General features: G+C 37.9%; 1 protein-coding gene across 35 annotated transcripts; it reads right to left on the bottom strand.

Moving 5' to 3' along the window:
• Positions 1 to 91,271: 91,271 nt before the first annotated feature.
• IKZF2 (IKAROS family zinc finger 2) lies at positions 91,272 to 262,354 on the bottom strand. 35 transcript variants are annotated; one of them, XM_070070245.2, is made up of 9 exons: positions 261,390 to 261,678; positions 260,087 to 260,190; positions 258,531 to 258,579; positions 257,617 to 257,721; positions 149,686 to 149,874; positions 141,802 to 141,969; positions 114,334 to 114,471; positions 105,080 to 105,223; positions 91,272 to 99,564 (listed from the first exon to the last, which is right to left on the bottom strand). In XM_070070245.2, the coding sequence occupies exons 3-9, from the start codon at positions 258,562 to 258,564 to the stop codon at positions 98,840 to 98,842; spliced, it is 1,503 nt and encodes a 500-aa protein (XP_069926346.1). In that variant the 5' UTR covers positions 258,565 to 258,579; positions 260,087 to 260,190; positions 261,390 to 261,678; the 3' UTR covers positions 91,272 to 98,839. The 35 variants fall into 35 exon arrangements, with proteins under 35 accessions (XP_069926346.1, XP_051705105.1, XP_069926337.1 ...); XM_051849145.3 differs by lacking the exon at positions 261,390 to 261,678 and adding an exon at positions 262,185 to 262,329 and having other exon boundaries at positions 91,389 to 99,564; positions 149,608 to 149,874; XM_070070236.2 differs by lacking the exon at positions 261,390 to 261,678 and adding an exon at positions 262,185 to 262,243 and having other exon boundaries at positions 91,389 to 99,564; positions 149,608 to 149,874; positions 257,617 to 257,724.
• Positions 262,355 to 288,358: the final 26,004 nt, after the last annotated feature.

The following is a 288,358-nucleotide window of genomic DNA, read 5'->3' as shown; positions in this document are numbered from 1 at the left end:
GCTTCGGATCAGTGCAGCTCTGGCCATTGCGGCCAATTGGGGAGTGAACCATTGGATGGAAGACCTCTCTCTCTCTCTCTCTCTCTCTCTGTGCCTCTCCTCTCTCTGTGTAACTCTGACTTTCAAATAAATAAATTAATTTTTTAAAAAAAGAAAAGAAAGCCCAGAAGCTCTGCAGCTGGTGTAAGTCTGAATTCCGACTCTGCTCTTTCAGCTGTGTCAGCTTGGCAATTCCTTCACCTCTGGTGACTCAGTTTCCTTACCTGAAAATAGTAGAACTCACCTTGCAAGGTTGCTGCATAGATTAAATGAGTTAATATGCATGGAACCTTTTTGAAAAATGTTTGGCACCCATAGCTATCAGTCGGCTTGGTTTGAACTTGGCCAAGTGACAAAAGGCCAGGAAAGGGCTGTGCAGACCAGACAGGCAGCAAACCAGGGGAGGCAGAAGAGATGGATGGTGTTACTATTGTTAAGAACTTGGAAAAATCCAGTTGGAAGTTAGTCCTTTGGACAGAATTTTTAGCTGTAAACTTTTACAGGTTGAAATCTGAAGAAAAGAAAGGGGTCTCTTCAACCCCAATATTTCACATAGGGATCCCCCCTTCTAAATATCGATGGTCTTAATTTATGACACAACTTGGCTATTTCCATAGAAGTAGACCCCAGTTTCATCTGGGGTGGATTTCTAGTGGATTTTCTAGTGGATTTCTGGTCCTGTAATGAGATACTCTTTCATTTTCTGAGTAAAGTGTACTTCAAACTTAAAAATCTCTTGCAAGAAAAAAATAGAAGGCTATTTGTTTCTGAAGAGTGCTTGTCTTTTATATGTATACACTGCCTTGCATATGGTACATGCTCAATAATTATGGTTCGATTTGATTTTCTACCCCTTAAAAAGACACAAAAAGGCCAGTTTTTGACAGGCAGAGTGGACAGTGAGAGAGAGAGACAGAGAGAAAGGTTTTCCTTTGCCGTTGGTTCACCCCACAATGGCCACTGCGGCCGGCGCACTGAACTGATCTGAAGGCAGGAGCCAGGTGCTTCCTCCTGGTCTCCCATGGGGTGCAGGGCCCAAGCACTTGGGCCATCCTCCACTGCACTCCTGGGCCACAGCAGAGAGCTGGGCTGGAAGAGGAGCAACCAGGACAGAATCCAGCGCCCCGACCAGGACTAGAACCCTGGGTGCTGGCGCCACAGGCGGAGGATTACCCTAGTGAGCCGCAGCACCGGCCAAGGCCAGTTTTAAAAGATTGACAACTTTTACATAGGTATAGCAGCAACAATAGCATAAGTTTTCCATTCAATTCTGGAGGGACTTAACCACTTGGGTTTTTATGTTAATTTGCTGCATGTCTAACCACACAGGAGTCTTAGATCTGGGAGTAACCTGTCAGAAAAAACTATTTGTTTTCATTGTCAAATGTCCTAGGATAAATTGCTTTCTATTCACTCATACCAAAATAAATCAACATAGACAATGATAGTGAAAATATTCATCATTTGTAATGGAAAAAATTGAAAAAGGAACAACAGAAAACAGGATGCCGAGGAGACACACAAAATCAACACATATAAGGATTATCAAGTTGTACAAGTCCAGCTGTACCATTGGCACAAAACATGAATGAAGTATTCTCTGAAGTTGTTCAAAATGTTACCTTGTAGACTAGCAGTGATGTCTACTATTTTAAGTTCCTTGATCAGAAATAGTTCATTCAGTTTTCTGTGGCTCAGTGTTCATCTGAGGCTAATCAGGTTTAAAATGGTAAGATGGGGCGGGCATTCAGCCTACCAGTTAAGATGCTAGTTAGGACACTTCCATCCCATATTGGTGGAGTGCCTGGGCTTGACACCTACCTCAACTCCTGACTCCAGCTCCTATTACAGTACAGCCTAGGAGGCAGCAATGATAGCTCAACTAATTGGGTTTTTGCCACCCATGTGGGAGACCTGGATTGAGTTCCTGGCTCCGAGCTTTCAACAGGTCCAGCCTCAGTCTCTGCTGGCATTTGAGGAATGAACCAGCAAGTTGGAATCCTCTCCCACTCTCTCAAATGAAAAATTTGAAAAATGTTTAAAATAAGAAGGAACATTTTTTTTGAATACTTGCTTTGTGCCCAGTACTAGCCTAAAAACTTTCCATCAGATAAGTATTCTTATGTCCATTATAGAGATGAGGAAATAGAAACCAGAAAAGTGACTTGCTCAAGGTTATACAGTTAGCAGGTAGTACAAGAGTTCTAGTATCTCAGGTTCTATAAAACTATCTCATTTATCATTCCTAGTGTATGCCAGGCCATCATGTTCATTACCAGCATGTGCTGGCTGGGTAGACTAAGCAGGAGCACTTCTTAAATTGGAATTTGAGAGAGAACAAATGAGATTCCTGTCTCCTCAAAGCCCATAGGGCATGTTAACTGCTACAGAGGCCTCCAGAAAGCCACATACTGAATCATGAAAGGAAAACTGGATATTAAACCTTCTGAACGTCCACCTGGGCATTCCGGGAAAGTAGGGACAGAAAGCCTGTGCCCGCTTTCTTCAATCTGGAGCCACCAAGTCTTCCTGTTTAAGTGCTTAGAGTTGAGGATTCTATGGACTGGCATGCCTCTTTTTCCCAGCACAAGCATACACATATAGTGAGCCAGATTTTCTTTGTCCTTACCAGATAAGAGGGATGGAATGGTTTGTCTATCAGCAGGCCTCATTCACACACTGGGTTTTAGGGCATCCTACTTCATGTTTCATGTCCCAAGTCCCCTTTGTGAGGCAACTAGAAAAAAAATCATCATGACTATGGGGTGCTTTCAGTTTCTTAGTTGGAGGCTTCCTTGTGACTGTAAGGTAATCATTTTGCTGTAGAATTGTTTGATTACTCCCAGATCAGTAACTCTCATCATTATAAAATGTTTGATTGTCACTTTTTCTTTTAAGAAAATAGCCACCAAAGAAAGTAGATGAGAGAGTCTTTATAAAGGTACATAAAATATTTGGAATTGTGTAATGGTTATTTTTAAGCAAGAGGAATAGGTAAAACAAAGAGAGCGATTTCAGTTTTCTCAACGACTACCAGCGTTCCACCTTTGTCAGGGAGTATCAGGTTAGAGTAGTTTTGAAAGGATTACCTGGCCCTCAACCCTTGGGAATTCTCGGCTCTGTGTTTGTTTTTGTCTCCCAAGAGAGGTGTGGTATGAAGGGGTCAGGGAGAAGGTGAGCAAGACATTAAATGCTCCACTTCCTCAGTGTGAAGTAACACTCTGCAGTCAAACCAGGTGAGCTGAATTAACTGGATATGCTTCTCCATGGAGCTAATACATTTTTATCAAACACTTCCTCAACAATTCTTATTCTTGTGCTCAAGCCCTTGTTTGCCACTGCCAAGTAGAGCTGGATGCAGATACTCAAGATGCCACACAAAAATAAGATTATGTTGTTTGTAAGAGAGATAACTCACAATATATTTTGTTCTTTTTGATCTACTATCTATGCTTCCATAAATTAAATATTTATATCTCAGTATAAGAAAAAAATTGATGTGTTTTTTTAAAATTAGATTGGATTAACAACCAATGGGGTTGTAGATAACTACAACATTTTGGGGGAAAGCCATTACTCAAGGAATCAGGCAAGAGATGATATGGCTTAGATTTCTAAGGCAAGGTGATATTAATTCTCTAATCTACAAAATAGGAGATGGAATTAGACATTTTCTAAGAACAATTCTTGCTTGGAAAGCTGACAGTATTCCTTAATTTATGAACATTGACCATACATAGTTGTGAACACCAGCAACAGAATGGTATAATTTGTGTAAATTATGCTTCATAAAAGCTGCTATGAGTAGAATCTATGCTGGGCTTGTAGACAGAACACAGGAACATGGGATTTCAAACACCAAGTGTACATGCTCTAGCAGGATCAATGAACAGCAAGACACAAAACCTCCGCTGAAGTTCTTCCACACTGCCTACATGCTTTTGCAGCCTTACTAAGATTTAATCAGTGGCTATTTATCCTTTAGAAGTCCTCGTGCAAATCAGACCTCTGTAAAAAGTCAGAATCATCATTTTTGACAATATAACACTTTGATTTCCCTTTTTAAAGATAAGCCCAGAAACTTACACAATCTAAGAAATGGGGACTACTTGGAATTGCCAGTATAATCAAACTCCAACGTGTAAGGAAAACATGAATGATGATGTCATTTGGCTGTTAGGTTCTTGAGCATAAGAACCCACTTAGGCAGACCTGAATAATATCTGTTGCTAAAAGAAATTGAGTCACTCAACTCTTTCACCCCCGCCCAGTTCACCTCCTGTGCTTGCCACACCTTTTCATGTTTTTGGAAGCTCCTTCAATTCTAGTTAGGTTTCAAATACATGTTTGGCATTCTCACTCAACAGCTAGTTCAGAGCATAATTGGAAGGCAGCCTGGTCCACTGGAAAGAACACAGGCTTTGTAGTAAGAGACCTTCCTTTGAGTTTTCTACCATTTGTTATCTAGGTGACTTTGGGGAAATTACTTAACCTCTGTGAATTCAATTTTCTGTCTACATAATTGGAATAATGGTGTCCACTTTGAAGGTAATTATGAATAATCATTCATTTAATGTGAGGGAAGTATTTGGCATCACAATGGCATTTGATAATAAGCCAATTAATTCAGTAAGAATTAAGAAATTATCTTTGATAGACTTAAGTTGAATTATAATCTGATCACATCACTTTGTATTTTAAATTGTGATGATTCCCCTTGTTCTTATGAAATCATTCCTGCTCAGATTCTATTCTGCCCCATCACATGATCAATCTCCAAACCTTTCATTGTACCCTACGCGCCCACCCTGCTGAGGGCTTTGTTGTGGTTATGCCGTATTCTGAGAAACTTCATTCATGCCATTCCCTCTCCTTGAAACTCATTCTTTCCTTCCTTGGCCTATAGTTAAGTCTTAGTTACCTTTCAGCTTTGTTCAGTCACTCCTACACTTAATGCCTTGAAAACACTTCCTGAATAGGATGCTACAGGTTACCATAACATCTTATATTTCCTCTGTCATAGTACTTTTCACACTGCCCTAGGATTTCCTACTCAGATGTCTTTATCCCTTTACATTGTGAGACCATTGAGAGTAGGATTGTATCTGCCTTGTTCCCTTATCATAGTCTAGCACCATGCCTGGCACATACAAGCATTAAAATAAACATAGCAGACTAATGAATGTGTAATCCTCATTGTCCAGTACTCTGTGTGGACAGTTACAATAGCCATGAAAAAGATGTGAACATCCTGTTTCTTTCTGTCACTCACCATTCCCTGTTGCAATGAGAAAGGAACATGTGGATTAGGCAGGATGCTTAATTTTTAAGCAAAAATTATACATATTAGCAAAAACAATGATTAAGATGTTCTTTCCCAAGAGATCAGTCATGGATGACCAGTCTTGATCAGTAGAAAAATGTGATATTTATAAATTTAATTATGAGAAATGTGTGGTCTATATAGATAGATTCCAATGACAAATATATGTATTTATATACATGAAAAATATCAGAAAGAAACAGGAAAATGTGAATTCGTCATCTCTAGGTGTTATTTATTTCTTCCTCATGCTTTTCTCTATAGTCAAATGTACCACAACACCAGTGCTTCGTCAATGACATACTTTTTAAAAATGAATGAGGATAGAATCTTGTTAAAGAAATTCAGGTTTCTATTTGTGCCAGTCACAAGATGATGATTTTGGGCAGCCACTTATTTTATCATCATTCTTCTTCTTCTTACTATTATTATAGCTGTATCAGTTACTTGCTTGAGTTACCATTTCTCACAGAAGTTAGACTCTCCTGGGCTTTACATTAGTCTATCTGCCTAGGGCTCCTCTCTGTCAATCTGCATTTCACTATGATTTCAGGATTCACTTTACAAGTTTCTTATCCAGTGAGAAAGGTCTTTCTCACTGTAATGAAATCTGTTAGCAAACACATATTCTGAGATCTTTTTTCTCTAATCCTTTACTATTGGCTTAGTTGTTTTGTTTCTTTGTTTCCTACTCTGCCAGCCATATTTCTTGCTTCCAAAAGTTTGGAGGTTGCATTTTAAAGATTCCATTACTTCTAGGATAGCACTGGGAACTTTCCTCTAGAATATTATTGATTTAATGAATATTATATAAAAATCTATTCTATAACAAATTTGCAAGTAAGAATGCAGTTCTGTCATTTCCTGGAATGTAGGCATTCCATTGCTAACTTTGTAGGCCAATGTGGGTTTTAGAATTCTAATATGTTTGTTTAACGTGGATGAACAATGAATTAGAAAAACAAAAATTTTGTTTCTTCTGAAAAAGCAAAATGATCTTTTTTGGAAATGTTGAGTCTATAAAATATTTACCATTACAGAAAAGGAAAACACAATCAAATAATTATGTTACTGGATTCTCAATGGGTTTTTACTTGTCCACTAACATATCTTAAAAGAATATAAGAATAATTTTCAATGAGTCATAGCACATTTTCTGCTTAATATTATGAAAATAATGGGAAATCAGTAAAGAGTCCTTTTAAGAAACTCTGATATGTTAGAAATATGTAGTTAATATAGACCATTTAACACTGTTTGTGATTGAGCATATTAAGATTTTACACTTCATCAAATGTTACACATCACCAAATCATTGTGCCTTGCTGATTTTATTGCTGGCTAGCAGTTCCTTTAGTTGACACCAATTACTCTGGAAAATAAATAGTCTTAGTTTTTGATATTACCAGGAAGAACATGTTTCAGTTTTATAAAGTCCCATTACATGGGACAGGCGCTGTGGCATAGCAGGTTAAGTCGCAACCTGCAGTGCCAGCATCCCATATGGGTGCCAGATCAAGTCCCGGCCACTCCCCTTCCATTACTGCTTTTTGCTATGTGCTGGGAAAGCAGTGGAAGATGGCCCAAATCCTTGGGCCCCCGCACTCGCATGAGAGACCAGTAGGAAGCTCCTAGATCCCGCCTTTGGATTGGCCCAGCTCCAGCCGTTATGGCCATTTGGGGAGTGAACCATCAGATGGAAAACCTCTCTCTCTCTTCATCTCTCTCTGCATCTGCCTCTCTCTAACTCTGCCTTTCAAATAAATAAATAAATCTGAAAAACAAAACAAAAGAAAGTCAAAGCATTTCATGAAGAAATTGAAAATGAGTAATAAGATATTTCCATAACCTTTTTGAAATTATCAGTGATGGGACAATGACATAAGCCTCAGCCATTCTCCCTTATTGCCCAAAATAAACACTGGAATGTATTCCTTGCCCTTGAAACTCAATTGGGTCTCACACCCTATTTGCCTTCATACCGCACCCCTTACAGCCACCTGAAAGACCAGTTGCTCTGAACACCTGAAAGACCAGTTCCAGGAATTCCCCTCTGCCTGTTGCCCCCTACCCCACCCGCATCCCCAGCCCTCCTAAAATATACAAAAGCCCGGCCCTTGGGGTCGGGGCCTTCTGCCATGTGTTCCATCAGTGTGCACGTGGTCACCCACTTCTACAGATTTATTTTCTCTGAATAATTTGGTCTGGCTGTAAATTCGTACACTGCCTCCTCTCTATTCTGAGCCTCTTTTCCTAACAATCAGTATTGCATGGTATTGGACCTGGAGACCTGAACTAGGCTGAAAATGACATGATTGTTTTTTCTGAGTCTTTCAATGCTTCTTTGCCTTAGCAAACTTGCAAGGATAGGAGAGGAAGTCAAATCTCTGCTGTGATCCTTAGTCAAACTTCAAAGTTTTAGGTACCCTCAAAGATTTAGAATAGAAGTACACTGTGCTGTGCACACAGTAGGCACTTCAGTATTTATTTATATATCATAGTTTAGTCACTGTGCACAACCACAGGAATCCAGATAATACTTCCTTCAATGCAACTCCTTAAGCATTCTAAGAATAACCAGGCAGATGAGATATTTAACACAATGTACTTCCTTGGGCAAGGGGAGGGAATGGGGAGTATGCCAATAATGCCAAAAGCTCTGATGTCTAGATATAGAGGTTTTCTTACTTTTTTATGACTCACCTTTTCCCTCTGAAAAAAGGGGAATACTCCTTCTTGTAATGGAGTTATTGGAATGTTAGGGAGACAACAGGCTAGCATTAGAAAAGGATTTGAGATGAAATGAGCTATACTGATTCAAGGTATTTGTTAATTCTAGTCCAATGTAGAAACAAAAGCAACTTCTACTATAAATAATACAAGGTTGCTAAGATAACCTTAGGAAAAACAGGATAATCAAATCTTCTGTGAAAGATATCAGCTGAATTATTGCGACCTCATATTGAGGTTACAGGCTTTTAACGCAAAATACAATATTCCTTTGATTTTTTTTTTTCAAGAAAGAATCATATTGGGAAGAAAAGTAAGGAACCTATTAGCACTTATTTATGAAGGTGTGAAAATTCACATTTCCAGGTACATAGTAATAGAGATAGATTCGATTATAAGATGATACAAAGCAGAAGTATCTTTTAGCAGATTAAAAAAAAGTGGGAGAATATATCACAAAAGATCCATTTTGTGGACTCAGGACATATTCAGGACATAGCCAAACTTGACTAGATTGATTTAGGATTGTGGACACTGTTCAAAGACAAAAGTTTGTATTTGAACTGAGAACAGCTGTAACTTTACCACCTATTGGCCCATATTTGCTCCAATATTTCCTTACATGTAGAAGGAGTCTCACTAGTGTTGTAGTCCTGGCACTCCTTCCCCAAGCAGAAATGGGAATAATTTCATTGTATTGAGCTTCCTATTCTCCTCGGAGCTGGATACTACAAAAAGCAGGTCATTTTGCTATTTCAGATCCTAAATGTTAATGGACTATGTTCTCTGATGTTGGGAATAGGGTAAATAAGTCTTTCAAAACCTGTGGTTCAGTGTTAGTAGTGCATTAAGCCTATAATTATAGAGTGGATTGAACTTATGTTTTTGCAAAAATTAAAGAAAAGAAATGAAAGTAGGAGGGGGATTGAAGGAAGGAGAAAGGGAAGGAGGCAAGTAAGGTTATCTTCTTAGAATTGTACCTATAAAATACATGAAATCTGTTCTCTTTATATTAGTAAAAATTTTAAAAAAAGAAGTTAAAAAAATCTGTTTCCCCTCCCCTCTCAGTATCAACTTTAATAATGAGGAAAAATAATTACTTGTTTTCCATCTATCTTAGTTTTTTTCTCAGTAACTTAAACACAATGCTGGGCAAAAAAGAAGAGGCTCCTTCTCCATAGCCCCTAAAGACTCCAAACATCCTATAATATAATGGGAAGTACACCTGCGTAGACCAAGGGAAAGAAAGACAAACCTAGGTCTCTGAAGGCATGAGATAAAATATCAGACATAAACAGCAAAATTAAACTCTGCTGTTAGAAAATGGAATTGTATGCATTTCTTGTGGTTACCAAAAACTCAGTGGCTTAAAACAGCAGAAACATCCTCTCACAATTCTAGACACAGAAAGCCAGTATCAGCTTGACCAGATCTAAATCTAGGAGGGTACAGAACCATGTTTCCTCTGTAGGCTCTTGGAGAGGATCCGGTCTTTGCCTCTCCCAGTTTCTGTTGACTGCAGCATTCCCTGACTTGTGGCTGTGTCACTCCAATTTGCCTGCGAGATCATATGATCTTGCTCTTCCCCTTCTGTGTAAGTCAACTCCCCCTCTGCTTTCCTCTTATAAGCATATATGTGATTTTATTAAGTCCCACTCTGATAATCTGAGATAACCTCCACAGATAAGGAACCTTCACTTAATCATTCCTACAAAGATCTTTTTTCTACATAAGGTAACATTCACAAATTATAAGGATAGGACCTAGTGTTCTAGGAAAACAATTTTCTCAACCTATCATCTGAATTTACAAGTCAAAATAAATATTATATTTCCCCTGTATTCTGAAATTTTTATAATTTAACATATAAGAATATATGATCTAATATCACAGTCAGAGAATCAAGAAGGTAAAGTCTTCTCAGACTTGGATAAAACAAATGATATCTAGAACACATATCACAATGTGATCACCTTTTTTTTCAAATTTTCATCCACATATCATAAAATTTTCTACCTAAATGTGGTGAAGACAAAATTAAAAAATGTAAGTGATCTCTACATGTCATTAATGACACTATAAATTCAGGACTATAATAGTTGAAACATTTGCTAAAACAATTCAAGAATTAAGGTTTTTGTTCTTTCAATATATAGAATGTATTGTGGAGTCATTCATATTACTGATATGAATTTGGTATTTTACAATTAAATTACAGAAAAAATCTACCATTTAGTTAAAATCTTTGTTGTCCAAGAAACATTCAATTTCATTTTTCTTTTTCTACCAACATTTAGGGGTCAGTTTGCTTTGTGTTTTCAAGTTCTACCAATATTCAAAGGTTTTATCAGTTGGCAAGAGTTATACTAAGTTATACTTAGTATGAGAGTTATACTAAGATGAGTAGGAGATTGCAAGTCACAGGGAGGGACAGGGAGGGATAGATGTTCAGCTTCTACCTAGAGCTCCCACCAGCTAAGGAACTTGTACTACACACATATGGCCTGTTGTTATAACAAGCTTGGTATACTAGTAACAAATAGACCTCCAAATTCAGAATCTCAAGGAGGAATGTTTTTCTTTCAGGTAACATGTCAAGGTGAGGGTTCCATGTCAATGGCACCTAAACTCCAGGCAGCCACTCAGTGGATCAGGATGACAAAGAGTCTACTGTGCTTTCAAGATGTCTACAATATGTCCCAGCTCAGGAAGCCAGAGGGTAGAAGGGTATGCCAGAGCACACTAATGCAAGAACTGAGTATCTGGCCATATGAAACTGCAAGAGAAACTGGGAAACACAGTCTAGCTGGGTGCTCAAGAAGAGAAGGGATTTTGGTGAAGAGCATGTAATCTTTGCCATATACACTCTGTGCCTCAGCAAAATAAAAGGTAACTATAGACATAGCAGTCACGGGCCTTGGAGTGCACACTAGTATTCAAACCTGTGAACAGTTAGGATTAATTTTACTTATTTGTGCTTAATATTTAGTAGAGGATGGGAGGAATAAAGAAATGATTTATTTTAACTATCCCATTTATCAGTTATCCACTTTCTCAAGTGATGTTAATATAGGGGTAAGTCTTTTAAATTAAAACATATAATTTTATTATAGGTTAAGAAACTTTTCATTTATTCAATGGATTGAAGGAATAAATAGACAAAGAAAATTAAACTTTTCTCAAGGGGCCTGGCTTTGGCTCAGACGGGGTTCCAAGAGCTGAAACAAGGAATGGTAACTGGTAGGTTGTCCTTTCTTTGAATGAACAGAAAAGAGGAATTCCAAGTCTGTTTCTGAGACACAGGAAGGACCAGGAAGCAAGGAAATCTCCAATTTTCAAGTCCACTGAGCAGAATACAAGAACAGAGTCCAAAACAAAGAGCTGTCCATTGAGAACCAGCAAGATGGAGCAAGCAAATCCTGCAGGCATGGTGAGCCTGGAATGATGCCCAGAGGCCACAGCACTCTTGCAAGAAGGTGTTGCCTTAAGTAAAGGAGATATTTATATCCCAACTCTGCCTTCAGCATGGAATTGTCCCCTCTCTCCATTTGGAGAAGAAGAGTGTGGCAAGCTGTGAAGGGAACAATAAAACAACACAATTTCACACACAAAAATCTAGTAGAACCACATGTAAGATGTTATATTGAAAGAGAAATTTGCTTTGCTGAAGAGGCATTATGGCATGGTGTAGGAATTAAGCGCACTAAAATTAGCTATTTTTTTAAAATTTATTTATTTATTTATTTAAAAGGCAGAGTTATAGAGAGAGCTAGAGAGGTCTTCCATCTGCTTTTTTACTCCCCCAGATGGCTGCAATGGCCAGGGCTGGGCCAAGCCAAAGCCAGGAGTAAGGAGCTTCATCCAGGTTTCCCAAATGTGTGGCAGGGGCCCAAATACATGGACCATCCTCTGCTGCTTTCCCAGGCATTTGCAAAAAACTGTATAGGAAGTGGAGCAGCCAGAACTTGAAGCAGCACCCATATGGGAAGTGGGTATTGTAGGCTGTAGCTTAACCTGCTATACCACAATGCCAGTCCCTGAATTTAGCTTAATAAGATTTGATTCAATTCCTGTTCCTGCCACTAAGTAGGCTATGTATGACTTTGTGTGACCTATACTGTGTAAATCATAATCTCATTTTCTATAAAATGATAGCTAAAAATTATACTTAATTCACAACTTTAAAAAATATTTTAAATGAACAAATGAACAAAATATATTAAGGTGTTAAATAGGAACTCAACAAATACTAGTTAAAAATTTTCCAACAATGAACTTTTCCATTCTTTCTTTCTTCATATAACAACTTTTTTCTATACCTAAGAATCAATCAATTCTGACTTCTTTCCCTAAGGCCCTTTAGGCTCTATTGAGTGAGTATATACTGGAAGTTAAGCCATGAACCATTGTATCTGGCAAAGCAATATGTCAACTTAGCAACATTTCCTTTGAGATATAAGTGTTCGCCCTGCAAACTAGGTATATTTGTAAGATCCTAAGTAAATAAATACTATAAAATTAACATAGTTCAAATAACATGGATTCAAAAATACACAGGAATACCAATACTTTTCTTTCATGAGCTGTGTCATAAGCTAAGAATTCATGATTTTCCGCAATTTATGTATTATTTCCCAAATAGACTAGCTTTCATATCGTTACTCTGTGCAGATAAGTACGAATTTCAATTTCAGGGACTCCCAGTTGTTTCCATGGGCTCCATCATCACTGGGCATGCCAGCACATCTTCTGGCAAACTGTGAGAACACTATTTGCTGGCAATCATGAGAACAAAAGAAGATTTTTCTAGAGGTGATGAGGCAGAAAAGGAAAGCAGATGCCCCTGAGGAACAAGGAGAAATGCCAAGGGAATTGGTCTATCTTCGACACCCTGAGGCCTGACCATGAAGGGGAGGTGCCAGTTCACTGCCTCGTGAAAAGCTGAGTAGGTAGGATCCAGCTGATTGCACATACTGAAGAGAACTTGGGAGAGGAACTTAGCATTCTAGGGAAGAAGCGTTGCAACATAAATTGGGAAGCAATAAAACTCACTGGTGTGGTAAAATTAGAGACGTCACAAATATGCTGGAAAATTAGTGGACTCTTCAGATCATAGCGATTTTTTTTCAAAATAAATGTGTTAATATGTATTAAGCTTATGCTATGTGTCCAGTACTATACAAAGTATTTCACATGAGCTACTTCAGTTTATAGTTATTGTGCCCCTAAGAGGTAGGCATGGATATTCTTCCCACCATGAAGACTGATAAACTGATTTATAGATTCAACACTTAGGTTTATGCAACATTGTAGGATGCAAAGTACAGAAAAAAGTTCACAACATAGCTAGGAGAAGAAGTCTGTTCATAAATGTGCTTTTCAGTGATACCTACGTTCTCAGAAAACTTTGCTCACATCCTCTTGGATGAGTCAATACCTGGTTTGGTATCTGGAATGTGTACTCCTTTGGGGTCACATGGTAGAACTTTTCAACAGTGTTTCCCTCAAAAGTAGTTTACCTATTAGTATCAGCAAAAAGCTCTCACAGAATGACTAACTTTTAGTAATTGTGACCGGCAAGCCTTTGTTGAGTCATTCTCTTTAGAAATAACAGATAGATTCATCAGATCTGCTTTTAACATTAATTGTATTTAACATCTGACATCTCCTTTGTGCATTCTCCACATCACTGAATAAGAGGAAGAAAAAAAGACAAGCCTTACCTACATTATAGTTAAAATAATAATTGAGTATTACGGAATTAAAGTGTAAATTGAATAACCTCACAATCCATGGAAAAATTTTTACATTTCATAAAGTAAAAAAAAGAACTTTAAGCACTTTTTCCATAAAGTTTGATGTTAATTTTGTGCAGATATCATAAAAATTATATGCTTAATTTCATTTTAAAAAGTGAGATGATTAGGAAGGCAGCAGTTACTAAAAATTAGCTGTCTTGTAAACCATACTGTAACTGCTAAAATGACTTACAAAGACTTATAAAATTGTTCCTAATGTTTCTATACTAAAAGAGTGCTCTGGGCAATTGCAAATGGTTAATATTTGAACCCCTGATATAAGTATGCAGAATGATCTGAGGAACATGAGATCAGATAGACTAAAAGCTTTTTTCTTTCCTTGATGAAACAAAGATGTCTATGGTGAACATGTGTTGCTTTTGCTACTCCAATATCCCTTCTCCCTGTTGTGATAACACCCTTCCGATTTTCTGGAGATCTGCCCATTGCCATCACAAACCATCTTGGTGGGACTGTCAAACTGTGGATCAAAGTGCAAGGGAGTGAGTTGGCACTTCCTCCGTACCCCTGAGCTTACTTGCCAAGGCCAATCAGATGGAAGCCTCAGGAATCTGGCCCATGGATAGAACGTGGGGTGGAGCTTAGTCTTTCCATCTCAGCCTCCCAAAGACAGTATCTCTATTTCCTTGCCCAGATCTAAGCCTCTGCCCTGCCTCTGTCTCTCTGGAGGTCTGATTGGGCTTCCATTTCTTAGATGTTAGTAGCTACTCCACATTTTTTCCACCCTGCTCCAATGTTCCTCTTTCAGCAACTTCTCCTTTTCTCTAAATTGGTTTCTGCAAACAAAGAGAACTAACTGGTATCTTAAGTGATTTTTACTCTTTAAGATTCTAAATGAAATCAAGCCTTTCATAGGACTATTTGGACTTAACAAATATAACATTTACCATGTATGATGAAGTCTCCTTGACTAAAACAAAATTACCAGAATCTATATTCTGTGTCATAATAGCTAAAAAGCAACTACATATAAAAAAATAAAAGAATTATTTTCATTCCTTTATTTGTTTATTCCAAGTCCTTATAATTCAGAGTAAAATCACTGGCAAAAAAAAAAAAAGTTTAAATCTTTTCTACTTGAAGTTTTTCAAAGTGCCAATGAAAGACTGTTGAAGGCTCCCTTTCCAGGGATTAAAAATATATAGGAGGTGATCTTTCTGGGTTAGGCTAAATGTTTATCTGAAACACAACTTATAAAGAATGAAAGCAGTTTTTAACACTTTTCAAGTGAAATTCATTTAGGTCTCAATTATCTGGCCATTTTCGTTGAAATGGTTGGCAGTTTGAAGTTTAATTGATTAGATCAATTGAAACCATATCTGGCTATTCTCTGAGAAGTGATAGTTATCAGGCTGAGTATGGGGACTGTTTCTCTTATAGCCAAAATGCAAACTCAGCTGAGAGCACCTCAGGTTTCCCATGACATTTAATCACACCTTTTTGATAATCACATCCCATCATATGTTTGTTTTATGAAATATACAGAGAAATACATAAAATATACAAATACAGTTGAAGACTAACTATAAAATGAGCACATTTAGAACTATTTTTATATCCATTATACTAAGCATTTTATATCTACCTATTGAAAGCTTCCTCAGACCCTCAGGACAAAGTTTCTTGCCCCACATGAGATGACTCTTGGTGCTTGTCCATACCCCTACAAAATCATACATCAGTCTTTCATCTCTTTGGGCAGCCTTCACCCAGGCACCAGCTCATACATAAAGCTCATTAGGGACATGGACTGAGCCTTTTTACCACTGTTTTCCCTTTGCCAGGAACTAGTGGGTCACTTAATGAATAACTGATAGTAAATCAATGAATGAATATGAATAAATGACCCTCATTGTCTTCAAGCAGCTACAAGGCTAGTTGGAGTAAACAAGCTAGCGAATCAGCAATTTGATATAATTTGTTAAGAGTTTTGATCAGGAGCTCAGGAAGTGTTGGATTCAGGGGACTGGCACCCGCCTGGACAAGATCTTCATGGAAATGGTATGTGGAGCCTTCAAGGAAAAGCAGGAGTCACTGGTTGAAGAAGATGAGGGAAAAGGTTAAAATGCAGAAGCAAGGATTCTGGAAACTTGATTTATCATTAGGCGACTAAGTTTAAATCAGGTGTTCTTAAGCCAACCCTACAGTTCCTGAAAGAGTTAATGGACAGAATCCAGAAGATCCATGAAGCTAGATGGGAGCAGAGATGTGTATTTCACTAACCTCTAACAGAAATGTGGTATTTCCTTGGTTACAGGTGTAGGTGACAAACAACTGAGATATTAATGACACCTGTAACTTTGTCATGAAGAGAAATGACAGCAAATTTCCTACCACAGTCGAGTTGTGGATTCTTTGTAATTATATGTACTTTATGTTATGTATTTAAAGATATGATTCAAAGATAGGGTCCATATACTTCTCATATAGGCAAAGGGGTTCATTATAACAAAAAGGCTTAAAGGCAGAGGAATGGGACTTTAAGACAAATAAATAGGAACATAAGAGCCAGTCCTCCTACTAGACTAATCCACTGAAACCTGGAAGTGTTTTTCATGCATATCAGTAATTTTTGTGTTTTGCAGGGGATTTACTGACTATAGAAGGATTATTTTCACTTCACTTTATCCAAAACAATCAAGGCACAAACTTGCTAACTAGTAATGTTATTAAGTCAGGGTACAGCCTAGAATTTTGAACCAAGTCACTTTCTTACAAATTACAAAAACACAAGGGATCAACTACTGAATTTTAGGAGATGAATAATTGTTTTTAAAAACTAATTCTAGAAATATTTTTATTGAAAAGGCAGAGACACACAGAGATATAGAGACAGATTTTCCATCTACTAATTTGCTCCTCTAATACCTATAACAGCCAGGCTGGGCCACAGCAAAGCTAAGAACTCAAAATCCAATCTAGGTCTACTATGTGAGTGGCAAGGAACCACGTACCTGGGCCATCAGCAGCTGCTGCCCAGGGCAGGAAGGTGGAATTGGAAGGAAAGCCGAGTTGGGACTCAAACCCCAGGGACTTTCTCCCACCATGTTGCTGATCCCCTAAGAAAACCTGGTTGAAAGTTTCTAGTTGAATTACTTAAATCCCTTGACCTCTCCCTACAGAACTTTTCTGAAGGCCAGACAACCACTACTAAAGTTTCTTAAATAATTATAGGAGATGCTTCTCAGAGTTCAAATTTTAAAAAGCCATCTCTATTAGCAAAATGCCTGTTTAGTTAGTCTCTAATGAACTAATGATACTTACCTCAAATGCCATATTCTGGATGAATATTGATTTCCTCTTTTTTTTTTTCCTTTGATTTTCCAAATCTTGAAAATCCATTCCTAGGACAATATTTGTACACTGTACAATTTAAAACAATTCTAGAATGTATTCTATTTTTTCCCAGGCAAGGCCTTATTTCTTCAGAGGCCAGTACTACTTCTTCAGTGACTCTCCAGTTCAAGCAGTGTTGAAGTCAAGGGTGCTTCCTCCTCAGCTTGGTCTGTGGAGTAGCAGCATCCACATCATTTAGGAATGCAAAAGTCAGGGTCCACCCAGGCCTTTTAAATCAAAATCTGCACTTTAAGTAGATCTCCAGGTGATTTGTAAAAGGTTTAATTTAGTTCTTCTACTCAAAATCATTGGGAAAGAATGTGTGAGGATACGACCTTGAGGTGAAATCCTTAATCAAATTTGGGTTTAGTAGAAAAGAGAGTGACAAGAGAGACAGTGGTTATCTAAAGGGTGGGGTATCCTAACTGCATAACCAGTTAAATCACTTCTCAACTCTTCTTTGTCTTCAGCTATCAAATAAACTTTATATTAAATTTCCCTACAATGCATTCTTTCTAATTTGGTCAGACCACATTTTGCATTGCCCGCAAATGTTGTGTGTCCTTACTTATTAGTATATTCTCCAGGAAAAAGGAACAAATAGGATGTGATCACACATATATGAAGAGGTTTTTGATAAGGAATTGGCTTACATAATTACAGGGACTGGCAAGTCCCAAGATTTTTTTCTTTTTTTAAGATGTGTTTGTTTATCTGAAAGGCAGAGTGACAGAGAGAGGGGGAAAGACAGAGAAAATCCTCTATTTGCTTGTTAACTCCCTAAATGGCCACAACAGCCAGGGCTGGACCAGGCTGAAGCCAGGATCCAGAACTGCATCTGGGTCTCAAAAATGCGTGGCAAAGGCCGAAGCACGTGGATCACTATCTTCTGCCTTCCCAGGAACACTAGCAGGAAGCTAGATTGGATGTGGAGCAGCCAGAATCAGTACTCTGGTATGGAATGCCTGAGTTACAAACAGCAGCTTAACCTACGGTGCCATAATGCAGGACCAAGTCCCAGGATTTTCAGTGCAAATTAGCAAGCTAGTGACAGGTAGTGATTTAGTTCCAGTGAAAGTAGAAAGGGCTAGGAACCAAGAGAGTTAATGTAGGTCCAATCTGAAGGCTGGCAAGTTCATCCAGAAAGAGCTGATGTTTTTAAGTCAGAAGACAGGAAGAAAGCTCAAATCCCAGTTCCAAGGTCATTAGGCTGGAAGAATTCTATCTTATTCAGGTGAGGGCCAGGTTTTTAGGTCTCTTCAGGCCTTCAACGGATTGGATGATATGCATCTACATCAGGGAGAACAATCCACTTTACTCAATTTACCATTATAAATGTTAATCTCTTTCACAACCATCCTATTGATCATACACCTAGATTTATGGCTTACCCAAAATCTAGGCACCTCATGGCCCAGTCAAGTTAACACATAAAATGATTCATCACATTTATCACATCTCCATCCCTGAACACTCATCCTTGTACTGCACATCCTTCAGGGACTGTTTCCCAGAAAGATTTCCCCTTGCAGATTTCAGACTCAGACAGTCAACACCATGTGTTGGTACAGTATTTTATGTTCTCTTATTTCTGCCTTGTCTACTCATATACTTCTCATATTGGCAAAGTGGTTCATTATAACAAAAAGGCTTAAAGGCAGAGGAATGGGACTTTAAGACAAATAAATAGGAACATAAGAGCCAGTCCTCCTGCTAGGCTAATCCACTGAAACCTGGAAGTGCTTTTCATGCATATCAGCCTTTATGATAGCATCCATCCATACTTTTCTTGTCATGTTTTTACTGCAAATCTTACAACACTCAGATGCTCCCCAAATCCTGGCTAACTGATAAGTTTACTTATCCTCTCAATTATGTTTATCTCCATATTCTTACTAAATGGAAGGTACTAGAAAATCCTTCTTGCAAGAAGCACTTGTCACTTCAAACTTTAGTGTTATGTGTGCACTAATTGGAGCCTTCGAACATAGGCCTAATTTGTGAATATATAAAATGACACCCAGTTAGAATTGTCTTAACTTGAATTGCCACACTGGTATTGTCACTCCCCCACTTGCAGAGGAATGACACCAGACTGGACGCTGTTCTCTTTTCCCGGTCCTTCCCGGATTTCCTGCTGCTCCCCCGCTTTCGCGGAGGAGCGGCACCGGCGAGATCTCTCAACTGACTCTCTCAAGGGGCGCCCTGCATGTTGGCTCTTTCTCCCTTTTATAGTCCTTTCCCACCAATCCGTGCTTTGCTGCCCACCTGCTGAGCACGCCGCTTTCTTCCCAACAGGGGTTGGGTCAAGAATCAGCTAATTAACGAAGCAGCTGTGTAAGATTTGTTTACTCTCTCTCAGCGCCATATGATGGGAGATCAGATGCATAGAGTTAGTCTTAATAGTCTCAGTGGTCTAGTCTCGGTAGTCTCAGTACTTATTTTGCCATGTTGCTGGAGACAGGCCCTACTCCCCACAGGTATAGATTTTGATAGAACAATTTTAGGAAATGGCCTGTTCATATATGTAGCCTACATGATATTGACCAAGCAGTTGTAATATCCTGGAGTTACTGCAGCTAGGAAGCAAAGACGAGGAGGCTAATGACTTCACATAGCAAGATCCTTGGTGCTGCACAATGAGATTTGTTTTCAGCTCAGAGTCCAAGCAGCAAATGACTCTTCCCACACAAAGTGGCTGAAAATGCCCATTAGCTCACTTGGGAAAATCACATAGCACAGGTGGTAGAAGAGATGACATTAAGCTGACACAGCCATTTCAGGAGAGTTCAGAGTTCTCACCAGACTGTAATACTCCCCCAGGGCAGTTATTAGCTCTCTTGAGCACACCTGGAGGAGAGTGATGAGCAGGCAGAGACTCAGGAAGTGAGGAACAACAAGTATGTCTCTGTTCAGCTCAGTCTGTACTCCAGTCTATGAGATCAGATTTGCTGCTGGTTTGTGCAGCTCATGGCAGCAGCTCATGGCAGCAGCTGGGGCAAGACTGACCACATTCCCATTGGCAATGACACAGGGACATTAGCTTTCTACTCTTTGATAGACTAAATCCCATGCTTATGCCCCTTTCCCTAGAACTTTTCTCCTTTAAAATCTTTTTATATTTTCTTATCTAGACTGTCTATACTTGAAAGAGAAAAGAGAACACTTTTTTTTAACCTGTAAGCTTGAGGAGGCCTGACCCAATATTTGCAAGGTCTGCGGAAGGAATACAAATGGGGGTCCCTATACCTACAATAGGTATGAATATGTAAAAGTTACATTGGGCCAACAAGCTCTAAATGAGTTATGTTCCATCCTACATTCTTAACTGAAAAGCAAGGTTCAAGATTAGGATGCTCACAATCTTCAGTCTGCAGAGGTTCACACCGAAAATGCAGCAGGAAGCAGAGACCCTTGGCTCCAAGCCTTTAGTTTCTGTTCAATCCCTTCATCTCCTTGCTGCTGGCTCCATGTTGTCCTGTGTGACAATCATATGGACATCTCTGGTAGCACTTCTAGGACAGTTCCACTCACAACTACACTGCCTACCTCTCCCCTTCCCCCTCCCTGCAACTGCCACACATACATGAACATAAAGGAACGACCCTTAGTCAAAACACCACAGTCTGCCCATTAGAGAATGAGTAAGGCAAGGAGGCCAGCGCAGGTCCAATAGGCTCAGAGCCTTTTGGATGTAGACTTCTGGAGTCCCAGGAGCCCATAGAGAGTCTTAGCAGAGTTAGGGGCAGAGCCAGCAGACGGATGAAGTCAAATCTCAAGGGCAGGAGCCCAGGGCAGTGGCTTCTCCTCCCTTGATCTAAAGAAGTACTGAGGCTGGGGGCAGGAGGCTGACAGGAGCTAAGATATAATAGTACAAAAATGTTGGCCAGCATACAGCAGAGAGAATGCAAATAATACAACCCAATGGAAAACTCACACACGTACTACTTAGGTCAGAGAGTTAAGTGCTGCAGTCTTGAGAAATTTCCACACAAATAGGCATGTGGTATTTTCAGCTGATATTGGAAAGAACTCAAGTCCTTCACATGAAGCAATTGGGAAAGACTCCATATACTTGGTGTCAGATGTATAAACAATAATTCAGACCTTCCTGTGATTTTTACTGACGCCTCTGAAGCAAGAGGCAGTCTCCCAGCATAACCAGGGTAGAACACAAAGAAGAGGGCTATCGAGAAAGAAGAATGCAGACCATCCAAGGTCAGAGACTAGGTATAAGAAATTAGATATTTAGAAATCTAAATCTTATTACAATACATTTTTATCCAAAATACTTCAGATTCTGTTTTCAAAGGTTATGAGCCAAAAATATCAGTATTTAAAAACTGTTAGTGTTATCTTTCAGGCTATTTTATCCAATTAGTTTTCAAAGAATGATTTATTGCCCAGAAAGATAATAAATATAACTTCTGGATTTAGGAATAAGGGAAAAAAAATTCTCTCGCACCTGGTCAGAAAGTGCTACTTAGCTTTTGCGAATAATTTTGAATGTCACAAAGGCGTCTCTTGTTGATGGTTTTACTCTGGGATTTGTTTTCTGAAACTGCCTTGAGCACCAAATTCAAAAAAACAGGTGTGTGTGCATTTCCTATGGGAATCTGTCATCCCCCTGGTTCTTCTCTCTTGTAAGAAATTTCTAAAAATTCAAATTTTTTCCTTGGAGTCATGCTTCAACACGCCAGCAGCAGACACCACACACCTGCTCCAGTGTCCACACACGTCACTCATCAGCAGTGGGATGAAGGCGTGAGAGGGCTGAGCGAAAGCAAGATCAGCAGCCACCTGAAAAACTGGGCATGGCCTTGATTGTTTTCTGTGTTTGCTGGCACAAAGCTACAAATTTTAGAAAAGCTAGAACTGCAAACCAGCCTCATCACTCCTTTACAGGGAATAAGGATGAAAAACAGTTTTTATGATTTGTCAGCTTTTAGCACACTTTGGAGAATACCAAACACGTGTGCCATTGCTCCATTCTTGTTCTGATTTATTTGTACCATCTGTGGAGAAAACCACAGACTAGAAAGAAATTACCTTGACAACTTCTTTTACCTAAAGACTTGGCTGTGTTTTCTCAATGCTCTAGTCTAGACTTGTTCCGAAAACACATTTGTGGAGTTGAACTGGAAAGTTTCTCATCTGAAATTCAGAATTCTGACCTAGCTGTGGTTCATTTGTGTAATGAAAAGTAGATACTTGGATTCCTAATCAAATATAAAGAATAAATTATCATCTTTAGAATATGTACTGTCATGTAGGCACTGATTACTTTACTGTGGTAGCCTTAAGAATGGTTACTCCCACCGCCTAACGTTCAAGCCCTTATTTTCAGAAACTGTGAGGGATTTTGTAGGTGTCACCAAGTTAAGGCTCTTCTGATGGGGAGAATAGCCTGCATCATCCAGGTGTACTCAATGCCATCTAAAGGGTACTTATAAGAGGGAGGTAAGAGGGACAGCGGGAAGAAAGCAGAGACAGGTGTGAAAATATTATCCTGCAGTCTTTTGAAGATGGAGCAAGAAGTCTAGCGCTAAGGAATAAGGTGACCTCTAAAAGCTAGAAAGGTAAGGAAGTGGGTTTGCCCCTAGACCCTCCAGAAGCATGCTGCCTTGCCAGTACCTTGAGTCTAGCCTCGTGAAAGCCATGTCTGTCTTCCAGAATTGTAAGAGATTACATTTGTGTTGTTGTCACTCACTAGCTTCTTATAGCAGCAGTGGGAAACTTGTATTTGCAAGGCAAAGCTCAAAAATCTATCCAATTTTTATGGAAAAAAATCGTATCTGAAGTCTACAAAATCACAGGTCATATGATTGTGTTTTACCACACCTGTCACAACTATAAGCAAACGACTGTCCCTGATTTTTTACCCAAGGTGCTTGTATTTCAATAAGTGTTTTTATTTTAATGCTACAGGATAATTTTTAGACTTGAAAAACATTTGATATTATCAGTAGACATGAACGTATTTAAAATACTAACACAGATTCAGCACTGCTCAACTGAGAGGTTGCCAGTTAATTCTGATAACATGACTTTTTGATGAGTAAAATCTCACATTCTGTGGAAATTGAGTTTGTGTGCATGTGTGTAGTTAACTGGAAGGATTATAGGAAGCAAAAGAACCTATTTGAAGAATGTTATCTAAAATGCCAAGGCAAGTGCAACTTGATGTCATCTCCCCCCAACTAAGAAAAACAAAACAGCAGGGGCCCATGCCAGGTGAGGGGCTGAGGTGTGTGGGGGAAGGAGACAGCCCAACAAAGAGGGGCTTATAATCACTGGTGATGAAGCTGTTCAAGCACCAGCAATTTATTTAGAGCAAGCGACAAATGAGCCAGAAACCAAAGAAAACTACTATGGGTTTGAACCATCTTGCCCCTGACTTGGGAAACTACAAGATGAGTAAAGGTTCTAGGAGGAGGAGACCTATCTTGGAAGCTGAGGCAACTGGAGCAAAGTTTGTGGTATTGCTTCCAAAAGGAGGATGGCTATGTATTCACTGTGTTGAATGTGAGGGATGGTAGAAGCTGGTAACCTTGTTGGGGGAGGGGGTGCAGGGAGAGCATCTGTGATGTTCACATGCTGTATTCACCTAAAATAAGAAAAGACTTTTATATGGCTGTTTCTGAAGTCTGCTACCTTGATGGGATTTGGGGAAAGTACTGGGACTTTGAGATGCTGCAGCACAAACCCTGGGTCACTGGTTTCCCTGTATTTAGCAAGTAGAAGCTTAAGTAGGTGACTCCAGAGGTAATTCTTTGTACTGCACAAAGAGCCAAGTGCAACAGTGAATGGGTTCTGACCCATATCCACGTGGCATGGAACTGGTGAGTGAGACGCTTAGGAAAACGGTGCTTATTGTCAATTTTCCAAAATACCAAAAGCTAAAAACTCCTATCTAGATAAATAAGGTGAGAATGTTTGATTTCCTTGTTTGAAAGGACAGCATCAATTTCTCCTCAGTTGCTCCCAACATAGTCTTCTGATCATTGCACCAATGACGGGGGTTCCCTTTCTCTTGTGTACCATGTTCCTAGACACCAGATGAAAGGAAGGTGCATCATGTCAGTGTCTTGTCTCTCTCCTGTCCCACTCATGTTGTTAAACCTGCTCAATTCAGACTCCAGAGTTCTCCAGCAGTTTGTAAAATGTATTGTTCCATAGACCTCTTTAAAAATCTAATAAAAGTGTACTATCCCTCTCTAATACTATGCACATAATCGTACACCAAATGAAACAAATGTTACCAAGACTTCATGTACCTGCCTCACAAAGCCCATTTATGGAAGCCTACGCTTTTTAAAAAAATTCTTACTATAAAATGTTGTCTCACCCTTTGTGGGGGTTACCAAGAGTTTTTTAAAAAGGGAGAGAGTGCAGTGATGCCTATGTTCCTTTTTTTGAAGATAGCTTGGATCTCCCCATGGGCTGTTGAAGAGTTAAAAAGCAAATAAACGTCAACAGTTCTGAATCCCAACATTGTTTAATGACAACCTTCCCATGTTTGCCAACTTGCTGCTTAACAACAATCCTATTGACATTGTGTAAAAAAAACTTTCCAGGTCCTCCCAGGTAAATAACCCACTCCTACCAATCACCTGGCTGCCCCAGTGGACTCTTCCATGAATACACACAGTTCATGAATCAGTCCTTTTATCAAATGTACCTTGATGTATATTGATAGGTTTTATATTTTCAAGCTACATTTAAAATACGAATTTCAGCAAAGATGATTATAAGGCAGCATTAATTTTAAGTGGAAGTCTATGACTAAAGTGAAAAAAAAATCAAGATTCCACATTTGTGAAAATTGTAAATGCTTAACATTTCTGAATCATTCTGATTTGCATGCATTTCTTCAACATGTTTGGCACATATAGCATGACCTCTTAGAGCAGGGGTGGGGAACCTTCTGTCTGCCAAGGGCCATTTAGACATTTATGACATCATTCATGGGCCAAACAAAATTGTCAACTTAAAAATTAGCCTGCTATAGACTTATTGAATTTTGAATCCTGCCTGTGGTTGCCTTGGCAGGGCCAGACCAAATGATTTCATGGGCCGTATATGGCTCGTGGGCCAGACATTTCCCATGCCTAGTTTAGAGATGAAAGTGTCCTTTTGTTTTCATCTTCTCTTGATGTGAAGTCTCACCAAATCATGGCAATTTCAGTGATGACAGACTGGGAATAAGGAGGTGAAGGTGTGTATTTTATTAAAAGTTATGATACAATCGTGGCTTCATCATAAATAAATGGGAAAAGCCGTCGATTTTCTTAGGAAGAGAAAGAGTGACTAAGAATCAAATGAAGCAGAACTGATGAAGAAAAAGACAATTGCAGGGTGGAAGGTAGATAAACAGCATTGTGTGGTTGTGGCTGGGCTGTGAAGGTAATTTGATCGCTCTCAGGGCATCCTGGCAAGCAGCCTGGAGGAGCAGAGAACTAACCCATGGAAGCAGGGGGTGGGGAGTGGAATTTGTTGGATTGGCTAATTAGGCCCTTCCCTAACAGCCAAGAAGGAAATGGATTACCTGTGGCTGTGACTAAGAGACCTAAGGCCAACAAGCCTAGTTGCCGGCACAGGATTCTGCCTAGAAGTACAAGGAGAATTCCAACTTTCACAGTGGTTTTTATGCATTTGGCAACTGGCAGGAATATCTGGAGTGGGGGAAACAAAAGTCAAAGAATAGTTTTCATTTTGAATGGCAAATTAGGACAAAGATTTCCCAAAGTCAAAAGTGATTTAAGGGGTTGGTGCTGTGGCTAATGGCATAGCAGGTAAAGCCACCGCCTGCAGTGCCGGCATCCCATATAGGCCCTGGTTCGAGTCCCAGCTGCTCCACTTCTGATCCAGCTCTCTGCTTTGGCCTGGGAAAGCAGTGGAAAATGGCCCAAGTCTTTGGGTTGCTGCACCCTCATTGCGAGACCCAAAAGAAACTCCTGGCTTCGGATCGGCACAGCTTCAGGGGTTGTGGCCATCTGGGGAGTGAACCAGAGGATAGAAGACCCCCCCCCCCCTCTGCCTCTGCCTCTCGTAACTCTGTCTTTCAAAAAAAAAAAAAAAAAAAACTTTAAAAAAGTGATTTAAGTAGTTAAAATGAATTTTAGGCGCCCGATTTCAGACTGGAAAGTGGCAGGTCCCCTAGGACAGGGTTTTACAAGAGGTGCCTGACTTAGAATTGTAGTAAAATGAAATTTTAGAGGGTGGACATAGTGAAGATAACAGATACGATTTCATTCTCCCACATTTTACATATGAGGGAACTCAGGTTCACAGAGCTACCACATCACCGTGTTACTCCGGATCCTAAACTTGGTAACAGATTTAATAGGCTCTTGAGTCCCTGAGAAAGTGTTGGGGGCCCTGAAAATAGAGAAATGGAGGTAGGAGGTACTACAACAGAAAGATCATTTATGAATTAACAATCATTGAAGTTACAAATTAGTAAAGACGACTGTAAATTATAATCACATTAGCATAACTTGGAACTCATTTTACTGCTCTTTCATAGTTCTGTTTAGCTTTTTCTTGAGCTAGAAACTTTATTTTTAAAATATGCCTCTTGATCACTTCTTCTGTAGTTATGCCTATAGCCAAAAACAGGAGATGGGGTGAAGGGGTTTTACCATGATAAATGTCAAGAAAATGACTTTACACTGTTCCTCTTATTTAAACAAATTCCTGGAAATGTTGTTCAACTATCTGTACCTATCACGAGTGATTTTAAAGGAAGGCTTTGAATTATTTCTACTTATAAATTGAGAGCAGATTTTCAGCTAGGCAGCATTACTCAATTCTAGTATCCTCACCAACTTTATCTAAGGAGCTGAAGGTCTAAAAGCTTGCAGTAAAAGGAAAGAACATCTTGACTGTGTGCATGGTGCTTGTGTGAAGTTTTAACTCTTCACCATTGCCAAAGCATTTTGATATATCACACAAATGTAGGGGGAATCTTCTGGGAAGTTTTCTGCTGTTTAATAAGGACTACATCTACTGAAACTTGTAACTATTATTAGTGAAACAAAGAAAATTTGATCTTTCTAGAGGAGCCAAAAATTCTCCATTCTGTATACTTAAAGTTTACTTAACAACATTATCCCAGATATCATTCTCTTGAAATTTACAGTAATGAAACTGCCTCACAACTACTACTCTTGATATTTTGTGCTCATGGATACAGAAAGAATGATTAAGATGGACTTAAGAATGTGGATCCTGGGGCTGCCACTGTGGCACAGCAGGTTAAGGCCCTGGCCTGGAGTGCCGGCATCCCATATGAGTGCTGGTTCTAGTCCCGGCTGCTCCTCTTCCAATCCAGCTCTGTGCTGTGGCCTGGGAAAGCAGTAGAAGATGGCCCAAGTCCTTGGGCCCCTGCACTCGTGTGGGAGACTAGGAAGAAGCTCCTGGCTCCTGGCTTCGGATCAGCACAGCTCTGGGCATTGTGGCCATCTGGGGAGTGAACCAGCGGATGGAAGACCTCTCTCTGTTGTCTCTACCTCTCTCTGTAACTCTGTCTTTCAAATAAATAAAATAAAAAAGTGGATCCTAACCCAAAAAGACAAGAATGAAGCATAAAACTAGTTCTAAATCATGCTAATACATAATTATAATTTGGTGCCCTTTTTTACTTTTGTACTTTTTTCAATGGCTTATCTGCAATTGGTTTTTCTTTGCCTTGGATTAAAAGACAATACCCATATGACCATCCAAATTGATGATGCAAGGAGCCCAGATATAATTCTTCTGTTAAAAGGAATGACATTCCTTTATATGTTTTATTTTTCATAACTATATTTTATAAGGGAAATTAATTTATTGAATACCTAGGTTTTTCCATAATAAAAATTAGTTGAAAATAAGACAGTTTTAGTACATTAAATAATTTTGACATAAGGAAGGAGATGAATTATGTTCTTTGAACTCCTCTGAAGAGGATTATGATAAGTAAAATGATATGGTCTTTGGTTATAAAACTTCATCCAAACATATCAAAAGAGATGGTGCATACAGAAATGCCAGTGGAGTATTTATAAACTATAAACTAAAACTATAAGAATATTTCAGAGAAAAGCATTGAAATATCACTTTTTTTTAAAAAGTCATAATTTGGATTTTCTGCAGAGTTTGAAATGGGAAACCTTGAAAGAGAGGAAGGAGTATTGTGCTGTTAAAATGCCTGTGGATATTTAAGGACTGGGCCTTGTTTCTTAGGCATGAGAAGGCAACAGCAATGACCAAACAAGTGTGGAATGCATTCTGCCAGGTTTTAGGAATACACTGATGAAGTTCCAAGCAGAGTGACTCTGCATGTCACTCCCATTTCCAAGAAACTGCCACAGCAAAGTTTCTCAGTTATGTTTCCAGCTGAATGATCAGAAAGTGTTCATCAGAGCACTAGCTTCAGAGAACTTCCACATTACTCATGGTATTTAGACCATCCTAATCCCAAATAATGCAGAGAAATCGGGAGACAATCGGAGTTCACCTTCAGTCACCTGCACTAGGAAACTTATTGGAGACAGCCAGCAAATGCCAACATCTTTTCTTTGTTCTTCTAAATTTCAAATATGCACTAATCATTTGATCATAAGCAGATTGAATCTCTTAAAACAACACAAATATTTAGGATTTCTGTTTAATTCAGTGAGTGAACTGACTCGCCTCCATCCTATAGTTTTGTGTCTATTTTATAGTTTGATACAGTACGAGTTTCTCGTTCTTATGTGCTGAGGCTAGCTGCAGCATTTGTAGTCCTCTGAGGCCGTTGAACTCTTGTGCTTGATGGAAAATGATCTAATTGCAGATATTTCCACTGTACCAACAGTGAAGGAAGAAGACAAAGCCACTTAGGGTTGAGAATTTAAACTGAAATATTAGTAATCTCTAAGTATTAATAACTTTAACCTTCTATGTAGGTGATACAAGGCACATTATCTGTTAAAGTTCCCTTAATGCTACGGATAGTATCTTTCTCTAATCACTGAAAGAAGAAATATTACAAATTCATAGCGCAATGTGAATTTCAAATTTGGTAGGGAGCTGTGTTTAATCACAAACGCACAGTCCCATGAATAATGGTTTGTTGAAAGAAAGGGGGGGGGGGTTGAAGAGAGAACTTCCATTTGATCTTGAATAAAGTTGCATTAATGAGGATACTTGAAAAAATTTCAGGGAAAATAGAATAAAAAGATACTGTGCATTTTCCATGAACTTTTAGAAGACACGTTCTACTTAGTATTAGTTTTATGAGGAAAATATTTCATTAAATCAAATTTTATACCATTTATAAGAAATACTTTGAGATCCTCAAGAGAGCACAATGAGAAAAAGTAGTAGCCTGAATTGAGCACGTGATTATTCATATAACCAGTACCCGTCGAACAAAAGGAAGGCACTAGAATGGAGGACAAGTTTCCTTTCCCTTCCCCAGACTTCAAGCTTTCAATCTCCTGAACTAGACCTCTAAAATTCTTTACTCATTTAACTAGATAAACAGTTATATAAACAGACTGGGGTGTGTGTGTGTGTGTGTGTGTGCTTGTTGGATGTCATTAAAGAGGTGGTGGTACAAGTGTAGGAAGAAAGCATTTGGCCAACTCCTTTGAAATCGGCAAATTCTCATTTATTAGTTCACTCATTGACTTAATCTTTAAGTATTTATTGAAAACCAGGAATGCTCCAAGCACTGCCCTTAGCGTAACTATTCTTTTCTTTTTATTAAGATTTACTTATTTGAAAGTTATTATGGGGAGCTGCCGCCTGCAACACCAGCATCCCATATGGGCCTGGTTCGAGTCCTGGCTGCTCCACTTTTGAAACAGCTCCCTGCTGGTGCAACTGGTAAAGAAGTGGAAGATGGCCCAAGTCCTTGGGCCCCTGCCATCCACATGGGAGCCCTGGATGGGGCTCCTGGCTCCTGGCTTTGGCCTGGCTCAGCCCTGGCCATAGCAGCCACTTGGGGAGTGAACCAGCTGATGGAAGGTCCCTCTCTCTCTCTCTCTCTCTTTCTCTGTAACTCTTTTAAATAAATCAATTAATAAAAAAAGAAAGAAAGTTATATTGGGAGAGAGGGAGAGAGAGATCTTCCATGCTTCACTCCCCAAGTGGCTGCAGCAGCCAGGAGTTTCATCTGGGCCTCCCACATAGGTGACAGGCCTAAGCACTTGGGCTATCTTCTGCTGCTTTCCCCAGACCATTAATAGGAAGCTGGATCAGAAGTGGAGCAGCCGGGATGTGAACTGGCACCCATATGGGATGCCAGCATTGCAGGTGGCAGCTTTACCCACTATGCCACAATGGTAGCCCCAGCACAGTTATTCTTTTGGATGACTAACTAGAAAGCTGAAAATGAGTTGCTGAAATTCCACGGACAAAATATCTCAAATATACCTAAATTTGGTTCACTAACAACAACAACAACAACAAAGTGTATGTTTAAAGGAAAATGACACTGAGTGGTGAAACGAAAATACCATCCTAAATATAGATGTCCACCTGAGGGTCTATTAGTTTAAATTAGCAATGATTAAATTGCAGCAGAAACAATCTCCTTGGCAGGCTTACAAAAAGCAAACCGTGAATAAGGAAACTTATCAACCTTTACATTTAAGCTATGTCTAAAAGCAAGACTGTTTGCTTGCACACCTCTTCCCTGTCTTCAAGAAATAAGATGGGGCCTTTAATGAAGTTATGAATCTCTGTTCCCATCCAAACTAGCAGCTTGAGTATGAAATACATATCTCAGCAGCTGACACACATTTGAAAGGAAATTTTGATGAATCTTCCCTTGTGAAGCCAGTTCTCTTTAAGAAACTAGAAGTGTGTTTTATGTGTAAGTACATAACAAATTCAATGGAAAAAAATCTCTTCAAAGATAACTAGTTCCTTCGTTTGCAAGAAGTAGGCTGTAGCCTATGTCCCTCCTTTGCTGCCCCAGCATTTTGCTAAGGGGAATATGATAAGGAGGGCACTAATGCTAGCTCAGTTACTATTTCTCAGCTTTTATGACAAAAGTGTGTTTATTTAAAAGGTAGTGTGAAGGAGAGGTCTTCTTCCACCTGCTAGTTTATTCCCCAAATGGCTGCAACAGCCAGGAATAGGCCAGGCCAAACCCAGGTCTCCCACATGGTGGCAGAAGCCCAAGCACTTGGGCCATCTTCTGCTTTCCCAGACGCATTAGCAGGGAGCTGGATCAGAAGCTGAGCAGCCAGGACTTGAACCTGATTTGGGATGCCTGTATTATAAGCAGCAGCTTAACTCTGTTCAAGTGTCAGCCCCCAATCTTTTCTTTTGTTTCTTTTATATACTTGAGAAAAAGGGCTCATCCACTATTTCACTCCTCTAGTACCCTATGGGCCAGGCCAAAGCCATGAGTCAAGAACTCAATCCAGGTCTTAAGGACCCAACTACCTGAGTCATTACCACTCCTTGCTAGGGTACATGTTGGTTGTAAACTGGAATCTGGAGTGGAGGCAGGCCTTAAACCCAAGCACTCCAAAATATGAGGTGGACACCCAAGCAGCATCTTAACCTCTGTACCAAATGTCCACTTTTTTAATTCATTGGAATGGATCTGAACCTTACTCCCCATGTGGTAGGAACCCAACTTTAGTCTCTCCACAAATTTGGCCAGGCTGGGGAAGGTAAGCATAGTGAATTTCCTCCCTCTGCCATGGTATGGACTATGATGCTGTCCCACAGTGGCTGTGTCTGTATTTCATATCACCCCTTGTAGCAGAATAGAGAATTTTCCCTTTGTTTTCAGCCCTGAAACTATCACTTGCATTAGTCATGGGAGTGTGTAGCACCTTTTATTAAAGACTTGGGGACAATAAAGGAATTCACATAGTTAGCTGAATAGTGCTGCTGCTGCAAAGCTTTCCTCAAATCTCTGCTCTGTTCCCTTTATTTTAAAGAGCAGCTGTGTTCTTCATCCTTGCATAACCAAAGTCATGGCAATAGGCTGGCCTGAACAGTGGGCTATTCCTGCTATTGCCCATTAGCACTTCCAAAGGGTCACTGAAATTCAGGTCTTTACTCTTCCCTCCATTTGAGTCTTCAGGGAAGGGAACAATATGGATTCAATTCTACTGATAGGAGTTTGTTACTCCCCACATAAAGCAAAATGGCTGTTGTTCCTTTGGGTACATTTCTCTCCATTATACTAGATAGTCCTCAACATCCTTTTTTTCCTTTCCTTTCCCTGTCACAGGATCACATATGGGTAGGTTTGGAGACCAGTTATGGTTTGACCCTATTTATAATTTCAAGACTCAAATTTTGTTGGTCACACCAGGGTACTCTAATTAGGGAAGGGAAAGAAACATGTAATTTATCAATTATCTACTTTGTGCCCAGCATGATAGAGCTATGTTTACAACAACCAAGCAAAAATAGGTACTTATATTCCAAATTTTATAGGTAAGGCTACTGAAATTGGAGAAATAATTTATATAAGATCACACAGGAAATGGGAACAGGTCCAGGGACTGAACCCAGATCTTCCAGGGAGCAAAGCTAGGTGACTTTTCCATCGTATCCCAGTTCTAGGAGGAAAAGGCACTGAACTGTATTTTCCAAGTATTTGATTTCTGCCCCTAGGGAACTTGTTCTGAGACTTTCACAAACAGCCTCTCAGATTCTCCCAGCAGGTGACGAGGTCCTGTCCATTACCCAGGGACAAAGAACTTGATGACCTAAAAGTAGCCCTTCCCTATTCCAGCAAGGACAAATTCAGGCCTTCATTGTGGGGTAAAATCAATTGGTTAATTCCATAGTTGATGGAAAACTGGGTGGAAGACAGGTTTGGAGGAGGTGGGAGAGTCATTTGTTAGGAGATAGGAGGCCTGGTCTGCCGGCCAGTGGGCGTGCACCTGCCATGTCTTTAGAAAATGACTTATGCTCTGTTTCTCCATTCTTGCCTTGTAGCTATCCTACTATTTGTGTGTTAGTTGGTGTAAGGTATTACATTAAACTACACATTTTTTAAGTGTACAATTCAGTAGCACTCAGTATATTCATATTCATGTACAACTATCACTTCCATCTATTTCTAGAACTCTGTCTTCATCTCGGATAAACTCTGTACACATTAAAACACTCCACATTCCCCCTTCCCTCTAGCCTCTGGACACTGTCATTTTATTTTCCATCTCTGAATATGACTATTCTAAGTCTTTGAATAAGCAGAGTCACACAATATTTGTCCTTGTGTGACAGGCTTATTTCGCTTAGAATAATGTTCTCGAGGTCTGCCTTGCTATTTCAACAAAGTGTTCACCTCCTTGCAGCTGCTCTTTGTTGCTCCTGGCTAATGGCAACATCTCCTCTAGGATGATTTGCTACATATTGTCATGTCTAGAGATACCAGAAACAGAAACTTGGAAAACATGCAAACTTACTAAGCAAGCATTACATTTATTTTTACAAATGTTGGCATTGAAGCGCATCAGCAGAATTTGCAGTGACAAAACTTTTGTGTATTTTATGTATTTTGACACCAGGAGTGATTAATTAAATTTAAATGTCTCTTAAAAAAATTGATAAGGTTCATATAATAGTAGAGATATCAAGAGATTCGGATGTCCAAAAATATTATTTTTATTATGCCTTTCATTAGCTAACATTATGAACATCTCTCTGAACTATTAAGCACAATAAGATAACTAAGGGGTTAAAAATAAAGGTTTGACTGGTGCTCACAATGAATATTATTCCTAGAAAAGCGAGTCATTCCTATTAGAGAGGAGGCATTGTGATCTAATATAATGGTGAGTATATTAGGAACAATGCATTCCTGGTGAGTTAATGCTTAGAATCCAGTCACTAAAAACAAGCCAGGCTGTTGAAAAAAATTAAAATATCACATTTCATCAATTCTAAAACACAGTTCAGCCCTCCTTTAGATCTATAAAATTGAAAGGCATCGTGTAAACTATAGATGAAATAGGAAAAAGAGAATAAGATGAAAAGTCTCTGTTTCTTTCCCAGGGTTGTTTGCCTATCTTTTCAAGGAAAAGTTTGCTTTTGTGTCTTGTTTTGAACAACTGGTTTATGAATCCTCTCTTTTCTACTATTAATGATGATATGAACCTAGAATTTAAATGGTGCAAAACTCTGACCTTTATTTTCATTCTTTGTTACCGGGAAGTACAGGGCACTGAAACAGAAACACAGCCTGGAAGTGGTGCTGCGCGCCTTGCGCCTTCTCTATGGGAGCCTCTGGAACCTGTCTGGGTCTGCATCTCCCCTCTACTTAGATTGCTTTGTGATCTAGAACAGACTACTGTAACCTCTTTGTGCCTCCATTTCCGTAAGGCGTAAATCATGGGGTCTGCCACACAGTGTTGCTCTGAGGGTCACGTGACTCCAGCGTAAGTAAAATACTGAGAATCATGCCTGGCACGTATGGGACATTCTCTCCGCTCTTATTTCCTCCTTAGCTCTTCCCGTTGAGCCTCACTTCTGTGGCAGTCTCTCTCCTAAGCCCCTGCGTTTCGCGATTCCCCTTTTGGGAGAACTCCCCAAATTGTATCTTTAACCTTTCCCCTTGAACACCAAGTGTCTATAACCAAATATTCTGCTCCATTAAGATGTCTCAAAATTAACAGGTCTCCAAAAGAATTAAAAAAAAAAACCTTTTGTTTCTCTTCCAGTTTTTTCAATCTCTGCAAGAGGCCTTAGATAATTCTTAAGCTGCCTCTCGGTCTACCACACCTCCTATCTAAGCAATCAACAAAGCCTGCCATCTCTACTTTAAAAATGTGCCCAGATCTTATGATTTCTCATAACCAGCACAGCATTTACCTTGGTTCAAGCCTTGAACTTCAAGCTTGACCACCTGGAGTAGCCTGCAATGATTTCTCAGTTTCCACCTTGCCTCCTATACTTGTGTTCTTTTATCCAGAGAAGTTCTTTGCAGCTGTGAACCGTCTTTCATGTTACTCCTTCACTCAAAGGCCCTCCAGGCACTGACCACCTTGTTCAGAGTAAATACTGAAGTCCTAGCCTTGTCCACAAAACCTGCCCTGTTCCCTCTCCCACCCCACCTTGCTCCTGCGCTTCCTCATCTTCACTCTGCTTCAGGCACTTTGTTGAAGGGCTCATGTCCCAACGTGCTCCTGCTGTCTTCTCTTTCACAGATAACAAGATGGCTTACATCTTTATTTCCTTCAGGTCTCTGATCAAATTGGGCATTCCTTCCCTGATGGCCATGTGAAAACAGGATCCACCTCCCTCTTCACAGCACACGCTCATTCCTGCTCCACTTTCTTCTCCTTATTATACTTCTCATCAGCTGATACATTATCTATGTATTTTTCATTCTCCTTGATATTGGGGATTTCTCAGGCTGTATCCTTGAGGTCTAGGATGGTATCAGGCATGTAAGAGTGGCTCTGTAAATATTAAATGGATGAAAGAATGGGTACTTTTTGAACAATGGTTTTGTTGGAACCCTCATTTGAGGTGTCTGGAATTCCCAGTGGATTTGCATTTGTTTTATGAATCTAGAAGAAAAATTAACATTGGGCTATCAGGTCCTTTTTATTTTTAAGTCAGCAGAATACCTTTTTTCTTTTGCTGTCTTATTTTCCTCCAGAGATTTGGACACTGTTTTCTCTTACTCACTTGTTCAGAGCAAATGTCACTCTTTAGTCTGGCAAAGTGGTTGCCGAGTGATGAGGCTTTTCATCCCTTTTGGAGCTTAAAGTACCTCCTGCACAGCATGTACAGTTGCTGCTGACTATGAGCAGAATCTGGGATTAATCAAGCGAGAATCTCCTCCCAGGGAGTGCAGACAGGGGGCCTTCAGCCTCTGGGTCAGCTCAGAGGACCTGTCAAGTCTTCCCTCCAATACTTGTGTGGATTGTTAGTACCCAGAAGCCCAATACACTGAAGGATCCAGCTAGAACTGTGCTACCACCCTACAGAGATCTAGGCCTCCCTAGTGGTGGAGCTCATCATATCCTTTTTTTTTTTTTTTTTTTTTTTTTTTGACAGAGTTAAACAGTGAGAGAGAGAGAGACAGATAGAAAGGTCTTCCTTTTTCCGTTCGTTCACCCCCCAAATGGCTGCTACTGCCGGTGCACTGCGCCAATCTGAAGCCAGGAGCCAGGTGCTTCCTCCTGGTCTCCCATGGGGTGCAGGGCCCAAGCACTTGGGCCATCCTCCACTGCCTTCCCGGGCTACAGCAGAGAGCTGGACTAGAAGAGAAGCAACTGGGACAGAATCCGGCGCCCCAACTGGGACTAGAACCCTGGGTGCTGGCGCCGCAGGCGGAGGATTAGCCTAGTAAGCCTCAGTGCCAGCCCATCATATCCTTTTTTTTTTTTTTTTTGACAGGCAGAGTGGACAGTGAGAGAGAGAGACAGAGAGAAAGGTCTTCCTTTTGCCGTTGGTTCACTCTCCAATGGCCGCCGCGGCTGGTGCGCTGCGGCCAGCGCACTGCGCTGATGCGATGGCAGGAGCCAGGAGCCAGGTGCTTCTCCTGGTCTCCCATGGGGTGCAGGGCCCAAGCACCTGGGCCATCCTCCACTGCACTCCCTGGCCACAGCAGAGAGCTGGCCTGGAAGAGGGGCAACCGGGATAGAATCCGGCGCCCTGACCGGGACTAGAACCCGGTGTGCTGGCGCCGCAAGGCGGAGGATTAGCCTAGTGAGCCGCGGCGCCGGCCCATCATATCCTTTTATAACTCAATTTCTAGTAAAATATTATTTGAACCAAGAGAAAAATCCTTTGTGGGTTTTACTGCTATACCTGGAGCAGCAAAGAACTTGGTTTTGTCTCATTAAGGTGACTAAGCTTTTCATGCTGTAGGATCAACACAAGGATTCCCCAGTAATGTGGTTAGGAGCTCTGAAGTTAGCATGATTTGGGTTCACATCCTGACCGAGATGATTACTAGCAGAGTGAATTTGAACAAGTTATTTATCTTTTCTAAACTTCTATTTAAGTCTATAAAATGCACTGAAACCCCATTGGTGAAAACCTTAATAAGTCACCTGACTTAGATGGTTGCTGTCATTTTTTTTTTTAAAAGTGCCTTCCTTTCCATTACTAAATTGGTAATAGTATTCAGGAAAATACTTTACTTACAGCCTATATTTATTTCTGATTTGCAACCCATTAAAGCATACAATGTGTTATACCCAAGGAAAAACAGTTTCATAATTGCTAAATTATCTTATTTTAGGGTGCCAAAACTCTAGGTTTTTTTCAAATATTTTATAAACATAAAAGGAAATAAAGTATTTGTGAAAATTCATATTTATTCATAAGTATTATAGTTTATTTTATTGATATAAAAGTGGAAAGTTAACCTCTAGGGGCAAGTATGTATATATATATTTTTCTTATTTTTTCTAATGTATAGAGCCCAGCTAAATTCCAGGTACATAGTAGGTACATAAGAAACATTAAATTTATCATCCCAACAACAATATAAATTTTATCTAGTGGTCTGTGACAAAAATGTTAGCCCTTTAACTTTTTTAAATATTAGCACAATTTCTATTTTTAATGTTCATCTGTGACATCTATCATTTCCAGTGCAGATAAAAATTGTGAGCATTTATAAGGAAACTTTTGGGGAAAAAATAAAATTTATAAGTTTATTTTGGTGCAAAGAGAATAAAATTCCTGCATAGTTTTTTTCATAACAGTTATTTTCCATGAAGCTTTTGAAGCTCCCCTTATGTTCTGTTTATCCAGATTAGTCCCTTTGAACAAAGTCTCTCCTTTGTTAAAATGTTTGCTGTGTGCCAAGGTTCAGGCCTTCATTTATTAATTGAGTCAGTAGCTATGGAGGGCCCACCATGTACCAAGTACTGCTAGATCTAAGACAGATGGGATCTCTCTCCTCAAGGGGGTTAAATTGTCAAGTGGAGAGACAGACAATAAACAAAGACAAACAACAAAAACAAGTTCCAGTTTTCATGAGTGGTAGAGGAAACTGAAGAATCATGAGTAAGGGAAGGGTATGTTCCTTTAAATGGCTGGTTGGTGGAACCCTCCCAGAGGTGGTACCGTCCTAGCTGAAACTTGAAACGTGTATTGAAGTGGCCAGGTAGGTAAAGAGCCAAGGGAGAGCTCTGCATTGAAGGGCAGAGCCAACCCAAGGACCACAATGCAGATCGGAGCCTGGTGTGCTCCCATACCAGCGAGTAGACAAGTGCAGTTCAGGGTATAGTGGGTGAACATTCTTTCTTGGAGGAAATGGTGGGTGGGGCAGCCTGAGAACCAGATCATACAGTGTCATGTAGTCCAAGGAATAGGGTTGACATTATTCAAAACTCGGGAGACAAAGAAGGGTTTTAAGAGTAGTAAACATAATTTTACTACCTGTGAAAAAGACAAACTTGGCAAATGAGTGCTTAATCCACTGCCCAAGGGACCAAGGGTGAACTGTGCAAGATCAGATGTGGGGATTTTGGTAACACAGGCTGAAGATGCTGGTGGTTTAGACTAAGGTGGTGGTAGCAGAGATAGAGCCACCAAAGAATTCAACCATGACCGATGAGAAAGAAAAGGGGGAAAAAAATCAAAGACTCCTAGGTTTAGCATATGTCGCTCCCCCTCTTCGTGGAGGAACGACACAGGACCCTGCGCTGTTCTTTTGTCTGCTCGGCCCTTCCCGGGTTTGCTGCTGGTTCTTCCCGGGTTGGCTGCCGTCCCTCCACCTCCATGGAGGGGTGGGGGGGAGGCGGCCCCCCCCTGCCACTTTCCCCACTTCCGCGGGGGAGTGGCACACCGCCGGCCGGCTCTCTCGGGGGCTGCTCAGATGTTATCCGGATGTTCTCCTTAGATGTTCCTGGTGCATGTTGTCTCTCTCCTCCTTTATAGTCCTCTTCCACCAATCCCAACTCTGCTACCCACACGCCGAGTACGCTGCTCTCCTCCAATCAGGAGCAGGATCAGCTCCTGCAGGTTACTGGTCGAACTGGAGGCAGCTGTGTAAAAGTTGTTTACTCCTCTCCCAGCGCCATATTGTGGGAGAGCAGATGCATAGAATAAGTCTTAATTCCAGTAACTTAGTCTAGTCCGAGTTGCTCCCCACAGCATAGGTTTTGACAAGATGAAGAGTTAGCAAGAGTTCTGTTTCTAGTAGGTTAAACTTGACATGCTTAGAGTATGCAAGTAAAACTGTCAAAGACACCACTTGACTTAAGTCAAGTCTGAAGAGATGCATCTAGAAGCTATTGACATCTAAGTGGTATATACATTCACTGGGATTGGTGAAGGCAGGCTCTGGAGACCGGCAACATTTAGAGATATTATTTATTATAAGGAACTGGCAAAGAAGATGGAATGCCCAGAGAAGAAACAGGAAGAAAACCAAAAGTGCATGTTTCAGAATAATGATGAGGATGATGATTAGCAATTACTGTGAGATACTCTTCTGATCACCTCAAACTCCATTGCCTCAACTTCAAGAGGTACCCCATTTTATAGGCAGGAAAAGTGGCACAGTGGGGTAAATCAATCTATCTTCACACAGTTCATAAATGGCACATGTACAATTCAAACCCAAGCTATCTAAGTCTAGAAGCAATAGTCTTACCTGGGACATGATACTGCACCTTTGGTTTGTAAGGAAAAAAAATTAAGAGGAAGGAAAATCTATGCCCAATATCACAAAGAGTCAAAATCGGGTAACAAGAAAGTACCCATTGAATTTGTAAAATAGAAGTAGGAAATTGGAAATTTTGATAATAGGTTTTACAGTGGAACATGGGTTAAAAAGTACATGGCAGATGGAAGGGAGTTAAGTGGGCCGGAAGTAGGAAGTAGAAACCACACCCTTAGACTACTTTTGTGAGCAGTTCTATTGCAGGGCAGCAGAAGCAATGAGGCTATACCTAGAAAGGGATCTCAGACTCAAGGGAGGTGTGCTAAAGAAGCCCTCTGGAGGGCAGACTTGAAGATGGAGAGAGACCTACGAGAGATTTATTGGGTGATATCTTTAAATGATACTGGTGAGAAGAGGGCATAGATAGGAAAAGCCTTTAGATCACAAAGATATTGGTGAAAGACAAGGGGAAGGAAGGAGAATTAGGTAAGTAAAACCTCTAACCATGGTGCAACTCTGAGAAAGTCTCAGCCTTATCAGAAAGATCTGTCATAAAGAGCAGCCATGGAGAAGCCCTGCAGGAGACAGCATGGCTGGGAGTTAGGAAACTTGCCGTGTTCCATCATTGGCTAGTAGTTATTTTGGAAAGCCTAACCTTACCTTAAATGCTGTGATGGATTCAAAGGTGCTGTAGCTGGAGGCTACCACCTAATTGTACTCTTTGCAGCTGATCAGCAGAGCCTTTTATTAAAGAGATACTTGAGGGACACACCTTTCTGGCTACCACATGAGGGTTATAAGGTTTGATTGGTGCCTCTAGTGCCAACATTATTTAACAAAAGAATTTTTCCAATGTTCATTTAAAATGGTACCAGAAAGTATTTTTCTAAGGTTTTTATTTAATGAATACAAATTTCATATGTACAGCTTTTAGGAATATAGTGTTTCTTCCCCCCATTCCCCCCTCCCACGCCCACCCCCACCCCCACTCCCATCCCACCTCCTACTCCCTCTCCCATTCAATTTTTCATTAAGATTCATTTTTAATTCACAGAAAGTATTTTAATATCAAATTTGGATTCCAAGCTTCTACAACTCAATAGAAAAACAACCAAAACCAACCTGATTAAAAACCAGTAAAAAGAGTTGAATAGACGTTTCTCCAAGGAAGACATAAATGGCAACAGTTATATGAAAAAGTATCCAATATCACAGAACATATGAGACATTAACTCGCACCTGTTGGGACAGCTATTGTAATAGTAATAATTAAAAAAAAAACTGTTGGCAAAGATGTGGAGAAATTGAAACCCTTATATACTTTTGATGGGGATATAAAATGGTACATCTTTCATGGAAAACATGTAAATTCCTCCAAAAATGATAAATACAACTACTAATGATCACTTTAGGCATTTTTCCAAAAGAACTGACATGAGGGCCTTGAAGAAATACTTCACTCCCATGTTCATCCCAGTATTATTCATAATAGCCAAGATGTATAAACAACTTCAATATCTACCAATAGATGAATGAATGAAGAAATTGGTGTGTGTATATATATACATAGTAATATTATCTAGCATTAAAAATTAGGAAATCCTGCCATTTGTGACAACATGATGAGCTCTGATGGCATTATGATAAATGAAATAAGTCAATTATAGCAGAACAAGTACTACATGGCTCTACCTACATGAGGTATTTGAAACAGTCAAAACCCATAAAAGTGGAGAGAAGTAGTGGTTGCCAGGGGCTAGAGAGAGGAGAAAAATGGGAAATTATCTAATGGGTATGAAAAAGTTCTAGACATTTGCTTCCCAACTCTGTGTTCGTAGTTAACAGAACAGTGCTGTACATCTTCAAATGTTAAAAGGGCAGATCTCGAGTTAAGTGATCTACAATCAGTTGTAAAAGATATCTGGACACTCAAGTTTGAGTAAACAAAGGTTCATAAATATAGATATCTTACTTTGATGCCACCTGAGTGCACATAGCCCTGTAACATAGGTTGTTAGAAGGAAAATTGTGAAGTATAGCATGTCTGAAAACTTTGTCACATCTCAAAAATCTAGCCAAATCACACCATCAAATATTGACTTGAAATGCTTCCTGTGAGTATTAAATTTATCCAATGAGCTCAAAACAGTAAGTAAGTAAATGTCATGAAAGCTGTTTTTAAATAAAGAAAACTAGAAACACTTTTTGGCACTAAAATATTAAACCAGTCAACAAATACAAGTCTAAAGTATTGAGAAACTACTTTGTGTAAAGACACTAGGTTTGTTGCTGACATAATGGGATACAAGGTCAACTACATAGGTTGCATAAAAGGGGATTTGTGGTGTTGTGATTTGGCTGAAAGACCAACTAAATATGCTTTGGATGGTTATCAATCCCATCACCCCAGTTAGAATAAATCCCCACAGATTACCAAAAGGAAATAGACAAGATTTTTCTATAGTCGATACAAGCATATACTCATTTTTGTGTCAATATACTGTGTATGAAAAATAATTTATCCCCCTTCAGAGTTAATGGGCTTCCCATTTTAAGTTGAATAATTATTGAGAAGTCCATTACTTAGAGGGTTTCTTGGTGAAATTATTGTAATAATTGGAGGCTGCATTAAGACAATAATATAGAAGCATACAGAAACATTCATACCTATTTCCTGTTCCTATTAGGCAGGTAATACCACATGATTAATAATACTTGTTATGTATGGTAGTGAATGATTCCAAAGCAATAGAAATCACATAGGAATAGGAAGAAGGACTTGGGAATTTGCTTATCTGATAAAAATAGTATTGTTTGTAATTTAGTTCTTTTCAAATCAACTTAGATGCTAATTTTGTTCAATAATCTATGGACAAATTTAGTTTGTTTCCTACCAATTTCAGAACAGATGACATACTTGAGAGTTCAGCTTATAAATGGTTATTTGTGAGGAATTTTAGAAGTAGTTTTAGTGGACAAAGACTGAACATTTAAAACTCTTGAATGTCATAGTTGTAGGCACCGAATTGTTGCCTCCATGCCTCTCAGAGAAAAACAACTTTGGAATAATGTTCCTCTATGTATTTTTTTTTAAGATTTATTTATTTGAAAGAGTTACAGAGAGAGGGAGAAAGAGAGATCTTCCATCTGCTGCTTCACTCCCCAGATGGTTGCAATGGACCAACACTGGGCCAGAGCAAAGCCAGGACCTTCATCTGGGTCTCCCACATGGGTGGCAGGGGCCCACACATGTGGGCCATCTCCTCTGCTTTTCCCAGGCCATTAGCAGGGAGCTAGATTGGAAGAGGAGTGTCTGGGACATGAACTGGCACCCATATGGGATGCAAGCATCACAGGTAGTGGCTAAACCTGCGATGCCACAATGCTGTGTGGGCTTATGTCATGGTCTAAACAACGCCATGAGTGTATCATTTTCATGAGGACCCAAGGAGTGAAATCAAAATGTTCTTATAATCAGAATTAGCATGGCAGGGGTTGAGGGAATATCTGGAAAACAAAATCGATTTTGTGCACTCAAGCAACAGGATTAAGTTCATGCAACAAGCTCTTTTTGTGAGAGATTTGTGCTAGCTGAAGAGAGCAGCAATAATTATGTGGAATCATTTTGTCCAGACGGCAAAGAAATCCTGCTTGTCTGGCTTCCACTCCAAACGAGTGTCAAGTTCTTTGACCTTATGAACTCCCCAGAACAATAATCAGTGGAAGCGGGGTTCTCTTTAGTTTCTCATCTATTTTTGTTTTCAAATAAGAGCAGGCAGTGTGGTTCTGTTTGTATTGGCACTAAGGATCACTCTTGAGATAGAATTTCTATATTTGATAATGGAAAAGTTAGTGTTTATTAAAGGAATTCTTCTTTCCTTACAGGTAGGTGGTACTGGGAGATGAGTCAGCCATATTGTACATGCACACCAATAGCTTTTGAGATGTCCTTCTAGATAATAAATACATTATACATGCAAGCCATTTTAGAAAAAAATGATCCAAGTTCAGATAAAACTTAACAAAATGACCCAAAAGAGAGAGAAGTGGAACTTTTGGAAGTGAAAAAATCAACTTAAATGTTGTTAATAATCTACCATTTTTTCTCTGAGGGAATCAATTAGTCCCAGAACTGCATAAAAGTAAGGAAAGTGATGTAACTCTCTAAAACAGTGGCTCTCAAATGTGTGACGTTACAGATCTTCTTGAAAGTTAGATAAAAGCTAGAAAGGCACACCTTCAGGAGTGGGGGAAAATAAGTTCATATACTCATGACAAAATTTATGTAGAATTTTAGGAATTTCAGAACATGCCTGAAATGACTAATGGATCCTCATCCCAAGGTTTATGAATATCAGGCAAGTCTGTATATGGCAAGAGTATAATTTTTATATTTATTGTACTAAGTTTTGAAAGACTGGTGAACCCACCATCCCCAACATATCACTGAAGTCTGGTTCCTCTTAGCTAGCAAGTTGCTTGAACTCTGATGCCATCAAAACACACAAGTGGGTCCAATGAGCAGGAACTGGCTCTTCCTAAGTGCTGGTTATGAAGCAAATGCTCCATCAACCCAATCTTCCTCTGAAGGTTGAGTTCTTTAAAACTTCAGCAACACAGTGCATTACAACACTCACTCGGAGAGCTCTAGGAGTTCACTTATGAGATGACACACATGATTTCAAAACTGGCTCTAGCTGGGTGGTTGTGCAGTTGCTTGTATGAAGTGATCTGTCAATTTTTGCTTTGATCTTAAGGGAAACACAGCCCCATCTTGAAATAATCTTCATCAGCTTGGATAATATTGCTTCCAAATTCAAAGATTAAAAGTACCTGGAGAAAGAACTAACCTCTTTCCTCTTGAGACATTTCCTCCAGGGCAGACCACAGGTATATTGGAAAAAGGAGGGAGGGAAAGCATATCATTTTTCTATCCATAGTATCCTAAGCTGTCAACTCAGCAGCTTTCTCGAGAACTAAACCTGCTTTTTTAAAAAAGGACAGCTTGAAAGTGTTGTGCCATTAGCTATTCTGATTCTAGTCCATGCCAGGAAGCAAAGGTTCTTATTATACCATGTTCTATTTTTGATCTAATCCGTATCAACAGCCTGAAGTCTCAGCATGGTAATGCTGGGGAAATTCTTTGATGATAATTGGAAACTGCACTGCCTTGCCCCTCGAGTGATACAACCTGACTGTCACTAGGAGTGTCATGTGGGCTGTAAAGAGACAGGGACAAGAGGGGTGGGCATCTGAAGTCTACGTGGAGGGTGCACTCGCAAGTCAGAGCCTCTTGTGAGAGTTCTGTTGGTTAGGTTGGGATAGAGAAGTAAGAAGATGTGTGTCCCTACCCTGATATTTCAGAGCCTTGTGACACGCAGGATACCATTATTCACATTCCTGGACTGCACTACCTTTACTTTTCTGTACAGACAACCTGATAATGGGAAGAAAAGTCATACTACACACAAGTCATTGCAAACAGTTAAATATAACACCAGGCGTTAAAACCTGGTACCTTCTTGTCATGATAAAGATTGTAACAAGAACAGGAAATGGCACAGCACAAATCCGTTTTCATGATAATGATCTCATGAATGTAAAGAGCATAGGAAATGGAACAAATGTAACCCATTCCATTACCACCTTCAAACGGTAACCTCCTTGTCCTAGTCACTGCCCTACTTAAGGTCCTGATTAAAGCACAAAGGAAGTCACGAGGCTGACTGTGACACTAGGGGCATAAAACAGCCCCCAATCCCTGTGTGCATGTGCGCCTGCAGAGCTTTCCTGCCTCAGAGGCTGTTGTACTTGAGAATCCTCGGAGCTGATTCCTTCACTGTGGCCTGAATAACGCAGGTCAGCCATGGGAGGGACAAAGAAAGCTAAAAACCGAAGAGGCATCTGGGAAAAGGCATTCTCCTCACCAATATCAGGAAACCCTGACCTTCCCCGAAATAGAAGCTGTAAACAAAGAAGACGGCTGAGTGCTTTTCTTCTGTCCAGTTCTCAGGGCTCCTTGGCTCACTGAAGAAAATGGAGCTTGTATCTCATGTTCTCTCTCTCCTATCTAAGGAGGTTGCAACTTGATTAGGGCCCATCTGAAAGTACAAAGGAAGGTCTCAGGGACACATGGAAGCCAGAGACGACTGAGCTCAGGCAAGCTGGGTCAGAGTTAGTACTGCGATGCTGCCTTCTTCTTTGACCTAGGCATGTGTTCCAGGAGGGTCTGTTTCGCCTGGAAAGCTCTTTAAGCGTCACTGTGTGAAATTTATAACAAATCATCTCACCCCAAGATGACTGCTTCAGATACGAGGGGGAGTCGTGAGGCAGGATGGCTGAGTTTGCCAAATAAATACTAGGAACGATGAAAGCCAGATTGCCTGGAGTACTGTGCCCACACCCTGCCTCAACCAAATGTCACTCACTCTGCCCAGCTGGCTGGTTACTCCTCACATGGCATCCAAGGAGCTGCACTATACGTTTTCTTCTACTGGGGATTTGTCCAGGCAAGCAAGACTGAGTGTACTTTTACATTTCAGACATCGTGGATATCTGTTCCTTCCAGATGATATCCCAGTTACCAAATGGCCCTGATTGGTTAATGAGAAATGCAATCGTGTTCCTTGCCCTGGTTATTTGTCAGTTGTTAAGTGATGTTAGGAGATTCCCAGGTGATTTCACATCTTAGGATTGCAATTGGTGGCCTCCTTATCAGATGCCATGCAAAATGTTTTCTGTGGGGTGCATCAATTTCCCAAGTATCCCATGCTGATTCCCAAGAAAGATTACAGTGGAGTTATCTTTTCAAAGAAAAGAAGAAAGCCCTAAATTTCAAATGCTCCAAAGTTATATTGAATGAAAAATAATTATTTGATAACAGTCTTACATGAGAAAAAAGTATACTGGAAAACTGGCTAAGTCATTTCTAATTTCTTTTGGGTTTTAACTGATTGTTTAACTAATTGTATGATTGTAGTAAATCAGAACAATGGGATATTTTACTTATTTCAAAATATTCTATAATACTTTTTATAAAGAGTCAGGATTGTCATGATTGTGATAACTAAAATAGGGGTCAGATTATTCAACAGATCTCAATTCTTTATTTTGTAACTATTGCACTTTTTTTCATTCTCAAATGACTAGCTGATGTGTATACACACCTTTGCAGCACAACTATTTTTGTTTATTTCACTATCCTAGGGGAGACCCTGTGGAAGATTAGGAAGTGAACTGACAGCAGGATGGTGGAGGCAGTGCTCACCAAGTGTGTAGCCTGGGGATAGTCTCTAGGCATTTCTGATCCTCAACATTCTCATTTATAAAGTGAGATTGGTCTGCTTGATATTCAAAATCTTTTTCAGCTCTGAAGTCAAAGACATTTAGATTTCTGAAATCTATACTGCAACATAGACATCACCCGTATTCGTTATTATTGATGTTCTGTTGATTTTTGATGAACATGACACTGAATATTTTTAAAGGAGGGCATGATGTTCTCTTCCATGAATATCAGAGCTCTACAATCCCTATTTCTTGCCTATAGGTCTTTAATTTTACAAATAGGAGGTACTTTTATTTAATGTTTGCTTAGTGTCTACTTCTAAGCATCAAAATCACTAGACTAGGAAAGAGTTCATAAAGCCCCAAATGGACCTACAGTAGGGAGAAAGTGGAGAAGAATATTTCCACTAGGCCACTGCATGTATAGTCTCCAAAGTAAGGAGATTTTATTCAGCAACTGGCTCAATGAGGGGATAAAAAAATTGTGTATACAAAGTTCTGAGTTATACTTGAGAGGAGGCCTTTGATTCCAGTTAAGCTATTAAACCCAACTTTTTGAAGAAATAAACCAACCCCTGTTCGTATAATTAGAAAAACAATGTGTGCAACACTTTTCTAACTCAGAAGCATGATCCAGAACTAACATTCCTACTATAGATGAGTACTATCTGTATAAAATCCTAAAATGGCCCTAACTGGGGCAGGTGCCACTGTCTGCTACCATCTGCTCTGCTCCAGCAGTCTCTTGGGTAACTCAAGTATATTTCAAAGGCTTTCATACTGTGGAACCAGAGATAAGAAGTCTCAGCCTTCTGCAGACAATAACTACTGACCACAGCAAAGTACCATTTCCCACTTCAGAAGTGGTATCAACTGAAAAGGGAACTTCTTTGATCTTATCCCTAGTTTAGGCCATTTAAAATTACTCCACTTTGGCATCCTGTTTCCAAATTCCACAGTCATTTTGGTTGGTTGTTCATTTGAACACTCAAGGTCACCTTATTTGAAATTATTTCCCACCTAGAAAAATTAAACAGATTCAAAATACTCACCTTATGGTGTGCAGAGATAAACTGGTAACAATATCATCCCTTTTAGGAGCTTGTGACTAGCATTCTTCTCTGTGAACCAAATATCTTCTAACAATGTTTGAGACTTAAAGTTTTACTCCAACTTGGGCTCTGGTACCAAGGCTACTTTGGCTGAACTAATAAAACGCCAATCAAGTGAATATGACTTTGTTGTCAAAGCCTAGGAGGATGACAGAAAAATTAACCAAACAGTAAAACCTGTAATGTAACTACCTAATACAGAAATATCAATTAAAAGATACAAAAGAACATTTGGAAAAAGAATTTTCCCAAAGCCTGGATTTTACTTGAAAATGCCAAAACTTCAGATTCTTAAACATCTGGTAATCCTCATCAGCCCTTCAGAAAGATAGACAGAGACGTGATTAATATACTAATGTAAGCTGTGGTGTTAGAGCTATAAACAAATAGAAGGTTAATGGTTGTCACCTCAATTACAGATCTATGCACCTAGTCTAGATCAACATATTATTTATTATGAACCACCTAAAATATGTGTATTTGTTGTATATGTGCATTTGAGCTGTGGGGGAAAGTTTAAGGATTGTGCAGGGCAGTCTTCATTTGAGATTATCTGATAAAGCAAAAGTCAAATACATGTGATCCTATATAAATGATTACATGTAATAATGAAATCCATTTTGGTTAAGGACAAGAGCACATGAGTCAAGCTGGAACCAAGGATGCTATGGATCCCTGAAAATGACCCAACAGCTCCATTTGTGTTACTATCGTGGGAAGGACTTCACAAATAAGGCAGAGTTGAAATTGAGAATCTAATCAAGTTTACAAAGAACTGTAGATTAGAGTTTGGGCAAAGCTTACAGCCAGGTCATGGAGAAGCAGGGATAAAGGCAACAATAGCAAGCTAGTACAATGGGGATGTTGACAACTCAAACCCAAGTTGGGCTCAAGTTAGGCTCTTGAGAGAGTTTCAGAAAAGAATTATATGATCCTAGCAATGGAAACTAGTGAGTAGAACTTAGGTAAACATATCTGTAGAGAAGAGGAATTTGAATATAAATGGGGAACATAAAAAAGAGTAAGAAAAAACAATAACTAGAATGCAGATGAGGAATGTTATAAACACTATAGACTGGCAAAATGTAGTGTTTAAAATCTGGCACTATTAGGGAGTGGAATTTGCTGAGGTCTGACTGCCCTGAACATTCTGGGAATGGGAAAAACTGCTAGGGATGTAAAAGGCTGACTCTGTCTACAGTAAACTGAATGAAATGTCCTTCCTCTCTTTTTCCTCTTTTCTCCTTCATCATTAGAAATGGATTTTTAAATAGCATTTAAAAAGTATAACATACACAAAATTAAATGGTATGGGATTTAATCCCCTTTTTTTTTTTTCTGACTCAAAGGAACTTCAATTTCTTATTAAGTTTATTATTGCCAATGTTGGCAGAGATGGGTGAGAGGGTGTACAGGAACAATATTTAACAATTGGGCATCTTTTATGTTGGGTACTATGCTTAGGGCTTTGTATATATCATCCTATACTAAATTATTACCACTTTCTATAGATATTCCAGTTAATCTTGCTTATTCACTAAAAAAATTTATCCGAAAGGTAGATAGAAGGGGGAGAGACAGAGAAATCTTCCATCTGCTGGTTCATTCCCCTAATGGTTGCAGATGGGCCAGACTGGAGCCAGGAGCCTGGAACTCCATCATGGATTAAAGCACTTGGCCTATCTCCCACTGCTTTCCCAGGTGCATTAGCAGAGAGCTGGATCAGAAGTAAGGCAGCCAGGATGTGAACTAATGTTCAAATGGGGTGCCAGTGTTTAAGGCGGCATCCCAACTTGCTGTGTCAAAACACTAGCCCAAATCTTCTTTGAAATAATAAAGTCTACTGCTATTGTATTCAATATTGTATATCAGCTCAAATATTTGATGGAAGGAATGATTTAGGACAAAAATCAGTGTGAAATGGCAAAGTCACATAAGAATGGGGATATAAAAAATAAGTAAAAATTAGGATTTCAGTGGCTAGTGCTGTGACATAGTGGGCTAAAGCCTCCACCTGCAGTGTCAGCATCCTATATGGACACTGGTTCAAGTCCTGGCTGCTCCTCTTCTGGTCCAGCTCTTTGCTAATGGCCTATGAAAGCAGCAGAAGATGGCCCAAGTGCTTGGGCCCCTGTACCCATGTGGGAGACCTGGAAGAAGCTCCTGGCTGCAGATTGGTTCAGCTTTAGCTGTTGCAGCCATTTGGGGAGTGAACCAGTGGCTGAAAGACCTTTCTGTCTCTCCCTCTCTCTGTCTGTAATGCTACCTCTCAAATAAATATATAAAATCTTTAAAGAATGTTATCATAAAAATTAAAAAAAATTATGACCTCAGGGAGGCTTTTGACAAGTTTAACATTAAGACACATAGGTTCAGATCGAGACAGAGATTTTATTGTAAAGACAAGAAAATGATCCAGCAAAGGAAGAGTTCAATATTGTCATAACCATAAAGTTCTGTAGATTCACCTGGCTGTATTTCAAGATAAATATTCAGAGACAAAAATGAATATTTTAAAGAGCTTGCTGCATTTCTTAGGTATTATTGCAGTGACTTTAATCTCTTGTTTCCATGGGGTGATGAGCAAAGTTTTTGTGGATGATTAGGAATCTTGAGCAACATTAGCATAGATATGAGATAATCTTAGGCAAGACTCATATTTCTATACAATGCTGAAATCACCAGGCCTTCAGCGTAAAGAAAGTGTCTTTGGAAAGTTCACTAGTCACAAAGGAACTTTGAGTCCACAAACACTTACTGAGAATTGGTAGTATGTAGGTCACTATGTGTATGCCTAAAGGAGCAAAATCTTGAAAGCCCTGAACAAGCATTTCTTTAAGATGCTTCACATTAAGTTTGAAGACAGCTGTTCCAGAAGACAAATGTGCATGCATTACTTACTGTGTTTGCTAGCTCTTTTTGTGGTGTCTATGTAGTATATAGGATTAGAAAAGACAGTAATTCCAAGGCAGGTTAAGGGAGGAAGAAATGTTTGCTGTCTTTCACATTAGATAACAGAACGATAGTTGGCTGGTATTGTCAGGCATTGTGAGTAAAAAAAAAAAAAATTTTTTTCAACATCTCCAATCTTTAATTTATTCTCTTTTAGGTAATAGGGCGAACTAATTTGGAATTTCTAAAATATCTAACTATGATTAAAAAGAAAAATTCAACTGGTATTACTATTTGTACAGCAGATTTTACATATTTTATATAGCAGAGTAAGTTGGTTTGGAGTATCCTCACATACCAAAAGGAAGAAATTCCCTTTTAAGGGAAGGCTGCAGAGGGTTTAACAAAGTATTCCACATTGTGTGTTAGAATCAACGAATCTGTAATACTAAAACATCCTATAGTTATCTTTTGTGACATTATGTGATATGTTGTATTGAGAATGAATAACGTATTTATAATCAATATAATTCAAAAATTCTCTCTCTCCCTCTACCTTTGCTTCTCAAAAAACGGGTGGGTGGCATTTAGCTTAGCAGTGAAAATGCCCAGGTTTTACATCAGAGTACTAAGTATGATTCCCAGCTCTGTCACCTGGCTCCAGATTCCTGTTGATGAAGATTCTGGGAGGTAGCAGTGAGGTGACGGCTCAAGTAATTTGGTTCTTGTCACTCATCTAGGAGACCTGGAGTGCATTTTGGCTCCCAGTGTCACAGTCTTGGCCCAGCCTGGGCCATTATTGACCTTTGTGGAATGAACTACAGAATGGGAGTACTCGGTTTCTGTTTTTCTCTCAAATAAATGATTAAAAAAAAAAAAATCCTATTGAATACTCAACTACGAATAGTATCTCAAACAGGAATGAGTATAAAAAACTTTCCTTGAAAAGTCTGATCAGGCATTACTAACTTTGGCAGTGGAATGAAAAGTCCTCTAAGCTTTTCTTTACTACAACGCATCCCATTACTTTTTCACAATGATGATTCCCATGGTGCCTTTAGGTTTAATTGAGCTTAAATATACAATGTGCAAGCCTATAATTTATAACTTGAAAATGTAGGGAAGCAGAAGTTCACAAACTGTGGGGAGAACAGAATATCACTTGGAGTTTGGGTAACATGTTTTCCCTCAGTATTCTTTTCAAATCCATTGCCCCCTGTTGTTTTAATAATATTCCTATGAAATAGGTAAAGTTGGTCATTAAAATTGTTTAAATTTTTACTTTAGGAAATGAACTTTTTTACCTTCCCAAGGAACGCAGATATGGAATTTGAATTCAAGTTAAAACTTGTGTCACTTGATGGTCTTTCCAAGAAAGTTTCTTACCTTTCAGAGTAGACAAAGGATGAACTTCTACAAAGTGTTAAATGGATAAGAAGAAATTAATAAAGGGAACAGGGGGAGGCACTTGGCAGTTGAAGATGGTGCAGAATTATAATCCTTGGAGTTGGTTGTTCAGCATTTGTAATTTAACCACTTGCTTATGCCATAAAGAACAACATTTTCTCTTACAGTACTTTTTACACTCATTATTAGCTTTTGAAAGTATTGTATACCATCTGTCTCAAAAGGAAGCTTAACCTATCTAAATTACCATGGATCAAGCAACAAATTCCTCCTGACTCCTATCTCACTCTGTTTCCCTAAAATCACCAACTTTCTTACCTCCAAATAACATCTGCCAAATGAAAGGATTACGTAGGTGATGCCTTCTATGGCCTTGTAGTATAAATCTGTACCATCTTCTCTTTAAAAGTGATGGTCTTTATGCCAGTTGAAACAGACACTGCATTGTTAAATTATAGTAGGAGTTTTTTTTTTTTTTAAGTAATTTTGTTTTTTATTTATCTTGAGCAAAAAATAACCTCACATTAAATTTTTTAAAATCCAAAACTATGATGGGGCAGGCAAAGATGCTTCTCGGAATGCCCACAACCCATAGTGGAGTCCCTGGGTTCAAGTCTTGGACCTACTTCAGATCCAGTTTTCTGATAATGTGCTCCTGGAAAGCAGCAGTGATGGCTCTTAGTACTTGGGTCACTGCCACCCACAGAGGTGGATTTTAGGGCTCCTGGTTTCAGCTTGGCCCTTCTCCAGCTATTGTGGGCTTTTGACAAGGGAATTAGTGAATGCAAGATATTCTCTCTCTCTCTCTCTTTTCTCTCTCTCTCTCTCCCTCCCTCTCTCCCTCCCTCCCTCCCTCTCTCTACCCCTCACCTCCAGGCTTTCAAATAAAAGTTGTAAAGATTAAAAAAGAAACAAGAGGCAGTGTTATGTCTTAGCAATTTCTAATTTTGGGTATAAGCTTGTAACCTCTAGAGAGAGACTAAAATTTTGATTATCAACATTTGTTACTGCTTCAAAAATTTCAATTCATTTCTGAAGTTTTAATAATTATTGATATTTATATGATTAAACTTTCTTCATTTAGTTGACAGAATTTTTCAAATATTTTAAAGTAAGGTAAGGCAAATGAAAAAGTAAGTTAAACAAAATGTAAACCATAATTCAGGTTCTAAACCTCCTTTTAGAATTGCTTCATATAGCAAGGCTATATCTTAAGATTTGATGTGGTGATATCTTATATTTCTGTGACCCTCTTCAACATTATTAAAATTCTAGACAAATGATAGAAGTTCTATAGATGCCTAGTAATTTAACAAAACTGTGTGTATCACTAACTTTCTCCTTGTACTCTTAATGATTTATTTTGCTAAGGCACATTGGTGGGACATTATTTCAGTGTTTGACAATTAAAACATTTAATAATTAAATGTTGAGTTTAACACAGAAAGAGGATGCTGGAACTGGCCAATAGGAACAAGTGATTAATTCTGAAATAATGAAAGGGTGCAGTCATGGCAGCAAGTCAGTTTCAGGCTTGCAAGATATGATGAGTGGGAAATTTGTGACACCTGACTTAAAATCAATGCTACTGGAAGGTGATATAATAGCGCTAAGCTGGAAAAAAATAAGTACAGGGGGAAATCAAAGCTGACACAGTGAAACTGCATAGAAAGAAGTGGGTAGAATAATGACAATGTCGAGTAACTAATGGACCTAATGAGGCATAACGTGATGACACTAAAGATTCCTTGTCTTTGAAGCAACTGGTTAATTTAGCTAATTTGCTTACTCATCTTTTCTTCCTAATCTTTTAAGGAAACCCAGGTGGTCAATTTATTTTGTACTTTATATCATTTCTCAGAATCTTCAAAATAGCATTTAATATTGGAAAGATACTATTAGAGGAAGTAAATGTTAAAAATAAGAACTTGAACCTCTTTAAGGAAGTGATGTCCTTCTAATTCCAAAACAAAAATCCAAAGTTGTTTCTCGCAATACAAAAATATGAAGGAAAGAAAAGGAAAGTAAAAGTCCCACTTTCTTGTTCTAGTTGCAAGAGAAAAAAATGTTTAAGATAAAAGAGATTAGTATTTGAAATGTAAACTGTCTATATTGGTGCTATATCTTAAAGTAGTCCTGAATTCAATTCCTGTTTTGGTTGTAAGGAGACTTGTCAATGGCTCCCTTCACATTCTTCTGTCTTAAAAATAGTAGGCGATGGGTGCACGAGTGGCTAAATGAGAACACTAATGAAAGGCCTTCCAAAGACGTTTGGGCCCTGCCAAGAAAACTCCTTAAAGTTACAGTAGAGTTGTCTCCAGTAGCAGCCTTCTCAGAATGATTTCACTCTAGCAGATCGGCATCAGCATCTTTTGGTGAGTTACAGGGTCTCAAACAATAAGGGATGTTTTATCTCCGTGAAGCTGGTAATTTGTCCTACTTAAGCAAGGAATGCAAATTTCCTTGCAAAGCTCTCTGCTCATCAGCTCATAATTAAGGCAATAAATCTGGACTCACCACAGAGATCAGGGAAAACATCATAGTACTGTAAGTGTGGGAGGGAGGTTATCTTATCCTGCAGGAAGCAGCAGAGTTTGCAGAAGGCTGCTCACATTCTGAATGTGACACTCTGTGTAATTATTACGCATTTAACAACTCGGCAGAAGAGGAGGAAAGCGAAGCTGAGGAGTATGTATTAACTTTAATAGTCAAATGAAACCTGAAGTTTTTGAAGACCTTTCTGGCTATGAAGAATACTTAGAATTGTAAAATATGCTATGTTTATGAATTATCTTTAAGTGTGTGTCTCACATCAATTCTCATACATGAACATTTTGCAAGTAAGCACTCGTAATGCTGCCAGGAGAAATTGGTGACCTGAAAGTACTGCACAATTAGTCAGAAATCACACATTGAGTCAATATCATTTCAAGAAAGTGCAAAGAAGGCTCAGCAAAGTGCAAAGCCTACAGTCTAGCCTTAGTGTACACAATTCTAGTGTGGATAGACAACCTGAACAACTCTAGAGATTGTGAGAAAGAACTTTGAACTCACGAAAAGTCAAACAAGTCTGTTCTTTGTCTTTTAACAAAAAATGTTAATTCCACCCAACTTGTATCACAACACACCTTCTATTCTGCTTGCAACTTTGTTTACAAATATGCCCCTTCCTCCCTCAAAATTCACATTAACTGGTATCGGTCTAAATCATGCCTCTACATGCTCTGTGTTTTCTGTTTATTTCTGAGCTCCACCCAACTTCTTCAATTTCCTCGTCACTTGGGATTTAGGAAAGTTGATTCATATAACACAGCATGCAGTTTGACTAACACTAACTTCCAGAACTGGGATAGGCATGTTTTCTATAGAAGGACCTAGAATTGCCTTTGGATTCAATGTGTTGATCCTAATACACATGACATTCAAGCTGAAAGCACTACATTTCTTTGGGGTTTATATCACTAGTGAGAATGTTTCTTTTTGCTCAAAAAGTGATACATTGAGAGCCTAAATCTTCCCAGTTTTAGAGGAAACAGGACAGTCATTTACTCCAATCTGGTAATTATTCTCGAAGTGAAAACTTTTTCTTTAGTTATATGTTTCAGTCTTACTGAGATCTAAAATGTGTATTTTCAGCTAAGATAAAACTACTGGCCGGCGCCGCGGCTCACTAGGCTAATCCTCCGCCTAGCGGCGCCAGCACACCGGGTTCTAGTCCCGGTCGGGGCGCCGGATTCTGTCCCGGTTGCCCCTCTTCCAGGCCAGCCCTCTGCTGTGGCCAGGGAGTGCAGTGGAGGATGGCCCAGGTGCTTGGGCCCTGCACCCTATGGGAGACCAGGAAAAGCACCTGGTTCCTGGCTCCTTCCATCGGATCAGCGCGGTGCGCCGGCTGCAGGGTGCCGGCCGCGGCGGCCATTGGAGGGTGAACCAACAGCAAAAGGAAGACCTTTCTCTCTGTCTCTCTCTCTCACTGTCCACTCTGCCTGTAAAAAAAAAAAAAAAAAAAAAAAAAGAAACTACTAGAATTTAAAAAAATTAGAACTGTGTCCTCTGTCTGAAAAACAAAGACAACAAATAGCCCAATAAAGCAGATGTGACTTCTTTCTATATTTTATCTCTAGAAGTAGGTTTCTTGACCAAAGGCTCCTGTGGACTCTTACAGAATGCTAATATGTCAACAGGGAGCTATTCGGCACATGACATGGGGTAAAAGAGCAATGTGCAAGGGAAGAACACAATACATTTTAATTTCGGCTCTAGCTCTTTACTGGTCTTCAGTAGTCTGAATATTTAGATTATTTAGAACATTGGATACAGGTACAAAAACGAAGGAGATAAATCTATTCATGAATATTTGAACTCTCATCTTCTTCCAGCTGTTACCTTTAAAAACATCAATTAACACTTCTCTTTGCTGCCTTCCCTGCTATTTAATTTATCAAAAAAGTGCATAACCACTATCCTATGCATCCCCTACTACATGGAATATTTAACACTAATTTACATTTACCAATATATTCATACTCTAATTCTTGACCTTTTGGTAAAGAAAAAAAAATCTATAAAATGTTATGAATATGTCCACCAACTACCTAGAAGTCACCTAGACAAATCTGCTAATTTGATAAGCATCAGTGATTTGAACTATGGCAAATGTGCCCTGCCAATTTCCCAAAACAATGGCAAGCAGCATTTCATCTGGTTGATCCATTGTGACCATCTAGTGGAAAATGGGTTAAATCCAGTCCAGACTGACTTTAAACTCAACTGGAGATTGGGCAGTCAAAAGAGTGATATGGTTTTCAGAACTGAAAATATATCGAGAGGAATTGTCTTTACAACTGAAATACTGAAGGTTAAATCAGATGGGTAACAGAAACAAAAGTATAATTCTGATAGAAATTGTTTACAATTGTTATAGGTTGCTAAAGGAAAAGAAAAGGAAAACAGGAAGGGAACAAAAGGCAAATAGATAAAATACCAAGATATGCTGAAGCATCTCCCTTGAGGATTTCCCAAGCTTCCTGTTTTATCCACTTCAGAGGGACAATCTACCACTTGGTGCGTCCAACTCACACCTCCATAGCCAACTCTAGATCCCTTGGTCCCAGCCGTGAATACATTCCCCTCTCATTCCTATGTGTGGCCAAAGCTGTTGCTTAAACAAACAGAGGGGCTAACTCCTGAAAATAGACACCTCCCATCCTCAGATACCACCCCCTGTCTGAACTTTCCTTCCCCATAGTCTTGTATGATATGTAATACATCACAGGAAAACAGGGAACATTCAGTTATTTTAAATTTTATTTTTAATTTATTTAAGACATTGTTCCCATCCATTGATTCACTCCTCAAATGCCCACAGTGGCCATGACTGGGCCAGATCAAAGAAGGAAGCTAGCACTCAGTTTAGGTCTTCCACGTGACTTTGATTCAGGCACTTTGATGTGGGATGCAGGTATCTTAACTGGTTGGTGCCTTAGGCACTAGGCTAAACTCCTGCCCCTTATTCTAAATTTAGATGCATTATTGTAAGGAATTTCATCAATGAAGTTAAGAAGAATCTGTAGGCTTTTTCTAGAGTCAATCAGTGGCTCCTCTGGCTGCCTCTTCAATGCTAATTATGACATGAAATATTTAATGCATAGGATCTTACTAGTTTAGTAGAGAAAACTAAACATACAAAATTTATCTTTATACAGTGACCTCAATTCTGTCCTTTTTTTCCTACTTTGGGGATCTCAGCTAGAAAATTGTTTTCTCTCATTTATGTTTTCCTATGAGTGTCCAGTCAGTGTACTGCTTTTTTCAGCGTGATTTGTATTTAATCCTTGCATCAAATTCTGGAATGTAAAACTTTGTCCCTAAATCGTTTGTTATGTCATGAAACAAATTCTGTAAGTAAACTTGCTTTATTAAGTTGAAACTGGTAAGGCTGGCACCGCGGCTCACTAGGCTAATCCTCCGCCTTGCGGCGCCGGCATACTGGGTTCTAGTCCCGGTCGGGGCGCCGGATTCTGTCCCGGTTGCCCCTCTTCCAGGCCAGCTCTCTGCTGTGGCCCGGGGGGGGAATGCAGTGGAGGATGGCCCAAGTACTTGGGACCTGCACCCCATGAGAAACCAGGATAAGTACCTGGCTCCTGCCATCAGATCAGCCCAGTGCGCCGGCTGCAGCTCGCCAGCTGCGGCAGCCATTGGAGGGTGAACCAACAGCAAAGGAAGACCTTTCTCTCTGTCTGTCTCTCTCACTGTCCACTCTGCCTGTCAAAAAAAAAAAACAAAAACTGTTTGCTCATTCACAAATTGATAAACTGGGATGGAAGGTGGGGAAGGGAAAAGAAAATACTTGAGAGCTCTGGTATAGTGTGCCTATCTGAGCTTATCAAGCCAAGATGTGGTTAAACATATTAGTTTAAAAAAAAAAAAAAAGTTGAAACTGGTGAAAGGGTAGTGGGTGATACTGGCCTCCACCTTTTTCCCCATGCTCTTGTCTTCATGGGAGGCAGTGTACTGGGCTGCCCCAATGGCTGCTGATACATGTCCAGGAGCTACAGATAACAATGGAGCTCAGAGCTTCTTTAAAATCCCATAATCAAAACTCCAAGACAAGAAGCTTGCAGTGAACAAATAGTTTTATTCTGCCTCTAAATCAGGCCTCATCACTTGCCACTCCCTGTCCTGGTGCTCATCTTTCTTCAGATACTGACGCAGTTGGGGAAGATCTGGAATATGCGTGTGTCCTTTAAGAGTGGTGATACACAGGTCATGTGCTAGTGCAAAGGAGAACAATTTTTCTTTCTGACCAATTCAGGAAAAAATAAAATTGTTCCCAGGCTGCTTTAAAATACTCAATAAGAGAATAGCTTCATTTGTGAGAGTAGATACGTTTATTCAACCAAAATTATTCATTTAACATTGGTGGAAAAAAATGGAACCATTGGTTTGTTACAAACATGCCAAGGTTTGTGGAAATATGGGGCAATTTTTAAACTGCATCCTGAAAACAGGCTCTCTATCACATGGAAAATTTGGGAAAATCGTAATTCTGAGTCAAGGGTTACTCATAACTAACCTGGAACCTTACCATTTTTAAGTCATTCAAAACCTAGAACAATTGGTATTACAGTTTCTATGAAGACACTGAGGACTCAAAGCTTCAACCGTGAACCATCTAAGAAGAGTAAGAACTGAAGATGCAAATCCAACATTTGGTTTTTAGAATGAGGGGCAATGTCAATATGCATACATGAGGGAGATGAGAATGCACTATCACAAAACAGGAAAGATTAAGTTTGGATTAAACCCTCAATGATTATCTAATTCAACCTCCCATATATTACAGACAAGCGATTGGATCAATTCCACAGTTTCCCAAAGGGTTTGGTTGCAAATGCTTGGGAGTCAGACTTTGGTTTGATTACTGCTCCAGCATTTGCCAGCTTGGTACAGTATGTACGTTATCTATACCTCCTGTGCCAGTTTCTTGACCTACAAAAACTTCGATGGTTGTACTCAGGGATGTTGCAAGGAATAAATGAATCTACTCCTACATATGAACCACTTGAAGCATTATTTACAATTGAAATGCACTTGATAAATGATAAACCAATTTCACCAACTAAATCCACATTAGGTATTCAACACTTCCCTCATGACTTTTAGAATAATACAAAGAATATACAGATATATCCTGTTAATATGACATTCCTGAAATAAATAGCTTCCTTACAAATTTCAGAATTAAAAAATGTTCCATTTTGGTGCTTGTCTGATCTTTAAGTGGGTCTTTAGTGTGAACTTGGACCAGACATGAAAACATTCAGTGCCTCAACATGTTGGACAAGCATTTCAGGTCTCACTAAGCCTTGAGGAATGGAAAAAAGGAAATGAAATGGCTCCCTCATTCACAGACAACCCCTCCCCTCCCTGCTCACAACTCAGACAACTCAGCACCTTGAAGGGAAGGGGAGCGGGCTCACAAGGAAAGGACAAGAAACCTAAGACTCTTTTGCAACTCGGCTTTCTTCTCAGATTTTCTCTTACTGTGAATATCTTCCTAGCTTTCTTTCTCTAGCTCTTTGCCTATCCATCAAGGTCAGACTCCACCGGAAAATTTCCCAAGGTTCCCAGCCAATTGCCATCTCTTTTTCTATAAATGATCTGGAGCCCGTTGTCTCTATCCTATTCACTTGGATTTTGATCCTGAGTCACACTCTATAAACTCCTCTGCTGCTTTGCTGTTATGTTCCCTGCATTTATATTTTTCTTTTACAACTAGGTAGAAAGCAACTTGCAGTTCCTGGAAAGTATCTTTTTTTTTTTTTTTAATTAAGCGGTTGACCAAAGAAAAGGAACAGGCAATGCAGAAAAAGAAAGTCAACATTATAACTCAGAAGAATTCTCCAGAACAACTCAAATACCAGCTTTGCTTCAAAGCCCCACCTAAAAACCAAGCAGGACTAAAAGGGCCAAAGCAAAGCCATACTAAAGCTCAGTAAATATTTAGCTTGTCTCAGACTATTGCAATAGATTCCTACTAATCTCTTTGCCTCCAATCTTTCCTGTCCAATCCATTCTCCAGGCAACTGGTCAAATGATCTTAACCCATGTAAGACACTAAGTAATCAGTTGTTAAACTGAATTTATTAAACATATTTTATGCAAGGCAAAACCGTCAGCTTGGCTGTTAAATAATTATTTCATTATGCATATCATTTCTTATTCTATTCCATGAATGAGAAGGCACAATTTTGGATATTTAAAAAGTAAGAAACTCAGAAAGCAAGGTGTTGTTACAATATATGCATGTGGTTTCTCAGTTTGTAAGGGTGACTGGAAATGAGAGCATGTTCTTTGTTCATTGCTCTGTCATCAACCGTGACCAAATAATCTTTATATACAACTTGTGAGTTGAGTATTGATTGTTTTACTGGAATGCTACTGATGTTAGAAATTGTAACTCAGGAAATACACATTATAGATTCATTCATTTATTCGTTCATTTATTCAATAAGCATCCAGTGCTTACTACATTCCATGTACGAGCACTGATAAAATACATCACAAGTAAAACAAGAAAGACTGAGATGTTATGATAATCTTTTTGTTAACCATGAAAGAATAAATGCTTATGGGTGAAATCATACCTCTGAATCAGTCAGGGTACAAGCAGGAAACAGATGGCATATTCAAATTAGGAAATTGTGAGAAGAGTTTAATGTCTGTTTTACAAACTGGGTGGAAGGGAATGTCAGGCCAGTGCAGTATACCAGTGAGAAAACAAGGAGCGATGGTGAAAGGGTTGTTTCTGTAACCTTTGAAACCTCAGGAGGATGTAGCTGGAGAAATGTGTATCCCCCTTACTGCCCATACTCCCATCTCTGTCTACTTGGAAGTCCAAGAGTGAGGAAATCTACCAATGCAATCCATGTACTAACATCGGATACACTGCAGAGCTGTGCAGAGAAGAGCAAGACAGATCCAATTTTTTCAACAGCATCCCATGAAAACTTCTACATATCTGCACACTCAACATGGGTCAGGCAAGCTACACAAACTCATAACGAAGGAGTGATTATAAGTACATCTTAAAAACGGCTCAATAATTTTCTACTCGGATTCCCAAGGCAAGGTGTCTGAGAAGCTGTCAATGTTGATATTCAATAAGAAGTAGAAAATTAACAAAGCAAGAAAAAGATGGATTTGAAGGTGGTTTGGCTGTGTAAAACTTTTAACTTCAATCATATATATTAATTGCTTACTATTTATACCCAAGTACTATGTAGCACAATAATGATTAACTTTACAGTACTAACTTTGCAGTGTTAATTTTACTGTATTAGCTCAGTTCAAATTTGGACAGGTTTTGTAGGCTTTGACTCTTGGAGCATGCTCTTCCCTCTTTTATCTCAGGGAATATTATTTGCTTCCATGATATTCTGCACAATTGTGTACTCTCCGAAGACTCAGGAATTAAAAAATTGTGGCCAATCTTCCAGAAATTATATATGACTGATTTAGTAGTGCTTAGAGCCAAACTGAAGCTCAGGATTGGGTTATCAACTAATTTCAGCCATGATAAAAAGCAAGGAAAAGCGCATGCCAGCCCCTTTATAGCTCTTAAGTCATGGCACTCAGTATGCAGTGACCTGCCACCAGGAGGATCAGATGGGAGGAGGCTGTGCTATCTTTAGCAAATGTATCCTGATCACCAAGACCACATTCCATTTTGCACTTGAACTAATACTTGACTGTAGCATAAAACTTGAGACAAGCTAACCTTCCACCAAATCACCAATGATTAAGGTGATCAGCATGTGTTCATGCTCCATATTTAAACTTTTAGTCATGATAGGGAGATTTTATTATTGTTTATGCATTCTCCTGGAGAACTGATTTAAAAATTATCTATTGCCTTGATAGATAAGACAGTAGATAGAATCTACAAATTCTATATCCTTTGCATTGCAGGACAGAGAATTCCTGAAATGTCCTAAACATTGTTCCAAAAAATGTTTAATTGTATCAAAAACCCATCAGTGAACCTGATACTACTAATAAGGTAGGCACAATGTGGTATTCTCTTAAAGCATTAATTAAAAGTTATGTTCTTTTTCATCCCAGAAAATAGTTGAGTGATTTTTGCCTTGCTTCTGAATAAGGATCTATAATTCAGAAATTTAGTGGTATTAGTATATACTGGAATATAGGTCCAACTTCATGGCATTACAAAATATCCAGCACTTGAGAGATTCTGTTGGGGATTTATCTCCTTGGGTCTCAGGACACACCTGAGTTACTGTTTTTTTTTTAATGCAGGACTTTCCTGGTGACATAAGGGGAGAAGGGGTGGTGTTAAGTCCCAATATGGACCAAAACATACTGAAGAGGAGAAAGGCTAATTGTTTGCCTTCAGCCTCGTATGCTGATGTGTTACTTGACCCTTAGTCAATTTGCCATTCACTGTTGTACACACAGGATTGCTAAATTAATCATTGAAATGTTCACTGGCATTAATTGAACATCCATGGTAAACAAATTGTCATTAAGATACTTTTAAGAGTATCTACTATACAACACTTATACATATAGCTACCTTACATAGCTTGCCAATTTTCTACATAGTTGAATCCATCAGGCTATTTAACTCTTAGAACAACTAAGTCAGCTCAAAGATAACACTATGTGGATGGGGCAATGAGATGGAGGGAAGTAAAGCACGTGTAAGAAGAGGAACTGCTTTTGAGACCAAGTCCAATTCTGAAGCTCTTATCCTTTTCACTATTTAGTAAGACTTAGCAACGCCTTCCAGCCTTCCTGGTAGGGTTGTTTTGTTTCTCCATGGAGATTTCTTCCATTATCTGTACACATAAACCTACAGTTTATCCCTGATTCTTCTCCTGCCCTCTTTTCCTTTTGAAACATCTGACTCAGAGTGACTTTCTGGAAGCAGCAACAAACTGAGCTGAACAAAGCATAAATATGAGGAAATGTCACAAAATTCATGGAAAATAGAATTGTTTGGATGCAAAATATTATTGGAATACATGCAGGTTCTCCTCATGATATACTTCCCAGAAACTTTTCGACGAGACCTCATTCTATTGTACACTGGGGCTTAGGACAAAGACCTATGGGATGTGGCTAGTAGATTATGGCAGGGGAATGTCACATTTTGGAGGTTAATGATGATCATGGATATGTCTTTTATCTGTTTTAAGAAATGTTAGAGTGTCTGGCTATCTAAATTTTCCAAGAATTATGGTAAAAGAAAACCTGTTTTGCTTTTTCCTCCTCAGAGTTTAATTTAATCTACTGAGATGCACTCTGTAACTAAACCTTTTGAGAGGACCATCAGGAGTTAACAATTAGGATTTCTCCTTTCCAAGGCTCACTCTGGCACCCGTGCCTTAGAGTTCATCACTTCCAAATTCCGCAAGAATCTTGTTCCTACATGTTTGACCTGCATCTCTGGAATCTTCAGTTTCTTCTTCATCCCTCTTTAATTTTTTTCTATGCTTTCAGACTTAACCCAAAAACCTTTAGTTCACTCAGCTGTCCCCTCTGGCTACCATCTCATTTCTCCCAATTCCATTTCCTAGCCTTCTAAAAAGTGGTCTAAACTCACTGCAGTTATCTCTTTGTTTCATACCACTTTCCTTCAGACTCTGACATTCTGACTTCCAAACCACTACACTTCCATGGATATTCACTTTCTCTTAGCCAAGCACATTAGATTTGCTTTAGTCCTCATTCTAAATGGCTCTGCGTCATGTAACTGCACACTTCTTGAAATGGTTCATTTTTGGCTTGGTCTCTTCTTACAGCTTTCAGTAGATTCTCTTCCTTTTTTCATTTGTTCACTTTTATTTTATTTTTGGGTTTCCATGGAGTAGTAATTTAATGAGTTTATTAATCATTTTAACACCCTTATTGTGATAAAATTGACATAAAATGAACATATTTAAAGTGTACAATTTGAGGTTTTGATATATTTATAGAACTATGAAAGTATCACTACAATCAAGATAGTAAACATGTCCATTACCCCCAGAAGTTTGCTCAAGACCCTTTGTAATCACTCTTTGATTCTTAATTTGTCACTATAGATTAGTTTTTACTTTCTAGAAGTTCTATGTGTAAATGAATTGATACCATATTCACTCTTATGGTCTGTTTTTTCCACTCAGCATAATGATTTTGAGAATCATCATGCTGTTTTGTGTATCAATAGTTCATTCCTTTTATTGCCTGAGGATAAATTCATTGTGTAACTGTAGTATGATTTGTCCAGATATTCAATAGTATCTACCTTTGCATTTCCAGTTTTTGATTATTATACATAAAGTTTCTATGAACATGTATGGGCACTTTTCCCAAGAATAAGTGCTTTCATATTTGTTGGGTAGAATGCATATTTTTATATGGTAATATATTTACCTTTTTCTTATTTGAGATTTATTGATTTCTGCGAGAGGCACAGCAACAGAGAGGGAGAAACAGAGAGAGTGAGATCTTCCATTCACTGGTTTACTCCCTAAATGGCCCCAATAGCCAGGGCTGGACCAGGCCAAAGCCAGAGGTCAGGAACTTCATTCAAGTCTCCCACTTGTGTGGCAAGGACCCCATCACTTGGGCTGTCATTCACTGCTTTTCTAGGTGCATTAGCAGGAAGCTGGGTCAGAAACAGAGCAGCTGGGACTAGAGAGAGCACTCTGACGTAGGATGCTGGCATTGCACACAATGGCTTAATCTGCTGTATCCCAACATTAGACTCATGCCATTTACCTTTTAAAAAGACTGGCAAACTGCTTTTCAAAGTGGTGAATATTTTACACTCCCACCAGCAAATTTATGAGAATTTCAGTTGTTCCAAATCCTTGCAAACACTTAATATTATCAATATATAAATTTTAGCCATTCTGATGAATATGTAGAGGCATCTCACTGTGGTTTTATTTTGCATTTCTCTTATAACTAGTGATGTTGAATACCTCATGTCAGGATTTGCCATCTGTATACTTTCTTTGATGAAATATCTTCAAATTGTGCCAGATTTCTTTTTAAAAACATTGTTTGAGAGTTATTTATTTACTCTGGATATAAATAGTCAAAAAATGATTTTCAAATATTTTTCTCCAATCTGTGATTTTCTTTTGTTTTTCAAAAATTTAAAATTTTAATGAAATCTAATTTTTGATGCCTCAGTTGTTGATGTTGTTATCTAAGAAATGCTTGCCTAATTCAAGATGATAAAAATGTTTCCAATTAGAAATTAGAAATGGCATTTTGTAAATAGTAAAAAACTGCTCCCTATCCTTCCTTCGCTAAACTTCACCTTTCAAAAATTAAGTGACTCACTTGGCTCTTTTGTCCATTAAAAAATGTTAGGGTTAGGGTTGTAAAGTTTTAAGCTTTATATTTTGGCTTGCAATCTATTTTATTTAACTTTCATACATGATCTGAGGTATAAATCAACATTCCTTTGTGGCATATGTCTCTCCAGTTGTTGTAGCATTGTTTGTTGAAAGACTATACTTTCTCCATTGAACTGTCCTTGTGACTTTGTCAAAAATCTGTTGTCCATGTGTGTCTGGATTTCTTCCTTCTGTTCCAGTGGTGTATTTATTATTAATACCCGTGTTACACTGTCTTCACTGACTGTAGCTTTGTATATTTGGAAATCAGGTGGTGTAAGTTCTGCAAATTTTTTTTAAATAAATTTTCCAAGTATGATTATTCCTGTTGACTGGAGTTTTCTCCTAAATGTGATTGGCATTAGTGACTTCTGAAACTTACAATTTCTCTAGAGAATTTTATGCTAAAGGCTCTAACAAAAGGAGAACCAGTAGTCTCAGCTTCTCCTTTGAGTCCCAGGACTGTAGCTCTGCTCACACACAGAAAACTGTACTTGGAAATCTCATTTCTTCAAGCACTGAACTTTCCTGAACTTCTCTTGTGAACTCCCTATGAGCTTTTCCCTCTCAACTTTATGATGTCAGCCCCTGTGCTGTTCTCTGATGCCCAGACTTGAAATTTCATCTTTGAATTAGTTCTGTTCTCCTTCTCTGAGCTAACAAATTGCCATATCCTGGCCATTTTCTTCTCTATTCAAAACACCTGTCATGGATGTTCTCTCCGGTCTCACTGTTAAGTTCATACCATTATTTTCTCATGCCTGAGAGGCTGACTGAAAGCTCAACTGTATCCCACTTGCAGAGTCTCCCTGCCTCAAGCCATTTCTGAAATTTAGCAAATTTACACTCCAGTCAAACTCTAGCCCCAAAATTTTCTTTTCTGGCTGTATTTCCCCCTCTCTCTCTTCTTAGAACTTGTTCCAGTCTGGCTGTTTTTCCCCCTACTCTTATAAGTATACAAATCTGGCTAGTCTTTAAAAAAATAATTTCTATATAGAGATATTTTGTTACAGTTACTTGAAGATGTCATAGAAAGGCTGTGAAATCCATGCAGCATCAAGCAATGTTATTTCCAATCTTACTAGCCTATTTAAACTGTATTTCCTAAGTTTTTAGTGGACTTCAAGGCACTTAACCATTTGATTCTGAATTATTTTTATTTAAATATATCTCAACCTATAGTCATTCAAAGACTTATACGGGTTAAAATAAAAAATGTCTAGTGAAGATTAATTTTCTCCATGTCTCTAAGATAAATGTACCAGTTAGACTAGTGTCCTAAAGGTGGACAAAAAAAGGACAAATTCCCATGACATGAAAAGAAACTAGAAGAATTTTCAGAAGTGACAGGCTACTAAAGATCCCCCTTCTTCAATTTAAAGTACAACAAGCTCAATTAGCTGTTAGAATTCCCAGGTCTAATTGAGACTCCTGCGAAAGTCACACTATTAAAAATCAAGCTATAAAAGTTTACTTATGTTTTGCAGGAGAGATAAGAAGTAAAACATTGTATTTGCTAATAAGTACAAATTTCCTTTAAAGAAAGTGTTATTTGAATATCAAGTGTTTTGGTAATAAAAGAAACTCTGGAACCTTGCCAGCACTTATGGCTACTTACAGTGCCTGCTTATGAATACAGGAGGACATGAACTATGAAACGGGATCTTCTCCTGGATTTCAAGAATGTAGTAGTTTCCTGAACATGGAACCATTATAGAATGCCATAGGTAGGGTGGATAGCACAGCTCATCATTATGGCATGCACTTATTTCTTTCAGGCAGCTATTTATCATTTTTTTTTTGCATTAGTACCTACAGAAATAGCTTCTAGATCTTAAGTATATAATAACTATCTACAAATTGAATTCAATAATACTCTTTTGCCTATGTTGATAATACTGGCATGGTTAAAGGATCACTTTAAAGAATCAGATTCCTCATTTGGAAGAAGAAACTAAAAAAAATTAAAAGAACAAATATGTTGGGGGCCGGTGCCATGGCTCACTTGGTTAATCCTCTGCCTTGTAGTGCCGGCATCCCATATGGGTGTTGGGTTCTAGTCCTGGTTGCTCCTCTTCCAGTCCAGCTCTCTGCTGTGGCCCAGAAGGGCAGTGGAGGATGGCCTGGGTGTTTGGGCGCCTGCACCCGCCTGGGAGACCAGGAAGAAACACCTGGCTCCTGGCTTCAGATCGGCACAGCTCTGGCCGTGGCAGCCATTTGGGGGTTGAACCAAGGGAGGAAAGACCTTTCTCCCTCTCTCTCTCTCTCACTGTGTATAACTCTACTGTCCAAAAAAAAAAAAAAAAAAAGCCTCTAGGATTTAATCTTTTTCAAGTTGAAACAACAGGGAAGATCTGAATCAGGGTACAGTACCCATGAGGCAATTTGCTGATGTGTAAAATATACATAGTTTTAAACACTGGTAAAAATAAAAACAAACTGAAATAAAAAATAAGTTCCCAAACCCCTTGTATTTAATAGGATGATTTTCTTCGCAGGACTTCAAGTTCTTTTGGAAAGACTCCCGTATTTTCAAGGACATGCAGGTTCAGGGACCTGAGTGTGTGTGGGGTAAAGGTGTCATAAACCAGAACATGATGTTTACAACACTGGGCCCTGTGCAATTGCACACAGTTCAACTTAATAGTTGTTTCAAAATATAGGAGAATTGAATTTCCTAGGATTCTCACAAAACACAAGAAGGTTAGCTTATTTTTCGTTTTCTCATTTCATGTGTAAGGAGCAAGGGTCAAAAAGGGATAGTGCTACAGCTAGCCCCACACAGCGAGCTAAAACAAACCTAGTAGTTACCTTGGCTGACTGCTCAAGACCTACATTGCATCAACTTTCACCTGCTCAGGAAAGAGCAGGAAAGTGCAATGCTTTGTTTGTATGGAAACACAAGAATTCATGTAAGCCAAACCAAATAACCTAGATGAGAAGATGATTCAGTTTATTAGGAACTGGGCAAATAGGAAAGAAAAGAAGTCCTACAAATTCTACTCCACAGAAAATCTAACATACACAGAACAATCAACAGGAAATTCTAATAGTTAATAAAAATATATTTGGTGATGTATGGTAGGAAAAGTGAAAGTTGGAAAGGAGATAATTCGAAATTTCTCAAATCACATGCAATGCGATTTTTGAGAATTTTGGAAAGACTTTTTTGTACTTGATGAGATTTGTACAGACTTTAAAAGGAAGGGAGAGGGACATGGGAGAGCAAACTTGTCTATTTCAGCGTGTTTTCCCAACTCAGTCCTCACTGCTCATCTGAAAACAAGAAGTAGAGCGGGTCAGGAAAGGGGTTATGGTTAACACTGCAAGATGAAAGATAAGCAGCCAGGCAGTTAGGAGCCAAAGCATTTTATCTAGAAGAGCAGGTCTGGCCTTGTTTCCATCTTGATAAGGATTAGATTGGAGAGCTTGTTTGTCTATAGACTAGGATGAGGAGTGGTGGAGGGGCTGAAGAAAGGGGACAGGCTGAGCTAGGGAGCTGTGGCAAACCACTAATGTAGTGATAATTCCCTCTTTTGTGTTCCACGTCTACCTGAACTTGAAGTTGCTAGACTTGTCTATTTAGTTAATATGGCTTCATTTCTTTCTCATATGCTGAGGTAAATATCTCGAAAGTTGAGATGACCTGAGCAGGCTTATTATCCCAGTCTAAAATTTGAAGACATTTGAATTTAAGTTCTTCTTTAAATGGTGCATTTATCCTTATTCTGAAGCATATGCACAATGCATTTTTTTCTCTTTAACCTACCCTTGATTTTAAGTTTATTATTACAAAAACTTCAACGTTCATACTACTCGGATTTGATGATATAAATAGCTCAGAAGTTACATTGACAATATTTAAAATTGACAAACTCTAAGGCCACAACTGTTGTTCTGATATGAGCCATGGTTGCAAAAACATCTGGTTTTCCTGGGATTTCACTTTGTATTACTTTTAGAATTTCAGTCTATAATAGTAGCAAAAATCAGAAATCCAAAATGAAAAAGGTCATCTATTTTTTTAAATGAGACTTTATATTTATTTGTTGTTAAATGGAATGTTTTTAATTGTAGTGGACGCATGCTGCTCAGGCCATTAATTGCTCAAGCAGAATTTACTGAATATTATTAGCACAGGAGGGATGTAATCTATAAACCTGTTGGGGTTGACTATACTATAGGAGATAAACCAGAGCATTTTTAATCTAAATGATTAGACACTAAAACAAATTTGTATTACTGGCAGGTGGGAAGAAAGCAACATATCCTTACCTACCTTGGCTACTTAACATGTTTTCTGGTACCTTGAGTCTTCCCAGTGGTCTTGAGGCAATCCCTAGGGATACTTAGCTCTGCACACTGCCCTCAGCAGAAGTATCCAGAATGTTCTGCTAGGAGAGTTCTCTTTCTAGAATCCTCATTTTTAAAAATTACTTTTACTTATTTGAAAGGAGAAGAGGTGGGGGAGGCAGGAAGAGAGAGAAAGGAAAGAGCTCTCCCACCTGCCCCATCCGCTAGTTCACTCCTGAAATGCCTGCAACAGCTGGGGCTGGACCAGGTGGAAGTCTGGAGCTGGGAACTCCATCAAGGTCTCTTACATGGGGGATAGGGACCAACTATTTGAGTCATCACCTGCTGCCTCCCAAGGTGTATGTCGACAGGAAACTGGAATTGGGAGTCCAGCCACGACTGACACTGTGCACTCCATTCTAAGTGGCATCTTAACTGCTGTGGCAAATGCCCACCCCAGTCCTCATTTTTAATTCTTCTGTGTTCTACTCTGAGCAGAGTTGTGCTAGTGCTGAAAGTCTATGAGACCTGAAGAAATTTACATGATAACAAAGCAGAGGTCATTTATTAGATGCCTCCAGGTAACAAACGCTCTGAAAAACATTCTGTGTACAATGTTTCTCCATTGTTTATAAACACCCTCTAGCTCTTATGTCCTTACTCTGCTTCCTTTCATCACAAGTTTTACAAAAGAATAATTATCATTTGCGATTCTATTCTATATCCTGACCTCCAGGTTTATTTTTTTCTTATAAAAATGTTTTCAGTATATTTAGCTTAAAAATACATAACAATTCAAATTTTAAAAGGGCCAGCATGTGGAGCAGTAGATTAAGCTGTGCCTTGTGACATCAGCATCCCATATTGGAGTGTGGGGAGTGGAGTCCTGGCTTCTGATCCAGCTCCTTACTACTGACCCTGGGAGAACGCCGAAGATGGCACAAGTACTTAGGCCATTGCCACCCACATGGGAGTCCTGGATGGAGTCCCTAGCGCCCGGTTTTGCAGCCATTTGGATGTGAACTGGAGGATGAAAAATCTTGCTCTCTGTCACCCTTTCAAACAAAAATAAATTAAAAATTAACCATCTAACCATCTAGACATATTTTTTGGTATATATCTTTCTGAAAATTGTCATGCATATCCAGCATACATACATTTTGCTTATTCACATGTAGAATCACTTTATTAATGTGATTTATAACTTTTCTAATAATCCATTAATATTTTCTCAATATTAAATAGTTAACATTATTTTTCACAGTTGCATGGAATCACATTGAATGAAAATAAAAGGAGTCTTCAAAAAGTTCTTGAAAAATGAAAATGTTTACAGTGGCACAAAAAATTCTAAAACCCATGCATGCTCGGGACCTACACAAGGATCATGGGTAATGCATATTATGAAAAAAATTACACCTGGTTTCCAAAATTATACCACAATAAATTTTTTTTTTGACAGGCAGAGTGGACAGTGAGAGAGAGAGAGAGAGAGAGAAAGGTCTTCCTTTACCATTGGTTCACCCTCCAATGGCCACTGCGGCCGGTGCACCACACTGATCCGAAGCCAGGAGCCAGGTGCTACTCCTAGTCTCCCATGCGGGTACAGGACCCAAGGACCTGGGCCATCCTCCACTGCACTCCCTGGCCACAGCAGAGAGCTGGACTGGAAAAGGAGCAACTGGGACAGAATCCGGCGCCCTGACCGGGACTAGAACCCGGTGTACCGGCGCTGCAGGTGGAGGATTAGCCTAGTGAGCCGCGGAGCTGGCCTCACAATAAACTTTGTAAGCTGTTTCCCACAGCCTTTTTTTTTTTTTTTGACAGAGTTAGTGAGAGAGAGAGGGAGAGAGAAAGGTCTTCCTTCCATTGGTTCACCCCCAAAATGGCCACAATGGCCCGGCATGCTGCGCCGATCCGAAGCCAGGAGCCAGGTGCTTCTCCTGGTCTCGCATGCGGGTGCAGGGCCCAAGCACTTGGGCCATCCTCCACTGCACTGTCGGGCCACAGCAGAGAGCTGGACTAGAAGAGGAGCAACGGGGACAGAATCCGGCACCCCAACCAGGACTAGAACATAGGGTACCAGCGCCGCAGGCAGAGGATTAGCCTAGTGAGCTTTGGTGCTGGCTCTCACAGACTTTTAAAATGTTGATTATCGTTTGTTTATTTGAAAGGCAGAGTAACAGAGATATTTTGAATCAGCTGGTTCATTCACCAAATGTCTGTAACAGCCAGGGCTAGGCCAGACTAAAGCCAGGAGCCCAGAATTCCATCTGGGTCTCCCACATCGATATCAGGAACACTATGTGTACTTGAGCCATCATCTGCTGCCTCCCAGAGTATGTGCCAGAAGGAAGCTGGGGGCCGGCGCTATGGCACAGTGGGTGAAAGCCTCGCCTGCAGTGCTGGCATCCTAAATGGGTGCCGGTTCAAGTCCAGGCTGCTCCACTTCTGATCTAGCTCCCTGCTAATGTGCCTGGGAAAACAGTGGAATATGGCCCAAATCATGGTCCACTGCACCCATGTTGGAGACCCAGAAGAAGCTCCTGGCTTCAGATTGGCTCAATTCCAGCCAATGCAGACATTTGGGAAGTGAAGCAGTGGATGGAAGACCTCTCTTTCTGTCTCTACCTCTCTCTGTAACTCTTTCAAATAAAATAAAATAAATATTTAAAAAAAGAAAAATGAAGCTGGATTGGAAACAGAGGCAAGATTCAACTCAGGCATTCTGATGTGGGATGTAGAGGTCCAAACCAGTGGGTTAACATGCTGCACCACAACACTTGTCCAATCCAGGAATTTTTAAAGAACTCTTGCACAAGTTTTTTTTTTTTAATCTTACCATTGAGTATCTTGATTATTTTTATCTGTTAATTTAATACCCGGCTTGTTCTTTCTATGTCTAGGTACTGTTATGAATACTTAATAGAATTTACTCATTTAATTCTTACAAAATTCAATGAGCCTGCAACCTTATTAACAATGGGAATCCTGTCATTGTCTCTATTTTACAGATAAAGAAATTGAGGCACAGAAAAGTTAAGTACAAGTTCACAGAATGAGTAAGTGGCAGATCTGAGATTCCAACTCAGGCTGACTGGCTCTCTCAGGAGTATACTTTTAACTACTGAGAGATAATAGTTAAGAAAAACAATTGTGTATCAAATGTCCTCATTTGTTACTGCTTCCCTGGACAAAGACCTAGAGTGAAAATGCTGGCTTTTTAAATGCATTGGCGATTGCCCTCTAAAAACATTGTGCTTTTCTTTTCCACAAACTGTATATTCCCAGGCTTTAGAAGATACTGTTATAATTTAAAATGAAATCTCATGCTATTAAACTTTGCTTTCTCATTCACAATCCTCTTAGTCTGCAGGATTTTTAGTCCTCATCTTCCCTGACCATGGCATTGCGTTGCATCTGATGACACTCGACCAAGCCCTCCTCTTGCAGCTCTCTCCTATTGTGGTGTGGTATTACCCTCTGCTACTTCCTTCTAGCTTGTATTAACCTTCCACCCTGTTACCTTCCCTGTACTTCTTTCTTACCTCCTGTTTGATTTTGGAGATTCTTACTTCTTCACTTTATTTGCTTCTCATGTTACAGTCTTCCTAGGAAATCCAATTCATGCTCATGACTTTAACCCCAATTTAAATTCTCATGCTCCATATATCTTTTATCTCCTCCAAGCAATTTCCCCCAAATTCTACACTTACATATGTAACTGTCTATTAGATATCATGACCAGAGAGACACTCCAAGCTTTGCAAAACAGAATATTTTCAAAATTGAACTTGCCATCACCCCACTCCCACCCCGAATTTGACGGCACCAAACACCTAATGCAAGAGTCCTCCTAGATATGGGGGATGACCAACAGCTGCAGTTCTGAATCAGACAGATATGGGCTTGAATCTTAGCTATGTGACTTAAACTCTGGATGGTCTTGGGAAGGATGTTTAATTCTCCAAACTCTAGTTTTGCTATCTGTAATGGAACTACTTTGCAAGACTGTTGCGAAGAAGTAGGATACTGTTTGGTCCTTTTTGGAGTACCTGACATACCCAAAGCATTCAGTATGAGTACTGCCCTTATAGGGTTGATGTTTCATCTCAATCCAGTTTTTCAATCCAGTTGTTTCTAACTCTGTGACTTCATTCCCACAGTCCCTTTTCTATCCTGCTGATAGTGTCTAAGGGCCATCTCATATGTGCTTCCATGGTTGCAATTTTCTCCAACTCAATCAATGGCCCTTGACCTTTTTTCCTGGTACCAATACCCAGGAAGGATGACGTTCACATGGGGACTTACTCCTTCAGTATACTCCATGTTAAGTATAATTTCATAAACCACTACCACTGTGAAATATATTGGAATGAATGTAACATTAGTAAAAAGATAAGTGAGTCTGCTGCAATCTTTTAAGTACATTTGGATATGGTGTTTTAGTGACTGCTTAAGCATTTCCATGTGCCACTGTACAATGATTGAAAAGCTTCACGTTAATTAGCTTTCTTTGCTACTTCTCTTACTCCACTTTAATTCCAACCTCCATACTATTGACAGAGACATCACTATGTGCCCAGAATTTTCTGTGGAACAAAATTCAAGCTCCTTTATCTGGCATTCAAGGCTTTCCAGAAATGCCTTTTCAGCTTTTTCAGGCTTTTCTCTTGTTATATTCCACCTTGCATATGACCCTCAGAAGGGGAAATAATGGTATTTTCCACCTCTATTCCTCATCTCTCCTCATCCCTCATCCTACTACAGTCTACCCAAGTCTCCAGTTACTGTCCTGAAAGTGCTCCCAATTCTGGGCACCCATGACCTAGCTACTGCTAAACCATGGGGACTGCTCATTAAGAAGAAATGAACATTTTGAATGTTCCCTTTCTTCCGAATTCTTTGGCTGCTTTTTTAATCTCATCTCTTGGCTCCCACAGTCCCTTCTACCCATTCTTCAATACTCTGGCCCTAGGACTCTTTCCTAAGCCGTTTTCTTTGTCCTCTTTACAGTCTAACAACTCTTTGGGAGATGTATTCTCTTTATGGTTTCCCTTACTATCCAATTGCAGATGCCAAACAATTCTCTATTACTAAGCCTTATTTCTTTCCTGATTCTTACATATACATTTTCTCATGGGATTTTCCCACTTAATGGTCTTGTGACATAAGTACAGTATTTCCAGAAAGCAATTCATCACCCCCCCACTATGTTTCCCAACCTTTTCTTCATTACAGTTACATAATTCTATACATGGTACAAGTTGCCCAATTTCTTTACCCAGAATATAGGAGATATAATTGGTCTTTCTCACTATTTTTTGATCTCCACATTGTATCTAGTTACCAAATCATGATTATACTCCTAAAATCTATTATATCTCCAATTCCATTCCCATCAACTCAGTCCAGGCTGCAATCACTTACCTAAATTAATTAATCTCTCTTGAGTTTTGCTCCTTAACAATCCATCCTCCTCCACACTCAACTAGATTGCCTCAAATCTGATAATATAATCCCTGAATTTTAAAACCTTCCAAAGATAAATTCAAGGAATCCCCATGATTCACAAGGCTTTCCAAGATCCGGGTCTGTCCCTTTTCCTCACATACCTACCAGCCCAGGTGATTAAATATGTGCTCTCTCAACACCCCACAGCCAGGCTACCATGAACTGTTTTCAGTTCCTCGGGTCTCTCTTTCTGGTCTCTCTTTGCCCCGTACTGCATGCTGTGTTCTCCTACTCCCTTTCTTTGCCTTGCTTACTCCTACTTCAGAATTCCTATTCTCTAGGATTGATTATGTTTGCACTGCAGATTTTAAGGTCCCAGTACTTTCTAGGTCATAACATGTATCATGTTTCTTTATTAGAAGCCCTCTTTCCCCATATGACTGCTAATAACTAAAGTAGATCAAATCCAAGAATCCATGAAATATATATATTTTAACTTAATTCATTCAAATGCAAAATCATTCATCATTTTTTTAAAAAAATGTAAGCTATGGCCTTTAATTTGGATATGGGTCCCTTGGCTAAAGAGCCATAGAGTCTATCTTTATCATAATGGCCCTTCAGTAATTTCTCATTTCATTTTCTTTGAAGTGGAATGAAAATTTAACAACATTTGTAATCCAATGTGAATGTAGAATTTTATGGATTAAGGATTTTTTTTAGTCTTTCCCTACTGAATTTTCTCTACCTAATTTGATAGAAAAGTCTTTAGCAATTCTCCTTTATTGTGTTTCCAAAACATTCAACTTAATTTAAAAAAAAAATTTTCCATTTTGCACTGTATTTTTATTTCAATGAGTTATATCAGCACTATCGAATTATATTACATGATTAATAAGTCAACTGACATAAATAGTTTGGGAATAAATAAAACTAATTCCCAAATTAATTGATAAGTGAAAAAAATAGCTCTGCCACATGGGTATTCTTGTCATATTTAAATTTAGTAATTGAGACTAGAAAGATTAAATCATTTACATAACATTTAAAAAGCAAATAACTCTTGGAGTCTCCTTGGTTTGCGTACTTCAAAGCCCATGCCCTCTTTCAACTCTATTTTGTCTACTTCAATCAGCTTGTAACATAAGACCTTGCCTAGAAATGGATGGAAAATACTTCCTGGCCCCAATCAATTCTTTCCACTTTCCAAGTGTTTGTGAATATTAATGTTCTCTTTGCTTGATTTTTAAAAAATAGACTCATAAATAAATAGCAAGCAAGAGGGGCAGGCAAAGAATGCTTAGGGAAAAGAACAGAAACCTGAACAATAAGGATGATTATGTGGTCTAAACCAGAGGCATATGGAGGTTGAGGTGGGAAAGAGATTGTAAAGCAAACCAAACCCAAGGCTATAGATTTACCTATGGCATTACTTAAACTGTAGAATGGAAACATTTGTATAAATTATCCATGCTATTTCTTCCCCTCCATGGAGGATGCTGCATTTCCATATGTGGTTTGGGAAGACTTGCTGGAGAAGATTGATCCCAAGTGGTATCTTGAATGGTAAGAAAAATGTAACAGTATGTGGAAAAAGAGATCTAATTTGCAGGCTAAAAAGCCAGTGAAACTGACAGAACCTGAGGGAAAAAAAGATAGGCTAATCTCTACAATGAATAGAAAAAAGAAAAGCCATTTTAATGTTTAGTGAGCAGTAGAGAATCTCCATAGAATCATGAGAGTAAGGGCAGAACATCTTATTAATGATTTTGTTGGACTTCCAACTCCAAATCACAAAGGTGCATTTATCTTTAATTTCCTTCAAATCAGATTTGCCTATTATTTATTTTAGTTTTTCAGATACTGTATCTTTTTAAAAAATATTTGCTTAACTTTGGATTTTTTTCTAAGAGATTATTTCTTTGAGTGGCAGACTTAGAGAGATAGAAATCTTTCATCTGCTGGTTCACTCCCCCAGATGGCCACAACACACAGTCCTGGGCCAAGCCAAAGCCAGAAGATTCGTCCAGGTCTCCCACATGGGTGGCAGGGACCCAAGCACTTGGGTCATCTTCCTCTGCGTTTCCCAGGCCATTAGCAGGGAGCTAGATTGAAAGTGAAACAGTTGGAAGGTGAACTGGCTCCCATATAGGATGCCAGTGTTGCAGGCAGTGGCTTATCTTGCAGTGCCATAATGCTGGCCCCAAGAGTTGGATTTTTAAAAAAGACATTTATTTAAAGGGGGAAGGATGGAAAGAGAGAGAGAGAGAGAGAGATCGATCAAACATCTGGTTCACTCCCTAAATGTCCACAATTAGCCAATACCAACCAGGCTGAAACCAGGGGCCTAGAAATCAGTTGAGTTTCCTGACAGGGCCAGCATGACTCCAAGAACTTGAGCCATCATCTGCTTCCCAGGATGCACACTCTCAGGAAGCTGGATTGCAATTGGAGCAGCTGGGAATCAAATGAGGTGCTCCGACATCAGATGCAGAGTGTCCCAAGCAGCGACTTCATGGATGCACGTGCTTGCCCCAGACAAGGTTATCTTATGCAAACTTTCTTAGTTCTCAGACTAGTAACTTTATATTTTAGAAAATTCACACAAAAATCACTTATCCAATTTTCTAAATCCTTACTGGTTTTCCCTCATTTTACTTAATGCAGAGGTTCAAGAACTTTTTGTGTTTTATCACAAATTAATTCTCTTCCACATTATCTCATTAAAACATGTCCAGGATATACCATCATCCTTCCTCTACTTTTTGTTTGATGGCAAAGTTAAAAAGCCCTGTGGCTACTTTCCTTAACATTATTATCTCTATAGCTATTTCTCAACTTTTTTTTTTACTATTTATTAATTTTCCTTATCCTACGAGCAGAAAGGGGGAGCAGTGATCTCTCTCTTCCAAAATATATAGTCATCTCAATAATATTACTGCAAATTTCTTTTCTCCTAAAGCCAAATTGGCTATCTCTACTGAAAATTATAAACACAATACTAAATAAAACAAAAAAATTATTTATCTCATTTTAATATCTTCATGTTTGAATTTTGGATCTATTATTTGTGAACCTCCATAGCTTTAGGTAAGCCATTAAATCCTTATACTTAAATTTCCCATTACTCCATCGGGAAAAGGGGGCTGACAGTAGCATCTTCACCATAACATTTTGAAGATGAAATAAAAAATGTGGAAATCACCATACTGAGTACCATATAACAAGGATACAAAAGGTAGCTGTGATCATTATTATAGCATAGTAGTATTTACAAAGTTGAGTGTAAGTATCATGACAGAACATAGATCTGCTACTGAAGCCCTGAAACACATACAGTCCAAGTTGAGATGTGCTGTAAACATAAAATCCATACTGGAATTCAAAGACTTAGTATGAAAACTGAAGAAGGGAAGGTATTTCATTAAGTTTTTACAGGCTTACATGTTAAAATGATACATATTTTTAAAATTTATTTTCACTTATTTGAAAGGCGTTGTGACAGAGTGGCATAGACATGGAGAGATCCTCACCATGCAGGTTCAGTCCCCCAAATAACTCAACAGCCAGGACTGGGCCAGGGCTCAACCAGGAGCCTGACACTCCATCTGGGTCTCCCACATAGGTGGCAGGGACCCAAGAACTTGGGCCATCATCTACTGCCTCCCTGGCATATTTAGCTGCAAGCTGGATTGGAAGTGGAGTAGCTGGGACTTGAACTGAAGCCATCTGACATGAGATGTGGGGATCTTAACTGCTGAGCCAAACACCAATCAATCCTGATAATGATTTAGATATATAGGATTAAACAAATATAAAGTTATATTTGTTTGTATTTAATATTTAAATACTATTAGAAAATGTTTTAATTACAAATACTGCTCATATTTGTGTTATGCATTACATTTCTACTCTCCAGCCCTGCTACACATAACAGTTCCATGGTCTTAGTTTTACTTCTAATACACTTTTTCTCTGTGAAATGTTGTCATCCAATACTAACCTAAATTCTTATGTAGGCATTTAAAATATTTTAAAATCTTTTATTATAGGACTTATAGAAGAGGATTATAAGATTTTTCAATGATCCATCAATATATTATAACTTGACATAAAACATTATACCATATTTGCAAGAGATCCTCCTTATGCATCCTGTCAAAGTAATGATAAAGATTTATTTGAACATCAGATACTTATACATCCAGTTTACTTATATGTGAGTGAGTATCTGAAGACCTTGATGGTAATAAATGGGAAAACTTAGTTAATTTTACTACAAGGCATGAAGGTTAGCAGAAGATCAGTAATAGATTGTGGTTAAAAAGTGGTCCCAGTGAAGCCTGTGTAAGTAAAGGAGACGGTCTAAAAGCTGTGTGGGGACACGGTTCTATAACTGTACATCCTGTTTCTTCGTGTGACCTTGAGCGTGTTCTGACTATGATGAAACCCTGGTTTCCAGTCATGTGATTAACTAGTTGTGAAGATAAAAGACCATATATATAAATTCACCAAAAGTCTCATGTCAGGGGCTCAGCTTCCATCCTTGTAAATTGAGATAATCGCCCGTAAGCTATAGCTCAAAAAAGATGGTAAATGCATAGAACATTCAATTAATTAAGTGTAAACATATCCTTTTAACACGTATATATGCCAAATTGATAAAGAGAATAACTTCAAATACCAGCCTGTCCTGTATACCACAACGAAAAACAAGAAACAGCTCATTCATGACAGAAGAGACCCCAAGGAATAGATTCCTTCCACCCCCGTCAAAGTTCCGGAGCGCTCTCTGGAATTAGCAGTGCCTATACTGGCGGAAGTGTGGGTTCTGCTCAGGTTCTCTCAGGTTCTGCTCTTGGTCTCTTTATTAAACATTAAAATTCAAAGAACTGAATATTGAGATATATTTCTCCTAAAACATCTTACTGTAACATGATTTCAACTAACTTTCTGCCTTTCTGAAAACTCCTCAGTAAAATTCCCAAATCCTCCTTAAATATTATGCTTCCTATGAGAGTATTCCCGGCATTCAACCTTTTCTTTTATTACTATTATTATTATTATTTTTACCATGAGCCTGCAGCCAAACTGCATCTCTGTTTTTACTTTGGCAATAGCTTTTCTTGACAGTCATTTTTATACCAATCCTATTCCTTCTGTACTGTGCATCCATTGATTGAACTTTTTTTTGAACTTTAATTCCATGAGTTTCACTCTAAATTTTCTTTACACTTTTCCTAAAACATACCACTAAATCTTGTTTAAATATATTGAATGTGAGTGTACACACATGTATACGTATCACTTAAGCCCAGATCTCCATCTTGGTACAGAGCTTGTGTCTCCAGTTTTCTATTAGACACATCCACTTGAATGCCACATTGATATTTCACGTTCAGGTGTTCATTGTATCATTTTTCCACCTCTTAAGTGTGTTTCTCCCTTGTACTTTTGATGGTAGTAAATGACACCACCATGCATCTGCCTGTCCCAGTCATATTCTAGGATATCATTTTTAATTAACCTCTCTTCCTTACCACTTACATACATTCCAGTACATTCTACCTTTTAAAAATCTTTCCTTGAATACAACCAATCATATTTATTCTGTTTCTGTTTCTGTCATTGTCTCTCTCTGGCTTCCTTTTCTATCTCTCTATCTTCTTCAGGACTTTATAGATGTTTTCTCTCTGCTTAGAGTACATTTTCCATTTTCATCTCTCTCCTTTCCCTCTTTGCCAAATTTATTGCCATGTATCTTTTTGGACTTTACCTATCAAATCTACCTGGATATATTTTCTTCAAGGCTACATTAGGTTTGTTTCCATGTGTTTTCATAGCATATTACTTTTATATATGTAACAATATCATATTTTATCGCACCTAACTCTTTCCTTCCACATTGTAAGATTTAATTTCTTTGAGTACAAGAATTGTGTCCTACTCAACATCATGTTGAAAGCACCCACATTAGCACATTGGAAGTACTAAGTGAGTGAACTCCCTATGGAATTGGATTGCAAGCAGCTAAATTTTAGATGATATTTTTCAGTGCACAAAGGAAGAGATAGTATAGGAAAAAAAAGGAGCAGATGGGCCGGCGCCGCAGCTCACTAGGCTAATCCTCCGCCTAGCGGCGCCGGCACACCGGGTTCTAGTCCCGGTCGGGGCGCCGGATTCTGTCCCGGTTGCCCCTCTCCCAGGCCAGCTCTCTGCTGAGGCCCGGGAGTGCAGTGGAGGATGGCCCAGGTGCTTGGGCCCTGCACCCCATGGGAGACCAGGAGAAGCACCTGGCTCCTGGCTCCTGGCTCCTGCCATCGGATCAGCGCGGTGCGCCGGCCGCAGCGCGCTGGCCGCGGCGGCCATTGGAGGGTGAACCAACGGCAAAGGAAGACCTTTCTCTCTCTCTCTCTCTCTCACTGTCCACTCTGCCTGTCAAAAAAAAAAAAAAAAAAAAAAAAAAAAAAAAAAAAAGGAGCAGAGCTCCAATAGACTTAAATTTAATGTTGGCAACTATTTCAGCTACATGTTTACCCTGTTAAAATCTCTGCCTAGAGGGTGAACTCTGTAGACATTTGCTTAAATTTCTCCAAGGACACAAAGTGACATTGCCAAAAATAGCTCAATGAATAAAGTTCAGAGGACCAGAATCCTAGAATGAAAACATATGCTGTTCCCTATTTGTTGTCTTTTTATTTCCCTCTTCCTCGAGGACAATATACCAAGTAGCTATTTCAGGGTTCTCCAAAGAAAAAATAAGAAATACACTTCACATCTTGAAATGGTAGCATTTCATTCCTTTCACCTTGGATTTACATTAAAATTAGTTTAAATTTAGGTTTAAATTTGGGTTTTAGAAGGTGTATATTCTCTCATAACTTCTAGATACTTTGTTTAGTACTACTCAATAAAATGATCAATGATATCTTTCCATACTTAGATCCATTATGCATTTATCAAAATACCTCAGTGGTTCGTGAATTAGGTGTTGCTACATATAAATCAGGCCTGCTTTGTACATAGTAATAAATGAGGTGGGTAAGTCATTCACTCTTACTGTCACTCACAGTCAGTGACATAGCTCTCCTTGTTTCTCCTTGTAATAAAACATTAGTTTTATTGTGGAGTTCTACCACTGCAGTCTGGACAAATGGAATGAATTCATACCTGACAGACCAAAACAAATGTAGAAGGGCAAAGCAGGTACTTGGACAAGTCTCCTAGATGACTGCAATTGCATTTTACATTCTAAAAGAGTGAAATAAGTCTTAATTAAAGATAAGGAGAAAAAGGTTTTACTTCTGAGAAATACAAGTGCTTTTTATAAGCCAGCCTCCAAAGAACTAAAGAACAGAAAGAAGATAAATATAAACCAGAGAGTCTACAGATTTAAAATGCAACAAATGAAAACATTATAATAGTGTTCATTAACCCTGTGGTTTATTGTTATGTGTGACCTCTGCTCTCCAATAGCAGGCTGACAGATTGCTACTACTAACACATGAGACTTGGATGTGCTGAGTTACTTTTGGACACTAGTATTACCAAAAGCTACTTATATAATTCCATGTGGTGACTAACGATTGTACTTGGGTTATACACACATTGCAAATGTGGCTGGCAAGGTCTACTCATATTTTAATATAAGTCATATAATCATGGAACAGAATACTTAAACCCCTCACTATCTTGTTAGTATCTGGGAGTTCTTAATCGCTTTTAAAAATACTGAGAAAATCTTGCCATGTTTTATGTGAGTCAGATATAGGAGCATAATATAACTAATTTAAGTATAGAGTATTCTAACATACTTATGGCAGATTGCTCATTTTAAAAACCCACATAATTAAGATAATCCATGTTGATGGAATGATCTCTTAGTAAATTTTTACCTAGCCCCCAAGTCATCACACCATATCAAACTATTGTGAAGTGGCATCACAATAAATTAAAATTCAAAAATTGTTAGCAAAAATGAGCATTTGATTAAACTCAAGAGAAATCATCATATTAAATATGATAGCGGGTCTCTCAACTATATTGCAATAAACTTGGTAACCTAGAAGAAATGGAAAAATTTGTGGACACATAAATCTTACCGACTGAATAATGAGAAAATAGAATACCTAAACAGATCAATATCAAGTCAAGATTAAATCAATAATAAAAAACTTTCTGATCCAAGAAAAGGCCAGAACCAGATGGCTTTCCTTTGCTGAATTCTTCACAACTTTTAAAGAATTAACACCAATCCTTTTTTCCTCCAAAGATTCATTCATTTATTTATTTGGAAGGCAGAATTACAGACATGGAGCGAGAGACAGACCTTCCACATGCTGGTTCACCCCCCTAAATGGCCACACTGTCTAAGGATGGGCCAAGCTGAAATCAGCAGCTTTTTCTATGTCTCCCATGTGAGTGGCAGAGACCAAAGCACCTGTGCCATCTGCTGCATTCCCAGGCTTGTTAGTAGGAAGCTGGATAGGAAGTGGAGCAATATGGACTCCAATCAGCACCCACAGGATACAAACAGTGGCTTAACCTGCTGTGCCACAACAGCAGCAATCTTAAATTATTTCAAAGAAGTAGAAGATTAAACAACTGGGAATTCTTCCAAATTCATTCTATGAGACCAATATTACCCTGATACCAAACCAGGCAAGGACACAACATCAAAAGAAAGCTACAGGACAATATCCTTGATGAACACAGATGCAACAATCATCAACAAAATACTAGCAAACTGAATCCAACAGCACATTAAAAGATCATTCTCCATGACCAAGTGGGATTCATCCCAGGGATGCAGGATGCAAATCAACAAATGTGATATGGAGCATCAACACAATGAAGGACAAAAACCATATGATTATCTCAATAGACACAGAAAAGGCATTAGATCATTATCCCTTTTGATTAAAACATTTATATACAGAAAGCTCTGAAGATTCCGCCAAAAAGCGATTAGAACTAATAATAAAGAATATTAATTACAGGATATGAAGTTACCATACAAAAATTAGTAGTGTTGTTATACACCAATAGTGAATTATCTGAAAAAGAAATCAAGAAACCAATCTCATATCCAACATATAAAAGGAAAATACTTGGGAATAAAACTAACCAAAAATGTGAAAGAACTCTACAATGAAAACTATAAATCACTGATAAAAGAAATTGAAGAGAACACAAAGAAATGGGAAGGCATCTCACATTCAGGGATTGGAAGAATCAATATCATTAAAATGTGCATTCTATCCTACACAGTGTACAGATTCAGTGTAATCTCTATCAAAATCACAGTGACATTTTTCATACAACTCGAGAAAAAAAAGACTATAAAAATTTGCAAGGAACCACAAAAGACTCCAAATAGCCAAAGTGATCTTAAGCAAAAAGAACAAAGCAGGAGGCATTACACTACCTGGCTTTAAAATATATCACAAAACTATAGTAATAGCATGGTATTGGCATAAAAACAGATCCATAGACCAATGAAATAGAATAGACCGTGGAAGTAAAACTCTTGCATCTACAGCCAAATGATTTTTGACAAAGGTGCTAAGAAGATGGTTGGGAAAAGAATAGCCTTGTTAGTAATTGGTGCTGGAAAATTTGTGCATGTGCATTTAGGAGACTGAATCTACACTCCTATTTCTCACCATTTACAAAAATCAGCTCAAAGTTAACCTAAACGTGAGACCTGAAACTTCAGAAATATTAGGGGGAAACACATCAGGACATTGAGATGTGCAAGAATTTTCCAGATCAGACCCCAAAAGCACAGGAAATAAAAGCAATAATAGACAAATGGGATTTCATCAAACTAAAGAGCTTTTGCATAGCAAAGGAAACAAAGTGAAGAGACAACCTGAAGAATGAGAGAACATACTTGCAAGATATACATCTGACAAGGTGTTAATATCCAGAATATATAAAGAACTGAAGCAACTCAGTAACAAATAGAAAAACACTCCACAAATAATGCAATTAAAACATGGGCACTAGATCCAAACAGATGTTTTTAGATGAAGACATAAAAATGGCCAACAGGTATATGAAAAAAAAGCTCAGTATCACTAATCATCAGAGAAATCTAAATCAAAACAATAATGAGATGTTACCTCACTGCAGTAAGATCGGTTATTGTCAAAAATACCAAAGATAACAAGCATTGGCAAGAAGGTGGAGAAAAAGAAATCCTTGCACGCTGTTGGTGAGGATGTAAATTAGAATAGCTGTTAGGGAAGAGAGCAGAGAGGTTCCCCAATCCAGCAGTCCCACTCCTGGTTATATATCCAAGAGAAATGAAAGCCATATGTGATCCTATGTTTATTGCAGCACTCTTCAGAATAACCAGGCTAGGATTTTTTGGATGTTTTCATTGAAAAGATATGTTTGATATACATATTTATGTGATTGGACATTATATAATGCATGCATGCAATGAAGAACTACACAGTACCCAATACATATATACAATTTTATGTGAAATTTAAAAAAAAAAACACAAAATGTTTATAATTAAGGTAGAGAGGATGTTCTTCGGCATATTATATGCAGATGATTTGGGGTGCATTTTAGAATTTTAACTTAAGAAAACATAGCATAGGACAGATTTATAGTATGATATCATTTTGAAAGAATTAGGCAATGACCCACTTCATATCTCATCCAAAAAATTCAGCATGAATAAGATGTTATTTTCTCTTATGTCTGCTGCAGAGCTTTTTCATGTTTGTTATGTGATCAAGTGATCATAATCCTACCTATTATAATACTTTTCAAAACATTACAGAAGGGGCAGGCATGTGACCCAGCAGTTAGGATATCTGTGTGCCTTAGAGAACTTGGGTTCAATACCCAGCTCTGGCTTCTGACTCCAGAATACCAAGTGAAGACCCTGGGAGACAGCGGTGGTGGGCTCAGGTAATTGGATTCTTCCACCCACTTGGGAGACGTGGATTAAGTTCCTGATTCTTATCATTAACCTGGCCCCGTCCAGTCCTGGCTATTGTGGGCATTTGCAGAGTGAACCAGCAGATGGGAGTGCTCTGTGTGTGTGTGTCCCTCTCTGGAATAAATAAGTAGATAAATTCTGAAAAATTACACGAGAAAGCAGAAGATTCTGGGCTTAAACTTGAAGCTTGGAAATGTATAGTGTGACAGTATAGCTGAAGTACTATTTGTTAGAGTGACTAAAAAGTAACTTGGCGGGGCTGGTGCTGTGGCTTAGCGGGTAAAGCGGCCACCTGCAGTGCCGGCATCCTATATGGGCACTAGTTCGAGTCCCAGCTGCTCTCTGCTATGGCTTGGGAAAGCAGTAGATGATGGTCCAAGTCTTTGGGCCCCTGCACCGCCATGGGAGGCCTGGAAGAAACTCCTGGCTCCTGGCTTAGGATCAGCATAGCTACAGCCATTGCAGCCAATTGGGAAGTAAATCAGTGGACGGAAGGCCTCTCTCTCTCTCTCTCTCTCTGTCTCTCTCTCTCTCCTTTCTCTCTCTCTCTCTCTGCCTCTCTTCCTCTTTCTCTCTCTCTGTAACTCTGACTTTCAAATAAATAAATCTTAAAAAAAAAAAAAAAGTAACTTGGCTAGGAGTTTGGAAAAACATGAGTCAGTTGCTGTCCTAGTTTCCTCCCCTCCCCCACCTTGAATGTTATCAAAAGATAGTTATATATGTGTATGTTACAATCTGATGCAAATAAATAAAGAGAAGCAGGATGGGATGGAGGGACAAAGGATAGATTGAAGGCCAAAAAATTAGGTTACTTACTCACATTGTAGATGTTAGACAAGGAGAACTCGATGATGGGCGTAACTACAGCAACCCATTCCTGAAGACGGGCAAACTTGTCAGATCAAAGCCGAGAAATTCCAAATGGGAGCACATGCTTTGTTCCTAAGGGCAGAGAACATGAGGTGGATTTTATGGTGAATATATCGTTCACTTCACAATGGATAGTTAGGATTGGAGTGAAACTTGGAACTGCTTTATCCTGCAGAATGAAGAGTAAAATAATAGATAGGTTTTAACACCTAAGAAGCATAGGCACCATCCCCACTCTGCTCACTGAATTTGGAATATACAATAAAATACCAGCTCGATCATTGAAAACACTTGGGTGTCATGGCTAGAGCTTCTAGTACTGATGAATTCACATATTCATGATGAATCAGCTCGAAGATTTTAAACGGAGTCAGAAAACAAAGTAGAATTAGTAAACATTGCATCCTGCAATGCAAAGGAAAGTGAATAGGGGCATGTGTATAGAGTGATTTAAAAGATGAAAAATTCCATCCATTGCAAAAAAAAATGTAATAAGCCCCCAAACCATATAACTATAGAAGGAGTCTCTGGAGACCAATTCAGGGTAATTTCTCCATTTCCAAAATTTCTGTGGCAAAATTTTCATTTTGGGTTATTTTTTATTTACTACTTAACACTACATTTCACAGCCCTCCCAAATGTGCCAATGAGATCACCTAAGATCATTCTGTTTAAAATTTTAAGTAATCAAAACACTGTTTTTAAATTATGTCTGCTTAAATATTTTTATATACTACTTTGTAATATTTACCCTTTGTCTTTGTGAACCAAGTTTGCTGAGAAAAACTGGTTTAGAAAATAAAACTTACCTTGGAATACTCGGAATTAGAGTCCAGGTTTACCTTGTTCACTGATTTGGGATGCTTGTGAACCAAATCACACTCAAGTCGAGCCTTTTTTTCTTGCCAATGAATTGAAAATAAGACAAATTTGAGAGGAAATTAAAGCCAACAACAAATGTACTCATTTGTAAAGTACTTGTAAAAAGGGGGAATGGTTAAAACTCATATACATTCTGACTGCATTAAATTATGAGTAATTGACAGGTTGTATTTTAATCAGAATTGTGAGTGATGAAGAAAGATAGAAAAGGTGAAACAGTTTACTCAGAGAAGGTTGATGTGAAGAAGGAAAGATGAGGAGGAAAGAGACAGGATCCAGAAACAAACGTAGATTAATTATACAATGAGAAAAGCCAGGGAAAAGAAGGAAATAATAGGAAAGGAAGTGGAGGGAAGACAACTCCTAACTTCCAGACTGAACATTCCATTCCCAATGATATTTTATCACTCTGTCAAATGTTCCAGGTCTCAGCATCTCTGCTTTTGAATTGAGAATGATAGAGTTGGAGGTTCTGACTGTGGGTCGAGTCTTTGAAGCTTTTATGGCCGCAAGATCTGAATCAAATCTTTGGCCCAAATACATATTAATATAATATGGACTCTGTTCCCATTTCCTTAAGTTCTCCTGCTTTCCAATCATAGGATATCACTAAGCGCTACCAAAGGAGACCACTGATTTTGGTCCCAGCTCCATCTGTTTATGGTAAAAGGGCACCAGTGACTCTTCCCCAGTGGAGCTCAACACTCTTAACCTTCTTTTTATCTTCGTTTCTTCGTGGAGCACTTAGAAAATCTTACTTCTTAAGACATTCCGATTGGTCTGAAAATCAGGTTCATACAGCTCTACTAGTTTTTAGAACAAATAACTCATGACTAACATGGGTAGTATCTCTTTTTACTGTTTGGGGGGACTTGTCTATTGCTTGACAAATCTCATGTTAAGAACCAGTTGGTCTGAGCCAAGACATAGTCCAGGATTATAAAGCAGCAGTAAAGACAAGAAGAAAAAGACTAAAATATAAAGCATATTCTTAGTTTGTAGGATCTCTTTCCACTTTACTCATTTGTATAATCACCTTTATCTTTTTTTGTGAATTTCTCCCATGTGCACGTTAGACAAGTTTACATAGAAGTACCTTCCTCAGATATTGTGCTAAAGAGAGAAAAGTAGAAAAATTCAGTTCATCAGTTGTTAATCTTGTCGGAACCTCTAGTGAGAACAAAAATCATACTGGTAACTTTCAGTGGAGTTATTTACTAAAAGTGAGGTTTTTTGGGAAGTTTTATGGGTTGATCTCAGAACCCTCTATAGCAGGAGGTAGATGTGCTAAAAGAAATTCCTTCATTGAGTAGTTTAAACCACAAGAAATGTCCTTTGACTTGAGCACCTTTAAATCATAAAATATTTCAATTATTTATATTCTTCTTAGTTGCCAAAGAAATAGTCCATTTAAAAAAAAGGCTTATGTTGATCTCATAATCCAGAATTTGCTATTTCTTGTTTATCTTGAAGGGATCCTTCATCAACTTAATACCAGATAGGAAATTAGTCAGTTCTTCTTCTTTTTGCCTTGTTATTTCCCTCATTTGCATCCTCTCCCCCCAAATTAGCTTAGTATTTTGAATTATGAAACAGTCAAGGAGGTTACTTTTTCATTTACATTTGTAATATTTTTCATTTTGTAGCAATAGGAAGTGAAAATATTAGGGAATGTGATAAATAGCCATTAAGTTCTGTAAATACATGTTGATGAAGTCCAGCTCTAACAGCTGTCTCACATGTGATGGTGGACTTTGTTCTGACACAGGAGTTAAACAGAGAATAAGCTTTTTAAGTGAGTTTGCAATTATATGTGACCTTTCACATTTTTGGTTATAAAGATGTTTGCAAGAGAACAAACTTCTCATGGCAAAAGGTAAGACTACTTTTAAAATCTGAGGAATAAGAAGTGTGTGGCTTGTGTTGTGGTAGCACATTGTGGTTGGACAATCTGTGACTTAATCCTTAATGATCTGTTGGTCTGACTGCTAAGAAATGCTTCCCAGTGTGATATCAGCCATTACTGGGACCACTTTTACAAGTGTGCACTGTGGAACAAGTCACAGTGTTCTCTCCTCAGGTCTCATAGGCTATGACTTTCCATACCTCTTACAATTGTCTGACGGGGACAATTATCTGAAGAGCAGAGCAGTCATCTTTAACAAGTCATGGAATACTTTTTTCTCTGTTCTGGTGGACTACGTAGCAATGAGGGAGACAGCTCAGATCGCGTGTTAAATCTGCAACCGGAACTATGATGCATCCCCACCGGGGATGGGAACTGAGATGAGCCTGCTACTGGTCCATGGGTTAGTGTTTTGTATTTGGAAAACGTGTTTGCGTACAGAATTTTCACCAGAAAGTTTTTATAGCAAATATTTTATGTCAGAAGTTTATTTTATTGGTAAAATATTAAATAATATACAGAATTAAAAACTGCACTTACACTTCTGAGAAGAAATAAATCTTGGACAAATTATATGCTTGTTCCTGAGATTCCCTAAATTTATTCCAGTAGCTGTGCACTCAGACAGTACAAACCTTTATAATATAATCCTTTTCACAAAGTATTACAAAGTTTCTGCAGCTTCTTTAGTTTATACACACATACAGACACACACTCACACATGCATATACAACACTCATACACATACACAGTACCCACATACATGCACAAAACATGTATGTGTGCATATTAAAAACAAAGAAAATACAAGTCCCATATTTTAGTCTGCAGTGATAAAACTGTTTAGTGGAGGTCTCCAAATCAGTATATAGCAGAGTGACTTGTCACACGGCTGCAAAGACTGTTTCAATATTTCCATAGTAAACCTCATTTTCTGAGGTATAGTATTTGAGCCTTAAAAAAACTACATTACACTGAGTGAACCTGACATACAAGGTCTGGAATTTTAATTTTACATATATATTTATATATATTTCTGTTTAAACAATAGTTTTTATTTCCCCAAATTATTAGTTTGAAAAAAAATGAGGTTTACTGGTTTGACCTATTTTTTTTTTTTTTGCTTCTAAAACTCAAAACATCCTAGAAACTGTCAAGCAATTAGTCTTTAAAATAGTCTAATTACCTTTGGTATTGTTAAAGAAAAATATTCTAAAATGGCCAAGACACATACTATACAAATGCAGTAACTGCCTTTAAAAGAAATGCCAAAGAAATGTTCTCTTTTAACAAAATGTGTATTTACATTACAGCAGTTTTACTACAGGAGTACAGGTATAGAAAAGGAAATCCAGCACACTACATATAAATATGTATGATACGAAAAATACTTTTTAACTTAAATTTGTATGAAAACAGGACAGTTCCAAATATTTTAAAAAAATTTTTCTTCAATAAGTGATGTGTTTAAAATTGAGCTAAGTGCTTTGCTTTTATTTAAGTTCACTTTCAAAAAGAGAATGAAATAAAAATATTAAATATTAGGTTAATTTAGAGCTCTGGTCGAAAGGCCTAAGAAAATTCAGTCTGTAAGAATTTCAACTTTAGGACACATTGCTCAGGCAAAAGTTTACTAATTTCAATGGAAATGTAGCCTAAATAGATGCCATGAGATTAGAACAGTGGTTTCCATATCTGATCTTTTGACTGGGGAGTGTTTTTCACTTTGCTTCTTGTATCCTTTAACACACATCCTATGATCTGAAAGAGTTTCCTTTTGTCATTAGCTAAAGAGTAGGTCAGAAAAGAAAAAAAAAATCACCATAGTTTTAAGACTTTAAGGGGGGTATTGCACTTGTACAGAAAGAAAATAGTATCTTTTAAACTTAATAGTAGAAACAATCACTCTGGGGTTGCAAATAACAAATGGTCTAAAAGGTCCAACTATTAAGAGCAAATAGGTGGCCTGGAGACCCCCTCCAAACCTGGAATAATTTACAGTAATGTTAAAGCATTTTTCTCCAGTGGGGAGAAAATTAAGACTCTTTGCTTTACAACTTTAACGTCTTTTAAAATACTTCCAAAAAAAGATCATCTAATCACTCATGCCAAACATTTTCAGAAGAAAGCCAAACCAGAATGCAAATCCCACAAAAAGGAAGGCAAAAATACCATAATAGGTTCATATAACCTCTGGATTCATAATTTAGTACCTAATGTTGGAAAGTGAAAGTCACGTGTGGGTTATATAGCTTATTATTTTTAATCCAACCACTTCTCTTTTTAATATAAAATTACACTTGAGTATAAAAATATGTCAGCAGATTACACAGCCAACAACAATCACAAACAAAAAATTAAGACATAAGAAATGAATGAATTGGAAATTAGAGTTGACCTAACCTTCAAACTAGTGGGAGGAGGTGAGATAAAGACATCCAGAGACATTTATGAGAGACTGACAGAAGAGAGAGAGGTAGGGGCAGAATTTACAAAATTTAGGAAGCGACAACAGAGAGATTTGTTTACATACAAGGGGAAGTGACCTTTGTTCAAAATCTGAGAGTGCCTGACAAATTTTTTCTAATCACTGTTTCAGAATTTGAACTACTTAAAAAAAGCCCAAGAATATACAACAAAAACCAAAACCCAGATTTTTTCCCTTGTTACAGTGTATTCATTTTGTAAAAAATCCATTTCTAGGAAATTAAAGTCCTGATAAGTGCATAGTAGGGGATTCAGTGACCTCCACCCGTTCAAGAAGCTTTTCTTACTGTATGTCACTTGAGGTAAGCTGAGGGCCCTGTTCACGGCACACTGGCTTATTTGTACCTATATGAAGTTATATGCTGAGCTTTATGTGGCTTAGCAGAGGGCCTCTGAATTTTATATTTTATTCACAATAAAAAGGATATCTTAAAAAACTAGTCATTCATGTACCACTCTTGAGTATGGGACAAGGGTTAATTCACAACCAATTTATACAGAAAATATACAAATGCAATGTTATGGGAGAAAAACCCCAACAACAGAATTATGAACTTATTTCTAAGAGTGCACGTGAAAAATATTCACAAACTTACAGTACAGCAAGATAAAACTAAAAAGCTAGAAATAGAATGTTACATAAAAACATTATGGAGATTCCAAAATTTTAGGTTTCTGCAATAATGTAAAAATATTCAAGGTATCATTTTTGGCCTAGCAATACACTATGATAGAAACACTAGCATATCACAGCTTCTTGGTCACAGGACATTTGCTTTGTAGAACAAGCAGCTCATTTTTAAAAAAGCTGTCATATCCTAACACATCCATCGCAAGTAATACACAATCATGGTACGAAACCATGTGAGATTTTGCTTTGGAGAATAGCAATGTGATATGACTGTTCATTTTGTTTTGTTCAAGGATTATTGTTTTTTTTTACATTGTTCCATGAAACATTAATAGATTACATGATAGAGGTTCCAGGACTAGAAAAACTCTAGTCTGGAGATGAAAATCCCAGACAATACTGTATTTTATTGACCAAAAATTCCACTAATAAATCCTTGTGTGATACAGAACTTATTTTTCCTTAAAACAAAATGAAAATATGTACCATAATTAAGTTCACAGCTAAAATTTCACTGTACCTTATATTTTACCTGCATTTTCTTGTAATGGTATTCAGAAATACTATCAAACTTAAAAAGGTATTAAAATCTGGTTTCAAGATTTCCTTTGAACAGCCAAGCTGAAAGTTTCTGTATTGGAAATCGCTTTAACAGTTTTGCCATAAGAACACAAAGATGAATTCTATAGTACTCAATTTTAAGTGATTTTTAAAAATACACAATAAAAGTGTTGTAGAGCTACAACAGCTAACCAACACTCTCAATGCATTTTAAAAAGGCACCAATATAAAAACTTTTTATACGTATTTAATACATTAAATCCAAGATTTTAAGAGACCAGTTACTGTATATTTTAATTATTTTGCAGAAACTGGAGAATTAAAAATATTCTAACATAACTTTCATATATACAAGCTTCAATTTCACCCCTGGCCCCACACTTTTTTTTTTTTCTTTTGGATTTGGGGAATTTTGTTTTAGAATAATCTTCATATACTTAGTACTTATAATATATAAAATATAAATGAAAATGAGCACGAATGTTACTTATCCCTTTCTGTAAAATGACTAATCCAAAGTTAAAAAAAAAATAAAAAAGAGGAACCAGTACATCTTCCAGTGTCAGTGCTGACCTAAAATTAATGGTACAGTTTTTTGTTTGCATTTTTGCTGCCTCTTCTGCTCTTTTTCCACCATAAGAAATCATTTCAGAGAAAAGATGAAATAAGTTTTGGAAAAAAAAATTAAAACTTGATTTTCATTGAAATACTTTGATGGAAATTTTATTAAGCATTTATAAAATACCATAAAGATCTGATGGTTTGTGAGGTATACAGCTGAGGCACAAAAACACAAACAAAAAATTATCAAGATCACTAAAATAGTCTTGTATTTCTCTATTTGCCAACAAGTAAAACTATTCTATATTTTCTTCCTAGTCCACAAGGAATTTATATTTCTTTAAATTTATATCAATCAGTTTTTAATCTTTGTTTCCATTGTTTCATTTTGTTCTAGAAGTAAATAACAATACCCAAGGTTTAGTAGTTGCCACTAGTCCTAAAGGCATACCAGTAACTTCCTTAATATTTCTTAATACAGCCTGGTAAAGTGAACCCACCTAAATGCTCAGGCATTAACTACAATTTTAACTCTTACAACATAGCTGATCACTCTAATTGCTTTAAGAGAATGTATGTGACACACAGACACATAAACTATGATTCACACATATAACTGCCTGTAGATATGTAGGAGAATAACTTCCTACTTTGTAGCCAAATCTAATACTAGTCTCTCATTCTTCAATTTTGTCCCCCCTAGAAAATTCCTAATGGAATGTTTCTTCAACTTGAAATCCTTGTCAGTCTGCCTACTAGTCACTTACACTGTTTTGAAAAGCCCAGTTAAAATTTTTTTTTTTTTTTTTTTTTTTTTTACAACGGATTAATTACTATTAGAGGCAACATGCCTCTCCAACACAAGCTGGAGATAAAATTCTGGGCAAAATTAGGGCAAAACAATGTGATGAAATTTAATTTTTTTTTTTCTTTTTGCCAGACTAGAAAATATACTGAGTAACCCATTTTCATGTTTCTCAAATACTTCCTGTAATGTGAAATCTCACCTAGATAAACTGGGCATACAACTGTTATGTAAAAGTTGATTTATTTGGTGTCTGACCCTCACATTTATTTTTAGGTTTACCATGTTGCATATTTCCTTTTGTGAAGCAAGAAAATACAGCCATCCAGAGTTTCTCAGAAAGCACTATGTCCACAAAAATTCTTTCTAACCTAGAAATTTGAATCGACCTTGTCCCAATTTTCCTTACCACACTTCTTTCTATTCCTCAAGTCATGAAGCTTAGAAAATACAAGTATACACTTGTAGCAAATATACTTTCATAACTATTAACTCTTTCCAGTAAAATAAATTTCTCAAAAAGATGAAATCAGAGAAAAGGAGAGTGCATTAGTACTGTCTTCACTTGGGAACTACACAACTTCTAGGGCCACCTAAATTCAGTTTCATCCCAGGGCAGGTAGGTACATGATTGTTCATATACTGAAAACAAAATTAAACAGGCAGAAAATTCAAAGATGCTGCCAGCAGAAATTCACACACAGCCAACATTATGAACATACTGACTAGCACTCATATGTTTCCCTAAACTGCTATAAAACATAAAATCATAAATGTTAGAACTGTTTACCTTATCCAAAAGGAAAAAAAAATAGCATTCTAATTATTACTGGGGAGACGTTCAGGGAGGTGGGGGAAAAGGAGTCTCAAAACCGTGTTTTACCTTTGAATCAATTGTGTGTTCACAATGCACCAAGGCATTCAGGGGGAAAAAAAAAGGAACAGTTGACATTCTATACACCTCTGTTTTGGTGCATTCTCTTAAATTTGAAAGAAGAGTCTGGAGATTTCTCCAACAGTAATTACCATCAGGACTAGTAAAAGAGAGCTGCATTGTAACCATTTTTACCTAGTTCAGGCTGTGTTAGTGCTTAAAAGTTGTGTAAATAAGCAAATGGTAAACTAGAAAAATGAGTTAAGAGCAGTTTTTGGGGCCTAACTTGCTTCTCTTTCCACTATTCCCTGTTCTTATGACACTGGAGTAAGAAACATCATTTTAGCATTCTATTTAGTGGTCTGTTAGAGCAGTTTTTAACTATTCCACAGAATTCCTGTATTCACAGATAGTTATCAAATAACTCATTGATGGCCAGGCCTGTCCTTCCAAACACAAGTACTGCCTTCCAAGTGTGTTCCCCAAAATTACTCGAATCAGTATTAATCAGTTCTGCCCTCCTCTAATGATGCTGGACTGCAAAGAAAACACAAAGCACCCATGGAAACGAAGTTAAAAGCTGTACATGAAATATGACAACATATATCATGTATGGATTGAGGAAAGGGAAATTTGGTATTAAGGTACTGAGTATTCATTTCTGACAAGGACTTATAGAGCTGAATATTTTTAAAACAGAAAAACTAGGACCTTTGCTTCGGGGTTCTGCCAAGTTCTAGAGTTGATGAAAGGTGAAAGAACTTTGTTGTGTGTCTGTCTGATCTGTTGTCCACTTTACAGGTTACAAAGAAGTTCCCTTGCTTTTGCAGCAGCAGTAGTAAATATTATTATTGAAGAAATACTAGCATAAATAGCCCTAGTTCAATGACCTTGGAAGGGTTCAAGTCACCACATTCAGGTCAAATTAGCAATTGCTCTGAGGAGATTTGGAAAGAAACAGCCTACAGCAAGATTTTTAAGATCTTCCACTCCAAGAGTAAAAGATGAACGAACTATGGAGAGAACACTGGGTGGTCACAGCTTGAAAAAAACAGTGAAAAGAGAAATACCAGAAAAGGGATTTCTAAGTGGGTTTCTCCCCCACCCCACCCCTACTGTTAACCTAATTACATTTTTCTGCTGACTGGTTAACACTGATTAAATGCTGATAAAGTGACAATTGTAAGCACACTTTAAGAAACAAACACATATACTATGCTGCCATCACATCACAATTTTTTAAACTCCCCAATTTATGAAAAGTAGAGTCCCTTCTGGAAATTATTGACTGTCTCTTATTCACTCTTAGACCATATGTTATTCTGAAAACTACATAAAAATACTATTCGTTAAAGGTGTTAAAAGTAAGGCTGCCAGGGTGTCTATAAAATGCCAGTCATCAAAACTATGGAAAACAGTGCTTAAGTTTAGAAAAATAAGATCAGAGGACCTCAGATATGTTGTAGGTGTAACTACCTGTAGTTTAAAAGTTTTGCTGTATGGTACAATGTAAAACATACTGAATTATAAATTCCATAGGGTAAGTAAACATAGAACCCACAAGAACTCAATGCATTCTAGGAGTTATCACTGAAAAATAACAACAACATGTCTGTGTTCCATGATTTCTAAAGAACAAAAAAATCGGTTTACATTTTGAAACAAATTCTTTGCAGAGTATAGTTACTTATACCATTTTAAACTGCCAAAGTTCTATCCAGAAAACTCCTTGCCTCCAATCATAATCCTTGGATATCAGTGGCAAATTAGAATCTCTTAGGTAAATCTATCTGCATCAAATGATTTTGTTTCAAAGCATGATATGCCTTACATCTGTGTGTGGCAGAAATGAACTGCTTTAAATTCCCACCAAATAAACAAGCCAAGATATCAAGAAACAATATTCCCATCCCTTCTCTCTTCTGTTTCTTCCTTACTTTAATTAGGCAGAGCAAATGACATTGTGTCCACAAAATAAAATTATTGACAGTAATAATCTTTCTTAAAAAAGGTATGTCAACATCGGAGGGGAGGTGGGATTGTAAGTGCAGTATTTCTTCATGTGCAGTTCTTTACTTCATAGGGGTCCCTTTGGAATGAAAAGGCCTAGTGGAATGTGTGCTCCCCTCGAACAATGTGTGATGAAAACTCATAACGGTCCTGGCTTCTGTAGCCACAGATGTTGCATTCCAGTGGGTCCCGGTAGCCATGGCAACCCATGTGAATGGTGTACATGACATGGTCTAGGAAAAGGACTCGGCAGTGCTCGCACTTGAAGGCCCTGATCTGTTCTCCTTCTCCATTGAAGACCTTGTAGATGTCCTTCAGAGAGCCCTTAGGAACCTTGGTGGTGTCCAAAGCCTTGACATCCTCCTTCATGTAAGCTGGGCTTTGTTTCCTCTTGGGATTTAAGGCAGGGTTTCCTTGGTAGGACTGGTGGTCATCATGGCTGCTTTCTGAGTCAGTAGAATCCAGGCAGCTATTGCTGGGAGAGGCCTCTCTTTCCTGGGGTCGACTCTTTGGTCTGATGAGAGAGATAGGGCCATCCATGTTGTTTTCATGACTATCAGAGGTTTCCCTGCTAATGGGTCTTTCTATCCTATTTGGATGATAGACCTGAGAATAAGCTGAGCTTATAACCGGGGCCACCTCAGCGATTGTGCTTGGCGGGTGCTGCATCAGAGGGTGAAGGGCCTCAGCTCCAAGGTAGGTGATTGCATTGTTGATGGCTTGGTCCATCATATGAGACTGCATCAGCTCAGCCTCCTTCTCATATGTTAAGTTCATATCAAAATGAATATCTGGGTAACTGAATCGCATGAGCTTTTCCCCTAAAATGGAGAGGGAGAGATAATAGAACAATATTTAGTGATGGGCTAAAAAATATGAAAAAGTATAAAGTTAATCACCTCAATTCTATAATAAAACACATTTTACTCTTCAGATCAAGTATTTGTACTCTTTATTTCTACTGAGACTCAAAGATACTCTTAACATGAAAGGATTAGTAAGAAAAAGTTCATAAAGTATTATTGTTACAATGCCATCACAAGAATGCATCCAGTGTGAAAGGTGTGAGTTTGTCTTATTTTCATTTTCTACTAAAATTCTCATTTGAATAGAGCTCAGGACCATAGGAAAAGGAATAAATACAGGTGGAAATAAATCAAACTGTTTTTTTTTCCATATTTCAGACACAGTGACTAAGTTTCAAAAATCATAAAAGCAAGGGAGGTCTGGTTATAACTTATTGTCCCTTCATTGTATATAGGCTGAATTTGGCAAATTTAGCTTCTATTTTGGAAGAAAATCATAGAACTGATATATGTTATTCTGTATAAATTTTAAAAGTTGGTATTAAATTACCTTTAAAAAATTCTATCACTTGATAAAATGAATGAAATACCAAACTATTTAAAAATAGTACTCATTTCCAAAAAGACTTGCTCATAAACTTGGAAAGTCATATGTTTTGGTTTTTACTGCTTACTCATTTCCACCATATATCATTCTTATTCAGAAATGCTGGTATTGTTAGTTTTCCATATTTTTTCTTGACTGAAGTATGTTTGTAGTTTTTCCTTTAATATTTACTTCAACAAATGTAATTTTGCTTTAACATAACTCCTGAATATTAACAATAAAAGAGTTTTGGTTTAAAATAGGAAGAGGTAATTTTAATTTTTCTCCAGATATGGTCATATCTAGACAAAAGATTTCATTTTTAAAAATTCTGCCACCAAACCAATGTGATCCAATTATTTACCCTGCTAAAATGTTACAGATAAATGCTTCTTAAATGCTTCTTCAAAGATTCATGGAAAGTGTGTATTATGCAGAAAAAAACTATGCATAGCTGTCAAAATAATTTTCCATAAACTTGTTGAAGCCCACATGGACTTGTTATAAATGTTTAGTATGTTGTGGTGGTGGAAAGCACATTTGGATAGTTAGTATTATTTCAGATTTACAGAAATGGTCTTAATATGAGATCGGCATAATGACTGGAATAATGACAACTGAAGAAAATAATGGTGAGAATTATCTCATGGTACCCAATTTACAATATTGCAGTGTCAAGAATTTTAAAGTTAAGCTAAATAAACCTGATCTATATTTTCTAAAAGCTCACAGTTTAACAAAATGACAGCAACTTAAGAATCATTTAGAATATAGTGTTATATGTGCTATGGGATCAACTAAGAGCAATATTTAACTCACACTCAGGGAGTGAAGAAAGACTGCTTGAGGAAGTGGTATCACGAATAAGAATGTGATGGTAAACATCACCCAAGTAAAGAAATATGGAATTGGAACAGGCGGGAGAAAGGCTTGGAGGCAAAATAGGATGACTTATGAGTAAGGAATTACTGTATTTCAATACAGGATAGAGTAGAAACAAATGAGAAAGGAGAGTCCAATAACACGGAACAAAATTAAGACAATGCTCCATTTTACAGCTAAGGAATTTTATTCTGAGAGTAACAAGGATTGAAAAGATTAAATAGGGAGGTACCCTGTTATTCATTTGCAAGAGGGTTTAGGAAGTCTTTGGCTGTAGAGGTCATGGTGGCCAGAACTAGCTGTAGTGATAGTAGAGAAAAGTTGATGAAATGTAGAGAAACTTAGAACATAGAGTTGCTAGGCTTGATGATTATCTAGATACACAGATGAGAAAGAGAAAGAAGCATAAAGTCCTGGCTTCTGATCTTCAAAACTTAGTGGAAGACAATGAGATAGAAAAGATGATAAATTCAGACTGGGGACACAATGAGTAATTGCCGTGTCCAGTAAATACTTAGTGTGTCAAACTCAGGAGAGAGATCTGGGCTTATGATATAGATGTAAGAATCAGCAGTTGATAGAAAACAACTCCTGAAGCTGTGGAAATAGATTTCACCTAGGCACAAGTGAAATATGAAGAAGAGAGGGTCAAAAATACAACGTGGAAAGCATTCTTATGCCAACTCACAGACCAGAGCAAGTAGGATGCTTGCACTAAGCATCATGTTTAGAAAGCCCTGGACTTGCTTCATGGAATAAGTAGTTTGTAGGGCCAAGGGAACAGGCTGATACTCTGGGTTCTAAGACCCCTAGAATCCCTTCACCATATGGCTCTGAGCCTCATTCCAGAATCTGAACAGTCTTATCCCTGGGGTCCATCTTCCTGAGTATCAACTGTGCTACTGGTGAGCACATAAATAAGCCTGGAGTGCAGCCAAGATACTACTCTTTGTGTACTGTATGTGGGGTGCAATGTAAAAAGGACTTGGATATGCAGGCCTACACATATATGTGAGAGGCCCTTTTCTGTAATGGACAGAAACAGGAACTGGGCCTAAGAGATATCTGTAGGTCAGAGTCTGCATGGAATTTGAGGAATTCTATATTTATTTAAATTTAGCCTTAAGGTAGGATGGTAGAACATAGGTTTTCCAGCTTGATTTATAATAATAAAATATTTAGGCATATGAATGGGAAATAAGGCCATTAAGACTGAGAAGGAGATGTCAGAGAAGCTGGAAGAAATGCAAGAAAGATTAATGCCATACAAACCAAGGAAGGAATGTGTTTCAAAAAGAAATGACCATTCGGAAGAGGCAAATTCTCTCTAGGAGTTTTGTAAGATATATGTAAAAAATGTCCATGGGACTTGGCGCTACAAAACCTAGTGGTGATCCCATGAGGATAGTTTCAGTGGGCCATGGGAAATGAATAGAAAGAAGAAATCTTTAAACAATTCCATCTTTGAGAAGAAAGAAAGATGTGGTAGTGGCTAGAAGGAGATCTAGATTTGAGAAAAATTTTTTTTTTTAATTAGGAGAGTTTATCACATAAAATGCCAATAGGAAAATGATAATAGAGGGTAGAAGTTAAAAAAATAAGTGAGGAAGAGGAAAAGTAATAATGTGAAGTCTTTGGGAGGCCAGGAGAGGAAGCTTCCAGGGTAAAAAAGGAAAAATTGACCTTAATCAGTAAAGGGATACTCTTTCATTGAAAGAAGGAAAAAATGAACAAAGTTATTTGTTTGAATACACACAGATTGGCGATATTCCATTGAAATGATTAGTTTGATTGAAAGTTGGATATAAGATCAAGAAGGAATGAGATACCATGTTTGTGCAAAGTAGAGAAAGGCTAAAATGGTCGTTGGGGGAGTAAGAGAAGATTGTATAGGGTTGGGTTAAAGGGGCACTTCTATATAGCATGGATGGGTCACCTGGTATTTGAGTTCAATTATTTGTATTAACTTATAAGGCCATGGATTTTCTCCAGAGTTACTAGCAACTGAGATATAAATATGGAAAAAAAAAAAAAAAAAGCTTAGTTTGCCTGATGAGAAAGAAGGGGTTTCACTACTGACAGGCAGTAAGACAAGAGTCAGGAATATCAACAAGAGAATGGCAGAAGTGATAAGCCATGGAATCTGAGCCAGAGGAACAGCCAAATATATCTGTAGAATGTTCGGGGATCATAGGCCTGAGGAGTTGGTAATGTCAAACAGTATTTAAGGGACATGTGAAAAGGAATTTATGATGAGTGTGGAATGATGATTTTCTTTTGTTTTGTTTTGAAAGCATTCATTGGAGTAGTTATTGTTTATTTTGATTCTATTCTAGTAACATATTATAAAGAAAAAATTCTCTCAGATTCTTTTTTTAAAAAGTCATTATTTTAGAACCATACAGTAGTTTTCTAAAACTCTGTCCCTGTTTTGTAAGGAATTCAAGAAAATCAAGTTGAGAATAGCCTCTGTAAATCATAGGAAACATGAAAAAAAGTAACAGAGATTTTATGAATTTAGTTAGATTTATAATACATATACATCAATAGTCATCTTTAAAAATGAACTATATTTTTCTTTTTTTAATGGCTATCCATAAACAGGAAGAAATAGGGACATAAAAATATTCTGCTAGGGTTGAAGGGTAGGCCTTTGAGGCTTCACCTCAGGGGCCTTAAACTGACTCTGTATGAACTATGATCATTAGAGTCCTCTTCTAGCTTTCTTTCATTGAATTCTCAACAAATTCTTCCAGCTAGTCTGAAAATGATAATTTTGGTGATTAGTTAGTTCATCAGCTTTAGTCTGAAAGAACATTTTCTCTGTTTTTTGTATTAAAAATGTTTTATTATCCTTTCATCCCTGAAATAACCCAAGAAAATATTTTCAATCAGGATATCCCATAATGCTTTCTGATACTAGAATGTGAGAAGTTTTATATATTTTTTTCTGATACTTCTTGTCATATATTGTCTGTAAGAACAGATATTACATACACAATGAATGAAATTCTTTAATGGTTTTCTTTCTATTGAATCTTTGTTATTCATACATGGCTTTAAAAAAAGATACTTGCTGTATCCTCAAAGACACTTCATAACTTACAGCACACATTCAAAATGATGCCAACATGGGTCTATCAAAGGGCATCTAAGGGTTTGGAAATGAAAAAAGAAAGTTTAAATATATGATATTTAATCTATTAAAAATCATAAACTGGATGCAAAAACAAAGATCAAAATAGAAAATAGAGTCCCAACTATGAAACATCTTGAATATAGGATTCTACAGTATTTTTTTTCTTTTTAAGATTTGTTTTATTTATTTGAAAGGCAGAGTTAGAAAGAGGGAGAGAGAGAAGGAGAGGAGAGAGAGAGAGTGCCATCTGCTAGTTCACTCCCCAAATGGTAGCAATAGCCAGGCTGAGCTAGGCTGATGCCAGAAGCCAGGAGCTTCTTCTGGATCCCTACATGGGTGCAGGGGCTCAAGTACTTTTGGACTATCTTACATAGCTGGATCAGAAGTGGAGCAGCTGGGATTTGGAATGGTACCTATATGGGTGCCAGCACTGCACGCAGTTGCTTAACCTCTATGCCACAGCACTTGTCCCTCTATATTAGTTTTTTAAACAGAATTTAAAACAATTTTTCTTAATTCTAGAACAAATACTAAAAGAATATCATGTAAAGAAAACAGTTAAAAATTTGGCACTAATGCAACTTTAAAAACAGATACAAAACTGACCCAATAGGGTTGGCCAATTCCCCTATGCATTATTATTTTTAAAATAAATTACACTTAGTTTTTACATGCTATTTCATTTTGTATAACATTACATTTTAAGATGGTGACTTAATTACTGCCAGTCTTTATTTTTAAAGATGTGCTCGTGCCTAAGGGTATGTGTGTGTGTGTGTGAGTGTGTGTATGTGCAAGTGTACACATATGAGATGAGTATTTTATGAGCTAAAATACATCATATATATTTCTAATACATGGGAAGTTAATGTTTTCCAAATAAAATGACCTTGTAAAGAGACAAAAGCATCTGTAACGCTTACCCACAAACTTTTGTGGAGTGGAGCTTTTACGTTTTCCCATATTCCCTGTGAGCTTCTCCATGACAGCAGGTCTCTCAAAAGGCACCAGAGAAATATTGTTGTCCATAATAGGCTCTTGTTCCTTACAATCTTCCATAGGAGGTACTATATAAAACCACATAAAAATGCATTCTGATAATGTCTTCAACATTTTGTAAGATACAAAGTTGGATTTGCCATCTAAATACAGGTTATAAAAACATTATCCAGTATGCTTGAATAAACTAAGTAGAAAGAGTAAACTTTGGTGTAAAAGGATATTCTGATTTTACATATACACATGGGATTTGTTTTTATCTGAATCTCTCTCAGATCAATGATTTAAATCATTGCCACTTTTGGTGGCAACACATTCATCTGATTTCTCATCTTATTCCTCTGTAAGTGTTTTTAACATTGATTAAAATCAATAATACTTTAGCACTTCATTATTTCCAAGGCTTTTGGAGTTCAGTTTTTTGAAAACAAGTAAACTTGTTTTGGAGGAAAACTTAAACACAGACTAGCACCACAATAGTTAAGCATTTTTTCCACTCCCACTTTTTTCTGCAGCAGATTTTCTATTTGATGAGCTGTTAGCTCTATTGGCAGTGCTTAAATACCTGCGTAAAGCAGCCTTCATAAGGAGATCCAATTTTGAACATGTCTATGCATAGTAAACTGTGGCAGCTTTATGATCGTAATTTATTTTAAAACAGTTCTTCAGTAGAATACAAGAATCTATTTCCAAATTGGCACACTGGCTCACTAAACAACTGCTTTAATTCATCTGACATAAACTCTCCAATGCTGCTCTTTCTTTATCTCATTTGTTTAAGTTCTATGGGATAATATGTTAGCCTTTAGATACCGACATTAGATACTGACATTCACATAGACAAAGAATTTTTAAAAGTTGCTTTTGAGTAGAAATACTTTCTTAGGATGTTTAGAGATAGGGTAATATCTCAGAAAGATCAGATCAGCAAATTAAAACCAATGCTTGTTCACAAGAAACCTAGTTTATTAGTTTTGATTGCTGTTGCTTTCTCCAATTGTACTTGTGCCAGTACTGTTTGGAAATCTAAAGACTTGATGTTGGATATCTTCACTTGTTCAGCAGGCACTGTAAAATGATGGACTGTAATCCATTGATTTCTATAAGACAGTCCCACTGTGTAAAATAGAATATATTCTCATTTAAGGGGAACCTGCAGACGGACATTAGAATAAAATGGAAAGCAAGAGATGAAGGTTAAGAAAATCAAGTACACAATTCAGGTAATGAATTTAATAGCAAATGCAGGCTGCTGATTCTGAAGAAAGGAAAAACAGCAGCAAAATTATTTCCTAATTTGGAGTTGTTTAAAGGAATCAACATTCAATCTGTTTGCTAAAGTAGTGAATGAGTCAAAAAAATTTAACATCTAATTTTAATAAGAGGTCCTCTGCCTATGAATAGCAAAGGATTCCACAACTTCTGAGTATTGAATTTGGAGAAACAAATTCTAAGATGAGATTTAGTAACACTTAGGTTATTTTCTGCACTGATATAATTCACGATATATCCAAGTGTGAAAAGTATGTCCCAAGATACATAAAGCTTTATATTCTCTTTTAAAAACTAGAAATAATACTTAACAGAAAAGGATTTCAAAAGAAAAGAATTTAAAAAAAATGAAGAATGGCCATAGTATTCAGATAAGAGAGACTGTGGGAGATAGAATGGTAGAAATGATGTGGTGGGAAACTGGGTACTTGGATGCAGATTATAGTCAAAACTAACTTTTCTTTTGCACAGTAGATTCACAGGCATTTACTATATTATTAAAGATAACTATACAATTACAAAAGAGTCCATGCATTGGCCAAAGATCAAGACCCAAAGTGAGAATTTGGAAACAAATAGTTCTAAAGTTTACTTAAAAAAAAAAAAAAGAAAACTGGTTAACAGGATTTACCCCCTCTCCTTGAATATGCTAATTAGTTCTCAAATGAGTAGTTAAAACTTGGCAGTTTTTGCTCTAAGTACCACCCTGAATTTTCATATTTGCACACATTTAAAACTCAAAACGAAACCTGGGTGTGGGAACTGTCTCACGCCACATCCACCTCAATTCAGATGATCTGTCCCAAGTTCAATGAAGCTCATGTGAACTGAAAACAATAGGTCTGGCAGAGTTTTGTCTGACTTTTTTCCAACAACTCTTTACATGCTAAAAAATCTTGTTTCTGCCATACTGGCGATAACTACTTACACATACTAGATGCTAACTACTGTTTTAAAGATTTGCATGTCATAATTTGTTTAACTCTTTCAACAACCCCATGAAATATGTGAGACTACCATTTTTACATTTCATATGGGGAAACAAAGACCCAGACATTTTAAGTAATTTCCTCATGGTTTACATCTAGCTAATAGAGATGTCGTTAGTAGGAGGTCTACCTCCAAAGCCTGGGCTCTTAGCTCTTAACCACTATGCTATCCTATTATTTATATTTTTAGCACTGCCTTTTAATACACCAGTTTGACATATCTGTAAGATCTATCATTGGGGAAAAGACCTGATTTTATCCCCCCCCCAACTATGTAACTAATTTTTTTTTTTGCTTTGATGGATCTGAGTTCTACTCATAGAACTGTTTCTGAATAAATAGTGCTTAAAACACAAAATTTTGTTAGATATCTCAATACTGCACTAATCACCTCGTGAAGCATTTATCTATGCTAGAGACACAGCAATGTGCTGGCTTCACTTGTTTGAGCAAATTTCATTAGTGAACATCTTACTTGATCTTATTTTTGAAGTTGTCACCAGGACAAAAATATATTTATATTTGCCTTATATCCTTATCTTATATTAGGAAATCATAAAAGCATAAGAGTATTCCTAACATATCATTTTTTAAACCAAATAATCCATACAAAATTCAAATACTAAGAAGAAAAAGTAAGGGAAATGGAGTGGGTTTGCCCTCTGGACAGGAGAGGCCAGGGTACCCCCATACACATGTGCAACGGGAGAGAAAATGGAGGAATCTGGAAAACATCATGCTGAGTGAATTAAGCCAGTCCCAAAGGGACAAATATCATATGTTCCCCCTGATCGGTGACAACTAACCAAGCACCAAAAAAGAAACCTGCTGAAGTGAAATGGACATTATGAGAAACAATGACTTGATCAGCCCTCGTCCTGACTGTCGAGTAACAACTTAATACTTTATCCCTTTTAGTATTTTTTTTTTGTTCTATTTAATACTATTGGTTGAACTCTTTAAAAAAATTACAAAAACAAAGACCTTTTCACTTTTCTTGACTTCTGCTGAAATTTTCTCTGATTTCTGTGAAATCACTCTTCTTGTTACTACCTCCTTTAAACTCACATTCATGACTCCCCCCATCACCAATTCTGGGGTGCTTTTGCTCTTGCAAATGTCTCACTATACACTTAGTCATGTTGAATTCTGCTATGGTTTGGATATAATTTATTCCTCCAAGGTTCATGTACTGTAAGCTTGGTAGTCAATTTAATGGTATTGAAAGGTGGGTAGAACCTTGGAGAGGTAGGGCCTAGTAGAAGGTTGATTTAGTTACTGAGGTCATAGCCCTCAGGAGAGACTTGATGCCAGTCTGGCAGAGTGGGTAGTCTTGCAGGAACAGATTAATTCCTGAAAGAGCAGATTGTTATAAAAGAATGAACCTGGTCTTTCCCTACTCTCTTGTTTACCTTCATGCCAAGTGACATCTCCTATCTCCCCAAGCTCACTTGTGCTGCTGCCATGTGTTACTATCCACCACGAAGATCTTACCAGAAGCCATTGCCACTGCCATGCTCCTTGGCCTCCAAAGCCATGAGTCTAAATAAGCCTCTTTTCCTTATAAAGTAACAGCCTCAGGTATTTTGCTATAACAACACAAAATAGACCAGGACACCTTCTAAAAACCCATTACTTCAGGCTATTATGTATATATTGATGCCTCCCACATTTTTTATTTCCTTCCCAGAACCCTCTCAAGAACTTGAGCTTTGTATATTCAGCTTCCTTCTAGACAGTTTTTATTGGCTGGCTTACAGGCACAAAGAGATAATGTGTTCAAAAACTGAAATTGTCATTTTCCTCCACAAACTTTCTTCTATTATCTTTCTTATCATTCTATTATCTTTCTTATCTTCTATTATCTTTCTTCACTTATCTAACCTTTCTGAATGTTCCAGGCTACTTAACCCACCTTGATCACTGTGACAATCTCCTACTTGGTCTACTTGCCTCTTGACTTCTCTGATCCACTTCCCATATTTCCAGCAACAAAATGTAAATCTAATCTTGTCTTTTTAGAACAAAGTACAAAATTCTTTGCTTAGCACAACAGGTTTTTGATATTCTGTCCAGAGTCTATTTCTCTAGTATTATCACCTTTTGGTTTCTCTCATCCTTACCATCTGGGCTCCAAGGACACAAAGGTATTTTATTATCCTTAATTGTCCATGCTCTTTTAGCTGTCTATTTCTTCCAAAGTTCATGAAAAAATGGAATTGAAATATAAGTTTATTTTGGTGCAAAAGTTTTTAAAATTCATGCATAAATTTTTCATAATATGCATTTCCATAAACTTTTTGAAGACTCCCCATAATAGCTTGCTGTTTTTGCCTTTCAAAAACAGCTCCAATGTAACTTTTCCTGGAAACGCTTCTTGGACAACCAGTCTGATTTGTACTGCTTATTATGCGCAGTTTCAATGTTTAGACTTCTGGGTTATTTCTTCAAATAGGTAGTAAATAACCTTAAGGATTATGTTTTGACTTTGTGTCTCTAGTACCTTTTGTGATGCAAGACAGATGTAATATTCAGCCGAGGTTTAATGAATGACATAACGAAGTCAATGTTTTCACCCAATGGAAATGAATCAAAAACCTTACTAGAAAGTTGGCAAGTTCCCAATTATGCCTCTATTTGTTTGATAAAGAATCACCCTTTCCTGAATAATTTAAACCATAAGCCTAAGAACTTGTCTCAAAGTTGGCTGTTTTACTGATTCACACTTTCATTTTTGTCTTTAGGCAAGGAAGAAAAACGTAATTGCATAATTTGGTTTTAAAATTTTTTCTTTAAGATGAACAGGCTTGGAAAATGAGCATAAAGATAACATTCAAATAAGAATCTGCCACAAAGCCCAGTTCATTGTGATCTTCATTTCCAAAACTGTAAGTCATGAAATTCTTGCCTTTTCCTCAAACCCAATCAAGATTTATAAAATGTTTTATTCAACCTCCTAAATATGTCTTCAGTATGGCATCCTGTTATCTTCTCTTGCCACTGGCTTGTCATCATTTCCTTGGAATTATCACTTCCAGTGTCTCCTCACATCCCACTCCCTACCTCAGGCAGGTACCTATCCCATACTCTACACTGGTGACATTTTTCTTTAGAAGACACAATTTTTTTTCCTTCAGTGGTTCCCCATCAGTTACATTATTAATTGCAAACACTGTACACTGGGTGAGCACAAAAGGTTCTGCCTTTGTACTACAACTTATTTCAGCCTCATCCCTTCTATTCCTCAATGTCTAGAAATCTTGATGTTTTATGTCTCCAAACCTATTCTCTGCCTGGAATTTACATGCTCTGTGTCCTGTTCCATCTATGCAATTTTCTTCAAAAAAAATTTTTTTTTATTTGAGAAGCAGAAAGAAGGAAAGCGCAGCAGACAGGCAGAGCTCACATTTGCTGGCTCACTCCCTAAATGCTCACAACAGCCTGGGCTGGGCCAGACCAAAACAGGGAGCCAGGAAATCCAAAGAGTATTCCTATATGGGGATCAGGAACCCAACAACTTATTACTGCTCCCTTCCAGGGTCTGCATTAGTAGGAAGCTGGAGTCAGGAGCTAGGGTGGTCACTGAACCCACCAGGTACTATGATATGGGATGTACGCATCCTAACTGCTGGGTTAAATGCCTATTCTCAATTTATGAAATTTCTACTCAGTGCTCATAGGTGGATCAAGCACTGCTTTATACAAGAAGCTTTCTTTGACTTCTCCATACATTGTTAGGTTAGCACTACAGGGAGCTCCTAGACAGTTGTACACACATCTAAACCAGAGCTTTTGTTTCATTTGATTTGATTTTAAAAAGTACCTATTTCCTACCAGACTTTAAGTATATAAAAGAAACTGTTTCCATTTACCTTGATATTCCTAAAATGTTCCATAACTTTGACATACAGTAAGCCCTTGATAAATACTTCCTAAATGAGTAAAAGAATGACTTTCTTCACATGCGTTTTTTTTTTTTTTGAACTAGAAGAGTCAATGTGGGCAAGAAGATATTTTGGAAAAGAGACTAGGAAATATAACTATGTCACACACACAGAGTAATCCATTTCATGAAACAACCATAATGATGGCAAACCTCATATTATCACTAGAAGAAGAGAAAAAAAATAGGTTATAGCAGGATAGGAGGCAAGGGAAGTGGGGAGAAACACATGGCTCTGTTTAGGGGACACATGCCGAGCCATGTATATGAGACAGGGCTAATGATGAACTGCAGTGGTATTTTACCCATGGATTTCTCTATGTGTCCTTTATCTCTCTTGGCCTTTATCAACTCCTACCTCATATCGTCAATTCTCCATTAAGCTTGTTAAAAGGAAAAGTGGATTAAGGATAATCTCAGGTTATTATGGCAATGAGCTAGATAAAGTACAGTATGAAATGACATTAATATAAATTTATGTAGTTAAAATAATATCTAATGTTTAAGAACAAATATTTGGGTCTAACAAATGATATCAAAACCTACTATAAAACCTACTCCTCCTTAGTTTTATTCATTGCTCTACCCCAATGTCCCAGTCTCTTTCCAACTTTTCCTCACTCTGTTCCAACAAAGGCATTGCCCATAGAAGGCCTGTTTTTGTCAAGGGGTAAGCAATCTGAGGAACCAGGAGGTAATACTGCAGCCCCAGTTCTTTGAATATATGTCTTTTTCGCCCCCTACGATACACTATTTATTTTTTTGTCAGTGTTTATAACAGGTGAGCCTGCTAACAAATAATGCTAATTAAGATTACTCATTTATAACTTAACTCTTTCATGGGAGACGCTATTGCCTATTCAGGTATGTGTACAATGTAGAATTCCATAAATAACTGAGTAGAAAAATAAATTAATCAACAATATTTGCATGTTTATGATCCAAATAAATGGCAGAACTACAATGGGAGAATATAAGGAAAACTCAGCAACAATGCCATGAGGTGTCTGAGGATCTCTGGCATGTTCTCAAGCCTCCCTGGGCTCCCTGCCTTAAATAAGACACCCTTAAAAACAATTTAAACAGAAACAGTGTGTTTGGTAGGCAAATAAATCCGTAAATCCTCTAATGCTTAGAATGTAAGTAACAATTTTCCCATTGACTGTTTCTTACTGTTTAATGCCCTAAGATGTAACAGTAAAAAGAACCATCTATTGGATATTTTTATACCCCCAACACATTTAATTCTCAGAACAAGTCCATGGGTAACAACACATTCAGACATCACATAGTCAGGCTCTGGAACCTATGCTACCCCCACAAGCCAGGGGAAAACAAGCTTGAAATACTGAATTTACTAAAATTTGAAGCACTCACAGATTTGTAGTATTAGTTAATAATGGCAATATAAAAATAGGGTTTGGCATTTGGCTTTCAGTAAGATACTCCTTTGGATTTCTGCATCCCATATTTCAATGACTAGGTTTGAGTCCTGGTTGTGTTCCAGATTCCAGCTTCTTGCTAATCTAACACCATGGGAGGCAGCAGGTGATGGCTCAAGTACTTGGATCCCTGCTACTTATGTGGCAGATCCAGACTGAGTTTCTGGCTCCTGGCTTTGGGCCTGGCCTACCCCTGGCCACTGGGGACATTTTAGGGTGAACCAATGGAGGGGAGAGTGTTTTTTCTCTCTCTTTCAAATAAATACATAACTACATAAATAAATAAATAGATTCAATCAAGGAATGAATTAAGTTATAAAAACCATCATCAACACAGGGAAAGGCTCCAATAGTTCAGGATAACAAATACTTTAAAATCAAAAATTTCAAACTTAACAAATCAACACTAACTGTCCAATGAATACAATTCTGCAGTATGTACATGAGACAGAAATCTACAAATAATCCTTGAGCTAGTTATATCTAACTTAATAAAATGAATATTTATATTTTAAAAGTGACTATACCAAATTCTACTATTTTTATTTAACATTTTATTTGAGAAGCAAAGTGACAGAGAGGGACAAAGAGAGATCTTCCATTGGCTGCTTCTGTCCCCAAAGTGTTGCAATAGCAAGGATGGGCCAAGCCACAGCCAGGAACTCCATCTGGGTCTCCCACAAGTTGGCAGCTGGAAGTGCTACCCAGACTTGAACCAGCACTCTGATAGAGGATGTGGGCATCCCAAGAAGTGGGCTAACCCTCTGTTCCACAACATCTACCCCAAACCATACCATTTAATAGTGGCTAAATATTTTTAAATAAAAGATATAAATGCATTAATTAAAATATTTGTGTGAATAAGATCAATTAGTATTAAATATAATTAATAACAGGATAGACAATTGTTACTTTCCTTTGTGATGCTGATTTACCAAAAATTTTAGGAATGGAGAATTACTGATGAGCCTTAGGGACTGGCTTTCTATGAGTCATAGTGCATTGCAGAGATTAGGATGTTTGGGAGGAGTTTTTTTGCAGAGGGAGATGGTGTGAAATTTTGGTGTGTTCTGATTCTCACACTCGTAGAAAGTGAAATCAGTAATTTCTCAGATAAATTAAGAGATAGATTAGAGACATCTAGAATTACATCACTGATCACCTAGCAAATGGAGATGAAATAATACAAATTATCAACTCATCCTTTTAGAAAGCTAGATTTGTGCAGAACCATGTCTAACTATGTGATTAGAGAAACAAAAGAGAAGAGTCAATGGTGGATTCCTTAGGTGTATTAAGTTGGCTGCTGTTATTATGTAAATCCAAAGTCTTTACCAGAAATACTCTGGGAGCATCACAAAAACTCAGTCTAGCTTGTCTGCAGGGTATCCCAAAACTCAATTCACTTCAAATGCTTACAACGCTAAGTTAATGTGACCCGAAATCGAAGAGTGGACGGAAGCCAGGCAACCCGTAAAGAGCCAGCCAGGCAGTGCAGGCGTGCACGAAGGTCAGGACCGTCTTTTACCCACCATGGTGACTCACGACCTGGCCCGCAGCCTCCATGCTGACGTTCTGCAGATAGTTGTGGCAGCGCTCCTTGTGCTCCTCCAGTGAACTGCGCTGCTTGTAGCTCCGCCCACAGTAGTTGCACTTGTGAGGTTTGCCCACTGTGAAGAGAGTTCATGGTTAGTGTGCTGTCGGCTGAATCCACACCCAGAGCAAAATGAAGAGCTAACTTTGGACAGGACGACGGGGAACCGGTTATATGCTTTTTAAATGCAAATCTCTTATTCTACCACACTCTGAATTAGGCAAGAAAAGAAAATAATTTGCTAAGAGATAGCAAGACTGAAGGCAGACCATTCCTCTAAAAATCTGTGAGAAATACTGAATCAAACTCATGCCCTGACTCCTAACACATTTACTGTTATATGATCATCAAAAACTTTTGAATCAGTTTTTGACTGATTCAAAAAATAAATCACAAATATCATAGATATCATTCTCTTTTTTCATGAGATCAGGGAATTTTAGTAAAGAAAACCTAAATGCAACATCTAAATGTCATTGTTTAAATAAAAACAGACTATTCACAGATACCAAGAAGATTAAAAAAAATCAAGTGGTGAGAAAAAGTACAGATAAAAGCCAAAAGTTTCTCTTTACTTTCCACCTTGGTAATAACTATTCACACATGCAAAACTTTGCGGCTGATAACCATGTTCCCCCTCAGCAGCACTGCTTTTGTAATACCAAGAATTACCCTACCAGGTGCTTTGAGTCATGATTAACAATAACTACTGAAGCCATAACGTACCTGTGTTTAGTTATACAATGATGACAATTCCAAGGCATCTCCTATTCAAGAAATGAATTCTTCCCTAATAACCAAGGAGCCATTATTTCAGTCTATGTATTATTATAATACCATAATGCTCATGTACCAAACTTTAAAAAATTGATTAAAAAAAGAAAAAATGGGAAGAGGCATGTTTTAATATATGACTTTATATGGATATCATAGAGAACATTTTTTCCTAAAGATTTATTTATTTATTTGAAAGGCAGAGTTATAGAGAGGCAGAGGCAGAGAGAGAGAGGTCTTCCATCTGCTGGTTCACTCCCCAAATGCCTGCAACAGCTGGAGCGCGCTGATGCCAGGAGCCAGGAACTCTTCCAGGTCTCCCATTTGGGTTCAGGGGCCTAAGGACTTGGGCCATCTTCTACTGCTTCCCCAGGCCATAGCAGAGAGCTGGATCGGCAGTGGTGCAGCTGGTTCCCAAACTGGTGCCCACATGGGATGCCAGCACTGCAGGTGGCGGTTTTACCCACTAGGCCACAGCACCAGCCCCCTTTTATTTATTTATTTATTTATTTAATAAATGTTTATTTTCATTTACTTGAAAGGCAGAACTACAGGGACACAGAGAGATCGTCCATTTGCGGGTTACTTCCCAAATGCTCACAATAGCCAGGGCTTGGCCAGGCCAAAGCCATGAGTTCAGAACTTCATTTGGGTTTCCCATGTGGGTACCTGGGACCCAAGCACTTGAGTCGTCAGCCTCTGCCTCCCAGGATGACATTAGCAAGAAGCTGGATCTGAATTGGAGGACAATGACACATGGGATGGGGCTGTTCCAAGCAGTGGCTTAATCCACTATGAAACACGCCTGGCCCAGTCTTTGGTCTGGAGTGGACACAGAACACCACAAAGCACCAGGTGGTATGTACCAAAGCTGTTGGTAGTAAAGCACAATGTGATTCAGGCCAGTGTCTCTCACAGAACTCCCATAGGAATCCTTGAGTTTTGCCCAGAGAACAGACAACTTTTTCATAACCAAAGATGGCACTCTTCAGTCCAATCACCTTATAAACAAACCCGTGTCATGACACTGTAACTGTAACATAGCAAGGTATTTAGAGCTGCCTAAAAGCTTCACGGATTAAATTTAAAAACCACCCAAACTTTAGATTGTATTTAAAATACACAAATTAAAATTACTTATTTCAGAATCACCATTTTTTGTAAACAATCTTAAAGGCTGTCTAAGATCTGTTAGTAAGTTTTAAGAATACTAAGCAGGGGCCGGTGCGGTGGCATAGTGGTAAAGCCACCGCCTGTAGTGCCGGCATCCCATATGCACCAGTTCAAGACCCGGCTGCTCCAGCTCTGCTGTGGCCTGGGAAAGCAGTAGAAGATGGCCCAAGGCCTTGGGCCCCTGCACCCGTATGGGAGACCTGGAAGAAGCTCCTTGCTCCTGGTTTTGGATGGGCACAGCTCAGGCAGTTGCGGCCAACTGGGGAGTGAACCAGTGGATGGAAGTCCTCTCTCTCTGTGTCTCTCCATCTCTCTGTGTAACTCTTTCAAATAAATAATTTTTTTTTTTTAAAGAATACTAAGCAAAGTAGCCTCTTCCAGAACCCAGAATTTCTGGAAGTAGCTGTGACTATTGTGTACAATTTGTAATACTACATGATGGCATTAAACATAGTAGAAAATATTTTAGTAGAAAAATTTACAGTAAATAATATAAGCATATTTATATGTAATTTTATCCTAAGACATAGGGCTACGTAACAAACAATCCTTATTTGCTATAGCATTCCTCACTTTGGAGTACCTTCATACTATTTCTCTAGAAATGGTGATGAATTTACACTGAATGAGCTACTAACCAGTGAACACTTACGCAGCATTTACACTGTAGTTAATTACCCATTGTAAGACAGTTCATTCGTCTCCAGGTCTTCCCTAGCATTAGTCCTGTCACGCTGTATGTTATGATACCTCTCTTTTCCTGTGAACACACTCTCCAATATTTTTTTCCCTTACTTCTATAAGCAATCTGTATCTTAATTGAAATGTGGGTCCATTCTATTGCCCTTGGCTCATAATCCTCTACAAAGTCTCATTCACCTGATAAGGAACCAAAGGTAGTATCCTACTTTCAATTCATGTTTTCCACTACTCTAATTGTTTTATCCCAACTGCTTTCTTTCAGCTTTCTCCCATTTTGTCATCTACTTATTTTAAAATATCAGTCTCTGCTTTTCATTCTTCCCACCCTTGTTCCCAATGGGTCCAATAGGGATTTGAGTAATTGTTTTAAAAGTATAACTTCAATTTTCCCAAATCTTCATCAAAAATCTACATCAGTGACCCACATCCACAGTTGGATTCTGACATTCTTGTAACTATTCTATCTCCAAGAAACTGGCTATGGAACATCACATCTTATCCTTCTTTATAATTCATTCGATACATGCTTCTTTAAAGACACCTATGTGCCAACACTGTCATAAAACTGGAATGTAAAGTGGAAAGCAAATTTTCATGGTGCCTATCCGCAGTCTGGTAAGGAAGATAGACATTTAATAAACACATAAGCACCATAACAGATTCTGATAGGCTTTTATAGAGCAAAACAATGGTGTCTTAGTATAACAGAGGAACCTATTTTAATTTGAGAAGGTTGGCCAGGAAGGTCTGTCTGGGGTAGGAAGTTTTAGGCTGACAACTGAAGGAAGGAAGAGCAGTCAGATAATGGGGCAGCTTTTGAAGGAGAGGCAGAGTTTCTGAGAACTGCTGTTATCTTTTTCTACTTTCTCTCATGTACTTAGATCCTTCTGAGTTTAACATTTTGCCCTTAGTACTCTTCTGAAAATGGTTTTCAAAGATCACCATCAACCTCTGCTTAATCCAATGGCTGAACTCTATCTCATGGGCCATTTCCTGAGTTCCTGATAATATTTCTTAAAACCAAGTTGGGGAGTGGGCATTTGGCTTTGTGATTAAGCTGATTTAGATGCCTGCAACCCACACTGGAGTGCCTGTGTTTGAATCCTGGCTCTGCTCTGATTCCAGCTTCCTACAACTGCACCACCTGGGAGGCAGCAAGTGATGACTCAGTTTGTTGGGTCCTGGTCATTCAAGTGGGAAATGCAGATTGAGTTCCTGGCTTCTAGCTTCAGCGTAGCACTGTCCAGGCTGATACAGGCATTTGGGAGTGAGCCAGTAAATGGGGGCTCTCCCTGTCTTTCTGCCTCTCAAATAAAAAAAAAAAAATTAAGTTCATGAAAATATTTATATTCACTCTATGTGATTGAATTTCTCTGTAAATTATGAATTCATCTGTATTTTATAAGTAAACACAAATTAAAAGTTAATGTACATTATAAAAGACCATTGTTTCTTTTATTTTTATAATAAATATTATTATACATTTTCATGAACTGAAACTCTTTCATTCTGATACTGAAACACTTTTGAAATGTCAATAGTCTGAATCACTAAACTGAGTGGACTTTTAGCAATCCTAAATCTTCCTAAGCTCTTGGTCACTCTCAAACATTTTTGTGTCTTGAATCTCTTGTTTTAGTTTCTGGGATCAGAGTTTGTGTTCTTCACTGCCTTGCCAACCTTTTCCTATCCTGTAAACATATATGTGCCTCGAGGTTCTGTTCACAGATTTGTATTCGCCCCTTGTTCCCTTGATTAAGTCCTCATTTCTAAGAAACATCCCCATCGTGCCGGGAATAATGTCACAGGTTTATATGGTTTTGGTCACTTAAACTTCCTTTTAATAGTCTGGATGAATCCCTTCTATATAACCATATCAAAGATTTCTCCTCCGTGCTCTCACAGCAGCTGCTCATACTCTGCTGTTACATTACTTCTGACACATGCCTTGTAATTACACATTTGAGGCCTATTTATTTCCCTGGTTCAAATGCCGAGCTCCATAAGGACAGAAGTCATGTTTTACTCAATTTTGAGCTGATAAAGCACATGGAAGTTACTAAACATAGGAGACACTCAATATATATTTATTGAACGACTGTTCTTCAAATCCATACTTGCAACTGCCTTTTGAGTATTGCTTCATGGATATTCCCCTGCAATCCAATCTGACATTAAAGATATTCGAAACCACCCTCCTCCACAAAACTTCCTCTTTGTCTGACTGCCCTTTTGTGCTAGTAGTGTTATCACTGTTCGAACAATCCAGATTCATAACAGCACAGCCACTTTTGTCACCTCCTACCTCTATTTCACCACTTCCAAATACTTGCTAAATTCTATATAGGTAACGCTTTCACTGGTTATTACATTTATCCCTCCTTTTCATTCCTCCAACCAACATCCATACTAGTTCAAGAACCTTCACTATCACAAAACAGTCATCAAATAGACTTTTCTTTTCCCAAATGTAATTATTTTACTGCCCTTTTTAACAAGCTTCAGTGACTGTTAACTTCTCTTGCACAAAGTCCAGATCTCTCTACCTGGCACTCAGTACCGTATACAATCTGGCCCTGGAGCACACATCCCATTTTCTATGTGGGGTTTGAGCCAAAATTACCTGGCACTAACACTTCTGAGTATTTTTGCTTTCTGGAATGGCTTAACACAATTTCTACCACTTGATATCTTCTATATTCTTCCACTCTCAACCTCTATAACTCAGTTCCATCTAGAAGTGATTTTTCTTGCTAAAAAATTATAACTGTACTGGTATTCACACTTAGGCGCTTCTAACATTCTACCTGTATTAGTTGTGATTTTTAAATGGCATTTAAATACTCATTTTCATCTCCTATATTACAGCATACTCTCCTTAAGAAATTAGAACAATATATTATATACCATTGTAAATTCCAAAGAGGTTTGTTCACAGAAAAAGAAACTAATACATGGAGCTTTCCTTTCCTAACTCTTTAAATGGTTTTCTCAGTTTTTTCCTAAGTGATTTTCTAATTCTAAAAACAATATATCCATAAAAATACAGAAAAAAATTCACTGAAAGAAAAAAAATAATTTATAATTATGCCATGAAGAAATTAACTTTCTTTGGCATTATTATATTCTTACGTTTTTTCTATGCATACAAATATAAATTTTGTTATGAATATGGGTTATTTTAGACATTGTATTGTATAATCTGCTTATTTTACCGTATCTCAAACTCTTTCCTATGGTATGAAATGGGTGTTTTTGTTCCTGCTGTTAGGTAACATTTTCCCTCCAGATTCTAGAATTATGGTAATGTGAACTAGTCTGCTTAGCATTTTAGTCCTTCTATTTTTTACTTTAATGATTATTTTCCTTTATACCATAGTTGTATATGCCTATGAAAAAAAATCAGTGTAGTCCTAAAGGCATTTAATGAAACATAGTCTCTATCCCACTCATTGCCCACCAACTCACCTGACAATTTAAACATAATTCCAAAAAGCAACCATTTTCAATTCTTCCTTTTGGTGATTATAATCATAACATTTTAAAATAATACATATATTTTTCTTTCTTTATCAAGTTTGGAGATAATCTACTGCCTTTCTGTCCTGGTAGTTAAGGGATGAATTCCCTTAGCAAACATCATTTCCATTCTTCTTTCTGCTGCCTTTTAATAGTTACATAGTGATTTCTGATTGATAGTACAGAAATGAAAATCTCTAGTATTAATGGAAATATTAATTATAAAATACAACTTGGCTCAAGAGTGATTAATTTCCTTTTTTTGTACAACTTTTAATTTTTCCTAGAGTTAATAACTGTTGCATTTTTACTTTTGCTTATGTTTTTGTACCTAATGATACTACTCTCCTGTAGAGTTCTCCTATTTAATAATTATTTTTCTAATCACTCAGAGTACCAAACAATCTCTCGGGTCAATGCTACTTCTACTTCTCTCTTATCTTCTCATAGCCATTGGCATTTGGTGCTCCAAGTGCAACTGATGGTACCCTGGGTTTTATATAATTGTTGTCTTGGGACTCTCTTTGTTTCCCTAATACCTGAATCCCATGTTCTCTTGGATACGAAATTTTTGGATTGGAAATCGTTTTTTCTTAACATATTTTTTTTAAAGATTTATGTTATTTATTTGAAAGGCAGAGTTACAGAGAGGAGAGACGGAGAGAGATCTTCCAACCAATGGTTGACTCTCCAAATGGCAGCAATGGCCCAGGCTGGGCCAGGCCGAAGCCAGCAGCCAGGAGCTTTGTCTGCATCTCCCATGTGGGTGGGAGGGGGAGGAGCCCAAGGGCTTGTGCCATCCTCCACTGCTTTCCCAGGCACATTAGCAGAAAGCTGGATTGGAAGTGGAGCATCCAGGACGTGAACCGGCGCCCATATTGCATGTGGCAGCTTAACCTGTTACACTACAATGCCAGCCCTTTACATTTTGAAAGCTGCATTCCACTTAGCTACTAATCTCCAGTTCCTCTACAAAGTATGGTGCAAGTAGCTTTATATGTGGCTTGTTTATCTGAAAGTTCTTAGTGTATCTGTTTGTCCTTGATATTTTAAAATATCTGAAATATGAGTTGCATGTCTTTAATTCACAGTTCCTTTAGCTCTCAAGAAATGTGTTTATATTTATTTTATATTTCACAAAATATATTCACACAGATAATTCATGAAATATATGCATAACATGTATACATATTACTGTATCTATAGATAGGTATAACTACTAACAATTTCTGGATGTGATATAAGGAAAGAGATTGAAACTGTTTTTGAAAATATGGATATTTAGTCATTCTAACCTCATTTGTGGAAAATATTATTCTTTCAGCCTGAAATTATCTCAGTATCTTTGTTAAAAAATCAGCTGATCATATATTTTGGGGTGTTTTTCTGGATCTTATTCCATTAATCTATCATACATTTACCCAGAGTTAGTCTTTAAATCAAGTAATAATTTAAACTCCTGACTTTGCTTTTGCAAGATTTTTGGGGATGGGGGGCAGGGCATCTAGCTTAGTGCCTAGGACAGTTGTGTTTCATGTCAGAGTGCCTGGGTTCAATTCCTGAGTTCAGCTCCTGATCCCAGTTTCCTGCCATTGCAGACCCTGGGAGGCAGCAGGTTATGGCTACAAGAGTTCAATTCCTGCCATCCACATAAGAAACCTGAACTGGGTTCCTATATCCTACCTTTGGCCTGAACCAGTCTTGGCCTTTGCGGGCATTTGGGGAATGTACTAGTGCAGAGGAGTTCTCTGTGACCACCTCTTCCACCCTCTCTGCTTAGAATTAAATAAGTTACTTAGGTAGCCTGCATTTCCAAATAAATTTTGGAATGAGTTTGCCAATTTTTACTGAAAGCCTTGATGGGATATTGATTGGTTTTTGCATTGAAATGACAGGCTGAATTTCAGGAGACTTAATACCTTAAGAGTAGTGAATCTTTTAAGTCACAATTGTGTTATATCTCTGCATTTCTTTAGGTCTTAAAAATTTCTCCCAGCAATGTTTTCTAATTTTAAATGCACAGCTCTTACACATATTTACTTAAATTTATCTCTAAGTTTTCATACATTTTTAGATGCTGTAATAAATAGCATTGCTTCCTAATTCTAATTCCAACATATATTTCTAGCACATGGAAATATACTTGATTTCTTCCTTCTCATTATGTTAAAAAGATATCTGCCCTTCCATGTTCACTGCAGCGCAGGTAGGGATGGAGTGTGTGTAGAGGTATTACACAGATGTTGGTTAAAGTAGAATAAAATTTCATAAAGGCAGAATAAGTTCAAGGTATCTGTTGTTCAACAAGGTAACTATAGTTAAAAAAATATATTCTCAAAAATCATTAAGGAAAGATTTTAAATGTTATCATCACAAAAAAAATGGTAAGTAGGTGAGCAATGAATACATTAACTAGCTCATCTTGGCCATTCCCCTATGTTCACATATATCAAAGCAACATGTAGTACATGATGAATCTGTACAATTTTTGTCAATTTAATAATTTTCAAAAACATACTTGATTTCTGTATGTTGATCTTGATCTTGCAACCATGAGGAAATTACTTATTAATTTTAGTTTTTTGGTAGATATGTTGATATTTTCTAAATAGGTGGTCATATCACCAAAAACTAAATACAGCTTTACTTACTCCTTTCAGATCTGCATGACTTTATTTCATTCGTTTGCATTGCTACATTGATTTTTTTAAAGATTTATTTATTTATTTGACAGGTAGAGTTACAAACAGTGAGAGTGAGAGAGAGAAAGGTTTTCCTTCCGTTGGTTCACCCCCAAAATGGCTGCTATGGCCGGAGCTACGCCGATCCGAAGCCAGGAGCCAGGTGCTTCTTCCTGGTCTCCCATGCGGGTGCAGGCGCCCAAGCACTTGGGCCATCCTCCACTGCCTTCCCGGGCCATAGCAGAGAGCTGGACTGGAAGAGGAGCAGCCAGGACTAGAACCTGGGGCTCATATGGGATTCAGGCACCACAGGCGGAGGATTAGCCAAGTGAGCCACAGAGCCAGCCCCATACTACATTGATTTTTAGTATGATATTGAACAGAGTAGCTCTGATCTTAAGGGTTAACGTTTATCATTTTATTATTAGTACAAAGTTAGCTAAAGATTTTCATACATGACCTTTGCCGCTTTGTGGAAGTTCTTGTTTTCTATTGCTGAGAATTTTTATCATACATGAATTCTGAATCATATCAAATGCCTTTTCTGCAACTATGAAGTGGATTATATAGTTTTTTATTAGTCTATTAATATTTAGATTGCATTTTCCCCCAGTATTAAACCACCTTTAAATTCCTGGAATAAATCATGCTTGTTCATGAAATATTATTCTTTTGTATGTACTTCTAGGTTCAGTTTATTGAAATTTCATTGAAGATTTTGCATTTGTGCTCTGAGGGTATTGCTATATAGTTTTCTTATAATGTTCTTCATTTTTGTTACCAGGGTAATGCTGAACCTCTGTTATCCCTTAGTTAGTGTTCCTCCCTTTTCTGTTCTCCAGAAGAATTTGTTTCTCAAGTGTTTTCCCCAAATTATATTTTCCTTGAATGTCTGGCAGAATTTACCAGTGAAGTCATCTGGAATTTTCTTTGTGGGAACGTTTTTACACTTGAATTTCAATTCCTGGAATGAACAGATGGTTATTCAGAGTATTTCTTTATGAGTGACCTGTGTTAATTTCTTTTTCTCAAGAAATTTGTTTATTTCATCTAATTGAATTTATTGACATAAAGTTGTTTATAATATTTTTGCGTTATATTTCCAAGGTCTATAGGATTTTTAGTGACGTTCCAATTTCACTCCTGGTGTTAACTTGTGTGTTAAACTGTAGTATATGAGAGAAACATTTCACCGTACAGTCACTAAGAATGAGAACTCTTTCTATTAAAATAATAATTCTCCACTAATTGCCTAACCTGTATCCTTGGATTATAGAGAGGCATTTCAGGCCACTGAAGCAAACTCTTAGGGAGATCACAGAATATTTTCCATTTTTTTGTGGGAAATGATAATATTCAAAACTTCTCAGACACTATGCTGACTACTTGCTCTGATTATATCATACCACATTCCTTTCAATGATGTCCTATCTTTGTGGTGCTCACTTTTGGTTGCTGCAGTACAAAGCAAGTGCTCTATGGAAACCAGTGTCAAAAAAAAAAAAAAAAAAAGAAAAAAAAGAAAAAGAAAACCAGTGTCCAATCTTATTCCAAAGTGTGGGAAGTCGTACATTGCCCAACAAGGCATACAATCAATCCCATTAGTAAGTGACCTTGCATAGTCAGAAATGAAATAAAAATTTATGTATTTTTTTTCAAATGGCTTATAATAAACTGTTAGGATGCAAATACTTACTGTTTGGGCCTGACTACTTAATAAATGAAACTATTAGGTATTTTAGGTCTAAAGGCACTGTGAAAAAAAAATTTAAGACACTAAGGACAGCAGACCAAGAAATTTAGGAAGCTCTGTGAAGGTAATACAATGTAATTTGAATTAATTTTAAATCCGAATTAGTGAAACAATATTATTATTAGCAATTCATATGCCATCCTTTCAACATTATCTATTCAAATTCTATTCAAAAATCTATGTTCTTATTGCTATAAATTTTCTCAATTTGATGAATTAATGCAAATAATCCTGACTTTGTTTTCTAACACTATTTCTTTGAAAGGCAGATAGAGATAGGGAGACAGAAAGAGACAGAGACAGAAGAGATCTGCCACATGCCAGTTCTGTCCCCAGTGAGTCCCCAGACTCACAACAGCTGAGTCCAGGCCAGGAAAAAGCCTGGAGCCCAAGTGACCTAAGTACATGGGATACTGCTGTTGCCTCCCAGGGTGTGCAAGAGAAGGAAGCTGGACTTGATAGAGGTGGGTTGAGGGACATTGAGAAATAGCACGTAATGCCCAGCCTGTGATGTAGCATCCCATATGGGCGCCAAGTCGAGTCCTGGCTGCTCCATTGCTGATCCAGCTCCCTGCTAATGTGCTTGGGAAAGCAGCAAAGGATGGCCCAAGTGTGGGCCCCTACACTCATGTGGGAGATGTGGACAAAGCTCCTGGCTCCTGGCTATGGCCTGGCCCAGTCCCTGCCATTGCAGCCATTTGAGGAGTGAACCAGTAGAAGGAAGATTCTCTCTCTCTCTGTAGCTCTTCCTTTCAAATAAAATTTTAAAAAACCCAAAACTTAAAAAAGTAAAAAAAAAGCTGAATTGGGATGCAAACCCAGGTACTCTGACAGGGGATGTTGGCATCCCACATGGTCTCTTAACCACTGTGCCAAATGCCTGCTAAATGCCTGCTTCTACCCCATTGACTTCTTTCTTTCTTTCTTTCTTTCTTTCTTTCTTTCTTTCTTTCTTTCTTTCCTTCTTTCCTTCTTTCCTTCTTTCCTTCTTTCCTTCTTTCCTTCTTTCCTTCTTTCCTTCTTTCCTTCTTTCCTTCTTTCCTTCTTTCCTTCTTTCCTTCTTTCCTTCTTTCCTTCTTTCCTTCTTTCCTTCTTTCCTTCTTTCCTTCTTTCCTTCTTTCCTTCTTTCCTTCTTTCTTTCTTTCTTTCTTTCTTTCTTTCTTTCTTTTTTTTTTTTTTTTTGACAGGCAGTTAGACAGTGAGAGAGAGAGAGAAAGGTCTTTCTTCCGTTGTTGGTTCACCCCCGAAGTGGCTGCTATGGCCGGTGCGCTGCACCGATCTGAAGCCAGGAGCCAGGTGCTTCCTCCTGGTCTCCCATGTGGGTGCAGGGCCCAAGCACTTGGGCCATCCTCCACTGCCTTCCCAGGCCACAGTAGAGCAGCCGGGACAGAATCCGGCGCCCTGATGGGGACTAGAACCCAAGGTGCCGGCGCTGCAGGCGGAGGATTACCCTAGTGAGCTGCGGCACCAGGCAACTTATTTCTTATAACTATTTAACTTATTTTTAGTTTTTGAGGTTTTTAATTTTATATGGTCAATCTTTTGGCATTTCCCGTTATTTAAAATTATTCTTGATATAGATTTTTAAAGAAATGTCCACATTTATTTTCTACATCTTTAGAATTCTAAAAACATAAAATGCTTAAGTAGGATGAGAATATTGTAGAAGGAAAACAGATCCTTACCTGAAAAACAAACTAATTTTCAAAGAGAATCTCTGTTGTGATAAATCACTTCAGTATATATAAAAATTATCACAGCAAAATAATTTTCACTTTTTAATTTAAAGAGAGGTTACCAATGTAGTTGAAGTGAGAATATAAAATTTTTAAACAAATTGGAAACAATATATTTAGTGTAGATTTCTTAGAGATTCCGAACATATATATGAGAATACCAAAAGTTCTTTTAGATGTTTTAGTTCAATAACAAAACAAAAAAGCAAACAAAATTTGTTTAACCAATGTTTCCCCAAATTACTGTAAATATAGTACTTTTTACTTAAATTAAGAAGCTATGACTTTCTTAACTATGAATATATTTTGAGAAACACTGCTCTATAATAATAGAGGCACATGCTGTCAGCATTAATACATTTTATTGTTTTTTTTTTTCATATGATTTGCCAAGTATTCATAGAGAACATAGAGTTCTTTTTAACAACATTCACTAATTAACTAGTGAGTGCCTTCACTACTCACATACTGTGTTCTAGGTGCTCTGTATACAGCATTGAACAAGACACATTACTGCTGTACACACAGGACCAGCTAACCACTTCACCATCGAATATCTCTGTTTTATAATGCAATAACATTTATTTTCAAACTAAAAATCCTACAAATAACAGAAACCCCAAGGTAAATCATACATAAGAATTAGGGAGGGTCTTTTAAAAACATCACATTTGAAAACACACACACATACACCCAAACAAAAAACCTCTAGTTTTAATTTTTAGCTCACTGTGAAAAAGATAGGTGTAATTCAGCAAAGAAATCATTTAAGATGATTTTCATAAGAACAAATTTTTGGCATCTATTTTTCTATTTCTTTTTAAATACTAGAATTCCCAGATTTCTTGAACTGAACACCTGAAATAAGGAAGTAAAATGGAATTAAACAGAATACGTATTGAAAAGTATTTTGGCAGCTTATCAGTTATGCTTCCGAGGCTTTTCTTTATGACAGAAATTGTCTCATTTTCTTGCTTATTTTTATATTTTCTAATAAAATAATTCTTTAAACAAAAAAGTAAAAATAGATGCTTAAATCTGTCAGAATGTTCACAGCTATGTTACAAATAAATACAAGTAAATTCTTTATATGACAGCTGTTTACCAACTGCTTAAAATTTGATATGTACAATCATAATAAACATAATAGTCATAAAGCACTATAATCGGGATGATCATGGTAGCTATAATATAAATGATTCAACTGACTGAGGAATGTAAAAACAAGCTACAAAAGTTGTAAATGTGCAAAGAGTTGTAATGGCACAAGATGGTCCAGAAATATCTTAAACCAGAGACAAACAGCAAATACATCTGATACTATTTCATTTTTACAAGTGTGCAAACCTTCAGTATATGGCATACAAAGAAAGAAAAACCAAATAAAATCTTCCTAGGTATACAGAATAAATGAATCATCCAATAATCATAAATTCCGTTTGTCATTTCTATTTTTCAAGCTTTTTTTCTTCATTTGATTTCTTAACACTATAATAACTCAAGAAAGGCCGGCGTCGCGGCTCACTAGGCTAATCCTCTGCTTGCAGCGCTGGCACCCTGGGTTCTAGCCCCGGTTGGGGCGTCGGTTCTGTCCCGGTTGCTCCTCTTCCAGGCCAGCTCTCTGCTGTGGCCTGGGAGTACAGTGGAGGATGGCCCAAGTCCTTGGGCCCTGCACCCGCATGGGAGACCAGGAGGAAGTATCTGGCTCCTGGCTTCAGATTGGCGGCAGCGCGCCGGCCACAGTGGCCATTTGGGGGATGAACCAACGCCAAAGGAAGACCTTTCTCTCTCTCTCTCTCACTGTCTAACTCTGCCTGTCAAAAAAATAAATAAATAAATAACTCAAGAAAGAAATTTAGATAGCACATAGGACCAAAAATAATCAATATGGGAGCAGATAATCTGCTCTAGTGTACAGAAGTATCCTATAAAAGCAGATATTACATAAAGAATAGAGTTTGTGGGAAACTGGAATTAAATGAAGTTTTATTTTGGTATAAAAATTTTTGAAATCTGTACATACTTTTTTAATATCTATTTTATATAGACTTTTTGATGGCTACTTTGATCTATGCATAATATGCTTTCATATTTGGATTTCAAATTCTTGCCCTAATGCTAACTGCCAACTGTGTATGAGTCCTTGGTTAAGTCAAACAAGGAAATAGTTGTATGTAACTCACAGCATTTTGGGGAGAAATTTTTAAAAGATAGTTGGCACAAAGTCAATGTTCAATAAATAGCAACTATTTTGTGTTTTTCCTGTAGCAGTGTCACCCTGAATATTCTCTATCACTCTCTCACCCTCTCCTCTCTCTCTCTCTGTCTCTCTCTCTCTATATATATGTAATAAATTTTATTAGGTATATTGATTAGTGCTAATCTCTTATTTATTAAGTTCCATATGGACAAGATCTTTGTTTCTTTCTTGCTGTATCTCAAGTGCCTAGAAAAAAATGCCTGGAACATAGTTACTCAGGAAATACGTGTTCCATGAATAAATCTGATTGCATTGTGACACTTTCTGGGGCATCACCACATGGCACCAAGCATTTTCAGCAGGAGAAGCTAGCACCCATGTGCACTGTGTGTATTATCCTGCAGTGAGCGTAAAAAAAATAATCCTGAGAGCTATATTCAATTTCAGAAGAAAAAAATGTATATCCGTTTTTGCGATTCACAAATTTGAATAATGTAAGCTGACTCTAAAAAATTAGGACAGTGTTTCCCTTTTCTTTCCTTTTATAGGGATTTTTAGAACACATACATTATATCTTAATGGCCTCTCCATTCAGTTCTTACTAAATACATTTAGATTACCTATTATGTGCCAAACATGATTCCCAGAGCTGAAGACACATTAATAGGTAAGACAGAAGAGGCCCGGTATCTCTCATTTGAGTTGGGGGAGACAGTCACACATAAACAAAATATTAGGATAACCACAAATTCTTACTTTGGGTTTTAACACATTAAGTTAGAAGTAACAAAATTGAGAGCAATTAGGAGAACGTTTTAGGGAGGGTGCTTAAGGAAGACATTATTTCCAAGGAGATGACATTTAAGCTAAAATACCTATCTGAAGGATAATAAAGCAACTGTGCCAAGTACTAGGGAAAGAGCTGAAGATGGCAATTCTTTGAATCATCCATCAGAAACAAATCTGAAGGTGAAAGAAAGAATTTGAGTAATACTACAAGAGCTTCATGGAAAATGGAATAAAAAATGTTTATTTTGGTGCAAAATTTTTTGTACTCCACACATACAAGAAATCTTCAAAAAGCTCAGAAAAAATGCATATTATGCAAAAAATTATGAATTTAAATTTTTGATCAAAATAAACTCATATTTTATTTTTCCATAAAATGTTTGAAGTACTGTACTTTAAAAAGCACATAGGGTGGCAAAGAAATCTGAGTAAGGGGTAGAGACACCTTAGGAGAGGTGGATGAACTTCCATTGGCCTTGATAAGTTGCTTGATTTCATTAAACTTGTAAGAGCAATTGAAATTTAAGCAGGGGAGTGATATGATTTAAATTGGGTTTTAAAATGGTATTCAAGCATTATGAATTATTTTTGCTTCTAAGAACATGAAACAATTCTTTAGTTTTTTGATGCTGAGTTTGTATATGTGTTGAAAACCTAATCCAAATAATATATTTAAAGATAAAGAAGGTAAAAGTATAATCTTTGTGAAGTAAGGGACCATTCATAGATTATGTAAAGTTATAGAAGTTATAGATTGTGGAGGCATTAGGTGACACACTTTTTTTTTTTTTTTTTTTTTTTTTTGACAGGCAGAGTGGACAGTGAGAGAGAGAGACAGAGAGAAAGGTCTTCCTTTTGCCGTTGGTTCACCCTCCAATGGCTGCTGTGGCGGGCGCTCTGCGGCCGGCGCACCGCGCTGATCCGATGGCAGGAGCCTGGTGCTTCTCCTGGTCTCCCATGGGGTGCAGGGCCCAAGCACTTGGGCCATTCTCCTGCACTCCCTGGCCACAGCAGAGAGCTGGCCTGGAAGAGAGGCAGCCGGGACAGAATCCGGCGCCCCGACCGGGACTAGAACCCGGGGTGCCGGCGCCACAAGGCGGAGGATTAGCCTAGTGAGCCGCAGCGCTGGCCTTGACACACTCTTTTTAAACTTGGCTTTCCTTATCTATAAAGTAAGACCCTAAAGATGATGCTTGTCACAAAAATTCCACTAAATAGCCATAATTTAAAATTTTTATAGTAAAAATTCCGTGAAGAAACATATCCAACTACCACAAACCTGCACTAATCTTTAACTTTCTAGGTAGTGTAAGAATATTCAACTGAAAGCATCCACATCTAGCCACCCATTTAATTAATATGGAGATGGAGACAGAATATAATGAGATCTCTTCTTTGTGATGCTGAATTTAGGTTATTTCATGCTTATCTATATGCTTATTATCAATATGCTTCTGTATGATATCTTCAAATGTAATTATATTCTAAGTATATTTTGCATGCTTACAGTGTGTGATATTTGGTTCTTATTTGCACATTTGTCTTACTTTATGCCATTGGGGAGTTTTTCACAAGATATGAAAAGCCACTACACCCTGTGGATGAACAAGTTTGACTCATACACAAGGACGAAGTAGGAAAAATTAAAGGGTGGAGGTTAACTTATTAAAAAAAAAAAAACACCCAAACAAACCTGAAAACCACTTCATAGTGTGACGTATGCTTTTGGACACTGGGTGAGTAATGAAGTTGGCATGCAGTTTCTCCACTCCTGTCACGGAGTGCCAAACATACCAGAATAGCAGACTCATAGTGCAGAGGGCAGAATGTGAAATGGCTACAAGTTAAGACGTCTACACCAACATCCATGCATGATGCAAAAACTGTGCTAGTCAACTTAGACATGACAGCAATGTCTGCAGACATTCAGAACACTGAGAAAGAGGCCCATGGATCTTGCCCATTTCTTTAGACCTCTTGTAAACAGAGAAAAGTGCGGGAAGAAAAGTTCCTGCATTGATCTAATGCTTCCACATCAGAGTGAGAAGAGTTACATCAAATGAGTATGCAGTACATCAGAAAGACTTCTTAATAATTCCTGCCAGAAATGTGTTGGAAATGTTTATGACTGTCGCTATTTCTAAACTTGAGATGGTTTATGCTTTTAAATTTTTAATCTTTTATAAGGAGCGTGTGTGTGTGTGTGTGTGTGTGTGTGTTGATTGATATGTCATGATTATTTGGAGAACAGAAAGGCAGTGTCCTACTGGATGGAACTCACATGAACTATCTTACTAGCTGGTCTGACTCAAAGTAGATTTTTCCTCTTAATAAACTGTCATGACTAGTGCCTTAAGTTTGTGCTTTAAGAGACAGGAATGAAGATTCTAATCCTATCCCCCTTCCTCAGTATTTATTGTAAAGCACACAGAGAAGCACCAAGGGCATCAGTATCAGGACTTGATAGATGAAATCAGTCCAGGACAGTTATGTAAATCATGTGTGCAACTGACATTGCTTGTGTAATTATCGGCGTAATCCACCCCTATCAACCACCTCCAGGAAGGAAAGGAGGGGCTGAGGGTGGGGAAAGTTCACACTTGGGAGATCACCCAGAAAGTGGGCCCACAGCCAGGTCTACAATCAGTTTAAAATAGTTCCTTCGCATGGGAAGCCTGCAGGACAAATTATACTACACTCAATGTACTATCACTATTATGAATGAGTAGCACAAGATTCAGTTTCTGAACCAGCCTATCTTAATCCTATGTGTCCATAATTGCCCATGAAATTTTTCTTATTAAAAACAGGTATCCTGGCCGGCGCAGCAGCTCACTAGGCTAATCCTCCGCCTTGCGGCGCCGGCACACCGGGTTCTAGTCCTGGTCGGAGCGCCGGATTCTGTCCTGGTTGCCCTTCTTCCAGGCCAGCTCTCTGCTGTGGCCAGGGAGTGCAGTGGAGGATGGCCCAAGTCCTTGGGCCCTGCACCCCATGGGAGACCAGGATAAGTACCTGGCTCCTGCCTTTGGATCAGCGCGGTACACCAGCCACCGGGCCGTGGCGGCCATTGGAGGGTGAACCAAAGGCAAAAGGAAGACCTTTCTCTCTGTCTCTCTGTCTCTCTCACTGTCCACTCTGCCTGTGGAAAAAAAAAAAAAAAAAAAAAAAAAAAAAAAAAAACCACAGGTATCCTTGTCAATTCTGGTGCAGAAGTCATGGTGGTCTGGCTTTAAAATAATAACGTGAAACTGATTATTATAATCTTTGGCCAAAAACTTAATTTTCAGAAAATTTTTATTCCTCATTTCACAAGGAAATCAGTACTACTACCGCCCAAAGGTCTATTTCTTGAAGCAATTCCATGTTACACAAAACATTCTACATATCACATAAACTGAAGTATGTTATTTATGTACCTTTTTTTCCTGGAAGTCACTACAGAAAATAAAAATGAAGTAGTGTTGAAGTAAATGGCTAAGAGATTAGGGAAAATACTTATAAGAAATACAAAAAAGGGAGAGTAAAACATGAGAAGAATCGGAGACAGCAAAATAAATCAAGATGGAAGCCAGATACATTAGAAAAAAAAGTGACTTAAAAGGCTAAATGTATGCTTGGATAAATTTTAGTTTATGGAACCACTGATGAGTCAGTAAAGAATTGATATGGTTATGGTGTTAATTCCTTCATAAAGATGGCAATATGTTTGAGGCCATACAGCTCTCGTGACCAATTAAGAGAGTATCCCAAATGAGAATTAAAACTAGAGCAATTGACATCAAGTTGTTTCTTTAGCAATATGGTCAAAGTTAGCTGCATTTCCATTGGAGCCAGATAGAATCTTTGAAGTTAACTTTTTCTACATCTTCAAATTTCTTAAAAGTAATCTTATATTCAAAAGCAAGGTGGGTTATAACCATTTTAGTGTATAAGGATTTTCTCATATCAGGTAAGAGCCCAACTGAACAAAAGTTTTAAAAAAGGAAAACTCTTGAGTTTTCACTATTTAATTGGTCTGGTTTACAAAATCATTAGGAACTAACATAAACATTCAATGTATCTGAGCTACTTTTGTGGATAAAATATAGTTCTTGGAATTACTGGGACTTGAAAAATAAAAGTCTTTCTATCAAAAAAACTAAAAACGTCGAACAGGGAGGAAGCTGTTGTTTCAACAGATGGGGATTTATATAGCACATCTGGTCTATTTCCTTTTTATAGGACAAAATAGCTTTAAACTGAAGATTAAACATAAACAACAAACTTCTTAAGCCAAAAACTGTCAAACATTGAATAGGTTACAAAGTATTGTTGTAAAAAAATCAACATTCCTAAGTTGTGTGGAAATAAATTAGATACCTGCTCAGAATAATTTAGACTTATTAACCCTAAGTAAGTAAAAAGAACATTGGCACTAAAAGATTCCTCAAATCTCATACTCCAGAGTTATATGACACAGATACATTACATAAACAAATGTTGGTGTCTATTTTAAGTGATAAATATAAATAAAATATTATATGGTTTAATTAAACATTTTACTTAGAATTTAATAACATGTATTATCAAATACATGAAGTAATTCTTAAAGATAAATAACAAAAATAAGAAAAAAAACTTCCACTGATCTGTTTACTAAAGGATATTTTACTTACATATGTTTGAAAAATAAGCTAGTATTAGAGCTAACAAGTATCTTTAGAATATAACACATAAGGGATATTTGGCTGCTTTACAAAACAAGAGACAATAAATATCCTTGGGGTACTAGGATTTTTTTTTAATTTCAAATGCTCTTAAATGAGTCCATTTTTAAGTAATAAATACCTTTTCATAATCTGAATCTATATAGTATAATTCCATGGCCAAAACTGAATTTTTGATATGACATAAAAATATCTCAGATTCTATGAGAGGCATACTTGCTCATGTTTTCCTCTTCACAATTCATAAAAGGTTATGGATAACACATTTATATCCTCCAATATTAAAAATACATATTCATCTGTTTTCAGTCTTTAATTTGGGTACCTTAGAGTATGTGGGAAAAAATGAAACTACTTCAAAAAAGCTTGTGGAAAAATGGAATTAAAGTTCATTTTGATAGAAATAATTTTTAAAGGTATACACAGCATTTTTAAAACATTATTTTGCATGAACTTTTTGAAGACTGTATGATTTTCAACTTGTACACCGAAATAAACTTATCTTTAATTCCATGTTCCATGAACTTTTTGAAGTACACTTACATATCTGAAATGTAATTAGAAAATATACAATTAAAGTTCCTCCTAGAATTTTTAAAATAACACCTTAGGAATCATTTTGATTAACAGAGGTCTAGGGTTTAATTAATACACTACTTAGAATATTGGACAAGCAGACTAATCAAGTATCTAAGAATGAAAAGGCTACAAATCACTTTTTAAACTGAAAATATAAAAAACAAAAACTATAAAAATCACTTTTGTTGCAGGAACACTGATCCATCAATAAACAATCATGTAAATACTGTTATAAGTTAATATAAAGCAGATTAAATGATGTGTGTGGTAAATCTCAAGGTTGATGAATAGCAAGAGTTTAAATTACAAATCAATACCGTTGATAACCCTACAATTGTACATAATATATATCTGGCAGATATTTTTTTTAAATTGCAGCTCATTTTCTCACTGAGTTAAAAGTTTGACCATCAGCTTCAGCTGATTAGTTGTTGATGATACATTTCAATTCTTTCCCCTTTCTATTTTTTCTTTTCTTAAAATCTCATTTATATTTTACATGGGAAAAGTTCTCTTCAACACAGATCAGCAGAATCAGCTGAGCAGAGAAATATATTGGTGCTGTCAAAGCACAATGAACACTTTAAAGCATTAACTGCGTTTCAAACACGTGTGTTTTAAAAATTAAACTTTTTGTTTTTAAAAAAGTCAAGTTTGAAGGAATGAGGGACTAATCTTAGGGCTGATAGTAATCAATGATTAGCAGCAAAAGTCCAAGGGGAAAGATAACACATTGCAGCATGTTAGCAACACAGGAGATTTAAAGAGCAAATTAAGTGACTTGACAGTCTCATTGCTGATCTGCAGTAAGCCCATTCTGCTACCCAGATGTCTTGACCTCTTCACTTCTGGATAGTATTCTTTCTTCTTTACCACTAGGAGTTGACGCTGAGAGTTCAGGTTTTATAGAATAAACATATGGGGCTGTATCATTCATCCTGCAGCACTGCAGTCAAGAATTGATCCTGGAGTTGATTGCTTTGATTTGAATCCAGGCTCTATGTGGGTGACCTCTCCCTGCCTCAGTCTCCTCACTTGTTCAGGAGGAATAGTAATTAAATGAGAAGTGCTCTTACCTGACCTCCTCTTCACTGACTGCTCTCCATTCCCTCTGGAAAACATACTGATGGATAACCTGAAACACTGCATTCCTGGAGCTCACAGGTGCCTCTTTGGTATGCCCAAGTACTTCCTAGCAGTTGAACTGTATAGTTACTAACATTCATATATGATTATAGCTGAACCTATTTATGCCTGGTGTACTTATTATAATTATATAAATTATTTAAATTTTCAATTTCCAATGAAATAATTAGAAAAAGAAGTTGCTTCATTAAAATTTAATAGATGCCTGATTGGTTCACAAAGGTCTTCAAGTTCTCAAAAAAACTGAAGATGAAACCAAAGATGATGTGTTATGGGTGGGGTTTAGGACTGAAAAAATTATATAGTATACAAATAGCAATTGCATCACTGAATAAAAAGGGCCTGGCCCTATATTAAAAGATAACTAAATGTATATATTGAACTTACATGTTTAATGTGAGGACATTTAAAATCTAAAGCATTTTTCATGTTACTAGACTTGCTATTATCTATAAACTAGTCATTTTGCTATTGTTATATAAAAGGGTTTTAATTAAATAATCCATGGGAAGTGCTTAGTATACTGCCTACTGTCTGGAGAAAAGTCAAGAAATGCCAGCCACCCTTTGTTGGTTTCCATTATGCCTAATCATTCTTTTGTGAATATTTATCCTTTCATGATGTCCTCAAAATTCCCCCATTTGAGTGTTTCACTGCTTTACTGTCAGGAATCTGACTGACAACAGCTATTGGTAGCAGGAATGGCCTAAGGCTGTGGTCATAATGGAAGTCTGGAATTGGACTGCTCATGTTTGAAGACTGCAGGATTACCTCCTTACCAATGCCAAATAAAATGGGCAATACAAAAACAAGTAGCTAGGGCAGCAAGGCAATGACAGGGAAGAAATAACACAGCTCTTTGAATTACAGATATTGGTGAGGCCATCAGACAACTGAAAGATGTTGGGGTTGTGATTAATACCTTATGCCCACTTAAGCTGTTTGTTACGCCAATGCACAATCCAGATAGTTCTGAGATAAAGACTTATGATGCCAACTGCAAATGCACTTCTAGTTGTAGAATCTTTACTGGAACATATTAACATAGCCCCTATCACCTGCTATGGAGCTGCTGACTTGATTTCTTTCTAAAATAACTCCTACCAGCAAAGATAATCTGAAGCCATTTGTCTTGTCATTGCAGGGACAGCATACTTTTACTATCTTACCTTAAGGCTAAGACACTGCCCCTCTTTGTTAAAACATAGTCCAGAGAAATCTTGTTCATCTTGATTCCCACAAAGCATCAAGTTGGAAGGTTAAATTCATGGCATTGCACTGGTTGGATTTGGTGGGCAGAAAGTAGTAATAAACAACAACAACACCTCAGAAATATAGACACTTACAGGACAGGAGATGAATCCCATCAAAGTTCAGTTTCAGGGCTTTCAGCATTGGAGAAATGTTATGGGCATGCTGAAATAGATCTTATACAATAAGTGATATACTGCTGCACCTTGTACCTTACATCATGAAGAATGAGGCATACGATGTGGTGATCTCTCTGGATTTCAGAAGTGACATGGGCTACATCTGGTTATGCTGCTTCTATGCATGTACTAGATAAATCTACAAGGCTAATGGTTTCAAGAGGTACTTGAGGCAAGAAAATAATCTACAGGATATCATACGGAAGCTTGCCTATACCTCTAGCTCTAAGATCCAGCAGATGCAATGATTTCTGGAAAGTGTAGAAACAGAGACACTGTATAACATCTCTGTCAATGGAAACCTCTGAGGGAATCCCCGAATGGTTTTGCAGTAGATGCACGTGATCAGCCAGTGCTGGCACTGTGGCACAGCAAATTGAAACACCATCTGCATTGCTGGCATACCATAGTAGCCACTGGTTCAAGTCCTCGCTGCTCAAGTTCCAATCCAGCTCCCTGCTAACGTGTCTGAGAAAGCCGTAGAGATGGCCCAAGTAATTGGGCCCCTGCCACCCAGGTGGGAGACGGGGATGGAGTTCCAGGCTTCTGGCTTTGGCCTGGCCCAGCCCTGGCTATTGTGGCCACTTGGGAAGTGATCCAGTGAATGGAATCAAGTGCTCTCTCTCTCTCTCTCTCTCTCTCTCTCTCTCTCTCTGTGTGTGTGTGTCTGTCTGTCTGTCTTTCTCTAACTCTGCCTTTCAAGGATCTTAAAAAAAAAAGACATGCTCATATACCCACAGATATTCCTTATTTGAAAGGCAGCTTCTAACTTGCTATTGAACTCTGGTTAAGACTGAGTACTTTGTGCTAGGTGACTCCAAATGACTATGGAACTCCAAATTATGCATCAAAAACGAGGTGTCATCTGACTCAACATATGGTAAAACAAGAGGTACAACATCATTTCTTTGTTAAAGGGTACGGGGACCAAGTATACTTGGGAAGTCCAAGTATACCTTATGAGCAAGTGGCTCAGGTATCTCTAATACCTGATACTATTGCATCACAATAAGTACCCCACAACCCACACAAATGGCCCCATGGTATGTTTTGAATGATTGATTAATGGAAACAGTGTAGATGAAGATCATAGTTCACATCACTATGATGATTGTTTATAGGTTTATTAAAGCAGGAGGCCCTGAGATGTAGTGGTAAAAGTCTATCACCCTCGCAGTTACAATTGCAGCTAGTATATCTGATTATGTACTTTGTATGGAAGGAGAGATTGCCGAGGTAATGATATGTAGTGTACCATGTAGAAGACTGAGGAAAAAATTTCAAGGGGCAAGTGATGTGGATGAACCTTTCAAATTCATATAAATTGTGATAATATGGTGTCCTATGCGAATTCCCTCTAGAGAGCATCCACTGGAGAAGGTACAGGTAATCTGTGTTATACCTATCGCTCATTACCTGGATATTCTGCTCCAGGGATGGAAACGCCATGAATTCAGCTACACGGACTTTCTCTCTTCTGACTGATTTAACTGCAACCACTGTTGGGTTCACATTTCCAATGCTGAGACTTTGATATGGCAGCATTTCCCAGAGACATCAACCAATCAGTTGGTGGCAAGTAGATTACATTAGATTTCTCTCAACACGGAGGAAACAAATTTATTCTGATGGACATTTATAGATATTCAGGATGTGCATTTTCCTTCCTCCCCACACTAATACTTTCACAAATCCCTTCACACGTGGATCTATCAGATTGCTCTGCCAATTACCATGGCATTCCTTGCAACATTGCTTTCAACCAGGAAACTCATTTGAATGGCAAAGAAAACAAAATGGGCTCAAACCTATAGATTTCATTGGACATAACTTGTGACCTATTATCAAGGATCCGCAGGCTAAATGGAGTGAAAAAATAACCTTGCAATGGAATGGCTCATGTATGGTTCCAAGTTGGAAGAAGTCTGGATGTATTCTACAAGATATGCCAAAAGTCATCCCCTCCATTACCAGAATCCTGTAAGTTTGAGATCAAAGATGTTAAGTAGAAGTGGCTACTCCAATATAGCAAATAATCCAAGTAAGTATTTTTTCTCTGTCCAGAAATCTTGGGATTCATGGTTTCAGAAATCTGTTTCCAAGGAAGAATATTTTAGCCAGGTTTCAAAGTCCCGATATTGTTGCAATGAAAGTTGAGAATACTTGGTATTTTGGACATTTCAAGCTGCTGAACTAGTATAGAAGTAAGCTACTGGCTGACATTTTTTTCTCCAATTCTCAAGGTGATTTGGGGATTTTTTGGGAGTACATGGAAAACTATGTTTGAAAGTTGGAAATTCCCTGAGGAATCTCTTAAAAAACAAATAAAAAAACTTGTCCAGTAAATTTTGGATGGAGAAAGTAGAGTAACCTCAGAAATACAGGATCATCAAAGATAGAATTTATAGGAATTAGAATTTGGGCTTGCTATGAAATCGAAGAGTCTTGTCTAGTGTACATACTCAAAAGTTGTAAGTAAGGGAACAAAGAACCTTAGTGGCAGAATGATATGATATAATATAATATAATATAATATAATATAATATAATATAATGATTGATTTTGAGCTTTCCGAGCAATTTGAGAAGCATGGGCTTTAAGAGCTTTTTAGTCTCTCCCTATATGAAGGCACTGGTGGTGACAGTTTACATTTAAGCAGGAAGTATGACCAAATTAATATCATCACCCCTTGATGATGTTAGTAGATGGATACCTCTCCCCAACAGTCACTATATTGAACTCTCTTTAATTGCCCAGTTTGAGGATACAGTTTATATATGTGGCAAAATTATGATTTGGTATATTACATTATAAAATCAGCTAAAAGCTGTTATAAGAACCTCTTCTTTATTTATCAAGAAAGACAAAAGATGTACACTAATCCATGTTATTAAAAGCAGCACAATTTTGTAAAAATAAAGTAGATATTTAAAGCTATTTATGGAATGAAATTGAGGCAAAAATATGTATTCATTAAAAATCTATGTGTGGTATAATCCTTGGACAACTTAAGAATATTTTAAAAAGCTCTCATGTCTTAAAAATATTTTTCATAAATAATATTCTTAAATAATAAAAAGACACCACTTTAAAATATAATTTTCAGAGAATAATTTTAAAACAAAGTGCCATAGTTGGAAAGAAGTGAATTACTTTGTGTCAGGGAGGAAAGTAAAATATATACTTAAACCATTTTATTTTAATGTTTGCATTAATTTCATTTTTGTCACTGCCCCAAGTTTAAGAGTTAATGTTTAAAATAGTTTTACATAATTCACATTCATGTTAAAAATTAAGAACAGCCTTAAGGATAACAGGGAAAATGTAAAGAAAGATAATACAGGCATTACCTCACAATCCTTAGCACTTTCTAACACAATTTGTCAATGTAGATGAAAATGTCACTTCCATCATATCTTCATATTAAAATTAAAATTTAATATGTCATTATGGACAGAAGGAGCATATAAAACTGGCTTGAGAGTATTCTATATTAATTTTCCACCTTTAACTTCTTGGTTATGGCAATTCATGCTAAAAGTCAAATGAGATTCATTCAGATTTCTGATCATTCTTTTTCTTTTATGCACTATATCCTGGCATTTTTATAAAAATCAAACTTGTTCTCAACTGTTTAATGATTTATGAAGCAGAGAAAAGTTGCAGATAGTGTGCAATGACTACAGTTTGAGAGCTAAAGCAACAAGGAGAGTTAAATTGGAGTATAAAATAACAGACCATTTCTAGAGCGTATAATATTTTCAAGTTTAAAAATAACAATGTTTGATTTCCCACAGAAATCTTGGCCTGAGTACTATGTCAGTCAAAATATATCACAGCTTTTATCTCCTGTATAGTAACTTTAGAATGTAACTCATATTTTTCTAAATCTTTAATTATCCTGGATTAACAGTACTTACTATATGAACAACTGCAAAAATTAAAAAAAAAATTATATAACAGCTGTTTTCTTATTTCACTGTATTGCAATAAGAAACACTGTTAGTTGACAGTGTTCCTTTTTGCCAAGTTCGTCAATCTAAAACAGGTCACATGTATCCTAAAAGATTTATCAGTTATTTACAGTATACAAATAAAATATTGTTTAGGTTGTTCCTAGCTAAGCACCAAAACTGTAAGGTATTTAATACTATTCTATAGCACTCCTTTGAATTTTCCTAGTTTATCTTTCTCCTCAAAGAGTTTGGTGACACTCACCAGAGTGGGTCCTGAGGTGGCCAGTGAGGGCGTCCCTTCTTCTACAGGCGTAACTACAGAAAGGACATTTGAACGGCTTCTCTCCAGAGTGTAACTTTATGTGTCTCAGAAGGTTGCCCTTCTGAGTAAAAGAAGCTCCACACTGGTTACAGTGGAATGGACGTTCACCTGCAGAAGGGAGAAGGAGGAAAGATCAAGTAGGTTATCTGCAAGGGACTGATTCACCATCCACTGTTAACCAGAGCCAGATCTCTATACTAAAAATGTTCTCTCTCATAAGTCTTCTAAACACTTATCTTCCTAGAATTTGTTCTGATCAGAATACCAAGGCTGAGCTTTATAGTGGGTGGCTGTTTCCTCTCTTCATATAAATTTGACAAAATTCCTGTAGTTGACTCAAAAAAGTGACAATATTAATTACATTTCAATAACTAAGTTCCATCGTTTAACTGTCTTACAAGTTGATTTTCATGCGATATTTCAGTTTTACAATGTCATTAATAATTAGCTATTAACATCAACTTGCAAATGAAGAAATCAAAGTTCATGTATCAAAGTATCGGAATATAGTCACAGAGACAGCAAATTCTGAGGCTGAGACTTGAATCTGGTCAGTCTGTCTTCTGGTAGTCAACCTTACTGTTCTCTTTATGTTACCATGTTATTGTCTTAAAATTCACAGAAATTCTGTGTTGGAAGGGACCTTTTCTCTGATTCCTTCATTTAGATGATAAAAATCAAGAGGGCCAGAGAGACTCAAAGAATGAACTAGCATAAAAGCTCATCATTAAAAGATCTCTAAACACATGCCCTGTATTTTGACTTTCCTGGCCACTAATAGTGAAACTTTGGCCAAGTGTTTGGAAAAATCCAAAGAAAGTTATCCTTCTAGGCATTTCCTGTGTATTCTTTTCATTTTGTGAAAATCATGTTTGGCAGGAATCTTTTCTTTTTGTTTTCCAGTTACTAATATGGCTATAAGATTCTTTAAACCTAAAACATCAATTAAATCTGTTGCCATTAACCAATCAACATCAATGTCATCAAACATAAAAATATGCGGATAATGAAAATGTAAAATTGACAAGCAGATCAAACTGCTAACATTATCAAATAATGAAGACTATATCAGGTTTGTCTATCTATAAAGATAAACGAGCTATATTACAAATTAATATATAAATAATAAAAGTGTATCATACTAAACCTCAAAACTTAGAATGAAAAGAAAACTGGGGCTGGCGCTGTTGTGCAACAAGTTAAAGCCCCTGCTTGCTGCGTTGGCATCCCATGTGGGCACCAGTTCAAGTCCCGGCTGCTTCACTTCTGATCCAGCTCCCCGCTAATGCACCTGGGAAAGCACAGAGGATAGCCCAAGTCCTTGGGCTCCTGCACCCAACTGGGAGACCAGGAAGAAGCTCCTGTCTCCTGGCTTTGGATTAGCTCAGTTCTAGCTGTTGTGGCCATTTGGGGAGTGAACCAGCAGATGGAATCTCTCTCTCTCTCTCTCTGTCTCTGTGTGTGTGTGTGTGTGTGGGTGTGTGTGTGTGTATCTGACCCTGTCTATACTCCTCTTGTAACTGTCTTTCAAATAAATCTTAAAAAAAAAAAAAACACAATTATCTTTTGATTGAACTGAACCATTTCTATACTTAGATAATTATTATAATGTTAATAGTTTTCTTTAAAAAAATTACATTGAATTGTCATGTTTTATCTATCTTTAAATGAGACATTCATAATACTAGTGAATAATTTCTTGGCCCTTTGATGCCACTCATTGATCCTTTTATTGAAGAAAGTTCTGAGGCACAAAGAGGATAAACTGGTCATTTTCTAGCAGTAGTTACTACAAATTATTATGTAGATTTGTTTTAAAGCCTAAAGAAATCAAAAATTTTATAGGTAACTGTATCTCAAATTTTGTAGTACTTAACTTTTTGGAAATTAATGAAGTACATGCAAAAAAGAGAATAATCTGTATGTGTGGTGGGATTTAAGGATTTCTTTTTTTCTTAAAAAATCCAGAACTCTTACGAGCTAAGTTTACAAAAGGTCCTATTTTGATGTAATACGTTGGGGAAAAAAATGTTGAAATTATTTTGAATTGTATCTTATTCATCTAATTTGATTCATTTGGCTAAAATCCTTCATAATAAACCCGAAAAAATGATCAAATTTTAAAATCTAACTTTGGCAGATTTTTTAATTTTTCCATACACATAAAAAACTTGATTCTTTATTTCCAATGAAATAATAGTTTACAACTTTTTAAAGATTTATTTATTTTAAAGGCAGAATTAGAGAAGAGAGAGAGGGTGAGTCACAGAGAGAGGTCCTCCATTGTTGGTTCACTCCCCCAAAGGCCACAATGGCTGGGGTGGACCAGGCCAAAGGCAGGAGCATGGAACTCCATTTGGGTAACCCACATGGATGCAAGGGTCCTCCACTGCCCTCCCAGGTACACTGATAGGAAGCTAGATTGGAAATGGAGCAGCCAAGTCTCAAACAGGTGCCCTAACGGGATGGCGGCATTTTTGCAAGTGCCAGCTTAACCAGCTGTGCCACAATGCTGGTCCCAATTTACAGCTTTTTAAAATCAGAATTATCTACTTACCACCCCCACTATAAAGTCTATAATAGAAGATGGGGGCATTTCCTTCACAAATTAATGGTTTTTAAAAGGAAGAAAAGAGCGAGCATAAATTATGCTTTTCACTCCAAATATTTGATTTTTAGTTTTGTAGTCTCTCTATATAAGGTTTCTCAGGCATATAACAAGTCAGGATGCCATAACTTTAAAAGGGATTTAAATGCATGTGGTGACCAAATAAATTTGAAATTATGTGGGCCTTTGGAAAATATTCCTGTAGTATGCTCAGATATTTTTAAACCTCCTGCTGAGTTGAAAAATCCCTAATTTAGAGTAGTTTCTAAAAAAGAAACAGTAATAAGGATAACCCTGTTAAAATTTTTTTAAATTCGTTTGAGTTTTACAAGACAGGATAATTTAGTTTTCACATGTATAAAATACTGTAAACATCTTTAAATTTTTAAAATAAGAAACTACTGGTGAATTTATATGGTCATCTCAAAGAATGAAAGAATGGTCCAGGGGTATGTGTTGTGGCATAATGGGTTAATCCACTGATTGTGATGCTTTTTTTAAAATTTATTTATTAGTTATAGACAGAGAGAGGGAGAGACAGAGAGAAAGGTCTTCCTTTTTCCATTGGTTCACCCCCCAAATGGCTGCCACAGCTGGAGCTGTGCCAATCCGAAGCCAGGAGCCAGGTGCTTCCTCCTGGTCTCCCGTGCGGGTGCAGGGCCCAAGCACTTGGGCCATCCTCCACTGCACTCCCAGGCCACAGCAGAGAGCTGGACTGGAAGAGGAGCTACCGGGACTAGAACCCGGTGCCCATATGAGATGCAGGTGCCACAGGGGAGGATTAACTAAGTGAGCCACTGCAACAGCCCTGATTGTGATGCCTACATACCACATCTGAGTGCAGGTTGGCGTACCTGCTACTTTGGTTCAAACCCAGATTCCTGCTAATGCACCTGGGAAGGCCACAGAGGATGGTCCAGGTAATTGGTCCTCTGCCACCAATGAGGGGAGACCAGGCTGGGGTTCCTCACTCCTTGCTTTGCCTGGCCCAGCTCTGGCTGTTGCAAGCATTTAGGGAATGAACCTTCAGATGGAAGACTGCACATGCTCTCTCTTTCTTGCTGCCTCTCAAATAAATAAATCTTAAAAAGGTAGAAAGATGGTTTTGATGTAATTGGAAATACTGCCATGCTGCTGAGTGTACAAACTACAGTGTGGAGGCCTTTGGAGTTTTGTGGCCATAGGATGTAAAGAACAAGGCATGATGAAGGTAAGCAGTCATATTCCTTTTTTTGATAAAAGGGATGGTTATCACAATTCATTTCAAATTCAGCCAGACAAGGTCTCAAGAAACACTGATTTGCTTAACTAACTCTATTCACTACGATAACCATCATGTCCACAATCCAGTTAGCTGGAATTACAGTGACACTTTCAGAAACACTACTTTCAGAGGACAAAGTTGAAATCAGGTGGTAACTTAAGGAATTTTTTAGTTTGTAAAGGTACATTTCAGGAATAATCTAAGTACAGGAGTTATCTCTATATCTGTTTAGTAATAAATAAAAGCTAAATGAATTAACCTAATTTTGAAAGCCATTTCTGTAAAATATCAGCAAACATTTTATTCAATGTTGATGGGTATTTCTTTGCCTAGGCATTACAGATAGGTGTAAAGTTATCTGGTAGTTAAGTAAAAGATTCAGTTAACTGCATTTTTCTCTATGCAAAAGTTACATATGCAAAAAATGTTCATTGTCTATGGAACTTTAACAACACATCTTAATTATTTCTTTTGGTTTTTCTTCTCTCAAGATGATCAACTGGCCCTTCTTGATTCAGCGTGGACTGAAAAAATGATCATGCTCTTCAAAAGTAAATCAAATATGAAAATTTATCCCACAAATACACTAACTACAGTAATGATAGTATAAAGTAATCCAATTTAAAAAAACTAAGTAGCTTGTTGTGCCTGTGAAAGCTACTGTTCCCACTGGTGAACACAAAAATCTGGAATAAAAACTCTAGATCCAGGAGAACAATGAAGGCACGGTTGTGGTATCCTCCATGTTCACTCTCAACCTGCATTTAAAAAAAAAGTCATTCTACCAATCTATTGGTCTATTTTTAGTTTCTCACGAATAAGAGTTAATATTATTTTTGTTATGGAATAAAGGGAATTTCCATCTTTTATGTACTTTATAAACATGTAGTTCTAGATCTATGTTTAATTATTCAACAGAAATGTCAATATACACGAGTGCATTCCCTTTGGCTGATCAGACAGTTGGTGTTCTTGTGTTAGATGGAGTATCCACCTGTAACTATGCAAAATCCCAAACACCTGTTGAGGGGTCTTGGAGCAAGATAATGGCTTAACAAAGCTGCAATGTACAAGATAGGGTGCTAAAAGCTTAGTACAAAGATGGGAGTATGCGGCCCCAAATGGGGAAAAATTATGAGTATCTTCTATGTAAACCATTCCCATCCATTTATGCTCACATATGAATTTATTTACTACCCCTACTTGCTTTGTTCTTCCTATATTTCCAGTGAAGAATGCCTGGAGTATCCAATGACAATATTACCTGATCATTTACTAAAGTAGCAATGCCAAAGAAATAACACCAAGCCATTAATTAGTCATTAGAATTGGCATTCTAGTAAAGTATGAAAGAGAAAGAAGAAGCAAATTAGACCTGATACTCTATGTTGTTATAAATTGGTTGGTTGTACGTCTTTCTTCACCATCAATTTTATATTAGATATTCTACAATCTAAAACTATGCGAAAATGCTTCCCAAAGGCTTCATAAAGATTGAGGACAGTCTCTTTTATATTAGTTACAAATAAATGGTAAAACCGGGAAGTTCAAAATGAAGGCAGTAGTTCATGATATTGAAGAGAAAATATTTGGTTAACAACTACATTTTGATTACATTTTTCTCAATCTAGTTTAAAGAAATACAAATAGACCTTGTATTCTCAAGTAGTATAAAAATGGAGTTGAAAATGTCAGGATCCTCTCAGATAAATAAACTTGGTGATCAAAAATACTACTTAAATAGCTAATTTAAAGATATCATAGCTACAATTTCAAAATCAAAAAGGCATTATAGATATCCCAAGCTCCTCCATGAAAAGCTATTAACTTTAACCAAGAAATTCCCAGGTTTGAAGAATGGATAATAATTTTCACAATACTCCAATAAACATTTATTTTTAAAAGTGCCATTGCTTACTGTTATATTCCTAAGACTTACGAAAATCTGCATAACTTTATAAATATTTTCCATGCCAATTAGATCTCAGAATTAAAAAAAATTCAACTCTACCACAGTAGTAAATACCAATCGGATAGTAGAGTAGGTTTCCAGCTATTGTATTTACAACTAACAATCCTCATGAATATCACTGTAGACACAGTGAAACATTGATTAACCTAAATTTTAAGGAATGTATACTCTGGTTCTTTGAATTTTTTAAACTAAAGACATAAAAGGTTTTTAAAAAATATTCCGAAAATTGTTTAGCATACTCCTCTGCCTTAAAATCAACAGCATATGCAATTCAACTGCACAGTCATTGGATTGATTTTGGTTTTTGAAGGAATTATACATTTGAATGGATATTATATTCCTTGACATAAAATATGATAGAATGAATATATAACACTATGAAACTCATCTTAACTACACCTAGAATTACTCTATGAGCACTGATAAAAGGTAGATTGATTGTTTTGTAGTCTTTCCTTTTTTTTTTCTTATTAATTAGATCTCAAGCTTGATTTTTTTCAACTTTTCCCAGAACCTTTGAGAAAACTATAGGGAGAAAATTAGCACTGCTAATGTAAATCTTAAAATACACTGCTATTTAAAAAGGAAATTTTAAACAAGACAAAAAGCAAAAATGTGACTATATGGTTGGAAAAGATATATAGAGGTCTAAAGCTGATATTTTGATTATGATACACTGCTTTTAATGTATAATTTCTCACAGTAATCTAAATATCAGCTTTATGGTTATACCTCATAATAAGCTCTGGGTATATGAATACACCACACCAAACAGGGCATATTAAAACAAAACCAGCCTGAGCATCAGGAAATCTTGGATCAATCCTTAACAAAGCATTATCTCAAGCAAGGGACAATGGACAAATCATTGCACTCTTTCTTTATATGTATAATAATGAGAGGTTTGGTTTAAAAAGACTTCAATGTATCCTGTATTGCTCATGTTTTAAGCATCAAATTATTAAATTGACTATTTAGAAGAAAAATTGTGATTTATCTCTTTTCCAAAAGGGTATCATATTTAAAATTCTGAGAATATTAGTTATTGATATTTTGCTGTATAACACTACTTTGAACTAGACAGAAAGCTACCACCACCTCCAAATCAATGATCCTTCTCTATTACCACAAACTCATTTCTGTTGCTTTTTGTTTTTCAATTTAGCTAAAGATGTAAGGATGTGGAGATATCCTTTTCCTCATTTGGTGGGTTTTCATGAAGGAAAGACTTTCCACCTAATGTCCAAAGTGTCTGTTACTCTGAGGGCTTCTTCATCCCATTCAATGATTACCTAACCCTACTTGTACACCTAGCACCCTTTGAGATATTTGACCCTACATATCTTCTTGCAGGAGTTATAACCAAAAATTACAGGAAATTGGTAATATCCCTGCATGAGGGAAAGTACCTGCCTACTATTACTGTGATCTGTGGTAAGCAAAGATTGATTGGAAATTGTATTTCAACAAGTTAACTAGATAAATTGAAAATGATTCACCCCTATATAAATGCATGAGTGCCATTTTGTAGTATTAACTCTTGGCTAGCAAACTATATTACCTGCCCATGGGTATGGAAAAATATGTATAGAAATATAAAAAGATTAAGTTACACAATGAAATTCTCCTATACCTTTTGAACCCTTATCATATTATTGCTATATTAAGAACTGTGGAAACTGAATCCCAAACTTCTTTTCTGATATGCTATTCAGATTTGAAGGCTGGAAGTCAAGACCCAGGCTACTCTCTGCTTTTCAGCAATCCAATACTAGCAGAATTCTGAAAAGGTAGTTTCACCATTGCCACCCCTGAATAAAAAGGAAAGAGAATAGATGTCAGGTAATATCAACATCAGATGTCACAGGCAGTCATCAGGTTATTCTTTCAGCTGCTTACCAGTGTGACTCCTTTTATGTACCATAAGCACATTGGGCCCAATGCAAACCATGCCACAGACGTCACATTTCAGTTTACCATTCGGAAGCCGGATTCCTCCCTCGCCTTGAAGCTCCTGGACTTTCCTGTTGTCAGCCACCTCGCTGCTCTCAATTAGGGGTTCTTCTAGGCTGCTACCCTCATCATGGCCCCTGATCTCGTCATCGCGGCTCAGGGGTTTCCTGTCACATTCTTCATCGCTCTGCATTTCTAGCTTTACTGAATTTGCTGGAATTTAAAAAGAAGACATTTTGAGTACATGTTCTGTGCTCTCACCTTCTCTCTTCCACTCACTACCCATCTATTAAATAGGTGAAAATGATGCATGAAGTAGAATATAGTCCATAACCGAATGCCATATGAATATGCACTGTGGTGTATTGTAGTCAAGCTTGGCCATAAAGGTGAAGATGACTCAGGAAAGGTGTAAGTAAACAGCATAACCTTTTATTTAGTTTCTTTCTTTAACTCAGTTATGTCATTTAAACAGTAAAAAAATAATTCTGAGATTGGCTTTTGTACCTAAGGCTACTGAGAGTGAGATAGAATTAAGAATTCTTTAAAAATATTGCTTAACCAACTGAGCTATGCCTCTTTTTACTTTAACAGTCATTATAAATACTTCATATTCTCTGCTTCACATCAGAATACTTGTGTAAACCTGCTTCTGAACAGGGCAAGAGAAACAAGTCAGGCTCTTAATCCGGCAAATGTCTTTGACATATGAAAGGCATACTGTTAAGGCAAATGTCCTAAAATCAGAGTAAACACATTATACTCAGTTAAGAGCTGTATAAATGTAGGTCACAGTGCACAGATCTCAACTACTTTTGAGATATCTGGGCTTTCCTAACCCCCAACCCCCAATCATCAATATATACAAAAATTCTCCACGGAGCATATTAATCTGCAAATCAAGGTTTTCTAAGTCTATTCTCTTTTTTTAAAAAAAGATTTATTTATTTATTTGAAAGACAGAGTTACAGAGAGAAGTAGAGAGAGAGAGAGAGGGAGGGAGGGAGGTCTTCCATTTGCTGGTTCACTTCCCAGATGGCCACAATGGCTGTAGCTAAGTGGATCCGAAGCCAGGAACCAGGAGCCAGGAATTTCATCTGGGTCTCCCAAGTGAGTGCAAGGGCCCAAGGACTTGAGCCATCCTCTGCAGTTCTCCTAGGAGCATTAGCAGGGAGTGGGATCAGAAATGGAGCAGCCAGGACTTGAACTGGTGCCCATATGGGATGCCAGCACTGCAGGCTCAGGCTTTAACCCACTGTGCCACAGCGCTGGCCTCTCGAAGAGAGTTCTAATATCAAATAACAGCTAATAACAGGAATGGCATAACTTGCATGTACACACTTGTGACTCTTAAGAAATGTAATGCCTTCTGTTTGCTGTTTTTGGATCATCCCACAGAAAAGTTGGAATTCTGTTAGCACAGCGTTTATTCTGTATTGCGACAAAGTCTTTTTTCATAAAGTGTCAGCAAGCTTTAAATCAATATCAACTTTTTCAATGGATGATGTCCCAAGCACTTGGGTCCCTGCCACCCACGTGGGAGACCCAGATGGAGCTTCCAAATCCCATCTCCTGCTCAGCCCAGCTCTGCTATTACAGGCATTTTGGGGGTGAACCAGGGAAGGGAAGATCTTTGTTTCTCTCCATCTCTCCCTCCCTCTCTCTGTCACTCTCCTTTTGCATGAATGAATTAATAAATAAATCTTTTAAAAATAAATATCAGCTTTTAATCCAGTGATGTTGAGACTTTTCTTAAGAAATCATATCAAAGTTACTGAACAAAACAAATTACTTGGCACTACTTGAATAGAGGAAATATTTTCATAAAAAGAAAGTTCTTGTCATTGCATTTGTTTTGTTAGAGAAACTACACAGTCTGCAATTTGTCATTGGTACTTATCATGGCAGGCAGTAATAGCAAGGTGGTTCTCCCCCTACTCCTCTCCTTGAAGCACCCCTATGAACTAGAGAGAGGCAGACAAGTACCAGCAAACTTAAACACAAGTAACTAACTTCTGAATCTTATCTGCATACTGGAGATGAAGTTGGATGACTGAAAAAAAAATTTGTGCAATATAGTTTATTAAGACTGAGGATTCTTAAGTTCTTGAACTTAAGTTCTCCATGTCTTGTATAAAATGGGAATGATAATGGTCCCCATTTGGTAGGGTTCATGTGAACTTTAAATGAGTAATGGGCTTATCATTTTTCTCATAACAAACAGTACTATTTTTATTTCACAGTATTTTTGTGAGAATAGCTAACTTACAATACATAAACTATTCTGTGGTCTACAAAGGGACACAATAGTGCATGTTGAGTTTTATCCTATTTACATATAAGTAATGAATTACTGGTTTTTGAGAAGAATGAGGACAATATTATATACATTTTTAGATCTTAAACATGCTTAAGAACTTTTTTTTTTTTTTTTTGACAGGCAGAGTTAGACAGAGAGAGAGAGAGAGAAAGGTCTTCCTTCTGTTGGTTCAACCCCCAAATGGCTGCCACGGCGGGCACGCTGCGCCGATCTGAAGCCAGGAGTCAGGTACTTCCTCCTGGTCTCCCATGGGGTGCAGGGCCCAAGCACTTGGGCCATCCTCCACTGCCCTCCCGGGCCAGATAGCTGGACTGGAAGAGGAGCAACCAGGACAGAACCGGCACCCCAACCGGGACTAGAACCCGGAGTACCGGTGCCTCAGGCGGAGGATTAGCCTGGTGAGCTGTGGCGGAGGATTAGCCTGGTGAGCTGTGGCGCCGGCCACATGCTTAAGAACTTTGAGGTATATAGGAGGTGGGCAGGCACTAAGATGTTCTGCGAATTGTTTAAAAATTGTATTGCTTTGGAGCTGGTGCTGTGGTACAGATTGTTAAGCTGCTGCCTGTAGCACCAGCATCCCATATGGGCACAGACTGAACACTGGCTTCTCTACTTCTGATCCAGCTCCCTGCTAATGTGTCTGGGAGGGCAGCAGAAGATGGCACGCTTAGGCCCCTGTCACCCACGTGAGAAACCCAGAGGAAGTTCCTCGCTCCTGCCTTCAACCTAGCTATTGCAGCCATTTGGGGAGTGAACCAGCAGATGGAAGATATGTATCTCTTTCTCTTTGTCTCTCCCTCTCTCTGTAACTCTGCTTTTCAAATGAATAAATCTTGAAAAAAATTTTTATTGCTTTAAGCTTGTTATTTTATAATACTACAATGATCTGCCTGATAGGTAAAACAGGTATTTTATTATATTCTTAAATACACGTTTTGAAATTCTGAATGCAGGGACTGGTGCTGTGCTGCAGCAGCTTAAAGCCCCGGCCTACAGTGCCAGTATGCCATGTGGGCTCCAGTTCGAGTCCCGGCTGCTCCACTTCCAATCCAGCTCCATGCTAATGCAGCTGGGAATGCAAAGGAGGACGGACCAAGTCTTTGGGCTCCTGCACCCTTGTGGGAGATCGGGAGGAAGCTCCTGGCTCCTGGCCCCTGGCTTCGGATCAGCTCTGCTCCAGCCGATGAGGCCAAATGGGGTGTGAACCAGCGGATGGATGACCTCTCTCTCTGTCTCTCCTCCTCTCTCTGTAACCCTGTCTTCCAAATAAATAAAATAAATCTTAAAAAAAATTCTGAATCAAGTTGGGCACATTATCTGTCTTTAAATATGTGTATTTTTTGAGCCAGAAACTATAGGCCTCTTAAACTTGAGACCAGCATAGAACTATAAAAAATATAACTTGATGCTACAATATTAAATTTTAACTTTTTCTCTAGTAAAAATACTAAAACAGGGAGATCAAAACAATTCTGCACATGATTTAAAAATGTAATTTAAAATTATTAGATATTACAAATATAGTTAGAATTTTCTATCCATAAAGAAATATATTTTAAATTAATACTAGAAAAGTACATTTTTGCAAGAACTGAAATAAATGATAAAGCCATAGTATTTTTTTCTCTCACAATCTTATACTCCAAGAAATAAGTTCAACATGTATGCAAGTAGATACTGTACTGCTGTCTTCAAACAGTAAACTGATAAAATTCAATAGATGAGGTCTTCAAAAAGATAATGGAAAGTATGTATTATGAAAAACTACATGTGAATTTCTTTTTTTGCAATAAATTTGATTTTGATGAACTTTTTGGAGTACCCTCACATATGTATGGTGGCCTATGTACAAACAAAATCCCATAGAAAGTAATTTCATTCCATTTCACTAAAATTAGAAGGATCATCCACCCAGACCAAGTGGGATTTATCCCTGGTATGCAGGGATGGTTCAATGTACGCAAAACAATCAATGTGATACACCACATTAACAGACTGCAGAAGAAAAACCATATGATTATCTCAATAGACGCCGAGAAAGCATTTGATAAAATACAACACCCTTTCATGATGAAAACTAAGCAAACTGGGTATGGAAGGAACATTCCTCAATACAATCAAAGCAATCTATGAAAAACCCACAGCCAACATCCTATTGAATGGGGAAAAGCTGGAAGCATTTCCACTGAGATCTGGTACCAGACAGGGATGCCCACTCTCACCACTGCTATTCAATATAGTTCTGGATCTAGCCAGAGCTATTAGGCAAGAAAAAGAAATTAAAGGGATACATATTGGGAAGGAAGAACTCAAATTATCCCTCTTTGCAGATGATATGATTCTTTATTTAGGGGACCCAAACAACTCTACTAAGAGATTATTGGAACTCATAGAAGATTTTGGCAAAGTAGCAGGGTATAAAATCAATGCACAAAAATCAACAGCCTTTGTATACACAGGCAATACCATGGCTGAGGAAGAACTTGTAAGATCAATCCCATTCTCAGTAGCTACAAAAACAATCAAATAACCTTGGAATAAATTTAACCAAGGACATTAAGGATCTCTACGATGAAAATTACAAAACCTTAAAGAAAGAAATAGAAGAGGATACCAAAAAATGGAAAAATCTTCCATGCTCATGGATTGGAAGAATCAATATCATCAAAATGTCCATTCTCCCAAAAGCAATTTATAGATTCAATGCAATACCAATCAAGATACCAAAGACATTCTTCTCAGACCTGGAAAAAATGATGCTGAAATTCATATGGAGACACAGCAGACCTCGAATAGCTAAAGCAATCTTGCACAACAAAAACAAAGCCGGAGGCATCACAATACCAGATTTCAGGACATACTACAGGGCAGTTGTAATCAAAACAGCATGGTACTGGTGCAGAAACAGATGGATAGACCAATGGAACAGAACTGAAACACCAGAAATCAATCCAAACATCTACAGCCAACTCATATTTGATCAAGGATCCAAAACCAATCCCTGGAGTAAGGACAGTCTATTCAATAAATGGTGCTGGGAAAATTGGATTTCCACGTGCAGAATCATGAAGCAAGACCCCTACCTTTCACCTTACACAAAAATTCACTCAACATGGATTAAAGACTTAAATCTACGACCTGACACTATCAAATTATTAAAATTAGTTTGAAATTCTAGGATAAAATATGATTAAACAATAGTCTTTGAATATCAACTATGAAACAGAAAAGTTTACTCAAACTCTCCTATGATTTATTTTCATTATTTAAGATGTTTATAATTAATGTGGAGCACCTAATGATTAAATTATAATGTTTGGCAAGCTTAAGTATATTCTAAATTATTATTTAGTATTTTTGAGTTTTTTTTTTTTAATTTATTTGACAGGTAGAATTAGAGAGAGAGAGAGAGAGAGAGAGAAAGGTCTTCCTTTCTGTTGGTTCACCCCCCAAATGGCCGGTACGGCCAGCACTGTGCTGATCCGAAGCCAGGAGCCTGGTGCTTCCTCCTGGTCTCCCATGCAGGTGCAGGGCCCAAGCACCTGGGCCATCCTCCACTGCCTTCCCGGGCCACAGCAGAGAGCCGGACTGGAAGAGGAGTGACCGGAACTAGAACCCAGCGCCCCTGTGGGATGCTGGCGCCGCAAGCAGAGGATTAGCCAAGTGAGCCATGGCGCCAGGCCCAAAATTATTATGCAGTATTATCAAGAGTTGTAATATGATAACTAGGGCCAGTGCTGTGGCTTAGCAGGTAAAGGTGCTACCTGCAGTGCCGGCATCCCATAAAGGTGCTGGTTCGAGTCCTGGCTGCTCCGCTTCTGATCCAGCTCTCTGCTATGGCCTGGGAAAGAAGAAGATGGCCCAAGTCTTTGGGCCCCTGAACCCATGTGGGAGACCCAGAAAAAGCTCCAGGCTCCTGGCTTCAGATGGGCATGGCTCCAGCCTGGAGTAACCAGCAGATGGAAGACCTTTCTCTCTCTCTCTCTCTTTCTGCCTTTCAAATAAATAAATAAATCTTTTTTAAAAATATGACTATTTGTAGCTATAATATATGAAGCAACTACAACTTCTATACATGGAACAATAAAATTCATAGTACCTTTCAAATCTTTGAAATCATGTTTTAATCTTCATTACACATAATTTCTTTTTACAATTCGGTAATAGGAGGACATTCTCATAAATGATTTAATTTCACTCTCCAATTTGAGTGAAATGAAATCTTACTTTTAGAAATCTCAATTCCAATAATTATGTCTCAACTTCTTTCCCTGACATGCAATGAAGGGTATATATATCAAATATAACTTTGGGAATTCAAATATATTACTTTATATTGACAAGCAATAATGGTTTAGTAAAAACAGTATCCCTCAGAACAAATTAGCAATGAAAAGGGCATATGAAATATAAGTGATGAATTTTTTTCTCTCTTATTCAATGTTATAGCCACCAATAATTGCAATGTACTGTGGGGAGCAACTCGGACTAGACTAAGTTACTGGAATTAAGACTTATTCTATGCATCTGCTCTCCCACAATATGGCACTGGGAGAGGAGTAAACAACTGCTACACAGCTGCCTCTCGCCAACTTGACTGATGAGCTGCAGGAGCTGATCCTGCTCCTGATTGGAGGAGAGCAGCATGCTCGGCGTGTGGGTAGCAGATTTGGGATTGGAGGAAGAGGACTATAAAGGAGGAGAGAGACAACATGCACCAGGAACATCCGGGTAACATCTGAGCAGCCCCCGAGAGAGCCGGCCGGTGGTGTGCCGCTCCCCCGCGGAAGTGGGGAAAGTGGCAGGGGGAGCCACCCCTCCACAGAGGTGGAGGGGTCGGTAGCCAACCCGGGAACGACCAGCAGCAAACCTGGGAAGGGCCGAGCAGACGAAAGAACAGCGCAGGGTTTAGTGTTGTTCCTCCACGAAGAAGGCGGGCAACAATGTACAAACAGCCAAATATGTTAAACAAATAAAATAAAGATGTTTAACATAGGCATCTTCTATTTTCTTAATTTCAAAGAGTTGACATAGTTTATATTTTAAAACAAAAGGGAAGTCAATTTTAAGGCAATAGTAACAAAGAAAAAGTGATTTGTGCATACTCAATAATGGTAAATTTTTTAAACTTTTGTTGTACTTCTTGTCTTTGTTGTATTTAGAACTTACAACTGATTGTTAGATCCATTTTTAGGAGATCCTGAGGTTTGTCAACACAAGCAAGTAATAGTTAACAGAAAAATCTTTGATCAAGTTTATATGGCATGTATTCCAGGATAAATAGCTCCATATGTACTTTTGCAAAAAAAGATTTATAATGCAAATGTACTTAGGAGTACAATCTTCCCCTCTTCCTTTATGATTTCTTAATACTATTAATGAGCTTTAAAAATTCAGCTTATAGATGTCATAAAACACATAGTTTAATCAACTGCATTTATAAATGACAGTACCTATGCCAAGAATTACAGAGACTACATTGGAGCTCTTTTTAAAAGTGACTTCTAAGCCAATTTCCAACTATAAAAGTGTCTTCGGTAAACATACTTGGATTTCTATACTTGTTCATAATTATCAGTTTCCAGATAGATAATAGCAAATGCTTTTACACTAGACTTGCCTTCAATTCACTAATAAGTGAGGAGATAACTAAAAAGATTTACAGATAGAGATAAAGCACTGTAAAATAAATAAATAAACTGCTAGATCCTAAATCAAATGGAGAGAAACTATGTTACTTTACGAATGTGTTGAAAAAATTAACCTATGTCACAATGGAAATTTACTATAATTCAAACAATCCAAACATTACTACATATAAGGATGAATGGAAAATAAAATGTAAAATGTTGTTATATGTACTCATAGACCTCATACTCGCAGAATTTACCCACATCCACCAACAAGAAACAGACAACACTGAATAGTGTAAAAGTCATTAAAACAGCAGGTTAAGCACCTGCTGCTTGCCTGACACTTCCCTTACAATTTTAGTTAAGGTTTAAGACTAAAAATAAAAGAATATTATTAACTTAAAGAAGAAACCTATATTAACAGGACAGCATACAAACAGAAATAGGCCATGAAATAGTTCATGAGTAAGAGTATAGAAAATATTTTACTAACATAATTTGGTTGCATAATTTATTGAACTACATAGTATATAAAGAGGCTTTCCACAGAAACTGGAATTTTACTATTTTAGACTGTCATTTCACCTAGTTGCCCATCTATTCAAAGCAGCATAAAAATTTACAAAATACTTAGAAACTAATTTCTTTAAATAAAACGAAATTCTCCATTTAAGATTTTGGGGGAAACTATAATTTTTATATGCTTGTGCAATACAGTTACTTTTGAATTGTCAAATTAGGAAAAATTATCCCCATCATTAGAATTTGGTTTTCAAAAATATGCCTATTATTTGTAAATGTCAAGTTCTGGAAAAACAATCATTAAGATATTTTTGATCATCTAAATTACACTTGTTACAACTTAATGCTTTATAATTAGTATGACTTAAGTTTACTAACCCACCAACAGATAGGTCAAGTTTCCTAGCCAGGAAAATAGAGGAATTATTACATATTTCATTTACATATTTCATATTACATTTTCTCTATTTAAAATAATACAATATTAATGATGTTAGAGAGAAGAAAAGTTTTCTAGATTACTTTTAATCAAATTAGTGATTTATTTCTGCTTAGTTTTCCAATTATATTTTAAAATTTAATTTTTACAAGAAGTAAACAGTATGCTAGCTAAAGAAATATTTGTTTCACAATGCTGAATAACAGCTAAGATAGTATTCTTTACTTGCCAAATTGGAAAAAAAAAGAAGACTTTCACGTGCTATGTGTCTGTGGACTATCATATACTTGGTTTCTGTTGTGTGAAAATTCAAGAGGATATGACGAGATTTTATTACTTACAAGCATCAATTTCTCCCAGTCTATTCCAGATACTTAAAATGGTGTTATATGAACTAATTGAATCAATATACCTATCAATCTGTTGAAGTTGTTTCTGCACTACTACAGCTCTCATTTAAACCCTCAAAATGGAAACATCAAATGTGACTAAAATTGTCTTAGTAGCACAGCAGCTATTTAAATTGTGTGTTAGAAAACAAACTATACTCAAAACTGTAAAGCCAAATTATTTGCTACAAACTTAACAATGTAAACAAATAAAATCATTATGATAAAAATTATTTTCAGGTATATCCAACCATTTTTAGTTCCTTAACAAAATTTCATTTTATTTTTAATTGTGGATAAATAAACTGGTAAGTCTTACAAAACAGCTCCCTCACGACAACCTTAAAGTATTTGTTTTATACATGGTTAGGCAAGTCCAGACACTGTGTCACTGAACTGCAGCTGAGCCACTTGTGGGTAGCATTATCAGTCTGTATATCACATTGTCTCATTTTTCTCCCTCATTTTCTCCCTTTTCTTTCCAGTGTAGTCAGGTTATGGATGTTTTAAGTGATTCTAGACAAAGAAGTATTGATTTTCATAATACCATTATTCCAACAACAAACCCTGCACCTGAAAGCAAGAAATCAGGCTTCCCCCCACCCCCCACCCCAACCCTGGTGTGGGATCTTGGAAAATGTGTGTATCTTGACTCAGCCAGCCACCTGCACCTAAAGTATTGGGGAAACACTTGGTGTTTCTGAAAATAGAAGGTTGATAAGATCATTTCTTATAGACTTAAGAATTTGGGTCCATTTAAATAATTATGATAATATAATTCATAAATTTGTGATTTGTCAAATAGACTGCTTCATTTGGTGCTCAAAATGACTGAATTGCAGGTAGGGCAGCCACAGGTAAACACTGAAGCATGATTTTTAAGTGATGATCTAAAGAATACAACATTAGTAAATGTGGACTTGATATCAGCTCAGGATCTTGGGCCTCTTAGCCTACCCATCCTTCCATGGTGTGATACTGGAGCTCCAATTAAACAAATAACTGACACTAATACTATATTAAGAACAAAAATCAACTGTGGGCAAACGAGTCTTTGAATTACTATAAAACTGCTACAGAATTATAACCATTAGCTAAAGAAGATACCAGGAATTCAAGATCAGAATGGCTAGATATCGTAAAGATACTAGAAGTTTTCATAAACCACAGTTACGAATTAATACTTTCTATCAAAACTAGAGGCCATGTCTCAGTCAAAAGAAAAACCTTTTATTTTAAAATTTGCTTTGGTCTTAAGATCCCTGTAGTCTACTTAGTTGCTAAAGAATCTGTCAATTTACAATCTTCTCCCTCCTCCTATTTACTTTTGCCACTTATTTCTATATTACTTATTATGGTATGATTTATCAGTGGTAAGTAAAGACAACCATTAGAATAAAAATATTATCAATTTCAACATTTATGGAGAATGGCATTTTAGGACTTCTGTGACCAATTTTGACAGTCTTGTGTTAGGTAAATCATATCTGGGATCAATATATGTAGCACTTCATTTAGATTTACATATAAAAACAAAAAATACCAAGTGTTGGCTCTACTTTCTTGAAAAAAAAAAAAGTAAAACAAAGGAGGGCAAATCATCTAGCTCCTTGATGAACTCTCACAATGTAGAAACCTAAACCAGCACGCCCATGATCAAAACACCTTTATTACCCAGCACAGTGGCACCATTGTAGACCAGAGATGAAGCTGCTATTTTTTGGCAGACAACTAGTTCATGTGAAGTACATAATGTGGACAAAATAAGCCTAGTTCAAATAGAAATGCCATAGGCAAACAACAGTCTATCCCTTTACCCATCCTTTAAAGGTGTGACTTCATTTGCCAAGTTCAAAAGATTCAGTATCTGCCATGTCTTGCATATCCAACTGTTTTTTACATCTTCTTGGGCAATACAACTACTTGAAGATCCCCATGTCCTCTCACCTGGAACAATTTCAACAGCTTTCTAACTGGTCTCTTTTCTTCCATCTTTTGCCACACCCTAAATTCCCCAATTCATAATCTCCTAAAGCCCAGCTCAAATTAGTCTTCCAAAGGTCTTCAGTGACTTCCCACTGCCTAGAAACTAAATACAAAGGGGTTGGTGTGGCATTTGGGGATGTCCGTAGCACAGACTTGAAGTAACACCAATCGTATGTCCTATTAGTCTTCCTCCATTCTTTAGTACCTTCTCCAGTGAAAAGCTTCTCCTCATTCCATGGAATACATCACGTACATCTCCATTTTCTGTTTCCTCCCCCGAGCTCCTGTTATTATTTTCTGGAATTCTTCCTCTATTGCTATCAAAATTAGTACTCCACTCAAGTCTCAACTTACCTCCTGCCTTTTCCCCCATGACTGACTGTCATGTTACGTTACAGAGATTTCATTATGTGTCTCTCTACGCTGCCTGTAGAGTTGGGTGCTTGAAAGGACCCTGCCTTCATTCACAGTTGTAAAACCATCCTATCCTCACACTAGGCACCCAAAAGACATTTGTTGAAAGGCTGGTGCTGACTTTCATGTTATATTCCTCTTTCCAATTTACTGAGATGCTGCACTACAAGTGACAAATATATCAACAGAGTTACACAAAACATACTAATTAAAGGACCACTCAATGACAGGAAACTTTTACGCACATTATAGGGATCACCTGATTTAATCATGACAGCCACTCTGAAGAATGGAATCTTCTCATGTTACAGAGGAGTAAACGGAAGCTCAAAATGGGTGATGCAGTATGTCCAAGCCACACAGTCATTCAGAATCTGAGCTGCAACACTGCAACCCAGAACTGACGACCAAACTCCTACCGTTACCCCTGTTTCACCTAAAGAAAACAGTTGTTATCAATAAAGAAAAAAATGGATGTCAATATATTAAAGAATGATAATTTTGAATCAATTAGTACAACCTGGTATTCTTTTTTAAATCCGTGTCTAGTGCAGGTATAGCAGTTGGCCAGTTGGGGAAAGAGAAATCCATCTGCATTTGTTTTGGAAGGAGACTAGCTTATGTTGCCAAATTTTCTGAGCATGTATTTTATCTCCTGTAAGAGCAATCTACTTTGCACTGGTGTTTGGCAACCATCAGCTTAACATAACTGTGGGAGGCTATGAAGCAAATTACATTGTGAAATTATCTCTTTAATAAGGGGAGTACAAAATTCTTAATCTAACTTCTATAAGTAAAATCGTTACCCTAAGAGAAGCCAAGTGAGCACACTCTCGAAGGGACCCAGAGCACAGGATTGCCACAGGTCACTAAGGACGCTTAAACCAGGTCAGAAGGCAGCGCTGCTGGCCTCGCGCTGAAGAGAAGCAGATAAGGAATGGAGCGGGGTGTCTGTTACAGGGCAACAGCAACAGAGGGAGGAACCAAAGCCCTGCGCCTCACTGCAGCGGCTCTACTAGGCTCTGAAGTGAAGTGACGAGCGAACCCCACAGCTTTCATCCCCGGCCTCAGATATCCTTGGCTGACACATAATGAGATCAAGGCGACAGAAGCTCTTTCCTGGTGTTCTTCCATAAACTCTTCACCATTTGAGTCAAACAGAGTGCACATTTGGCCCTGTGATTCAGGATTGGTTACTTAAAAATATATATAACCAACAAAATGTAACAGGTAGTGACAGAAAACTCGGGGTGATTAAAGGAAACGGCTCTGCGCGGCACCAAGCAAACTTTATAACAGATCACGGTCAGACTTATTACCCACTATGTAGCAGCAGCAATTTTTAAAAAACACAATGTTCATTTCTAGTTGCCTACCCCTGAAACGAATGAACACTTTCTGAAGGAATATACAATGCCTATATTACAATAAAAAAATTACCAAGCAACACATGAGGTATAAGATAAATAACGAGAACAATGGAGTAAAACACCGGGGTTCAAACTCTCACCCTAAGTGAATGTTCAGGCGCTCGCTGTTTTCTGCTGTATAAAGTAAGGATACTATCCTTCACGTAAGAATCGCCAGGTTGGGAAAGCATGCCATCAGTTACAGCAAGTAAGATAGCCCTAGGGTTAGGTGGTGAGGAGCATGGGCTCTTGGTCCAATGCCCTGGGTTTTAAGGCCAAGTTCTTTCATTTATTAGCCACATGACCTTAGGAAACCTAAGCCTCAATCTTCTCATCTATAAAATCAAGATAATACCAGCTTCCTAGGGTTGTTCTCAGTATTAAATATGAGGACTCTAAAAAGTTAGTGGCATACGCATATTATGAAAAAAGCATGGACTTCAAAAACCTTTACACCAAAATAAATTATCATTTAAATCCATTTTTCCTAAGCTTATACTCATATAGTTGTAACTATAGAACACATTAGAACTACTTTGGTTCTTATTAATAGATCCATATGAAAGCATTTCATAAATGCAGAAGATAAAACAAATGTAACTAAGGATCAGAACACTACAGGGAAATACAGAAGGCTTCCTGAAGGAAGTGGCATTTAAAACTACTATTGCGGGGGAGTGTTGTGGGGCAACACGTTAAGCTGCTACTTTGGATGCCTGCATCTCACATTGGAGTTCATGGTTCGCGTGCTGGCCACTCTGCACTTCCGATGCAGCCTCCTGCTACTATACCAGAGAGGCCTCAGACGATAGCCTAAGTACTTGGGTTCCTGCCATTCATGTGGGAGACCCAGATGGAGTTTCCGGCTGCAGCCCAGCCCTGGATGTTGTGGACATTTGGGGAGTGAACCAGCAGATGGAAGATCTCCCTGTTTCTCTCCCTCTCTCTCTTTCACTCTGCCTTTCAAATGAATAATCTTTAAAAATCCAGTGTTGCAGTTTGTAGGATTTATATGATGGTAGAAGAAACAAAAGGACCAAGCATGGAGAGATGATAAAGGCAGGAGTACATGTTGGGTTTTAGTTACATCATTTTTTTCTGGAATCCAGAAAAGAGAAACAGAATGTATTCTAAAACCAAGGAAGGATTAAAATAGGGTAACACATACAAGCAATAATACTTGAATAGTAGTAATTTGAAAAGACAAGTGCTGTCAACTTACTAGCAGACCTGTATTTCAACATCTGAAGTATGAGGGAGGAAATGTCTTGGAAATCATTCATTCAAAATTACTCACTCAGTGCCTGCTCTGACCAGGCACAGCGATGCAGCAACTAACAAGACAGATATCGCCCTGCCATGACCATGGTGAAATATCTGTGTATTAAGATTACATACACATGTATTCTTCTTTTATATATGGGCAACAAGCACTATAAAAGTAATGATGATAAATACAGTAACTCAAACATTCACCCCACCTCTGAAGATTCAAGGTGCTATAAAATCTTTGCAAAATGTAGAACATTATCAAGGTATATTCTCAAAAGCTAATTAAAGAGATAACAGATCCTACTGAATTATAAGTAGTTGCCTTAAGCACATCAGCTTTCTATTTGTAAAGTTTTGATTATTCAATGAGCTGTTTCCATTTCTAAATGACCCTTTAGCCAGCTTTGAAAAACTCATGATTATAGATACAGGAACAAGTGTTGTGACACAGCTGGTTAAGCTGCCACTTGGGACACCCGCATTCCATTTTGGAGTGCCTGGTTTAAGTCTTGGCTCCTCCGTGCTTCTGATCCAGCTTCCTACTAAGGCACTTGGGAGGCAGCAGATGATGGTCCAAATACTTGGGTTCCTGCCACCCGCATGAAGACCTGAATCCTGAATCCAGACGGACTTCCTGGCTTCTAGCTTTGGCCTAGTCTAGCTCTGGCTGTTGTGGGAATTTGGGGAGTAAATCAGCATGATGAAGATCAATCTCTCTCTCTCTCTTTATCTCTCTCTCTCTTCCCTTCTCCTCCATCCCTTTCCCTGTCAACTTTGTATTTCAAATAAAAAAGTCTTTAAAAAATAAAGTATATGAATACAGTGTTAACATAGTTCTACGTATCATAGAAAGCATAGACAGATATGTCCAGTATAGTTAAAGGGTATATAAATGGCTTTAAATAAAAAGCATGTAAAGGTAAGATATAACATTTGTCAGAATGAAAAGAGTTTTTTATTGATTTAAAATACTTGATGTTTTATGGTGAGATATATAGAGTAAAACTTGTACAAACTTAGTTTTATTATTTCTGGTATTAACTTGTAATGTAGCATCGAAGATCTCACATACATAACCTATAATTGCACTGATTACTTTCTAATAGGCTTAGCCTCCCTACCTGTGAAGTGAAGGTAATGCCATTTGTTTGTGCAGAAGAAATTATTAGAAGTTTGCCTTACTAATCCTCTGCCTTGCGGCGCCGGCACACCGGGTTCTAGTCCCGGTCGGGGCGCTGGATTCTGTCCCGGTTGCCCCTCTTCCAGGCCAGCTCTCTGCTGTGGCCAGGGAGTGCAGTGGAGGATGGCCCAAGTGCTTGGGCCCTGCACCCCATGGGAGACCAGGATAAGTACCTGACTCCTGCCATCGGATCAGTGCAGTGGGCCGGCCGCAGTGCGCCGGCCATTGGAGGGTGAACCAACGGCAAAAGGAAGACCTTTCTCTCTGTCTCTCTCTCTCACTGTCCACTCTGCCTGTCAAAAAAAAAAAAAAAAAAAATTCGCCTTAAAGAGCCAAGGCTCTTAGAATCCCTTCAGTTTGTGTTACTTATGATTCTGAGTTGTAATCAGATTATGATTAAAATTTTATACAAATAACATTTTGTGTAATTGGTAATTGATATTATTTAATCAGTTTCATAAGTTATTGACATAAAATCTGTGCTGTGTTTTGTATAAAGATCTTTTAGATCAAATATTTGAAATTTCTGGCTTATAAACAGCATTCCTAATTCTATGATTTAATGTATTTCTGAAGGTCATAGATAAGAGCATCTTTAAATGTGACTGTACATTTACACATAGGCATGATATATACTGGAAACCTAGTTGATAGGTGTGCACGGTGTTCTTAATTAAACAGTCAATGTTTACTATTGAAGCAGAAGACAGTGCAATGTGATTCAGGTGCCATCACGGTGTGTTTCCTTCAGCTCAGTGTTGGCTGGTGTCCAAAAGGGGGGAAAAGGCAAAACAGACAGAACATACTTGAAACTTTAAAAAGAAGAAAAAAATTTGCTACAGCCTTCATAAAAAAGTATAAAAACCTCGACTCAAATGTTATGAAGATTCATTTGAATTTCTACTTTTTTTCTACTTCGCCCCTGTCAGGATGTGAACCCTGCTGTTATATATGGCTTGCGGCTGTTTGTGAGTTTCCTCCTCATCTGGGACTAAGGCAAATTGCAGGTTTCCAAGGCAGGGAATGCTGTTACAGTAGGGATCACTGCCTGAGCACCCCAGATGGATTGTGCCAAGCCTATTGATACCAGCTACCTTGCTCCTTGTGACAACCTGGCCACCAAGCTTTATATTTTGTTACGGAAAATATTCAGGGTACTAGTTGCAGAAGCTTAGAGTCTTTCTTGGCTTGAAGACCATGAACACTGGAACAATCATGAAAAGTCATTTTACTTCTTCCCTGCCTTCAAAATGAATGTAATTATTTCAGGGGCACAAGAATGCCCAAATCCACATTGTGTCCCTCTCACTGTTCACTTTCATGTTCCTGGTAGGTTGCCTTTTTTCACTACAGCACACAGCCTTTACTAAAAGTACCTCTCATTCCAGGGAAGCTGTCAGCAATTACTGCAATGAACTTTAAATCTTTTCCCTCTAACTGCTGTGGTAGTCCAGAAATAATGACACAACTTCTCACTGCTTTAAAATGTCAAGCTGACCACTCAGAGATTCAAGTTAGGTTTCTTCAGAAAGGACCAAACGTTAAAGACATTTTATAAGCCTTCCATTTTATCCCCTGTTCCATGACTACACTGCCTCACACCTTCACAGTATAGCAGCACCTTCTGGGACAAGATGAAATCTAAACAAACCAGAAAAGTTGAACAATATGTGCTGGCAAGAGTATCCTATTTTTTTTTCTTTCCTTCACCTAACTATCATTTGGATTATTTTTATTTTTTTCCCCTCATCGTGCTTTTCTAAGCAGTTTTAACCTGTTGCATGACTAATTTGCCTAATGGCAAGGTGGCCTTCCTTTATTTGTGTAATAGTAATTAAGAAATACACACTGAGTAAATGATGCTGTTTTCAAGTATTTCAGGATTAACGTGTTTTCAGTGTTTCAACTTTTATACTCAGAGGAAAAAATTACCTCCAATTTGAACTGACTTCCTTAAAGTCAGCAAGTTTAGAAATCATGACACCAAAATTATGGATTTATAAGGTTAATGGAAATACAAAAAAAAAATCCCGATATCAATCAATAATATTGAAAGCACAGGACTTAAATTTTAATGTTGTTCAAGAAAAGGAAAGAGAAATACGTTATTAAGAAACAGATCAATAAAGGCTTGTGTCTTTAACCATACATAGGAAAACTAACTCAGACACAGGTCCTGAAGAACAGCTTTTACAGGCAAAAACACTTAGTTTCTCTCTTCGTCTACGGAAGCGCTCATTGCTCTAATCTATAAATGCTGTGTGCGGGGGCAGGGCAGGTACTGGGCTGTACTCTAGGATCTGGGAATTCCCTGGCTTTTTACTTTAAAATAAATCATGATAAATTAACAAGCACATCCATCTACTAATTCAATACATATTCATACAGTACTATCTGAACACCAGATTGGAGGCCCAGGGATAACAAGATATAGGGTTGTGTTTATAGTCTGGTTGTGGTTAGGGACAGCATAGGTTGCCAGAAAAAAAACCAAGTCTGAGACAAAATACACACTTTGAGAGGAGGGAGAAAAAAAGATAGGGTGGGTGTCCAGGTCTCTCAAAATAGTATTGCTGGTAAAGATTTAAAGCTCTTAAAGGATAAATTCAGGGCCAGTGGGGCCAGAGTAATTCATTAAGTTGGCCAAACCATACACAGAGAACAGGGGGTTTCTATGAATACAGAAATTCCACGTCAATGATCCATTGAAGGCACCATTCATATTGTATTAGCTATTATACAAATGTTTATTAGTGACATGTCAGAATATTACAGCATAAAGAAAACAAGATCATTCATTAAGTAATACACAAATGAGTGAAATGCAACAAACTAAATCCACAGGTGTGGGGAGCAACTGGGAGCAACTCGGACTAGACTAAGTTACTGGAATTAAGACTTATTCTATGCATCTGCTCTCCCACAATATGGTGCTGGGAGAGGAGGAAACAGCTTCTACACAGCTGCCTCCAGTTCAACCAATAAACTGTAGGACCTGCTCCTGATTGGAGGAGAGCAGCGTACTCGGCGTGTGGGTAGCAGAGTTGGGATTGGTGGAAGAGGACTATAAGGGAGGAGAGAGACAACATGCACCAGGGAACATCTGAAGGAACACCTGTGCAGCCCCCGAGAGAGCCAGCCGGCGGTGTGCCGCTCCCCCTCGGAAGTGGGGAAAGTGGCAGGGGGAACCGCCCTTCCACGGAGGTGGAAGGGTCGGTAGCCAACCCGGGAAGAACCAGCAGCAAACCCGGGGAGGGCCGAGCAGACGAAAGAACAACGCAGGGTCCTGTGTCGTTCCTCCACGAAGACGGGGAGCGACATAATGGTGCCGTGACTCGCATATGAAGCCTAGGCAGGGTTTAGTGTCGTTCCTCCACGAAGAGGGGGAGCGACACACAGGTACAAAGAATTTTCAGAGAAAAGTATCTGAATAGTGGGTTCAAAGATGTACTTTTATGCATAGTTTCAAGATGGCAACATATGAATGTTCAGCCACATCACAATTTTTTTAAAGATTTTATTTATTTATTTGAGAGGTAGAGTTACAGACAGTGAGAGGGAAAGACAGAGAGAAAGTCTTCCTTCGGATGGTTCACTCCCCAGATGGCCGCAACGGCTGGAGCTGCGCTGATCTGAAGCCAAGAGCCAGGTGCTTCTTCCTGGTCTCCCATTGTGGGTGCAGGGGCCCAAGGACTTGGGCCATTTTCTACTGCTTTCCCAGGCCACAGCAGTATTGGAAGAGGGGCAGCTGGGATTAGAACCGGTGCCCATATGGGATGCCGGCACCACAGGCGGAGGATTAACCTATTGTGCCAAGAGCTGGCCCCAACACGTCACAGATATTTATAGGGCACAACTTTTATAGCAGACACATGGCTAAACACTAAAGCTACAACTGATAATCAAACTAGACATAGTCCTGCCTTAATATTCTGCTTACCTCAGATGGAAACAAGGAGAGGCCAGAATCCTGCAAAAGTCTGTGTGGAAGGAGGAGGCATAAAGGGACAGAACTAGCAACAAGAAAGGCTAAAAGCAATTCAATTATTCCTGAGCTAAGGACTTGAAGCCCTATCCTACATCAGAAATAGCTTCATTTCTTTACTGCTTTATAGTGAATTTCTAAAATGATGTAAACAACAAAGCAGAATATTTACTGTTGAAAATGTACACATCAGTATCAACTGGAAGTTCCCACTAATAGTTGTTAGGTTGTCTCCACCACAAATATAAAAAAATTAGTCCTTTAAAAACTAAGTAAAACATGTACATATACAAAGTTAGAATGAAAACTTGAAATGAAACATCTTCAACACATTATATTTTCCATCATTAGATACAAGATCACTATGACAAGTAATAGAACACTGGCCAAAAATAATAGCTTGGTTAAAATTTCTAAGCTTTCAGCCGGCGCCGCGGCTCACTAGGCTAATCCTCCGCCTAGCGGCGCCTGCACACCGGGTTCTAGTCCCGGTTGGGGCGCCGGATTCTGTCCCGGTTGCCCCTCTTCCAGGCCAGCCCTCTGCTGTGGCCAGGGAGTGCAGTGGAGGATGGCCCAGGTGCTTGGGCCCTGCACCCCATGGGAGACCAGGAAAAGCACCTGGCTCCTGGCTCCTGCCATCGGATCAGTGCGGTGCGCCGGCCGCAGCGCGCCGGCCGCGGCGGCCATTGGAGGGTGAACCAACGGCAAAGGAAGACCTTTCTCCCTGTCTCTCTCTCTCTCACTGTCCACTCTGCCTGTAAAAAAAAAAAAAAAAAAAAAAAATTCCTAAGCTTTCACTATGCTGCCATATTATCAGACTTAATGAAATACACTTGTCAGTTCCACTTTGAAACAGTGAATTCTCACCCTGCATGACAAGGGGAAAATTAAAATCTCGTTTCTTTACCAAATCAAATCAGCTAACAATGAAAAATGCTCATGATCACTAGCCTTCAGGAAGATGCAAATCAAAACCACAATAAGGTTTCATCTCACCCAAGTTAGAATGGCCCTCATATAGCAAGCAACAAACAACAAATGCTACCAAGGATGTGGGGGAAAAGGTACCCTAATCCACCGTTGGTACAGCCACTGTGGAAGACAGTATGCAGATAGCTCAGAAAGCTGAATATAGGCCTACCATATGCCCCAGCCATCCCACTCCTGGGAATTTGCTCAAAGGAGATAAAATCAGCTTAAGAAAGAGTTTTCTGTACCCCCCCCATGTTTATTGCAGCTCAATTCACAATAGCTAAGATATGGAATCAACCCAGATGTCTATCAACTGAAGACTGGATAAATAAATTATGGGCTATGTACACCATGGAATGCTATACAGAAGTAAAAAAAAAATGAAATCCTGTCATTTGCAACAAAATGGACACAACTGGAAACCATTATACTTAATGAAATAAGCCAGTCCCAAAAAGACAAATATCATATGTTCTCCCTAATCTGTGGCAACTAATAGAGTACCTAAAAAGTAATCTATAGAAGTGAAATTGATACTTTGAGATGTGATGATTCTGAACAGACCTTACCTTGACTGTTGAAGAACAGTTTTTTTCCATACTATTTATTGAACTCTTAGTGTAGGGTTAATCTTATGAGTATAAAGTTAATTAAAAATAGATTGTTGTAAAACCCAAGAATAGGATAGGAGAGGGAGGAGAAAGAAGGGTGGGAGTGCGGGTAGGGTGGAAAGAAATACTATGTTCCTAAATTTGTATATATGAAATGCATGAAGTTTGTATAGCTTAAATAGAAGGTTTCTAAGTAGAAAAAAAAGAGAAAGTATAGTATGTATTTGTCTGTGTTTCCTCATGTTAGGTACATTAGGCTATGTTTTATAGTGTTCTTATTTTAAACTTTCACTGAGAACCATGAAACATGGAATCATAAGTATGGCCCAGAGGACAATATGAAAATTAAATTCAAATGACACATACACAAGAAATTTACAGCACCAAAACCTGTTCATTGGGAGGCTCAATTTAAGCTCTAAGTGTGCATAACCTTATTTTGTACTCTCAAATGATGTCCAATCAATATTTTCAATTTTTCATTCATTTAATCTGTATCCAACACAAGCACAATACTGTGTTGGGTAGAAGAAGGCAAGATGTTAATATATATAAATACTTAAAAACCTAAAAATTCACTTAAACAGTAATATATCCTAAATCTATATTCTTCATAATTTGGAGGAAGTGGAAAATGATAATTCTAATCATTGAGAAATATCACAAATAAATGTTAATGATGGAAACTAATGTTTCCAATGATGCCAGAAACTGACATACAACAAAGGTAAGATTCCTAGATTCTACTGCTGGTTAGCAATGGAATTAAGTGCGTGAAAATGGAGGCAAATATTAGTATCTCAGTTTCCTAATGTGTAAATGGAAAAAAAACTAACTCTGCATTTATGACAAAGAAAATAACAAAAATTAAGTAGGAAACACTTTTATGGAAGTATTATACAAAGGATATTTATACATTATTCATATCATCTATTTTCTCACAATCATAAAACCATTTTAGAGTATGACAGAAAATGATTAAAATGCTTGATGGGCAACTGATAGCAAGTTATACTCTTGAAGGATTTACTTTTTATAACTATAAGAAAAGCAGCAGAAAAGCAACATATATTTCTGTTTTTAAAAAGTTTATGAGAAATATACAAATCGCAAATCAGGAAATTGAAAGGCATGTTAACTTGAAAGAACTAGAAGTGTGTGTAGGGGCCGGCGTTGTGGCATATCAGTTAAAGGGGCTGCCTGCTTTAAATGTATTTTCATATCCTCTCAAACTTACAAAAGTTACAATATTCTTCATTATCTTGTTGCAAATGTCGACAGCATTAATCTAAATATCAGACGAATAAACAGCAGAGGAAAACAGCAAATGTGTGAAAAAAAGGTCTTTGAAGAGAAACATCCATATCTAATTAAAAACATGAGCACAGTTCTAATATTTGTCCATGATGTTTGGCCCTTCACTAGTAACAACAACAGCCAAGTCAAAGAAAGTAAATTATTCTGATGTGTTTATAATTTATATACAAATATTTATGCCAAAGATTAAAATTCAGATTCAATATTAATTAGAATTTACAAAAATATAACAAAACTATTAATTTCTTCTTTTTTAAGATTTCATTTATTTACTTGAAGGTCAGAGTTACACAGAGAGAGAAGGAGAGGCAGAGAAAGAGAGAGGTCTTCCATCCACCGTCCACTCCCTAGAAGGCCGCAAAGGCCGAATCTGCGCCGATCTGAAGCCAGGAGCCAGGAGCCAAGAGATTCCTCCGGGTCTCCCACGCGGGTGCAGGGGCCTGAGGACTCGGTCCATCTCCTACTGCTTTCCCAGGTCATAGCAGAGAGCTGGATCAGAAGAGGAGCAGCCTGGACTCGAACCAACACCCATATGGGAAGCCAGTACTGCAGGCAGTGGCTTTTACCTGCTACGTCACAGCACCGGCCCCAAAACTATTGATTTCAAACAACTAGCTGTGCTCATATGAGTGCTTCAGAAAAAATTAAAGGAAAATACGCATCATGAAAGAAATTAGGCATGAGGGCTGGTGCTGTGGCACAGTGCGTTAACGTCCTGGCCTGAAGTGCTGGCATCCCATATTGGGCACTGGTTCTAGTCTTGGCTGTTCCTCTTCCGATCCAGCTCTCTGCTATGGCCTGGAAAAGCAGTAGAAAATGGCCTAAGTCCTTGGACCCCTGCACCCACGTGGGAGACCTAGAAGAAGCTCCTGGCCCCTGGCTTCAGATTGGCGCAGCTCCAGCCGCTGCGGCCAGCTGGGGAGTGAACCAGAGGATGGAAGACCTCTCTCTCTCTCTCTCTCTCGTCTCTCTGTGTAACTCTGTCTTTCAAATAAATAAAATAAATCTTCAAAAAAGTTAGGTTTGGATTTCAAAAATTTTTATACCAAAATAAACTTATCTTTATATTCCATTTTCTAAGAACCTGTTGAAGCACCTTGTAGGGTACTTTTTGAAGCACCTTTATATGTAACATATCATTAGTTACTACATAAAAGCTAGGATTGAAATTTTTTAGAATCCAGATTCTGTTCTCTACTTCAGTGTTTGCCAAGTTTTGCAAGAATAATAGAATATGAAATTTTCTGAGCTTTGGAATACTCCCCCCCCCCATTCTGTAAAAATTTCACTCATCAAGCCTTTTAGTACATAAATACAGGGATACAGAAACTTACTATAATTTTAATTAAAAGCCTAATTTACTCATAGAGATTGGCATGGGTCCTAATCACAGAAACAGTTTATTTTCTTAAAGTGATTTTCAGTGATTTCAGATGTGTACTATTTGTATACTTTTCTAGAAATGAATTCTAAACTGACATACAAATTAATTGATCCATAACTATATGTGAAACTGATACTCTGCTATTATTATCAGACATCTCATATAAAGAGCAGTTCAGGGGTCCGGCGCTGTGGCATAGCAGGTAAAGCTGATGCCTGTAGGGCTGGTATCCCATATGGGCACTAATTCAAGTCCCAGCTCCTCCTCTTCCGATCCAGCTCTCTGCTATGACCTGGGAAAGCAGTAGAAAATGGCCAAAGTTCTTTGGTCCCTGCACCTACGTGGGAGACCCAGAGGAAGCTCCTGGCTCCTGGCTTTGGATTGGCGCAGCTCCGGCCACTGCAGCCAATCGGGGAGTGAACCAGCGGATGGAAGACCTTTCTCTCTCTGCCTCTCTTTCTTTCTCCTCTCTCTGTGTAACTCTTTCAAATAAATAAATAAATCTTACAAAAAAAAAAAAGAATAGAACTAAAGTCTACACTGACTTATCCTGTGCAGCAAATGTTTTATTTTGATCTGCTGGCTTAATACAGCCTTATCAGTATTTCAACATATGTCTCATCCTCATTCATTAACATTAAAAATAAAACCATAAATCTCATTGGGAAAGGTTTCTAAACGTCATTCCACGTATTAGTGAAACATCTCTTCTTGCCTGTTATATGTGTTTATGTTCATTAGTAAATCAGTCATTTAAAGACTTAAAAGTAGGGTATCAGCAGAAATATTTAAATTAACCACGATAGGCATCTGATCTAGTGGTTAACATGCTGCTTGGTATGCCCACATCCTATTCTGGGATGCCTGGGTTTGAGTCCCAGCCCTGCTCTTGATTCGTTTTCTGCTGAGGCAGACCTTGGAGGCAATGGCAATGGGTCAAGACGTAGGGTCCCTGGCACCCACATGGGAGAACTGGATTGAGTTCCTGGCTCCCAGCTTCAGCCTGGCCTATTTCTGTCTGTGGTGGACATTTGCAGAGGAAACCAGTAGATGGATATACTCTGTTTTTCTGTCTCTATCATTTTACCTCTCAAATTAATAACAGATTAAAATGCCAACTACATTTGGGTTACATTCAATGAAAAATACCTATCTCTTATGTGTGTTTGAATTCAAATGTGGAAGATTTTCTCTTAAAAATGACACATGGTTTGTTAGAAATTTCAGGTGAATACTTGTTATTTATCAGCATTTGAAAACTGTAAGACAAATATTGTTTTTCTGAGGTAGTCTAAAAGTTTCCTTTAAAACTGAAACTAGTATACTCATAGGAAATAATTATATACAGACATAATAACCATAATTAAGTTATCTATATTAATACATTAGGTAAATTTTAGGCATTCTCATCTGATGAAAAAAGAAAACATTTTCATAGTTTAAGAAAGTGTTTACTTATTTGTTTTTATTCCGTGAATGAGCCAATCCAGAGTCAGGATCCTGGAGTTCAATCGGGTCTCCCAAGTTGATGACAGGCACCCAAACTACTTGGGTCATCATTTAAGCCTCCCTGGCAGCTCATAAGCAGGAAGCCAGAATTGGGACCAAAACTGGGACTTGAGTGGGATGTGGGTATACCATGCAGGCCCTGAAACTCTGCACTAAACAAACATCCAACCTCAAATAAAGCATTTTCATGTGACCTCTATATTGATACAACTGAAACAGTGACATGTGATCTGAAGAATACAGAAAGAAGATTCACGATCTTTTCACACCCAAAAGCAATATTAGCAAAGCATCCTTAGGCCTAACATGCTGACAATAAAAATATGGAACCACAGAGTCTTCAGACTTTATCAAATTTAGGTTACTCGCACACAACAAAGAAAAGTATAGATACAGCACCACAGAGATTCAGAGATTGACGTACAAATTTTTCTATTTATTTACTTTATTGGAAATAGATACACACACACACATACACACACACACATCATAACTGACAGTCTAGTCTTCAAGTACCTCCAATAGCTGGAACTGGGTCAGGTTGAAGCCAGCAGCCAAGAACTCACTCAATCTGGGTTTGCCAAGTGGGCGGCAGGGACCCAAGTATTTGAGCCATCACTTGCTGCCTCCCTGATGTACCTTAGCAGGAAGCTGGAATTGGAAGTGGACCCCAGACTCAAACCTGGGCACTCTGAAACGGGAGGTAGGCCTCCCAAGTGGCAGCTCAACTACAATGCCAAACAACCTCCCCATGATTTAAATATTTTAAAACACACAAACACATTGACTATATATGTGTGTATATATATATATATCCACATACATATACACACATAATTTAATTGCTATTTATACAAGTAAATTTTTTGAAGCTTGCATATGTAATCATTTAAATGAAAGCTTTTTTAACACATGCAGAAAAATAACTGAATTAAGCCTCCTAAAATCCCATTACAAAATCTATAATTTTTCTAGAGATGAAGGTATTATATGGATTACCACATAAATTGTTACTTGCATGGAAAAATCAATTTATATATACATCCCATTTATTCAAAAACACTGACAGTATTGAAATACTGCAACTACTATATGGTCTTGTTTTATAAAATAATAGTTTAAAAATTCCCAAATATATATAAATAACATATGAATGTGGCAGAGAACTATTTAGAAAAAATAATGGTTATTAAACATATAATCCTGATATACAAATTAGGAATGATAGTTTGTAATATTGTTATTCTGACATTGCATCTATCAATCTATCTAGGCCATTTGATTCTTATCCTTTATTTAAATTCAGTGACATAATGTATGTGAAGTATTTTTAAACTCTAAAGTCAAATGCATGTATTATCATGGTTATTATATTTGACTAAATAATATATAAATAAAAGGGACACTGTCATTTTCTCATACTCAATATTATAGAATGATTATTTCCAACTGCTTAGGAAAATTTACATCTTTTGTTTTGAATTAGAAGAAGTTTCAGAGATATCCCACTTCTTTATCTAAATGGTACAATTTACTATTAGGAAATCAAAGTATGTGAACTTAGAAAATTAGGAGGCATGCAACTAATGTATGGCATTATGAATACACAACTCTCTGAAAATCTGTTTTGTTATACCTATAACATAAATGTGGTGGATTAGAAATTGTATTCCTTTCCAGGTTTACAACTTTATGATCCCACTAGGGATCTCATTAATAAATGTTCATACTTACATACTCTCAAATCTTCAACTGTACTTACTACTCATGTAGATACACTGAACAAAGGGATGATTCATATCTTGCATGGGACAAAGTGGAATGGCATGAGATTTTATCACGCTATTCAGAATAGTGTGCAATGTAAAACTTAAGAATTGTTTATTTTTGGAATTTTCCATTCAATATTTTTGGACTACAGTTGACAGTAGGTAACTGAAACCACAGAAATCAAAACCTCAGATAAAGGGTGTCTACTGTACTACGTTTGCTGCTTAGTTGGGGAGGGAAAGAAGGTTCTATCAGGAACAGTCTCCATTTACAGATCACCACCAAAATTTCCTTCATACCATTAAGACAGGAGGTTGGTATTGTCCTGCCACAACTGAACAGAACATGTTTGCCAGTCCAGGTGAAACTATAAGTAGAAAAGACCATGTTTGTCATCTCCTGCTTTTTTTCTTTTTTTCTTTCTTTCATTCTTTCTCCTTTTGTTCCCTAGTAACATCTTCAATATTTCCCAAAGTACAAGCCCCTTTAAGGCATTTATCATTTATTAAATTTTGGATTAACATGTAATACTTATATAATTTTAAAGGGTACAATGCAACTTTTATATCAGGCAGAGTTAGACAGTGAGAGAGACAGAGAGAAAGGTCTTCCTTCTGTTGGTTCACCCCACAAATGACCGCTATGGACGGTGCACTGTGCGGATCCGAAGCCAGGAGCCAGGTGCCTCCTCCTGGTCTCCCATGTGGGTGCAGGACTCAAGCACTTGGGCCATCCTCCACTGCCTTCCCGGGCCACAGCAGAGAGCTGGACTGGAAGAGGAGCAACCGGGATAGAATACGGCGCCCCAACTGGAACTAGAACCCGGGGTATCGGCGCCGCAGGCGGAGGATTAGCCTAGTGAGCTGCAGCGCAGGCCGGGTACAATGCAACTTTTACACACATGTACATAACTTAAGCTGACCATACCCAGTAACAAGTCTTTCCATTTCCTTTTCTTTGTGTTTGGAGGCTACCAGCTCCTCTGTTACAGTTTTTTATACAGAATATTATGCTTCATTGTGAGTCATAGTCACCCAATTGCTCAGTAAAACACTAGAACCTATTATGTAATTTGCAATTTCCACATATGCAAGAGGACATGAGGCATTTGTCTTTCTGCGTCTGGCTTACTTTGCTTATCGTAATGATCTTCAGTTTCATCAATTTAGCTGAATATTTAAGTATATCATTCCTCTTTATGGCATAATAAAACTCTACTGGGTATGTATGTGTGTGTGTATATATATAAATATATATATATCAAGTTTTCTTTATCCATTCATCCAATGATGGACACCTACACTGATTCCATATCTTGATTCTTACGAATAGTGCTGCAGTGAACATGGAAATACATGTATTTCTTTCATATGCTGATTTAATTTATTTCAGCTATATACCCAGAAGTGGAACAGCTAGATCACATGGCTGATCTATTTTTTATTTTTGAGGAACTTCCTTTCTGTTCTTCATAATGGCTGTAATAATTTAAATTTCCATGAGCAGTATGTGAGGGATCCCTTTTCTCCACATCCTCATCAGCACTTGTTATTTTTTGTCTTTCTGATATTAGCCCTTCTAATTTGAGTGAGGTAATACTTTACTTGTGATTATGATTGGCATTTTCTTAATGGCTAGTGTTATTGAACCTATTTCATGTATTTGTTGAAACCTTAATTTCCTCTTCTAAGAAATATCTACTCATATCATTTGCCCATTTCTTAACTGGACTGGTTATTGTTTTGTTGATTTCTAAGATTTCTAAAATTCCATATTATTCAAAGTAATGTATAGAACCAATGCAACTCCCATCGAAATAGCAATGACAATTTTCACAGAACCAGAAAAAAAGAAAACAGAACTAAAATACAAAAAGAAACACAAAAGACGCGAATAGCCAAAGTGATTTTGAACAATAAAAACAAAGCTGGAGGCAGAATAATACCAGATTCCAAGGCATACTATAGAGTTATTGTAACCAAAACAGCATGGTACTGGAATAAAGTAGACACCAGGACCAATGGAGCAGAATAGAAACCCCAGAAATAAACCCATACATCTACAGCTAACTGGTCTTTGACAAAGGAGCTAACACATACTCTGGAGTAGAGACAATCTCTTCAAAAACTGGTTGCTGGGAAAACTGGATATCCATATACAAAAGATTGAAACAATGCCTCCGCTTCTCATTCTTCTACTAAAATCAATTTAAAATACTTTAAAGATATAAATGTAAGACCAGAAACTATGATACTATTAGAAGAAAACTGAGGAAACACTTCAAGACACTGGCATAGGTTATAGAAAAATTACAGAACACAAAATAAAAAATAGACAAGTGGGATTATATCAAGCTAACATGCCTCCACACAGTAAAGGAGACAATCAATAGAGTGAAAAGACGATCAACAGAAGGGAGAATATATTTACAGTATATTATGTATTTATAAATAACCCATAAGGCATTTAATTAATGCCGCTAAGTTTTTCCTCTCTCCACCATGACATCCAGGTCATCCTTTCAGGACATAACCCAAATCAACAACACTTTGCATATACTTTCCTTTTCCTGACCCAATCAAAATTCACCTATCATTTCTCATCTTACTTGGAACCCTGCCAAAACTTTTCAAGAAACCAACTACCTAATCTGATAAACTGGTGAGAAATTTCGAGCACAGAACTTGATCAATACTTCAGAATCATATAGAAAGATGAATATAGATATATATGCCAATACCACTTCCTATTACTTAACACTAGACAGTTCAATGGAACGAAAGAAATAAAAACACTCAAGAAAAAAGATGTAACCACTGAGCTCAAGCTCCTATACACCCTGAAGTAACTATAATAAAAAATAACAATAAAGAAGCTAAATGTTTTATCTAAAAAAAACATCCATAAGGAGACAGATATAGATGTCTTGTTATATTATGTTCTCATGAGATAATAGGAAAAGAGTCTTTTGTTCACCCAATAATTTACAGACATCCAGAGAGGTTGGGAATTTGCTTTAAAATAATGTGTGAGGGAAAGTGGCTTGAAAAATAACTTGGAAATATGGACTATGAACTAACAGGTATTTTGGTTAGGTGATGGGTACACAAAGGATCATTAAATGTCTACTTCTCGATCTCGTCAAAATGTTCACATTAAAAGCAAAGGGGCAAAAGGAGAGGAGATTAAGTGATCTGGAATAATGGACAGGAAAGGACAGGAACTGATAATTGGAATAGAAAATATATGATCAAAAGATACCCTCAAATATATGACAGTCAAAGATATGGGTAAACCCAAATGATAGAAACAGTAAAATATAGAAGAAAGAAATGTTTAGAAAGTATTTCAAATAATTTCTTACACCTAGTAAGTTTTCTCACATTTAGTGAATATTTTTGAAGAGACAACATTAATTTTCAATTCAATGGTAATTAAAGTATATATTACCAAACATATCACTAACTCATAATCTAAACTAATCCCAGTAGCCTTGACAATTGTAATATAAATAGAAGAACAAAAGGCCACTTACAAAGTTCCCTTTATAATTCATTTAGCAAGAGATGGAATACTTGGCATAGTCTTTACCTCTTCTTAAATTGGCCCCAATCATTAAATATCCCTTTTGGAAACAGTATTTTTTTTAGGGTTAGGTTGAGTTTTCTTTTGAGTATAAACCTATTAAAACTACCCATGTAGGATCTCTGTCCTTAATCTGTTGTATTATGTGAATTAACAGTATAACTAGTACTCAAACAGTACTTTATACTTTGTGTTTCTGTGTGGGTGCAGTCTGTTGAAATCTTTACTTAGTATATACTAAATTGATCTTCTGTATATAAAAGTAATTGAAAATGAATCTTAGGCCAGCGCCACGGCTCACTAGGCTAATCCTCCGCCTTGAGGCGCCGGCACACCGGGTTCTAGTCCCGGTCGGGGCGCCGGATTCTGTCCCTGTTGCCCCTCTTCCAGGCCAGCTCTCTGCTGTGGCCCGGGAGTGCAGTGGAGGATGGCCCAAGTCCTTGGGCCCTGCACCCCATGGGAGACCAGGAGAAGCACCTGGCTCCTGCCATCAGATCAGCGCGGTGTGCCGGCCGCAGCATGCCAGCTGTGGCAGCCATTGGAGGGTGAACAAACGGCAAAGGAAGACCTTTCTCTCTGTCTCTCTCTCTCTCACTGTCCACTCTGCCTGTCAAAAAAAAAAAAAAAAAAAGAAAAGAAAAGAAAATGAATCTTGATGTGAATGGGATGGGAGAGGGAATGGGAGATAGGATGGTTGCGGGTGGGAGGGAGGGAATGGGGGGAAAAGCCTCTTTAATCCAAAAATTGTACTTTGGAAATTTATTTTTATTAAATAAAAGTTAAAAAAATTAAAAAAATAAAAATAAGTAAGCACTACTATTATAGTAATACTGTTGTAATCCCATGAGAAAAAGATATTAAGGTGATTTGAGACGTTCATTATAAAACTTTATTCATGTCTGGTTTCCATGACTTCTGAAATTCAATCTTAAAAACAAAAATTTAAGAAAATGTTAATAAACCTTTTTAAAAGAAAAAAACTGATAAATGGCAATTAGAGTTTCTCTTATTTGTTCAGCATTACATCTATGTTCAGTATTACATCTGGTGGAGCCGTAAAAATAGAGGTTAGAAAGAGTAATAAGGCAGCACTTACTCCCTGGAAGCTTAAGTGGAGACATACCAGACCTACGAAGAGCACAAAAGATATTTGAGGAGACTTACAGAATACAGAGCTGGCCAGTGGCTATCCCAGTAATCAATAAAATGTAACATGGCCTAAACGTACACTAAGATCAGGGAATTAGCCAGAAGAGAGGGAATAAAAGAACAGATACGTGAGTATGTCATTAGTAGATTCAATTCAACTCCAGTCTCCACAATATTCTCAAAGTAAATGAAGAAGAACAGGTGATTGGCAATAATCCAAAACAAAGTAGCAGAAGTTATTCACTCTCAAACATTGACTGAGGTATAAAGAGCTCAAAGTCCAATACAGACAGAAAGTCAACAAATAATGAGAAAAATAGCATGATGAGTGCTCTAATAGATGTGTGGACTTAGGTTTAGGAGAAGCATAAAGGAGATGACCACAGAAGTTTGATGGTTTGGGAAAGGCTTCTAAAGAAAATGACAAAACTCCATCTTCAAACATGAAGAGGGGTTCACCAGCCAAACTGTATGGGAAGATAGTCAGGGAGAGGAAATACCATATAAAAATGCAAATAGAATATTAAGAGTTATCAGCACCCCTAAGTTCATTGCAGCTCAATTCACAATAGCTAACATATGGAATCAACCCAGATGTCCATCAGCTGAAGACTGGATAAAGAAATTATGGTATATATACATTATGGAATACTACTCAGCTGTCAAAAAAATGAAATCCTGTCTTTTGCAGCAAATTGATGCAACTGGAAACCATTATACTTAGTGAAATAAGCCAGTCCCAGAAAGACAGATGTTATAAGTTTTCCCTGATCTGGGGTAACTAGCAGAATACGTCAATGTAATGTATTGGAGTGAAATTGATTCTGAGACTCAATGATTATTCACAGGCCTTATCTCTTCTGTTCGGGAGCAATGTGTTTTTTTTTTCTTCTTCAATCTTCTTCAAACTGTTTATTGAACTTTTCACTTAGTGTAGGGTTAATCATTCGATTATTAAGTAAAATAAAAATAGGTATTTGTAAAAATTAAGAGTGGGACTAGGAGAGGAAGGATGAAGAAGGGTTGGAGCATCAGCAGAAGGGAGAGTAGGATGAGAAGTATCACTATGTTCCTAAATCTGTATATATGAAATACATGAAACTTGTATAAACTTAAATAAAATTTAAAGAAGAAAAAAAGGTAGGATATTACATTTTAATTTTTTGAGTTCAAAAGGACTTAAAAATAAAATGCAGAAGGCCTAAAAAATGCAATGTATACAGCTGGTGGCCAACAACTACTCATGTGGAAAGTGGAATTTAAGGGCAAAAATCTCAAAATCCTGGGGGAAAAAAAAACCATAAAACCCAGACCCGGAAGAAATGTGGTACCAAGAGCTAACTCCAATGTATCTGTACTAAACTAGGGAGCTACCACATAGCCCCAAATATCCTCTTTGTTTAGGGTTCAAAATCTGAGTCTGTTAAGGATATTCAGCTGTAATGTTCACAGATTACACTGCAGTGTTAGGCAGATTATTAAATATATTTTGAGAAATAAGAACTAAACTAGTTATATTTTAGTAAGAAGGTAACAGACCTAATAAAGTCTGTAAAGAACTAACAGAACACATGATCAAGCCAAGGCCAGTAAACTGATCATAAGCTACCCAATAATTATGAGAAATCCAGGGTTTTGGGTAACATATCAAATAGGAATTGATTTAATTTTGTTCTACCCAGTGTTAGGCATTATAAATTGACAAAATTTATTATGAAATCCTGCAGCAATAAATATACACTGAAGAACTGCTATATAAAAATTATTGGGCTAAGTTTTGGTAAAGAATTAAGAATGATATAAAATGATCCTCCTCCTATAGAGGTTTATACCAAATTACTGAAATAAAATAGCTACCTAAAAATGAGAACAAATATACAAGGAGGAAGTATCAAAGAACTGCTTTCTTTTATTTATCAGTGTACTAGCAAGGTTATTTCAAATAATTTGTGGAAATATGAAATTAAAACATAAGTTTATTTTGTTGCCAAAAAAATGTAAAACCCATGCAGTTTGTTCATATGTATTTCTACAGACTTTCTGAGGTGCTTATGGAGAAACAGCAAGTATCAGATGAGTGCTTTCTTTTATTTTTTGAAATAAAAGAATACTTTTTACCAGCTTATCCTATTACATTATACTTATGCTGCAAGCAATGAAATTCATAATACAAACGAATACTGGTGAGCTCACAGTGGCAATGGAGCAAAGCCTCTGATGGAGTCAGTTCTAAAACTCTAAGTATAAAGTGTTTGGATCTCAACACATATACATTCAGTATCTTATGCCATTCAAAATTTTCAAAGCACTTGGTATGTAAAATATGTGCAAGAATATCTAGACTACCCGAATTTACCAACTATGAAGCAAGAGTTAAAAAAATATCTTCCTTCAAAGTTTGGTGTATTTGAATAAGAACTTTCTGTTGTCAACTCTACACAGAAAGTGAAAATTGTTTTGGTTGGGGTTTCAGGCTAATTATCGTTTGACATACTTAAAAACGGAGGGAGGGCATTTTCACTACTCTTGACAATTCAAAATTCCCTTTTTTGATTATGAAGTATGTTTGCAAAATAGAAGTTCAAAGGAGAGGTTTTACTTTGCTTTGCAGGGTTACTTGCAATTTATTTAAGTTCCAGAAAAGCATTTTGTATTCACTTTCTTCTATGGATCTGCTTATAGATTAGTAACTTTACAACTTTGATAGACTTTTCAAACCTTCAGCTCAGATGAGCCAAATAGGTGAAAAAAAAAAAAAAAAAGAACTATTAACGCTATGGCAAGAGGCAAGACATATAAAATTAAACACCAATTTAAGTAATAAAAACACTTCGCTTTTACTATGTTTGGAGTTTAAATAACCTGTATAAGATCTAGTGGAATGAATACAGATTTTGGAGTAAGTGAAGACTTGGTTTAAGTACTCAAGCAGACACTTATCACTTACCAATTATTCAGGCACCTCTGTCTAAGCTGCAATTAAGCATGCACATGCTATGGAATCCAATCATCTTGATTTCAAATCCCAAAGCTGCCACTTACCAGCTGTGTATCACCCGGCACAGCCTTAGTTTCCCCTCTCCAAGAATGTTCCCCTGGTTTAAAAAACTGAATTAATAACAGCTACATTCTAGAGATACTTTAAGGAGTATGGTACAAAGTATATCAAATATATGGTTCTGGAGAAACACCAGTTCCATTCCTCAACCCTCCTACAAAAGTGTGCGCTACACTGCAGTATGCTCACAGCAATACTAACTAAAATCCTACAGTCAGTGTTAGAAAAGTTCTTATAATTATTATAGCTTGAAACAGGAAACATAAATGAGACCTTGTAAGTAAAATGTCTACACAAATCTTTTGGAAATAATAGTAAAATGACACATCTATGAATGAAAAAGGATCTATGTCATTCTAAAACAGGAATATTCTTGAACAGAAAAAAATCAGGACTTTCTCCAACACCTTAAGTTCAATGACAGCAGACACTGTGTCTATGCTGGTCACCTGATGCCTTCGGAACACCAAGCACAATACTAAGAACAAATACTATTGTATGTATAAACAAATGAATGTGCAATTGTCATAATAATACACTTTTCCCATCAAAACTTCTGTAATCTGAAAAACTGCACTAGCATCAACCTTTGTTGAAGTCATATTTTGCAACCTTTGCAATTCTTCCTTGTTTCCCCATCACAACTGGTGTAACTCTCTGGTCCCACACAAAGTAGCCCTTTACACCACATGCCTCTATTCTGCTCATTTTCCAACTTCCGTCATTCAAGAGTCCTGACTGCCTGAGCAGTCCCCAATTATAAGGGGACTGATATGCTTTAACCATCTGTTTTATTACATTGTACTCTGGTACCCAAGACCAATCTTACTCATCTCTGCATTTGAGGTGCTTAACATAGTGGCTGGCACTATGTTATGTTCACTGAATCAAACTGAAGTCATTTTTCTTTCTTTGTGTGTTATTAAAACACTTAGAAGCAAATGATATTAAAAGGAAATATGGTAAGCACTTTTAAAATAAAAAAGTGATCTCAATTTATTAAAAGCTACTACAAAACAACTAAAATATTTTATAGAATATTTTACATGTATGAAACAGAAATTTTTAGGTACATGTTCTTGGTACCAGCCAAATTTGCCAGTCAGGTAAGTGACATCATTGTTTGATGGTGTGTACATGTGTCTGTGTATAAACACATTACTATTAAATATTAACATATCTCAATATGATTCCATTTAAATGGGGCCTTGTTAAAAATCTGGTTTAGGACTTTAGTCAACATATTCTTATTTCAGAAACTATTTTTAAAGTTTTATTTACAAAAGCAGTGTTACCGGACTTTATTCAACAGCCCATGAGAGTTAGCAGTGCTGGTTTCACTGTGGTGTAATAAAAGAATGAGAGAGTAGATATCTACTCAGCAAAGGTGTTGCAGCATTAATGACAGGGAAACTGACCTGAGAAAAACACCTGAAACCCACAACATACTTTGAAGAACCGGAGGAGGCAACATGATGTAGGGTCAGCCTGCTCTTAGATGCTACAATGCACTCCACTTAAGAAGGATCTTACCCTGGTACATAACCTCTTTATGTTTTGCTCTAACACAGAAGAGCAGTTTTCCTTTCTCCATTATCCTCGAGGAGGTTGCACTCTTGTTAAAGATAGGTGTCAAGATCTCCAAAAGAGATGGACTTCACTCACTGGAAAATGTTGAGACTTTCCGGGATCACTCTGGCCAAGTTCTTAAACTTGAGAAGGTGGTGATTAAAAGTTAGCAAGTGGCTCTGCAGTGGTGAAATGCAGAGTAAAGAGTAACTGCTAACCCAAACTGCATGCAGCACCAAATGCCTACTTCAACAATTACAGAATACAAGACTGACTAGTTTAGGAATCTACTCCTGAAAACACGACTGGACTTAGAAAAAAAGAAAAAACTTTTGAATTTTCATCTAAACACTATGCTAGTGGACCTTACATTCAACAATACGTAGCAAATACTTCTTAGTGCTTAACTACAACTCCAAATGTAAGCAGGAAGAATCCAGGGAAAGAATCTCTGGAATGTTGATACTGTTTGAATAGTTCATATCCTGCAAATACCTGCATCCAAACAGAGCAAAAGGGGGGGAGGCTGGAAGAAGGTCGTAAATGTTACTACCTTACCAAGACTGAAGTCATCCAAAATAGAATTTAAAATGCAAAACAACACAGGGCGTGAGATATGGCTCATGAAAAACACCAAAATAGCTCTAAATTTCCAATGACAAGAAAGTCACACGTAACTGAAGGAAGCAGAGGTGATCTTGATTGCATGGTACCAAATTCGTCCAGGTGAGTGAGAGGAGGACAACTATTTTTCACACATAAACTCTAGAAGGGAAAGCTCACCTTTCTTTTATGTCCCTAGAGATGTCTGGAGACTGCTAGGCTTCCTCAGCAGTAACTCCAGGGACTAACAACTCTTTCAGAGAGGTGCCCTAACATCTCCTCTATACAGTCAGGCATCAGTCCAGCAGCCCCTGGCTGCGTTCAGGCGAAGAATTTTAGGAATGGGGAAAGGAATCGCATATTCCCTAGAGAGGTTAGTGTGGAATGGGAGTGGAGGGAGGAGGAAAAGAGGGCACCCTTCACATCCATGTCAATCAACTATTATTAACTATTATGCTGATGGAATGGAATCCAACTTTACACTGCCTACATCTGGCTTCCCTCCAGGTCCAACAGGATTGCCAAAGAAGAGACTGTGGTTTTATTAAATGACCTAGTGTTTTCTCTTTAAGGATCTGTTCTTGTAATAGAGCTCCTATATAATATTCTCTAGTATACATTTACTCTGTTCTGAAAATTAAAAACATTCATAATATCAGTATACTTAAAGTAATAATGTTGGCTTTGAAAACACAAGGTAAGGGAAGTCAAATCAAAGTAAAACCTGTACAAATCAAAGGTATTGATATGTAATGCATGGTAAGATTAACCAGAGCAGAGCTTAGAAAAAATGGTGATATAAACACTGCCTATGGCTGCATGTTAACTCATTATTTCTGTGGCAGCTCTGATTTGTGTAAGGTATGTCAGGTCTTAGGAGGCAGAAAATAATAACCCCATCACTAATCATTTCAGAAACCATGGTTATAATTCAAAGAGTTCCCCACGGCTGGCGCCTCCGCTCACTAGGTTAATCCTCCATCTGTGCAGCACCCCGGGTTCTAGTCCCGGTCGGGGCACCGGATTCAGTCCCGGTTGCCCCTCTTCCAAGCCAGCTCTCTGCTGTGGCCCGGGAGTGCAGTGGAGGATGGCCCAAGTGCTTGGGTCCTGCACCCACATGGGAGACCAGGAGAAGCACCTGCCTCCTGGCTTCAGATCAGCGCGGTGCGCTGGCCGCAGCGGCCATTGGGGGTTGAACCAACGGTAAAGGAAGACCTTTCTCTCTGCCTCTCTCTCTCACTGTCCACTCTGCCTGTCAAAAAAATAAATAAATAAATAAATAAATAAAAATAAATAAAAAGAGTTCCCCACATGTGCTTATAAGATTATAATTCATTAGTATTTGTATATCTTCCTATGAGACACAAAACATGTAACTCATTTAAATAAGAAAAATCATTTACACACATACATATGTGTGTACACATGGATCAGTAAAATGACTATTCTTTATTATCAACTAATTTATACCCTTTTGAATATCTTTATTATCTATTAATTTATATCCTACCACTTCAAAATATTTAAAATCAGCTTTAAAAGTAATGTTTCTGGCTGGCGCCATGGCTCACTAGGCTAATCATCCACCTGCGGCGCCAGTACCCTGGGTTCTAGTCCCGGTTGAGGTGCCAGATTCTGTCCCGGTTGCTCCTCTTCCAGTCCAGCTCTCGGCTGTGGCCCAGGAAGGCAGTGGAGGATGGCCCAGGTCCTTGGGCCCTGCACCTGCATGGGAGACCAGGAGGAAGCACCTGGCTCCTGGCTTCGGATCGACGCAGCGCCAGCCATAGTGGCCATTTGGGGGGTGAACCAATAGAAGGAAGACCTTTCTCTATGTCTCTCTCTCTTACTGTCTAACTCTGCCTGTCAGAAAAAAAAAGTAATGTTTCTTTCACCAAAAGTAGTAACAATAACTGAAGATATTTATTGGGTGCTAATTACATGCCAGACACTCTGCTAAGGGTTTCATAAACATTATCTAATACAATAATCAAAACAACCCAATAAAATAAGCAACATATCCCCACTTACAGATGAAGACACCAAGTCTTTAAAGATATCTGGCAGCTTTGGCCCTCCACTGCATTGTAAGCAGTTTCCAGGCTACTACTGTGCCAAGCATTCTGGCTCTCGATTATTTGGTTAAGATACTTTGATTAAGACTCATTCATCTGCAGGTCTTCTAGAAACGAATCTCAAATTTCACTTGTTCAAAACACAGTTCTTCACTACAATTCCCAAGTCCGATTCCCCTCACTCCTATCAGGAAATGGCATTACTATTCACTGAGTTGTTTGGGCCAAAAAAATGTGCAGTCATTCCTCACACTTCTTTTTGCCTTCACAAAGCACTTCCAGTCCGTCAGCAAGTCTGATAGGCTATGCTCACAAGACACTGGAGCTCTTCTCCTCACCCCCACTACTCCTGCTCCAATTGGATCCCCCGGATCACGGGCACACAGGCCTCCTCAGGCATCACTCTGCTGGAACCACTGCTTCCTTTGTCCACTTTCCAATGCGCCCAGAGGGCAATTCTGAATTATATATTTCCCTGAGTAGTCTTCTCCTTCACATCACTATAACCACACATCTGATCCTGCTGGTCCTCAAATAGAATAATTACGCAACTGTTTACAATCCCCAAGAGTGATTCTAATTAAGTAAATCTAATGCTTTTTGAAACAGAACATTTTTGGTTGACAGTTCTCGCGCCTCAAAATTAATCTCCACTCCTGACTCAATTCTGTTTGTAACAATGTATATGCATGACAACCTTATTCCATAAAGAGGAGAAGGAAATTGAACTCCATATTAGCAAGAGGTAAGCATTGAGAAAAAAATGCAGCCTAGCTAGAATCTATTCTCCACTGGACTCCTTGGCTAAGATGAAATGCTTACAGCAGAGGAATGGGGGCCAAAAAATAATGGAATTGCATTTCCATTAAACTAAATTCTGGAAAGGAGATTATGGTGAGAAACTGTTCAAGAGGTACTTCCTGACATTCATAGCACGAGAACTTCTTTAGGGCTCAGATGACAAGATATGACACAGAGCTGGGAGAGAGTTCCTTCAAAAAAAGAAAGAAAACAAACCAGAAGTCACACATGGTACCGTTGGCTTTCTCCTTATAGTGGCCAACAGAGGGTCTCTTCCAATGGTTTATCAAGGTGTAGATGTAGACACTAGAAGCCAGAGAAGGAATATAGGCCATGCATAGTAGTGGCAGTAAGTGAGGGGTTCCTGGATGTATGTGAGGTGATGGTGGGTTCTCAGAGGTAACCAGGAACACTATGAGGAAGACTCATTTCCACGAAGCAGGCTGATTTCCATGAACCAGGCCAGTGAGGCTGGAGGTCAGGGAACAAGTGCTACCACAATCTTTTCACCATCATATGTGTGTCTTTATGTGGAATCATTGGCAGGTGAAGTCTGTGAAATCTAGGTACTGCCTAGATTCAAGTCATTTTTTTCTCTTCTTCTAGGCTTTCTAGTGGAGACTAAACAAACATGGTTTATGGTTGTCACTAGCTCATTCACTTAAGCATTCACACTTCCATTTGATGCTGTAACCATACAAAGACAGAAGAGTATTTACAATGAAATGGGCTCATATTCTACCTCATTTTCACAAGGAATAAAATCAATTTAAAAATTAAAGTTTTCAAAAAATCACAGATATAGTTATGGTAAGATGAAGTCATACTAGAGTAGTCTGGACTACTAAGTCTCTGACTGATAACATTATAAAACAAGAAATTTGAACACAGACACTCATACGCCAAGTGAACATAAGAGCAAACATCAGGGTCATCCATCCCCAAGGCATGAGAAGTCAGAGCGTCGGCAACTCACCAGAAGTCAGGGGAAAGGCACAGACCAGATCCTGCCTCAGTGCTCAGAAACCAAAGCTCCTGACAACCGAATCTTGGACTTCTAAGCTCCAAAACTGTGAGACAGTGGTTTCCGTGATTCAAGCTACCCAGTTCGCAGTGCTTTGCCATAGCAGCTCCAGGAAATTAATACAGGCTTAGATGAGATGTATTTCAGGAACCTCAAAGGAGATGAGAAGTGTTCAATAAACTGTGTCAAGAGTCTTTTGAGATGCTTTGAAAAGGAAAAGTACCAAAACACTAGAGATGGGCTGATTTATAATTTCAAAAGGCAAACTATGTGCATTAATCAAATCTCAGAGAAGTAAGCTTAGAAAGAATCCACTAAAATTGGTAAGCATGTGTTTGTATCAGAAACATCAAAATGTATGGTCCAATATGGATTCACCGATATTTTTGCCATTGATGGAATTATTACACTCATAGTTACAAAAATGTGCACTGGGCTCATCATAAATTATTTACATATTTGAAGAACCCACTCATAATATTCTTTAGGTCAAAGTGGAGAAATATGTTGGTAATAATATGACAGGTACAGTCACAACAGATTGAACAACCAAACTCAAAACAAGTTGATGAACAAAAAGATATTAATTTAAAAAGAGGTCTCAAGTTGTATGCCACAAGGCTCAGGAGAAACAGGCAAAGCATATTTATCAAACATGTGGATAGCATATAGCTGACAAGATAGATGAACTAAATAGCTGTTTTTGGACTCCAGAAATTATCTCTCCGAGGCATCACTGAAGCAGAAGAGATGTTTACCAGCTGGAAAAGAACAAGGAAAGTTAGATATGAAAAGCCAAGGCTAAGTATACAGAAGACAGGGCATCAAAGTAGCATGTGCAGAAAAGAGCTGAAGTCTTCATAAAGACCACTTCACTTCTCTCTACCATCACTCTAGTGCTAACATAGGATGTTACTTAGCTATTGCTTGTCTTGTCATTTCCAAACAAGTCCCTCCATTTCTTCTCTTGCATTTTCCACTCCATTCTTTAAAAATACAGCACAAACTATCTTTCATAAACTATAACCATAATGATGTTCTCCACCATTTCAATACCCAATTATGGTCATATATAAAGTTTTGTTTTAAATATAGCTGGCTACAGCTGTCAATCGCCTCAAAATGCAGTCTGTTTCTCACAATGCAAGCAGGGGTGGCAAGTCAGATCAGTCTGCTTTGCCAAGGCTACTGATCTTTTATCCCCCAGCAACAGTAATCCCCTCTGTGATGGTATCATCCTGGGTCCCTGTGCAAGCCACAGTGGTTTGACGATCTCATTTCCTCTGGTACCCAGCTCAGACAATGGTGCTGCACGTCTGAGGTTTATTCTACCATATAAGCTGGTCTACCTTAGGATAGATACTACACTGAGGACAGCACCTACACAACTTGGCATTAGCCCCAAGAGCTCAAAAGCTCTCCTCTTGAGTATGAATTCCCAGTCTGACGTCCTCATACCTGTCCTCAAGTAAACCAGTCTTTAGTTCTTTTGCCCCCATAAGGCCCTGGACATCTTATGCAAATGAATCTCTTCTCCAAGAACCAGCTTTACCGAGCAGAATACACCTGCATTCTCAAGAGTGGCAATTCTATTCATGAAGTCAGAAAATTTTCTGCTTGAAGACAATGAATGTGTATCTGTTCCACATTTGCTTAACAAGAAAGTTATTGAAGTAACAGAATTAGCCTTTCCAGATTTAAAAGCCTACCCTTAACCCTTCAAAAAGAAAATTCATAAATCAAATTCAACCAAGTGTTCAAAAATTTTTGCATATTCATTGCATTTAGGATAAAACTAAAAATTTCTTCCCATGACTTAGAAGAATATATATATCATCACAGGGCTTCTTCCTACTTCTCCAGACATACCATGTACCACCTTTCAACATACTTCTTTTTATTTGTAAAAGATTTATTAATTAATTATTTGAAAGGCATAGTTACAGAGAGAGAAGGAGAGGCAAAGAGGGGGAAGGGGGAAAGAGAGAGAGAGAGAGAGAAAGAAAGAAAGAGAAAGAGAAAGATATCTTCCATGCACTGGTTCACTCCCCAGATGGCTACAACAGCCAGGCAGAGGCCAGGAGCCAGAAGCTTCATCTGGGTCTCCCACGTCAACAACCCTCCTTCACTTCTCTGGTGAACACGTGACAAAGTCCAAGTTCTTACTACCTTAGGGCCTTTGCATACATACCATGGTCTCCCATACTCTGGTGCTTACTGAGTAGTTATTTCCTTATCCACCCTTCAGCTTAAATTTCACTTCCTTTAGATATGCGATATAAACTTAAGGCCCTAATGCTGTTTTCAGTGAAGATAAGCTATTCCTTTCCTTTTATAGCATCTATCATAAATTATCTCCAATTTATATGTGAACTTATATTTTTAATAGCTTCTCTCACACTAATCTGTGAGCTCTACATGGACACAGTGAAGTCTATTTTGTCATTGCTATAGAGGTAACTTGGTGCCTGACACATTAAACATTCTCAAGAAGTGTTTCATTAAATAATTGAAGGAAAAATGAGAAGTGCCCAACAACAGAACCACCACCTTTCTAGCCTTGGAAGAAATCTTCATTGTATATCACATATTTTGTAGAAAGGGTTCCTTATTCAGGAAGCACCAACTACATGAAGTAATTCATTCATTTTGAAAGTAATACTTTTAAGACACAAGCTTCTATATGGATTCTGAGACAAGATCATTATAATCTAGGAAGTTAGCAGAAGTTTCAAGGAGAATCACCTGAAACAAAAGTGAGATAGAATGTAAAGGAAATATTTGACTTGAAACAGCAAAAGATAACTTCAGAGTTGTGAAAAATGAACAATGGGAAACATAAAAAGGTAAATGAGAGCATCTGTTGTGAGAGGATCAATCGTATGATGGAGGGATAGAGTAACACGTTAAGCGGATACAGTAAATTGATAAAAGATCAATTTGAGTTCTAATTTCCATCTCAGAGGATTAAAAAAACTAGGGAAATTCATCTTGTTGTACTGAATATATTAGAGGGAAAAGCTAAAGGGCCAATAAGTGGGGAGGAATACTACTGATTTCCCATAACAACTATGAAGTTGAAGTAAAGACAGGGGTCATGTTCTATAGATTTGAGGCTGCAGTTCTCACAAGCAACGGTAGGTGACAGCTGGCAAGGGACTACCACAGCTTCAGGAGCCCAGATGGGCATTCAGCATTTGTTGCGTGCCAGCATTGCCACCAGGGTACCATCTTTCTTAAGGGAGATGGGAGCCCCACTGGCCTGGGAGACAAGTTCTATAGGAACAGGGAGGCTGAGATCCAAGAGCAGAGACAGGAAGGTTAGTCAGTTGATAATATATTAGGCAGAAGTGTGCCCATGAAGCTGTTGGGATGGATGGAGTTTGGGTATTCAATGGTCTTGAGAAAAGAGATATTTCTCAAACCTGTAAAAAAGATATTAACATTTTCTAATTAATTGCATCCTTAAGTGCTGAGTGAACATCAGCCTCAGATAACAGTTAGATGAGACAAGGACCAATAGGAAAACAGAAGTTAGAATTAAACCTCCGTATGCATTTCTGATTAGTTTCTTAAGATGAGAGTCTTAGGGGCCAGCACTGTGGCACTGTGGGTAAAGCCACTACCTGTAATGTCCATGTCCCATATGGGTGTCTGTTCAAGACCTGGTAAAGTAGCAGAAGATGGCCCAAGTTCTTGGGCTCCTGCATCCATGTGGGAGACCCAGAAGAACCTCCTGGCTTCTGGCTTCAGCTTAGCCCAGCCCCGGCTATCGCGGCAATTTGTAGAACGAAACAGTGGATAGAAGATCTGTCTCTGTGTCTACCTCTTCCTAGCTCTGTGTAACTCTTGCTTTCAAATAAACAAATAAACAAACAAAGCTTTAACAAAAGAAAGATGTAGGGACCACCATGGTGGTGCAGTAGGTTAATTATCTGCCTGTGGCGCTGGCATCCCATGTGGGTGCTGGTTCTAGTCCCGGATGCTCCTCTTCCAATCCAGCTCCCTGCTATGGCCTGGGAAAGCAGTAGAAGATGGCCCAAGTCCTTGGGCCCTGTACCCACATGGGAGATCGGAAGGGAGCAGCTGGCTCCTGGCTTCGAATCGGCGCAGCTCCAGCCATTGCGGCCATTTGGGGAGTGAACCAAGAGAAGGAAGAACTTTCTTTGTCTCTCCCTCTCACTGTCTATAACTCTGCCTCTCAAATAAATAAAAAAATCTTTTTTTAAAAAAATATGGAGTCTTGAAAGAGGTATCGTTAGGTAAAAAAATGATATACATACTATAAAGCTATTGATACATAAAATGTCCTCATGAAATGAGGTGTCAATTTCCCCAAGTTCTATGGAAAAGCATCAATACTACAAATGAAATGCTATTAATGAAACCAATCAATGTTATCAAAGTAAAACACCTTTAATAGTTTTAATTTTTTAATAGCACAGATAAAACCAGGTATTTTATTGTCAATCTGTATTTCATTGATTGCAAATAGAGACAAATATTTCTTTTTCTCTTATATTTAAAGCATTATACATGGGGCCGTCACTGAGGCATAGCAGGTGAAGCCGCCACCAGCAGTGCCGGCATCCATACTGGGAAAGCAGTAGAAGGTGGTCCAAGTCCTTGGGCCCCTGTACCTTCGTGCGAGACCTGGAGGAGGCTCCTGTCTCCTGGCTTCAGATCGGTGCACTCTGGGTGTTGCAGCCAGCTGGGGAGTAAACCAGTGGATGGAAAACCTCTCTTTCTCTGCCTCTCCTTCTGTGTAACTCTGACTTTCAAATACAAATAATAAATGGGTCTTTTTTAAAAAAAAAGCATTATACGGACCAAGTTTATTGTGAAAGCTCTGACTCCTAAAATTAAAAACTATTTTTGTAAAACTGATTTATAATCAGTCACTAAAAGACTGAACTGTTGTCTTTTTATTTAAAGGCTAAGAGCCAATACATTAAACATGCATTAAAATCAAGGGTGATAGTATTCTATATAATAAGTAGTTTATTGTGCAGTTAATACAGGTAGAAAATCACCATAGATTTTTAAGTTAACTACAATGCATCTAAAAACATCCTGTACTTTAACATCCTGTAATTTAAACTGATCATAATCACCCCCCATCCACAGTCTACTTCCTATAGTCAACCACAATACAAAAATATTTAATGGAAGATTCCAGAAATAAACAATTCATAAATTTTAAGTTGCACACCATTCTGAGCCACATGATGAAATCTCACACTGTCCTAGCCGGTCCTACCAAGGAATCCTCCCTTTGTTCAGGAAGTCGCTGTTGTATATGCCACCTGCCCATCAGTCACTTGGTAGCTGTCTCAGCTATCAAAGCAACTGTCATGGAATCACAATCTTCTGTTTAAATTCCCTTATTAATAACGTCCCCAAAGTGCAAAAGTAGTGATGCTGGCAATTCATATATGCCAAAGAAAAGCTGTAAAGTGCTTCAAGTAAAATGGTAAAAGTACAATAAGCTCTTTCTTTAAAAAGATCTATTCATTTATTTATAAGTCAAGATTACAGAGAGGGAGGCAAGGAGGGAGGAGAGGCAGAGAGAGAGAGAGAGAGAGAGAGAGAATGAACATCTTCTATCCACTGGTTCACTCTCCAAATGGCCACAATGGCAGAGGCCAAAGCCAAAGCCAGGAGCAAGGTCTCCCACATGGGTTCAGCGGCCCAAGCATTTGGGCCATCCTCTTTCCCAGGTTCAGTATCAGAGAGCCGAATCAGAAGTGGAGCAGGGGCTGGCACTGTGCATTGCGGGTAAAGCTGCCGCCTACAGTGCCGGCATCCCATATGGGCACTGGTTCAAGTGAACCAGCAGATGAAAGACCTCTCTCTCTCTCTCTCTCTCTCTCTCTCTCTCTCTCTGCCTTTCAAATAAATAAATAAATCTATAAAAAAAAAAAGAAGTGGAGCAGCCAGGATTCAAACCAGTGCCAATAGGGGATGCTGGCAAAGCTGATGCTTAACCTGCTGCACCTCAGGGCCAACCCCCAATAAGCTCTTTTGAGAAAGAGACCGCATTCATATAACTTTATTACAACCTGTTGTTTTAATTGTTGTATTTTATTCCTGTTGTTATTAATCTCTTCCTGTGCCTAAGTCATAAATTAAACTTTATCAATAGTCTGTATGTACAAGAAAAATCATGGTATTTATAGGGCTCAGTATTACCTTCAGTTTCAGACATTCATTGGGAGTCTTGGGATCTACTCCCATGGATTAGTCCTTGGGCCCTGTACCCACATGGGAGATCGGAAGGGAGCAGCTGGCTCCTGGCTTCGAATCGGCGCAGCTCCAGCCATTGTTTTATCTAACAAAGTAAAATTTCATTTCTGTTTAATTACCCAATAAGCAAAATAAAAAAGTGAGTAGTTATACTATGTAATGTGTATAATATATTACCACATCTCTCTCTCTCTCTCTCTCTCTCTCTCTGGACAACTTCTTCCTGTATTACTTTTCTGCTGGCATTTAAAATCTCATGGTTCATTCCTGAATTCACATTTTTAAAATACTCAAAACTGTTCACATTTAGCCTGTATGTGCAGTAGATGAGTTATTCAGATGACTTTTAAGACGAATCATACCCTGGAGATTCTATGACTTGGTAAAATATAATTAAATTTAAATTAGCAAATGCTTTCAATCCTGATTCCTGATTCCTTTATTAGAGGTTCTGTACTATTGAACCTGGCCAAAGCACACAAGGTGCTCAAGAAACAGCATTCCTTGGCCCCTGACTTCCAGCCACCCTCCCTTCTCTCCATCAGTATGTATTTGTTGACACAACAACTTTCTATTGTAACTAAATGTTGACACAATATGATACAAGTAGCTTTTTTAAAAAAGATTTATTTATTTATTTGAAAGGCAGAGCCGGCGTCATGGCTCACTAGGCTAATCCTCCGCCATGCGGCGCCGGCACACCGGGTTCTAGTCCCGGTCGGGGTGCCGGATTCTGTCCCTGTTGCCCCTCTTCCAGGCCAGCTCTCTGCTGTGGCCCTGGAGTGCAGTGGAGGATGGCCCAAGTACTTGGGCCCTGCACCCCATGGGAGACCAGGAGAAGCACCTGGCTCCTGCCTTCAGATCAGTGCAGTGCGCCGGCCGCAGCACGTCGGCCGCGGCGGCCATTGGAGGGTGAACCAACGGCAAAGGAAGACCTTTCTCTCTGTCTCTCTCTCTCACTGTCCACTCTGCCTGTCAAAAAAAAAAAAAAAAAAAAAAAAAAAAAAAAAAAAAAGAAAGGCAGAGTTACAGAGAAGCAGAAGCAGAGAGAGGGAAGGAGAAAGAGAGAGGTGTCTTCCACCTGCAGATCCAAAGCCAGGAACCAGGAGCTTCTTCTGCATTTCCCACAAGGTTGCAACAGCCCAAGGACTTGGGCCATCTTCCACTGCTTTCCCAGGCCAAAGCAGATAACTACATCAGAAGTAAAGCAGCCAGGATTTGAACCAGTGCCCATATGGACGCCGACACTGCAGGTGGCACTTTTACCTGTTATGCCACAGTGCTGGCACCTATAAGTAGTTTTTCATGATATCCATCACCAAACATCTTACTCTCCATTAACGGCCTAATATAATCTGCTAAAGTACAGGATCATATCATCTCAATCTCAATACTGAAAAATAGGTGTATGTGACCAAAACAGTTACTATGTATTGAAAAGGTTCAGAAAAATCACAGAAGTTAGGGTAGCTATATCATTCTATATTTGTAGTTTTAGACCTCCAGGGCATCATAATTATAGGGAATTAAAAATGCCCGGGCCCACCCTCCAATATTTTTATTAAACTGCTATGGGATGGAACAGAAGCATCTGTATTTTTAAAAACATTCCAAGATAGCTCTCTCATGAATCACAGTTAAACATTACTGATCTATACATTAAGAAGTAGAGTGACTGGAAAAATTTACAAAAGAAAACAATGAAGAAGTCCAGACCTTAACCCAAGCTGTCCAGTTTTAGGAATTATAAGAAATCTCACTCTAGCATCAGAAATTTCAGTAACTCAAATTACAAAACCTGGAAATATTTAGACACATTGCTGAGGCAGCTGCCACATAAAGTTTGATTTAACCTTACACAAAAATTAATATTAGTGACCATTCAACAAATGGTCACTCTTATCACTACCCTAACCAGCCCTTCCATTATGCTACCTTACTTTAAAAACTAACAGGTCCAGGCCGTCACTGTGGCTCACTTGGCTGATCCCCTGCCTGCGGCACTGGCACCCTGGGTTCTAGTCCCGGTTGGGGCGCCAGGTACTAGTCCTGGTTGCTCCTCTTCCAGTCCAGCTCTCTGCTGTGGCCTGGGAGGGCAGTGGAGGATGGCCCAGGTGCTTGGGTCCCTGCACCTGTGTGGGAGACCAGGGGGAGGCACCTGGCTCCTGGCTTCTGATCTGTGCAGCGCCAGCCGTGGCAGCCACTGGGGGAGTGAAACAACAGAGGGAAAACCTTTCTCTCTTTCTCTCTCTCACTGTCTATAACTCTCTCCCTGTCTCTCTCTCTCACTGTCTAATTTTGCCTGGCAAAAACAAACAAACAAACAAACAGGTCCGTTGCTTCTTATTCTGGAAAAAAAAAAACTTAAAGTCCAAAATAAAAATTAGCATTTAATTTTGCCATATGTAAAGAGAAGTACATTTTCATAACAGATTTATTACAAAAATGAACAGATAGCAGGAAACAAATGTGAAGAGAATTCCTATCTTGGGTGATGGGCAAAGAGTTTCCAAAGCAAAGCTCTCTCTTGCTCCGGCCTGGTTAAAACCTGTTTGTCTGGGGATTGGCTCAGCTGCTCTAGTTCCAGCTTCCCAGCCTTCCAAGGTGTTGACATGACCTGGGTCGTCTCTTTGCTGGAGCTGGATCCAACTAACAAAATCCAACGCATGCAGGCACTTGTTTCCCTATTATCCAGTACTTTCAAGGGCAGCAGAGAATCAGGGAGTCAGTCACCTCTTCTGGTCTTGCCCTTGATAGTTTTATCCTTAGTCATTAAACACTGTGCACAGTTTATCAGGCTGATGGATAGCAATGATCAGCCATCACATTAACCAAGCGAAGACAAACAATAAAATATAAATATAAAAATTAGCTAGTTATTTCAGAATTTTGCAGAAGGAAAGCACTTTAATGAACCGAATTTCCTTATACACTGATAAAATCCTGAAGGATTTTAAATGAAGAGAGTTCTAAATGAAGAGAGTTAGTCTGCCTGCCCCTCCATCTTTCCCTCCCTTTCTTTCCTGCTTCCCTTCTTTCTTTCTTTCCCTTTTCCTCCACTTTCCTTTTCATTTCCAAAGATAACTGAAGAGGTTACAGGAAAAAATACTTAAAGTATTATTATTAGATGCAAATATTATATACATGCTTCCTCAGTGTTGATTACCTATGTTCACAGAAAGTATAGGATGCCATTCAAATATTACATATCACCTACTTTTTGGGAAAAGAAATTCAAAGCTGTAACAACTATAGAAATTGTAACAACTATAATCTGAACACTTTATCCTTAAAATGTTTCTCAGAAATCTGTAGTAGGACTCCAAGGGCAAGATCAACATGTGCAATGAAGCCCGATTTTCCTCTCCTATACCAACTTACCACCGAAGATCTGCAAATATTTGAGTTTTCCTCTTCTGCCCCCAACTAGATCTTGATGTTATACAGCATGATACATATAAAAATATTGAAGGTGGGCATTAGCTGGGGGTAAAATTGCTTATACCACATATCAGAGTGCTGGGTTGGATTCCTGGCTCCAGTTCTTGTCAATGCAGACCATAAAAAGCAGCAGTGATGGCTGAAGTAATTGTGTCACTGCCACCCACACAGGAGATCTGGATTGTGTTCTAGAGTCATCGTGTGCATTTGGGGGTGGTGGGAACCAGCAGTTGCTTCCATATGTGTTCTCTCTCTGCACTCCTCCCCTCCACACCTCTCAAACAAATAAAAATTTTCTAAAAATCTGGTAAAATTTACACAGACACTAAAACACTATATAATCACTTCCCACCTTCCATTCCTAAAAAGGAAAGTGCTAAAAATCCAGAACATAAATTAGAAAAAAAAGAAAAAATCTGCTGTCCTAGCACACAAAATTAACAACCCCTACATCCTCTTACATTAAAGGCACACGACATGCAAAAGTACACAATTCTGTGTGAAGTACAGAATTGATACAAATATTCTAAAGGGCAATTTGGCCAGGCTCGTCAAATCTTTAAGATGATTTACTGTGTTGAGTTCATTGTGAGGTAGTAATATGACTTGAACATTAACGTATACAAGCAAAAACACTTAACAATGATACATAGCTAGAAATCACCATCCTAAATACATCTTTGACAGGTTAAAAGTACAAAACAGACTTTTACTGGATATCATACACAGGATGGTAATTGAGAGTAAGGACTCCACAATCACACTGAATAGGTTTCTATTTTGGCTCTGTCACATAGAAACTAAGTAACTGTGGGTACTAATCTGCTTGAACCTGTGTCTCATCTAAAAACATGGGAGAATAATGGTCATCATCCTTCAGACTCTAATGAGAACCAGCAGATAATGAATGAACAACAAACATGTGGTATTAGGATGATTGTTGTGTAGGCATTACATAAAGGCTATAAATGTATATTTAACTATAAAGCTAGCAACACTGTAAATCAGTAGATAAGTTTCCTCTCACTTATGTAAAAAAATCTACACTTACATGTTAATAAGCCTGGCTAATGGACTTATCTATGAGAAGTGGAAGTAGATGCTTTTTACACTCTGTTCCATATTTTTCCCTAATTAATTATTTTTCAACGGGTTAGGATTTCTTTACAATAAGCAAAAAAAAAAAAATGAAAAGGACTATAATACTGTTTGTACTCTATTACAGAAACTTTTATCGTCTCGAAAAGTAAATGATCATCTGGAACTCTTGAGGTAAATCTACAAAATGCCTATGAGGTTTATTACTACTAATTATGCAAACTATTTAAAAATTTAACCTAATAATAAAGTAACTCAATCTAGTTATATAAAATAGCTTAGAAATGCCTTCTATCTAAAATAACTCAACTAGTTAAAAATATATATCAGAATCTATGTGGGGTAAATTACAGTAATAAATTTCTGATGCAAAAATCAGTATTTTTCTTATAATTAAAACAAGTAAAGGTCTACCTACAAGCACAAAGCAATATTTTTTGTTCAATACATACTAATATTCTCTCTTTGAAAAGAAAATAATATTAAGTATAGGAGACATAATCATACCATGATTAAGGCATGTGTTAATGTCAGCTTTGCTAGTTAGCTGAGTGGCTATCACAACCTTTTTTTAACCCATCTGACCCTTAGTTCCACATCTTTCAAATGAGGGTAATAATATGGAGCCTACTCCATTGAACTTCAAAGGACTAAGTGAAACAAATTTTTAAAAAACAATGTTGCACACTGTAAGCACTTAACAGATGATACTTATTAGGCATCTGCATAAAAGCTCTGATGCTTTAGACTCAATAAAGAGTTGGTTGTCATTTGCACTTCAGTTTTCTTTATAAAAGTAAATAATTATCTACACAACAGGTTAATAACGTGAGTGGGCTTTCGATTTATTTATATTTTACTGTGTAATATTTAAGCTAACCGACTCTGCATATTGATAAATCTTCTCTAAGTATTCCAATGCAGTGCTCCTAAAATGATCTGTGGGGAACATTTTTGTAAAATTTCCAATTCATCACAAATACATTTATATAAAACAACAAAACTGAAATTTGACAAATACAAAACACAAACCCTCACTTTTTATTACTCTGTCAGATACCTATAAAAGTCTTAAGAACTTACTCAACTTCTATATTTACCCTAACAGAGACTGGTAACACATTTTCATCTATTGACTACATGTTAAGACACATTATTCTAAAGAATACTTGAAATTAGGAATGAATAATGTCTACCAATTGGTTTATAATAAAACAGATTTTTTTTTTTTTTTTTTTGACAGGCAGAGTGGAAAGTGAGAGAGAGAGAGACAGAGAGAAAGGTCTTCCTTTGCCGTTGGTTCACCCTCCAATGGCCGCCGCGGCCAGCGTGCTGCGGCCGGCGCACCACGCTGATCCGATGGCAGGAGCCAGGAGCCAGGTGCTTTTCCTGGTCTCCCATGGGGTGCAGGGCCCAAGCACCTGGGCCATCCTCCACTGCACTCCCAGGCCACAGCAGAGAGCTGGCCTGGAAGAGGGGCAACCGGGACAGAATCCAGCGCCCCGACCGGGACTAGAACCCGGTGTGCCGGCGCCGCAAGGCGGAGGATTAGCCTAGTGAGCCGCGGCGCCGGCCTAATAAAACAGATTAAAATCATCCTTAACAGCTTACGAATCTCAATTCAAATTAGATATCAATAAAGAAAAGAAAATAGTCAACCTAATATAGTGGCCTCTGTGAAAAGTCATACTTTTAATAGTCTTGAGGCTATTTAAGGAGGCAACTCCATTTTAACACTGAGACTTAATACAAAACAGCATAGAGAAATTGTCACACTAGAGAAGCATCATTAACTAAACTATGAAACACAGGAAGAATAATTTCACAGGTTTACGTCTGAATGATTACATGAAGCTCCTTGCACTGATCTGACTACAAGGGAACACATGGCAACTTTAAGAGAACCTGTTGTTACTCCAGGTTGTATTAAAAGAGGGGGGGGCGGGAAGAGCAGACATGTTACAGTTATTAGCTCTGACAGTGCAAAGCCATCCAAGTCAATAATATACTGAGATGGGGGCCGGCGTTGTGGCTCACTTGGTTAATCCTCTGCCTGTGGCAGCGCTGACATCCCATATGGGCGCCGGGTTCTAGTCCCAGTTGCTCCTCTTCCAGTCAGTCCAGCTCTCTGCTGTGGCCTGGGAGGGCAGTGGAGGATGGCCCAAGTGTTTGGGTTCCTGCACCCGCATGGGAGACCAGGAAAAAGCACCTGGCTCCTGGCTTCGGATTGGCGCAGCACCGGCCATAGCAGCCATTTGGGGGGGTGAACCAACGGAAGGATGACCTTTCTCTCTGTTTGTCTCTCTCACTGTCTATGACTCTACCTGTCAAATAAAAAAAATATACTGAGATGCTTAGTTTTTAGTTTCTCTTAGGAAGAATATAATACTCATCAGGTATTTCCTATTTAGTGCTTTTTTAAACAACCTCATCATTTTCATGTTAATGCAAATTAATAATATAGACCCTTCCTACACAGCTGAATTCTATTAGTGCTGACATATATATTCATTCAGCTTTTTTCATAATACATATTTTACATGAACTTTCTGAAGACCCCCTCATTGGTAGGGATTTCAACATTTTCTGTACAAAATTTATCTTTCAGTTCCACTGTTCATGAACTGTTTGAAGTACCCTCCACATATACTCACATTATATATGAAGACACAAACATCCCTTTATTGATGAAACAAAATCATTCATATTCCCTATCACTAAGAGAATAACACTACAAAGAAACAAAGATGGCCAGAAAAAAAAAGTTGTATCTGTAATGATAAAATGTGGCTAATCTATGAATCATTTCATTCTTTTCAAGTTGTGTTTTTAAAAATTTTAGAAGCCATGAAAATGTTTTCCTTGGTTATTTTAGAACACTACAGGACTACTGAAACTAGAGAAGGTAGAAAGCAGTCCGTAAGCCAACATGATTGATTAATTCTCCAACATGGAAGAAATGTTCTTTCAGATGTTAAACTGAATGTGTATGTACTAAAAGTAGGCCAAAAAAGATATCAGAAATAAAATGGAGTAGAAACCTTCACTCCAATCTACCCTAAGAATGCACTAGGAAAAAGAATTATGATTACATATGAGGTTTTTCAGGCAGCTACTATCTACTATTAATAGATGATTCTGAAATTATAACAGCAAATTCATTGAAATGAAGAAAATCCTGTCCAAGGCCCCAAATTAAATTTACATTTATAAAAAGCAATCATCTCTATTTATTTAGTGGAGCATTAAGGCCTTGACTATTATGTTAATTAAAATATTTTATTTTATGTTAATAAAAAATATAAGAAGGAAGGAAAGAAGGAAATAAAGGAAGGAAGCGAGTGAGGGAGGAATGGAATATCACTGTATTCTTAGAATTGTATCTATGAACTACACGGAATCTGTTCTATGTATTGGTATTTCATTAACATGAAAAAGGAAAACATCAGAAAAACTTTTTTAAAAAAGCAATCATCAATGCCTAATATCCACCATCAGCTAAATCAAAAGAGTTACCCAGTGCCATTCAGAGTATTTTTAATCAGTCTTCTGGATTCTACTATACATGAAATACGGTACAGCTTGTTCCATGTTTGGTCCAAGATGCTAATGATAGTAGATGTGGCAATCAAATCAGTACTACAAATGATAGTACATTCACACCTAAAGTGCAAAAGCACAGTCTTTCTTACTACTTTATTCTCACTGTAGCCCTGTTTAAAAGATAGGAAATAATGTCATTCCTCCCTTAACAAATAAACCTGCCATTTCAGATAACTGATGCATGACAGGTTACTAGTATTCAAAACTGGCACTCCGTGCAGTGCAGCCATGCAAGCCAACAGGAAGCGACCAGCAGGCCGCGGACCTGAATCTGCCACTTAGATTTATTTTTCTCACTTTTTTATGGTTAGCCAGAAAAGAATCACATACAATAGTTTTAAAGCTGCAGTGATTTTCGTTCTTTCAATCATACTGTATTTTAATTGGAATTTGTAAGTGGCATCTTTCGGAAGGGAGAAAAGTTTAATCCCCGAAATACTGACTACTATCTGTACCCAGGGAAGCCAAGGCGTGGTATTGTTGGCAGTTGTCAAGGTATCTGTTTGCCCAACTTTTATCCAGCTGGAGCAAAGGTAATAAGCTACTAAGAAAAAAGAGTAAGGAAAAAAGAGAAAATTCGAGACAATTTTCAATACTGAAACAAAATACATACTAGAGTACAGTACTCTAACCATTAAATGCAACACAAACAAAAATAAACCGGAGCACGTCGCAATTCACCAAGAGAAGATTAGAGGTTGTCTTCAAACCTCTTCTTTGTTACCAATGTGCAATATGAAAGTTGGAAAAGAAGTAAGATATAAATCTTTCAGATTCTGATAACTCATCACTGGAAATTAATAAAGGAATAACTAAAAATTCACATCACGCAGTAAAATGAGTTTTAATAAAACTAAATAGAACACTTAAAGGAAAGGGGTCTCAACTGTATTATATGTATAGAAGACCACATAATGTTGATTTAACTAATAGTCACATATCCCACTCTTTCTGTCATTCTCAGTTGCACAGGGAAAGGGAAAACATGGAGTGCTTTCTTGGCAAAACTGTGTTGCTCGACAACAGTAAGCACACAGCATGCCATGAGGGTATCAAGACAGAGACAGGAACAAGAAAGGAGGCAACCAAAGTTGGCTTTAAAATTTTTCAAAACATTTTAATGGATACATAAAAACTGCATGTATTTAGGGTGAACCAAGTGATATGTTGATATATCTCGCCATAGTTTAAAGTTGAAATTAGGACAAATGTATTTATCTTCTCATTTATTATTTCCAAAAAAAAAAAAACTTCTTTTTTTTTTTCTTATTCTAGAACACTGTGAGGTAAACAGTAATGGAAAAATTATAGAAGTAAGATGGCACAGGACAAAGAAGAAATTAAAGGCTCCATTACAGATGGGAGTCCAGATAATAATAACAGTAAGTGACTGAGATCCAGCAACTTCCAAATACTATTTGGGGGTTATAATATACAACTAAGCTAATACTAACATGGTAACAAATGTTAATTATTCTTGTTTCCTAAGTAAATTGAGGTTCAGAGATATTGATTGAGCCTTTTACCCAAAGTCAGCAGTTAGTTACTCCTTTGGGTAAACAAATATAGACTATGTAAATGATGATAGCTATACACATGTTAATATTACACTGTATGGCAGCACTTGAATTTGAACCCAAGGGCTGACTATCTCCAAAGCTTGGATTGCCAGTTTAATAATCATAAAAGGCTAATCAAAATATTTTATTAAAAATTTTACTAATGCATACAAAAGATAGCCTTCTGATGTATCAAATCAAAAAACTGAAAAGGGAAGGCTTACTAAAAGTTTAATTAACGATTTCCGCTGACCGAAAGAGTAAATGTTAGAGTAAGTGATAATTTAATTTAATTTTTTTTTTTAAAGAAAAGAAAGGGAAATCTCTTTAACCTTTCCTATGACTATTTCCAGTCCCTGAAAGGAAATGTTTTCTTACAATAAAACCATACACTTGAACTTCAGTAAATGTTTTCTGAACTTTGGATAATGAGGGGAAATAAGAATTAATTACAATATTTGAAAGCAGTTCAAATTAAGAATGGTATATTTTAAGGTATGCTAGATATATTAACAGTTGTAATTTAGAACAATTATTACAGAAGTGCAATATAAGTAATTACATTGTAAAATTTTTAGTGACAAATAAAATGACCACATTTTTAAAGAAATGTTAAAATTACTTAGAGGGGTGAGTTTTTGGAGTAGTGGTGAAGACATGGCTTGGGACATCTGCATCCTATATCAGAGTGAATCACAGTTCCAGTTCTGGTTTCTTGCTAAGGTGCACCCTGGGAGGCAGCATGTGATGCCTCAAATACTATGGTCTCTGCCACCCATACGAAGACCCAGATGGAGTTTCAGGCTCTTGGTTTCAGCATGGCGTAGCCCCGACTCTTAGGTATTTGAGGAGTGAACCAACAGATGGGAATCTCTGTTTCTGTCTCTCTTTCAAATAAATACAATACTTTAAAAATTATTTCGAATGTTCTAAGAAGTACTATATTTTGTAACACATTAAGAATGATGCTGATTATGCTACATAAGCAGCACATTCAGAAGAGTTTTAGTATTCAAAGATAAATATTTTCTGCATAAAATTGTGTTCTTTTTCTTTAATGTTCACACACTCCAGAATGTAGTGGAAATATAGATAAAATGGAAGGAGCAGAAGTGTTAACTATTATTCTATGCCTAGAGGTATTGTAAACCTCAGAAAAACATTACTGGTACAGTTAAAACAGAATGTGTTAACCCATCTTGTTAGGTTACCAACAAGTTTTTGAAAAGTTTTGTTCTGCTGTGGTTTTAAAGCGCAGTGTAATCTCTCTACTACTGCTTACAACAGAGGGGGAAAAAAAGCTAAAAAACAAAGAGTTAAAACTCAAATACAACAGTACACCACAGGGCATAGAGAAGACTGGCTCAACCCATTCCTTAACAAACTTGTTGCTAGTTTTGTCTGCACCATCCTAACCGGTCTGTTTCCTTGGCCTTGATCCAAAAGTATCATTTTACTCTGAGTGAAGAAAAAAAGAGTTTCATTCTTCCAATCTTGTACTACTTCCACCCTGACCTTGTAATCTTGTTTTTCCACATTTTCTAACTATTGAAAGGAAAGCCTTCTCCTCGCCCCCCCTAAAAATACTTATAAAGCAGAGGGAAAGGAAAGAGAATGGGAAGGAGGTGTTCTCTGTCTAGATCGTACTCCCAGTACTGGGCACTATTTTAAACACTGATAGCGGCATGCATGGAAGCAGGGACTCTGCTTGCAACCAATGAATTCAGGTAATGCATCCATTGTTCCACACTGCTATGGTCTGGTGACAGGAGCCCCAACTAGAACAAGCTTGCCCTGCATTTTCCTTTGCATTTAGATGCCACGCTTGATAAAGTCACACCCTAAAAGATCCACATAGCATGCAACACACAGATAGCAATGAAGCCTTTAGCCATTCCCATACTCAGATAAGGCTAAAAATTAGAGGAAATCAGAATGACATTCACACACACAGACTTACACAGCCAATGCATTTATAACTACAGCTATCTAGATCCTGTCACACAACAGGGACCCAAGTGGAGTCAACAACAACAAAAAAAGGCAATTGGGAGATATCCCCTCTGCTCCTATCCCGCAATTTTCTCTAGGGAACTCTTTTGCTTGTCCTCACTGGCTTCCTTTGAGGAGTATCCAAAAGACTTCAGTGCTTGGAGTGCTTCTTTCAATTCCAATGACTCCCTTAAACGCCTAATTCCTCACCTTGTACTGCATTAACCTCCCAAAAGATTAGACTCCTCTTCTACTGCAAAGCTCTCTCCCTTGAGCTACCCATAGAAACCAATTCCCTAGTCTGCCTTCCCTCCCAATCACTCCCCAAAGATCCAATCTTCTCCCTCACTGTTTTCCTTTCCAAGGGCTCCCAAAAGAACCTAACTTGACATCTCCATTAGTGAAAATACACCGGAGACTTGAGGGGAGGGAGGGAGGGAGGAATACCACTAGAGCAAAGGAAAAACATCCACCACCCCCATCCCCCAACACAGGCATGATGAAGGAATGACATTCTAACTCCTGAACTAGTGTTCTCTTACCTTTGTCTAAACACAACACATAGTATCACCTTTGATATGCTTGAATATTTCCAAGTACTTTGAAATTTAATGATTCTGCCTCAGACATTTAAAGATGTATTGTGTATGTGTGTATGATTTCCTACAAAAACAACAAAATGTACCACCTTATAAAATTGTGACCAAAATCAAAAGACAAACACAAACATCCTTTTTTTTTAAACTTCCTATCAAAAACTTAAAAATCAGAATTTGGCAACAAAACAAAACCCATAACCAAGAAAATTATTCAGTTAATAATATTGATAGGTTGCCATCTTGCTCAAAATCTTACATCTCTCCTGTACGAATGCCATGCTCTAGCTCTCTGCTTAACCAAACTCTTTCTGAAAGCTCTGTAACTTCTTTGGAATGTACACACTAAGATTCAAGAATTTCCAAACAATTCTTTTTACACTATTTTCATTTTTGCATATTTCAGATAACAATAATATTTCTGGCACAAAAGACCAATGTATAATATGTTTTAAAAAGTTTTCTTCAGGGTAGGCATTTAGCCTAATAATTAAATTGCCTGAGTGTCACATCAAGTTCCTGGGTTGGATTCCTGACTCTGGGTCCTGACTCCAGCTTTCTGTCAAAGCAGAAACTAGGGAGCAGCAGTGATCGGCCAAAATGCTGTGTTCCTGGGGGATCTGGTTTGAATTCCTGGCTTAGGACTCCAATCCCTGCCCAAACCCAGCCGTTATAAGTATTTGGGAGTTGAACCAGTATACAGAAATTGCTGTCTCTGTCTCTCTTTGCCTCTCAAATAAATATTTTTTTAAAAAAATACCTTTTTTTCTATCAAGTATGTTCTCATAGTCAGAACTATAGTAACAAGAATTAAGTGATTTTATTTTTGCTTTTAAGATATAAATGTACCCAAACTATCTTTTTTTTAATTATTAACTTCAAAATTGGTTATGTTTTTAAAAACTAAAGGTATAACTGTAATTATTGAAAACAATTTACCAAATAAAAAATCATATAATTAAAATTACTTCTTCAACAGTTTAAAAATAATTTATGCAGAGGATGAACTATTTTTCTGTTTAATTTAGGAGATTATTACTTTTTCTGAATGAAAAGATAGCCTACTTTTTAAGTAAACATACTTGTTTTCAGATTTTCTTTTTTTTTTTGACAGGCAGAGTTAGACAGTGAGAAAGAGACAAAGAGAAAGGTCTTCCATTTCCCGTTGGTTCACCCTCCAAGTGGCTGCTACAGCCGGTGCGTTGCAGCCAGCGCGCTGCTCCGATCCGAAGCCAGGAGCCAGGTGCTTTCTCCTGGTCTCCCATGCAGATGCAGGGCCCAAGCACTTGGCCCATCCTCCACTGCACTCCCGGGCCACAGCAGAGAGCTGGACTGGAAGAGGAGCAACCAAGACAGAATTTGTCACCCCAACCGGGACCAGAACTTGGGGTGCCCGCACCGCAGGCAGAGGATTAGCCTAGTGAGCCATAGCGCCGGCCAAGATTTTCTATTTCTGATATGTAAAATAAAAATATGCAAAAACTCATATAAAATATGTAAAAACCCATTGCCACATGGAAAATCTAAAAGTGAAGTGTCGCAAACCTCACTTTCCTATCTCTGTTGCTCATATTTAGTGCTATGATGTACCTGTTAAGCAATGCATATGCTTAGAGTTTCGTTAATATGAGTCTATAAGACTTGGACAAAGGTACTAAGATGTATCTCTCCAATTTAAAACTAAAAGACTGGGTCAGTATTGTGGTGTAGCGGGTAAAACTGCTGCCTGAGATGCTGGCATCCCATATGGGCAACAGTTTATGTTTCGCCTACTCCATTCACTTCCGATCCAGCTGCCCTGCTAATGGCCTGGGAAAAGCAGCAGAAGATGGCCCAGGTGTTTGGGCCCCAGAAACCCATTCAGGAGACCTGGAAGAAGCTCCTGGCTCCTGCCTTTAGCTTGGCTCAGCCTCGGCCTTTGTGGCTATCAGGGGAGTGGGCCAGCAGATGGAAGATCACTCTCTCTCTATCACTCTGACTTTCAAATAAATAAACAAATTTAAAAAACTAAAAGACTGCAAGTTTTTAATGTAACTTCAAACTATCTCATCATTTTACCTGTCACAGAACCATTACATGATAAAGAAGAGATATATCATGCTGTTGATTAATTACCAAGGGCAAAATCATAAATTTAGAAATTACATCACATATAGGAAGTTGGGGTGGGGAGAATATATCCATTTTTTTAACAGGTCCTGCATCAGTTAGGGATAAAGTGGCCCACCCAGATTCAAAAACAACACTTGAGAGCCTCAAAGCACTTGGACTATTAATAAAAGCAACCACAGGTCTTCAAAATATACTTTCTAATCACTTACCCATGAGAAATACTGAGAAAAATAAAGAATTACATTTTACTTGAGCAAGACTTATAAGCTTTGTATCAAAGAAGAGCTGATAATTGTAAGGTTTCATGGCTTCACAGTTTGTAGTTTACGAAGTGGATATCTTTTAACTTCCAACCAAATGTATGGCTCATTTTAAGTAGTATGCATTCATACATATTCCCAATGTCCATTAGAATCCAAAATCCTAATGGTATAATTGTGTCTAAAATGTGTTTTTCTTGCTATAGAAAGAGCAAATCTGTACACATGGAGTGAGAATCTGACTGAACCTTAATAGGTAAAAAATGTAAATCAGAGTTCAGTCCAGTCATGACTACAATACTATACATATACCTTCATATATTGGAGTTTTCAGTAAAATTAAATTTTGTCCATTTAAAATTCATATATGTAAGTATACATATATGAATATATGTTATGTATATTTATATATCTTACAGATATGCTTAGAGTGAAAAACAAATACACATACACATTTCTAAACTCTTTGGAAAGATAACACAAAAATCCTAGACTCTTCCTGACACCATTTAGAAAATTATCAAGAATACTAGAATGTAGTAGAGTGTAAAACACACTGAACTGGAAGTCAAAAGACTTGATAGAAGAAGTCTCTACAGGGGACTTCAAAACATTCATGGAAAATGAAATTAAAAGTTAAGTGTGTATTGGTGCAAAAAAATTTGGAAATCCAAGCATAGTTTTTTCCTGATATGCCTTTCCCATGAACTTTTTGAAGACATCTGTACACAGGGATTTCAAAACCTTTTGCACCAGAAAACTTAACTTTTAATTTCATCTGTCCTCAATCATATGCGCTAACTGTGTAATCTTGGATGATTCATCAATTTTCTGGGGGTCTCACTTTTGATATCCCTAAAACAAAGGGATTTTGATGCATCCCAAAGTTACGATTAAATGGAATGAAGAAGCAGGACATGATGCTAAATTAGATGATAAAAATGTTACAACAGCAGCAATAGTATACTGTATTGTCAGGAGAATAAAATGAATGTAAATTGGGGAAAATGACCCAATTACTACATGGCAGACCACAAGGCATTATCTGTTCAGTATTTGGTGAGATTCCCCAGGGTATTCAAAAATGGATTCTGGGGCCAGTGCTGTGGAGCAGTGGGTTAACACCCTGGCCTGAAGCACCGGCATCCCATATGGGTGCCAATTCTAGTCCCAGCTGCTCCTCTTCTGATCAAGCTCTCTACTATGGCCTGGGAAAGCAGTGGAAGATGACCCAAATCCTTGGGCCCCTGTACCCACATGGGAGACCCGGAAGAAGCTCCAGGCTCCTGGCTTTGGATTGGCAGCTCCGGCCATTGCAGCCATCTGGGGAGTGAGCCAGTGGATGGAAGACCTCTCTATGTCTCTACCTCTCTCTTTAACTCTGTCCTTCAAATAAATAAAAATAAATCTTAAAAAAAAAAAGGATTCAGGCCGGCACCGCGGCTCACTAGGCTAATCCTCCGCCTTGCGGCGCCGGCACAACAGGTTCTAGTCCCGGTTGGGGCGCCGGATTCTGTCCTGGTTGCCCCTCTTCCAGGCCAGCTCTCTGCTGTGGCCAGGGAGTGCAGTGGAGGATGGCCCAAGTGCTTGGGCCCTGTGGCCACATGGGAGACCAGGAGAAGCACCTGGCTCCTGGCTTCAGATCAGCACGGTGCGCCAGCCGCAGTGGCCATTGGAGGGTGAACCAACGGCAAAGGAAGACCTTTCTCTCTGTCTCTCTCACTGTCCACTCTGCCTGTCAAAAAAAAAAAAAAAAAAAAAAAAAGGATTCTTTGTCTGATGGCAACTGAGATAACCTCACATGCTATGAGATGGAGTAAAAAGACTATCGAAGACGTGGAACGTGGAAGTGTTTAACGGAAAATAGGTGAGTGTTGTTAAACAAACGTATGTCAGAGGGCCAGAATTCTAGTTAACACTGGTATCCAACATCAAGTGCTGGTCTTAGTGCTGATTGATCCAACTTCACGCTAATGGGCCTGGGAACAGAGTGGAGGATGGCCCAAATACTTGGGCCTCAGCCACATTTGTCGGAGACCAGGATGGAATTCCTGGCTCCTGGCTTCAGCCTGGCTCAGAACTTACTGTTGTGACCATCTTGGGAGTCAATCAGTGGATGGAAGATCTTTCTCTCTGTCTCTCCCTCTCTGTTTCTCTTTCAAAGATATTTCTTATTAAAAAAAAAAAAAAAAGGAAGTATGGAAGAAAGCTACAAATTAAAAAAAATTTTCTCCTACATTTACACAGCAGAAAATAATATGCTGACATTAATTTAATATATTACTTTTGTCATCTATAATGCTTAATGTCATCTATAATAGTTATGATAAGCAGATTTATGTGCATAAAAAGATGCACAGGATCAGCCTCTAAAAAGCACCCTTCTTAGTGAGGCCCACAAATGCAGAGAGCTGAGCTACATGCTGAGCTACTGAACTGATGTGACCTGAGATCTGATTCCACTGCAGTAGCCATCGGGCTGTAGTGGTAGTGTTACTTTACCAAAATAAACCCCTCCTCAATAGGAAAAGGTTCCAAGAGGGCTTCCAGGTGCCAACTTCTACTCTTCTGGAATAAGATTCCACTAACAAAGTTAAAATAGATTTGAACTGGTTTTTTTTTTTTTAATGTATATCTAAATTCTACTCATCTGGAAATATAAACTCAAAAATTCAGAAAAACACAGGCTTTTTTTCTGATACAAAAGCAATATATGTTCACTGTGAGAACTTTTAGGAAGATCAAGGAAACAATATAGATATACAAAATGAAAATTGCATAGAATCTCAGTTTTTAAAAACGTGACTACTACTAACATTTGCTGTATATTCTTCCCATCTTTTCTCTATAAAATATGTATTTATATAAGCCAGGACTTCATTTATAAATTTGAGAAAGTACTTTATTAACTTGTACATTTTTTTAACTTACAAATTTTGAAAATTTGTATGCCATGATTATTTTTAAAGTATGTAGTTTATAATAGACAATTCTTATTACACCAAGTGGATATACCATTTTTCACATAATAAAACATTACTTTGAATATTTCACAATAACAGCTAATTCTCCATATTAAAAACCCACTTTGTGGTGATTATTTTAATATACCTTAACAGATGAACCTAATAAAGCTCTCAGTAAGTAAAAATATGAAATTACAACAATGAAAATTTTATAATCATCCCACTTTTTAACTTAAATAAACCAAATATTATAGGCAGTGGCAAGCTATGCATTCTGTTAATATCCATCTTGAAATTCTAGGGCTACATATCATGATTAACACAACTGCTGGAATAATAAGTGTTTATATTCAGCATCTATTGTGAACAAGGTATTGTGCTAGGAATTTTAATGACATTCACTTTAAACTTGACCACAATTGTGTAAGGTAAGTATTAATATTTTTTATACAGCTTAAGGAGCCAACTTTTGAAATGTTAAACAATTCACACAACTACTAAATGAACCCTACCAAAATTTAAGATATAATTACTGGTTCCCATATCAGAAGAGATGATCAATCTTATCAATTATAGTTAAGTACTATATAGTTATATTTATTAACTGTATGATAATGAAAATCAACTCCTAACACTGCCACTATTACCATCATGTCACATCATAACAATTTGATAATGTTCTATTTCAAAGAGCTAAATACAAACAAGGTAAAATGTTTACAAGGATTTTAAATAATGTTATAGTTCCCAAAGATGTATGTTGCATAAAAATGTCCAGTAAATTCTAACATGAATGGTAGCCTTGATTTTTGTACAACTGGTGTTTTGAACCATCACTTACACACTTTTGGATAACAACTGCTTGATGAGACTGAAGTGTAAGTCATAAAATGCAATTAAAATTATTAAATGCACAAAAGAGAAGAAACTACCAATAAATGGTTTGAGTGTGAGAAACCCAACATTTAATTTTTTTGTAAATGGAAGAAGCAAATAATGGATTAAGTTGGTTTCTTATAATCTCAGTGGCAAAAAACCAAGGGACTGACACTTTTAGTCTCATGCTACAAAAATATTATGTGGCTGATTTGTTATTTTTAGAGTCTGTTTCCTTTTGTTGTTGTTGTCAAAAAGGTATATATTTGCAGGGTTAAAAAAAATCAGGAAGTTTACAAAGCTACCTAGTGCAGTCCTGCTTTCACTTCAGTAATCCTCAACTCTTGGTATGCTTTCCCAACATACCCTCACACTAGTAATCATTTTACTATTTTCTTGTGTATCTTCTATGTTCTTAATGTAATTTTCAAAAAAGTTATGTTTTATCTTATTTTGGGAATCTTTCCAATTTATAAGATTCCTCACTTTATGTACACCTTTATATTTCATGATTGGATGTACCTAATTTATTTACACAGTCACATAATTAATGGACATTGTTTACAAAATGTTTCCCATCTTTTGATATTTAAAACAATACTGCAATGAGTAAGTTTGTGCATTTCACATTTTACAAATATATTACACAATATTTTCTTCAAAATCGGAGTACTAGGTCAAAATATATGTGTTTGTTCTACTTTACATTATGTCAAATAACAACACTTCCTTCAACAGTGAAAGAAAGCCCTTTTTCCTTGTAGTCTTGCCTCCAGAGTATGCCATAAACTGTTGGGTTTCTGCTAATATAATGCATCAAAGATGCTATATTAATGTAATCTTACATTTTTCCCTTTTTTGAGTAAATGTGAGAAACTCTACATGTGTCAGACCCAGTGATATTTTCCAATCAACTGTGAGTTAGAATAATTTGACCAAATTTCTATTGGATGATTACTCTTCTTTGTCAATTATTTGATCTGTTACAGAGAGATGTTAGCAAAATTAGCTCTTTATTCATAAAATGAATTGCAATTTTTACCTCCAACTTATCATTTATCTTCTGGCTTTACTCATGATGTTTTGACATATAGAAATTGTAAACTTTTATCATTTCAAGGGTATTAATCTATTAAAATTGACTTCTAGATATTGAACTTTATAAAAAAGGCCTTTCCACATTAAGACAATATTAAGACATTTATGTTTTCTTCCACTACATTTATCATTTCATCTTATATATATATGTTTATATATTCTTGTCATAACTCACAACTTATTCTGAAGTTCAGTATGAGATATAGTTGATGTGGAATCCACCAGTATTCTTTTTGTAAATTCAAGCAAAAAAAAGTACAAATCTTAAACAACTAAATGAAATTTGTGTATTAATTTTTGAACTCCTCTATTATAGAATTATTCTATTATTTATGAAGTGTATGATTTTTAACAGATTCTCTGAAATTCAGCAGTATAAAACCTATCAACTATAAACAATGACAGTTTTACCTCTATGTTTCAAATGTTTCCATGGCTATATTCCATAAAATTTCATTGGCAATTTTTTTCCAGCACAATATTAAAAAATAGTGAGGAGAGTAAACACAATTTGTCTTGTTTCTGACATTAGTGACCATGCCTATGTGTTTTCCCACATATCACAGCAGCTTTTAGCTTGATGTAAATATATTTTATCACATCAAAGAAGTCACACTTCATTCCCATCATAGTGATTGGTTGTTAATTTTTGTCAAATGTCTTTTAGTGATTATAGAGATAATCATGTAGTTACTCTCCTTAGTTTGATATGATGAATATTAGCAGAGTTCTTACTATTGAACCATATTTGATTGTTGAAAGAGACCTAAGTGGTTGATAAAGTACTGTCAGTTTCATTTCATGTTTTAGAAATTGTCACTTATTTGGGGACTATGGTTACTTGAAGTATTAAAGTCAAGAAGGAAAGCCTTAAAGCAATACAGATTACCAACCAGAAAGATTTGGGAAGGACTTCAACTTAGGTTGGGAGAGTATGTATAAATTTATGCTTACTGTTAAGAGTTCTATTGGTTAGGAACTGTAGGGCTAGCATTTATAGTCCTATACTAAATAGAAATGATATGCTTTGCAGAAGCATTTTATCCTTAACACTGTTTATGAGGTTTTAAAATTTTATTTAACAATACATTTTATTTAGCAATACATTATTTCAAGTTAATACTTACTGTACACTTACAATTTTTAAGGCTTTGAGAAACTATATAGTGTAATTCAGTGATTTGCAAACTTTTTAAGACCCAGATAGACAATAAATTTTTGTTGCAACATTATATATATATATATATATATAGCTACATGTGAAGATTCACATTTATGAAAAAGGTTTCATAAAACAATACTTACAATTACTATATGCAGTATTTCATATTCTATTCTTTTGTATTCTATATCATTTACTGAAAAATCTGGTTGCTATACAATATTAATTTGCTAACCCACAATATGTTAAGTTTTATAGTTTTGGCAATATTTTCATAATAGCTAAGAACAAATATTCTGCAGCCAACCAACCTAGGTTTGAATGACACCTTTACATTGAATTGCTTTAGATGTGCCTTGGTTTTTATCTATAGAACAAGGGCATGTATAGTATCTACCTCATAGGGTTTTGTGGGGATTAAGGGAACTAACAAACGTAAATACATACTTGAAATAATGTTTTTGACTAGTTTGATGAAACATTTTCCTTTGACTCTAAAGTTGCTAAAAGAAAACTAGCATACGTAAAATATACTAACTGAAGACATCATCATTAAATATAGACTTCCTGTTATCTAATAAAAATGAGCATGTCAGTAGAATCTACTTGTCTAATTAACCTTAAAGCTGGTTCTGGATTAGATCTCCCTTTCTAAGGACTTGTATGTAGTGGGTAAATATTTTCTGGATTAAATAAACATCAAGGTCTCCTTCTAGTTTCCCTTTTACCCATATACATTTCATTCCTTTTTGAATGACTTCATTAAACCATTAAGCAAGCTAAGAAGCATAATTTCTAGTAATTCTTAAATCATCATATATTATGACTATAAATTATGTAATTTTCATCTATTCCACAGTAGCATAACATATCTCTGGTATTTACTGTAATATACTCCACATTTTCAAATCTGTAAGTTTGATAAAGAAATAATTTTATGCTATGTTTCTTAATGATACCTGAAGAGACCTTTAAGCTCACTGCCGATTCTTACTCCTTTCTGGCTTCTGATTGAGAAATGAAAGAGGTAAAGAATGGTGGCATCAACATGACTACATGTGTGCCATATGAAACTCAGGATCCGACTTCTGGAACCATAAGCACAATGCTCCTGATCCAGAACTCCTTTTGGAGAAGTTGGTGACACTGAAAGAGTTGGTGTGAACAAACTCCTCCTAGGGAGTAGAGGCAAGCTTTACTTTACAAATTTAGAAGCTAATACAATACTTAGGGATTCAAACAAATGGTAAAGATGCATATGAAAGTATACAAATCCAGTATTCTCTCAGTACTAGAAAAACACGTTTTTTCCATTTTGTCTATCAAGACTAAAGTACCTCCATGTTGTCTTTGGCCCAACTGCAGTCAGGGAGTATCCAAGAGACCTACGATGGCACAACTCTAACTCAATCTGAAATGACAGGTATTTAGGGATATGAACTGAACATATTAAATCCAGCCCAGAGGAAAGAGTATTTACAATCCCTCCTTAACTCCCAGTATTCCAGTTCTCTCCAAAGTGATCTTTAGAGCCAATGAACAGCAGGTTTTTATTAGATAAAATTTCACTGCTACATTGACTTGCTGGGATGTATTCATTACCATACAGCAAATGGTATTAATATGTAGGTTATCTCTAGTAAACACATCACTTTAATTCCAGGTAAAATCTCAAAAAATCGCTAACTTAGCTTTTGGGTTTCTCTAAAAACATAAAGAGCCACGACTGAAAGTTAAATTTACTTTGGAAATAAGAAGTTTTGTTGCTCTCTCTCTCTCTCTTTTGTTTCAATTCTACCTATTAATATTTAGCAAATTTTTTCCTGATTGTGGTGGGGGTGGAGTAGAAAAAGAGGTTTGTTTTCTTTTCTTTTATCATATCCTAAACTTGACTGGGATTATATTCTTAAAATAATAGTCTCATTATAAAGAGTGACAAGGTACAGAAGTTTGGCAGAAAAAAGGTAAATAGATATTTTTATATTTATCACAAAGACAGCAAATGTTAGCAAGCTGTCAGAATAACTATCTCACTACAACATCCCCTCCCACCTACTCCTAATTTACCTATAAAAATCAGTCTGCATAGTATCTTCCCATCTGCTTGAGTCTTGTTCTCTGCTCTTAAATGTCTTCCTAAACTCCTATAGCAATCATACCCCACTCCAAATTTTAGGTTCAAATAGCATTTGACTAAAAGTTTTCAATATATTTTCTGTGTTCACATTTGCTGATAAAAAATAGGATTTCTTGAAAATATGTCTTCTCCTCAAAGAAATCTAAAATTTAATCTTACTCTAAATAAAAGGATTTATGAGTGTGTGCGTGTATCATACATGTGTATAGTAGGAGTAAAGGGCTTCTGGAGTTTTGGGTTTTTTGTTTGTTTGTTTGTTTGGTCTGACAAGCTCTTTGATAATTGTATTTTTTACTTTGAAAGAGAAATCTTGAGGCAAGCATTTGGGACTGGGTTAAGATGCTGTTTTGGACACCTGCATCCCAGCTCACAGAGCCAGGTTTCAGTCCCAAGTTTCTCAAATTCCAATCCAGCTTCCTGCTAATGTGTACCCTGAAAGACAGGAGATGATGGCTTAAGTACTTGGGTCCCTCCAACCCATGTGGGAGCCCATTAATGAGGTCTCAGCTCCTGGGTTGCACCTGGCCCAGCTCCAATGTTGTAGACACTTAGGGAGTGAACCAGAGAATGGAAGATGTCTCTCTGGCTCTCTGCCTTTCAAACAAATCAGAAAATAAATTGTAAAACATAAAAAAACACCTCAAAGGATATTTTGAGTCAAATAAAACATAAAAACCTGAGTTTTTATTTTATTCATATTCCATCCACTTATTTACTAATAGACTTGAGAAATATAATTGGTAATGATCATACTAATTGCAAATGTGATGTTCAACACTATGTATTAACCAAATGCCTTCCAAAAATACAGTCTATGAAAGAGAATGTGAGAATGTGAAACACAGAATAAGTTTCCCCCAATAATTCCCCAAAAAGTGTGAAAATATGATCCTCTTCAGGACCATTTCAAAGCATGAACTGCTTAAGAAACAAAAATGAGGCATGCAGTTGGCACAATTAACATCTTCATCCCATACCAGAGTGCCAAGGTTCAAGTCCCAACTCTAGTTCCAACTGCAGTTTGCTGCTAATGCACACCCTGTGAGTCTGTGGGTGATAGACCAAGTACTTGGGTCTCTGCTATTCACATGGAAGATTTGGATTTTTTGAGTTCTCATCTGCTGGTCTTGGCCTGGTCCAACCCTGCCACTGTAAGATTTCAGGGAGTGAACCAGCAGATGAGAGCTATCTCTCTCCCTCTACCTCTCTCACTCTTTCTCTCTCTCACTTTCAAATAAAACAAATTAAATTTTTGTAAAGTTTTCTTCAAAAAAAAAAAAAAAGCATAAACCTATTGAGGGAAAGCTTTCTAGAATTAAAGGAAATGCATGTTAACCATTAAAAGTTGCAAAGGAACAGTTCAAAGACAGCAAAATTGCAGCTAAATTAGATAATATTAGGGTATGGTGGCTGTGAAAAAGCTAAATAATAAATATGGAAGATCATATATGTTCTAAGAAATAATATTCCATGTTGTTATATAGGGTTTACCCTAATACTCATTCAATATTCAATACATTTATGACTTTTACTCAATGCTAGATGCTAGCCAAAAGAACATAAAGTATACATTTGAATGCCTTAAATATGAAATCATCTAATATGAGTAGGAGGAAGGGGAATGATGACCAAAATGGAACATAAAACTGCTAGGCTCATCCTGAACAAATATGCCATGCTATTAGATGAAATTCTATAGGCCTTAAACAATGGAAAAATTAAAGCCCATATGGGATATTTGCTTTAATTTCTCTACCACCCTGAGAAAATGTCTCCTTTCATATTGAAGTTTCTCAAAGTGATAGCAAACTAATCAGTACCAGTGCTTAAGATAATGGAAGCTTGCCTGGCTAACCAGGCAGCCTGCCCATCAACTTCAGATCCACCTATCTCCCGAATTATAATCAGAGACTGGTGTTCACACCCTGAAACCAATCCATCATTCCAATCTTCTGCCTTAAAAATAAATCAAAGGGATAGGTGGAAGTACCGCATGACTCAAACCATGTGGATCTCAACAAATAAGTCCCATTTAACCATGGATAGTCATAATTAGGTTAAGTTGTTCTCATCAAAACCAAAGACAACAGATATACTACATCCCAAATGTCAGTAAACAAAGAGAGCCAAATTATGTTTATGATGTAATAAATACCTAGATCTTACTTTACTTTAAAATATTTAGGTAAAAAAACTTTTATGGGTGTGTGAGAGAAAAAAATAGCTGTAATATCAGAACTGTCTTACTTGTTATACAGGGTAAAACTCTTAGAAATATGAAAGCATCACCTGAACTTCTTTAAACAGAAAGGAACAACAGAAGATACTTCACTAACTTTCTAGTTAGTAACAGTATTTGCAGAAAAACAAAATCAAAATCACATCATAAACATTAAGCTCTCCCTTTGTTCCAGGGGTACGAAATTACCATAGAATGATTACCATAGAATGAAATACTATGTAGCTGTTAGAAATCGTAAGTATATATGTGACCTCATGAAAAAGTGCTTAGAATACAGGGAAAATTAATGGTATCATAGACAATTTCTATTCTCTAATCCCATTCACCCTAGTTTATATTGACAGAAAATAACCTAAATGAGGTACTTTAAGTGAATTATAGGCAAAGCATTTACAGCAGTACCTGATACAGAGTAAGTGCTACAGAAGAATTTCTGCAATTATCATTTTGTCTGGTAAATAGCTCTGATTGGGAGATTATGAGTACTTTATACCTGACCTTTCTGCTTATGTATATTCTCTTTTCCTCTTAATTAAACTGCATTCATTTTATTAGGATTTATAATAAAATACATATGAAAATATAACTTAAAAATCATAATTTTTATAGCCAATAATCACGATCCATGAAAATTAACCCATATAAATTCTTCAAGTAACTTATATACCTAGTAAGCTTTACTTCATACCACATAAGATAAAAGCACATAGGAAAAAAGTTCAAAGCTGAAAGTATGTAAAGCACAGAAGAAATAAACATTAAAATTTAAGACATCTAATTGTTTTCTGCTGTAGTGGGAAGAAAATTAATTTCACAAAAAGCTCCTGATCTCATTAAACAAACATGTAAATAAGCAACTGTCATTTAACAATTCCTCCCAAATGTATCAAGCCACAGGAGATACTACATTCAGTCAACGGTTACTTAATAATATTTCATATTTACCGGAACACTCACTATGTGACACTTATATGCTCCATACTCTACTAAGGGCTTTAAATACTTAGTCTCATTTAATCTTCCTGACAACCTTAGGAGAAACAGGCCCTTCACACTGGTTAAGGCCAAGGAAAATGAGGCATAGAGAGGTAAGTAACTTACCTAAGTTTCCACTGCTGCAAAATGGAGCCAGGATTTGCACCTAGGAAGAACCTAAGACCCAGCTTCTAGTCACTGATTACTGAGCACCCACTGTAGGTAAAATGGAAGGCACATCAAGGACCTGAAACCTGCACAACATTCAAGAGCCCTGCTGCGCTAAGGTCACCATCTCTAACAATTACTCAGTTTACCCCCTCCAATTCTGCATCTATCATGGCAGTTACTGTAAATGCACTTACCACCACCACCTCTGGAACTCTAATTACTACAGCTCTGGTTCCTCACTAAGAATGAGGAAAAATGTATTATTCCAGTTCTTATTTTGATTTGAAATGCATTTCCTCATGAATGGTGTTATTTTGCATAATAATATCAATACATACTTCCAATCAGATAAATATCACATTAACTAAGCATTTTTATTGGTTATTCTGGGAATCTAACTACCATTTTTTATCACTGTTTGTTTTTATTTTTCTATTTTAAAGATTTTTATTAACATAAATAGAACATGTTTCATGTATTTCATACATAAAATTCTAACAATATCATGATACTTCTTCCCTTCCTCTCTCCCTCTCTCCTCCTTTCTTTTTTTTTTTAATTTTTGCAATAATATACTTTCAATTTACTTTCTAATCACAGATTTAATGGTCCACTAGGTCCACTAAAAAAAAAAAGTTCAGCAAGTAGACCACTGTTCAGCAGGATTATAGACAAGGGCCTTAAACGATAATCAAACTACAAGATGCCAATTTCACTCATATACTTCAAGGGCTTTTTTTTTTTTTTTTTTTTTTGTACTCCATATATCAGCTACCACAAATCAGAGAAAGCATATGACACTTGTCTTTTTGGGTTTGGCTTATTTCACTAAGCATAATGATCTCTAATTGCATCCGGTTTGTTGCAAAAGACAGGATTTCATTCTTTTTTTACGACCGAGTAGTATTCCATTGTGTGTGTGTGTGTATCACAATTTCTTCATTCGGTCATCAACTGATGGACATCTAGGTTGATTCCATATCTTAACTATTGTGAACTGAGCTGCTGTAAACATGGGGGTACAGGTAGCTCTTTCAGAAGCTGACTTCATGTCCTTTGGGTAAATTCCCAGGAGTGGGCTGGCTGGGTCATATGGCAAATCTATTTTCAGATTTTTGAGGAATCTCCATACTCTCTTCCATAATGGCTGTCCTAGTTTACATTCCCACAGTGTATTAGGGTACCTTTTTCTCCACATCCTCACCAGCATTTGTTATGTTTTTGACTTTTGGATGATAGCAAAAACAAAAAAAATCTCTGTTTCTAATGAAAAACTGATTTCTTCCATTGTTTCATTTTTAAAATTATCATATAGGAAAAATGAGCTTTTTCTTGCTGATAACATTGCAATCCATATTGTGATGTCACACCAAGAGACCTGAGATTTGGTAATTATAGAGAACAGAGTTCTGGAGGGTGGGACATTCATTATCAAGACAGCAGCACCTGGTGAGGGCCTACTTGCTGCATCATCTCATGGTGCATGGCATTGCACTGTGATAGTCTGGGAGCAGGAAGACTCAGGTCTCTCTCTGTTTATAAAGCCACTAATCCCATCCTGGGAACCCCACCCTTATGACCTCATCTAACATTATTTTTCCTCATAATCCCCACCTGCAAATCCCATGATAATATGGATTTGAAGATTAAGTTTCCAACACAGTAACTTTTCGGAGACACAGTCAAACCACAGCACAGTTCTATAACACATACCCAACACTAGAATTAGGATACAGAATGAAAGTGTGTTCCTAAAAAATAAGAAATGTGGGGGCTGGTGCTGTGCTGCAGAGAGATAAACTGCTACCTGCAGTGCCGGCATCCCATATGAGTGCCAGTTCATGTCCAGGCTGCTTCACTTCCAATGTAGCACCCTGCTAATGCTTCTAGAAAAGCAGCAGAGGACGGTCCAAGTGCTTGGGCCCCTGCACCCACATGCAGGAGGAAGCTCCTGGCTTCAGCCTGGACCACTACTGGCCATTGTGGCCATTTGAGGAGTGAACCAGCAGATGGAAGATCTGTGTGTGTGTGTGTGTGTGTGTGTGTGTGTCTCCCTGTCTCTCTGTAACTCTGCCTTTCAAATAAACAAATAAACCTTTAAAAAGAAAAAAAAATAGAAAAGTAGCTCATAAATGAATGTAAAGAGAATCTCTGTTAAGTCAAGACTTTTTATGTCTTCCAACCTACCAGGTTTTCTTTCCCTCCAAGGATAACTGCATTGGATACCAAAATAGAAAGATTTGGTATATTTTTGAAACACATCTTTTTATACCTGTGGCATTTTCATCAATAATATTTATACGCTGTGGTTTTTGTGGGTCCCTTATCAAAATAGTTGAAATTCTTTTCCATGGTAGAGTTTCAACAACTGCAGAAATTATTAAATGAGCACTTTTTCAACAGTACTCACAAGTCAGCAGTTCTTATTCAAAAGAGCCGGGGTGAGATTATCAAGCCCATATTTATGTTGTATATGAAGACATCCTTATGTAGTATTTGAAAAAAAAAATCTTTACTTATAAAACTAGAACTAGAAGTTGTATATTTGAACAAACCAGAAATAAAAATAATAATCCCATCAAACTGCAAAAGGCAGCTGCAAATTTAATTAAATCACAGCTCTTGCTTGGCTTTACAGTTGCCACCTGAGACTTTTTGCCCTAAAACATTAATTGGCACAATGTCAAAGACCCTAAGATCCTCTGATACTTTTGTTACGAAGCTAGTCATTAACGCTGATATTTTGTACTCATGAACAAAAAGGGTTGCCTCAGGTCTGGTAACACCTGTGGGCTGGAAAGACAATTACTTTAATATTAATTCCATAGAAGACAAAATAATAATAACCATTGCACTAAATCTCTCCATACCCTCCAGCATGATCTGGTGCCTGAAATTCTCATAAATGAGAGATTTACCCTTTACGATTTGAGACCAAATTCCTAGAGACACATCTATTAAAGTATTTATGATACTATAAGACAACAGTAATCTATTACTTTATGTCACTCTCTGCAACCTCAGCTTCAATCAGTTTACTTGAATTTTTCTATGACAAGATGGAAAGCTGACAAAAAAGTTCACGGTGCCCACACACAAATCTTAGTTAATTTGGCTGAAGAAGGATTGTGATGACAATACAGAATCACGCAGCCCTTAAAGGAAGGCAGGAAAGAGTAGGACAGTGAAACACCAATGCAGTACCACAAGGGAAGTGGGTTTGAAAGGAGAATTATTTTACTATTCATATACTTCTCTAAAGCCAGCACTATGTATATAACCTTTGCTAGGACACTGGTGGCATGCCCCTTCCTGCTTTCTAAGTACTCATCCCACCACAACCTCATTTTTGTTTAATGAAATAGGTCAGCTTCAAAAAGGGCAAATGACTGAGCTGAAACAAACTTCCCTAAGTTTAGCCAGAGGAAGTTTCATTAGAAGTCTAAAGCCATGAGCCAGCACAAACAGGAGAGATGAAAGTGCAGGAGGGAAGAAACATGAGAAGGACAAAGAAGAAGGGTGTACCACTGTTATTATTCTGTTACAGATGACACATATAAGGAAGTCCACACGGATTTTGCTTATTAATACTCAGCTGTACTATGAGGCACAGGATAGACATATCCATCTTGGTCAGCTCCAAATTACAGGAATGAGTGTGAAGCAAGGCCTGAATAAACTTGCACACAAGTAGAAGACTATTTCTGCAGATCTGGGTTCAGAGGTCACCATAGTACACGGATCCCTACTACATCCTCTTCATATAAGGCCAGGCAAAATCAAATCAAAGTGACCTTTACTAGTAACCCTGAAAGAAAATTAATTAATTAATTAGTACTATATGGATTTAGAGCAAGGTACATGGCAAAGGAAGGTGCAGTCTAACTTGTTTGACCTTAGTAAGATGGTATCTATTTGTGGAGGAAGAATTTGCTGTTAAAGGTAGACTACATGTTAATATGAGCCTGGATCTCCTGTCCTTGTGGCCTGCCTGCCAACTGAGGGTGCTACCTCCATCTAGTTTCCTTCAAGGCAGTTCCTATTCCCACCAACTTTGTTAAGTCCACTTAGTCTCTCTTAGTCATTTCATCATAAAACACTGGGAAGGGACACCCCAAATCTGTTCCAGGTACAGAGGCAAGATTATGGGTACAAGGGCAAACAAGACACAGTCTCTGTTCTGAAGGATCTAAGTCTAATACAAGAGTCAGAAACAAAAAATAAGAATCATATTTATCTTTTTTTAATATTTATTTGACAGGTAGAGTTACAGACAGTGAGAGAGAGAGAGAGAGAGACAGAGAGAAATGTCCTCCCTCCGTTGCTTCACTCCCTAAATGGCCTCCATGGCCAGCACGCCATGCAGATCCGAAGCCAGGAGCCAGGTGCTTCCTCCTGGTCTCCCTTGTGGGTGCAGGGCCCAAGCACCTGGGCCATCCTCCACTGCCCACCCCCCCCCCCAAAGCCACAGCAGAGACCTGGACTGGAAGAGAAGCAACTGGGACTAGAACTGGGCGCCCATATGGGATGCCAGTGCCACAGGTGGAGGATTAACCAAGTGAGCCACAGCGCCAGCCCCCAAAAATAAGAATCATAACAATACAATGTGGTAAGCAGCAGAAAAGAGATATGTATATCCTCACTGCATTAGGAATATGGGGAATAACTGAAGCTTCAAAGAAGCAACATCTGTTCTTTTAGGATTGGGATTTTCCTGCTTGAGAGAGAAGGGCAGAAATTCAAGGAAAAGGGAAGGGTTTATGCAAAATGAGGCAATATGAAAGAACATGTTACATTCAAGACATGGCAAGTATTTATGGCTGAAGCACAGCATATGTGAAAGGGAATTCCAGGAGATAAAGACAAAAAGATAAATCGCATGGTTTAATAAAGGGTGTGGTATAAAATACTAAAAAGCTTATTATACTTTGTTCTACACATAAGGGGAGTCATTAGTGTTTTTCAGAAAGGGGTATGGCAAATAGATTTGCATCATATCAAAAGGTAAAAAAATTACAGAAAGAAAATTATTAATTCTACGAATCTAACTAGAAGACAGATGACCTCCCATCTTCCTAAGATTCATAGCATCCTGTGCTTTAGTTACACGGACATGATTGGGAAAAAACTCTTATGTCTGCCTGAGTGTGTCAAATTTAAAATACCCAATTCAAATTTCATTGTTAAAATGTATTTATGTTTTCATTCTACTAAATTTCATTCCCTTTAAAGGAAAGCTGTAGTCTTTTCATTCTTATGCATAATATCTTTTTCTATTCAAATGAACACTTGCTAACTTATTAAGATGCCCAATATAATTATCCTATAAATTCTAGAATCTTTTTAGAAATCAGTTTTATTCTTTCTGATTGGTTTCTAGTCTTTAGCTCATTTTTATAATGCTCTCTGATGCTATTGGTTGGCTATTTCTGTAGAATGTTGGATAAACATATGGTCAACCAAGTAAATGTTTGCACAGGGCATTTAAACTGTTCAGCTCTTCTTCCCCTTTGGCTGCAGGTCATGGGGATACAGCTTCCTATCGCAGGCAAATCAGTACTTGGGTGCCATGCTGAAACCATTAGCTATATTTCTGAAATTCAGTAGTAACACAAGCCAGGGTTCAGGAGAGTGTTCAGCAGATCACGTAGGATATTCCTGGAATTCTACCAATATGGGGGTTGCTATAAATGAAAAGATGCCTAATGAAATGTTTGTGACTACTTATGGAATACCACTTTTGGAATACTGGTCAATATTTTGACAGTGTCTCTAAGGTACAATAAAGCAAAATGTAACCTTATCTAAGACCTTTTGTAACCACAAAATTAGATTAAAAAAGTTACCACATTTTAGCACAGAAAATTAAGTACAATAATATCTGTTACCACTCTTGAGAGTTCCTTCTCAGTTTGGTTAGAACAGAGCACTAATCAGCTGTTGAAATCTAAACTGATAATTTCTGAAGTGTCAACAGATGCACAAGCTCCCTGGCTGAAACAGGAACAAGTGTCTATTTTGCACAAACAAGATGAAGTAATACAACTGAAAGAAAAGTGGAGAGAAAACACTTAGTTTCCTGAAATGGAGTGAAATTATTACAAGAGAGTTCACAAAATATCACAAACAAAAAGACCTGGGAGCGCCAAGAAAAAAAGAAAATGACCAAAATCAGGTAGAGAGAGAGAGAGAGAGAGAGAGAGAGAAAAGAGTAAATATCTTTTTTTTGTGCTGCAATAAAACTATGTATGTGATATATCTTCACAAAAAAAAAAAAAAAAGAAAAAAACAGCTACTGGAGTAAGCATTGTGGCACTGTGGGTTAAACTGCTACTGGGGATACAGGCATCCTACAGAGAGCACTGACTGGAGTATCAGTTCGAGTCCCAACTGAAGCTCTGGCATGTCTGCTTCTAACCCAGCTCCCCGTTAACGCATCCTTGGAGGCAGCATATGATGGCTCAAGTGCTTAGTCTCCCACCACCCAGCTCTAAGACCCTGGCTTTGGCCTGGCCTCCTAGACTCAGCTATTGCAGGCATCTGAGGAGGCAACCAATAGATGAAAGATTTTCTCTCTCTCTCTATCTTCCTCCCTCCCTCCCTCCCTCTCTCTCTCTCTCTCTCTCTCTCTCTCTCACACACACACACACACACACACACACACACACAATGCCTTTCAAACATTTCGAAAAGAGCTACAACTTCCCCAAGAACCATAAAGATACAATTCAGGCTTATTTTTGACAGTAACATCCTATTATCCCCCAGCTCCTTCTTTCTCACTTTCTCAGCTTCCCCCGCACAGTCCTTTCCGATTCCCTGTGTGTGTACCATCTGACAGTGCTTCCTAAACTTGCCTGATCATCAGTATCAGCGTCACAGGTTCCTCCCTTGAAGACTGAATCAGCACACCTGCAATGAGGTCTGGGCCTCTTTATTTTTACAAGCACCCCAGATGAGTCCTATGATCAAGCATGTTTGGAAACAAAGCTCTATGACATAATTATTTTTTAAATAACCTGGTTGTAAGGATTATTCCTTCTCAAGAATTTCATAACATCCTTTGCCATAATGGGAGGCCTTGAGGGTACTGTGTGACCTTGCTAAAGCACCCTTACCAAATCTGCAGTGACATAATTAAATGGGTTAACGAATCTTTTAAACCTGCATCCAATCATTTCTCAGCCAGTGAATCTCCTAATTAGATAATTCTCCAAATGGAGACAAAGACATGCATGGCAAAATCTAGCCTGGCTAATCAAGAGAGGCTCCAACCCTCTACACAGCTAGCTTTGCCACAGGTGACCTGGAGCCCTGGTTCTATCTGCAGAGAGGGTCAGCTCCTCCCCAAAGGTTCACACAAAGACAGAGCTAGCTAATTTCCCTGTTAAATGTGTGTGAGTCACCATGCTAACAATTTAGATTGCTAGGGTGCACGTACTGAAATATATGCTTCCCGGCACAATTCCATATCCAATTACAATAGTAAATCCAATAAAGGCACAGTAAAACTGCCACTCAGGAAATGGAGAAATACGAAGTCATAAGCCAATCAGATGCAGCTAATATCCTCAGAGGAACAAATGTGGACACCTAGAACTTTGAGCAGATTCCCCATCACCTTCTACACCTTCGGGTCTTTCATGAGAAATGCTAGCTGGAAAATTGGGGTTCATCTTTACATCTTAAACTAAATGAAACTCTGAAAGATGGTCCCGGTTTTCCTGATACGAGTTTCCCTTTTAAGATCCACTTTTAAGTCTCAAAGCATCAGGTTTTATAGAATAAACAGTAACCACTCAAACTTCTAAGCACGCAGTTTAAATTTTGCATTGTATTGAAATGGCGATATAGTCAATAGATTTTTGTCTTCAAAGCATGAACAGTTTCCAGACAGAATATTATTTAAACTAGAATTTAATATGAATGCCTAGTAAAAAAAAAAAAAAAAACTTGAAAGATTTTTAAAGGTAAAACCCTTAGCAGTAACATTGATAAGATGCAAATTTCAAAAAATAAATTCAGGATTTTGTTTTGTTACTTATCATATTTATATAGTTTATTTGCCGCTGTCTGGGCAAAAGTGGAAAAAACATGTATGCTAAGCTTCACACTGAGGCATTATTCCTATGAAGACATTATGATAGCCTTTTGAACAAAAAGGCCAAGGCAAAAATTTCAAATTCTCTAAAAACTTGCATGAAAATTTAATCTACAAGTACTAACAAAGAACAAAGCACCTACAGTTCCCATTAGATGTGTAGTTTGTGTCTTACTGAAAATGCAGCAATACTGCAGAGAGGCAGATGAGAACTTGGTAAAAATCAGAGCTCATCAACAATGCAACCAGAGCTTCCTTCCTCTAGTCCTGGATGCAGTCAAACAAAATCCCAGTGACCACCTGTCACATACACTCTCAAGGATAGCTCTTGCTTTGTTTGGGAAGTTGTTCTAAATGACCTTTGGGGTCACTTCAAAGTAAGTATTTGCTTCAAGGGTTATATTTAGTGGTGACATAAATGCAATGGGCACATATAGACACTCATCCAGTTGTAGCACCAGAGGAGAACTTGGAAGTCCAGTATTTTAAAAGTGGTTTTAGACAGGAAAAAATAAATAAATAAATAAATAAATACAAGGAGAATCACAGCTATGTCCTCCAAATGCCATTTTAGGGAAGAGGAAAGAGAAGGAGGTACGTGTTTTGCTCTCCCTCGGGATTCTCTTTAGGTCAAAGAACAGATTCAGGTCCTTAGTGACCTTTCGCATATTCTGTAACAGTTTGCCAGCAATCTAGTTCTTGGGACAGACTTGGAGCTACAAAACCACACAACACACTTGGATGCATAATTGCTCATGTAAAAACATGTCATGCAATGAGCCGTCTCTGCTCTCAAGTACATTTCAGTTTCCTGTGTGAGCAGAGCACAAGGCGAGTCCCAACCTGGTGGCTTCCTGAACAAGTGTGTAAGGAGAAACAAAGTACTGGACTTCAGCTTTTCTCAGAAGTAGGCACACCCCGTGAGTTTCTGGGTAATTCAATGTGCTTATCAAATCCTTGAAATAGGAAAAAGAGAGGAACTGGGTTCCCACCTAGCCCTTAACACCCTGCTCAAGATATCCACCCTCTTATACATAATTTAGGAAGTTAAATGTAAAAATCTTTAAGCAAAGTCTTGCTTTCTTTCTGTGTTCTTCGTTTGCTAGTTCTATTGTCTGTACACACACTTCTACTTCTGAGTCGTCATTTAGCTAAGATGCCTGCCTCCCACATCGCAGCACCTGCGTCCCAGTCCTGACTCTAGGTCCTGACTCCAGGTTCCTTCCAATGCAGACCCTGGGAGGCAGCAGTGATGACTCAAGTCATTGGGTTCCTGCCATCCACAAGCAGAAGGCTTGGATTGTAATCCCAGCTGCCGGCTTTGGCCCTGGCCCTGGCCCAGGCCCTGCTGTTGTGGGTATTTTCAAACTGAACCAAATGAGAGTGAATCGTCTCTGTCCCCCCCACCACCCAAAAATAAATAAATAAATAAATAAATATTACATGGATGACCAGGATTCTTAGTATAATTATACCAAGATGAACCAATGCAGTAAAAGCAGATACTGGAATAAAAACTACTTCTCTCCTCCAACATTTATAACCTTTGGAAGTTTCTACTTTGAATGAGCAGTGCCCTCCCATTATCCTTTAATAAATATGATTCAAAACATGGATCACATAAAATATTTTTCCTTTTTTTAGTTCTTAATATAGTATTTGATTAAAATTTCTCCTAGACAACAAGGAGAAATGATCTTCATACTCTAAAATTAAAACACTAACTTTCTAACAAACATATAAAATAATATTTAAATATCCATAAATAAGAAACATGAAATATACATGGATACCATTTCCCCTTCTCCCCTACCCCATCAGATTAACCAAAATTGATAAAATGTACTGTTATCAAGGTGACGAAACAGGGACTCACACACTGTTGGCTGTCGCGTAAACTGGTAACCTTTTCAAAAGACAATCTGGTCCAACTTTTATCTACCAAAATGGTTTCTGCATAGACTTCTTGATGTAGCAAATCTACAACTAAGTTATAAGGATGTGTGTAATAAATAAATGGGTATACCAAGATATCTACTCTAATTCCGTTCATGAAATAGCAAAAACATAAAAACAAACTACTTCAGTGAAGTAATAGCTAAATAAATCACCATGTGGGGCAGGCATTGTGGCAACTGGGTTAAGCCACCGCCTGAGATAAACACACCCTATACTGGAGTGCCGGGGTTCAAGTCTCAGTTACTTCACCTGTGATCCAGCTCCCTGCTAATGTGCTTGGGAAGCAGTAGAAAATGGCTTAAGTATTTGAGTTCCTGACACCCACGTGAAAGACCTGGATACAGTTTCTGGCTCCTAGCTTCAGCCTGATCCAGCCCAAGCAGTTGTGGTCATTTGGGGAGTGAACACGTAGACTAAAGATCTCTCTTTCTCTGTCACTCTGCCTTCCAAATAAATAAACAAATCTTTAAAAAAACATCATGTATAATCAGCATCTAATGGAATTATTGCAGCCAAGTACAGAGTATAGACATGAAATTTCCTAAATACAAAAAAAAAAAGCAAGCCGCACATCAGTATACATAGTGGAAACTGGAATGAAAATGTTTGTTTCAGTGCAAAAATCTTGAAATCCATGCACATGAAGGGTCTTTAAAATGTCCATGGAAAATATATATTATGAAAAACATGGATTTCAATTTTTAAAAAATATAAATCAAAATGAACGTCTATTTTAATTCCACGTTTTCATGAACTTTTTGAAGTACCCTCACATTAAGAATAGGAAAGCACAAACATCTATTAGCTGCCTGGACATTGCAGAATGTATTAAAATATTACGGAAGGATAATGAAGAGACTGGTCATAGAAGAAGCGGAGGACTGAGACTACTTGGGATTTTCCTGTTTATTTTGCATCTTTCTCCACTAGTTTAACTTTATACTACGTTCCTATATCGCTTTTATTTAAAATTTCTATTTAGACTGCTTTCCAGCACCAGACCCTGCAGAGGTATGTAATGCTGGCCACATCCCCCGTGGGATGAAGTTTACCACCCACGGCCCAGCACCGCCAGCACTACCATGCCTCAACACCAAGGTTTCAGTTGGAATTCATGTAATGGATAGCTTCAGAGCTGACATTTCCTCCACCACATTCCCCTTTCTTCTCATCCTTATGTTATTGGTGTTGATTTCTACCTCTGCCTCTAAAATATAAACTCTGTTGAGAATAGAGTTGATGCTGTCATAATCTTTGCTTCCATCAATGACCTCACCGCAGTGGTTGCAAGATACTGCTAATAAGTAAATGATAGATTCGTTTTTATAAGATTATAAGTACAATGTTAAAATTTCATTTAAAAATGGAGAAAAGGAGACAGAAACATTAAGAAAAGATCCACATAAGCTTTCTAAAATGTTGGGGAAATAAGCAGACTCCATAAGTACACGACATGGAACGAGAGAGTATAGGCAAAGAAAAATGGAATCTGACTGAAGAAAGAAAATATTATAATGATTTCTTCATTTCCAATACTGTCAACTACAATCTCCAAACACACACACACACACACACACACAACATTGAGTTTAGCTTCTGGTACACATTTATAACAGTGAATAGGAACTACACATCAGAATGGAATGATTATTGATTTCTTAATGGATTACTGCTGCACAAATTTACACTCACCAAAAAACCATCAATCTTTGGGTAATAATTATAAACCTATCATAGTACATATAGCATTCTGACTGAATTGAAACTTACTGCTATCTGCCGGGAAATGACCAATTTTCTATTTCTCCAGCTCAAACCACAATACAGAATGGTGAGCAGCTACTTACATCAAATGCTATTACAGGACATGTTTGTAACAGCCACAGCATGTACCACCTCTAAATTGCTATTAGAGAGGTAAACAATCAGGTCCTGGTGGACTTGTTCTTATTATTCATTAGCTATGAAAACTGCAAATAAAATGGGTATAAGGCAGTTATGCCTATCAAAGACCTTTCATTACTGGCATATTGTGGATAAGGGGTCAAAGGCAAACAGTACATTAGCTGAAGTCATGCTGTTCTATCTTTACAAGCTAACTTCAAAATCACCAAATCTGTATCATAAGCTTTGCAATGACCCGGCTACAGAGTTAGTTCTGTTTCTCTTTTACTGGTGTTCTCAGTAAATATCACTTTTACTAAATACCCAGTGGAACATCATTATAATTAAGATATTATTTTTCAAAAGAAAGCCTCAATATGGCAGTTCCACCCAGCAATCCTTAACCATTGGATAATGATGTGATACAGTATTAATCAATTAAGTTTTTAAATCTCCAATTTTCCAGCAGTAGGGTTTAGAAAACTCCACGTCCTTCCAGATAGTAATCCCATTCTGAACACCTTATTTGATTTACATTATGTACAAATAGTCATAAAATGAAGGCAGTCAATCCAATCAAATAAAGGCAATTTGGAATCAATAGCATACTTGCTTTCATTTTCTCATTAGGTTTTAATCTATCATTAAAGTTTTTAGTTAGATACATCAATTTTCTCTCCTAAAGAATTATAACATGCAATTTTCCCACCCAATTAACTAATTTAAAAATATGTATTTCCAAAACATCCTAGGAACTAAAGAAATGAGATTTGATTATTTTTATAAAGCACTTCCTTTTTTAGGTACTAGGAGACTATTAAATTACCATGGTAATCAACCATAATAATTAAAATACTATTAAGCATAATATAAAATAAAATAGGAAAGTAAAAAGAAACCATAGTACTATAAAATAAAACAGATTTGTGAAATACCACAATAGACTTGTGAAACACTAAAATTTGAGGACAGCAAACTTGCTTTTTCTATATGTAATGGAAAATAATATTCTAAATCTTATACCAAGTAAGAAAAATAAATATTCTCTAGAACACAAGTTGTTAAAACTGAGTTGGTCTTCTTTTTCAAACCTCAGGAACCCCACCCAATAAGTATAAAAAATGTAAATATTTATAGCCTATAACCAATAATAGCAAATTGTGCCAGAAAATAAGCTAAGTGTTTCATACAAGTTGCTGCACTTATTTCTTAAAATCTTATGACAGTTTTTGTTATTATACCCATTTTACAGCTTGAGGGAACTGAATTTAGAAAACCTTCCAAGGTCACAAGCCTATGAAGCAGAAAACCAGTGGAATATCAGCAATTTCCTTTGGTATAAAAGAAAAGACTTGAACCTTTGTCAATCTAACTTGAAAGTCAGTTCTAACTACTTCTACAGAGCCTCACCTCGAAACATAAGAACAGCTGCTTCCATAGGGTCTGTTAATGGTTCAGAGCAAATAAGTAACCAGATTTGTTAGAAATGGAGTAAATAAATAAGTGAAAAGGAATAAGCACGTCATACAAAGGAAAGAACACCAGACCAAGAGCCAGAAGGCAAAGACTTTTAATTGCTGTTCCATTATCCTTTCTCCCTATGTGACCTTGGGCCTCAATGTACACATTTCTAAAATCCAGACTTTGGAATGGGTATTATAATACTAAAGACTGCTACACAGACACAATCACACAGAGAATTCAATTTACAGATATCAAAGGACAGGGAGTCAGGCTGTGTGTCCACATTTCTTGTCTACTGTGATCCTGGCCCTATTATGGGTATTGGGGCTCCATGAGTAAACAAGATAAATGTTCCTTGGGGCCAGCATTGTGGCAAAGTGGGTTAAGCAGCCACCAGCAACGCCCATATCCCAAATGAGCACCAGTTTGAGTACCGGCTGCTCTATTTCCTTTCTAGCTCCCTGATACTGTGCCTGGTGAAGCAGCCGCGGATGACCCAAATATCTGTGCCCCTGCCACCCATGCTGCAGACCACGATGGAATTCCTGACTCCTGGCTTTGGCCTGGTCCAGCCCTGGTCATTGTGGCCATCTGGGGAGTTAACTTTCAGATGGAAGCTCTGTCCTTTTACCAGTCTGTCCTTCTCTCCCTCCCTCTCTCTTTAACACTGCTTTTCAAATAAAACAAATAAATGTTTCTTTTTTTTAAAAAAAGATAAACATTCCTCAAGTGTGTGGTGAGAGAAGACACAAATAATTAGAAAATTTCAGATATTATTAAGTATTATTAAAAAAACAGAGTGGAATCAACGCTGTGGCATAGTAGGCTAAGCCTCCGCTGGTGGCCCCAGCATCCCATACAGGCAATGGTTGCTGTTCCAGCAGCTCCTCTTCCAATCCAGCTGTCTGCTATGGCCTGGGAAAGCAGTAGAAGATGGCCCAAGTGCCTGAGCCCCTGCACCCATGTGGGAGACCCAGAAGAAGCTCCTAGATCCTGGCTTCAGATTAGCTCAGTTCTGGCCATTTAGGGAGTGAACCACTGGATGGAAGACTTTTCTGTCTCCCTCTCTCTGTAACTCTACCTCTCAAATAAATAAGTCTTTAAAAAAAGAAAAAACAGGGTAGTATCATAGAATGTGTGGGGAGGGTTTTTTTTTTTTTTTTACCTAGGGTGCTCAGAAAAAGCCTCCTCAAGAAGGTAACAGGTGACCTGAGTAAAGAAAAAGTGGCAGGGCCGGCACTGTGGCACAGCGGGTTAACGCCCTGGCCTGAAGCGCCAGCATCCCATATGGGCGCTGGTTCAAGACCTGGCTGTTCCACTTCCAATCCAGCTCTCTGCTATGGCCTGAGAAAGCAGTAGATGATGGCCCAGGTCCTGGAAGCAGCTCCTGGCTCCAGATCCGCACAGCTCCGGCCATTGTGGCCAATTGGGGAGTGAACCATCGGATGGAAGACCTCTCTCTCTCTCTCTTTCTGCCTCTCCTTTCTCTGTGTAACTCTGACTTTCAAATAAATAAATAAATCTTTTTTTAAAAAAAGTGGCTTTCATTCAAAGTTATTTTTTTTATTTTTAATTTTATTTTATTTATTTATTTTTTTTTTATTTTTGATAGGCAGAGTGGACAGTGAGAGAGAGAGACAGAGAGAGAAAGGTCTTCCTTTGCCGTTGGTTCACCCTCCAATGGCCGCCGCTGCAGCCGGCGCACCGCGCTGATCCGATGGCAGGAGCCAGGATCCAGGTGCTTTTCCTGGTCTCCCATGGGGTGCAGGGCCCAAGCACCTGGGCCATCCTCCACTGCACTCCCTGGCCATAGCAGAGAGCTGGCCTGGAAGAGGGGCAACCGGGACAGAATCCGGAGCCCCGACCGGGACTAGAACCCGGTGTGCCGGCGCCGCAAGGTGGAGGATTAGCCTATTGAGCCACGGTGCCGGCCTCATTCAAAGTTATAAAGAGTGTGCCACAAAAAGGAATGGCACGTGCAAAGGCCCTAGGTTGGGAATGAACTTGCTATGTCAGGAAAAAAGAAAGGCAGAAATGGAGAGAGAAGTCACAGTCTTAAGTATCTTACAGAACTTGGACAGGAATTTTAATTTTAGTCTAATTTCAGGAGCAAGCTTTTGTATTGAAAGCAATGAACCATTATAATCTGACTTAGGTTTCAGAAAGTCTAGTTCTGTGTACAGTGAAGATTATTTGCCATAGAGGAGCAAGTTCGGAGGCAGGAAGACCAGTTATAAATTGGAGTTACATTTGATGTTTAGGGTACTAAGCAAATGATGGTAGTTCAGAGTTAGAAACCTGGACATGGTAAGAACTGCTTACAAAATGGATGTATTTCAGAAGTGGAGCTAACAGTTTCTGGATGTGGGGTTTTAGGTAAGGAACAGTAGTACTAGATACAGAATCAAAAGCCATCAAAGCATCAGAGGTATCTAAAGGAAAAAACTGAGAAAGAGGATCTGTAGATGAAAATACTGGGTTGCAGCCGGCGCCGCGGCTCACTAGGCTGTTCCTCCGCCTGTGGCGCCGGCACCCAGGGTTCTAGTCCTTGTCAAGGTGCGGGATTCAGTCCCAGTTGCTCCTCTTCCAGTCTAGCTCTCTGCTGTGGCCCAGGAGTGTAGTGGAGGATGGCCCAGGTCCTTGGGCCCTGCACCTGCATGGGAGACCAGGAGAAGCACCTGGCTCCTGGCTTCAGATCAGCGCATCGCGCTGGCCACAACGTGCCGGCCGTAGCAGCCACTTGAGGGGTGAACCAATGGAAAAAGGAAGACCTTTCTCTCTGTCTCTCTTTCTCTCACTATCTAGCTCTGCCTGTCAAAAAAAATAAAAATTAAAAAAAATTTTAAAAAAATAAAATATTGGGTTGCTAATGAAGGAAGGTGAGTGTGAAATGTTCCCATTCAAATAATTGACAGCAATTGATTCAAATGTTTCTAATGAAGCTCTCCCCTATTTCTTTCTCTAAAGCAGGGTCTATGAAAAGCCTCTAGTTTAGTTTTCTGATGTCGACTAATTGGATCATTTCCTTTATCTGAATAGCCAGTAATCTAGAAAATCACAAAGCATAATAAAAATAGAAACTCAAAAACTCATCACCAAGCTCAAGATCTCTCATAGACAGTTAAGCAGTAAAAATACCAAATTCAAAACATAACCACATTTTAAAGCAATGTATGCTTTGGTACAAAGTGATAAATTGATCAATCACCAGAGTTAGGTCTATCAGACAAAAGAGCCTGAAATTAAATTAAAATCCAAAATCTACATAAACTCCATGTTTAAAAAGGAAGCACTGGGGTGAGTTTTGTGTCACAGCAGGTTAAGCTGCCACTTAGTTCCCGTATCCTATATCAGAGTGCCTGAGATAGAGTCCCAGACATTGAGCTGCCTGCGAATGCACTTGGGAGGAAGCAGGTGATGGCCAAAGGGCTTGGGACCCTGCTACCCACATGGTAGACCAGATGGATTTCCCAGCTCCTGGCCCATCCCTGGCAATAATAGGCTTTTGGGGAGTGAACCATTAGATGGAGAATATTGTTTTCTGTCTCTGTCCTCTACCTTTCAAATAAATAATAAGTATTTTTTTAAAAAGGCATTAGGGGGGATTGTTGAAGTGCAAATAGGTAAAAATACATTTTAATTGCAATTTAAAACAAAACTTCCTAACAGTTGAAAGTATATTCCTGTAATTCAATCCAACAACTCACACAATACAGAAAAAAATACGTCAAATAGAAAGTTACAGATTGATTCTTACAATGGGTTCCTTTCAACATAAAAATTCATGTTACCTGTTATCATTAGGTTGCTATGAAAGATATATAGATATAAGCTTGTATTTTCAGTTCAGTTAGGGTTAAGTACATTCTTCTACATATTTGCAGTTAAGTATTATGAGCATAACTCCCAGAATCTTATGCCAAACAAATTACATTTCATGAGCTTCCAAATAACATACAATTTTGTTGTTAACCTCTTTTTTAAAATAGCAAAGCCAGGGGTAGAGAAACATAAGAATATGATCTGTTACAATTTAAACAATAAGAAAATCTGGTATTCTAGGAGCTATTACATATACTGCCTCATTTTGGCAGCTATAGGAATGATTACAAACAAATGTTTGCAAAATCTAGATAATGATTTCTCATCTAACAAGCTGCTTGGACACATTTAAACAATATGGTAAGAAAGGATTAAATTAGTAGTGAAAACCTTTATGAAGGTTATATATCTGATCCTTGGTACTGTAATAGTAATGATATGTCACAGATAAATATGCTAATTACCATAATTGCTCTAAGAAAATTGACATCTGGCCTTATAAACTGGCATAAACACTACTGTCTAACGGGTTTCAAACCACTTGATACATAAAATTCTAAATGATCTTTCGATTTAGTTACTGAATAACCAGCTACCTAAAAACAATAATTTTATTGCATGCCTTTAAAAATGTTTCTATCAAATGACCAGTTTATGTTTTCAGAGGTCTTGGATCATAGAGATCAGAACCATTCACTTATAAATAATAGTAAGAACTATATAACTAACTCTAAACTCTCCTACTTCTTATCTCTTACTAATTATGAAATTGCCTTATGAATTTCAACCCTTTCAATTAGCGCATGTTTAACTGCATATCAAGATTCTTAATATATCCTTTAAATTCTTGTGTAAACCTAGCTGTAAGTTCTAGAGTGGCTCCAGTGGAAAGGTGTACTGTTTGAAGCCATGGGAAGTTTCTAACTACTACAAGCTTTTAGTCCAACTTACAAATACACTTCATAAGTTCATGAAAGGGTCCAGCATTGTGGCATAGTGGGTTAACCAGCTGCCATCGATGCTGGAATCCCATATGAGTGCCAATTTGAGTCCCTAATGCTCCACTTCTGATCCAGCTCCTTACTAATGCACTCAGGAACACAGCTAAAGATGGCCCAAGTGCTTGTGCCACCCACATGGGAGAGCCAGAAGGAGTTCTAGGCTTCTGGATTCAGCCTGGCCCAGACATGGGCATAGTGGGTGGCAGGGACCCAAACACTTAGGCCATCTTCTGCTGCTTTTCCCAGGCTATTAGCAGGGAGCTGGATTGGAAGTGGAGCAGCTGGGACATGAACCAGCACCCATGTGAGATGTCTTGTTGCAGACGTTGGCTTTACAGGCTATGCCACAATGTCAGCCCCAGAACATTTATTTTAAAACTGCCCCACTGAGGTGGGCATTGTGGCACAGAAGGTTGGGCCACCACTTAAGACAGCATATCCCACATCACAGTGCCTGGGATCCAGTTCTACCATCATTTCCAATCCAGCTTCCTGCAATGGGCCTAGGATGCAGCAGATAGCCCAAATACTTGGGTTCCTGCCACTCACGTGGAAGACCCAAATGGAGTTCCTGGCTCCTGGCTTCAACCTGGCCAGCCCTGGCTGTTGTGGGCACTTGGGGAGTAAACCAGCAAATGTAAGATTTCACTCGCTCTCTCTCTGCTTTTCAAATAAATAAATAAATTTTACAAATAAAACTACCTTGTAGGTAAGAATAGTTGGGCAGTTTGATCTCTGGTCTCCTCAACACACCCAGTATTTTCCCTTGTGCACATGGAAATACCTGTTTATGCACATGAAAATATGTTTATATGCATTCTGCAATTCCATCTTTTAAAAAGACACTCAAGTTTTTTCTTTGATTTTTTACAGGATGGGGGGAGAGGATATCACTGGTATCTGCTACAGACTAACTTGTAGGGTCAATCTGAGTAATAATATTGGGAATAACTAAAATATATTTCCAACGCGTCCAGTCAGATACTAACTTACAATGTATTTATAGGTGACATTCTTTTTTTAAAAAGATTTTATTTATTTTATTTGAGAGGTACAGTTACAGACAGTGAGAGGGAGAGACAGAAAGAAAGGTCTTCCTTCCATTGGTTCACTCTCCAAATGGCCACAATGGCCAGAACTACGCTGATCTGAAGCCAGGAACCAGGTACTTCTTCCTGGTCTCCCATGCGGGTGCAGGGGCCCAAGCACTTGGGCCATCTTCTACTGCACTCCCAGGTATAGGCGACATTCTTAAGTAAGAGATTATGTGTGTCATATTGTGCTAGCTAACTTTCCTGTAAAGGAGAAACTAGTATCTCTTGAATTACTTAGGTCATCACAGCTATCTATGAGAGACCCTGAACTTGGTGATGAGCTTTTGTTTCTATTTTTATTATGCTTTATGATTTTCTAGATTTTAAGACTGTTTTTAGAAAAGAATTAGGCACGGTGAAAAGATTTATTTAAGTTGTTTTTATTAATCCTCACAAGCCAGAAACATGCACTAACTCTTCCTATTATACAACTGAGGAAATGAAGATGAAAACACAGCACAGCCAAAACCTAAACCCAGCCTATTCTGTTCCAAAATTTATGTGTTGTCCATCACCCTTGGGCTACAGAGACTATAAGGCTATTTTTCGCTGCCCTCGGGGAGTTTCCAGTCTTAAAGAAGAGATAAACTGTACTCAGGTAATCCAGTAATGGTAAAAAAAAGAGAGGAAATGATATAGGGGTTGATTGCACTGTGATTATGGTGATAAGTAACTCTGACCCAAGAAAAGTTCAACGTTATACATTAAAATATCTGTTTATATGCATTCTGCCATGATCTTTTAAAAAGACATTCAGGTTTTGTTTTTTTTTTTTTTTTCTTTGATTTTCTTTACAAGATAAGGAGGGGGAAAGGATACTACTGGTGTTTGCTACAAAGTCCTGTGAATTACATACATGCAACAAAGAGATGAGCTATGACGTATGACAAACAGCAATATAGAAATCTGTGAAATTTCAGAGTTGTACTGGAAACTCACAAACCAACATATCCAGTGCATGAGGGGAAATAAAATTCATGCTTAAAAAACAAGTAAACAAACAAAAAGAACAATGACTCTAGGCTAGGACAGTAGGGAGGTACACATACCATGCTGCCAAAACACACCACTGAACACATCTTCTGAACTGTCATCCTCAAACGAAATGCATTACTACTGCACAATTACCATTTCAATTATACCCCCTCACAAACAGAGCAGGTTTATTTGTGATTTGCTTTAATTGGGTAATTTTACTTTCATTTTTTCAGTAATTGATTTGAAGACAACAGAATTAATAACTGTTTCATAGATACACACACTGCTTTTCAAACAAGAACATTTGAGTCTATCTACCTCACAGACCTCAGACAGATGAAATGCAAAAATACTCAGTAAGTGATCTAGACAGCTTGTGTTTTCTAGGCAATGCTTTGGACCACTTCTTATTGATAATGATGATGATTAAAAGCAGACTAAAAGAATGTCCTTCCTAGAAGACTATTTGGTAAAACATGTTTTAGGGATCTGTTTCTTAGTTATTACTTGATTCAATTTTTTATATCTTTGGGTCTAACAATCAAATAATAGCTATTATTCTGGCTAATTTACCATATGCCAGTCACCATTCTACTCTCTAATGCTCATCACTCCTCTGCCCCTGTTTTACAAATAAAGTGGAGATTCCAAAGATGAAATAGTTATCTAGGGGCCACACATTTGAAAAGTATCAGAATTCACTTTTCACACTATATAGGAAGGGGAAGGAGAAAACTCAATTAATTCTATAATTTAAAAAAATACTCATTTTCAAATACCAAATAGAATGCAAGCTAAGTAACACCTGATAGAGTAGATTCCTCTCAGACTGCTTAAATAGACAGCAGGCTCCAGTTTTACTCAGTACAATATATGGTAGAGATGAAAGCATTTTGAATACTATAAACTGTCTTACAAATAATGTTACTCTGAATTGACTTAAAAACAGTTTGTTCTCCTGAACAAGTTAAACTTATACCCTGATCTTTTTATTATGTATGGACTTTGAAAATCTTTTCTTCAACAATAATATTCATGTCTGATAAACTTTTACCGAAGCATTGTCACAAGGTTAATTTTATAAAGTGTTTCAATGAATACAAGCCAACTTGGGGCTTCTAACTCCCTGATAAAGTATGATCTCAAGAAATGATTTTGAAACACTTGATGCCTAGTCTTAGATACTTCATGAGTTAAATGGAAAAACAACATATCAGAGAAAAAAAAAAAAAAACTGGATGCAAAACCCTATCTCTTCAGCTCAACATCAAGTTCCTTCTTCATTGCAACTTCCCAAGAAGACCAAAAGAAAAAAAAAAAAGCCAGCAGAAAAAGTTCCTGTTTCTAGCACGCTTACAGCCTCCCTAACTCCACAGGCCACTGTCCACTAACATGAAGTAAAAAAGGAAACTACTGCTAAGGAACAAAACCAAAGTTGTTATCATCATTGACGAGTTAGGATACAACCAGTAAGGGCAGCTCATATACAAAGCACATTACACAGTCACTTGTGCAGAAGATAAAATATTAAATTAGACCAAGGTGGCCACTAGCAACAAGATGGTTTATTAGAACCATCTAGTCTAGGTACTATTGACTTACTGCTTTTTTTTAAGATTTATTTATTTATTTATTTGAAAGAATTACAGAGAGAGAGAGAGAGAGAAAATCTTCTATCCGCTGGTTCACTCCCCAGATGGCTGCAAGGCCTAGGGCTGGGCCAGGCTGAAGTCAGAAACCAGAAGTACCAGGTCTCCCATGTGGATGCAGGGGCCTAGGGAGCTGGGCCATCTTCCACTGTTTTCCCAGGCAATCAGTCAATCTTGTAAGCTCAACACCTTAGACCCCAGGTTTCCTATGCAAGCTACCCTCTTCACTCCTTGGCTTTCAGAAGAAAGTCTGCTTTTTCTTCTAGTGAATCCTACTGATCATTCATCTACCTTCTACCAGAAACCATTCCAGTCATTATCAAGTACTGGCTGGTAAATTTGATTTCTCTTTATATTTCCTAAAATGAAGAAACATGGAAAGAAAGATCCTACTTTTCATTTTTCCTGTTCCCCTCTCTAGTAGACACACTAACTCTAATCAAGTCTGTGACTATCCTCACTTTTGGATTCATTATCTTGACTCATTCTTTCTTCTTGAGCTAGTCTCTTTTATGTTCTCCATACCCCACCCCTCTGCACTTTTTTTCATATACCTAAAGTCACTGCCACAGGTCCTGCTCCATTAACAACATATCACAGTTGTCTGGCTAAAAAAGTCCCTCTTTAAAAGTTTCAATGTAAAAATTTAGCAACACTCAGAGTTTTAACCAAGTTTTAAACTAATGAACAATAAATGGAGATTATGGCTGTTTTTTAAAAAGGAAACTTGTCTGTCACATACAGGACAGAATAGAAAACCTAAGTGAAGTTTTAACTCATTTAACTCAGATTTTGACATTGTGTGCTACAATGTCTCCTGACCACTGTGGAAAGTCAATTAACATTACTAATATGTACATTATTTAGTTTACAGCAACTCATGATAGGAATGAATATCTGCCATAAAACAATTCATTGCCGGCATCCCTCCCATATGGGCGCTGGTATGAGTTCCAGCTGCTCCATTTCCAATCTAACTCCCTGCTAATGGCCTGGGAGAGCAGTGGAGGATAGCCCAATTGCGTGGGCCCCTGCTCCCATGTGGGAGCCCTGGAAAAAGCTCCTAGCTCCTGGCTTCAGATCAGCTTAGTTCCTGTCATTGCCGCCATTTGGGGAGTGAACTCAGTGGATGGAAGATCTCTCTTTCTCTCTCTGATTCTTTGTAACTCTTTCAAATAAGTAAAAATAAATCTTTAAAAAAGCTTAAAAACAGAAGACTCACAAGAAAACATATCATTTCTTTTTCTAGTTCTCAGTATGTCCAAACAAAATGTATAACTGCTTTCAAATACTTTGGAAAAATTTAACAATATAATAAAATATAGTTGATACTTCAAAGTATATGTGTTTGCAATTTTAAAGGAGCTCCCCAAAATAATTATGTATTATCTACCTATTTACACACCTAAAAACTCTTGAAAGCCAAATTTCCAAGCTTTAAATGAGATATGAATAATCTGAGCAATCATTTATAATGGAAATAGATGAACTGTTTGCAATCAGAAATCAAATCAAACAGAAATCCTTAGTTCTAAAAACTATAGAAATACCACTAATAGTCTAAAAGGTAGCAAATGTTTTAAAAATTAATTAATCTATATCACATTAACTAGATAACTAAGATACTGACAGACATTTGATTTAAAAACCTATGACATGTTTTATAAAATAAATGATTTCCATGTGTAAATATTTCTTCTTAAAATATGTATGTTTCAAACAATAAGAACAAAAAGGATCGTTATAAAAATGGCCATAACAGAAAATGTTTTGTGTTTTTAACAGAGAATGTCTTGTATAGTTTCAGAAGAAATTATGCCCCTTTAAGACTCAACCAGAAATTCTCCCTGCTAATTTAAATGCAATAAAGCAATATAGTACCCCAGCACTTCAAAATACGACCAAGCCCTGCATGTCGATGTCAGAGTAAGAAACACACTTGATATAGTCAGTGTAAGAACTACAGCTTTGATGTTAATAAGAGAGCAATGACAAAAATGTCAAAGGTGTAGACACCCAGAATGTTAATTTATTAGAACGTGACTTTACACTGATTAATTATATGCTCCTCAAAATATCTGGAGTGCATAAAGAAAAGCTAATTGAAGTGTTCCATCTTGTACAAGCTACTAAAAACAGTTTTAAATAGGTGACAGAGAACTTGGTCTAAAATTACATGTACATGAGATTCAATTTGTAAACTCTAAACAGTACCATATAAAGAAATTAATAGTAGTAGAATAGTAGTAGTAGAAACTAATAGTTGTAGTAGTAAAGATGATGATGATGGCTCCCACCGATCATCCAGTATAGAATCAGAAAACTTAAGAAGCTGTTTAGAACCTTAGAGATCACATTTTTGAGATTGATTTGCAGACTCCAAAATGTTTTTTAAGAATAAAATATAAAAAAGAACATACACCCAAACACAGAAAATCACAAATAATTAGGGTTTCAAGATTATTTCAGCATCTAAGAAAATAAGTTTCCAAATAGGTCAGAAAGCATATTATTTAAATAGATACACATAATATGCTAATCATAAGTAGTTTATTCATTCAATAAATATGTATTAGGTTCCAACAATGCATATGTATGCTAGAGATAAAAATATAAATAAGATAAATCCATTGTTCTCAAAGATTCACATATAGAGAATCTCAGATTAATTTCTTTCCTATCAATTTATGGCCCCAAAATAAAGCTAATATGCCTTGAAAATATTTTGATTAATATTCAGTAATTAAGTTGTCTTTCTTATTAACTAATATGAGATATAATTTTGCTATGAAATCTCATTTGCTGTAGTCAGATTACTTCAATGATTTCATGAAACTTCTGTGATATTTTTGCTTCTGACCTATTAACTGTAAGCTCCTCCAGATCTCCTGCTACCTTAAGGTGTCTTCTCAGGTGGCAGTACTATTTTCAATCTTCATCTAAAATAGATATTAAGACATCTTAAACTGATGACCACATAACGTCAACATTTCTGTGAATGGAAGTTTGAATTTATGACACTAGTAGTCTAGGGATTCTTTATAGATGTTATAAGATTATGTTCATGGAGTGAAGCTATAAAACTTATATTTAGCAAATGTAAGGCAGAACTACATATCACACTAAAGACAATGAATGGATCATGGGCCAGCAAGAATTGGTTGTAATGGGCCATCATCGTGGCATAGAGGGTAAAGCTGCAGCCTGCGACTCAACTTCGTCATCCCATGTGGATGATCATTCATGTTGCAGCTGTTCCACCTCAGATCCAGCTCCCTGCTAAAGCACCTGGGAAGGCAATGGAAGATGGCCTAAGTACTTGGGACCCTGGCACCCATGTGGGAGACTCATATGGAGTTACTGGCTCCTGGTTTCAGCCTGGCTCAGCTCCAGTCGTTATGCCCATTTGGTGAGTGTAACAGCAGATTGAAGAATTTGATCTTTCTCTCTTTATCTCTCTCTCTCTCTCTCCCTCTCTCTCTCTCTGTAAGTCTCACTTTCAAAAAACTAAGTAAAAAAATTGGTTGTAACCTGATTTTATTTATTTTTATATATACAGATTATCTTTTATATATTTATTATATATGTATATGTAAGTACATATATGAATGTGAATGTGTATAGACTAAAGACTGTATCCGGGGGATTTAACCAAGTAAGATGAGAGAAAGAAAAATAAAGGACCCCTAAAAGTATTTTGGTTGAGCCTGGACCTAGAGAATCTAAATCCATGTCCATTCAAGGGAGAAGGAATTGGACAAAGGACTTCAGCCCGGGAATGGCAATGCTATCTCTATTGTGATTCTGAATATATTAGGCTCTCTTAGTCTGATGCCATTAAACATTTGAGTTATATAACTCACTCCCTTTGTTCAGATTCCTTGCTCACTAAATGACCTTCACTGATTACCCACATAGGTCAGTACACAAGAACAAAATGATCTAGTCAAGCCAACTAGAGTGATCCATATCTATGTTAGTTGGTTGAGGTGGGTTTTTTTTTTTGTTTTGTTTTGTTTCTTTGGTTTATTTTTAATCAAGGTATAGACATAAACTGGCATTCTGATTTTAAATTTCAATTCTTAATACTCATCTAATAGGAGTCAACAATGAGATAGGGTTCCAGGACATGAGAGTCATAAATTATGTTCCAGAAGTTGCAAGGATGAGGGTCAAATCCTGCATTACAAATAATTTCATAGGGAAATATTATTCTGTGGGAATCTGGTTGTCCTTTTGTCCCTGTTTCACTGTATACTTCTAATTTACATACTTTGTCAAACTCTTGAGAGGTAAAATAGAAGCAATAAGTTCACCTATAGTGGATATAAATTATGGTGAGCACATCATGCCTATTTACTTCTAAATGGAATAAGCAGTATTATTATCATCTCAAATAAAATGTCAATTCATTTGGAATTAACATCCTTCTCTTCAAAAAATCCAAACATACTTTTGTACCCCAGCATACCAGCACTGTATGAGACAAAGTAAATCTTCACTGAATCAATGATATAAAAAAAAAATCTCTCTAGAGAGTTCTGAATCTACACACAGGAAATCTCAGAAGAAGTATTTTCATCATTAAAATCTATTTGGAATTCCATGGTGTCTTGGGTAATCAGAACTTATATTTTTATGATGGAATTCTATAATAGATGTTTTAAGACAGCATACTAATTAAGATATTTTATATCCCATACTTTCCCTTCTAGGTTATTTTACCCCCAAGGAATACTATATGTTTATTTTTAAATTAAGCATATACCAAATCATTTTTAAATGATATATATCATGTCTATGTATTTATCTCAAAGTTTTCAGAAAGGCTCTAGATTACAGTATTAAGTTCTTTGATTATTAATGTGGCGGAACTCACTAGTATTAGCAATAAATATACCACTGAATTTTAAAGAGAAGGACCAGAAAACTTGTTTTAAAAAGTAATGAGTTAGTCACACCAATTAATCCAACTTCTGAGACCAACATAAAAAATTTGTTAAATTTGTGCCCATATACTTCAATACAGACTCTTTTTTTTTCAGACTTTTAATTTAATGGAGCAACCAGGGAAGTAACACCACTGATCAAATGTTGAGAATTACTTAAGAATGAATTTTTAAGAAGTACTAAATGATTGTTAAAGTAATATAGGAGGAACGTGACCTAACCCACCACTGACTACACATTATGTTTCATTAATTAAGAAAATTCACACTTCAATCTTGTCTATCTGAATGTATACCTGATTGCTATTTTCTTCCGAACTCGACCCTATAAGGGCTTTAAACCTGGAATCCTGATTTATACTAAATTAACTCTTTTCCTGGAAATCTGTCCCGGTATTTCCTATCCTTGCTAATGGAGCCTATCACTGTCTACCCATTAATTTGGGAATCATCTTCCTTAGCTACAGCATCCAAGTCCTGCCCACTTTAAGCTGTTAAATATTACCCAAAACTTTCTCTTCCTTTTTAATCCCTGGCACCACTAGCTCTCATGATTACTCAATCTATCATTGCAACAGCCTATTCAAGATGCCCCTGCTTATAGACTGCTCCCCATCCACAATGGTTTCCCCACATTTGATCAGTGTATCAAAACTGATATCATAGAGCAGACATTTAGCCTAGCTGTTAAGACACTGGATTTAAATGCCTACAGCCTATAACGGAGTATGTAGGTTCAATACCCAGTTCCAGCTCTGACTTCAGCTTCCTGCTAAAGTAGACCCTGGGAACTAATGGAGATGGCTCAAGTAACTGGGTTCCTGCCACCCACATGGGAGACCCGAATTGAGTTCTCAATCCCAGCTTTTGAGGGCATTTGGGGAGCAAGCCAGCAAATGAGAACACTCCTCTCTCTCTCCCTCCCTCTCTTTCTCTCTCTCTGCTTCTCAAATACATAAATAAAAATTAAATTATAAAAGACTGAGTTTACCTGCTTTGATAAAACCCTTGGCTCCCTTGAAAACAAAAGCCAAGTTTCCCTTCATACAGATATTCCATCTTACCTGATTAACTGTCAACTCTGGCATCGAATTCCTAGACTTTAATTTTATACCCTAGAGATTCCAAGAACATTGCATGTTATTTCTCACCTCTCTTTGTGGGTGCATCATTTACTGAAAAAAACTTCCACTTCTCCCCTAAATCCTATTCATTGTATAAGTCTTAGCTCAAGTAGTCTCTACCTCCAGGAAATCCTCCATAATGATCAAGGCAATGAGCTTACTAGGGTAGAATGCCGTTTAGATATCTGTTCTTACACTCCTGGAGGACAAGGATGTAGTACTATTCACCTTTGGACTCACCTTACAATGCCTGGCACAAAGAAAGCAGATCACAAGTAGTTATCGAATTAATCAACTAGAATGAGATATGGTAGCAGGGACCAAAGTACTTGGTTCATCCTCCACTGCTTTCCCAGCACATTAGCAGGAAACTGAATGGGAAGTGGAACAGGCGGGACTCGAACCAGTGTTCTGATGAGAGATACCAGTCTCACAAGCAGCAGCTTAACATGCTGCTCCACAATGCTGGTTCCAGGAGATTAAATTTTAGGTGGGACTCTCAAAGACAAAAACTGATACTCAACGTGGGTAGGTTATTCCATTCAGAAGACATTTTCTTTAAAAAAAAAAAAAAAAAAAAAAGACATTTTCTTTTTCCATTCTTAACAACCAGCATCTTTGGAACACTAATGGTAAGCAATGATTTTCTTTAGATATTACCAAAAACACAAAACTGTACTCAGGAACACTGAAATCCCCCAAAAAGGAAATTCTGATGTATAGACAAACTTCTTTCTTAACCACAATCTTCAGAGTTTAAATAACAGAGGATAATTTTCTTTTCTTTTTTTTTTTTTTTTTTAAGATTTAATTTATTTACTTGATAGAGTTACAGACAGAGAGGGAGAGACAGAGAAAGGTCTCCCATCTGCTGGTTCACTCCCCAAATGGCGCAACAGCCGGAGCTTGGCCTATCCAAAGCCAGGAGCTTCTTCCAGGTCTCCCACGTGGATGCAGGGGCCCAAGCACTTGGGCCATCTTCCACTACTTTTTGCATGCTATCAGCAGGGAGCTGGGTCAGAAGTGGAGCAGCCGGGACTCGAACAGGCACCTATATGGGATGCAGGCGCTGTAGGCAATGGGTTAGCCTACTAAGCCACAGGGCCAGCCCCAGAGGATAATTTTCTTAAGAATTTAACCCTAAATTACCAGAAACCCACAGTTGTGTTCCATGGACCTATGTAGTAAACAGGTAAAACCAAAAGACACAGATTTTAAAAAGATCTGAATCTGAAAAAAACCCTTTATTTTATGAGTCATGAATCCATGAAAAACTAACTTGACCTTGACGGCTCTGAGTAATAGCAGCAGTGATTATTTATTGGGTCTCAGCATCTGCCAAGAGTTGTGCTAGCGTTTACAGACATTCCCTCATTTATATTCATACGACTGTGCAGTGTGGTATGAACTGCTTACTCCCATTCTACAGATAAGTAAAGTGAGGCTCAAAGCTTTCAGTAAAATGCTTAAGACCACACAGGAAGTTAGTGGCAGCACAGGGATTTCAACACAGGCTGCTACAACTCCAAAGCCCCTTCCAAGTCTCTCTCTCTCTCTCTCTCTCTCTTTTTTTTTTTTCTTGATAATAAAATAAAGTGCTTATTTATCCCATGGAGTTTTTATGTAAAGGAGTAATATGGAAAGTCTAGTCTAGCATGGTATTGAGCACCGTATGTGCACTCACTAAAGCATGCTCCTACAACATCAACAGTACAGGAAAGAGTTCCTAAAAACACCTTACCTAACACAGATATTCTGAGTCTCAATTCATGAGCGGAAAATAGAAATAGATCAATAAATTTATTTTATATAAACAGATATAAAGGAAAGAAGTAAAGAAAAACAACATATCCTGTCTCATTTTTGGACTCTGTCCCAGGCCATCTTACGATCAACGTATATCAATATTCAAAATCTATCAATATATGAAAAGTAAAGAAAGAGCATGGGACCTAGAGACCTTAATTCACTATGGCTTAATGGAAAACTCCAATAGAATCTAATCAATCATATTACATTAAAAAAAATCCAGCAGGAAACACAAATTTGGACAACTATAGAGGTAGTCAAGCATTTATTTCATTGGCTAGATTTTCAATTGTAAACCTTAATTCTCACTTGTAAGTGGCCTAAATACATGGGACAATGGGACTAGGGGAGAGTTGCGAAGAAAACAATACAGCATTTTTGCTGTTGATTACGTATGAGTATATACTCCCTTTTAGTTTCCTTGTTTTTCCTTTGCTACACAGTCTTGACACTACTTCTGATAGCTATAAAGAAATCAAATCAGACCTTTTTCAAAAAGAAATTTTTCTAACAAGTAAGAACTAAATGTACAGTACTTCAGGTATATACACAAACATAACTACCATGATTCAAAACGGAGCAAGATTTTACATCAAGGCCATCTGGTGTTATATTAGGGTGTGTCTTCTGGAAATCCAACCAAGGGTGACGGCCAACTAAGCCATGGAAGACAGCTCAGAATTACGGTGAGTCCCATAACATAAGCTATATTTGAAAAAGCACATTAGAGCACCTGCTTGACAGGATTATCTGATATTGCTCCACCCACGTAATAATTCTCTTTTATTCCTGTAATACTGTTTTTGTTACTAAAACATGGGTCAGTCTGAGAAATGGCGGTCACCCTGCAATGATGGTACTGTAGAGACACCAGTTATCTAACAAACCTCAACGTAGTATCAAGTTTTTATGTCTCAATCTTGTTAACTTCTTCTCTCTGCTCTGTCATCTAATATGTCAACGGATTTCTTTAAGGCTCAATTTTCTTTTTTAAAAAAAAAAAGAAACCAAAATATCCTTTCTCTTCACTAGATTCTAAAAATGAAAACCAGCTAAGAAAAAGTGAATATGAAGCTCTCTGAAAGTAATAAACTAGATTCCCCGACGTGATTATTGGTCAGAGCCTTGTAAAACTAGACTTACTCCTTCCTCCAATTCCATACATGCCACCTGGCCATCAAACTGACTGCACAGTTGATCCACATAAAAGTTTTAAAGTAATAGAAACAAATTTCGTGGCATGATGTATGAACATTTTCATATCATTTAATTACAACCTGCAAAGATTGACTTACTGGCATTATAAAAGGAGAAGATAAGAAATACAAGATTAACCTCAAGTTTAGGAACCTTAAAAATTTTCAACATAATCAGCTGCAGACGTAGAACTGTTTGAAACCAACACTGAAACAACTATGCAGAAAAGGAAACACAATAACCCAGAAACAGAAGGACTCGAAAGTAAATTTCATCTGATGGGCCAAAATACAATATGGATTATTATTTTGCAGTCTTCTCTCTGAGTTGCCTATCTGAGATTCTTAACGTCCAGATTCTATTTTTAAAATCACTTAACACTGTGCATTCCCAGTAGCCATCAAGGCGCATACTGCCATCCCTGACACCGAAGATTGTCAGCAGACTCAATATGTGCACTAATGATCTCAGCCAACAATGCCCATCTTCTTATCAAAGAGATCCTTATTCCAGAAGAACAAGTCTAACCTTCTCTATGAAGATTCATTCTAAAAAATAGGAAGCAGTCATTATAAATTGTTGGGATCACTAATATCTCTGAGGTCATTTTATGGTGATTTTCTGTGTTGAATTTTAAAACCCAAAACTGTCAGGCATTATAACATTTTTTAGTTCTCTCCCAAGTCCCTGGTTCTCTATTCTAGTGCTGTCAAATAATGATAGCTGCTGTCATGGTTTTTTTATACAATAGCTGGCAGCAAGTTGCACAGACACCCTTCATCTTACAACAGTCACCAAATAACCAAAACAACGACCAGGACCTTAAAGTAATACTGATCACTTTCCGAAAGCCAAAATATACGGGCTATCACACCTTATACTTACTTGATGACTTTTACTTTATAAAAGTCGTTTTATTTATTTTGCCACACTGTTTAAAAATAACTTCCCCACTTACACACATACTCTTATCCTCTCCTTCCCACCACTAGAGAGTATCGTATCATAAAGGTTTTCACATTTACTTTTGGCTTTAATATTTTCAACCAAAATTGTCATTCTGTTTTTACAAGCATCAGCCCTCCAGGAGGTACATTTGAAGATACATTTTAAATGCAGGAAACAAATAGATTATTTTCATTTACAAAGTCAACAGTGCATGTAAAGGGTTAGGGGAAACCAGTGATCTCAAACACAAGTGATTTGACAGGCCACACATACACATAAAAATTATTCCAAGTGACAGAAAAACAGCTGAGTGACCAATTCTGGGTCTCTGTTCTAATTAACAGACAAGAGTCCCTCTCTGCCTCTATTTGCTTTGGCAATCTAAAATGCTGATATTCTCCTAGATCTCACAGAGAGGAAAAATGGGTATCTTCTCCATCTAACACCTAAGTGGGTAACCTAGATACTGTAAACAGAGGCTACATAAAGGATGCAACAGACAACTCTGAAGCGACAGCCAAAATATTTAACCTGCAACTCTTTGGAAAAGAACCTGAAAACACATGCTGCTTAGCCAAAAGCTGTACTAACATGGAATTGCCACAGGCCAGTAAGTTAAACAAAACAAAACAAAACACAAAAAGCTCTTTACCAAACATAAGTTTACTGTTGTTGGGTGAGAAAAGCTCAGACTTCAAAAGCACAGTTCTTATTTGTTCAAATTAACCATGCTTATACTCTGCACTGCTAAATTAAAGATGAGTGAACTGCTCTTTTGAAGCGAGTATTTGCAAAAGTCAAGAAAAAAAAATCTCAAATAAAGGAGCCAATTAACCAATTAAATAGCATTTTCCTCCTGATATTCTGTTGGGTAGGGGATGACAGCCAAGTTTCTGATTAACAGTTACCCTCTACCACATATATTCAGTGTTTTTAAAGCTAACAGCTAAATAATTAACTAACAGAAACTGTGCAAAAGTCTGTCTTTACCTTTAGAAAATTATGTGTAAAAGTTGTCTGAAAAATAAAAATATACCCTATCAAAGAACGTTAAATGCTAAAATGTAAACATTCTATTGCCTGCATTGCAATAGTAACATAACTAGCAAAGAAGTAAATTAGTGCTACAATTTCCATTATAAGAGATTACCACTATAATCTAGTGTACAGTCACTCACTAACTTTACTCACTTCCTCTTTCTAAATGATAAAAGAACTTCAAGACTACTTGAAGAATGAAATTTTCTTAGGAACTTCTCCTCATTAATAAAAAGAAACAAAACTTTTAAATAAATAAATTAAAATAGTTCAACCCTAATTTCACGTCAGTAGCTAAAATCACTTAAAGTTAATGAAATGCAGGATGTATTCAATAGTAATCTATATACCATTGCCTAGATCTAGCAGTCAACTAATCACAAAGCTTGTAGCTTTATATTAACCTTAAGTTTTCAAGGCTGTAAGAGGGACTGAGAAAGGGAAAGTTATTCTCCCCAGATTATTAAAATTAACTTAAGAATATTCTCATAATTAAGTAGGGGACTATAAGGGGAAATTATGACTAATTTTAAGGGAAATGCCTTTGCTTCATATATTACCCAAATAGAAAACTTGTAAATTTTATTATAGAGATGTCCTTTCTATATAGGAATATAATACACATCAAAAGATAAGGGAAAACAAGATCTCAATTAACTTTTGATTAGAGTAATAGAGTACTTGTATTTGATAACTAAACTGAAACACTGTAATTAAGAGAAAACAATATCCTTAAACATGAAACTATTTTGTCTTCTGTCAATGACAGCATGTAAGTTGCTTTTTATACAAAACACTGTAGACTACATCATTGAAAGACTCTTTATAAAACAGTAGCCAAACTATTATCCCAAGCGCAAAACATTCTTCCAAATTTTCTCATTCTCTAGACAATCTAAAACAAAATGCTTTCGAGTTTCTTAGAGAAACAGATATAAATGAGTTTCATAAATTTCAATTACACTTCACTTCCAATGCTTTGGAGGAGAAACCTTCACTCTTTTTTAAACTAAGTAACACTGCAATACTACAACTGATGGTTTAGCTTTATACAAGACAGCATAAAATTATTTAATTCTTTTTACTGCAAAGAGTCCCTTGGAAGTGACAGTTTCCATATTTTTTTAGCCAACAACAACAACAACAAATCCAGTCATAAACCTGGCAAGACGAAACGATAATCAACAAATCCTAACATTTCTTACCTGGTACAGGTAAGCACCAGCTCCCAAAAGCCACCTTGGGATAGTTCAAACTAGTAAGCAGGCTCATGTTTTATGATACCAGAATGAACAGGAATAAATCTGTGTTGTTCTTTCTTTAGCAAAATCTATAGCAGTAGCTCTACCACAATGTGAGAGAACACAAACCTAACAAATTCAAGTCTGTTGCGCGAGAAATAGAAAAAAAAATCATAAAATGAAGACTTACTGCTTGTCATGTGACTTGGTGAGGCATGCTGTCCATTGGGTGTGCTTGAGGTGAGGTCAATTGCCATATTGGAGTGCTCCCTTTCAGGTGAAAGCTCATTGTCACCTGCTTCCACAAAATAAAAGCTTTTGGTCTCTATTCATTCTCACACAAAGTCTAATTACTAACACTGCTTCATATACACAGTGGTAAGCTTAACTCTTGTGATTTTAAGCAATACATTTTCCTTTAAAAAGAAACTATAAGGAAATATCATTTAGAAATACACAATAAATGAATGAAATGACAAAGAACCACAATCAAGCTGCAATAAAAAAATTAACAAAAGTTTATTATCACAATACTCTTATGTGTAAAATAAGGGGAAATGAGGTAGGTGATTTCTAAAGTGTCTTTTAGTTGGAAAAAAGTAGGTTTTTTAAACACCTAATTGAATTATTAAGCATATAGTATTTTTAATGCGCATTTCCCAAAACACTGGCTATCAGTTTGAAAACAGACTTGGCTAATGAAATATAAACTTAAGGCAGATGCTTTTCTTTCACATTATGTTTTGAAAAATTAGCCTACTGAGTAGCAAGTATTTAGTACACGCCATGCTAATATATATATATATTTATATATGCAACTTGACTAGTCTAAATTTACAATAGATGAAAAAAATCAAGCAGGATAGTCTTGATCTGCTAAATTACTACTGACAAACACTATCCTTAACTTAGTAAGTAGTAAGTATATTTCTAGATTTCCTTATTTCTTCTCTATGCTATTATTTACTGAGACACATTTAAAGGTGACATTGTGAACAAAAAAAAAGGACAGAATTCTAAATAAAATCTTGTAACTCAGCAAGTAATACACAGGTAATAATAAGGTAACTTTATTACCAATAACAAATACAGGAAAATACTTACATGTTATATAGCCATCAATAGCCTCTGTTTCCATAGTCAAAGTGCAGTGCTACAAAATAAAAGATTATACCCTTAGCACAATGATTCCTTTCAGTATCTGCCATTAAATTCTTAACTTATTTGAAGCTCCAGTTAGTCCATGTTGCTGCTGCAACCTGTGCCCAAGAAACATACTACAGCGTACTGTATGTGCTCATTTGCAAGTCACTGAACTCTTTCTGCAAATGATCTGATTCCTGCTGGAGATAGGATAGGACAGATAAGTGTGCGGTGAGATGGGCTGTAACAAGAAAGGAATGACTGTCTTAATCAAAATTTATGTGGCTGAAAGAAAAAAATGGGGAGAGGGTCTACACCTCACATCGCCAACTTTAACTGGGATTTAAGTATTTTACCATTTACTACTTCCCACAATCACGCTGCAGTTTGAGGACTTCCCCAGTGTACAGATAGCTCTATTCACAATTGTTGCAAGTTGGTTCATCATGTTCTAATAGGGAGGGGAGGACAAACAAACATAAAAAAACAAAACAAAACAAAACAAAACAAAAAACTTAGTGCCCAACTGTGTCTCTGAGACTTCTGCAGCCGTTGGCCAACTACTCCCTGACTTGTATTGACATTTTAGCCTACCCCAAGTTCTGTGTAAGCACCTGTTCAATGTAACCTTAATTTCCTGCCAGACCATGGTTGGATACAAATGCCAAGCCTACTTAATGCATTCTGAATTTGAAAATTTCATAAACTTCTGGCTGTGCAGGAGGGAATCACTTTTTTAAAAAAAGTTTGGGGAATATTTTCATGCACCAATGACACAAAACAGAACTTAGTTCTCTGAAACAAAAGTAAATTGTATGAGATGACACCCCCTAGCTTTGATTCACATAATGAATAGATCAATAATCGTAACTACTCTTTGAATCAAAAAGTTTGGGAATTGACAAGTCCTGAGGAGATTTTTACTTATTTTATTTTCCACTGGCCCTGGTCCTTTTTGCCTTTAGTTTCAAAACTCTCACTGCACCAGCAGCTAAATTATTCACAATGAGCCATTTCTGTATTGATCGCCAAGTATATTTAGCCCTGGCTCCTGGAATTTCTCCATTACTTACTGGAAAACAGGCAGCTTCACTTCTTGTCTCCAAAACCACTTCCCTTCTCCCTCCCCTCCCCTTCTTCACCACCACCCTCCCAACACCCCCCCCCCAAAAAAAACTTTTCTTTCTTTCTTTATGGAATAATCAGATCAAATTCCCAACTCAGCCACTACATTGCACTTAAATTTCAACCTGCTGTACTGTTATCAAATTCTTTCAAATTATGATTACATAAGGCTTTAAAGAAAGGGATCCGTAAAGTTTAAAAGGGGAGCAGTTTCTTCGGATATTTTACAAATGAGTTTATCTCTTTAAAAATGTACACATTTAACACACATATATCAAACAGAAAGACACGTCAAAGAGAAGCGAAAGAAGTCTGCCCCATCAATGAAATGGTTATTAACCCTCAGATAAGGAAAGAAAGAAAAAGGAGAAAGAGAAACGAAATGTACATACAAAAGAAATTGTCCTTTGATTAAAAAAGATTCATCACCATTTCCAGCTCTGTCGGGAGATCTCAGCTTCTTCTAACCCCTCAAAGAGGAGGTGACAATGTCGGGCTGAAGATAAACGGAGAGAGAAAGAAAGAAGTTTTTTGTGTTTCCCCCTTCTCTCTTTCCCTCCCTTGCCCCCTCCAAGCCAAGCCCCCTGCAGAGTTCAAGGCGAGGAGGAAGGAAAAGCACTTTACAGGTGGGTCATTCCAAGCCCAAATCCAGCAAACAGATCGGCTGATAAACAAAACCAAGAAATGAGAGAGAAGGAACACCCCCCTTCTCCTCCTCCTCCTCCTCCTCCTCCTCCTCCTCCTCCTCCTCCTCCTTCTACCCCTCCCCCTTGTCCCTTTGGGATGGTCTAGTAGGAAAAGTCACTCAGGAATGGCACCACGTACTTTCAGGAAAGAGGAAAAAAAGAGAGAGAAAGAGAGAGAGAGAGGTCAGTCAGTGCTACAGCAATGCGATTAACAAGAAGAGAAAAACTTGATCCACCGGTTCCTTAAGAATCGACCAAAAGCTAAGACAAGAAAACTGAAAGGAAGGGGGGGGGGGGTGGTAAGAGAGAAGGGACAGTCAGGCAGAACCAGCAAGGAACCTAGGCCAACTTCACAGGACTGGTTTTGGCCTTTGGCAAAAAAAAGGAAAAAAAAAAATTAATCTTAATTCCATCTCTTTCGCCCGTACCAGAACCTGTCAAAGTGATTTAACTGCTGCCTTTTCACATGTGTCATACCAGTTTTTTTTTTCCCCTTAATTCCAACAGGATCTGGATTTTACCTTCTATCTGGACAGCTGCAATTTATTCCAGGCTACCCAATCTTCCTTCTTGGAATTCAAGTTAAAACAAAGCAAAACAAGTCCAAATCCATGACAGCTACTGAGATGAGAACTGATTAATCCATTACCATCCCAGAAACAGACTACAAAAAAACGGGGCGATACATGAAGGCAGAGGACATCATCTTCGACCCGATTCCCTGAGCGTCCTTTACAAAAAATCATTGCCCTAATCGTAACCACAATCCATTCCCTCCCAGAGGAAAAAAAAAAAAAAAAGACCCCTATTATTATTACTGGTTAACAGCAACAAGTCATTTGATCACATCACAGTGCAAAACGAGATGCTATATAATCACACTTAACTTTGAAAGCACTCCCACCCCCCGCTTTGCAAACCATACACATATTTATATAGAATCTATGAATCCGAAGACAAATAAAACAAGAGCTGCTCTTCACCACGCAAAAGCCAAGCGGAGATTTACCTCAGCAGTGCATGCAGTAAAATAATCCCATCACCCTTTTGTTTGTGTTTACTGTTAGTGTGTCCTCTCTTTCTTTCTTTCCTGTGACTAACGTGTGTTTGTGCACTGCAGTTGGTGGTGGAAACTAAGGCAGTGGATCTGTAGCTAAGGGTAATCCTGTTTTTACTTCCTCCATCTTCAGCGAGGAGCAGGGTTAGCCCGGGACAGCTGGTCAAACCCCGAGAAACCGATCCGGCGCAGCCCGAGCACATCTCCCCCGCCGGCCGGGCTCGCGCAGACGCCCGCGGGCGGAGGGCGGGCTGGCGGCGGCGGCGGCGGCGGGTGGCGGGGCCCGGGGCGCGAGCGAGCAGGGGAGCGTGCGCGCGCCGTGTGTGCGTGTGTGTGTGTGTGTGTGTGTACGGCGTGGGGGCGTACGGGATCTGAACGCCAGTACGTGTGTTTGTGTCTCTGTGCGTGTCTGTGTGTGTGCGTGTGTGTGTGTGAGCGCGCGCGAGCGGGCGCGTGTGCGCGTGTCTGCGCGCTCGGCCGCTCGGCGCGCTCGGCAATCGATTACAGGACAAGTGCTGCCCGGCGGCCCCGCGACGCGCGCACTCCCTCGCGCCCACCCGCGTGCCCGGCCGCGGCGCCCCCGCCCGTCGGCCCCGGTCGGCGGACCCCGCCCCCCACCCCACCCCCGGCTACCGCGGCGGCGGCGGCGGCGGGGTAGGGGGAGGCAGGTAGCCCGCTCCCCAGGGCGCCGCGGCCACCTCCACCCGCTCCTCCCGCTCCTCCCGCCGCGGTCCTCATAAATCTCACGTTTGCTGCCGGCCGGGGAGGAAGGATTGCAACGGCGAGGGGAGGTTCATTTCGGCCGCGTGAAGTTTTCTTTCAAACTGGGGTTTGTTGGCGAGGCGGCGCGCCGGGAGCGGGGCGGCGAGCCAGGCGCCCGGCGCGGAGCGCGGGGCTCGCGTCCTGGCCCGAGGCCGGGAGAGCGCGTGCACCCGGCCGCCCACCCGCCCACCGGGGCTTCGCGATCCGCTCCGCTCCGCCGTTCGGGGTCAGCAGGCGGCACCCGGTGGACCCGGGCGGGACGCGAAGCCGAGTTCAGGGGCCCTCGGGAATGGGCTGAGAAGGAAATTCAGGTCTGACGCGAAGCTCCACTATTACTATTTGGAAAGTGCTTTACAGTGCAAGTTTAAAATTAGAGTGTTTACTTGCTTTTCCCCCTCCCGGGCACATGCCACATCCACCCGAGTCAGGGCGCGATGAGGGTCCGGAAAGTTGGGACAGACCTGCGCGAGCGCCCACCAGCATCGCCCCTCACGGCTGCTCGGCTCGGGAAGAACCTGTGCTGTCGTCCGCAGAAAAACAAGCGCAGATTCTTTCTACAAATAGTAGCATTTAGTATCTTTCTTGACCACATTTGCGAGAAAAAAAAAAAAAAAAAGAGGGAATAGAGACTTCTATAATTAAAGGGAACAGGAAAATGAAAGGAGCTGAAAATACTGAACTGTGTAGTCTGGGTGGCTTAAGTTTGAAAACACATGAAATTATCAGGACTGCCAAACAGCATTTCTGAGAAACCATATCACAGATTGTGAGGAAAATCAATGCTGAAAGAGTAGGAGCAGGCACCGTACTCCTCCTACTCCTTTCAAGAATCCCAGAAATAGTTGCTGAGGGTTTTTTTTTTTTTTTTTTTTTTGATCTGCTGAGGAAAGAGAAATGAAACATTGAAAATAAAATAATCAATTATATCTTAAGCACCACTCCCTATGTCTGGGAAATTTTGCATGTTGTTTTTTTGTTCTTTTTTGGCTTGGGAAATGAATTCATTCACATTGATATACGCTAAATAATGAATACCATAAATCTTGTATGATACTATATTTAAGTTTTATAATGAATTACTTTTAAATGTTTGTTTTGTACTATGTGTTAAAGAGTATTACCGATAGATTCCTCTTTTTAATTATGGAACATGATTGTTCATACCACACAGCAAACAAGATTAACCTATTTTCATCAAAGAGGTATCATTTGGACTCGTGCTTGCAACAACTTTCCGGTGATTTTAAGAAAAATTGCAGTTTTTGTGAGTGATGTTGGTGAAGCAGGTTTTTTTTTTTAAACCCAGCTGCCAGTTAGCTAAACAAAACTAGTTATCCTAAAAGTCTTCTATGGGAAAGACTGAGCTAACTAATCTTTCTATGTATTCCAATAGAGTAAGATTTTTCATCTTAAATTATCTCAGAAAATAGGAATGGTATTCATAATATGTAAAAACCTAATATGTAAAATGTAAAATCTCTTAAGTTGTAAAAGGTAAAATCCCTCCTAAAAACTAAGGCTAAGTGTTTATCTGCAAAGTTATGGAGGTCCTCAATGAGAACAGATGAACTATCTTGATAATTTAAGCAATTTAATTCTTTGGTGGAAGAGGATCCCTTGAGAAGTCTTAAGGGTTCATGCTCAGGTTCCCCAAAGCTACCATATGCAGTTGATACAGTCCCTGCCCCTGGCTGATTAGAGCTTAATTTAGCTCCCTTGAAGGCTAGCCTTTCCTTCAGTTACTTCCATTGGCTCCCTAGACTCCAGAGGCACACTTTCTCCCTCTAGTGGCTGCACCTTCAGAGAGTCTACATTTGGTCACCCTCCCTTTCCACCAATGGATCTGGACAGAGTGATGGATTCCAGACTGTAGAAGGACTAAGATCTCACACCCACTTGTGAGAAGCAGACCATCTTGGTCACCAGTTCCCGATTTTTAACATCCCTTGTCCCTTTCTCATTCGCAGATCTACATCCAACTCATCTAGGAGAGTTAAGACTGTTTACATGCTGAGATTGGAGATTCTTTTTCATGCCTCTGGAGATAGTCCTGGCAGTAAGATGCAGAATGAAATACACTTGTGGGAAGGAACCATTCTGTAAACTATAGTAATTTACTTTGTTCAAAATTTCTCTTGACAATATTTTGATAGTGGTTAGAGGGTGCATTTATTTTTGTCCTTTACTGTAAATACACTGTATAAATGTTTTAGAGTGTATGTAGTATACATGAAAATGCTCTAGTAGGGAAGTGAAGTTCTGTGTCCTTTGGCCACTGTGTTCAGTTGAAAGTTATTGTTCACTTGGGAGAGGTGTGGCACCGTAGGGAGCAGACATCCTCCACCCTTACCATTTTTCAACTACCTGGAGTCTCGTCCTTTCTGTCCTGTCCTAAGAACACTCCTCCTTCCTCCTTTCTACTACCAACTCTTATCAGACTATTTTGCATATTTCCTTCTTCGCAGGATTGTTAAATATTTTATTTATGTATTGAGTTTTAAAATCTGTCTTTCCAATTAAAATATGGTTTTAAGGGCAAGAATTGTGTCTGTCTTACCAATCATTCTTTTCTCAGAATTTGCACAGAGCTTGTTTGGGACAAATTTGTTCTCAAAAGGATATATACTGAATGAATGAATATTGAGGAAATCACATATTCACTTAGCTTCCATGTATTATACTATTTTCAAGGAACAAAAAGGATAGGTTATCAGATACATTCTGATTCCAAATGAATTTGACTTGTGAGTCTTGTTACAAATATATTTAACAAGTCAGCTCTGGTTTATGGTCCACATGAAGGATGTGAACTTTTTGCTGGATATTATAAAAAAAAAAAAAGCTTAGAAAATACACAGTGAAAGTGGTTAAAAAATATATACATTTTAATTTCAAATAAAATACAGTTTATGACACACTCTCATAAGTTGTTTCATATTACTACCTGACACTCCATGAACCAGGGGGACCATCATGGAATACAAGTTTAATTTTGGAATCATTAAGTGCAATTACTGAAAGAAAATTTTACAAAGCACTATAGCTAAAAGTTCATTATGGAGTATTGGTTTTGTTTTCTTTGGATGGTTTGTTTTATCTGTTTTAGATTTAAAAGCCCTAAGTACCCCTTAAAGGAATTTTGATAAAATCTCATTTTTACTTATTTAGGGAATTAACTACATATTTTAAAGTTTGGTTTTGTTTTCAGTAGAGATTGGGAGGGAAAATTTGTAAAACTGTAATTCTTTCCTAAAACTAGGGAAGAAATTTTTGGAAAGTATGTTTTTTAAAAAAAAATTTAGATGGTTCTATTATTCTAGATGTAGAATGTAATCACCCAAAGTAGGTGCCCTAAAATAGCTTGAGTACCTGAAAAAGTTAAGATTGTCAACACACACAGGCACAATGTTTTAAAACTGATCATTTGTTTTATTTTTGCCACGTGTTCTTTTTTTGAAGTAGCCTTCTCTTTTTAAGCAAGATGTGGGACAATGGTCTCTGTCAACCTAGATTGGCACTATGAAGAAGCAAGGAAGCCAGAAATGGAACCGTAGTTTCAAAGAAAACATTGTAAAATACCAAATGCAGTTCATAACCAGGGTATATTAATACCTCCCAACATTGCCTCCCAGAATACATTGACGGTCTGGATTCTGTCCAGCTGGCATGCAAGTACTACATGGAAAGGGTCTTATCCATCCACCTTGAACAGTAGTTTCTTTTAACAATTCTTGAGAGTGTCACTTTTCAATTAGAGATAAGGCTCTTGTACAGATACCCATATTCCTAAAAAGGTAACATTATGATTTAAATTCACACTTTGATAGAATGGCATCAGATTTCTTTGAGAGAGCACATTTTGATGTAGAGCAAAAGATAGCCTATCTCTATCCCAAATAAGAATTGGGGGTGTTAAACTTAGATCAAGAGGGGAAAGACCAGAAAACTTTAAATAAAAATGAAACATTTTTTTCAAGATGTCATTAAAATCCATCGTGGATGGTTTTAGAATGCATTTTGCAGGGCTAGCTAGCACTGTGGTGCAGAGGGCTAAAGCCCAGGTCTGCAGTGCTGGTTCAAGTCCCAGCTGTTCCACTTCTGATCCAGCTCCCTGCTAATGCACCAGGGAAAGTAGTGGTGGATGGTCCAAGTCCTTGGGCCCCAGCATCTACGTGGGAGACCCAGAAGAAGCTCCTGGCTCCTGGTTTTGGTTAGCTCAGTTCCGGCTATTGAGGCCATTTGGGGAGTGACCAGCAGTTGGAAGACCTCTCTCTCTGTCTCTACCTCTTTCTGTAACTCAATCTTTCAAACAAAAATACATCTTAAAAAATGCATTTTGGAAATAAGTTCCGTGAATGCAAAAATGAAGGAAGTTTGAGCTGGGTAAAGCAGTAATGCTCATGAACCAAGTCTAAAAGGCACTGGGAAGAACATTCTTCTAAGAAATCTGAAAATTTTAGTACACAGAAAATACAGTGAATTTATTGGAATTCCTAATAACTTAATAAGAGAAAGGGTATTCAGCTTTGGGAAGACATGCTTAAGAATAGAGGACAGCAACAAAAGGAGAAGACATTGTCTAATGAGTATAAATTTAGGTACAGGATAAAGAACACTGTCTAGCAATGAAATGCAAGAGACTAATAGCAAACTTATTTTTCTGGGGATAAGACGGAAAACCAAAAATGATCATTTGACTCCTTGGGAGGCAAAAACAGGCAGACAAGCCTACAGATCCATAATACCAAAGATTGGATTCTGCTAGATAGATCCATACTCCAGAACAGAGTGATGACAGGTGGCATCTCAAGGAAAACATTTGGTAATTAAACCAGTGCCAACAGCAGTATGATCCTGTCTTTTTAATCCTGTGAAAAGCTCATGGAAGTACATGCCCAGTGTTTGTGACAAGCTTCAATTCTTTGTAAACCAAAATTCTTTCACAGCATAGCAAAGTCTAAGCACTTGCTTAAACAATCCTGCATAGGCTGAAGAAATAGAAGAATGTATTACCAACAGAAAGAGAAAAGAGTTCAGGGATTCCATCACCCCCCTTTTAATCCTCAGATGGTAGTAATAACCTGGGAAATTAAGAGCCGTACAGGAATAGGTCTGGGGAACCATTTCTTGTTTGGAAACTCTGAAAAAGGGCAGATGTTGTGGAAAAGGGAATTGAGTCAAAGAAAGGTCATTTACAGGTAGTAAAGTCAAATGTCACCTCCTCCAATTCTCATGACTGCGGTTTAGAAAAAGGTTACCTTAATATAGAAGTTAGTGTGGCATTCTGAACTGTCTCAAGATGTGATGTATAAAGTATCTCTCCCTCTAGAAGATATGTTCAAGCTTCAAAATGGTACTTGAAATTTGACGTCACAGTGAGGTACTGGACACTTGGGAAAGTCCAGCATAGTAGATTATTACTAGAAGTCCTATAAACTATATTCCAGAAACTCCTATATTAGAAGACTGTGTTTTTAAGTGCATCATTATTGAGAAATAACTCTACATGCAGCATCTGTAACATTTTAGATTGATTTTATAAGTGATTTCAAGGAATTAGGAGTGCCACCAGGACCAGAAAAGCCATATATACCATTATTATCTTTATAGGCATTTATTTTGTGCCAGGCATCATGGTAGATGTATTATACACATTATTTCATTTAACACCCATTATCATTTTCAAAGTGACAGTATGCCTATTTTTTTAAAGATTTATTTGTTTATTTGAAAGAGTTACACAAAGAGAGGAGAGGCAGACAGAGGGAGAGGTCTTCCATCTGATGGTTCACTCCCCAATTGGCCACAACAGCCAGAGCTGTGTCAATCCGAAACCAGGAGCCAGGTCTCCCACACGGGTGTAGGGGCCCAAGGACTTGGGCCATCTTCTACTGCTTTCCCAGGCCATAGCAGAGAGCTGGATCGGAAGTGGAGCAGCTAGGTCATGAACCAGGGCCCATATGGGATACTGGTGCTTCAGGCCAGGTTGTTAACCCGCTGGGCCACAGCACCAGCCCCCAGTATGCACATTTTTCATGTGAAGAAGTTGAGGCTTCGAGACTTTATTATTTTTTTCTTTTTTTTTTTTTCTTGACAGATAAAGTTAGTGAGAGAGAGAGACAGAGAGAAAGGTCTTCCTTCCGTTGGTTCACCCCCCAAAATGGCCGCCACAGCTAGATCTATGCCGATCCGAAGCTAGGAGCCAGGTGCTTCTTCCTGGTCTCCCATGCGGGTGCAGGGCCCAAGCACTTGGGCCATCCTCCACTGCCTTCCCAGGCCACAGCAGAGAGCTGGACTGGAAGAGGAGCAGCCAGGACAGAAATGGCGCCCCAACCGGGACTAGAACCCAGGGTGCCGGCACTGGCACCACAGGCAGAAGAATAGCCTAGTGAGCTGTGGCACTGGCCCGAGGCTTCAAGACTTTATTAACTTGTCCTGGGTCCCAGAGTAACAGAGCAGGACAGTATCAAACACATGTTTTTTAAGTTTGGGAAAGCACATATTCATAACCATCTAGCTATACTGTCTCCTAAATCACCCAGTATCTTTAGGTCTATTGGTGCAATTAAATCCAGACCTTTGGGTAACAGACTGTCTAATGTTGAATCTATTAAAACTAATTGTCTAAGGTATTCTTAGATTAATTTAATGTGGTATAAGCATAGACCCCTCTACCCAATACTTAATCCATGTGAGAAGGGTGACCTATTTGACGTTTAGTTGACCACTGAGAGTGAATTATAAGATAATCACCCTATGAAGAGTTGATTAGTAATTAATAGTGACAATCAGATACAGACTGGAATGTTAAGTTAAAATTATAATTCACTAAGTATATTTGGTACTCCCACTTTTGTAGAACTATGTGTGCAATGAATGAAAGAATTGCTTTCTCTGATGTCATTGTCATTTATGGTTATGGCCTTGTTAAATGATATTTTAGATCCTTGTAAAACATTTCTTTCCTAGTGGAGAGCAGCCTTCAGTTTATAATAAAAGTCAGTTTGAACCTTTTGCTAGAGTCTGTTAAGCCTGTGAGACTAAGATTTTTTTCTCTCACCTTCAATTTACAATTATAATGAATACTTGGAGTACAGAAGGGTAACTGTAGTTTTTATTATTATTATTATTTTATTTGAAAGATAGAGTTACAGAGAGAGAGGGAGAGAGAGAGATCTCTTCCACCTACTGGTTCACTCCCCAAATGGCCACAATGGCCAGAGCTAAGCCAGGCCAATGTCAAGAGCTAGGAACCAGGTCTTTCACATGGGTTGCAGTGGCCCAGGAAATTGAACCATGTTAGGCTGCTTTCCCAGGCTCTTTAGCAGGGAGCTGGATCAGAAGTAGAGCAGCCCAGGGCACGAACCAGGCCCATGGGATTGGCACTGACAGCTGGCTCCATAACTATAGTATTTTTTTTTTTTTTTTTTTTTTTTTTTTTTTTTTTTGACAGGCAGAGTGGACAGTGAGAGAGAGAGACAGAGAGAAAGGTCTTCCTTTGCCGCTGGTTCACCCTCCAATGGCCGCCGCTGCAGCCGGCGCACCGCGCTGATCCTGGCAGGAGCCAGGAGCCAGGTGCTTTTCCTGGTCTCCCATGGGGTGCAGGGCCCAAGCACCTGGGCCATCCTCCACTGCACTCCCTGGCCATAGCAGAGAGCTGGCCTGGAAGAGGGGCAACCGGGACAGAATCCGGCGCCCCAACCGGGACTAGAACCCGGTGTGCCGGCGCCGCAAGGTGGAGGATTAGCCTATTGAGCCACGGCGCCGGCAAGTATTTTAATTAGGCTTTTGTATCCCAGTTTGCAAAGGTGTGGAAGTTGTACATTTGCTCTCAGCAGACTTTTTGTGGGCACAAAAAGAAGTAATGCTTTAGTTTGGTAAACGAAGACACTATTGGTGAGGGAAGCTCATCAAGGGCTTTGGGGGAACTTTGCCCAAGATTAGTTAGAAGTAATCTTCCTAATCTAGAAGAGTTCCCCTGAACATCAAGAAGTAACCACCAAATAAATTAACATAATGTTAAGTATGTTCATAACATATTCTTTAAAAAGTGTTTAATTTCCAAATATTTTATGTTAGAGAATGAATTCTAGATATTAGACTGGTGAATATTTAAGTAGGAATCATGTATATTTACAATCCAAAATGGATGACAAAAGGATATACCTTCCTAGGTCTTTGGAAATATTGTCTGCAGACTTTATTCCTAATGTAGAGGTGTACGCTGCAGAGGTAAGGCCTGGTGCCATTAGACAGTCTATCATACCAAAAATCCCTTGACTGATTCTAAACTCAGCAGCTTTCTGATATTTTATTTTCCATGTGATTTTCCTATGCAGAGAGAATATGTTTGATATTTTTCTTTATAAATAAATGATGTTTCTGAGTTTTTAAACATCCATTTCTTATGAGTTTAGGAATTTATAGTTGTGCTTTCTAAGAGCAATACAGTAGTGTACATATGAACTTGAATTTCTATAGCTTTCAAGGCTAATGGGCAGGCCTGGAACAGTGGAGCTCACTAAGGTAATATCATTTGGCAATGTCCCTTGTCATCTGGCCAGATTTTTCTCCTGACCCTCAAGAATAACCTGTCCTCAGTCTTTTGCCTGCTTTAGGAATTCAATGGATCACTCAGCATCAACCAAGACATCCTATTTGCAGAGACTGATGAAGTACAGCTGTTTTATTGAGGTAGGCTGTCTAACTGGAGCCCATTAGAGATCTCACAAGGAGAAAGGAGAGATTAACAGTATTAAATGCTGCCAATCATGATGACAGCAAAAGACAATTTAGAGTTGTGTGGAGAAAATAAGAAGTGAGTGAATGCAAGCTGTGAGTGTGGACAATAATTCCAAAAGATTAACCATAAAAGAAAAGGTAGAAACTAGCAGATAGAGGAGGATGTGGGATTGAGGGAAGTTTTCCTTGGTTTTGTCTTTTAAGTAAGATTTCAGCATGCGTCAATGCTGTTGAGAAACGGTCAAGAACAAGGTTGATGATAAAGCATTGGTGAAGTCTCTGAGGGGATAGGGAAGAAAATATATTCCATTGTGTAGGCGACATGATTAACTTCACATAGATGAGGCCATACCTTTTGTACCTGACAGCTATGAAGAAGGCTGAGTACAGATACAGGTGAATTTTTTAGTCTTGATGGAACAATAGAGAAAGGTTTGAAGAGAGTATCAATGTCATTTACTAAGGGCAAAAGGAAAAAAAGTTTAGAAAGAGTAAACAACTTTGAAATAGTTGCTAAGAAGAATGTGAGAGAGGCTAACTCAAAAGATGTAGAAAGGCCGGCTCTATGGCTCAGTAGGTTAATCTTCCTCTTGTGGTGCTGGCATCCCATATGGGATCCAATTCTAGTCCCAGCTGCTCCTCTTCTGATCCAGCTCTCTGCTATGGCCTGGGAAAGCAGTGGAAGATGGCACAAGTCCTTGGGCTCCTGCACCCGCATGGGAGACCCGGAAAAAGCACCTGGCTCTTGCCTTTGGATGGCCCAGCTCCAGCCATTGCAGCCATTTAGCGAGTGAATCAGCAGATGCAAGACCTTTCTCTCTCTCCCACTCACTGTCTGTAACTCTATTTCTCAAATAAATAAATAAAATCTTTTAAAAAAAGATATAGAAATATTGGAGAATAGTAGAAGACCCAATTGAGGATGGTGACCACAAATAGTCAGTATACTCAGTGCTGTTGCTACAGCTGAACTTACAGCCCAGTTGATTCTTGAATGAATCATGGAACTGATGCACTGTGAACATTTTACCAAATGGGGAGCTAAAATCATGTAATCAAAGACGTTGAGTTTAGTTCAGAAAAATAAATGGAAGCATTGGACCACAGAGTAAACTACATAAAGGATATTGATAGGATATTGGCAGATACGAAGAAGGATTATACAGATTTGGGGTCCTAATGAGGTTGAAGAATTTGTGTGAAAGAGAGAGGGAATAGAAAATTGTAAACAGAATACAGTATTTCTAATGCATAGCAAAGTGCCAGGATCCATAAGGTAGATGAAGAAGTCATGCCCAGTAAGAGGTAGATTACCAGAAAAGTGATAGAGTGATTAGGCAACGTGGTTCTTGAGGCATAAAGGCAAACATCACTCTAGAAGTTAATGAAGGAGTCCCCGGGAGGCTGATAAATAGCAGGGAGGAACGGTTGTGAGGAGTCAGCTGTAAAGAATGATTATTAGAGGAACTGAGGTTGTGCACAAGAATAAATGCTCTAAAATATATTTAAATTGTGTGGAAGATACCCCATATTCTAACCCTGAGCAAAGTGAACCGTAGGAAAATGAATAGTCTGTATTTGAGAGGACTATAGGTAGGATGACCTCTTACTAGCTGGTCTGCCAAGAACAGTCCCAGTTTATACCTGTGATCCTGACATAATTATTAATAGTGCCCCCTTTTAGTCTTTAAAAATGTCCTGGTTTCTATGTCATATTATATGTTCACTCTAGCTTAGAGGAATGTCATGTCCTCAAAGAAGGGCTCTTAAATTTAGGAAAATGTTTTTAAAGAAGTACGAGGATTTGCTTGTTTATTTACTTGTTTGAAAGAGGTATCCCAGGTTTGGGAAGGGTATTGAGCAGTGGGGTACTTAGTAAGGGGGAGGAGGTGCTAATTAGTGTTGAGATGGAGAGTACAAAAGAAAAGAGTTGACTTTAGCCAAAGTACCCCCATCTTCCATTTCAATCTTCATGTCAACTTTCTCATTCATTCAGTCTGGAGCCAGGTGGACACCCACACCTTTAGAGGTTGAATATGCCTGCTATTATTTATTTCTTTACAGTGTGGCCAGTGATTGCAGCAGTTGTTGTACCACAAGGTGAAAAGATTCCAGTAAGAGACATTTACAAAGCTTATCAGAATACAAGTTCCTGCAGGTTATTGACATATAATGCCTTCTATATGGGATGATGACTTCCTAACATTGCTTTCCCTTGCATTTATGTTTTGAGTGCTCTTTAACCTGAACTTTGGCAGATTCTATTTTTTCTCTGCCAACTCAACTTCATTACTTCCTTCAACATCAGGGTTAAATAACTAGGTAGCCTAAGGCCCCTGGATAATATGAAGACTTTGGTTTATTCATGGAAGTCACTAGATTTTCCCAAGTATTGCATACCGAGAGCTGATGACAAAGGATTCAAGTACTTAAGTCGAATGGCGATGCCAGAATGCAAGTAGAAATTATCACCCTTGCTAAGAGCAAAATATTCTCTAGTCATGGCCACAGACTAAAATGCCAATTCAAGACCAGTATAATATATAAGCATAATGGAATTGAAGACTCTTTGCTTAAAAAAGAAAATAGTCTCTCCTGCTAAACACAGAAATGCCCTTTGCGACATCATCCTACGTAGGAGAACTTTAAATCAATGAAGTCCTTTCTATTTAAGTCTGAGAGTAATACACTGTAATGTAATTAAGGAATAAAGCTTAATGATATGCGTAGTATATTAATAATATTAATAATATATGTAATATAAAAATGCACATAAAGCTTCTTTGAGTTATGGGTATTCTTCTATTTCCATGATAAATACATGTATAAGTTAAAAAGTGAATTTTATTCACTTTCTAAAAAAATTCATATTCCAAAAATTTACAGATAGGATTGTCCATAGAAATCCTCAAAATAGCAAGCATACATTAATACATACAGCATTATTTCAAAAATATGAATCATTTATTTAAAGCTATAAATGCGATTTTTTAGAATTATCTCATAAGAAAGAAAGAAACCCCATTGCCTAAAACCATGGTTCATAAACATGTTTCTGCACCTAAGCAATCCACATGTTTAATATATTCCTATTTATTTACATTTCTCATTGTCTGAAAAAGTTCTAAGCTGAATTCACCTAGTTGCCAGCTCCACCTTATAGGAATATCAGAGTGTGAGAAGTGTTGTAGCAGAATGAAAAATATTCCCTTACAAAAGTGTTTCTCAGATACCTGATTATAACCTACTATAGGCTGTGTATTTAATGAGTTATAACCAGCATCTAAAGAAATGAAACAGAGCTATAGAGTACATTCACATAACAAATATGAATTAAAAGGGAATTTTTAAAAAAGATTTTATTTACTTATTTGAGAGGTAGAGTTACAGACAGTGAGAGGGAGAGACAGAGAGAAAGGTCTTCCTTCCACTGGTTCATTCCCAAATGGCGTAAAGGCCGGAGCTACGCCAGTCCAAAGCAAGTTTCCCACGTGGGTACAGCTTGGGCCATCCTCTTCTGCTTTCCCAGGCCATAACAGAGAGCTGGATCAGAAGAGGAACAGCTGAGACTAGATCCGATGCCCATATGGGATGCCGGCATCTCAGGCGGAGGATTAACCCACTGCGCCACGGCATTGGACCCAAAAGGGAATTTTTAATTTCAGAAATATGCACAGCTATGTACTAGGTTACCCTGTAAAATGTATTTTACACCTATGGATTGTATGGTCAAAAATGTTGTATGTATAACAAAGATAATGGGTGGAAAAACTGGAAAAACTGAAGGGTTTCACTTCATTGTAATACTATATATCAGCTATATAGTACCACATATATCAGTACAAACATATATACTACATATATCATACATGTATAATAATACTTGAATCTCTAAATATTATAAGTGTGAAGTAGACCAATTTTAAATTAATTCTCATGTTGTTAATTTAGTTATTAAAACATGGAAAACAATATTATATAGTATTTATTTATATATTATTTGTATATAATAAAAATATAATAAAAGGGAAAAGAAAATCATCCCTTTCAGAATAGCAGTAAGCTCTAGGGTGAGTGGGAATAGGATGACATATAGTTGCAATGCTTAATTTCTTCATAAACTTAGTTCTAAAAATCAGGAGACCTTTTTAATTTTGACTCAGCCATTAGCCACCTATTTTACTCTGACGGGGGTCACTTCATTGTGCTTGTCCTTTGTTTCTTCGTATGTGAAGTTAAGGAATGATACCAGAGAGGGATCAGAGTGTCAAATGTGAAGGAGAGCTAGAACTGGGCACTGAAATCGCGGGTTAACCATGTAGCATTCCACCCATAAATTTTAAATGACGTCTCCACAATAGTCAGCGAGGTAGTGGCAGAACTCCAGCCTGGTCATCTAGAATCCCAGCATTTCATTCTCTACCCCTTAACTCTCTCTTGGTGAAAGTAAAAGGACATGGCCTCATTTCTCTAGGATGGTAAAATCAGGAGGTCACCATTATCCTAATTTTCACTGTAGGAATTGGGCCTAGTGATCAATGGTTCTTCTAACCTTGCTGAAGAAGAGAATGAGTGTTTTGAGAAGGCCAACTTTAATCAAATGTATTATGCTTTTCATTGTATCATATTAAAAGATGTTAAGACTATTCATAGCAAGTGAAATTTCGATTCAGTTTGATGCCTTATTTTAAACAATTGATAGTCCTTTGATTTGAAAATTGGAAAACATGAAGTTCCATTCAAGACTGATTAGTATTTGGTTAAAAAATAGGGGAAGCTGTGTGTTCATTAATTGTGACAAAGATACTAATATGAAGTGTTAACAGGGAAAATGAGGTGAGGGGTATTTTCACATCTAAAATTTCTGAAATAAATGTTTTAAAAAAGACTGATTTGTGGCTACTGTATGAGGTCAGTTTATTGATTTATTTATGAATACTTCCTAAAATCATTGAGCTAATATTACATTCAATAGTAAGATGAAATATATATATGAAAATAAACTAAGAAGCAAAGGGGAAAGAAAAAAAATCAAAAAATCTTGCTTATAGAAAAGCCACAATTGAACCCAAAACTTACTTCTGAAATCATAGTAACCAGACAAAGGAGGAACCATACTGTCGCTTACAGAACTCTAATTGTTGGGAAGCCTATGAAATCATCAGCACAAACAAAAAAATATTTTTTCCCAGATCAGTGCTCCAAGAGAAATTTGACCCAGGTGATACAGGCGGAAGCATCAGGGTGGTAACAATGATCAAGCTCTTTCAATCTAGAGACCTAGGGTCAAATCCCAGCTCTACCGGGTTATCTACTGATTAGGCAAATTTCTTAATCTCTTGGTTTCCTCAACTGTTAAAAGTGGATGTAATTTACTTCATAATATCTTGTAAAAATGGAGACTAATGAGTCAACATCAGTAATTTATCAAATCAAGGGAGAGGGCAATGCGTGATCTATGTTTCTTTAACTTAAGCAAACAAATAGATGAAAAGGAGTTTTTCAAAGGAGATGCCTAAATTAGTATGCTTAATATTACCACAGCTAATTGTTGCAATGATATATGTGACCATTGCTTTGGGCCTTATTTTTCTATTGATTATCTTTCCCAAATTTTAAAATCTTTCCAGAAATATCTGATGTTATTGAAAAAGAAAATAAAAACCTGACAAAAAATGTATCTCCTGCCACCTGGATCAGAGCACCCATTTCTCACGATTCCTCTTCCAGATCCTACTATAAGATATGTCAGATACAGATTTTTCTATCCAGAACTTAGCTAATTGTAAATTGAAGCAGTCGTATTAATTCTTAGAAAAACCGCATATAGAAATAATTAGTTCAACTCACCTGTGTTCATTTAGAGAGAGCAAAGTTTAAGACAACTTGGCAACTAAGCTGTCTTCCCCCAAAACTGTCTAGTTTTTGTTTAGCTTCCTTTGTTGGGAATCTTAAAAATGGAAAATTATGGTTTAATCATTTTCTAATAATATCAGTTCAAAGATACAAAAACCTCAGGTTACAGACAAAACTTTTGTATGTAAAGACAGCCATCTAGCACATATTTCCATGCAGATTTAGATCTGTTATATCACTGCAATATTTTTTCTGCCCTTGAAATATGTTGCACCATTCATTGTAAATACATGCTTTGTAATTCTACTTAAATTATTTAGCATCTAGTATCTATGTCATTAATATTATCAATTACCTCACAATATAATACATATTTTTATGCATTTGTACCCTCTATGTTAGAATAACTTTAGAGAAAAACACAATCATCAGTTTTTTACAATGCTCTTGTTTCTTAATATAATGTTTTACACAGATTTGGTGCTATATTTGTTAGTAAGGATTACCCTAGAAATGGAACCCTTCTTCAAAAAAGTGCTACAAAATATTATAGTGCTAGCTAATTTGTGTTTTACTTCATTAATTGAAAAGCACTTTTAACAACTTCCTTTCTCTTTTTATATTCAAATACCTATGTTATTTTTTAATTTAGGCTTTGCAATTGGTTAACCTCAATCCACGTATTATCATCTTCTGTAATTCTTAAACAAGCATTTCTTTGATTCCTCCTAAGTATTTTCAGTGTTTGTAATAAGTGTGTTTAGCCCTCTTGGTCAGAAGTTATGTTATGATACTCTTACACTTCTCAACACATACCTCAAACATCATTGAGTGTCCATTTAGAGTACTGTATTCATATTATGTACTTTTAAAAAGTGAGCTTATATCTTAAAATAGTATATGATTTCAGTATGAGCCCAGAACTAAAACTAGGATTAAAGTCTAGCTTTCAGAAACACCTGTTAACTTATTCTCAATTTCTTTCAACTCAAGATAGTAGACATAGTGGGTTTTTATTTTTTATTCTTTGATTATTTTTACTAATTTCTCTTTAATGTAATTCTTTCAGTATTTTTCGTTTCTTAAAAAATAATTTGGACATTAAATTGAAAGTAAAATTAAATGTATATGCACTTCATAGTAATGAAAATTCTAAACATATTTTAATCTTTGTTTTCATGTAGATTATTCTATGGTAGATTGCTTTAGAAATAAAATATCTTGGGAATTGACAAAATGGTTCATATATTTCCAGTCAACTCAGTTCATATCTCTCATTGAGTTATATGACATATGAGAATGTAATATTTTTGTTGGCAAATTCAAGTTGGATACAGTTTTTTTTAATTTCAGGAATTGGCAAGTTTGTTATAATTTTTTATTATTTAAACTTTGATTAATTCTAAGAAATATTTGAGATTACTGTGAGAGATACTTAAGAATCTGAAGAATTGGGCTGGCGCCACGGCTCAATAGGCTAATCCTCTGCCTGCGGCACCAGCACCCCGGGTTCTAGTCCCGGTTGGGGCACCGGTTCTATCCCAGTTGCTCCTCTTCCAGTCCAGCTCTCTGCTGTGGCCCAGGAGTGCAGTGGAGGATGGCCCAAGCGCTTGGGCCCTGCACCCACATGGGAGACCAGGAGGAAGCACCTGGCTCCTGGCTTCGGATCAGCACGGTGCGCCAGCTGCAGCACCCCGGCCTCAGCAGCCATTGAGGGGTGAACCAATGGAAAAGGAAGACCTTTCTCTCTGTCTCTCTCTCTCTCTCACTGTCCAGTCTGCCTTAAAAAAAAAAAAAAGAAGAAGAAGAAGAAAAGAAGAATCTGAAGAATTAATTTAGGAGAGTATAAATGACCATCAATGTGTATAGGATTAAATTCAAAGTGATGTAATGGAGACACTGTAATATATTTTGACACAACCAATTCATTTGATATATTGTTTACCATATCTATGTATTTCAGAAGGTCATGGCCATAAACTTGAAGATCCTTTTAAAACTTTTAATAATGGAAGGGAAATTAATAAAAATATAGAAGAATAAAACTGTAAAAATTATTGTATCTTGCATATTATTTTCACTGAACTTTGACTCTTTACTAACAGTTGATATGTCACTACCCATCTCCATAGATAGAATAACATGTGTTTTAGAGAAATCATCCAAAGTATCTTATAAGAGTAAAATTGCATTTTCAATAGAATTAATCATTGCTTAGAATTATTTTTAACAAAGAAAATTTTGCCAGGACTTACCTAGATAAATACAATAACAACCAGAGAAGGAAAATCAAAATTTCTCTCATTACCTGCTTCTATAATTGTGCATGCATAAAGTATGCATGAAGGCTTTGAAAGGAGAGATTCTGCAAGCTGAATACTAATTTTGTGAATACTGTAATTTCATGTCTGCTACCCATGTTCAAGCTGGTTATGCTTCGAAGAACAGCTGAGGCTTTATGGAAAACTTTGTAAAACATTCTATTTAGAAGCAATTCTTTTTCTTTGCATTATGTGCTCTGGGTATTTTTCTTTCTTTGTGTTTCATTTTGAGTACATTTGTATGGAAACAAGATCTTTGTTTCTTACAAGCACATCTGCTCTTGCTGCTTATAGATTATGAGAAGTCATCATCCTCTGTGACATCATAATCATCCCCATGGCAACCATTCGGTTACTTTTTTGGAAAATTTAATAAAAACTTAGGGAGTGTTAGCAGCAGCAGTCTGTATTTCAAAACAGATACATAACAACTTTTCCATAATCTGTACCCATAGCATATGACCCACTGCTTTCTAAGCACCAAACCTTAAGCCTATTGCTTTTCACTCCCTTGAAGGCCATGTGACTGCCAATTTCAGTTAGCCACAATTTAGAGGACCAAAAATAGAATACTTAAGGAAACAAATTCTGAGGTGATCAGCTTTATTGGACCTCAATACCTTGTCACATGGATCAGCTGGTGTAAGTTCAGTAAGGGAGAAAATATATGAGACCTTGATATTTTATGTTCTATAGTAAATAATGATATAGATTTGAATAACAGCTGGAAAGATCTTGAAGCCCTTTACTTGAAATGATTTTATGAGCAGGCACTACATTCACTCAACCACTTCAGTGCTGTCAGTAGTGTGATGAAATGTGGCTATGAGAGACCTCCGAACATAATCATTTGGATAATGAGCCAAGGCTGCTAAAGAGAACGAGAGCTAGGAATGGACTTCATGGCATGTTGTACTACATCAATATTTGTCAAAATCATGAATTTTTAGATGCAATAGCCAAGCAATTCATAGACATATTTATTGACTACTTGTAATGTGCATAGTACTCTACTGCGGATCATGTGTTCAAGAAGGTAGTACAGGCAAAAACCTGCACTTCTTAAGCCCTTTTTTGAGATGAATCGTTGCTGTGGATTAGTTCTGAGAGGAGGAGCATGGTGGGGGCAAAAGGCACAGAGTCATGACACAGACACTGGCAGTCAGGTGAAAGCAGGCCAGAGGCTACCAGCTCACTGACTCATTTATTTTGGTTGGTACAGCAGCTTATATAGCAGAGGCAACCAATCCATTCAAGGGGCAGTTTATGCTGTAACCAATCCCTGCCTGTTAACAGGCAGGCTCCTTTGCCAGGTAGGTTCCGAAGCCATTTCCTGAGTAACTGATGCTCGCTTGCCAGTGGCCATCTTTGCATAGCCTTCTCATTCCACCACAATGAATAACTACTGATTATTATCAAGTGTTTTCAGCACTACCACAATATTTTAATTAAATCTTACCCTTTTTAAAAATTTAAACTTCCTAAGTAGATTTCAACAGTTTTCACCCACAAAGAAACACAAAGTATAAAGTACTGTTTGAGTACTAGTTATACCGTTAATTCACATAGTACAACACATTAAGGACAGAGATCCAACATGCAGAGTAAGTGACTCCCGTTGTTGATTTAACAATTGACACTCTTATTTATGATGTCAGTAATCACCCAAGGCTCTTGTCATGAGCTGCCAAGGCTATGGAAGCCTCTTGAATTTGCCAACTCCTATCTTATTTAGACAAGGCCATAGTCAGAGTGGAATTTCTCTCCTCCCTTCAGAGAAAGGTACCTCCTTGTTTGATGGCCCGTTCTTTCCACTGGGATCTCACTCACTGAGATCTTTATTTTTATTTTTTTTTTTTTGCCAGAATGTCTTGGCTTTCCATGCCTAAAATACTCTCATGGACTCTTTAGCTGGATCTGAATGCCTTAAGGGCTGATTCTGAGGCCAGAGTGCTGTTTAGGACATCTGCCATTCTATGAGTCTTCTCTTGAAATCTTTCCTTAGTATATACTAAATTGATCTTCTGTATATAAAGATAATTAAAAATGAATCTTGATGTGAATGGGATTGGAGAGAGAGTGGGAGATGGGATGGTTGCAGGTAGGAGGGAGGTTATGGGGGGGGAGCTGCTATAATCCATAAGTTGTACTTTGGAAATTTATTTTTATTAAATAAAAGATAAAAAAACAAACATTAAAGACTATCTTCATAAAACAAAAATAAATAAATAAAAATAAAAATTTAAACTTCCATTTTGTTTTTAAAAGTTGTACTTTTGGGGGGGCTGGTGCTGTGGCTTAGCAGGTAAAGCCACTGCCTGCTTGCCAGCATCCCATATGGGCAACCAGTTCAAGTCATGTCTGCTTCACTTCTGATCCAGCTCTCTGCTATGGCCTGAAAAAGCAGAAGATGGTCCAAGTCTTTGGGCCCCTTTACTGACATGGGAGACCTGGAAGAAGCTCCTGTCTCCTGGCTTCAGATTGGCTCAGCTCTGGCCATTGCAGCCATTTGGGGAGTTAACCAGCAAGTGGAAGCTTGCGCTCTCTCTCTCTCTTTCTCTCTCTCTGCCTATGCTTCTGCCTCTGCCTCTACCTCTCTGTAACTCTGCCTTTCAAGTACATAAATAAACCTTTAAAAAAAAGTTGTGCTTTTTACAGTTTGATATAAAACATAATTAGTTCAGGACAGTTGAACCCAAGGAAATGGTTCTGTGTTGAATACTAAGAAAACTGAGAGATAGCACTCAGAAGCAGTTGCTGATGGGTGCACTTGGTTTCCCAATGGCAGCAATAAGATTGTGATTTCAGATGGGGTCTGAAGCCAGGGTTAGTTATACTGGAAACAAACACACAGAATTGTGAATCTGAATTTAAGCCAGGAATGAGAGAATCGACACAACTACCAAAGACAAAAAGTCCAGATCAGAAGAAGAAAGCGCAGGCAACCTTTTAAAGAAGAGGTGGGGAAAGTGGTGGGCAAAGATCAAAACGTCAGGTGAATGACCCCCGCCCCGGGGGGGGGGTCTCAGCAGTGGAAGAAGTGTTATAGAGATCCAACTGCATAATCAGCCACCCGGTGAAGAATGACTGAGCTGGAAAGTAGGAGATCCATTCATTGCATAACCAGGGAACTGGCAAGAGTCAACTGAAAATAGTCTACAGTAAACCGGGCGTTTGGTGCAGCAGTTAATTATCTGCTTGGGACTCCTGTGTCCTATATCAGAGTTTCTGGTTTGAGTTCCAGCACCTCTGACGCTCAAGCTCCCTGCAATGTGCAGATGATGACTCAAGTACTTCTCTGTCATTCTCATGGGAGATTCGGGCAGAGTTTTGGGCTGCTGGCTTTGGCTTGGCCCAGCCTTGGCTGTTGTGTTCATTTGCGGAGTGAACCAGTAGATGGAGGATCCCTCTAGCTCTCTCTGTTTCTGCCTTTCAAATAAAATTTTTTAAAAAGTTAAAAATTTTAAGGAGTCTGATTTATTAAATGTTCCTATGAATCAGCATGGTTTATGAATATAAATATTTGTGCATCTTTTCATTTAGTTAGTCATTTAGTGCTAAGCCCTCCTGGAGATACATGGTTAATAAAACTGACAAAGTCAATTTTAAAAAAACCCATTATACGGGATGAAACAGACAATGAAGATGTATTCCAGCAAATTATAACATGTTCTGTGTAGTGGAGGTGCCTTGATATGGAACAAAGTAGCTGGACAGAGAGGTACTTCTGAGGTATTGCTGAAGACTTCTTGGAGAATATAACACTGAATTTTAAATAAAATCTTTACCCCACCCTTCACTCCATGCCAATGTGGTATACCGAATATAAAATTACAGTTATTTAATGTGCACATCCAGAGGAAGACCCATTCCCGAGTTTTGTAGTCAGCCAGTGGCCCCTGTGGACCCACTGAATCCCATCACCAAATTCTCCTTCCCATTCCTGAGTCACCCCCTGAGTCTGTCCAGTCTACATGATTCAGGTGACATTCTTGACATGATTTCTCTTGTTGCCATTTAAGGGAGATAAGTTCCTGAGTTACTAATAGCTTATTTTTGGGGTAGACTCTTCTTTTTTTCAGAAGAAACAAACATTTGTTATATACAAGCCTCAAAATTCAATTGTCTTAACACAGTTAAAACATTTGGTTAGTTTTTTTTAAAAAAGATTTATTTATTTCAAAGAGGTACAGAGAGAGAGAGAGGTCTTCCATCCACTGGTCCACTCCCCAAATGGCCACAATGGCCCAAGCTGAGCTGGTCCGAATCCAGGAGCCAGGAGCCTCTTCTGGGTCTCTCACATGGGTGCAGGGGCCCAAGGATCTGGGCCATTTTCTACTGCTTTCCCAAGCCATAGCAGAGAGCTGGGTCAGAAGAGGAGCAGCAGTGACATGAAGAGGGGCCCAAATGGGATGCTGGAGCTGCAAGCCAGGGCTTTTAACCCACTGCGTCTCAGCACTGGCCCCTGTTTGTTAAGTTTTAGGACCTTTCTAAAGGGTAGTTCAGTATTCTCGTTGGGGAATTTCAGTTCTCTGCTGGTGCATCTGTGTATACCCAGTTGACAAAGGATGTAAGAGGGCAGAAGATCATGGGAGAAGTTTCTACAAGTCAGGCATGGAAACACTGTGCATCAATTTTGCCCAAATGCATTGGTATGGAATTCAGTTACATCTGGGAATCTAGTCAACTGTCTTCCTTGAAAAAAAAAAAAAAAACATAGGTTTTGGTAAGTCAATAGTTTCTCTCTCTCTTTCTCTCTCTCTCTCTCTATATATATAGAGAGAGATAGAGAGATAGATAGATATGTGTGTGTATGTGTGTGTGTATTACTCTTTACTCTTTCCAACAGAAATAATCTACCCATGCCCAACCCAAGTGAAACCACGTTTTGCCCCATTTTTTAAGGATTTATTTTATTTATTTCAAAGACGGAGTTACAAAGAGAGGTAGAGACAGTGAGAGAAGTCTTCCATCCGCTGGTTCACTCCCCAGATGGCCGCAATGGCCAGAGCTGCGCTGATCTGAAGTCAGGAGCCAGGAGCTTCTTCCAGGTCTCCCATGTGAGTGCAGGAGCCCAAGGACTTGAGCTATCTTCTACTGCTTTCCCGGGCTATAACAGAGAGCTGGATCGGAAGAGGAGCAGCTGGGACTAGAACCGGCGCCCAAATGGGGTGCTGGTGCTTCAGGCCAGGGCGTTAACCCACTGTACCACAGTGCTGGCCCCCGCTTTGCCCCATATAATCCCAGATCTAGCTCCAAGTCTAGGATTTCCAGCTCATGTCACTGTGGCTGTCTTGGGTCCAATCAGTAATGACCTCATGAGCATGAGAACTTTACAGTTGCATGGGGTGACTCACTCAGATGGGCCCCATTATCATTATCATTGTCTTGAAATGACTAACAATTTTATCTTTGAACTTGTGTTTTTGAAGTGATATCTGAGAGGGTAATGGGGAACAATGTGAGAATAGATGTGTGCAACATCTGTGCCCCCTGTCCTTGCTGCTCCAGGCACGTAGAGCATTTGTCATGCCCCATGAATGCAGAGTTCCAGTAGACCTATGAGGCCTGGGAGTTTAGCATATCTTAACCATGTCATATATACCACTAAGGTACAGGTCTCTGACAGTACTGAGAATCTACATTTTCATTTGAACGAAAATATGATTTGAATACACAAAAAGGGACAATTGTGTTCTAAGAAACACAAAATACCAAAGAATCTCATTGTATTCTTTTTCTTGTGCTATCTTTCCCTGTATGAAGCCATTAGTTACACTAAAATTATGTCACAGAAAGAAAGGTAATAATAGAGCAGTATAATTTTTTCTTTTATTCCTTTCTTACTCATCAGTAAGCTAATGGTAGAGACTAGTGCTAGAATGTGCACACATTAAGAAGCAAAATGAAAGCAGTTGAATTAGTTGTGAGTAGCATTGCTATGTTCTGGGAAGAACAAAATACATATGTATGTACAAGCCACAAAATAAGAATTGTGTCATTTCAGTAATTATGCTTTATATTTGCATTCAAAACTAGCATTGCACAATATAAAGATGAACAGTAAAATTAAATCTTTCTTTATTTAGAATGGCATTAAATTGCAAATACAGTCCCCGATGACAAGTCAAAACACACGTGGAGGAAAGGAACAAGCTTGACATTTTAGTACTTTTAATGGCTGGCACATTTTCTATGCTTCTTTGAACAAGGAGTCCTACATTTTCCTTCTGTACTGGACCCTACAAATTCCATACATAGTTGGCCCTGTCTGGTGATCTGTGTCATCGTGTGGTCTAACTATAGTACAAGCTTCCATTGAGAAAAGGAAAGAATAAGGTACACACAGTAGTCAATGACCCTTAGAAATTATTAAATCCGTCTGGATAGGTACTGTGACTACCCAAGTTGTAGCCTCTTGTCTGTTCTCTGAGAGTTTCTTCTCCCTTAATCATTATCTTTCATGACAATATCTGAGAAGATTGTTACGAAACCTCTTCTCGTTATGGGTTGTGCAGCTTTCACGTCTCTCTTCCCAATGGTTGTTTTAAGGCTTTTTTTTTTTAGTCCTAGTTCAGGTTTTTTTTGTTTTGTTTTGTTTTTTTTGGTCATTATAATTTCTTCAAAAATGTCTTCATCGGTTTCTGGTCTTCTGATCTGTTTGCTTCCAATTAGCTCCACGTGTCAAGATTTTTGTTAGCCATAGTTATGAAGTCTGCCTACTCTTTGTCTCCTAGACCTCCTGTTTTTTCTTCTATTTACCGGCAGATACCCTGTAGCTATGTAAAACAATATGCTATGTGGAAAAGTAGCCCCCTTAATCATGTTTACTAAAGAGCTGAGTTATGCGAGAAATCCTGCTGACCCATTGACACTCAGGGCCAATTTTTATTACAGTTCCAAAATCAATCAACTTTTCGACCATGAAAGACCCTTGTTCACTAAACGTTTTTCTCTCCATTCTCTGCTTGGAAATCAGCCCAAATTCACCTATGTGCAACTCTTTCTTGCTTTAAGTTGTGAGCAACACGTGATCCCTCTGACAGTTCCAACTAGTTCCCCTAGAGCTCCACATACAGTGGATACGTGGATATGTGGTCTGCTACCCAGGATCCTCCTGACAACTGTACCGTGAATTCACTGAGGTACAACAGCGCACCCCAGACACCCAGCCCACGAGGTAGATCCTTACTTCCTGGGGGCAATTCATTCCATCAATGCCTCTTATTTCTGAGTATTGTTACCACAGTAGCAAATATCAAAGTATAACTTCTGTACTTATCAAGGTGGACTAACTACTACAATTAAACAATATATTAAAACCTCAGTGCCTTAACATACTAAGTTTATTTCTGCTCACCTGACATATTACTGTGAGTTTATGATGAATGACATACAATTCAGTGAGTAAGAGAACCAGGCTTATTCCACTTTAAATTATTTTATTTTGTCTTACCAAAATGGATATTTTGGAAAATCTTGATTTGAAGTAACTTAAAACAATTTAAAAGCTTTCTTTTAATAGTTTAATTTATCACAGAACTTGGATTTAATGATTGTCACACTTGAAGACCCCTCACATTTAGAGGTAGAACCAGATGGAGGAAATACAGATTTCACAGCAATACAAAAAAAAAAAATCAAGACACTCAGTTTTCAGTCCTGTTTACCAATGAATGCACAGATTCTGTCAAAATTTTACTTTTAAATTTAAATTTCCAGTCTCTCTTATGTCAATTAGTAGTTTTTGCAAAGTAATCAAAGGATTGACTGTTTTAACAAATGCACTTCAAACCCATGAACTATTTTTAAGCATGTTAAAAAAATTCCGTTTTAAAATATTCTAAGCTATCAGAATATGAAAAGTGTTTTTTAAAGATTTGTTTATTTATTTGAAAGGCAGAGTTACAGAGATTCAGAGGCAGAGAGAGAAAGAGAGCGAGAGAAAGAACGAGAGCAAGAGCAAGAGCGAGAGCGAGAGAGAGAGAGAGGTCTTCCATCCACTGATTTACTCCCCAGGTAACCTCAAGGGCCAGAGTTGCACCGCTCTAAAGCCAGGAGCCAGGAGCTCCTTCCGGGTCTCCCACGTGGGTGCAGGGGCCCAAGGACTTGGGCCATCTTCTACTGCTTTCCCAGGCCATAGCAGACAGCTGGATTGGAAGTGGGGCAGCAGGGACTCGAACCAGCACCTGTAGGGGATGCCAGCACTGCAGGCAGTAGCTTTACCCGCTACACCATGGCGCAAGGCCCAAAAAGTGTTTTTAAAGATGGCAAATGTATTGACATTGTTTCAAGTACCAAAAAAATTACTGTAGAAATAATTTCAAATATCCTTTTTCAAAATACACCCTCCAAGCATACGATTATTTTAAAAAGTAATTACTATTTCATTCATTGTTAAAATGTTACCTCTCCCATAAAGGGATTGATTACTCTGTTTTTACATGCTTTTATTAGCCAATATAAGTCACTGATTGTCACAGAAAATGTCCCCAATCATAAGCTGTTAGTCAAGGGAGTCCTTGGATGTAGCCCATATCAGGGCTAAGAGGAAGAAGGAAAGGGGTGAAGAATAAGTCTAGAAGGACCACCATATCAGGGCTAAGAGGAAGAAGGAAAGGGGTGAAGAATAAGTCTAGAGGGACCAAGGAAAGATCCGTGACTCACCCATCAGCCACTCAGTCACACATGTGTGAGCTAGAGGAGCGTGAAGTGAATGAACGAGTTAGCGTACCAGTGTCAAGCTCTCCAGGTGTGGAATGCCTGCGTTTCCCTCAGCAAATCTCATATTGCCGCATGTCACAAGACTCTTGGAGTGTCTCATGGGGCCTCTTCTCTCAACAAACTGACAAATGAAACATATGGCATATGAAGACAAATTATTGTTCTTATTAAGAAATTGAGGTTAAAGAGTGTGGTATAAAAGGAGAGTCAATGAGGCCTGCTAAGGGAACCCAAAAATTCTGGTGTTGCTAGCTAAGGACAGGCTTTCCCAAGGGCTAAGACTGCTGAACTGAGGGGTAGAAGGAATGAGCTGGAGGGGTAGAAAGTCCAAGAATATGATAGGAATATGCCTCCTAGGAGGAACAAGGTGTGTGAAAACGATGTTTCCGTCTACTAAAGATCACTCCAACAGATCTAGTGAGAGTACCAGGGTCAATTCACATATTAAATATCAGTAAAGTTTAACATTATTTTTATAGATAAAAATTAATTCAGCCATCCCTAAGTATTCTCAAG

This window comes from Oryctolagus cuniculus, chromosome 3 (assembly GCF_051225735.1).
Source record: "Oryctolagus cuniculus isolate XC-2025 breed Fujian yellow rabbit chromosome 3, ASM5122573v1, whole genome shotgun sequence".
Lineage (NCBI taxonomy): Eukaryota > Metazoa > Chordata > Mammalia > Lagomorpha > Leporidae > Oryctolagus > Oryctolagus cuniculus.
Note: the sequence above shows the minus strand (reverse complement) of the source record. Positions and strands in the feature narration are given on the sequence as shown.

Bases quoted from the DNA above. Each gene is read 5' to 3' on its own strand.
- IKZF2 (XM_070070230.2), bottom strand. The intron at 257,725-258,530 runs GTAAGTATTTTC...ATTTTGTGGAAG, and splicing joins TATTGATGGCTATATAACAT to CAGGTGACAATGAGCTTTCA. The intron at 99,565-105,079 runs GTAAGCGTTACA...TCTCCATTTTAG, and splicing joins CACTCCACAAAAGTTTGTGG to GGGAAAAGCTCATGCGATTC.